General features: G+C 42.9%; 5 protein-coding genes across 13 annotated transcripts; 2 read left to right on the top strand and 3 right to left on the bottom strand.

Moving 5' to 3' along the window:
• Positions 1-18,804: 18,804 nt before the first annotated feature.
• On the bottom strand, positions 18,805-50,008 carry SDC1 (syndecan 1). Its single transcript, XM_045011046.1, has 5 exons — positions 49,831-50,008; positions 24,860-24,941; positions 22,598-23,100; positions 21,985-22,108; positions 18,805-21,155 (listed from the first exon to the last, which is right to left on the bottom strand). Exons 1-5 carry the CDS (start codon positions 49,888-49,890, stop codon positions 20,989-20,991), a joined length of 936 nt encoding a protein of 311 aa, XP_044866981.1. The 5' UTR covers positions 49,891-50,008; the 3' UTR covers positions 18,805-20,988.
• Positions 50,009-70,499: 20,491 nt separating this feature from the next.
• PUM2 (pumilio RNA binding family member 2) lies at positions 70,500-194,227 on the bottom strand. Of its 9 annotated transcripts, none has more exons than XM_045009701.1 (22): positions 194,130-194,227; positions 185,264-185,648; positions 146,175-146,243; positions 137,107-137,212; positions 136,551-136,738; positions 135,667-135,839; positions 132,861-133,131; positions 132,444-132,537; positions 122,409-122,534; positions 120,063-120,199; positions 117,069-117,207; positions 100,605-100,748; positions 99,281-99,562; positions 93,735-93,971; positions 86,615-86,882; positions 85,814-85,943; positions 82,974-83,108; positions 82,575-82,712; positions 78,447-78,572; positions 77,709-77,830; positions 76,587-76,779; positions 70,500-73,598 (listed from the first exon to the last, which is right to left on the bottom strand). In XM_045009701.1, exons 1-22 carry the CDS (start codon positions 194,135-194,137, stop codon positions 73,467-73,469), a joined length of 3,603 nt encoding a protein of 1,200 aa, XP_044865636.1. In that variant the 5' UTR covers positions 194,138-194,227; the 3' UTR covers positions 70,500-73,466. The 9 variants fall into 9 exon arrangements, with proteins under 9 accessions (XP_044865636.1, XP_044865644.1, XP_044865637.1 ...); XM_045009709.1 differs by having other exon boundaries at positions 82,980-83,108; XM_045009702.1 differs by having other exon boundaries at positions 122,409-122,531.
• Positions 194,228-222,846: 28,619 nt separating this feature from the next.
• LOC123366124 (b(0,+)-type amino acid transporter 1-like) lies at positions 222,847-249,236 on the top strand. The gene is made up of 6 exons (XM_045009260.1): positions 222,847-223,590; positions 237,711-237,844; positions 243,599-243,728; positions 245,346-245,470; positions 246,114-246,201; positions 249,003-249,236. The coding sequence occupies exons 1-6, from the start codon at positions 222,847-222,849 to the stop codon at positions 249,234-249,236; spliced, it is 1,455 nt and encodes a 484-aa protein (XP_044865195.1).
• A 16,069-nt stretch (positions 249,237-265,305) lies between these two features.
• LOC123365785 (ras-like GTP-binding protein rhoA) lies at positions 265,306-273,934 on the bottom strand. The gene is made up of 3 exons (XM_045008667.1): positions 273,817-273,934; positions 270,960-271,736; positions 265,306-269,463 (listed from the first exon to the last, which is right to left on the bottom strand). The coding sequence occupies exons 2-3, from the start codon at positions 271,658-271,660 to the stop codon at positions 269,442-269,444; spliced, it is 723 nt and encodes a 240-aa protein (XP_044864602.1). The 5' UTR covers positions 271,661-271,736; positions 273,817-273,934; the 3' UTR covers positions 265,306-269,441.
• A 9,828-nt stretch (positions 273,935-283,762) lies between these two features.
• Positions 283,763-286,371, top strand: RHOB (ras homolog family member B). The gene has a single exon (XM_045010419.1). It carries the CDS (start codon positions 284,271-284,273, stop codon positions 284,859-284,861), a length of 591 nt encoding a protein of 196 aa, XP_044866354.1. The 5' UTR covers positions 283,763-284,270; the 3' UTR covers positions 284,862-286,371.
• Positions 286,372-288,358: the final 1,987 nt, after the last annotated feature.

Here is a 288,358-nt window from a genome sequence, read left to right as displayed (position 1 = left end):
CAGCAGACCAGCTAAAACCTGAGCCATTTAAAGATGATGGGTCCAGGGTTGAGTTATTCACTTTCCTTCTGGTCCCTGCCACTCAGTAAGCCCTTTCAAAATCCAGGGGGAAGCAAACCAGAATCCAATCCCAGTACCTCAGAGAATGTATTCTGGAGAAAGCTAATCGTGTTTTTTCCTTTCAGCCCTTCCAGGACCCCTAGTAACTGCAAATTATTCCTGCATGATCTGTTTTTAAAATCTTCTTGTTTCTCCCCAAGACTGGTTAGTCTTTGCCTTAAAGAACCATTCTCTATTTTAACCTTCTTCAGTTCTAAGGCAGTTTTTTGTATTTTGTTATCTAACTAGGTCAAATGAGCTTTCACTTCTCCAACATCTGTAAAGAGCTTATGTGTATCTTGAAATGAAAGATCAAATTTGTTAGTTATAAAGTCCTTCATAGCTGCAAAGTTCTGAGTGAGAGACTGCTGGGTTTCCTCAGCCTTACCTTTCTTTGGAGATTCAGGGTTGGGTCATTTGGAGTTTCTATTTTTCCCAGCAGGATCCATAACATTATAAAAAGTGTCCCCCTCATCTGATTAGTAAATTTGACAGAAATGTATGATTTATATACCTGGGAGCCCTTAAGTGATGAGGATTCATGCATGGGGGGTTGAGGAGACCAAGAGTCAGGCCACATCTTCTCTACCGGTCACGTGATGTCCCCACCAGTTGCATTTGAAAACCCCACAGGCACCACCAATCTGCATCTTTAAGTGCCTAACTAGCTTTAAAAAATCTGTCCATCAGTGGCTACCCAAGGGGAAATGGTTTCTGAATTCAAGTTTAATACTATTTGCCCCCTGAATTCAAGTTTAATACTGTTTCCCCCTGTGACAAATTGGAGGTTCTGTTTGTACCACTTCTGAATTGTGGATGATTTTATGAAATTCTTTCATGAAATCACTGTGTCATGGAAAGCCTACATGAACATGAATTCCCCATGAATAGGGCGACCATATTTTCCCAAAGGGAAAATAGGACACCACACAGGACTGGCCTGAGGCCCCCCTGTTCTCCCCGGATGCATAGGATCAGCCCGGGACCCTCCTCTGCCGCCTGCCTGCACGGGGCTGGCCTGAGGCCCCATTCAGCCCCCTGTATGTGGGGCCAGCCCAAGACCCATGCGGGGCTGCCCCAGCCCAACCCTTTCTCCAGAGCCCTCCCTCCTGTGCAGGGCTGGCATTATCACTTGCCTCCCCTCCCCCCACCACGTTCCTCCACGTACCACTAAGGGTAGTACCACACTTTTTTGGCAAAACTGGGCATTTGTCCCATTTCTTTTGCCAACTGATGGTCAAAAGAAAATGTCAAAATGTGACCCCCCAGTGCTGTGCACCCTCAAGGCTCAAAAAGCAGAAGGCAAATAACAAGAACACCAAATCTATTATTTTTTACATAACCTCATGATTTTAAAGCCAGTCTCATGTTTTTGGGTGAGCCTGACCCATGAGTTTTGAACATTTGGGGTTGGCACTACCGAGTGAGGGACACTGTGTTTGAATGTTTGTTATGCGCTGTACTTGCCTGTGCTTTACATGATTAAATATAAAGATGTTAGACTGTACAAAGGGGGAGGGGGAGGGGGTTGTATGGACTGCTTCACAACCTCTGCGTGCCTTGGAGGCAGTTAAAATGTAAACCAGAATCTTCACATCTTTGGGGTGGAGTTCTGAGAGAGGGGCATGTTCTAGTACGGGGGACTCTGAAGGCCAAGGGTCCACTCTGCTCCCTGTGGACAGTGGGTTCCAATACTTGGCAACAGATGCCAGATAGAAGGTCTGAGCGTGTCCCTTGGGACCCCAATACTGGAGCAGTGGCTGGACTCCAATCAGGCTCTAGAAGGTTGAGAGGCCCTAGGGATCCAGAGCACAGAGGCCTGCATTCCCCTCACAGCAGTCCTACTGGTGGGCAAGAAGGGGTGTCCACTAGAATCTGTGACAGCCCTATCCATATTGGCCGGCCAAACTGCAGTTAGCCTGCATTATCTTGAACTGGTTTTTAACTGTTTAAAAATTATTCTGATAATGCAGGACTTGGCATGTGAAGAAAGGCCTTAAACCTACTCAGAGTTAACTACTGGCTGTGTGGGTTGGCTTTTCTTATAATGCCCCATAAGCAGCTCTATCCTACACCCCACAAGTAGCTGAGACTGGAATTCCACCTTCCTGGGTTGTACAGCTACTCATACTGCATAACATGCAAATTGTCTCTAAGACCCCAATGGCACCAGCACGATGAGTCAAGAACACAGTTGCAGCTTTACCCCTCAGTTCCCCCGCGTCACTAGCTTTATGTCAGGCAGACCTTAATGTTATTTCAACACACTTCTGTTGTTTAACACAAAAAGAAAATGCTTTTCCACAAGAAATGCCTAATAATATCAGAAGTGCACACGAAGGATTGGCTTCTGCACTCTTAGGCCTTGTCTACACTAGAGTTTTGTTGACAAAAGACAGCTTTTGTCGATAAAACAGTGAATGCGTACACACTGCGATGCAAAGTTTGGTGGCAAAAATTCCCTGTTTGGCAATAAAATAAAGCCACCCCAAAGAGAGACATGAGGCTTTTTGCGCAAAATTTTTGTCAACAAAGTGCCAGTGTAGCCACCACGCTGATTTTATCATTTTAATTGGCCTCCAAGAGGTGTCCCACAATGGCCATCCTGACCACTCTCATCAGCAGTTTGAACTCCACTGCCCTGCAAACAGGTAAATAACCATCCACCCCTTCCCCTTGGAAGCCCTGGGAATTTTTGAATGGTGGCTTATTGCAGCAAATGCTCACCCACTTGAACCACTGCGGAGCTTCTGGATCTACTCAGTATATGGGGAGAGGAGGTTGTGCAGTCCCAGCTGCACTTGAGCCGTAGGAATTTTGATACCTATGGGCAGATTTCTCAAGGCTTACTGCCAGTCTCATGGCTCCTGGGTCTTCAGATACACAGGTAGGCAGTGCGGTGTTCAGAGATCCCTCTGAGCCCACAGAGCATGAAAGAGAGCCTTTCTAATCAGTGACCAGTTCCAACTGCCTCTGCATAGCAGAACATAGACTTCTGCAGCACCGTCACCCCCACAGACATCCCATCTCTGAAGAGAAACTGATTAAAGGTACAAATTCTTAATACCACAGGCTGCTCGCCCATCTTCTATCTTTGGAAAGCTACCAGGAAAGGCCACTGAATTCCTTTCCCTCACATATCACTTGGATCGCCAGAAAGTGGCCTCAGCGGAAAAGGGGATCCTTCTCTTAGTGAACCAGCTCTCTCTTAGCTGAATACCCCAGGAGGTTTACTGAAGTAGCTGGGAAACTTTGAGGGCTTATTCTTAGTGTGGAGAGCTAGGTCGAGGTATAAAATTGACTGATGCCTCTAGCCCGGCTCCTGTGCTCGCAGATGCTTGTTCCCTTGAGAGTCTGAATATATCAAAATCAAACCATAAATCAAACAGGAAGGGTCTGGTTCAAGGCCAACTTCTCATATGAGAACTCCAGTGTTCAGTTTGCAAACCAAACACTGTGGCAACCCAAATCTTGTAACCCTTTATTTATACTCCCTTGGCCATTCCTCGCTCGCTGTTTTCTCACAGTCATTTCCTGTGCTTGTTTCCTCACCTTTCCCTGTACTGCGGTGCCCATCACCAGGATGTGAATAACTGACCTACTTTCCTCTGATGAGTCATCCCTATTTTTTCATCCTACCGGCTCTCTGATCTCAGTGTGGCTTTTCAGGAGGGGCTGAGCACCCTCTCGCTCCTGAGCTCTTTCAGTACAAAGCTTTTATCTCCAGCTCATACTTCCCCTCTTTGAAATCCTACCTACCTGTTTTCTCCTTTTGAGTATTGGGTGGAGGCTTTACAGCTCTGTCTCATCCTTTTCACTATGCAGTAAAGTGTCCCTAAGCCTCTTTTTCTGCTACATAGATCTTCTTTAGGGGGTCAGATTTCCAAGCTTTTCTCCACAACCATGAACGCTAGAAACGTTTCCTTGCACGCCTCGGTTGGACATCAGTGCATGTAGGTGACACAAAACTCTACTCCTCACCGCCAATGCTGCGTCATTGGGCCAATGAGCCTGGCCTCCTTCACTTGACTCCCCATACATGAGGGTGAAAGGGGTGACTCTTGCACATGTTCTCTCTCATTTACCTGGAAATGTTTCCCTACCTCCTTTCAAGTAACTGCGCCACCTCATCTTCTTAAATAAACGTAAACCAGACCTTCCTGTCCTTTATAGCGTAAAACTGGCTTGGCAGTACTTTCTGAATGAAGTGTGTGAAGTACAGTATATAAATACAGTGTTGTGTTGCAGCATCTGCTTCTGGCTCTTATACCTGTACTCCAATATTTCAGGGCTCAGTCCCACATTCTGATAGCCTTGATCAGCAAGTTGCTTCATACACATCAGTCAGTTTAACTTGACCTGCAGAGATATTTGATCCTCTACCTAAGGCCTTGTCTACACTACAGAGTTTTGTTGATAAAAATGATGTCAACACTCAAAAATCACTATAATAAAAATTGGTATGTCATGTTCACACTAGTGCCCTCTGTTGGCAGAGCACGTCCGCGATTGGGACACTATCATCGACAGCGTGAGGAATGCACTGTGGGTACCTATCCCACAGGCCAGCTCGACACCTTCTGTTGCTAGGTCTTGTGGGAAGGCAGAGCGGATCGCGGCGCATCTTGGGACTGGCCTCGATGTCCCAGGAGGCATTGTTTTCTGTCCCAGCATTCCATGGGCTTCCAGCTTTCTTTCGCAGCATTTTTCAAAGGCCCTTTTTTGCTGTGCACTCCAGCATCTTTGTGAGAAGGGCTGGATCCCTCACTGCTCTCCTATGCGCCGATAACTGTCATGAAGACATAATGGATGGCAGTGCAGTTAATCACAAAGTTCCCAGCTGAAGAAGACTCCCAGTTGCCTGACATGCTGTGTGATATGGATAGGAGCAACTTTAATTTGCTTTTGGCATTCACAGAACAGCTGCAGACAGTGGATCATCACTTTTGAGCTCGGGAAACAAGCACTGAATGTTGGGATCATATCATCATGCAGGTGTGGGATGATGAGAAGTGGCTACAAACTTTTGGAGGTGGAAAGCCACCTTATTGGAACTGTGCATGGAGCTCGCCCCAGCACTACAGCATGAGGACACCAGAATGAAAGCTGCCCTATTGGTAGAGAAGCACGTGGCAATCGCTGTGTGGAAGCTGGCGACTCCAGCCTGCTACTGGTCGATCGTGAATCAATTTGGAGTCCAGAAGTTGACCGTTGGGGCTGTATTAATGCAAGTGTGAAGGGCAATTAATCATTCTACTACAAAGGTCCGTGACGCCGGGAAATGTGCATGAAATAGTGGCCATCTTTGCAGAAACGGGTTTCCCTAACTGTGGAGAGGTGATAGATGGCACACATATTCCAATTTTGGCACCAGACCACTGTGTGACAGAGTACATCAATAGGAAGGGGTACTTCTCCATTGTGTGGCAGGCACTTGTGGATCACTGTGGGCATTTCACTGACATCAGTGCAGGGTGGTCCAGGAAGGTGCATGATGCTCACATGTTCAGGAACACCAGCCTATATAGAAAGCTACAAGCAGGGACTTTATTGCCAGACCAGAGATTACACTGGGGGATGTTGAAATGCCCATAGTGATCATGGGAGACCCGACAAAACCCTTACAGCCATGGCTCATAAAACCTTACACGGGAAACCTGGACAGCAGTAAGGAGCAGTTCAACAGACTGAGATGACAGTGAAAGTTGTCCGAGGGGGTGGAGTGAAGGGGAAACTGAGAAGTCACGGAAAGGACTGTGCGGGTGGAGAAACTTGTGAAAATCAGAGTTGTGGAAGATGGGTTAGCTACTCTGGTGCAGGAAGTCATCTGGCTTGGAGAAGAAAGTTTGTGGATGTCCCTGATGTATTAGCTTCTTCTGCCAGGGCATGCAAAATGTCATGGGCCTCAGACCGAGGCTCTGTTCACGTGAGCTCAAGGTTTGCTACAAATATTTTGTAAAGCTGTAGTTATAATATGCATAAGCCCACAGAGGCCTTGCTAGGATTCCTGCAGGACTTCTCACTTATGAACACTTAAGAGAAAACTTTGCTATCAGCATTGTGAATAAATGGCATAGTGTTTATTGGAGTTTTGCCTTCAAGCATTCATAAACCCACGTTCTTATAAATGATTTATGGTCTTTATAGTACAAGGCAAAACCAGCCTTGCAATATTCCAGATGAGCAATGCCAACTCGCAACCCTGTTAACTCTGAAAGTGGCCTCAAATACCGCTGAGTTGTTACTTTACAGTAACAGCATTTACATGTTTTGGAGCACCAAATTACTTAGCATCTCTGTTTCCATAGATGGCGCTCCAGATAGTGAACATTTACTTCTTGTTCAGGTCCACAGCTGGGTTTTATGTTGTCCCATGCGAAGTAGGACATGAAGAGCCTGAGGCAAGCTTCTATAACCCCCAAACTATGGGTGGAGGAGCGTGAGTTGTGTTGTCCAGTGATCACGGAGCCGGTGCTTGGGAAAACTCTGCTTTGTTCTGAGTCTGATTGCAACTGGCTGATAAGAACTTCACAGCATCCAGCATCGCTTCCGTCTGGGACGCTCAGCCCTTAAAGATACAATCCCCAGTACCACAGAAGTGACAGACTGGAGCAGACTGGAGGAGGGGGTATTCAAGATTCTAGGAATTACAGGAAGAAGTTTTGAGAGGACACTGAATTTAGAATTTGTCACTCTAAGCTGAAAGACCCCTGAACACCAAATTCATGTGTCATGGTGGCTTGCAGCTGGCTGTGAAGGTTGTGGTGCATGGTGAGAGAGCAAATGAGCAACAGAATGTGGCCCATCCTAAGCCCCCACAAAAATGTGTGGTCTCACACTTAACATGTATCTGAGGCCAGCCCTGCCTAGTGCATTGGTTCTTGGCCTTTTTCAAACTGAGTACACTAGAGGAACTTTCTTCCTGACACCGGCCTCTCCCTGGCCTGTCCAGTCCTGTCTTGTCAGGATCTTCCCCTATTTAGCAATATGGGATGGGCAGGGTAGTCATGACCCTTTGTGTGCGGTAGACATACTCCAAGGTTGAGAATCTCTGTATTAATCCAATTCAGTTTGACTCTCACGTGACACAAAACCCCAGACCCAAATTGCCCCCAAAATGTGAAGTTTGGATCCAGACGTAGACCAGGAAATCAGTGATTGCTCCTAGAGCAGCAGGAACTGAATCCCTGAATCTGAACACTGGGGAAGGTTGGCTATAGATCCACATTCAGTCCTGCGGTAAGTGGGCACGATTCCCCATGAAGTCAAGGGGAGATGTGATGCACATCCTTATTCCAAAGGCTTAGATTTGTCCTTCATGTACAAAAAAATATTTGTTTCTAAGAGAATCTTGCTCTTGTTTATATGAAAGCAGCTTTGTCAACTGGGTGTTGCAAGAGGTCATGTGACATGGGCCTGAAGCCGACCAATACATTCAAAAGTCTGAGTAACCTCTACAGATATAATTTTCTCTTGAGAAGTCAAGAGTATGTGTTAATTACACACACTTCATGATTGCTGGGTTTCTGTCTTTCCCCAAGGCAACTTTGGAGAAACTTTCTCATTTGTGACAGGTTTCCGAGTGGTAGCCATGTTAGTCTGTATCAGCAAAAAGAACGAGGAGTACTTGTGGTGCCTTAGAGACTAACAAATTAATTTGGGCATAAGCTTTCGTGGGCTAAAACCCACTTCATCAGATGCATGCAGTGGAAAATCCAGTAGGAAGAGATATATATACACACAGAAAACATGAAATAATGGGGGTTGCCATACCAACTCTAATGAAACTAATCAATTAAGACTAATCAATATCAGCCCACCTTAATTGATTAATCTAGTTAGAGTTGGTATGGCAACCTCCATTTTTTCATGTTCTCTGTATATGTGTGTATATATATATATATATATCTTCCTACTGGATTTTCCACTGCATGAATCTGATGAAGTGGGTTTTAACCCACAAAAGCTTATGCCCAAATTAATTTGATAGTCTCTCAGGGTACGTCTACACTACAGGATTATTCTGAATTTACATAAACCGGTTTAACAAAACAGATTGTATAAAATCGAGTGTGCGCGGCCACACTAAACACATTAAATCGGTGGTGTGCGTCCACGGTCCGAGGCTAGCGTCGATTTCTGGAGCATTGCACTGTGGGTAGCTACTCCATAGCTATCCCATAGTTCCCGCAGCCTCTCCCACCCCTTTGAATTTCCGGGTTGAGATCCCAGTGCCTGATGCGGCAAAAATCATTGTCGCGGGTGGTTCTGGGTAAATGTCGTCAGTCACTCCTTCCGCTGGGAAAGCAACAGCAGACAAGCATTTCATGCCTTTTTTCCCTGGATTGCCCTGGAAGATGCCATAGCATGGCAATCATGGAGCCTGTTTCGCCTTTTGTGACTGTCACCGTATGTGTACTAGATGCTGCTCACAGAGGCGATTCAGCAGCGCTACACAGCAGCATGCTTTTGCTTTTGCATGATAGCAGAGATGGTTATCAGCCATATTGTACCATCTACCATACCATAAATTGGTAATAAGATGATCGTGGCTACCAGTCCTTTTGCACTGTTCCATTTGCTGCTGTCATAAGTGCCCCTGGCTGCTCTTAGCCAGGGGCGCAAAAGCCAAAATTGGGAATGACTCCCTGAGTCAATCCCTCCTTTTTGGTATCTAAAAATAGAATCAGTCCTGCCTAGAATATGGGCAAGTGTACTAGAGAACCACTGTATCAGAGAACCAGAGAGCACAGCTGCTCTGTGTCAGATCCTGCAGAAATTATGAGCTGTATGCTATTCACAGGGGGTGCTCCTGCAACAACCCCACCTGTTGATTCCGTTCTTCCCTCAGCCTTCCTGGGCTACCGTAGCATTGTCCCCCCACTTGTGTGATGAAGTAATAAAGAATGCAGGAATAAGACACAGTGACTTGTTAGTGAGATATGAGTGGAAGGCAGCCTCCAGCTGCTATGATAGTCCAGACAGGACAGTAAGGAGTGTGTAGGAGAGGAGCCCAGCATCCCTCTGCTAGTTCAGGGGCAATTGAATCTTTTCTTTACACATGAAGGGTGGGGGCTGATGGAGCTCAGCCCCCTGTTGCTATGATGACGATGGTTATCAGCCTTACTGTACCATCTACCAGGAAAAATTAGGACCAGGCGCCCTTGATCGACCTAACAGATGCTAGTCAGCATGGTTACCAGTCCTTTTGCACTGCCCCATGTGCCAATAGGCTGATGATGAGGACGGATACCAGTCATATTGTATCATCAGCCATCCATAGCGTGGGGGGAGCAAGGATGTTGGTGTTGAGTGCTGCACCATCGCGTCTATCTGCAGCATTCAGTAAAGATAGGGTGACATGTAAAAGAGTCAAGAGAGGATTGTTTTCCCTTTTACTTCTGGGGGTGGGTGGGGGGGTGCGTAAATTGCCTAGCTATGCCCTGACCCACCGCGGACACTGTTTTTGACCCTAGAAGCATTTGGAGCTCAGCCAAGAATGCAAATGCTTTTCAGAGACTGCAGGAACTGTGGGATAGCTTGAGTCCTCCAGTCCATGAGTGTCCATTTGATTCTTTGGCTTTTCGTTACGCTTGTCACGCAGCAGTGCGCTGAGTCCCTGCTATGGCATCTGTCTGGAGATATTTAAAAAATGATTTTGAATTTCGTCTTCTGTAATGGAGTGCTGATAGAACAGATTTGCCTGCCCTTACAGCGATCACGTCCGCATCGTCCATGCGGGAGCTCTTTTTGGATTTTGATTTCTGACTGCATCACCACCCGTGCTGATCGGAGCTCCACGCTGGGCAAACAGGAAATATTCAAAAGTTCGCGGGGCTTTTCCTGTCTACCTGGCCACTGCATCCGAGTTCAGATTGCTGTCCAGAGCGGTCAGTGGTGCACTGTGGGATACCGCCCGGAGGCCAATACCGTCGATCTGCGGCCACACTAACCCCAATCCGATATGGTAATACCGATATTAGCGCTACTCCTCTCGTTAGGGAGGAGTACAGAAACCGGTTTAAAGAGCCCTTTATACCGATATAAAGGGCCTCTTAGTGTGGACGGGTGTGGCGTTAAATCGGTTTTACGCTCCTAAAACCGGTTTAAACGCGTAGTGTAGACCAGGCTTCAGGTGCCACAAATACTCCTCGTTCTTTTTTCTCATTTGTATATTTTCTTTCTTCTATTGCCCTTCCCCCACCACACCAAAATCATTCCATTTAAAAAATAATTCACTCTTCTTGAGAAGCATTTAACAGTAATAAGAAATGTAACTACCAATGGGGTTGGTTCAGGCAAATCTGGGACCCAGTGGAATTGGGGTCCCCAGCTGAAAGGCCCCTGATTCAATGCCCAAACTTCTTCCCCTTTGTGCTCCAAAGACTTGTCTTGTGCTCTGCCAGCTTCTAAGAGGTCCGGGGGTGGGGGGAGAATAGAACTTTGAAACATGGGTGCCAACTTCTAGTTTTCCCCAGTTTTCCACCCCCGCTCTGACCCGCGCCCCCACCTGACTCCACCCTTTCCCCCAAAGCCCCGCCCTCACTCTGCCTCTTCCCGCACCCAATCTACCCCCTCCCTGAGGCCCCCACCTGCCGCTCTCTGCTCTCCACCTTCCCCCAAGCCCTTCCCCAAGCTGCCAGACAGCTGTGGCTGGTGGGTGCTGAGCACCCACTATTTTTTTCCATGTGTGCTCGAGCCCCAGAGGACCCACATAGTCAGTGCCTATGCTCTGAAATGTGAGCAAAGGTAATACCTAGATGGAGGATTATATGGAAGTGATGTGAGTGTTTGTAGAGGGAATTAGGGGGAGAATGGACAGAGGTTTCCTATTAAATAAGAAGTGAGGGAACTTGCTTTATGTTTTAACCAGAAACTTGATAAAGAAGGCAGATGTCCTAATTCCTTAGGGGCTTCAAATTATTATCACTACAGAGCTCTAAGTCATCACCTAATACCTCCTGCTCCACCTCAAGTAGCAAAGAAACATGGATACCCCTGGCATCTGCATGTTTGGAAACCTGGGCTGAATCAGCACTGCCTATAAAACATTGATACAATATGTGCCATATATCTGGAAACAAATGATCGCCAATGGTAAAACCATAATGCAGCAAGATAACAAGGTAAACAGGTCAGGCAGATTATTTTTCCAAAATGTTGTGCAATTGATGTGGAAAGCCGCCTCTTTAGGTAACAAGCTGCAGAATTAAAGGCCGTGGGTGCTAGGAGATTTTCCCATAGACATGTTTTTGCAGTCGTGGTTAATGTGTGACTAATGCTTACTGTGGAGTAACCACACAACCACTCCTTAGAGCTGTGCTACAGAATGGAACTTAACTTCATTAGTAGGGGTTTGTTTTAAAGTACAAATGGTGACTGCAGAAAAAGATTAACAACAATGCTTTTCAAAACCCCTCTGAAAGTTTGTGCACTGGCCCATTGTGACTGTGCAAACTGCTGCAATTAGACTTCAATTCATATTTTAAAATAACTAAGACAAATCACCTGACAAGACCAGTAAACAGGTCAAAGGCTTCTGATTGTAGGCAGCTGCCATCAAATATTAACTGCAATATTTCAGCAGTCTATGAGTCTATGAGCAGTAAGAGCAGTCCCTACTAAAGTCTCCGTCAGCTGTATGCAAATTAACATTTCATCCAGTGTAATAAATAATTAACAAACAATAATAATGATAAAAATAATAATAATAAACCACACCACATGTTCAAAAGTCTGTAAAAGGGCAGTTAAGGTCAGCCTGACCACTTTAATTCTGCCCTCTGCAGTGCTGTCCTGAGGACAATAAGAAACTCTAAGGAAACCTTATCCATCAGATAAGATTATTAAGACTCAAGTACAACTGGTGTTTGATCACTCATGAAATGAATGTGTGCTGGATGGATAAGGGTGTCTCAGACTTCCTACTGGCCTCATGATGGCTTTTCCGACGCTCAAATCCTTTAGTGAGGGTGCATACGTAGGCAAATAGATATGGTTGAGTGGGTGACCCTAACTGTGGCCTGGTCTACACTACGTGTTTAAACCGAATTTAGCAGCGTTAAACCGATTTAACCCTGCACCCGTCCACACACCAAAGCCCTTTATATCGATATAAAGGGCTCTTTAAACCAATTTCTGTACTCCTCCCCGACGAGGGGAGTAGCGCTGAAATCGGTATTGCCATGTCGGATTAGGGTTAGTGTGGCCGCAATTCGACGGTATTGGCCTCCGGGCGGTATCCCACAGTGAAAGCAATCTGAACTCGGATGCACTGGCCAGGTAGACAGGAAAAGCCCCGCAAACTTTTGAATTTCATTTCCTGTTTGCCCAGCGTGGAGCTCTGATCAGCACAGGTGGCGATGCAGTCCCAAATCCAAAAAGAGCTCCAGCATGGACTGTACAGGAGATACTGGATCTGATCGCTGTATGGGGAGACAAATCTGTTCTATCTGAGCTCCGTTACAGAAGCCGAAATGACAAAGCATTTGAAAAAATCTCCAGGCTATGATAGACAGAGTCCACAGCAGGGACTCAGCACAGTGCTGCGTGAGAAGCGTAACGGAAAGCCAAGAATTTTATATCATTCTAGTTTGTTAATTAAAATGTCATGTGGTACCAAGTCAAATACCGTCTAAGTATATTATAGCAACACTATTACCTTTATCAGCCAAACTTGAAATCTCATCAGAAAAGTTATCAGGTAGTCTGACAGGATCTATTTTTCATAAACCCATGTTGATTGGCACTAATTATTTTACCCTCTTTAATTCTTTATTATTCGAGTCCCATATCAACTACTCCATTATCTTACCTGGGATCGATGTTAGACTGACAGACCTATAATTACCTGCATCATCCTGTTTACCCTTTTTACATAGTGGCACAACGTTCGCTTTCTTCCAGTCTTCTGGAGTGGTATCATCGGATATGACTACATCACCTAGATTTTTACCAAACAGAGGAGAGAAAGTAAAGTGCAGCCTTAAATTGGAATGTCCAGGTTTTCTATTGTTTGCAGTTGTTATGAGAAAGTTACAACATTCTCTTGGGGATTTTCTTGGCTGAAATTACATTAACCTTCATTCCAGTTCAATTTTTTTGCCTGGGAATTTCCTTAGGTCTTAAAAAAAAATTGCTCAGTGCTAGGAGTCTCTGTGGGCCTTGTAAGGAATTGGAATGCTGGAAGCACCTGTAATGTATGCAGGAATGGACCCCGTTGTTTCCCATCTCCATGGGTGGCTCTTCTCTCCCATTCTCTGTACCAGACCTCTTGCCTTGCAGGTAAATTTCCTTCTGTTCCTTCAAAGACCAAACCCACCTGTTTCACATGTTACTCCTGGCCAGGTGGCTCCCTATCATGGCCGTTTGCATCTGAGCAATAAACATTGTGCAAAGTACATATTGCACCATGCAGCCTTACAAAGCATGTGGCCATCTGACGGGTGCACGCTGTAGCAGTCACACATTGAACTGGGTATATAATGAGGGTGTATATTTTTAAATGCATAGTCTTCCTTGGTTTGGTATTTATACTTCCAATATTTAGCTAATTACTATTTGACACCCCTGCCCCCGTGCCAAAACATTTGCCTCACCACGTGTCTGTGAAGTAAGTAAAATACTAAAACCATCCTATCCTCCTCAGAAACGCAGTCATCTTTTCGGTAGTACATGCTTGCTATTTGCACTGCACAGCAACATTGACAACGGTCTACAGAAGAATATGGAAAAGAGCTCCTATCCAGTGGACATATCAGGGAGAACATAGGAAGGCAGAATATTATTTCCTGCACTGGAATTTGGCCAGAAAATCAGGGCTAACACCTCTACAGGAAAAGTGCCTTAAAATGTTATTGCCCACTGGTGGTCGGGATCTTTGTTTTCCATTTGAAGAACAGAAAAGTATTAAATTATTTCAAATCACAAATATAGGTAGTTTAATGGTGCATCTCACAGTGCAGCTCTCCACTGACTGGAATATGTGGGCCACCTTGATGGCTGTCTCTCTTGGTCTAGTAGGCCTTCTCTCTGAGGCCTTGTTTATACAAGAGAGTTGTACTGATTTAGGTAAATTGGAACAGCCCCTTTGTTGTGGTGATTTACCCAAATCAGTTTTTAGACCTATTTAGTTAAATTGCTGTAACTGTCTCATGCCGATAAGATCTGAGACTCACAGATGAGATGCTCTGTGTTGATGGGGTGTTGTTTATGTATGTATATACTGTGATAACACAGATACACTACAAACATTGTGCTTGGGGATATATGAGAAAGACAAATCCTTGCCCCAAAGAGCTTGCAATCTAAAATGGCAAGAGACGAGGCAATAAGCCAATAGGACAGAGGCAGCCGAAGCAGGGACCTTTGGACATTCAGAATACTTTCTATACTTTTGACTAGACTTTCACTGCCCTGCTCTGATTGGCTGTTTACTCCAACCCTCTTCCTTCCTCACAGTCGCTTCACCTCAGCTTCACTCCACACCTGTCTCTTTCACCCTACTCTTCCCTGCCCTTTCTTTCTATTTAGATTATCCCCACCTAAATGACGCCCTCCCACCCACACCACAAAAAACAGTCATGGAATTAAATGTTGTTTTCTGCATCACATTGTTCATGCAGTTTGTGTGTTGGACCCTCCTTTTCCCACCCAGTGTCTGTCTTGTCTATTTAAGACTGTAAGCCCTTTGAGGCAGAAACCATCTACTATTGTGTTTGTACAGTGCCTAGCACAATGGGGCCTCATTCTCGACTGGCCCTTAGGCCCTACCATAATAACCATGATTACTAATAATAAGCAAGATATTTGCTGATATAAGAGATACTTTTCATTATGCCCCTTTGCAATTTACTAATTTTAATCCTTAGCTATTTATTACTTTTTATTTTGCTCAGACTCATGGCCTTTAGTTTCTGTTTTTCTGCTTTTTGAACCATTGTATATTTTCTGATTTTAAAAAAATGATTGCCCTGGTCTATTTTCTGTTTTGGTTTATCTTAAACATATATACAACATCTGTGTATATATATATTTATATAGTGGTACAGATCATATCAGGCCTGATATGTGTGTATGTATATCTATAGCTAGCTATCATATCATGCTGGGACCTGCACAGGGCCAGCTCCAGGGGTTTTGCCACCCCAAGCAGCCAAAAAAAAAAGAAAGAAAAAAGCCGCGATCGCGATCTGCGGCAATTCAGCAGAAGGTCCTTCGCTCTGAGCAAGAGTGAGGGACTTTCCGCCGAATTGTCGCCAAATAGCTGGACGTGTCACCCCACTCCGGAGTGGCCGCCCCAAGCACCTGCTTGATAAGCTGGTGCCTGGAGCCAGCCCTGGACCTGCATGTGTTACCACTACATTATGTACACAGACAAACAAAGACCCAAGTTGCTGGATTACCAGCTCTTGAAGTTTGGCTCCCAGCAGTGGCACATCTGCTGTGCCTGTGCTAAAAAGTTAGAGGAAGTAGAGTGGGAAAACAGACTAGAATGAATCAGAATGTGAAAGTGAGAGCAACTAACTGGCACTGGGCACCTGTTCACAAGGGAGGAAAGCATTTCTTAATCCTGCTCTCTTTGGCATCCACCAAAAGGTCTCCTTTTCCCAGTGACTATTATGTGTATGATCACAGTACATAGGAGCCCAAGTTATGGAGCAGCTCAGCATTGTGCGAGGCACTGTACCTACACCATGCTCTTCCTGTTGTGAGATTATCGCCTGCTCTAATTTAGGATAAGATCTTCTGGTCCAGGAGCTGTGTTCAGGCTGTAAAGCTCCATGCACAGCCACAACCCTGTATAAGTAATAGTAGTGATAGGATGGTGTCAAGTGGACAATGCAATATGAAAATAAAGTTTAATATTCATTACAGAAAATTCAGCACTGAATCAGTGTTGTCATCCTATTGGGACTATTATAGGGTGATGCCTACTTGTAATGAGAATAGTAGAAACCTTTCCCCCTTTAATGCCATGAGCTGCATGGGGCTGGGCATGATGTCTTGGTAAGGATTTATTTTGCCTTCCAATAGTGGCAGTACTGTTAGTGGCTAATCTGGTTTGGTCTCTACAGATAGGACATCCCAGAAGCCTTCACCTAGAAATGTGGTCCAGCTGGTCCTACTGTACTAGACAGCAAGAGAATTTGCTTCCTAGATGACAGTGACATAGTTCAGAAGGTCAAGGGCTTTATGTCCTATTACTAGATAGAAAAAAAACCAAGGAAAAAATGTATTGGAATGAAAAGTGAAGACTTTTCTAACTATTCTCTAGGACTATGTTCTTTGCAGATATAAGTATCCCACATAGACAGCTCCCCCTGTATTCTTTACTCCAATTATAGTTCCAGGTTCAGATATGTCTTTTATCAGGAGTTTGTTCAAGAACAAACACCTGTTGGCAAACACTTCACAGATCAATCACTATGGGAAACTAGGATACCACTTTCAGAAGTGGACCCTAGGAGAAAATCCATAATTTTGCTATGTCTATACTACAGATCTTACTGCAGCTGTGCCACTATAAGGTCTCCTGTGTAGCCAATGACAATTGGAAAGAGCTCTATTGTTGGCATAATTAAACCACCCCCAATAAGTGGTGGTAGCCATGTCAGCAGGAGAGCATCTCCCATTGCCATAGTCCTGTCCACACCAGCACTTAGATCAGTGAAACTTATGTCAGCCAGGGGGTTATTTTCACACCCCTGCTCAGAGACAAAACTGCTAGTGTAGACATAGTGGTGTCACAGCTAAATATGAGGTGGAACAGATTATGTTAACCAATTAGTTAAGACATTTCAAGGGATGATTCCAGGTGAAGTGGCCCATTAACCCCTCTCCAATCAGGGAGGAAAGGAAGCAGGATGAGAGGGAAAAGCAGCTGCCTGGCTGGTTAGTGGCTTACAGATTGATGAAATAAGCCATAAATCCAGTGTCTATTCAGTCCATGATTTAGACTAGGTATCCATTATACTGTAGTAAGTGGTACTGTGTGTCACTCAGAGTGAAAATAAGCCACTGAGTGCTGTAAGTTACACCAACCTAAGGGCCAGTGTGGACATAGCTATGTTGGCAGGAGACAATGACTTGTTGGCATTAAGCAGTTACACAAGAAATCCTATAGGGCTGTAGTGTATATGTAGCATGAGTTAGTTTGGCAGATCCAAAGAATGGCTTTCAGGCTTGCACAGAGCTCCTCACCCCCAACAGAAATTGGTCCAAGAAAAGATTTCTCAACCAGCTTGTCAGTCTAATCTGGAGACAGTTCAATGGCCCTTTTACTAACTGCTCTGCCAAATGCTTCTGAATAGTCTTGGCTGATTAAAGCACACATTCTTCTACACTGGTAAGGAATCCAAAGCCTTGTGGCAAGGAAATCCTTTCCAGGCAGCCCTCCTGTGTGTTTACTGCACTCTAGTTGACTGATTTCCATTAGGCTGAGAAGCCCAGAGGGTAACAGCCCCTCTTGAATTTGACAAAGGCAATGACCTACTCCAGGTTAGTTTTGATATGGGTACAAGCAGCAGTAACCAGGTTTTTCTTTTTTTGGGGGGGGGGGGGGGAAATGGAGGGGAGGAGGGAAGGAAATAAGCAATACTTTTTCATTTGCCACCTTGCACACAAAAAGGAGATTCTTAGGTAGAAAGTATCTAATCTATGCACACCCACTAGTCAGTCCCAACAAGGGAGAAGCCCTGTGGATTGAGGAACAGTAGGTCTTCAATCCACAGGGCTTCCCCCTTTCCCTCCTGTCACTAACAGTTCATTGTAGCATCAAAATATTGTAGTCCTTTGGCAACATAGTTCAAACCCTATTGGAGATCTTGCCCCTGGTGTGGTGATACCCACATGATCCATCCCCTACCCAAAAAGATAGTAAAGAAAGGTTCTTTATGGAAAAGAACCAAGTTCTACTGTGCATCCCCCTCAGTATCTGGGACATTTGTAGTCAGTCCTCTCACCCTCCCAATGCTTGCAAGAGCCACTTTAGATTGCAGAATTAGAGAGAGGAGGTAGTGGGATACTCCTGGTACACAGTGTGTATTTTATTAAAAGGGATGCATACCGAAGGATCCAAGATTAGCACAAGCAGAAGAGTACATGGAAGCAGGAAAACTGATTCTAACCAGGCCTAGACACTAACCCCACATTTGTAGGGTGCTCAGTGTAGTCACATTAGAAACCCATTCAACCCCCTCTGCCAAGTGCTTCTTACCACCATCCTCAAATCCAAGCCTGTTCCTGTATGTCAGCAATCCCCACTCAGGCAAGAGCAGCCTATTTGAAACCTCAAAGTGTCTGGCACTATGTCTGCAGCACAAAAACCGATTGAGAGGAGAAAAGTGCAACAAGTATGGAGAAGGAATCTGAGACAGCAGGTTGGTTGTCTGAGCAGCTGTTGGCCTTTGACAGACACAGATATCCAGGAGGCTCTGTTCCAACTTCTTAGTTCTTAAATGGCTCTGCCTCCGAACTGTATTTCTGGTTAAGAAAGTGCTTCTCCCTGCAATTGTGAAGTGAGAACGTGCTAGGCTTCCAGGGCCTACTCTTCAAACCCTCTTTCAGGGCTGAAGCTGCTTGCGTTTGTGTAGCTTTATGCCCTTGAGCAAGCTTCAAAGAACTCCAGGATTTATGGTTACATGTGACATTCTGAAAGTGGGAAACAGGAGAGCTCCCAGGTAGGCTGACACAGTAGGCCACAAGTTATTTGCCAAAATGCCATTTATTGCATGTGTACAGATAACCAACTGAAGTATATTCCATTAAAATTATATTTAATTGCACCACTTAAATACAAAACTTCCTGTATGTCAATAACTCCAGTTACCCATTTAGATTACCAAAATATACACAGTTATTCTTGGCCTGTAGAAAGGTTGGCAGTACAACTGAAGTTACCCTTTTTTAAATATATAGTTTCCTGTGGTTTATGAGAAGAATTTTCATAGAAAAGCCTGTTAACAGCATTTCTACATTCCTATACAAAGCAAAGAATTACAGCTATAATTAACACAGTCTGGTTGTTGCATTAATTTATAAAAATTCAGTGTAAAAAATAAAGGCAGTAACGGATCTCTCAGTTTTGTCTTTAAGAAGGTTAACACAGCTACATTCATACATCAAGGCAATCTCTTGTCCAGAGAGTTTGGAATGAAGCAAGTATTTTCTTGGTTTTACGGAGAAATTGAGAAGGCACCAATTTACTTAGTTAGCAATTCAGGTATGACCTTCTACACAGCATTTAAGTTTAAAAAAAAATCCAAATTGAACATGCAACATGTGCCTGTCAGCAAGTGTTCTTGGATCACTTCCTTTGGCTCGGCAATATAAATATTTACATCGTAAACACTCTCTCCCTCCCCTATACCTTCACTATGAGCAGAAAAAAAAGTTATCAATTCGAAACAGGCTACCAAAAAAACCAACCAATCTAGTTGGTAAAGCAGAGGCAAGGTCTGTGTTGAAATTCAGATTTCCTTCAGAGTTCTTAAAAATTTGTGGTGTAGGACACTGAAGTGAATGATCCTGTACAAGCTACAACTGAATGCATCTACTTAGTATATTACATTAAAACTTGTGTGAATGGGGTTTTTCCACTACAACTGTACTTTCATCCAAACAAGAGACTTTTGGGAAGCGTTCCTGTTCTTAGGCCTATTCTAATCAGTAAGCAACCTAATGACTTGGCTCCATAGACTAGCCAGGTGATGCTGTGGAGATGACAATTATCCATTGCTAACACCCCCCCTCTACACTAAAACTGAAGACCTTAACTTCAGACCCAATTATGTCAGAATAAAGAGCTAAGCACTTGTATAGTAGATATTAGTGTGAGCCTATAACACACCACAACCATTTTAGCTGCAAGAAAGGATCAGTTTAGTTAATATGCTTCTCTGCTCCCTGGTCTTTGGCAGTACAAGAAGCCAGAAATACTTAGTTTGCTCTATACCTTATATGCCATGTACAGTACACAAGGTCTCATGGCAGACCTAGTTCAAAGTCACCACTACAAACAGACAATGCAGAGAGGTAGACAGCTTGCCCATCAGAGTACCACAGTGGTGTGGAACACAGTAAGGTAACTCTCAAAGACTTGAACACATGTGAGCCAGTAAGACTAAAGACTTGGCACTTACGTGGATGGTTTAGATATGGTTTGTTCATTCCCAAAAGTCATTTCTTGGTTTAACTTCAAAAAGGAGCAGAGTGGGGATAGGATGCTTAGATGCAATTTAAACTCTAGGTTAAAATTAACAATACATGCATCCAACTGCTAAAGGAGCTCGTTTCTAGTACTCTTAAAAATCCCAAACCCAGTGGTCAAATACTTGTTTGCCTTGCCCCTCCACTCCTTTTTCCAGTTGACATCTTATGGCCACTATTAAGTGCTATGATCATAGCAACTAGAAAGAGTGCAAGAACCATAGGTACCAGCTGTTGGTCTTTGTCAAATGCAGTAGAGACTTTCTAATACATGATACACACTGTGGAGGTCATGAGAGAGTTTAAACAAGGATCTTTAGTACAGATAATTTAGGCCTTGTTAGCTGTTAATTCCTGCTGTTCTCCTAAAGGTCAGTTATATACATACATTCCAGCTCTCCCTCATCTCCTTCCCTCCCAGGAGTCATTAGATAAGCCAAAGCAAGTTTAGTGGCTTGCAGTTCCACGTTCCACTTTCTTTAAGAAAAAAATATACATTTGTGCAAGAAAGCTGGCTAGGTTCCAGGAATCCAGATGTAATTTGTAGTTAGTTTCCAGTGGCAAGGGTTATATCTGATGATTGTATGACTTGAGTTTAATGCAGAAAAACCACAAGCAGGTTGTATGCAGGGACAGGAGAAGAGTTCAAGAAAGAGGGGGAAGTGTTCTGAAGACTAGTGTTTATGCATAGAATTCTTCTTGTTTCTGTGGTTTTTGGTATCCTCCATTTGATTGTTTTGGTTCATCCAATGAATAGCTGCCTTCATCTTTTTTCTTCATTCTGTACAGCATAAATCCAACTAGGAACACGGCAAAGAGCAGGCCTACTAGTCCTCCAGCAATGACACCTGTGGGGAGGGAAAAAAGTAACATTAGACACTATGCAGGAGAGAGATTCTGACTGAAGTTTATTCCAGAGTTAGCTAGTAGGAGCAGAGACCAGTATTATAAAGGCATTTCATAATCAAGTGATGTAATAGGCTCCAGAGAGTTTTCAAAGTCAAATGGGAATTGGGTACTTCACTTTAAGCTTTCAATGGAAACTGAGCACCTAGTGGTCCTCTGAAAGCCTCCCCTACAGAGGCTTTCAATTCCTTCCCAAAAATGAAGGTTTGAAGATGCAGTCATCCATGTTCCTTCCTCCATTACCTGGAGCCCATTGTACCTAAGCCATGACTCCTGCCAACAGCCTATGTTCTAGTACTGCAAGGGGTTTTTACTCCATCCTTGCTTGGGAGTAGAAGCTTTTCCCTCAGTGTATTACCACCCACTTGAACATGTACCTCAGAGTAACCTGGACCGAAACTCTGCAGCACTCTGGTGTAGAGCAGTTCTGCAGCAGCTTAATTTACATTAACAAGGATGTCTCTACATGCTATATCATGTTTGATTTTACATTGTTCCCACATTCAATTTGCAACATGCCTGTTTTTATTAGCAATGCATTAATCTAGATATTGACTAGAAGCAGCTTAAGGATCTGGCATCTACATATTGTGCCATACTGCCTTGATTTAGTGTTTTCAGGTTTCCAAACGTATCTTGAGCTCTGATAGAGATTTTTAAATAAAAAGCCTAGATTCTGCAGTATTGGGTGGATCCTATAGCAGATTAGGCAGCCACCGATTAGGAGTACTACACAGGACCTTCTATAGCATTCAATGCATTTTGAAATACCTCCTAGAACTTCTTTCCTGTCCATTAACCCCTGGGAAGTTCCGGCAGCTTCAGCATCTCTTGAAGAGTCAGCCAGTTCAGATTCCGATAGGATTGTTCGTTCTTCACTAAAGATAAAGTCTCCCTGTGGGAAAGATACAGTGCAAGTCAGTCACAATTCAGCTCACTGATGGAGTTACTAGAAGCTTTACATTGGCCTCTACCTCTATGTGACCCGATATAATACGAATTTGGATATAATGTGGTAAAGCAGTGCTCGGGGGGCGGGGGGGAGGGAGGGCTGAGCACGCCGATGGATCAAAGCAAGTTCAGTATAATGTGGTTTCACCTATAGACGCAGTAAGATTTTTGGCTCCCAAGGACAGCGTTATAGCGAGGTAGAAGTGTATTAGTAGTTTTTAATATTTCCCTTCAACTGATGGCAAAAGAATTTTCCCCACACCCAGCAGTTAACAGCTTATGATGCATCATAATAGTGTGGTAGAATAGAATCAATAGAAACTAGCTTCATATGTGGAGTGGAACAAAGTTACTACATTCCAGCACTGTTGTATGGCTTTAGCATTGGATATGGCAAAGGTCTACATTTGAGATTGAAACTGTTAATTCTTACCTGATCCCCAGAGCTTTCTTCAAGAAATGGAGTTTCCTTGTCATCTATAGGGTCTATACCCCTGGGTAGAATTGTTGTAGTTGGGGAGTGAACATCTTCCTCACTAATAGTGGTGAAGTTGGGATCAAATGTTTCTTTGGAGACACCAGATGAACTAGAGCTATGTATACTAGGTTCAATTACATGGACTGTGCTTGAGGCTTGTGCAGTGGTTACCCTGACAGTAGGACTGTCAGTAGTTGGACTTCTTGTTGTTAGGACTGCCTCATTTGTTGTAGGTTTCTCTGCAGTTGAGCCCAGTTTGTGAGTTTCATCCTTATCTGAAAGGACAGCCTCATCTGGCACCACATCACTGGTGGGGGATGATACCGTATCCTTTTCAGCTGGGTTTTCAGTGCCATGAACTGCAGGTTGGTGAACAGTTGCCCCAGTAGACATTGTTGATGAATTTGCATGTTCTAAGGGGATATTCAAGGCAACCACAGGATGGTCGGTCAAGGGACCTACACAAGAATGTTAAGTATTAACTGATGTACAGATGATTCAATAGCAGACAAGTACAAGCAGCTCAGTATGTTGTGTGGTGTGCTAGACTTAAGAGGCAACTTACTGTAGGGCTTGGATTAGACCCAAAAGCAATTAGATTGCTTCACAGTGCCCTGTCACCCCCTAAATCCACCTAAGATTGGATGTGCTGGTTACTCAAGTACTGTCAAGTCAGTATGCCATTAGTTGTTAGAACTTGTACCAAGGAGGGAAAGCAGCCTGCTTATCAAGGCCAAACATCCCTTTTTGTAAACACAATGACCTGTAAATTCACAAGTGTTAACTACTTTTGATCTGCTAGTAACTTAGAATTGCCCTGTGGGGCAGGGAGTCATATGCAAGTCTGATAAAACCCAACTAGTTTCACCCATCACTAAACTGATCCAATACTCAAAGGCAGAAGGCTGTTCAGCACCGTTTTCCACCTTTCTCCTACCCTCAACCCTACCAGTGAGGATATCCCATCTAAAAACAGCTGGGAATGGGAAGAAGGGTAAAGGGAGAAATAGTGTAGGCAGGAACACCACGTTTGACGGAGTAGTCAGACATCAGAAGTTAATAGTGAAGATCTATCTTAATTTAGGAAAGGGATTAGCATTTCATACCAGAAGGATGTCAAGTCATTTTATCCTCATGGAGCAGTTTGAGGAAGTTTTATTTCTTTTGAGGGGAGGCAAAGTCTGGATCAGATTAAATAGGCATTAGTGATGTACAGAAACTTGCACTCAGTTAGGGTTCCTAGCAGTTTTCTATGACCTGTATAATTGTATAGCAAGTTTAACTATCGCTTAACACCTAGATCACAAGTCTTCTGGAACATGGACTGCCTTATTTCCACAAGTATCAGAGGGGTAGCCGTGTTAGTCTGGTTCTGTAGAAGCAGCAAAGAATCCTGTGGCACCTTATAGACTAACAGACGTTTTGCAGCATGAGCTCATGCTGCAAAACGTCTGTTAGTCTATAAGGTGCCACAGGATTCTTATTTCCACAAGTCTAGCATAAATGGAGATCCTCATTGGGCATCTAGGAGCTGCTACAACAGAAATAAAACCCAGTATGGGGGATGCCTACCAGAGTCCAATTTCATTGAAGGCCTTCTTTGACACTATGGGGTATATTGTTAGTCCTGCCTCCCATGGGAAGTCACTACTAGAGGAAGTTGATAGTCTAGTGAGGTTTGTCAGGAGTCCAGAGCTAGGCAGCCTGAGTTATGGCAGAGGAATTGTGAAGTAGGAGTTCTCATCCAGCTCCTTCCCTCCCTCGTAATCAAAACGGATAGATGGAATAACTTCTAACACCTCTACTTTGTTTCCTTCACTTGCTCCATGAATGCAAGAGCCACTACAGTGGTTTCACATTAGTGGCCTGGAAGAGCCAGACATTGCCATTAATATTACAAGTCAGATATGGGTAAGATGTCTTTGTAGACATTTCTGGAATCCCCTGTTTATTCCCCACCAGGAACAGATACTTTTTTGGAAGCCCACTTCAATTCTCAACTGTCTGCTTGTGCTTAAGAGGTAAAACCTAAAATGACTGACTGTCAGGAGCACAGCGCTCCTGAAAAGCTGTTCCTGAAGGGAAAGCCACAGGATACAATGAGTTATCTTGCTCTAGGGAAACAGCAGCCAGGACACATCTTTGCTAAGCTGTACACCAAGAGCCTTGACCTTAAAGAATTTATGACAACCGGAGCAGTAATACAAGTCCACTCACCAGCGCCAGAGCCAGAGAAAGCATCCTCATCATCGCCAGATGAGTCCTGGTCTTCAGGAGGAAGGTTTACGTTTGTAGTTTGCTTTAAAAAGAAAGGACCACAAGAGTAAATAAAAAAAGATACTCCACACAAAAAAGTGCACCACCATTAGGACCACCCCTCCCCCCCCAAAAGCAAACATTTGGTGCCATTCAGTACATAAGAATGGCCACACTTTCTGGGCTGATTTACTACATATAGTCACACTGAAAACAGCCTCTTTAGTTCTAGGTTTTATTCGGTTGCAGGTGCTTACATGAAGGAGCCCATCATACTAGAGGCAAGTCAAGTGCAATATGCATCCTGAATGAAGATTCCATTTTTCTTGGACAATCAAAACCAGATTCATCAGTCCACTAGTCTTGATCTAGGTGGGACTGCTGTACAATAGTTACCCTGCAAATGCAGCAAAATGTTGGGTTTTCAACCCAAGAGAATGGACTAATTTGAGGAACATCAACTAGCACTTTTTTTGAGCTGCCTTCCAGAAGATAGGCAAGGCAGACTTGTTTAGATGAATGCTGTTCATGGAGAATGTAGTTTATGCTTTCCATACAAGATCTCACCTATGTATTCTTTGATGAAATTCCCCCTTATATCACCCACTACTCCCACCATGCTTTGCAGGATGGACAAAAGTTTTGAAAAAAATGGATTCTGTAAGTTTTTTTAAATAAACCTGTTGAAAATGAAATCTAAAGTTAATATGTTAAGGCCTAAGCTTGTTATAATTAGTTGTAAATGTGAAGCATGTTTTGAAGAGCACTTATGTACTGAATATACGTAAGATTATTAAATCTAACATTTTATTAAACAAAACAATGTATATGTTGTTTAAATTCCAATTACCATCCTAATACAACTTGACAAATTGTGAGCAAAAAGTTGATTTAGTGAATAAGCGATATTCTCCATTTGCTAACATATTAAGCATACAGGAATATGAAAACCTTAAGCTATAATTGCTTAAGTAAACATTTATAATTACAATTGGCCCTCCTAGGTAGGAAGATGTGCCAAATCTAGAATAAAGGCTCTATTAGTTAAGTCAATATGCTTTACTGCACCTCTCTTTATTAAATGTACAAATGGAAAAGTTGATTAAAGTTGTTTTTATTGAGGCCTCCCACTTGGCGATTTAAATTGCCTTAATTAAATCAACCCACCCTGATGCTTTGAGAGTGCCAGTCTCCCTCGGACAATAGCACACTACTAGCTTGCAGACTATTGAATTTATTGGAGGAGAGTTTTGGCCCAGACAGGTGTTCAGTGGTCGCCTTCCTACAGAAAGCTCAGTATGCAGGTAGAGATCCTGTATGCACCAATGTGTCAGTTGTGGAAAGGGTGACTAGTGGACTTCGGTCCTTTTAAAAAAAGTTAGGATATCATGAAGTTAACATGAAAGCTTCTTAAAGCACAGCCAAGAGTTTACCGAAGAGCTGAACTAAACAAGGAACAATTACAAGAGCAGGAGAGTTCTGTATGAGGGTATCCCAGTTATGACACTCCTGCCCCCAAGTAGGACCACAATGTTTCAGTAGATCTGGTTAGACAGTGGCCATCCTTGGAACACAAGACAAGTAGCACAAATAATGGGAAAAACCCCCACAGGTTTCTGTATTGACATGCTACCTGAGGAATTGCCAGCCTTTTCCGACACAGCAAAAAGTTTAACTAGACATTTAATCTGCATGTTGATTCAGAGAGTCTGTCTGTAGACATTGACTAGTTCAGTTTTTGATCAAGGGATTACACTGTTCAGACACTGTGCACACCTCATGGTCAAGGTTTCTCCATGACCTTTTAATTGCAGTTAGATTATACCCAAAACAGGAAGCCTTTAATCCCACTGATGATCAGAGTAGCACAATGTAGTTGGAGTTACACAGCTGTATTTGAAGGCTGAAAATAAGTTACTAACTTGACAGTGGGGCCATCTGTCTACTGAAGCAGCGCAAGACACTGCTTTCTGGCAGCCACAGTAGAAGTACTGATTGTAAACGTTACTATTTGAGTACTTCCCATCAGTCATTACAGTCACTGCTTGCTAGGTCAGCTACAGTTGGAGCCAACAAAAGCAGGCTGGGCACAAGTGTGTTATAGTCTCCTTGCACCAGAAGAGTTCTAGCCAAGGTGTAGTTACAGTTCCGGTCAGAACCCACACGGCACCACTGTGCTCCAAAAGCACCTAATGCAGCCTTTGACAAACCACATCACTGAAGCTTATGATCATAACACTGATCCATTAGTCTGCGTGATATCCTGCTGAAGTGATCTTTTGCTATTCATCTTGAATGCATGTTTTTGGTAGTGGGATTGCCACAGCTGTAGCCATTAATACAGTTTACAATGAAGTAGTTGCATAAACTATTGTCTTTGAGAGGTGTCATGATTCAGGGTCACTGAAGAGACCATCAGTAGCAAATAGCTTGTAACCATCTTCCCAAGTGCCTATATTCTTGTTTTGAACACACATGGCGCCAGCTTGCATTAATTCGTGAGCAAAGCACACCAATCTTACACAAACCCAAACCCAAACACTCTAGTGGGAAAGCAATACTCTGACTCTTAAAGGCACTAGAGTACCTTAAAACTAAGTACATCTTAACTGGATAAATACAGTGCTTATTACTGTTCCCTTTCACACCATTATGCGAAAGACACTTGCTAAGTTGCAGCTACACAGTTCTTCATACCTGCCAGAATATAGACTTTAGACTATTAAAATGAATAGTGAGAAGAGAGGCTGGAGTTCTGTAGACAGCTGGTGATCTCACCCAACCCACACTTCAGTGAGAGTGAGGATTTTACACATGCAGAAGCAAAACAGGCAGCTTTGAGCGGGTGCGGTAACTCAATTGTTTTTACTAGTTGTAGCAGCCTATGGTGGAGTCAAGTCCTTTAACTAGATTAAGGATTATTTGTATCCCATTCTTGTAATGCCCTAGTGGAGTCTGTTAAAGTTAGACTCTTCAGAGTCAGCCTTACTGGAGCACTAAAGATCCATCACTGTCTGTCGGCATGGAAGGATTACATTTTTAATTGTAAAGTGCCAATAAGTGTCAATTCCACCACACACAAGCCAAGGAAAAACATTTTTAGAGTCAAAATTTGCAGACAGGCAAAGAAAGAAAAGTGCTGCCTGAGAATTTAGTGATCTTTTGACACGAGGTTGAAATGTTTTACAGTTAAAAACTGAATCTCAACATCTGTCATTAAATTTGACACTCCCCCATAATTTCCTACAACTGTGAAAGTTTACATTAAGACATTAATGCTTATTTTTAATATCTGTCAAGTACAGAAAGTTAATTATGATGCCAGGCTTAATTACCTGGAGTAATGCTGCTATGTTGACATTTCTCCCAATTTATAGTTCTGCCACATACTGTGGCTTCCCTCCTTGCGGTCCCATTTGCACCCACACTGTATCCTGAAAAACCCAGCTAGTCTATTACTGACACAAAGACCATCAATTCCTATCTTATCAGACAGGCTGGAGGAAACAGACAAGGAACATTTGCTATTGGCTGTTTCCAGTTTGCACACTGAACATTAATCAAAGGAGTTAACTGTTCAATCTATTCCAGATACTTTCATGCAATTCAATTATTTTTGTGAGTTAAGAGTGGATCTGTCATTCATCCGCAAATGCCAGGGGCAATAACTCCATTGGAAAGACTGGCTTTGTACGACAGCCATTTGAAAAGCTTTTTAGCTTGACATGGATACTAGTGGAAGACTCTTCATCCCACTCACAGAGAAATGAGTTTGTTAGAGACAGTGGGATGTTAGAATTAATATCCTGGGTGAGACTAACTCCACCCTCCACCTCTCAAAGCCAAAGGCCTGCAGGATGCTCAGACAGGTATGGGGAGATTTCAGATTATTTTTCTGCCATCTAATACTGTCAGCTGCCTTTAGGCTCATTTGAAAGTACAAAGTTATGCACTGAAGTTATTCCCACAGGGGTTAAGGGAGGCCTGTGTAAGGTCTGGTGCAGTCATTACCTTCACTATTATAAGTACGTGTCTAAATCAGACAGTCTTGGCCACTGTGTGGTCTTGCTGCACTTGTTTGTGGTTGCTTTAGCCAGACTGCTCCAAGGTGGTAAAGGCTCAATGGTACGTAAGCACCAATAAAGAGTCTGAATGCCATAAGTCTGACTGACCTAGTAGCAGGCCAATGTAGTAATAGCTATGAGTTTGCTCATTTGGAAAAACTCAAATCTAGGCCAGCCAAAAGGGAGCTGCATTAGCAATCCAGTCTGTTGTCCCAAGAATTAAGCAGAAGAGCATTTCAGAGGCAACCCATGTGCAACTGTAGCACTATAAAGTGAGCAAGAGATACAAGATGCATTACTTGGATGGTCCCCCTCCAAATGCAACAGACAGGTTAAAAATGCCTGGGCTACACAAGAACCTCCACCACTACTAGCACTAATGGAGTACAAGTTTCCTACATGTAGGCAAGGCCAAGGCTCCCATGGGTGGTTGCTTTCGGGGTTGTTGTGGGAGGGAGAATGGGGCAGGAGTCATGCAGCTCTCCCTATGCTCCTTATTACTTTGGCTACTGGGGAAGGCAGAGCTGCTCTTTAGCTCACCATGAAAGTGAGAGTGCACAAACACTTGCACTGGAGAACAGAGAAGTGTCTAGATAGCACATACAGGCACACTTTGGACAGTGAATGTAACTACTAGAACAAGCTACCTAGGGAAGTGGCAACTCTCCATTACTTGACAGATTTCAAATCAAGACAAAGCATTTCTTCAAGAAATGCTTTAACCATGAGATTCTATGGCTTGTGTTATGCAGGTCTGACTAGATGATCCTATGTCCCTGCTGGCCTTCAGTAAATAAAGTCTATGAGCCTGCTCAGTTTCCAAAAGCCCATTCTAGAAGCATTGAGAGCTCTTCAGAAGAATCAAAGCCTTTAAGTGCAGGACAATAAGTCTTGGCTCCAGAGCTTGATTTAGCACTAGCTAGTTTTGAGTGCTGAAGCCAGTAAAGCTCTAGAAGACAACCCCAGCCTCTTTGCTGTCAAGATGTGGATGTAAAGAGTCTGTATATGGGCCAGGAGGGAGACAGATTTATTGACTTGGGCCTCTGGAAGAGAGTCTGCCCTCTACAGAGTCCCTGGTCATTCTGTTTTAGGTTACACCAACTTTTACCTGTTATCAGTAGTACTCCAGGGCTGACAAGGTCCCTTTCAGGTCACTATCCTGTACAAAATACAAGGAACACACAAACCAAAAAACCCACCACCTGAAGCAGTTTCTCTCTGTTTGCTTTGGGAACAGGAAGTCATTCAAGAAATCCCTGCATAAGGGTTGGATCCTCCCCCCACACTGGCAGATAAACACTTAACTCCTCACTCCCCATCTCCACATCTCCACTTTTGATAGTGGCCTTCCAGTAGGAACTGTTCCCTTTCCATTGAGGGGAGGTTCTTATTTACACTTGAAGTAAGATCTCATGTTTCAGTTTTGTGGCTGTGAGCAGTGTTGATTTGGGGGGGGGGGGTTCCCATCAATACTCAACTATTCCAACTCTGTCAATGAGAAGACAGCATGGGTTTGTGGTCTCTCTTGCTAAGACAGCAAAGAGGATCTAGGACCTATTCCAATGTAGGCAGACCAGCCCACCAGTGAATTTAGGATTAAATCCTAAAAGGTATCAGGCTGTCTTCATTTATATTAGTGACCCCTAAGTAATTGCAGTTGCATGGTGAGAAGAGAGTAGGATTTGATTAGTCTTACAAACAAGAGGCAGTGCAAAGGGAAAGGGTCATGTTTTCCACATCATCCAGTTTGGTATGAATTGATGAGCTATGGCTTCCAAGACTGATGTTATAGGCCATCTAGTTCTTCTCTGCTTATAATACTCTTTCTAGCTGGTTGTCAGCATTTTCAGAATTGTACTTCAGCTGTTACACGTGACATTGTGGTCTGATCAGCATTACGTTTCCCTACTGGAAATTATCAGTGAGCCAAGAACTAGCAAGTTAAACATTAAACTGCTGAGCGGTTAGGTCCCAAGATAGATTAACTTGTGGCACACTACGTAGCTGCACCAATATCAGAGGTTGTTAGACCAGCGGACAAATCACTACTTACAAGTCAGTAGCTGTTTCAGGGGCCACACGGCTTTACACAAAACAGTGAGCAAAGGGATTCCAAGGGCAGTATTCTCTTAATACAAGAAACTATCTTGCATGTGCTGGATTAAGAATTTAAACATAATCCAGACATTGCCTTTAGATCCTTTGTGGCTTTCCAGCCAACCAGAGCTACTTGTCACATACAGGCCAGTGGTGGCTATTCCCACCCCCAGCTCATTCCTCTTGGATTTTAGAGGTCAAATGTGGATGTAGCTGTGCATTCGAGACACCTTTTAATTTTTGCTCCCTTAATTCAGAAAGTCATTCAAATGCTGCTCTTCTTTGTGGTACACCTTCACCACAGGAGTAACTGGGGTGATGCATTCAGATTAGCCTGTTGGCTGCAGCTATAATGCAAAATCCTACTCTAGTTACTGTGTCTTCATGGTGCCATGCTCTCGTGTGTGTCACCTGGACTTCTGAGTGCATTCCAGGGTTCTCTGAGCTGCAGTATGCTGAGCTGCTCTGTGAGTTGTAGGAGAATCTCTGTCCTGGTCAGGTGAATGGGCAAGATTGTGAGGAAGGCATTTTATCATTGATTAATTTAACCTGGGTCCTCACTACAACAAGTGGGTCAGCAGCCTGAGGGAAAGCAGGCCCCAAGCTTTAACCTATATACCCCCAGTTGGGCCAGCTAGCCTGGGTAAGAGCAACAAACTTGAATATGGAGAGAGTTGTGAGAGTAGATGGGGAGGACTGAGGCAACATCCAGAGCATGAGCTAGCTCTGCCCTGGAAGCTGACTAGGCGCCAAATTGTTCCTGGTTGCAGGAGAGGGGTGTGGACTGCTCTGTGTTATGGTTGGGACATGCAGGTTGCCTTTTACTGCCAGATTCAGAGGTCTCTGGAAATCACGGATTCTGAGACAAAATTGTAACCCTACCCATCAGCTACAACAGTGCTTCTTAAGAGTTTCCTGATCTTAAGTCTCCCCTTCAATTTCATCATTATCTCTAGGGCAATGGCTCCCAAACTTTCCAGACTACTGTCCCCCTTTCAGGACTCTGATTTGTCTTGTGTACCCCAAGTTTCATCTCACTTAAAAGTACTTGCTTATAAAAATCAAGCACTTACGTATGTTACTGAATTTGCTTACTTTCTCATTTATCTGTATGAGATTTTAGTTTGTATGTACTTTGCTAGTGCATTTTATGTAGTCTACTGTAAAACTAGGCAAATATCTAGGAGTGGATGTACCCCCAGAAGACCTGTGTACCCCCCTAAGGTATGCATACCTCTGGTTGAGAGCCACTGCTCTAGGGTGACCCATCCATGTCCAATAAAGGGTCCTGCAGGCCCCTTAACCAAGACCCACATGCAATATTAGAGTGCCTCAGAACAATTCCCAGTGCTTTTGCAATCCAGTTTGTTGAAGTGTTTCTAGAATAAGTGAAATGCTGTATTCCAGTGCTTGGTAAGCCACCTTTTGGCACATCCTCATCTCTGAATATACAACCCAGGTGTCAGTGGCCTTTAACTGAAGAAGAGTTCCAGCTTGCATGGTCGCTGTTTGACAATGCCTTCCTCACCTCCTCCACAGCCCCATTCCAAATAGCCTCAAAGAATAGCTGTTCCATGAAGGTATTTAGGCACCTCAGATTATCACCCAGGCCTCTAATGCAGGCAAGGTATTGCCCCCACAATATCATATTTACATGCAGGCTTGTGGGACAACTGTTTGCACTCAGCCACCTGATTTGTGGATGCAGTTAGTTGCCAGGCTGCAATAGCCAAGGCCAGCTTTGACAGATGAGTCTTTGACATCCAGATTTTTCCACCATGATTTGCTTCAAGAAAGGGGAGGAAGCAAAGTCTAGCATTTGAGAAACCAATTTGTTTGCAGTCAGCTACAAGGAAGGCTTTCCTGATTACAAGAAGTCGTCCTACTGCTCTTACACAGCAGCATTTGGGACCACTACTAGTCCTATACAGAGTTTTAAGAAGTCTATTTTCAGAATCTTTCTGACCTCACCAGTTACCTGGGAAGTACAACCTAAAGTCTGCAAAAAACAAAAGCAGTGCCTACAGTTTCATCTCCGTATCCCATACCGCAGATGGTAACCTCCTGACAAGGACGTGTTAATCTTTCTGAAAATTCCCAATACAGCCATGTTTGATGATTTCCATTACATAATTAAAATGGTAGCTCAACTAAGGCAAGCAGTGCAGCTGAAAGAGGCTTAGATGTGCTACAATAAAGTAGTTGACAGAACACACAAGATAGGAAGCCTTTCCTCATGCCACTAGACATAGCCAATGGGATACCAACACATAGTTGTACCATTGTATCCACCCTGCCATGTAGCCCAATAAGGTGCTTCTACAGTATAGAATATTCCCCTTCCACTATGGGAATAACCTATAACATGAACTTTGGTATAACAGCACCTATATCAGGATGCATATTGTACCAGTAAGAATGTCACACCTGTAAGCACAAGTCATACTGGGACAAAGGGTGTACATAGACCAGGGCTCACTGTACCATTTTCCAGATCTTGGTAAGGAATATTCCTTTCCCATTTCGGTTTTCATTCACAGCTAAGCACAATCAGTACCAGGCTTACTTACTACTATAGACTCTTATGTGCAGGTCTCTCCTTGCTTTAAGGTAAACTATGCAACTCTATGGCAGAAGAGTACTTGAGCTAGTCAAACTAGCTGATAGAGTGCTGTCTCAAAGCCACTTATAAGAATGGCCATACGGGTTGACCAGTGGTCCATCTATCCCACTAGCCAGTCTTTCAACAATGGCCAATGCCAGATGCTTCAGAGGGAATGAACAGAATAAGGCAATTGTTGAGTGATCCATTCTGTCATCTAGTCCCAGCTTCTGGCAGTCAGAGGTTTAGGGACACCCAAAGCATGGCATTGCATCCTTGACCATTTTAGCCAATAGCCATTGATGGACTTCTCCTCCATGAACTTAAATACTTTTTTTGAACTCAGTTATACTTTTGGCCTTCAAAACAGCCCCTGGCAATGAGTTCCACAGTTGACCGTGCATTGTGTGAAGCAACACTTCCTTGTATTTTGTTTTACACCTGCTGCCTATTAATTTTATCAGATTATCCTGGTTCTTGTATTATGCAAAAGGGAAAAATATTTCCCTATTCACTCTCTTTATAGCATTTAAAATTTTATAGACCTCTCTCTTTAAGATGACAGCCTAGTCTTTCCTCTTCATGTGAAAGCTGTTCCATACGCCTAATTTTTGCCCATCTCTGTATTTTTGAATTCCAATATCTATCATGTTTGAGATGGGGGACCAAAATTGGATGCATCATTTGAGGTGTGATCATATCATGGATTTATATAGTGACATTTACTGTTATTATCTATCCCTTTCCTAATGGTTCCAAACAGTTGTTTGTTTTGACTGCTGTGGCAAAATGAGCAGATGTTCAGAGAATTATCCATTATGACTCCAAGACAGCTTTCTTGTATAGTAATGGGGGATTTAGAGCCCACCATTTTGGGTATGTAGAACTGGGATTATGTTTCCCAATGTACATTACTATGCACTTAGCATTTAATTTCATCAGGTATTTTCTTGCCCACTCACCTGCTTTTGTGAGATCTTTGTAGTCAGCTTTGGACTTTGAGTAATTTTGCAAAATTTGCAGGCAAGACAATCTCTGTTTACCCCTTCTCAGATCATTTATGAACATGTTGAACAGCATTGCTTCTAATACAGATCCTTAGGGGCCCCACTATTTACCTTTCGCCACTGTGAAAACCCTTCCTACCCTTTGGTTCCTGTCTTAAGGAGTTACTGATCCATGAGGATCTTCCCTCTTATCTCATGACTGGTTTGCTTAACAGCCTTTGGTGAAGAATGTGTCAAGATATTCTAGAAGTCCAAGTACACAATGTCCACTGGATCCCCTTGTCCACATGTTTGGGATCCCCTTCAAAGGGGTAATTTCTCTTTACAAAAGGCATGTTGACAGAACATGTTTCTCGGTGTCTGATAATTCTGTTCTTTACTACAGTACCAGGCAAATTGGTTGAAACTAAAGTTAAGCTTACAGACCTATAATTTCCAGGATAGGCTCTAGAGGCTTTTTTTTAAAAAAGGCATTACATTAGCTATCCTCCAATCATCTGGTACAGAGGCTGATTTAAGTAAGAGGTTACATATCAGTTAGTAGTTCTGCAATTTCATATTTAAGTTCCTTCAGGAACTGAGGGAATACCAACCAACTGGTAAATTGAACAGACTAAACAGTTTACCATCTGTGTAGTTTACTGCTTAGTTTACCAATTTGTTCCAAAACCTCCCTCCAATGCCTAAATCTGGAACAGTTCTTCAGATTTGTCACCTAAAAAGAATGGCTCTGGTGTGGGAATTTCCCTCACATCCTCCACAGTGAAGATTCAAAGAATTCATTTAGCCCTACCCCACCCCATCTTCCTCAAGTTCTCATTTTACTTCTTAACTATCTAGTGGCCCCAGTTTTGCAGGCTCTCTGCTTCTTATATTTAACTTTTTTGCTGTTAGTATGTGTTATTTGATTGTTGCTCTTCAAGTTTTTTGGCCTGCCTAATTATACATTTACACTTGACTATGTTTATGTTCCTTTAAAAATTGAAAAGAAAATCCTACTGAGGAAAATAGAAAGGAAGTCTAACTGCCTCTTACTGTTTAGCCCTGGTGCCTTTTTGGTTCTCTTACTTTATGTTGGGCACACGTTTAATTTGAGCCTGTCAGGTTTTTTTTTATTAAAAAAAAGTTTCCATGCAGCTTGCAGATATTTCATTTGTGACTGTTCCTCTTTATTTCCATTTAACTAGTCTCCTCTTTGTGTACTTCCACTTTTTGAAGTTAAATGCTACTGTGGTGGGTTTCTTTGGTATTTCCCTCCCCCAAAGGATATTACATGATGGTTGCTTTTACTGAGCAGTTCAGCTACATTCACCTCTTGGACCACATCCTGTGTGCCCCTTAGGACTAAGTCAGGAGTTGCCTCTCCCCTTGTAGTTTCCAGAACTAGCTGCTCCAAGAAGCAGTCATTTATAGTGTCCAGAAATTTTATCTCTGCATCCCATTCTGAGGGTACATGTTCCCAGTCAATATAAGGAATTGAAATCCCCTATTATCAGGCTCTATTGTTTTAGCTTCTGATCTCATTTCACAAATCAGTCATCATCCTAGTCAGCTGGTTGGTAGTATATTCCTACTTCTACACTCACTGTTCAAATATGGAATTTCTAGCCATAGAGATTCTATGGTATGCTTTGATTAATTTAAGATTAATCTATTTGATTATGACTTTTCACATATAGTGCCACTTCCCCACCAGCCTTCTATCATGCCTATATATTTTGTGACCTGGTATTGCCATGTCCCACTATCATTCCAAGTTTCTGTGAGGCCTATTTCATCAATATCCTCATCTAATACTACATACTCAAGTTCACCCATCTTTGCATTTAGACTTTTAGCATTTGTACTCCAGCACTTCTAAAAATGTATCAATATTTAGGTCTATCTTCTTGTGATGTAGTTGAATAGGACTCATTTAAAGGTTAACTTCTCCCCTCTTAGGGGATCAGATGTCCTGTTTTTAAAAGGGACAGTCCTTTTTTTGGGACTCTTATACAGGCACCTATTACCCCCCGCTCCCACCCCATTTTTTCCCCCACAGTTGCTATCTGGTCACCCTACCCCTGCTCCTTAGGATATACAGTATCCCCTATAATAAATCCTTCCCTAAGGTAGAAGCATATAGTTTGGACAAATTCCTACACACCTGTCAGCCTTCCCCTAGCTCTTAGTTTAAAAAGGTCAGATTTTTAATTTTACATGCCAGAAGTCTGGTTCCACTTTGGTTTAGGTGGAGCTCATCTTTCCTGTATCGGCTCCTCCTTTCCCAAAAGGTTCCCCAGTTCCTAATAAACCTAAACCCCCTCCTCTGAATACCACCACCTCATCCATGCATTTAGATGCTGCAGTTCTGCCTGTAAATGGCCTTGTGTGGGGAACTGGAAGCACTTCAGAGAATGCTACCATGGAGGTCCTGGACTTTAGTTTCTGACCTAGCAGCCACAATTTGTCCTCCAGGACCTCTCTCCTATCTCCCTGTGTCACTTATACCTACACATACCACACCCACTAGCTCCATGCCAGCATTGCAAGTCTGTCAAGAAGGGCTTGGCTACACTGGAGAGTTGCAGCACTGGTGGAGGCTTTACAGAGCTGCAACTTAGTAACTGTCCACACCTGCAAGGCACATCCAGCACTGCAACTCCCTGGCTGCAGCACTGGCTGTACACCTGGTCTGCTTGGGGTATAACGAGTGCAGCACTGGTGATGCAGCGCTGCTTGTCAAGTGTGGCCACACACCAGTGCTGTTATTGGCCTCCAGGGTATTAGGAGATATCCCAGAATGCTTTTAACTAAAAAATTTTGTTTTGTTATGATGCCTCTTTGTTTTGTTGTGAACTCAGGACTCTGGGAGCTGCTTATCTAAAAAACAAACAGCTCTTGTTTGCTGTGATCAATCTGTAACTGATTGTGAACAATCAATTGAGATAACCCACTACCTTGCTGTGAATGAGGCAGGCAGGGGATGAGTGTTTGCTTGAGGAGAGAAACAGTGGGGGGGGGAAGAAAGGGAGTCTGTTGGAGCAGCTGCTTATCTGGTCTGCAGGCTATTTGCAGTTAAGAGTAAATGAGGGGGGTTGAGGAAATTCAGATTTTGCAAGGCAGGGAGCTGACAGAGTGTCAGCTCCAAAAATCCACTCTCCCCCGCTCCCTGTCACACTCCACCCCACCCCCCTCTTTTGAAAAGCATGTTGCTGCCACTTGAACACTGGGATAGCTGCCCATAATGCACTGCTCCCAATGCTGCAAATGTGGCCACACTGCAGCACTGGTAGCTGTGAGTGTGGCCACACACCAGTGCTTTCCCTACACAGCTGTACGAACACAGCTGTAACTCCCAGCACTGCACATCTGCAAGTGTAGCCAAGCCCGAAGTCTTGAGAAATCCACAACCTTTGAACTCTGCAGGCAATTAGTCAGGTTTCTCTAGGAGAACTGCATGGTGATCTATGTTTCTAATAATCAAATCCTCCATTACTGTTAATAGGAACACAGGGGTCCTTCCCCAAGAGATGCTTCCTTATTGCAATAGGATACCATAACAGTTTCCCTCCCACTACACCTTGATTTTCTCCTTCCTTCAGACTTTCATCCTCAACAGCACAGAGGAAGTCAGACTCTGGGGCACAGTAGAACAGTGCCACACTCAAAGTTTCTACATACCTCTGTGTCCCTGCACTATGGTCTCAAGATACTATACTCAGTCTGAGGGCCAGGAAGTGCTTGAACCAAATCCACATATACTTCTTGCCCACACCACAAAGTAATCAATCACACATGCTGCAGTCAGTGCATTAGATTGGCTAACCACCACTCCCAAAAAATAATCCGGGCAGAAGCCCAGCAACACTCTTGCTGGGGGGTTTGTTGGAGGGGGAGTTTATTGCCCTAATTAGAGAATGTTTATTAAGTACCTGGCTCTCATGTACCCTTGCTGAACTCCCTCACAAGACTCCCTTATTCACTAGCACCTTGGGTCACTTAGGAGCTGGCTTTTTAAATCCTGGTTCTCCAGGAGTTAGCTTTAGGATCCTTGTCAAGGATCCTAAAAGGATTGGTGATGAAAAGATAGCCGGCTAAGCTCTGAGCCTTGCTTAGCACACTGCTAGGCTCAGCACACAGCCCCACAAACAGACCAGACTATAAGCTTCAATCAGGCAATTTCCAGAGGCCTTTGTAAGGCTTGACTAAGATCCAAGCATCTCAGTGACTAAGTCAGTGCTCTGGAAGTACAGCAAGATCCATAATCACTATTAAATTGCTATCCCTGGTTCAATCTCATGTTAACAAGAATCTTAGAATGGAGATATTGTAGTTATAGCACCAAAGTTAAGTATTTTAATATGTTCGCCTAGACATGGGATTCTTGGCTCCCAGGAAGAGCATAGCACAGTCCAGATGTGGTCATTTAGAATGGCTACATACAGCAACCATCTTGAGACAGCACAGATGGTTGGCTATAGTTATAGATGTGACAGCATAGGCCAAAACCCCAGTGTCCATCTAACAACTGAACAGGATTTGTATAGGACATGGGGATTGAGCACAAGGAGTTTGTTTAAATGTTTAAAAACAAACTGTAAAGAGGGTCTGAAAGGTCTGACCATGTCATGGAGTTGTGGGAAGAATAATTGAGCTTAATGCTTAAGAAACCAAAAACTACCAGCTATTTTGTTAAAGGCCATGACTCAGTTGATGCAAGGGTGAACTCGAAGACCACTCATCACTGCCCAAGCTTTCCAGGATACAGACCTCTTGTTTGAGCCTCCATACTCAGGTGGAGAGAGTAGCTAAAATACAATTGTCCTACTCTAATGGAAGAACCAAAGAGATTTCGGTTTATCTTGAATCAGCCTTTGGCTCAACTGTTTTATACTTAGACAGCTGACAAGCTTGCCATTCAGACTTCTGTAAATTAAAAAGCTAGTGTTGTATGGTGACATGTTTGACATTAATTGAGGTTTTATGCAAGCTCAGAATACTTTCCCACTTCACATAGGTGCCATTTAAGCACGTTGATCTGTTGTAGATAGTTAAGTGAAAAAGCCCCATAGGGTCATCAATTTAAGTGCCTACCAATGACAGACTGGCTAAAGCAGGTTTGGCATGAGGCTCTGTTACAATTAAAGTGTGGCTTGAAGACACCCCCTATTCTTCATTTACTAAACTGGAGGTGGGAAGAGGGGCAGTGAGGGAACTTCGGCCTCCCAGGGTGCTGGGCTTCAGCAGCTCTTAAGCCCTGGTAGGCATGCCCCATGGGACTGAAGCTCCACCCCAGCTGGCACACCCCAGCTCTCAAACTTCTGAAGATCACATGCAGCTCAGATGGTCAGTGTTTGGCCACTCCGACTATAGTGTCGAGTGCAGCAAGAATGACCCTACTCAAGCTATCCTGTTAGTCCACTAAGCTCCATATAGGCACCCCAGGACACTTCTGCCCCATTCCTAGCTAGCTTTTGGATTATTGCTATGCATCCTACTATGCATCCTACATACAGGTGCAGAAACAGCAGTGTCCACAGTTAAGACTTCAAAGGGCACAGCTTAGTTCTTTTTAAAGACAGAAGGTTACTACATGTGCTGCCAACACTTAATTGTGCCATGTGTGCTATTCTCTTAGAAGAGACTTGCCCCTAACCCAGGCAAACCAAAACTGGGAAGAAATCACAGAAACCCAATTGTGATGACCCATTGTTCTTGAAATGGGGACATACTTCCTTAGTTACAGAAATACAAAGCAGATGGGGGGGGAGTAGTATTTTTAGCTTGTTTCTTACCACAGAAATATGCTGTCAGAGCTGCAAGTTACCCAAGCTCCTATTTTGCAACTGGAGAGTCAGTCTCCAAATATTATGCAGGCACAAGATCTGAATAAGTTTAAAACTGCCTTCCTATGTATGTTGTATGACTTAATGAGGTATGTGACAAGAAATAAGGCAAGATGAACTGTAAACAGATATGCTTCCAGCACATACCATCTTACATCGCTTAATGTAGGAGACTAGTAATGGCCCAAAATCCTAATAAAATTTGGTTTACTAGGCAGGATTGACACTATTTTAGTAAGAGATGTGGCTTGCAACCTGGCTCTGTTGCTCCACACTTTGGAAGACTACACTGGACTGACAGATCACTATGATTAGTGCCTCATTTAAACGCTACTTTGCCTGAAGTAGAGAGATTGTCAGTAAGTTATGAATTTGCTTTGAGACCAAAAAGAACCAGGGTATTTTTCTTCTAAGGACTGGCAATCACACACAATCCCAGGGGAGCTCATGCAGACACCAGCAAAGTCACTGTAGTTTTCAAGCAGCAGCATTACAAGAGACCTTACACTAACAGTTTCCAGATGAACAGTCATTTGCTCTCCATATGGTAAACTGCCTCCGTTCTTCCCTACCCACCCCCAGACCTCTATAGAGTCTGTTCCTCTAGTAATCTCTGGATGCAAGACTTTAACTGGTATGTGTATTGCTGTCTGGGCTATTAGTCTGTCAGTTGGGACAGCCTTTCCCGTATTAGGCTGTCTGAGCTAAGGGCTTGGCTACACTTACAAATTTGCAGTGCTGCAGCAGGGTGTGAAAACACCCTCTGCAGCACTGCAAATTGCGGCGCTACAAAGCACCAGTGTAGTCAAAGCCCCAGCGCTGGGAGCTGTGCTCCCAGCGCCATCCGTTATTCCCCACAGGGAGGTGGAGTACGGACAGCGCTGGGAGAGTTTTCTCCCAGCGCTGGAGCTTTGACTACACTTAGCGCTTGCGGCAGCGCTTTGAAATGCAAGTGTAGCCAAAGCCTAAGTCAGAGAAAGCTAATGCAGCCTCTGAACTTAGTGCAGATATTCAGTTGGTTGCTTTAATGACCCTTGATTTCCTTTCCCCACCATGTTCTGCATATCCTCAGAGAAAAACAATTCAAGTTCTATTCTGACTAGGAGACAGTCCTTTGTCAGTTTTTGCCTGTTTATAATTACATGTGCTAAAGCATGGTTTCCAAGAACAGATGAGAAAAAGCTAGTCCACTAATGAGAAGTTACTGTTTGTGCTATGGGTAGGCTGGTATATTCAGAGAGCTGGTTGGTAGAGCAACTTGCAAAACCTAATGCAGACATCACCTGGTCCAAAAATCTGAGCCAAGATCTGTAGTGTAAGTTTTTCCACAGCAGGGCATTGTAGACATGCCATAATCATGCAGTGAATCCAAAACCACCTTAACTCCTGGGGAAGCTAATTAATAAAGAATTCAAGACAGCTGTTCCTGCCATTAAGCACTTAAGGCAATGAGTGGCATTTGACAGAGGACAGGGCCTCAGTGAAAGGCAAAGCAAGATTTGTAGAGTATTACAAACCTGCTAGCGAGCCACTGCTGTCAGATAGTTTGTCCCTCACCTTTCACCAGTGCCTTAAGTTGGTGAACTAGGACAAAGATCACTTAAAACCAATTGATCTGACAGTCTTTTCCCCTCTCCTCAAAAAAAGCAGAAGTTGCAGTAAAAAAAGGGACCCACAAGAGATGAAGCATAAGAACTGCCATGCCAAGTCAGACCAATAGCCCACCTAGCTAAGTACCCCATCTCCAGCTGTAGTCATTACCAGAGCTTATGGGGGAAGTGTACAGAACAGGGCAATTATGGAGAGAGCTACTCTGTCTTCCTCTCCCAACAGGCAGAGGTTTAGGGTCCTGAGTATGGGGTTGCATCCCTGACCATCTTTGCCAATAGTCATTGATGGACCCATCTTCCATGAATGTATCCAGCTTTTAATAGTTATACTTTTGACCATCACAGCATCCCATGGCAATGAGTCCCACAGGTTAATTGTGCATTGTGAAAACTACTTCCTCTTGTTTGTATTAAATCTGCCGCCTATTAGTTACATTGTGTGACCTCTGGTTTTTGGTGTGGCGAGTAGGGTAAACCCCTCTCTAGTCACTGTTTCCACACCATTCATGATTTTATAGACCTCTACCACCTCTCTCCTTAATAGTATCAGAGGGGTAGCCATGTTAGTCTGGATCTGTAAAAGCAGCAGGTGAAGTGGGTGTTCACCCACGAAAGCTCATGCTCCAAAATGTCTGTTAGTCTATAAGGTGCCACAGGACTCTTTGCTACTTTTACTCTCCTTAATAGTCTCTAAGCAGCCATATTCTTTTTAGTCCTCAGACAAGCTGTTCCATATCCCTGACCATCTTTTGTTGCCCTTCTCTAATTCTTCTGTAGTTCCATTATTTCCTTTCGGAGATGGGGCAACCAGAAAGTCACAGAACCCAAGGAGTGGGTGGATCAAGGATTTATATAGTGCAGAAGTAATCGATTGTGTGTCAAGGTATTGTCAAGATCCAAACTCCAGAGAAAGATGCCCCCTGCCTCCCACAAAATAAGTAAATAAAAAGATGTTGCGATCTGTTCAAAAAGCATCTGGTGGTCTGGATTTGGCCCATGGTCTGCCTATTAGCTACCCTGATATAGTGGCATTAGGAAAGAAAATAGGACAGAAAAATATAATAGTTCCCAACAAGGTTAGCCTTTTGACCACTGCTGTGCATTGGACTGACTTTCAGAACACTCCACAGTGGCGCCAAGAACTTTGAGTGACAAGAGCTAATTTAGAACCCATTGTATGTGTACTATGATTTTTTCCCCCCCAGCATGCATTACTTTGTACTTATCAATGTTGAATTTTATCTGCCATTTTGTTGCTCAGTCACCCAGTTTTGTGAGATCCCATAACTCTTCAGTCAGTTTTGGACTTTGCTATCTGCTAGTTTTGCCACCTCGCTGTTTACCCTTTCAGCAGATTAATAAATGTTGAACAGCACTGATCCCAGTACAGATCTTTGGGGGACCCCTGCTGTTCATCTCGCCCCATTCTGAGAATGGGACACTTTTAAACCAGTTACTGATCCAGGAGATGACTGTAAAAGCCTTTGGTGAAGGACAGTAAATCAACTGGATCACCATGATCCATGATTGACACCCTCAAAGAATTCCTCACCATTTACAAAAGCAGTGTTGATTCTTCCCCAAATTAGGTTTTGCTCTCATAGTTCTGTTCTTTGCTATAGTTTTTCCAACTGACTACTAATAAAGTTAGGATGACCTCAGGAACCCTTTTAAAAAAGGGAAACAAAAAACCCAGCATTGACTGGAAGATGGCTAGTGCATCAACTCCAGAGTTGTGCCCTGTTCCTCTTGTAAATTTTGATATAACCAGTTTCATTCTGGAAAGCTTTCAGACACCATAGACCAGAAGATAACTGGAAGATATGATGTGCCATGGGAACACAGCCATCTATTTGATGTAAGTGAATCACTTAGTAACGTCTGTCTCCCCCCTTCTGCTTTGCAGAGAGCAATACACCCAGATGTTCAGTCAGGCAAGTAGTTTTTATTGCTTCATTTAAGCCAGGACAGCCCCAGAGGGGTTTCCAGGTTTTAGACAGAGGATGCAGAGCCATAAAAGTAACATTTTGAGGATTCAGTTGCGACTACAGTTTCAGTGACTCGACAGGAAGTTACATTCCCAACTACACACTGATCCAATAAGCCAGAGATTCCACTAGGAAAAGGTTATTGGGGGGGCAGAGGGGAGAAGAAGAGGAAGAGATGTAGTAAGAGCACTTTAGATTCCAATATTCAACTTCAGAACTTTGAAATTCAGCCATAGTTCTGAGTTTAGTCAGATGTTTGCCTCCATCGCTCTGCCTCTTAACTTGGTACTGGGAGGTCTGTGCTGATCTTGCTACACATGAAAGCCACATTTTAGCTTTTCAGATAAAGATTAACTCAGCATAACCCGATAGCTTTCTAGATTGGTACCTGGACTGGCTAGTCAAACATATTGAGGAAACAATGTGCTTCTACAGTAGGCCAAGCGTAGGTACTAAAATCCTTACACAACAACAAGTAGGTAGACCAATATCCAGAAGTGCTCAACATTCAGAAATGCTCATCAACTTCAAAAGGCATCATAGATCACTTACTTCACAGCCTAGTGTTCAGCACTTACAACTGAAAGTTTCGGTCACTGACTGTTAAATTCAAATCAAGGAAGCTCTACAGTGGATGAGGCTCTCAAATTCAGTATTAAAAAAATATAGGTCAACAAGACTATTGAAAAAGGCTAGGTTAGCATGTAGTACTGGAAAAGTTGGATTACTTTGTTATTATAAGTCTCTGGTGAAGGCAAGTTTTATGACCAGGACTCAGATGATAGAAAGTGAAATGCTCATGTGTCAACTTTATTCTCTCCAAGTTTATCTGCAACTGGATTGTTCAGTGATATAGAAGAGTCGTGACCTGGCCTATATGGCATATTAATTATGTGGGTAGGATGGTTAGGTACTCTGTAGTTCTCAACACAGAACACTGTTCCACCTGGGTGTATAGACACAACTTAACCACATAGCATGACTTCAGGAATAAGACTAACATTGTTTGCTAGCATTAGGTCCTGTGTACATCAAGATGTAACAGTGTTTTAATTATGGTTGGGAACTGCTGTGTTTACAACTCAGATCTGGCTTTTCTGCACAGAAAGTTTCATATTTAATGTTCCATTCATAGGGGAGTGTTCATTATCATGGAACTCTTGCAGAAACCTACCTCAGCCTTTCTAAAAAAATAGTCACAAATTAACATTTGAATTAAACTAGAATGAAGGCTTAACACATAGGGAGGGAATACTGAAGTCCATTACTGTTAGTGTCCTGAGAGGAAAGTGTCCAACTTTGACACCAGGAATCACATCAAGCTAGGTTCGTACGGAAGGAGTCCCTACAGCATTTAGTTAAGGACAACTATTTCAATAGTAATGAGTCCCACACACTGAAAGACATGCTTAATGTGGAGTATATATAAGCCTTGTTCTAGCTAGAATTCAGGTTAGTGCACTTAAAAGCACAGAATTTCAGCTTCATATCTGAGAAGATTTACAGGGGTTTTTTTTGGTTTTCTCACACACACACACGCTGTAACTTGTCTCAGGCTGTTAAAGAACTGTTGAGCTTCCAGCAGCTTCCCAGGGTTGCCATTAGAAGTGTTACTTATTCAGTAGTACTAGGTAAGTCATCCTAGAACAAAGTGACTAAGAACTATGCTTACATTGGTGTCCCTCACCCAAGGGCGGCTCTAGGAATTTTGCCGCCCCAAGCACGGCAGCACGCCACGGGGTGCGCTCTGGCGGTCGCCGGTCCCAGGGCTCTGGTGACCTCCCACAGACATGCTATCCACCTTTAGAAGCCATGGTTTTTAGACAATGGAAGTTGCTAATGCAGTTTCCCCTAAATAGGCTGGAGAGGGATTGCAGCATGCCCTCCTGTAGCCACAGCTATAGATTTGCTAAGGTCCTAATGAAGTGTATTACACTGTCAGGATACACTGTTCATGCAGCAGTTCTAAGATTGGTAGCCATGTGGCAATGTTAACCAGTTAAAACATTATAGGCTACTGACTTCATTAAATAAACCCAAACAACCCACGGTGACCGCAACCCATGCATGCTGGACAGAAATACCACTGCTGTGATCATGTGCTCCATCAGAGGGGAGTCTTTTCCAAATGTGTAGCCAGGCAAAGCAGCGCACGGGCCATGCAGTAACATGAAGCATGGTCACAGAAAACCAGTGGGGAGATGGACCCATCCTGGGTTCTTGAGCCATGTACAGACATGTCCACACCCACAGGAAGGGACGGTTACTGCACAAGTCCCCTTAAGCAATGCCAAGAACAGTCTTCTACTTCTACCTCCATAGTCCACCTAAGCTTCAGGCCCTTCCCACTTTCCACCCCAACACTTCAGAGAGAGTGAGCAGGGCAGGTTGTGCTCATATCTTACTGTCCTGAATAACAAAGCACCACCTCCTCCAAGGACAGCAGAAAACTCCCTGCTCTCTCCTTGTGGGCAGAGCTCAAAAAGCAGGCAACATACCAACAGGAAATGAATTTCTGTGGCATCATGCAGCAACATGGAGACAAGGAGACAAGTTGTCAAGCAGTTCTCATGGCTGCAGTTGCCTCAGGTGAACCCCAAGCATCTTGTACAACCCACTCCTCAGAGTAGCGGGTGAGGGAACTAGCTAGAACACTGCTAGCAACAAGCATGTCGGGGATGGGATCCCAAGCAGGCAGAAGCCTACACAGCAATGCTGTGCTTGCTACACCTATTACCTGAGGTAATTTTAAGTAATCTTATCAAATCAGTAAACTTCATCTTCTGAGTCAAGGGCCGCTTGAGAGGAAAACCAGCTTTGATCTGTGGTTCTAAGCAGCATTCATTTAAACAGAACAAATGCAAGCATGGGCCAACAGTTACAAGGGAAGTCATCTAAGTACTGAGTCACCAATGTGTTGCCTGCTGCCTGATGCATTTTGCTTAATTCATTCATTGATTCTGCCATTGGTGAATTGTCTTTAAATCCTGAGTTTCTTCTAGTTTAGAGTATTCCTGTTATCAGGTTAATGCTAGATGTCTATGACCTGCAGATGTGTAAACAGATAAGGGCCTGGTGGTAAGGGAGAACCTATGCCAGCAAAGCAACGGTGGCCCAAAAGCTGGATAGACCCCAACTGTACTTTGTCTTTGCCAGTAAAAGTGCTGTTAACAGGTGTCATGCAGATCACTTCTACCAGGCCATCTCTGCCAGGACAGGATTGGTTATTCCCAGGAATAAAATACTGTGTTTTAGTTTCCAAAGGTTGGGGCCTCCCCATCTACTGTTCTGAGGCCCAATACAAAAATTAGATTTCTAGAGTTCAAGTCACATAAGTTAACTGATATGAAGCAGCAGCTGGACTGCAGAGATTGTCCCTAAATTTGAAAGAGCTACTGGGTCTCTTCACCACCCTTTGTTTTTGATTTCTATGATAATCAAGAGAACTCTGTAGTACTTTGCCTGTACACAAGTGTACTCTGATTTCTCCTACCCTGAAGAGCTTTCAAACATCCATTTCACGATTTCTGTAGCCTCCCCTACTGTAGATTTCCCTTCTCTTTCTGGTTTATTATTATTTCTGGAAAAATTTGAAATTCAACCAGGGAGGGACAGTTCGGTTTGCAGGACAGGCCAATTAGCTAAGGACACTGCTCTGTCCTGGTAGAGAAAGTTACACTTTATTCCTCCCCTTGGATATGCCATGAGGGGAAGGAGACTACACAAACAGTGCAGATTCAGATACCGTGTGTTTATAGGATGGGAGAACGTGGGCACTCCATAGGCTTGGTCATGCTCAATAAATAGTGCACTTTTCCGCACAGAAATCATACAAGACATAATTGACTAAGTATGCATCTGGGAGCTGGGTATTGCTTAATTCTAGTCCTGTCTCTGCCACTAACTCACTGTGTCACCCCGAGTGACTTTTATGAAGCGGGTACACATGCCTGAGATGTAGGTTTTATGGATTAGTGAGTGTTTACAATCACTTTAGTGAAAGAGTCAGTTCTTTTCCATTTCATTCAAGTTAGACCAACAGAGTCTACCATGGAATGGCTTATGCCATCATCATAGGCACAAAACCTAATTTTTGAAATGCTTTGTAGACTACTTTGCCAACTAGAGACTGAACAGCACTGAAGTGAATTTGCTATTCAGGGCTGACATCTGGTGGCTACAATGGGTAGCCATCTGAGGGAGAACCTAAGTGGCTACTCCAATCCACTCAAATTTGGAGCCCACATTGAAAATAATCTCTTTAAGGCTGCAGTGAGTTTTTTTGGGGGGGAGGGAGATTTAAAAAAAAAATCTTTGAACCCCCCCCAAATAAAAGATTTCACTAGGGTAGTAAGGAAAATGTTGATTTACAGAGAGCCTAGTTAAAACATCTTAATTAATCCACCATTGGGAAGGCACATACTTGGTGCCCAGATAAATTGATGATCGTGCTGATCTATATAGAGATCATCAACTCAATGGAATAAACTCTACACTCACTGCTGTAGAAGCCAGACTTACGCTTTCTGCAGAAGCTGAAGTCAGCAAGGAACATGGCAGGCAGCAGGGAACGACAGGAGAGTTTACTATAACTAGGACATTGACTGAAGCAGCGTGATTAGGGAAAGTTTAACTAGGGATGTTAGCCACTAAGTGTTTTATTTAAAATTAATATGAAAGACGGTCTAGGCATGGGAACAAACTACAGCCACATGATTTTCTGTTTTAGCGCCACAGCATGAGCACAAGGTACACGGTAAAAGAACTTATTTGGTAGCACTCTTGAACGTTTTCCCACCTGCACGCCAGCTTTAAGTGGCCATTTCAGGGCAAGGATCTAAACTAGGTTATAGCTTAGCCCAGCCCATGGGAGCAGGGAGCGGAGCTTCCCCCCGCTCCTGAAGCGGGACACGGCGTTTGACTGAAGCCGCCCCCGCCTCTGCCAAGCAAGTCTTGCCTCCGAGTTGGATTTGTAACCAGGCGGCTGCTTGAGGGGTCTCTCCTCGCGTGGGGAGGCGGAGAGCGCCTGGCGTGGCGCTCGGCTGGCGGCTTGGCCAGCGCGGGAGCCTGTCACCGCCGCGGAAAGCAACCACCGCGCGGACACGAGCAGATCCCCGGCCAGCCGGGGGAGCGCCGGCAGGGGCCGGGGAGCGAAGGGCTCGGCCAGCGCCGCTCCAGGGGCTGCTCTGACCGAAGCCCGCCGGGGCGGGCTGCAGCAGACGCTGGAAGCCCCGGGTGTCAGCCAGCCCTGGGGGGCAGGGGAGGGTGCGGCTCGGCGCGGCTCTAATAACCTGTTGAAAGGAGGCAGCTGCGTCAGACTCAGCAGCTCCTGCCAAGGCAGCCGGAGAGCGGCGCTTCCTGCCAGCGCGGGACTGGGAGCCTCGCCACATATGGAGCCGCTTTGGGTAATTGAATGCAGGGGGCGAAGCGAAGCAACCAGCCCTCCCCCCCTGCTCCCAGGGGCCTGGAGCGGCAAGAGCCCGCCCCGCTCCCAGCCTCGGTTCCCCCGTGGGGGAACCGAGCGCCAAGGCTGCGCCTGGCTCTGGCCCAGGGGGACTTTGGAGGGTACAAAAGGGCTGATCCTCCCCGGAGGAGTTGGGGGCGGGGGGGGGATTGTCCAGCTCCTGTTCCTCCCCCCAGGGCAGCCCCCAGCCCCCTCCCCCCAGGGCAGCCCCCAGCCCCCTCCCCCCAGGGCAGCCCCCAGCCCCCTCCCCCCAGGGCAGCCCCCGGACTCACCGAGCACGCTGCCTGCAAGAAGAGCGCTAACAACCACACCGCTGAGACGTTTCTCATCATCCTCCCTCCTTGGCGGGCGCTCCCGGGTTCTCCGCTTCACGTGCTCGCTCAGCCGCCCGCAGCTGCAAGGAGCCGACCTAGCCCAGCTCCGGCTTCTAATACGGCCAATGTAACAACCTTCACCTATCACCATTCACCGCCCTCTTCCGGAGCCCCGCCCCCTCCAGGCACTGCTCTCAGGGCGAGCACCGCCCACTCCTGCCACGCCCCCCCCTCCCGCTCCACCACCTTTAAGCAATCAGCGCTTAATCGCGCTTCCTCAAGGGCTGTTTCCTAACGAAATCACTGCCTCATCATTACCTGCATCACCTACGCAAGGTCTTGCTCAACCCTCTGCTTTCACACGTCCTTTTCGCTGCGGGCAATCGGCGTTTGCATTGTTCTCCCAGTTAGCCTGTTATTTCATTCCCAGCTTTACTTTGCATAAGAATAATTTCTCCCCCAAACATTTCATTCTCTAGATACAAAAACAAACACACCCAGTTTCCCAGACCTAGTCTGGAAAATGCCAGCGCGCTCCAGCCTCTCGCCCCCTCCCCCCATTTTTCCCTTTTCTTTTTAAATGCGACACTAGTGAATATTTTTAAAAAACTGACACGTGGTAGCAATAGGGAAGCAAAGCCTGAAACAACACACTAATGCAAGTGATGGAGGGAAAGTACCTGCGAAAGCCCTGTGTGGCTCAAAAGCTCTCTCTCTCACCAACAGAAGTTGGTCTAATAAAATATTATCTGCTTCCTCCCCCTTAAAATGTGCATTTTGAATTTTGCATTTCCTGTTTAGGAACTTGGAAGTGAATTGAATCAGCCTTTTACCATGTGATGTTTTAATTTCATTATTTATTTTAGCCGCAATTCCCTCCCCCCACCCTTAGATCTAATTGTGAACAGTCATTATATATGGTCGCTCCCACATCATGTGATCGAATGATATTACAAACCTGCTGAACTGTAATAATTTTATTTTCTCCTGCAAAAACTGAGAGCCACTACTGCATTGTTTTTACTAGTGAGACAGTGGGTGAAGTAATCTCTTTTATTGGACCAACTTTTGCTGGTGAGAGAGACAAGCTTTCCAGCTCACATAGAACTCTTCATTAAGTCATGTTTTTTATACAGTGTTTTTCAGAGGGCTACCTGTCGCCTTTCACTGTTTGCCCAGGACAGTCTTCTCTTACCATCTTTTGATTTATTTTAAACTGTGCGGCTGCACTTTGTTTTTAATAAATTTTAAAATTGTGCTTAAATAATAAAATCATACTAGATTTGTAACAAAAATGCCAGGTCAAAAACTATATTTAAAAAGTATCTGGTCTGTGTAAGAAGAGAACTGTACATTATTAAATATTAACTTTTAAATCAAATTTATTTTGTCACTTATTTTACTGTTTGTATTTTTTATTTTATTTTATTGCACTTTTCTGAGCTTGGACAGTTAAAATAAGGTTTGGTTCCGGCAAACACTCCTGCACATTCTTAATCTCACTATTTGTGTTTGCAGGACTGGAGCTTTAGTCAGTTTCAGTGTGTTTCCAGGCAATTTCCCTGTCAGGTTTACTGCACGGTGTTGCCGGAGTTTGGTCATAAACATAGCAAGGGAATGTTTATGTTTTCAAAAAGCCAATTTCCCAATAGATTAAAAAAAAATCATGAAAATATTTCTACTGGATTAAGCTTTTGTAAAAGCTTGTTTTTTCCAAAACCTACTACTGTGCTATGATGGTGTCTCTTTACAGAATGCTTTTAACCTTCAACTGAGAATCTTAAAGGAATTTACAAGTGTGTGTGGGGGGGCATTTTCTGCTATCACTGAAGTTAACAAAACACTCACTGATTTCAAGGAGGGTAATTTTGTCCCACAACAACCATATTTTATATTACAGGAAGGTAAAGTGATGCTAAATGAGATGGTAGGGCAATAGCACTGGGGAGGGGAATTCCTCATCCTTGCCATCCACAGTCCCCAGCATAGGAGGTGTGCAGGAAGGGTAGCCAGGAAAAGAGGATGTGGAGTAAATATTGCTGTGATCTGGGGATCCCTGGCTGGGGAAATTACCCTTGCAGCCCTGCGGAGGTATCAAAGGCTGGGGGAGGCCTGCATTGCTCTGCCCACGTTCTGCCTCCAGACCCGCTCCTGCTTCCCACAGCACTTTGCGGCTCTTCCCCTGTGGCTGGGGCCCTGGGCTGGGGCTGGGGGGGCTGACCTGCAGTCAGGGACTCTGGATGGCTGGAGCTGGCGTTCTGGGGCTACAGGCCATGCCACCCACCCACACAGCGCTCTGGGGATGGAGGCTGCACCGCCCACCCGGCACTCTGGAATTGGGGGCTGCACCACCCGCCTGCCTGGCACTCTGGGGCTGGGGGCTGTGTGGGGGAGCTTGGCTTCAGCAGGGGAAGGGGGTGGGGCGGGGCCTCAGGCAGAAGGGGTGGGCCGGTCTGGGGGCTAGTCTCCCTTAGCCCAAGGTTCACCCGCCGTTCATGCCTGCAACAACTTAGATCAGCTCTGAGGTGATTTTCAGAAAGGGATAAATAAATAACACACAAATTAAGGGTCACCCAATGAAATTAATAGGCAGCAAGTTTAAAACAATATAAAGAAGTATTTGCTTCTAGGGGATGTTATGAAGGCCAACAGTATAACTGAGTTCAAAAAAGAACTGGATAAATTCATGGAGGATAGATCCATCAATGGCCATTACATACGATAGTCAGGGACATGACTGCATGCACTGGGTGTCCCTAAACCTCTGACTGTCAGAAGCTGGGATTGGATGACAGAGGATGGATCATTTGATAATTTGCCCTATTCTGTTCATTCCCTCTGAAGCATCTGACACTGGCCACTATTGGAAGACTGGATACTTGGCTAGACAGACCAGTGGTCTGACCCAATAGGTCCATTCTTAAAAGTATCCTGCTACAGAAAGAGAATCTGCTTCCACAACTGTCATCCAAAAGCTTAATAGACCCATGAGTATATTTCAGTGTTGCCAAAACTGAAGGTCTCATGTGACCTTCTCATAAGGAAACTAGAGAAAAATAGCTTAGTCAAACCTACTATAAGGTGGGTGCAAAACTGGTTGGAAAAGCATACTCAGAGAGTACTTATCAGTGGTTCACAACCAAGCTGGAAGGGCATATAAAGTGGGGTGCCCCGGGGATCTTTCCTTTTTTTTGGTTCTGTTCAGTATCTTCATAAATGATTTGAATATGGCATAGAGAGTACACTTAAACTTTGTAGACAATACCAAGCTTGGAGGGCTTGTGAGCACTTCAAAGGACAGGATTAGAATTCAAAATGGTCTTGACAAACTGGAGAAATGGTCTGAAATAAATAGGATGAAAATCAATAAGGACAGATGCAAAGTAGTACACTTTGGAAGGAATAATCAATTGCACAAATACAAAAAGGGAAACGATTGCCTAGGAAGAAGTATTGCAGAAAAGGATTTGGGGGTTATAGCGGATCACAAACTAAATGTGAGTCAACAATGGAATTCTGTTGCAAAAGAAGCAAACATCTGGGATGTATTAGCAGGATAGTTGTAAGCAAGACAGGAGAAGTAATTCTTCCATTCTACTCAGCGCTGATAAGGGCTCAGCTGGAGTAGTGTCCCCGGTTTTGGGCACCACACTTTGGGAAAGATATGGACAAATTGGAGAAAGTCCAGGGGAGTGCAACGAAAATGATTAAAGGTCGAGAAAACATGACCTATGAGGGAAGATTGAAAAAAACTGGGTTTGTTTAATCTGGAGAAGAGAAGACTGAGGCGGGGACATGATAATAGTCTTTAAGTATGTAAAAGTTTTTTTATAAAGAGGAGGGTGATAAATTGTTTCCCTTAACCACTGAGGACAGGATAAGAAGCAACGGGCTTACATTGCAGCAAGGCAGGTTTAGGTTGGACATTAGGACAAACTTCCTGTCAGGGTGGTTAAGCACTGGAATAAATTGCCTCAGGAGGTTGTAGAATCTCCATTATTGGAGGCTTTTATGAACAGGTTAGGCAAACACGTGCCAGGGATGGCCTGGCTAGATAATACTTAGTCCTGCCTCAGTGCAGGAGACTGGACTAGATGACATATCGAGGTCCCTTCCAACCCTACATTTCTATGATTTTGTTGCAAGTCTTGCAAAATGTTTGTTTCTTTAAAAAACAAAACAAACTTTCAAATGCCCTTCCTATTCCTGGCTTCAATCTTGTTGTATTCCCCTTAGTCAGACTGCCAACAATGAAGCTGAACCCATGCCAGATGGCCACAATTTCCCTACACCCTCTGTATGTGGAAATGAGACTGCCCTAAAAAGATGGCCACCAACTACCTGGGTGGAACTGGAGCACGGGGGCAAGGGGGAAGCGTTGGGTGGCCTGGAGCACGGTGAGGAGTTGGGGGGGTGGCCTGGAGCACGGTGGGGAGTCGGGGTGGATGGCCTGAAGCACAGTGGGGAGTTGGGGGTGGGGATGGAAGACCTGGAGCACAGTGGGGAGTCGAGTAGGGTTGCAAACTTTCTAACTGCACAAAATTGAACACTCTTCCCCTTCCCCAATGCTCCACCCTTTCCCTGCCCCTTCCCCGAGGCCCCACTGCTGCCTCTCCCCTTCTCCGAGGCTCCACCACTGGCACCACCCCAAAGCTCCCATTGGCCATGGTTCCTGGGTCACGCAGAGACCCCCTGGCTGCCCCTGCACCTAGGAACCGGACTTGCCGGCTGTTTCTGGGAGCCGCACGGAGCTAGGGCAGGTAGGGAGCCTGCCTTAACCCCACTTTGCTGCTGACTGGACTTTTGGCCTATTAAATCTCCTGGATTGGTTTCAATAGCAACCAGCAGATTGAGGCTGATTCTAGGAGACTTCCAGCCAATCCAGGAGGGTTGGCAACCCTACATGGGCATAGTAGCCTTGGGCAGACATGGAGCGGCGGTGGCAGGGGCTGTGCTTCATGGCGGTGATAACCTCTGCACCATGAAGCACAGCTCCTACTAGCGGCACCAGCCTCTTCCCAGGGTGGGGGCACTGAGGGTGGACCTTAGCGCCCCCTTGCCATGGGCCCCACCCCTGCTCCTCCTCTGCCCCCTGAGGCCCCACTCCCTGGCCAGGCTGGAAGCTGGAGCCGGTCCATGGTCAGAGTCACCCAGGGCTGCTGTGGGGAGCTCTGGACCCTCCGCGTGCCCTGGGCAGCATGGCCTGGGAGGAAGGGGACCCAGGTCTGGGGCTGCTCTCAGGCACCCCGGCCCCCTGCCCAGTGCCAGTGGAGAGTAAAGGGCTCTCCACAGCAGCCTGGGCTCCCTGGGCAGTTCTTACCATGGCCTGGCTCCGATTTCCCACCTGGCCAAGGGGCGGGGACTCAGGGAGAAGAGCAGGAGCAGGGCCCAGTGGGAAGAGGAGGAGCAGGGGTGGTCCCACAGTTCTGGCACTGGTGGGCCCTCTCACTTCTGCTGCTCCTGGTTCTGGTGCTCCTGCCAGGGCCCTCAACTTGGCTGGGGCCCATGGGCCTGGGCCTAAAGGGCCCGTGTGCTAATCTGCCACAGCTGTTAGCTGTCCTGAATTACAACTCAGCTCTAGGAGGAGGGCTGGGCTGGGGACACCTGAACGTTGGAGATAAAACCTACCTGAACCCTTATACATACTCCAGAAGGTGCTACTGGGTTGCCAATGGTGCCATCGTGCCAGGCCCACACTCGAAAGGTTGCCAGGCAGGAGTGCCAGAAGCTCGCTAGAACGGGGGGAATCAGTGCCTGGACCATGGCCCCAGCCCCTGCTCTGCCCCTCCCCCTCTGAAGCCCCCGCCCTCACTCTGCTGCTCCCTCTGAGGCCCTCCCCACCGCTTGCTCCTCTCCGCTGCCCCCCCCCCCCCGTGGCTCACCCTTAAGGCAGGGGGAAATGAAGGGACCATGGCCCGCTGCCCCACGCCCCGCATTCCGGCGCCCCTGTTACCAGGTGTCCAGTTTTCGACTGGAACGTTTGGTTGAAAAGTGGACCTGGCAATGTCTGATCACAGGGGTAACCGCAATCAGCCTCCCCACCATGAGGGAGGGAAGAGCAGCTGCTGCTGCTGCCTGGAGGAGCTGCAGCTCAGCTGGAGAGAGAGAGAACTGGCTTCCAAGGACCAGGCGCCAGCGGAGAGAGGTAGGTACCAGCTCCACACTGCCCTGAGGGGTGGGGGATCCTGTATGCCTCCACTCCCCCACCTCTCTGTGCTTGCCCCCCCGGCCCGTGCCTTGCTCCCAGGACCCATCCCCCCCACACCCTGCCCTGCTGTGCTTGTCCCTGGCCTCTGCCCACTCTGGAGACCCATCCCCCCACCCCACCGTGCTTGCCCCAGCCCCTGCCTCACTCAGGGACCGACTTCCCCGCACACTTTGCCTTGCTTGCCCCTTGCCTTGCTCTGGGGACTGACCCCCCTCCTGTCTTTTACAATCATTCCCCATGGGGGCCCTGCCAGAAGGGCTGGGACTTGAGGGGCTAAAGAAGAGGTGTTTGTACTCTGTCAGAGTTCATACATCAGACCCCCACGAATGGGGGTATCTGTTTGAAGTGCTCAGGTCTGAGTAATTGATTGAAAGAACCCCGAGGGAGCTGAGGGCAGCGCACCTAATGGGCCACAAGATGGTGTGCTCGAAGGTGGTCTCCTAGGATGCAGAGTTTGGGTGGGCTGAGTCATGGGGGTGGGGTAGGATGGAGTGAGAGAGGGCTGGGACTGGTGTGGGTAGCAGCTGTTGAATAAAGAGACTCAGGAGATCGGGGTGAGGGTTTATCGCTGAGCAAACTTTGTTTTTTGCTAGCCTTGAGTTTTTATACTTCTCCTTTTCGGGCCCCCTAGTGGCCTCTCTTGTGGCTTGGGGCAGCCACAAAAACCACATCCTCCCTTTTGAAGTCAACAGCAATAAACCACTAATCCAACCAATCATTAACCATCAACACAAAATATAAACAAACAAGCCTAGGAAGGAGCCTGCCCAAAACTTTGGTATCGTCTCAGGGGACTATTGTGCCTCAGTAAAACACTGGGGCACAGATGCACAAAGGGACTTGGATGCCTAGAAAACCATTGGGCTCCACAAAGCCTGAGTTAGGCACCCATGCTCCCTGTACAGTGAGTGGGGAGAGATGATAGCCTTAGAGTGGGATCCACCAAAACCAGCATGCTAGTGGGGAGCCCCCAGAGCTGGCCAATGGGAGATACTGATGTGAGGGTGTGTCCTAAGCCCGAATCCCTCTATGGTATTAGGCACCTATGTCTGGGTTGGACATAGGCAACTCCCTCTGCTTGGGATCGACAGCCATGAAGTCTCTCCTGGTATCAAGTGTCTAAGATGTTTTCTGCAACTAATGAAGGAGGAAGTTATATATATATATAACTTAGCTGAACACTCAAGCAGCAGGTGGGAAACAGGGGTTCAATTCCCCCATCTGCCTGATGGGAGAAAATATTTGAAGTGAGGTCTCCCACCTCCCAGGAGCATGCCTGGGGTATTCTGATGTAGGGCTCTGTCTTTCCTGTTGATGTTGTTCCATTTTCAATAAATAATGATTGGAGGTGAGCGACTGGACCCTGGGTTGCCTATGTGGGTGCTCTAACCACCAGACCGTAGAATCATGCTCACTCTATCTCCAGCCCACTGACTGTTTAAGTATTTATCTAAAGTGGAACAGCTTCAACAGGAGTGACTGAGAGACCTCCTCTCCAGCCTTTTCACACACATACATCGAACTATCCCATAGCTCAGTGGTCAGGGGACCGTCTTGAGAGCTAGAAAACCCCTGTGCACATCTTTTGTCCCCATTAGGTAGAAGAGAGAATTGAACCTTGGTCTCCTACATCCTGGTTTATTGCTGGTCTACAAACTATAAGGGAGGCGGCTTCTCCCGCAGCTGGATTTCGAATGGGGCCTGATCTGGTAGGCATGCCCTGAACAAACCTACTGGATCAGGGCCCACAGGAGAATGACTCTCTGCACCAGTTTGACGATCCTGCTCGGACTTAGGTGTGAGATGGGCATCCCCATACTTGGAGTGAGGCAGAAGTGTGCATGCCCAGAGGCAGAAACTGAAGCACCTAGGGGACTTTTAGAGTAAAACTTCAGGAGTCAAGAGAGAATAGGCACCTACAGGGTTATGCAGCAGCTGAGCAGGAGTTTTGAGGAACTCAGTGTGGCCTAAATTTTGGACTTAGGCACCTGTCCTTTTATGGATCTGGATCTCAGCTGCTAAACTGAATTATTTGATTTCTCAAGGCCTGATATAATCTTTTAGAAACAGGGAGGGCTGTCTTTCTTCAGCTGGGTATGTCCTCTTGCAGATAGAGTCTGGAGGACATGTGGGTTGCTGTACATGAGTTGGTGAGGCATTGATCATAGGAAGAGATCTGAATGCTTCAGCTGGTGAAACAACCAGGTTTTGATGGATGATACCTCAGGCACTCGAGCAAGGTAAGACTGATAGACTTTAATGTGTCTATCAATTCAGCTATAGTTTGATTCTGTGGGGCTCTGTTAAAATTTCTCATAAGATGGCTTTGATATTTTTCTTAGTTCCTCTGTTGTTTCAAGAAGTCAGGCCAATGAGAGTCTAACACTGAAGGGGACACAGACATAACTTTCTACCCACCAGCTACTCAGCCGTGTGGAATTCATTCATCAGAGAAGTTGACTGGATGCTAGCAGGGCCAGATATGGAGCTGTGGATTTTGTAAAAAGTTATGTCACTGATTATATTGTGCATTCTGCTTCCCCATTGCTCCATGGAAACCAGGGACTGGATGCAACATGGGTGAAATTGTAGGTATTAGCAAACTTTCTAAAATTCACTGATGAAAACTGAGAACCGTTATCAGAGAAGACTGTAGTGGGATTCCATAGTGATTAAACCAGGATTTCATCTTATCAATGACTCCATTTGATGTAGTGGTCAGCAACTAATTTTTATCAATGAATCTTGAGAAGTTGCCAATCACTAGAAGTTAGATTGCATTATCCAGCTGGAAAAGATCTGTAGTTACTTTCTGCTATGGTCTTTCTAGTAAAGTGGATGTTAAAAAGTAGTTCTGGAGCTGGTTCTTAGGGGACTGCCACTATCACAGTTCTCAAGGCTCTCTTGTAGCTATGTGCTAAGGATGGGATTGCCAGACAGACTATTAAGCACTCTCTGCATTTTGTAATACCTTGGAAGCTCTCATTCAGTTAATCAACAATGTCCTCTTGTGCAATGATGCACAATAAGGTCCTTTTGTGTATTGGGCAGTAATGTCAATAATAACTAGTCCTGACACCTTCAACAGCAGACCACAATTTAGGGTAAGATCACCTGAAACCACCCACTATGGTTTCATGGGGTATGTCTATAATGCAGCTGGGAGAAAGCCTCCCAGCCTGGGTAGACAGACTCACACTAGCAAGGCTTGAGCTACTGTGCTAAAAATTGCTGGGTGGATATTGTGGCTTCAGTGGAGACTCGGGCTAGCCGCTAAAGCCTACGGAGGCCATGTAGACTAGAGCTTGTATCTCTAGTTTGAGTCTCTGCCAGAGCTGCAATGGCCACACAGCTATTTTTAGCACACTATCTCGAGGCCAGCTGGTGTGAGTCTGTCTACCTGTGCTGGGAGTATAGACCTATCCACAGTGATACCTGCCTTGGCTTGTTTTGTCCAGCCCTCTTTGCAATGAGTCATGGCTTCTTTGAGCAATTCCATCTGTCTCTTGCTTGTCGTTCACTTCCTGACAGTGCAAAACAGGTTTGTTTGGTTTTTCCCCTGGGTTTGAATGTGTAGTTAGCTCTAGGGTGGAATATTGTTCCTTTTTTCCTGGTGGAAAATGGTGTAAATTTTGTTCTTGTCCAAAGCAGAGATGTCTTGCAAAACTCCACAAGAGCCTTCTCAGTTTACACATAGTGAACTGATCTAAGCCTCAGCTGTAGCTTAACTAAGCTCCTTAAGTTCTATGAGTTCAGATCCTGATAGTGTCAATTCTGTATCTTCTTCTGAGGAAGATAATTCAGAGGTATCCATTGACTCAGGGCTGCCAGAAGATTCAGGGGGCCTGGGGCAAAGCAATTTTGGGGGCCCCTTCCATAAAAAAAAAGTTGCAATACTATAGAATAGTATATTCTCATGGGGGCCTGGGGCAAATTGCCCCATTTGCACCCCCTCTGGGCAGCCCTGCATTGAATTTGTCTGGGTCCTGCTGATGAGACCTTCAGCACAGAGGAAGTTTCTGGGTGAACACTGAAAATCACATATGTACAGAGACACATAGACTAGTGATAAAGAAGATAAGAACAGCCATACTGGGTCAGACCAATGGTCCATCTAGCCCATTATCCCGTCTTCTGACAGTGGCCAATGCCAGGTGCTTTCAGAGGGAATGAACAGAACAGGCAATCAAGTAATCCATCCCATGTCATCTACTCCCAGCTTCTGGCAATCAGAGACTAGGGCCACCCAGACCATCTTGTGTCCCTGATCATCTTGGCTAATAGCTATTGATGGACCTAGCCTCCAGGAACTTACGTAATTCTTTTTTGAACCCCATTATAGTTGTGACCTTTTGATATGCTCCCATATCATTACCCAAACATTTCTCTTCCTATTCCAGTAGAACTTCCTTGACAGAAGACCGGCTGCACTCCACACCTGTATGATACTCTATAAATTGTAATGTGGCTGGTTTTCAGAGATGCTGCAGTGAATACAGGGCTAGATTGTGCCTGGCCCTCACTCATGAGTAAGGCGAGGGGCTTCCCATTGACTTCAGTGGGCTTTGGATCTGGCTGTACATGCATTAGCCATGAGAGAGGACCAACTCTCTACTGGTACTGTTTGTGTCTTTCCTAGTCAGGCATTTTGCCATCATGCTGACCATTGGTTACCCTGTTAGAATGCATTTTGGCACACTGGCCTATGAGTACTAGGGCACTAATGTTGACTCCAGGTATTATTTACCCAAGAGGTAATATCAAAGCACTTTATGGAAAGCCATTTTAATTGTTTTCTTGCCCAAGGGGCCCCTTCCAGTCTATTTAGTGTATTTTTGATGCACCAATAATGGATCAAATAGATCTGAGCAATTCCTCTTAAGTCCTTAATATCTGCCTGCTCTTTATGATCACCAAGCCTTTGGGGTCATAATCCCTCTAAATCAGGGGTCCCCAAACTTGGTTCGTGGCTTGTTCAGGGTAAGCCCCTGGTGGGCCGCGAGACGCTTTGTTTACCTGACCATCCGCAGGTACGGCCGCTCGCAGCTTGCAGTGGCTGCGGTTCACTGTTCCCAGCCAATGGCAGCTGCGGAAAGTGGCGGCCCGGCCCAGGCCGCTTCCCGCAGCTCCCATTGGCCAGGAATGGTGACCCACGGCCACTAGGAGCTGCGAGCGGCCATACATACGGCCGATCAGGTAAACAATGCGTCTCGTGGCCCACCAGGGGCTTACCCTGAACAAGCCATGAACCAAGTTTGGGGACCCCTGCTCTAAATAAATTTGAGTGCAAACTGGGATTTTCACATCCAATGAAACAGCACAATTCAGCTTTGCAGCAACGAGGGTGCACAAGAGCAGTGCTGCTAGGGGCTTCGCTGAGCAGAGGGCAGGCACACTGGGGCTGTGGAGGCCTACTTCAGCAGTCTTCAGAGGGTGGCTCAACAGTTCTCTACCATCTGCCCCTCCCCTCATACATCTGTCCAGTGTCCAGCTGGGTGCTGGGCTGAGGATTTAGCCCCTACTGATCCTATATAGTAAATAGAGAAGTGCTTGTGTCATTAATTAGCTAGGGGGTAGATCATAGGAGTCCTGGGTTCTGTTCCTGACTCAGCAACTGTGCAACCCTGGGCAAGAAACTTCAGGTATCTGTGCCTCAGTTTCCCTATCTGTAACAGAGACAATAGCATATATTCACTTTATGATTCTTAGATGAAAAGTACTATGTAACCCTGACCTTACAACTGGATTTGTGTGGGCACATCCCTCCATCAGTATGAAGGCCTAGTGACTTCACTGATATCTGTATGGGAACTGATTGTAGGATTGGGGCTTAGGGTGCAAGGTAGTAATGATTAATTATTACTTGGATTGTAAACTCTTTGGGGCAGGGACCACTCTTTTGTTCAGTGTTTGTATAGCTCCTAGCAGTATGGGGTCCTGCTCCATGACTGGGGCTCCTGGACACTTCTAATACTACTACTACAAATAATTAATAATTCCATTTTGGAGGGATTAGCAAGAGCTGTACCACACCTAACCTTATCAAATACTCTATATAAATGCAAGGTATTTGACTTATTGATTCATAGGTCTATGGCTCTAATAATTGTAGTACCTACCGACTAAGAAGTAGCTGAACAAAGGCAAAAGTCTAGATTTAAATAATAAACAAACCAACCTTTATTTTTTAAGCCACAGAAACACAAACAATTCAGCAGTTCCAGAAATGTGTCAGTGCTTTCATTGTCATGTTTTACTCAGCCAAATAGAGTGGGTGTATATTTTGTTCATGAACATGCAAATAAAAATTATTTATACAGAAACTACATAAGCTACATTTCAGCCTGGAGCATGTTTTTATGATAATTATAAATCTTTAGAAAATAAGATTCATAATTAAAACACTGACTGACCAAGACTCCTGCACCTCCCCGTCCCACAAACTCATCTGCTCTTGAGGGGACATCCAATTTGCCCCATTTATATCAATGGGATGACTCACACACCTAGAGTTAGCAGGTACACATGAATGTGCAGAATCAGGGCCACTGTCTCGGTACAAAGCGTTGCTTTATTTCAAAATTCTTTTCCTCTCCTTTTATATATTACATTAGTGAGGCTCAACACTTTTCATACTGGCAAGATTCCTCCCTCCCACTTTACCAGTCTCAGTGGCAACCTGAGTGCTTGGTGAGATGAAGTAGACAATATCAGGGCAATGTTCATGCATCAATCCTGAAAGGTGCTGAGTGCCAGTGACTTTCACGGGAATAGGAGGTGTTCAGCTCTTGCCAGGATTAGGCCCATAGTCAGTGGCAACTATCCTTTTCTGGTGACTGATGGTTACCTTACCCTTATGAAAGCAGATTCCACAGGCATCTCTTAGAAGAAACTCTGTATTATACTGCTTTCCTCTCAATCATAACCACGTTGATCAGATAGAACAGGACTAGCTTTTAATGTTTCAGGTATCCTTATAGAAGGAACGGATGCTGTGACAGAATTCGGGCATCAATAGAAAGAAGAGCAGCTGACAAAAACTTTCCTAAAACTGGATGGGTGGGAACCCTAATGTGCAGTGTCTGAATCAACATTATGATGACAGCAAAGGGCTGGGATACAATTTCTAGAGCCCTGGGGCAAGATATAAGTAAAATCATCATTTACCACACAGACCATGCAATACTATGTAAAGGAAATGAGTAGGTGCCTTCCAAATTATAAATGAAGTATGATAATTATGGTAAGAGTAATCATTTAGAATAATTAGGAAGATAAGATGCACAAACATTATGCTTTACCAGACTTTGGGAATAACCGTTAATAAACAGCAGGAGTAAAGGATGGAAAAAAACCTAAAACGAGTCCAAGATCAGTTTCTTTAGGAGATCCATGATGAGATCTAAAACCAAGGTTCTGATCACTTGTGCTTGCTGAAAATGCTGTGGCTCTTTGTACAACAGAAGAAGTGCTAAACCTGGCATCCTTGCTCAATTCCAAGTTAAGTAATAACCTGTTAAACTCAGCTCTCTGACACAACCTTAACTATGGGTTTTATGTGACTGCTCCACCATAATATCTACTTCTTCTAAAATTATGGCACTTCTTGCAAGTGTAAGAGTGTTAAAACTGATCCTGGCTAAATTCCAATTTAAATAATAACTAAATCTGCTCACCTAAAATTCCCTCTGTAGGCCAACTGAAGACAGTAGTGTTTCTGTGCATTATTAAATAATTGCACAGTTATTTTCCGTTGCATCACTGATGTAATACTTTGGCACCATGTCACGTTTTAATTGCTTGTGTGGATATAATCTGGAGGCAGCAAATGCACCTAAGAATGACTCTTAGTGAGATTTTACTGGTCAAATGCTCAACATGTAAAGACAGCTGCATACCAGATGACTATAAACATTTCTCTAAGAACTACTTAAACAGGTTGGCAGAAATCAATTTTTATTTTTAATTTTGATTGAATTTTTACAGTTGCACAAAACTAAATTTTAAGCATTTATTTTTATTGATTTACATTTTCATGTGTGTAAATGTTCAGAAAATTGGGGTGTCAGACAATTATTTAATTCAACAAGTTAAAGACAACCTTTAAAACACAAAATGTCAACATCACATGACAAAATATACAAATAAGTTCTCAAGCAGCATTTTTCTTTGACTAAGTAAATTTCTATTATCCATGGAAGTATTTGTTCATGGGTTTGTGTGTGTACAGTGAAATTGACATTTACTGACATTTTCCAATAAAAATCTAAGCCTTCTAAGCCTACTTAGACATTCAGATAAGTAGAATTTGTAACACTGTCTATAACTGGGGTAACTTCAGTTAAGGTTACAGCTGAAAGCAGAGTCAAATAAATCAATACACTGTCCAAACAGCTGAGCTGTATGCATAAGAATGGGTCAGACCAAAGGTCCATCTAGCCCAGTATCCTGTCTTCTGACAACGGCCAATGCCAGGTGCCCCAGAGGGAATGAACAGAACAGGTAATCATCAAGTGATCCATCCTCTGTTGCCCATTCCCAGCTTCTGGCAAACAGATACACCATCCCTGCACAACTTGGCTAATGGCTATTGATGGAACTATCCTCCGTGAACTTATCTAGTTCTTTTTTGAACCCTCTTAGTCTTGGCCTTCACATCATCTCTGGCAAAGAGTTCCACAGACTGACTGTGCATTTTGTGAAAAAAAAAATCCTTCCTTTGTTTTAAACCTGTTGCCTATTAATTTCATTTGGTGATCCCTAGTTCTTGTGTTATGAGAAGTAAATAACATTTCCTTATTCACTTTTTCCACCCACTCATGATTTTATAGACCTTTATCATAAAATCCCTTAGTTGTCTCTTTTTCAAGCTGAAAAGTCCCAGTCTTTATCTCTCCTCATATGGCAGTTGTTTCATACCCCTAATGATTTTTGTTGCCTTTTTCTGAACCTTTTCCAATTCCAATACATCTTTTTTGAGATTAGGCAACCATACCTGTGCGCAGTATTCAAGATGTGGGCGTACCATGGATTTATATAGAGGCAATATGATATTTTCGGTCTTATTATCTATCCCTTTCTTAATAATTCCCAACATTCTGTTCGATTTTTTTGACTGCTGGGGGCTCTTCATGGAAACTAGGGGAGAAATGAATTCTCTGCCTCTTTTTCACCGAGCCAGAAGAACCTATAATTTTCTCATTGCACCTGTGAACCAAGCACTACAAATAATTGAAATTTCTGTTGGAGGAAGAATGTTTTTTAAGCACAGTCATGAGTGTTGTAAAATAATAAATACAATTGCAGTGCTGAAAAAAAAAAAGATATGCAATAGTGTGTTCTCAACTCGTGGGCACTCATCTCTAGTCACACTATTGCACAGGGTTCTTGTTTCTGGCACTCCCTCGTGGGCTCTCCTTCAGCCCTGCAATGGCCTTTCCCACCCTTCATCTGCTCCCAGATCCTCCTCGGAGTATTCTGTAGCTTAGCTCTCTGGCCAAGTCAAATGAAAGGCTAAATCTCTTCCAGGGCAACACAAACAAACCCAAACAAATCTCCAAACTAATACCCCTTCAACCCTCTCAGGCTCCATCTTGTTGTCCCTACCTCAAGGCTTCCCCTGCAGGGGACCTAACCTGCTCCTGTAGAGTTCTTCCTATGTTGTTTCCTGTCTGTTAAATGCTATCCCAGGACATCTTTCCTCCAGGAAGACCTGTCTCCTCTGCAATCTCCCTGCAACTGAGCTCCGCCTCTTCTGGCCAGGAGGCAATTGTTTATTACCTCGCAGCTGCAGCACATGACTAATTGGGATTCTTTCCCTTGCCTTGCAGATGGTGGGGAACAAGCCGCATCCCAGGATGGTTGCTTACCTTACAGAAACTGGGTTTTTTTTTGAGGTACATTGTCCACAGGGGTTCCAATTCTGGCATGCAAGTGTCACATACGTGAGATCAGATTGTTTTTGGCTCATAGTATCCATTTGGACTGCACCTTCACCCTATGTGTCCTTGTGTCCCCGGTCCAAGGGCAGAGCAGGCCCAGCTGTTCCTCAGGTCCTTTTCTATGAAAGAGTGAAATTGGATCTCGTCAGGGAGAAGCTTTTCCTTACGTTTGGACAGACTGGAATAACTGTTAAAGTCATATTTTGCTAACAAAACCTGATAGCGATACAGCACTGTAGGCTTGTAGAAGAAATGACCTATCTTCCCAAAAGGTCCAACCTCTTTGTGTCCTGGTCACCCAGCATGGTCTTGGAATGCTGCAATCTAGCTGTCTCTGTGGCTGCTTGTAGAATCAGAGAGAGTTCAGTGGGAGAAAATACATTAAGCCCCTTTGTTGGTGATGAAATAACCTCTTAGCCCTTTTAGCAGTAGGGGGTGCATAGGGTGGGAGTATGCCAGATCACTTTGGCTGGCTCCATGGCTCATTAACTGGGAGTTCCATTGTGCATGGACCTGTAGACTGCAAAATATCTAGGATCCAGTTTTGGGAGTCTTGGACCTCCTCCAATGGTATGTAGAGGTCATTAACTATTCTCTGAAGCAACTCCTGGTACTGACTGTACTCATCTGGTGGAGATGGTGAGGACAGAGTGACAGTTTCATCCAGAGATGAGGAGGTTCTCGTCAGTACCTGCAGATCCAGGTTAATGTCTTCCTTCTCATATTTCAACAGATCTGGTGGGTGCCAAGTAGGAGAGGTATGGTATGACTCATGAATGGATCCAGGGCATCTCTCAGAGGTTCCAGGGACCCCCAATAAGGGATCAGCTGGATGGGGAGGAGGGACCCCACTGCATGGGTACCCTTGGTCCTTGGGGAAGGCATATCTGGGGAAGGCATTCAGGACTCAGCTTTCTATGAGGAGATGGACTGACGGGGGCATCTGACTCATTTGAGTCTGAGAACTGCTCTCTCCCCATTGGTGGGGCCAACGGTACTGGTGGGTGGATGCTCCTGCCCAAAGATTGGAGAGGGGATAGTTCTAGTGTGACTGATGCAGTTTCATCCTCCAGTGTGGCAATGTCCCTAAGGAAGTCTGGGCTGGAGAGCAGAGGCCACTGAGGGTAAAGGAGGAAAATGTCCCCTAGTGTAGTGTAGTGTAGATGTCCATACAACCTGGTGTTAAAGGTGTTCCAACAGTTGGGACTGATGTATCAATGTATCCCAGGAAGTTGTGGCTGGGCAGTTCTTTGAAGGACCATCTGGTACTAGGGAAGAATCAGTCCAACACTTCTGGATGGAGCTGGCAGGTGTCAGTCCTCGTGTTTTGGAGCCAGAGCCACTAATGGATTTTTTTTTTTAAACAGCAACCTGCTTTACCCTCCAGCCTGGGGGGGGGGGCGGGGGGGTCTTTTGCAGTCCTGGACCCATCAGATCACACAAAAAGGCTCACCTTGTATGGATGGGCTCAGGGAGGAATCCCTTCTTTTCCGTGCAGATCTGGACAGGTATCTGTCCTTACGACGAGTGTGCCCCCTACACTCCTGGAAAGAAGAGCCACCCAGTCTGGGTGGAGGGAGTCCCTGTTACAGGGAAAGAACTCCTTAGACTGCAAACTCTAATTATACAATTATAAAAACTACGAAGCTAGCTATGTACACATTTACAGACTTAAGGATAAAAGCTGCAGAAATCTGTGGACACAGGGATTCTGACTCAGGCCATGCAGTGGTAAGAAGGAACTGGAGAGGTGTCAGCCCACACTGCTCTTATGCCTTTGGTCTGAGGCACAAGAAGAAACTACTGCACATGTGAAGGCTAATGGACACAGCTTGTCAGAATTTACAGATTCAGGCGCATGGCATGCATGCACACCCACGTGCGGCTCGAGGGACCAGCACTCGAAGAACATTCAGTGATTTATGATATTTTTCTTGCACTACCCTCCACCAGAATTTGCACGGTGACTGCCATGTATCAGAAGAGGTGTTGGAAGATTTTAAAGTCATGTGGCTGCCTAGGAGTAGAAGAGATGGCTGTCTCATCGGGGGAGGAGGAAGATATTGCAGTTGGATCAATTGGTCTTCCATTTTCTGCAGGTGTTCTTCCCCATTCTCAGCTCATAAGGAGGGTGAGGTGTATGGATGGGGGAAAACCAGTGCTGCTTTCAAGGGAAGAAAGAAAATGATTATACTTTTTCCAAGCAGGGAGCTAGAGTCATGGTCAGAGTTTAAGGCGAGATGAGACCACTAGATCACCTCGTCTGATTTCCTCTGTATCACAGGCCACCAGCACCACCCTGCACCATAGCTACCTTGTATGCTGTCCTCGAATCCCACTCCTCACCTGAGCAGGACAGCTCATCGGTTCAATGGTAGCATTACTAAGTGGTCCTGACAGGATAGATCTTTTGTCTCAATCTACTAGGCACTGAAGGTGGTGACCTATAACTAGTCTTGCTCTGGAAGTCTTGCTTCTTCTAACCCTTTCTGATGACTGGTTGGCAGAGGTCTTGACTGCTCTGTCAGATTCAATAGTCAAGAGGTTTCATCTTTGAGGAAGAACGAGCCCAGGAGCCAGTGTAGAGCTGCAGCTTTCAGAATTAGTCAAAAGTCAGTGTTCAGGCTTGGCAGGATCCTTTGCCTCAGGACTTCATCAAGATGCCAGTAGAAAGAACTTGAAGTGGGCTGCCCTCTCTGTGTGTCCTCTTGGAGGAGTGATAGATTTGAGCATCCGCCAGGGATATATCCCTTGCGGAGACTAAAAAGGCACCTGGAGCGCCCATCATTGAGTGGGATAGCAGCCTCACAAGAAGGGCAAGTTTTAAATCTTGGGGATTGTTTCAATCATATTGGCTTGTGGCCCAGTACAAGGAATATCAAGCAGCTGCTGCCCCTCCCAACCAGGTGTAAACAAATAAACCACAAAGCCCTTCTAACTGCACTACCTGCCTAATGAGATTGCATAGTGTGCAGAGTAAGCAGACACTGCAGAGGTTCCATTTTGCTGCCAGGAGTGGTAAGAAGGAACTGAGGGGCAGCTGGGTCTTCTCTAACCTTTATGCCCTCAGCTGAAGGAGCAGGAGAACATGTAGGGTGCAGCTGTAAGCCTACTGGACAGCACTAGCCAAAGAGAATCAGCTTGCATGTGCACCAGAACTGGAATCCACGTGACAATCACTCAAAGAACCTAAACAGTACATAACACCATTACCAGAGCAAAGTTAAAAACTGAGCAAACTGTCTATGGTGTCCTCTAAAGCTTAGTAATAAACCAGAGACTTAAAATTACAGGCTGAAGTAACCGTCTTTAGGTTAAATACCTTTATACACAAACAGAATGAGAACCTTTTTGTGCTAGTTTTCTTGTTTATGGGCTTTCACTATGGTGTTAATCATTATAGTATTGGATACTAGTTAAGAGATCCTGTACAGTAAGTACTTCAGTCTAAGAACAGTGGGATTTTCAAAGTGAAAGATGGATGGATTCATTGGACAGTACATTTCATCCAGCATTATTCTCAAACACTACAGTGCTTGAGCAAGGGTTCTATAAAATATCAATTGCCAAGCATTTTACCAACAGCATTTATGTTTTGGGCCTTGAAAATAACCCTTAACAGTTATGTTTAGTATGACTCTCACTTTTATTCTTCAATACTTTTAACCAAAAGACCTAAGTAGTCTCCATAATTCTACATGTCAAATTGAGTGATCAGAGTTGGAAAAGTTCTTGAGTTTCACCAGTATTCAAAGAAGTGTGATTACAATAGCCTGTGCCAATAGTATGTATACTGTTCTGTCAAACTTTTAATTTTGAAAAGGCACTTGCTTGTTACTCAAATGGCACTGTTTTTTTTCCCTTTTAAACTGTGTCTATTCCTTTGAGCCTAGGTGATTAAGCCCCAGAAGCTGAAAACTCAAATATATGAAGGAAGAACCTTGAATTCAATAATTAGAATAAGAAAACTGCAAATGACCACAAATTGTATTTTCATTAGGATACATTAGAATATTGGTCCATGCAAATTTGTCCCTTGGGGGCCACATGTAGAGCTAAATTGGATTACTGGAAAGTAAGAGTGTCCGTGGTCAGCCAAGAGCCTACCTGGAACACCAAAAGAGTGAGGCGGAGGACTGAAGTCTCTTCACCCTTTCATGACTCACTCACTCTTACTAGTAAAAAAAACCATCCCGATCCAGAAGTCACATACAGGACTCATACTGCACAAGGCCACGCTTTACCTCTTCTGATGGAAGTGTCTGAAGCAATTATTCCATTAGAACTTTACTAGCTGATAAGAACAGGAAACAAAGTGACTAGAACAGTAATTTTCATCAGAACATTGCATGTTTATGAGAGGTATAAATATATTTCCACAGTCAAAGTTGTGCTGAATTAGGAAGCGGGCAATTCATGTAATTGTAATTGAGGGTATAAAGAATGTTTTGTTTCCTACAGAAAAACACAAGACCAGGTATATTTCACAGTGTTATTCACATTTTCATTTTGTTTTTACAGCATATACAAGTGAACATTACATTATTCATTATGAACCACAAGGAGCAGGAGACAGACCTAATCAGGCTAGCCAAATTGGTCAATAAACAATCCATATAAAAAAGAGACACTTGAGAAAAAAAAGCCTAGTGGTTCTATCCAAACCTCAATACACTTACTATGTATTGAAGGAGGGTGGGGGGTAGGGAATCGATCTTCAGGTGCTTGTAGCTCTTCTGCGCCAAAAAATTCTGTTATGAAAATGATTGGGAGAAGATGATTCAGTGGCTACTGAATATGTTACAGCTTGAAGATCCTGTTTAAAGCCAACCATGGTAGAATAGGCTGGTAGGGGGCTGGGAGTACTGGAATGGTGATGTTAGCTTCTGCATAAGAGTGCATGCTGCATTGGTTATAAACACACCTGGCAGCATCGCGTTCAGTGTACCACTAACTGAGGTGAATGTCAGCATTTTACATTGTGACATATGCACACAGTTTATACAAAGGACAGAATAGAGAAATTGAAAAATATCTCAAAGTGAAACTTTGGATTCCCATCTCCTGTGCCAATAAGGCATAATCTTCAAGGCTGTTTTATGTATTTTGAGGGAAAAGTCCCAACTCAGGATTATTGGGGTTCTGCCTCTAGCAGAGAGGAAGTCTGGTGTTGAAAACTAACCTTCATGCAACAAATAACTGGAATGGAAATTAGAATTGTGCTTATGAAAAGTCAGAAGCAAACCATTAGATTACCGAGGAGGGTATTAATGACAGATCCACAGTCTCAGACATAGGCCAGACTAACCTCCAGCAAGATGCTTTGTTAAAGTAATGCTACAAGAATACAACAAAAAGATATATAACACCTAAAATTTTATGCTGCAAGGAAACTTCTGTAGATTTTGATAGGAACAGTAAGATGACAGAACTCCATATATAAGATTATACCACTGCTGGTTCTTTTTTCCTCATCATCAGAGCCTTACCATAACAGACTTATGTCATCAGTGCTCAAAACATAGAATCCAATAGCTTGTAGATTAAAAAAAGTTATGCCATCAAAATTAATGTTCTACACAAAATACTTCAACAAAATACAAGCACTTTTTTCATCTTTCAGAAACTGAAAGTAAGCTTTTTTTCAAAATATTTTCATAGGCAAAGGATTAAAAAGGATTTTAATTATACACATATGGTCACAATTCTGCCTTAAAAAGATCATTGGGAAATGTACATAAGGCCGCTTGTAAATGTACATCATCTTCATGTTACTGTTACAATGTCATATGTCCAGAGAAAAAAATTGACAGTATCATACATATTTGCTTCAGGTTGGGAGTAGGCTATTCAAAAATACAGTACTCTTCTGTACAAAAAAATCATGCCACATTTATTAAGATGGAAGAAGCATTGGTTTCTCGGGTAACCAAATATTTCAGTCCATTTCTTGCTTACTATTCTTATTATCCTGACTTAAATTTTCAACTGATTCATTTCCCAAAATGTCCATATTAACAGAATCAACAGCTATGTTATAAAGAAAACATAATGTTTCTCACAATAGATAAAAAGAAAGCTGGTTCATATTTCTGAAACCATATAAAGATAGAATTTTTAAAAAATCACTCTTGATTTGTTGAAATAAATTTACATTATACAACACTATATGCCAAGGCAAAGAAGGGAGGGGGATATGAATATACACTAAAATGCAAATTTTTGTCCCCAAAGGGGGTAAAACAAATTACATTTACAGCATGAAGGTTTACAAATGTACATCTGTACAACCAAAGTAAGCATCACTACTAAATTAGCAAGGCTTGTAATAAACATCGAAACAAGAGATTTGTTTTCAAACTGTAAACTTACACCTATTAACTACACGTATACAATGCATATATTTATAGGAAGCAAAAAAGCTATCTGAATATTTAATCATGCTTACATGTTGAGCTATCAAGTTTACTGTTCAGTGGCCCCTTTTCTCCTCTATCAATACCTAATTTTTTGCATCTACTGTGAGAAAGCAAAATAAATGCTCAACACTTTCAAATCATGTCTTACAATTCTATATGCAAATTAAAAAAATACAAAACTCTACTCTTCCCGCACTGCAAAACTGAATGTAAAGTTAATGCAGGATTATTCTCTATTCAGACAGTACTTTATTGTATGGAAGTACCACCATGATTTTATTCCTCTACCTTGTACAACAATATATAAGTATATACACACACATCACTTTTTTTTTTTTTTAATACATTGCTAGAGAAAATATTAGGGCATTGCATTTCTAAAAAAATCATGGCCACAGCAAATGATGGATGCTTGTCTTTAAAGTTCCCATGGTTTTGTCAATCCCTACTTTAGTTTGCCATGCCCTTTTTTCTATTTGGATATGTTGTGAACCACCAAAATACAACTTAACTTTCTGTAACGTTAAATAATATTTATGCAGTTGATCAATTTTAATCTGATATAAAAGACTCCACACAAAGGAGGGAGGGGAGGGGGGGGGGAAGACATTCTATTTACAACTCTAGAAACCTGTTGTGCTGTGATAGTGGGTAGACCTACCAGATTGCAAGCCAGTGTATTAAAAGAATAATGTACTTTTTCCCTTTAAAAACTATTTTTCAGTGACTTTACAAGGTAAAAATTTACAAAATATGTGACAGCTATTTTGATACAATTACATCATATACAGGCATTCTGTGCTTTGTCAGCAGTTCAATCTGATAGGTCTCCGGGCCAGGGCTGGAGATATTTTATAATTCACTCCCCAAAAATATACACAAGAACAATAAAAATTTTACAAATGGATGAACAGAGTCAATAAATAGATTTAAAAAAATCAGAACATTTATAGTTAAGTTGTGGGTTTTGATAATTCACAATGAAATTTTTCTTTCATTCAAGTTGCTGCCTGTATGTCTGGTCTTTTACAGCATCCCATTTGGTGGTCCTCCGATTGGCCCCAGATCAGCACTGTTCTTCAGGTAATATTTCTCCAACTTGGCCAGTATGTGTTTGCCATAGGTGTATTTACGCAGAGTTGTAATGTGGGGTCGAATCTACAAGAAGAAAAATCTAGTTAACTTGTATCTAAAAATCTCTTAATGTTATCTACAATAAATTCTTCTTAATTTAAATATTTTCAAGTGGAGCCCTATATTTCAAAGGTTACAAAGAGTTTCCAGAAAGATTTAAAATTAGATTCTGAAGAACCAGAAGGCCAAGTAAGCCTTTTTCTTATTACAAGCATTTAATTCTACGCTTGTTTAGTATTGGCTATCCAAATTTAGTTTAATTTCTATTAAATATATTTGTCTTCACGTTATTGTTTATTTAAATATGAAAAAATGAATTATTCAGAACTTATCAATAAAAGAGAAAGAACGGTTAGTTTACTTTGTTAATTTTTTTCTGTTATGTGCCAACACCAGGAAGACAGCCATTCAATATGCCAGAGAGTAATCAGAGTTCAAGCACAATTACTTCAATGGCTATTGAACAGGGCACTATACAGGGTAGCGTAGATTAATTGTGATTTTCTCCATCTCTAGATATTCTCAACTAAGAAGCTTGTCTGCATGTCAAGGAAGAGGAACTAAGCGTACATCTACACTGCACGCCTCTTGCAGTGGTGCATATGGTATGTGCAGAGCCATAACTAGGTATTTTTGCGCCCGAAGCAAGAATATAAAATTGCGCCCTCCCCCAGGGGCGGCTCTTTGGCAGCGGGTCCCTCTCTGTAGGAAGGGCCTGCCGCCGAATTGCCGCTGAAAAATGGATGAAGCGGTGGCGGTAGAGCCTGTGATTTTGGGGGGGGTCAACTCATGATTTTTGACTGCTTGGGCTGGTAATGTTGCTTCCAAGATGGTCTTTGGTTCCAGTCCAGTTCCAATCCAGAGAGGGACTCATAGGTTAAGAGAGGAGGGAGGTGCTGGATATCAGTAGTGGCCACTAAGGATCAGCATGTGTCCTGAGAATGCTGGGAGTTCAGGCTTGCAGGGCAGGATCAGGGGTGGCAGATTTGTAGAAATTTTGGTGGTGCCCAGAACCTGCCCCCGCCCAAACTCCACCCCCCCCAATGCCCAAAGCTCTGGGAGGGAGTTTGGGTGAGGGAGGAGGTCTGGGGTGCAGGACTTAGGCTGGGGCAGGGGTTTGGGGTGCAGGCTCTGGGAGGGTGTTTGGGGATGGGAGGGGCTGCAGGTTCTGGGAGGGGTGCAGAGGGATGGGGTGCAGGGGTGAGGGCTGTGGGTTGTGACTGCAGATGAGGGGTTTGGAGTGTGGGAGGAGCTCAGGGCGAGAGTAGGGGTGAGGGCTCTGGCTGGGACTGGGGATGAGGCGTTTGGGGTGCTGGAGGGGCTCAGGCCTGGGGCAGAGGGTCATGGTGTGGGGGGGTGAGGGCTCTGGCTGGGACTGGGGATGAGGTGTTTGGGGTGCTGGAGGGGCTCAGGGCTCGGGCAGAGGATGTGGTGGGGGGGGTGAAAGCTCTGACTGGGGGTGTGGGCTCTGAGATGGGGATGAGTTTGGGGTGCAGGCAGGCTGCTCTGGGACAGGGGTCAGAGAGGAGGACTCCCCCCAGCCCTTCCTCTGCCCGCAGCAGCAAGCTCTGGGGGAGGAGCCCCCCCTTTCCTGCCCCCCCAGCAGCACACTCACCCCCACCACTGTCCCAGCATGTGCTCCTAGGGCCCCTCTCAGGTCCAGGAATCTCCCTCACCTCCCCCGTGGTGGGTGCCGGGGGGTGCTGCGTGCGCCTCCTCCCCTGCTGTAGCCCCTGACTGTAGCCTCACTGGGGGTGAGGGATGGGGCTGCCTCCTTGCCCAGCATGGGGCAGGAGCGGTGACTGCAGGCAGGGGGACCCCCTGTGCTGCTGGAGCGTCCCATTGGAAAATGAAACGGTCTGAGAGGGAAAGGCAGGCTCAGAGTCAGTCTGTCCTGGCATTGAGATGGGGGGCACTAGGACCCTGCGGCAGCAGTTGCTGCAGGGATTGGAAGCATGGAGCTGCTCTGCTCTGGGAAGGGGCGGGGTGGGGAAGCAAGTCGGGGCCGGGGGACACTCGGGGGAGGCACAGGGGGCGGCAGGTGTGGCGGGGGAAGGAGGGGGAAATCACCTGGGTTATAAATATCTCTGTGCCAGCCAGCGGCTTTTTTTCCCCCCTTTTTCCTCCACCACTTTCTGCGCCCCTCGGCTTTGTGTGCCTGAGACAAGTGCCTCACTCGCCTTGCCCTTGTTACAGCATTGGGTATGTGTAGCTACACACTCCAGCAAAAAGCAGGCTGTGGCCACACTGTGGTGCATGGTACATGTGTCAGGGCAAGGCTCTGGCAGAGGGGCGACAGAGGGGAAAGGCTCAGCAGCAGTTTTCTCCTCTACCCCTCTCTGCCAGAGGCTTTCACTGTGGAAGGGAAAAGCTCCAACAACTCCCCATGCCTGGAACCTGCTGCAAGGAAAGACTCCAGCAACAGGGAGCTGCTGCAGTGCAGATGTATCGTAAGTGTGGAAATCTGGCATCTGGATTAGCTACTACTCGTGTGACAGGTGAGGATGACTCCTCCATTCATACTGGTGACTGTCACATGATGGAAGAAAATTTCAAAACTATTGATTTTCTAAAATGTATACTAACGTAAATGTATAACAAGAGCGTTGGATAGGAAATTTTTATGTTTTTTAATATATAAAAAGTCTTTTTAAAAAAGAATAAAAATTAGATTAATACTAGACAGAACTGTTAGAAGTTCTTTTCAAGGCCCAAAACATAAATCTGTAGAAACTAAATGAATTGACAAAGATCCAATTATATCCTGCTTCACCAGACTATTAGAAATTTAAAATAATTAAAAATTAAAAAATTAAAAAGAGGATGTGCTTTTTATTTTACTAAGCCACAAATGCCCCTTTCCTGACAAGGGTAATGAACCTACAGGAAAGGTGGCTTCTAAAGAAATTCAGGTAAATTCAGAAATATGTACAAAGAAGAGGTGACAGGAAACCTGAGTATAGAAGAAAAAACCTTCCAAAGCTGATGAAGCCAAATATAGAAATCAAGTACCTTGTGCATTATAATCTTCCGCTGTGCAGGTTCAGCCATATCAATCATCTTCTGAACGACATAGTTGGCATATTGGTCCTTCATCATGGTGTATAAGGCACTGTGAGGACCATCATTCTGGCAACAAACCTCGTCAATAAGTAAAGCTCTTTCAGCACGAGATGCATGAGTTACACATTTTTCTACCACATTGCTGGGAAAAAAGATAAGGTAATTGTGTTTTATAGGTTGAAAAGGTTTTGACTATTCTTTTAGGGTATTACTTTATAATTTATTTGAACAGGGATTGGCACGTCTGAGTGTTTTATACATACATTATGACTGTGGTACTAAATATTGAAAGTGCATAATGTATACCAAAAGATTAATTTCCTTAATTTTGAAAGGACTTTCTTTTTGTGTGGGAAAAAATACTGATAATCTGTATGTTTGAGATGGTCAACATTAGAGATGGTAGAAATTTTTCCAACTCAACATTCTTCTGTTGGAAAATGACTCGAATTCCAAATATTGTGTGAAACCTGCCTGGTTTCCTGCCAGCTCACCTGCCTCTCTTCTTCGCAGCCCAAGTTTACAGGGTCCTGACTCCTCATGCAGACTGATGGAGAGCAGAGAGCCTAAAAATCCCTCGTTCCCAACCCACCAGCTCCTTGGCAGCCCACTTGGTGGGCTTAAAAGGAGCCAAATATCTGGAAGCCCCAGCTCCCAAGCTCATGTCTCCTTGGCAGCCCTGGTTCTAAAAGTCCCTGATTCTATATCAGACTGCCTAGTGGGCTGCTGCGGAACCAAGGCTTCCCTGGACCCACAGCTCCCCAAGGAGCTGGGTGGCTGGTTCCCCACCTGGCCAGCTCCCTGGGCTGATCTCTGGAAGGCCATGCTTCCCAGCTGCTAGCCATTTTGTGAAAAATTCTGATGTTTTTTGTTCCACTACGGAACATTTCTTTTTATCAAAGTCTCACTTTTTTCCATGCAAATGGAAGCTGTAGGCAAATTATTAATCAGCTTTGAATAAAGGCAAAATAATGAAATCCTTTCCTCAGCAATTGATGTAAATAAGTCAATTCCAAAACAACATTAAAAAGGTTAATGAGCCTTTCTTTAACACTGAGAACATTGTAATACCTGGCAAATTTGTGCTGACTCAGAGCTAGAACTTTTCCTCTTATTTCTGAAACTATTTTACTTTTGTCTTCAGGACGACCATGCTCCAGCACATGTTGGATAACATAATTTCCATATTGATCCTGAAAATAAAAAAAGATTTCAGTTTTCTTATTGTGGTTCCATCCGAGGAACTCATATGGCTTATGCATTTTTGTATTCATTTCGAGAAATACAAGAGAAAAAATTAGTAATTGTAACTGACAAAATGATTAAAAGAGCACATCTGAAAAACATTTCACCAAGAATTATTCATGGTCCTTCTATGGATTTTAGGTCCAAAATCTGAACCATGCTAAAAATTGTGATTTGCCAAGGAATGACCACTATCTGATAAATCCGTGTAAAATTAATTCTACACATTCACCACCAATAAAGCCACCAATTTTGTAGTGGTCAAAAAACCTGCAAAAACTTCTGTAAGCTGATTCTACAGATGCTTTTAACTAACACTGTACCCTACACTATGCCAAAAGTGCTTAAGCAAAGGTTTATCATCTCCACGTTCACTTATCCTTGTAAATAAATAGAGCTGGAAGCTGGGAGGGGAGTCAATGTTTGCTAAATCAAAAAAGGACATGTACATAAAAATGCCTAAGCAATTAAGAAATAACAGCCAGTAATATAAAAGAAAATGAAATCTACAACAAAAAACAGAGTTGATAGTAATGTCATATTGAAACATAAGAGTACACTAACCTGCACAAGCTGTTCTGTGTGTTGATGCAATTCTTCTAAGATGGGCAAAGTCTGCTCAGCAGTGCAGTGCTCCAGAATACGCTGAATTACTCTGCAGCCATACGGATGAGTTGAAAGCACAAACACCTTAAAACAACAGGATTACAAATTTTGAAATTGGACATACTGAAGTTTACAAGTGTGCTGTAAATTACTTTTTGAAAACGAGTTATTGAATATTAGCAACTTCTCAAAGTACTGAAGTCTTCACAAAAGCGGTGTCTTCCAGCATTAGAAATTTCAGCCTCCAATCACATTCAGAGCCAGAGAAAGTCATAAGCACTAAAGATCTGTGCCTAGGACCCCAGCTCCTGGAGCCATCTGATTACATCAGCTTCTCAGTGGCAGCAGAAATGTTCTCTGGGTGCTGCCCACTCAGCTAAGCAGATACCCTAGCTACTGGTGTGAGTTTAACAGGGGCACTCCCACACGGCTGTTCTTGTTTTTCTTGATAGAAGGAAGGGGGCCACTTGCCACCACTACTACATCATCTATGGGCAGACCCACAAGAGGCCCATGACATGATGTACTAGGGTCTCGGAGAATCTTCATCTGCCCTGATCACATTTAAGAAAAATATTTTTTTCCACTCATGTTTCCTTATCTGGAATTTTATGTATTAACTAGATATTCTGGAATCTTATAAAACAGTTTTGAAATTCTGCAACTGATTATGCTATAAATTTTGCATTCCATCATATATACCAAGCCCACTGTTACATGCACATATTTGTAAGTATTTATTTAAAATATACAGTCACATCTTTGGCTTACTCTGGTTACTTAAATTCTTATCCAGACATGTCCTTGAAGGTTTGATTTAAGGGCTTAAATTTTTGTGTGATGGCCAGGATTGAACACAAAGACTTACACCTGGAAGTTTTGATTAATTCATACACAAAGCTAATAAAGCTAGTCTGCAAATTATTAAATTATCAAATTATTGAACAATCAAATTGTAACCACCTAGAGGATAATAGGGTTGTAAGGAATAGTAAGCATGGATTTGTCAAAAACAAATCATGCCAAACCAACCTAATTTCCTTTGATAAGGTTAGTAGCCCAGTGAATAGGGGGAGAAGCAATAGATGTGATATATCCTGATTTTAGTAAGGCTTCTGACACAGTCCCACGTGACATTCTTATAAGCCAACTAGGGAAATGCGGTATAGATGAAATTGTATAAGATGGGTGCACAACTGGTTGAAAGACAGTACTCAAAAAGTAGTCATCAATGGTTTTGTGTCAAACTGGGAGCACATATCTAGTGGGATCTCACAGGGGTCAGTCCTGGGTCCGGAACTATTCATATTTTCATTAAATGATTTGGATAATGGACTGAGGAGTAAAATTTTCAGATGACACCAAGCTGGGAGAAGTTGCAAGAGCCATGAAGGATAGGATTAGAATTTCAAACAACCTTGACAAACTGGAGAATTGGTCTGAATTTCAATAAAGATGAATTCAATAAAGACAAATACAAAGTACTTCACTTAGGAAAGAAAATATCAAATGTATTACTACCCAATGGGGAGTAACAGGCTAGGTGGTAGTACTGCTGAAAAGGATCTAGCGGTTATAGTTAAGGCTATGTTTTAGTCATGGTATTTTTAGTAAAAGTCATGGACAGGTCACGGGCAGTAAACAAAAATTCACGGCCCATGACTTGTCCATGACTTTTACTAAAAATAGCCATGAATAAAACTTGGCCACGGTTCCCAACCAATGGGAGCTGCGAAGCCAGCGCTCTGGGTGGAGAAAGCACAGAGCTGCCTGGCCATACCTCTGCCTAGCAGCTGAGAGAGGGGGATGTCGCAGCTTCCAGGAAGCCCCCCAGGTAAGCACCGCCCAGAGCCCGCCTCACCCCACCCTCCTGCCCGCTTCCACACCCAACCTCCTGCCCGCTCCCACACCCTGCGTGGTGGCCCGAGAGTGCCCCAACAGTAGCCAGCGCGCCTGGCACACGGGCTGCCTGAGCTGCCCGTGAGCCAGGTGCCCCGGCCACTGCAAAAGTCACAGAGGTCACGGAAAGTCATGGAATCAGTGAATTTCCGTGACCTCCATGTCAAACTTGCAGCCTGTTATAGTGGATCATAAATTGAATACGAGTCAACAATATAATGCAGCTGCAAAAAAGGGAAATATCATTCTGGGGTGTACGAACTGGATTGTCATATGCAAGACAGAGGTAATAGTCCTGCTCTACTCAGTACTGGAGGAGTGTATCCAATTCTGGGCACCATACTTTAGGACATGTGGACAAACTGGACAGAGTCCAGAGAAGAGCAATAAAAATAATAAAAGGTTCAGAAAACCTGACTTATGAGGAAAGGTTAAAAAAACTGGGCATGTTTAGTACTGAGAAAAGATGACTGAGGGGGGACCTGAAAACAGTCTTCAAAATTTGTTAAGGGCTGTTATAAAGAGGATGGTGATCAACTGTTCTCCATGTGCGCTGAAGGTAGGACAAGTAGTAATTGGCTCAATCTGCACTAAGCGAGATTTAGCTTATATAATAGGAAAAACTCTCTTACTAAAAGGATATTTAAAGCACTGGAATAGGCTTCTAAAGGAGGTTGTGGAATCCTCATCATTGTAGTCTTTTAAGGACAGATTGGACAAACATCTGTCACCAATGGTCTAGGTTTACTTGCTCCTGTGTCAGCACAGGGGCCTGGTCTTGACTTCTTGAGGTTCCTTCCAGCCCTACATTTAAGGTAAGGTAAGGTAATAATTGGAGATATACCAATCTCCTGGAACTGGAAGGGACCTTGAAAGGTCATCGAGTCCAGCCCCCTGCCTTCACTAGCAGGACCAATTTTTGCTCCACGATTCCATGAAAGTTATCTTCTGTTACATTACAAAAGTGTTGTACGTTTTTCATTTTTTCAATTACTACATTATATTACATCTGGAATAATGCATGGCTCTTCAGTAAACAGTGTTACAATTTAGTCAAGGGCATCTTTTTATAAACCATTGAAACCAGCCCCCCCCCCCCCTTTCCCTCCCAAATCATACTTTGATGTAAACAGCAAGGGGACTTGAAAAGTGAAATCAGCCATAATTTTCGTAAGTCATGGTATTGCTATTCACAATAAAAGGTTAATAACACAGAGAAAAAATATCCATCTCAGAACTGTGAAGTGTACGAGAGACAATGATATGTTGGGAGGATTTTGTAAAGAAATGTGTTCGGTGCATCACTAAATAAAACCTAATAATCTGAATTAGTTGTACTTTGCAGACTAGACAAGTACTAGGTGGTCATACTAAAAGTTTATTTAGCTGCAGTGATTTCTGTATTGTCTTTAGTACAATATTAACCTTGTAATACAATTTCTTGGAAAAATTACCAGTGTCACCTTTCATATCAGACACTTTTACTAATCCAAGCTCAGAGAACATTTGATTGAATTTAATACAGGTATTTTATTAGAAGTGATTAGAATCAGGTGGATAACTTTGGAAGAAATTGCATGGTGTCAAGTATCAGGGGGTAGCCGTGTTAGTCTGTATCCACAAAAATATCAAGAAGCCCGGTGGCATGCCCAAATAAATCTGTTAGTCTTTAAGGTGCCACTGGACTCCTTGTTTTTTTTTGGAAGAAATTGCTACTACTTAAGGTAAAGCACATAGGAACAGATTGAGGAGAAATAAATCTCTCTTTGTAAGAGAGTCTGGGAATAACTGCAGTTACTTCTATTGCAATAAACAAAGATCAGAGATGGCCTTTGGTTAACTGAAATTATAAAATAGGACAAAGGAAACCTGATCATGTCAGTCTCTAAACTGGAATGAAAAACTTGACAATAAGCTGAGTATTTTTGCCATCAAATTCATAGTGCATCTGGTGTCCTTTTCAGAGGGCCTCATCCCCAATATACTCTCACTCTACATCACATTAACCATCTAATTCAAGGGTTTTATTTTTTTCACTTAGGACAAAAAAGGTGATGTTACATGCTATGTTAATTTAAACGATACACCAATGGGCTGATAAATCTGTTTGGTATTTGCAAATTATACAGCAATCCTTGGGTCTATGATGCAACACCTAGATTAAAGTAGAGAAATGAACAACATTACCTGTCCTTTGAAAGCATCAATGATGAACTGGAGTGACTGTGGCTGGACACATTCAATGCATTTTTGTACAACATGGTTTCCATTTTGATCTTTCACACATTTCAGAACATGACCATCCAACTCTTTCACCATTTCATTCTGCAAAAAATAAGGACACTACTAAATTATCCACTTCTCTACACTGATGCTGTAGCAAAACTGCATTTTCGAGTGTAATATTCCAATCTTTATGTTCACTGTAAAACTAGCCAGACAGATTATCTTTTTTATCTGAAGAATTACACTAATAAAAGATTCATTTTATTTCAAGCATATGTCAATAGTAAAACCTGAAAATCTTTAGAGAGTATGCAATGGATTTGTTGAAAATAAATACAAAAAAATACTGTTCTAACTTACAATTACCTGCTGGTCAGGTGAAATAGATTCTAATGCTTTCTGAATAACCCGACAACCATACATCTGTAGGGCTAATGGCAGAACATGACCACGTATGCGTGTTGCTAGGGCTAACTTTTGTTCCGGGCTTCCAAACTACAAGAAAACAAAAATGTTGTTAAACAAAACCTGATGCATTGCAGTATGATGTAGTCTATTTGGCAGAAATCTAACTGTCACAGGGCTTGTCTCCGCTTACCAGGGGATCGATGTGCGGCAACCGATCCACGGGGGGGGGGTCGATTTAGCAGGTCTAGTGAAGACCCACTAAATCGACCACCAATCGCTCTCCCATCGACTCTGGTACTCCACCAGAACGAAAAGCATAAGGTAAGTTGACGGGACAGTTTCTCCCATTGACCCAGCGCAGTGTAGACACCGCAAATGGTTGACCTAAGGGGCAATCCTTTGCAATTTAACCACATCATGTGATCCCAATTTGCCAATGAACAACATTTTCAATGTGCTCTTTCAATGTCTCAGATTTGGTTCTGTCACTGCATCTTGACAAAATCATTCTAATAAACCTAATAAACTTAACAGATGAGCTTTTTTATAGGTAGCAAAAGGGCAGTAGCAGAGAAAGGTGTCAACTCTGGAGTGGCTCACTGAGGCCTCAAATGCCATGGAAAGCTTGTTGGTACCTTGCACACCTTGGGGAAGTTTGGAACTGCCTAGGACCCATGAAGCAGAGCCAAAGTGTACCAGAACACTGGGTGTTTAGGTAGCTGAGGACAAATAGAAGCATCAGGCAATTTAACCTGCATTTAGTACTTGAGAACCCCTTAGCTGTATCAATGGATTAGTGCTGTCTTTCTTGGGAACATTTTTGAGGCTAGGCCTGAATCAATTTAGGACAGCAAGATGAAATAACTACAAATCACGAACCACCATCTAATGTGACCACCTGCATAACAGGTGGTAAAATTTCAGTCAATAATTCTTGTTAAGCTCAATAATTTGTGGTTGAACTACAGAACACCTTTAAGATAACATCCAGTTTTTGTTTAAAGACTAAGTGAAAACAAATCTAAACCATATCCCTTGGGAAACTGTTCTAACAATTGTTTTCCCTGTTCAAAATTTGCAACTTATCCCCAATTTAAAGTTTTCTAGCTTCATCTTTCAGCCATTGACTCTTGTTATGATTTTACCTACTACATTAAACAGCTCTATAATATCAGGTATCTTCTCCTGGCATATGTATTTATAGACCACAGTCAAGCTGCTTTTTATCCTTCTCTTTGAAAAATTAGCAGATTGAGATGCTAAAGAAGTTTTGCACAAGATGTATTTTCCAGACCTCAGAATAATTCCCATAGCTCTTTGATGAACGCTCCCTAGCTTTTCTAACTTCACTTTTAAAGAAGTAAAAACACCAGAACCAAACAATACTTGAACAGAGGTCTGAAATACTTTGTACAGAAGAGTATCACCTGCTTATGCATTCAAATTTTTTTGAGAGCCCTTTCAGTCACAGCACTGGACAGAGTTCATGTTCAGCTGGTTATCTACCATGGCTCATAAGTTCTTTTCAGAGCCACTGCTTTGCCAGAATGCAGTTCTATATTCTGAAAATATCCTTCTAATGATGTGCCCATGATTTTTTGGCCATCTCACTTTGTGGACTAATCTGTGCAGGGAAAAAGCAGGAGCATGTGGTACACAGAAACTGCAAAAGCATGCAGACTTAACATGCAAGGGAACGCTGCATTCCTTTTCAACACTCCATCTTGGCTGCTTCTGCAGCTCTACTTGGAGAAAGAAAAACCTTGGAAAGCATAGGAGCAGCTAGAAGCAGAGGCAACTTGTAGAGGTTAGATGCTGTGATGGCATTCTCACTCAGTGGGTGGGCAAGTGTGTGTGGAAAGAATCTAAGCCTAGACCTATCATTCTGCAGAGATAATTTTTACCGGGGGGGGGGGGGGGCTGGGAGTGGGCTGGGGGAAGAGAGAGGATGAGGGATATGAGCCTGCAGTGCAGCAAAGCTATACAGGGAATTTGGATTCAGAGAAATAAGATGGAACAAATTATCCCAGCTGCACAGAACTCTTAAACAAAACAACTTTGATGGGATGGAGTTGCAGTTGAAAGTACAGCACAGATCTAAGTGTAAAAATCCATACAAGAACACCATATGTTAACAAAAACACTCATATCTAGATATTTATTTAAGCAGTTGCTGTGATGTTTATCTTTAAAATGGCCTTAGTGGGCCAAAACAAACATTAACACTTCAAAGCATCAGCTAAGGATCTCTACATAGCCGCACTGAGCAACGCAACTGGACTTCTATGCCTCTATCTATAATAAAGTGGGTCTAAAACTGTATTTCCTGAACTGGTTCTCAACACTGTTAAAACTTTAGGCTAACTAGTTTAAAAATAGTTCACCTGCAAAGTATGGATGAAGTAGCACCGTTTTTAAAGCAATTTTAGAAGTCATCTATAACTAGTCAAGACAAAAAATTTTAAGCGATAAGGAAACTACTGTGTTCCCTTATAATAGGCAGGCAAACTGCACTCACCCTGCTTCCTGAAACACGATTATAGCCTAAGAGTGGAGAGGATAACAACTGTCAACAGGAAGGGGCCATGTCAGGACACCACCACACAAGGAAAAACTCTCCCACTCTTCTTGGGGAGCACTGAAGAGAAAACACTGTCAAGTAGCCGCCAGTATTAAAAAACATAGGTACCATGGTAAGTGTACAATATCTGTTACAATATCGGAATAGAACCTTTAAAGAAACAAAAGTCTTTTAGTGCAGGCACAAAACTGCTGACAAAATATATACTTACCTCAAAGAATTTCTGTATTACATAGTTTCCAAATACATCAGTCATCAACTGATACGCTGCTTGCAGAATCTCAGCAAATACCATCTGGCGCTCAGCTGGAGTAGCTCGTTCTAGCTTTTGCTGTATAAATCTAAGTGCAAGAGAAATTTATATGCCATTATATAAACAAAGGGAAAACTCAAATGCTACAAATCACTACATTTATTTTGATGAGAAATCAAATCACTAAAATTAGGACATTTAATTAGACTATATTTAGAAGCAATACTTTCATTAATAGTTTTTAAATATAAATATAGACGTGTTTCAGAATAACACTGATGATTAAAGTTCCAATAAAAAATGGCTGAAGGGTAAATTGCTCTTGACTAATTCTTCTAGCAATTTGTTACCCTATCTAACACAGACAAAAAAAAGTAAAAAATGACAACTAAGTAGCTGGTGTGGTACTACTGAAAAATGTATTTGATTCCTGATTCCAGTCTTTTACCAAGGTTTTTCTGATACTTAAGAGAACTCCTAAAGTTTAGAAAGACTGATTCTATACTGAAAATATTTTTTACTTAAGAATTGTACATTTAGCTCCTTACATAAGTTATGGTGAAATTCTTCCTGGTATGAAGAGAGGCTAGTGTAAGACTTTCTGCACTACTTAAATGTAGCTCTATTCTAAAAACTCTCTCTGTAAAAATGATAGATATTTCACAGTGGGGCAATCGCAAGTTCACATTAAAAATGAAATGCTTTAACTCAATTTATAAATGTTATTCCTTCAATAATAAGCTTCACTACAACACTTACCTCGAACCATGCTGGTCTTGAGAAAATTCAACTATATGTCCAACAAGGTCTCTTAGTTGAAGGTTAGGGAAGCGATTATTTCTGAAATCTTCCAGCAACCTACTGCGTCCAGAGGGCATAATATCAGACCTACTATAACGAAGACGTGAAGGAGGGAAGAGTTGGCTGCTGGAGCTAAAAAGACTGGAGGTACTCGTGGCACTGCGATACTTTGCTTCTGCTCCAGGTGCTGCAGAGATATAGCGACCACTACCATTTGTCAGCCCTCCTACAATGAAGCAGCTCTGTCAGTAAAGAAGCTTTAAAGAAAGTAAGCAACAATAAGAACTGTACTAAAACTGTGTATGTTCTAAAGAAAAAGAAAAAATGTCTTTACTATTCAGTCACCTCAACTGAGATGATAAGAGTTGGTTATATTCATAAAAGAAATAAAGCACACCCATCCACACCACCTTTTTGTTTTTGTTTTTTAAGTGAAGGGCAGGAGGTAGAACTTTCATTGAAACAATCAATACAACATATGAAGTGCTGTATATCTACACAAATGTATAGAAACTTTAGAACTGGGTGGTCTCAGCCCAATGACCTGCGGGCAGGTTTCCACTTCACAAATGCCACTATCTCATACCCTTGGTGGTAATCTCACAGCTGGCCAATGATTTGAATAGGCCATAGAAATTGAACTATCCTTTATCCCCTATGGTGATTCTGCAGTCAGTTATGGCAAAGTGGCAGGGCATTTTGGGGCCCTTGTGCTGCCATTGCTCATGCTGTACCCGTTCTGTGGGGAAAACAGAAGACGTCAGCATCCCAGGCTTTGCAAGCACTATACGTATGTGAAACAAATTTTAAGATAGAACATTAAAACAGTTCTGCTTGAAATATCTTTGACTGTTTTAGGATTAGTTAAACTGAAGTTCATTTAGAAATGCTAATCCCTCCACTGGCTGCCAATCCTCTTTCATATCAAATTTCAGCTTCTCCTCAGCACCTCAAAAGCTCTGTTACTCTGCCCCATCCCTCCTTATATATAAGCTGATCTTGCTTTGCATAGCGCCTGTTTCCTGCGTGGCCAGTATTTTCACCTACAGCTGTCTGACTGTCTTCACCTCACTAACCCATCAGCATCATCTTCCATGCTGCACCCAATAGATATCACCATAATCGAGTACCAGACAACATATATTTTAACTGCTACATTATGATACGTAAAAGGGATACTGCTACTTTAATACAAATAATGAATAATGAAAGTCACATTTCTATTTGAAAATCTTGTACTTTCTATACTGACAGACACAAACAAATAAGGGGGGGGAGGGAAGCTACATCACTTTCAATGTTTTCCCTGGAGTTAGACAGGGAGATACTAACTCAGACCCTTACTAGCATTACAGGAGAGCAACCCAAAAATCACTTACTCATTTTTTAAAAGGAATTTCAATTTGTGCTGTAAAGAAGAGTGTTCTATCAGGAAACAGATTTTTTAAAAAATTCAAATTGACAGTGTCCTTTTAGGCCACAATCAAGCCTTTGATTGGTCAGCAAAATATTACCAATCTACTAGACTAGGCAACCAAGTTATTACAGTGGGCTGGTAAACATTTATAAAGTCTCCCAGAGTCTGTTTTGAATGCAGCTGAGTTACTGAAGCTGTATGCAAAAGATTGAGATATATTAGTATATCTAGAGTCATGTACGTTACATTGGATAGCACAATGAACTAAAAGGGAAACAAAAGGTAAGTAATACTAAATGTAAAATAAATATTTAAAGGAATAAGTACCGGTAGTTGAGGTAGTCCCTAATTTGATCTATAGCATCTCAAAATTATATAAAAAAGTGCTCTAGTCTCAAGGTTTTGTTTTTTTTTTAGTTAAAAAAAACTACTTTATTGTTATGAAGTTAGCTGCAAAATCCACATCTCACAGCTATCATTTATGTGATTTCCATTATCAATATTTCCAGAAATGGGCTGACAGATGATGATGATGATAATGTAAACTGTATATTATTGTTCTATAGGTCAAGATGGATGCAGGGAAGTTTATGCAGTGAGACTTTTTTTTTCCTTTTTAAACAGCTAAGGATTGAAAAAATCATGCTTCTAAATGTTATCCTTTTCAGCTCTAAGTAATTACAAGACTAAATCTCATTAGTTTAAGAATAGTGGAGTAAATCTAATGCCACAAGATTTCAGCCAAGTTTGTTTAATAGCGATGTGAGTGCAGCTTTAATACAATATTGCCTCCATAATAAGACTGGCAGGATTTAAAATTCATGTTACTTTTTTACACAAGTACTGTATTCTGTGTAACGTAACAGGACAGTTTTGAGTAAATGCTCCTATATTTTAAGGATTTAATTAGCCCATGCACACAAAGATGGAATTGCATGTGTGAATTAGGAATAATTTAAACGCATACTTTTGAAAAACAGGGCCCATGAGAGCATAATCTGGGTATGAGAATTTTTCTGTTTGTTTAACTTTTTGGGTAAGTCGTCTAACATAAGTGTATTAATAAATTTATATAGCAAAATTTTATCCTTAAGGATCTCTGAGCACTTTACAATTACATTTTATTTGGAGAATTGTCCCTGGGAACAATTTGTGTTTTTTTTTAATATTGTCAACAAACATATATACTAACTCAAAGGAAACAGTAACAGCTGCTGAATTACCAACTCAAAACCCTGCTGAAATACAGTCTTGAGAACATAAGAATGGCCACACTGGGTCAGACCAAAGGTCCATCTAGCCCAGTATCCTGTCTTTCGACAGTGGCCAATGCCAGGTGTTTCAGAGGGAATGAACAGAACAGGTAATCATCAAGTGATCCATCCCGTTGCCCATCCCCAGCTTCTGGCAAACAGAGGCCAGGGCCTTCTATTCAAGAATTATCCTAGCTCTGTTTAGCTTCTGACATATGACAAGATCATAGCATAACTTGGTATGGCTGAAGACGTATCTCCATCTCTCGATAGCTGATTGGCATGGAGAATTTGTCAAACTTCTAGCCAAGAAAAAATAGTGCTACAGAAGTTACTGGAAAGTTAAAACAAAATATTGGGGAATACTGATTTGTTGATGAGGTGGTTAGCTTTGCTACTATAATGAAGTATTACATCAGAAGGAGTGTTCTAGCTTAATAATAAACGGAACAGACTGCAAATGAAAAACCCTAAAATAAAAGTAAGAAGTCATGGATATTTATTGTATAACTATATATTCTTGCTCATTGTGTTGGTACAGATACAAGGATTGCTCAGCTTTGTACTTCTCTCATCTATTCTACTCAAACATTCTTAGTGCAACAAAAAATAACATGCAATCAATATCATCTGCAGAAGTGCATCCCTGCCATTTCTATAGTTCAGGACACCTTTCAGTTATTCTCCTCACAAAGATTTATTGTTTATAGCACTGTAAAACTGAGAGCTAGTTTCTAGTCCTTCTGGCTACCTTACTATGTCATGTTTGTGCTAAAAAAATTGAAAAACATTTATTTTGCAGATTCCGACACCAACACAGAGGTCTAGTAGGCCAATTCTTTTAAATGAATTGGCCAACTGATACATAATGCATTGCTCCATTCATTAAATGGATTGGACAATGACTAGCATTCAAAGCACTACCTACAAAAGTTTGCCAACTAATCTCCCAGGTCAAGTTTAGAGACTGAACTATTAACAAGAAGTGAACCAAACAGGATTTCATCTAGTATGAGATCAAGCGCACAGTATGCCTAATACGATAACAAAAAGCACATTTATTTGCTACCACTTCTGATTTTACACAAGGGAGATCTTCAGTATGGTAAAACGATAATTGGGACAATACAAATTTTAAACAGTCCTATGAATATTAAGTAAACTACTACTATCTAACTTAGATAGTACACATTATTTCATGAAACAGGAAAAAAATGAAAAAGATTAGAAAGTCCAGTATCACCAATTCCTTTGATATCAAGAAAGCAGTTAATACTTATTAAATTATTTGTTCAAGAATTTCTCCACAAGAAGTAAAACAGCTCTGCCATACAACAGCTGTTGTGTTTAAGTGTGGTTAACAATCTTACTTTCTAACATAAAAATACAGTACAATGTTTAAATAATTAACACTTTATTTATTTATTTATTGTGGGGGAGGGGGGAAATAAGGGAACAGTCCCAGTGGATGCTCAGGTAAGAAGAGGTCAGCTCTATTTTTTCATCCACTCAAGGGAAAATGTAAAGGAATCAAATATAAACGTTTTTCATAATTTATTTTGTCTATATTTCAGAAATGAATTCAGTGCTTATGACGCCTCCACAGTCAAGGCGCTACACAGTACCCCACATGAGCTGACACTGGGCCTCAACTCTCAACCAAACTGACCAATTCTTAAGGCCACCTCTATGGTAAAGATAAAACAGCATCAGCAGTTCAGGCTAAGAAGCTTTGCCTGGACAACATGGACAAAGCATAGCTTCAAAACTCTGCTCTGGTCTAGAATACTTAAAACAAAAGTAGTCTCAGTGTTTTAAACATGGCTTAAAACCAGCTGGGCTCACAGTTTTATCACTGTGAGCGAAAGGATAGTTAAGTGTCCTGAATCGTTCAATTCACAGTCTTTCTACTGAAATTTGGTATTAGAAAGGAGCTGTTACAAGCAACCAGCTTGTATTGTGATGGCTTGATAACAGGGGACAAATGACTAAAATAACTGAAGTGAGTTCACTTTGTCAAGTGGGGAAGAAAGGAGTTGGTGGCAGGAGATTAATGCTATTTTAAATTTTTTTGCAAAGGAGCAGTTGGTTGTTTAGGCTGTGTCAACACTATAATTTGCAGCAGGGTCTGACAAAGGGGGTATAAACCATGTATGTCTCCACCCATTGTTGCAGTGATATGGACAGGATCAACTGAGTCCCAGCCACCATTTTAAGAGAACAGGAGTTAAATGTAGTTAATCCTGTCCATACCAGCAGGCAGCAAAAAGGACTTCAACACCAGATCCAAAGGGGGATTAGAGCTGAGTGTGACAGGCATTATCAAAATACGGATGAAAACTGCAGTGCAAACACAGCCTTAAAAGTATTGTTCTGCTCTGAAACATGAAAAGTAAGAATGACTTCTTCCTTAAATCTGCTCTCTATTTGTATTGACACACATCTGTTTACTTCAGTAACAATTTTTGCTACTTTTTGTATCTGACAGCACTACTGAGACAACACAGCTTTCCAAGAGAAAGTAACAGAACAGGTAACTAAATTTCAACTGCAGGGCCCCCTTTATGTTTGTGCAACCCCATTAGAGACAATCCGACTGAAGCAGTGTAATTGAATCTTCATTACTGTTAATTATGAGAGCTAAAAAGAACACAATGACTTTCAGATTTTAAGGTGATTTTGCAGGACAGGAAAACAATTTTACATGTAAACTGACCATATCTGATCTGGAAATGTTTGAGACAAAGTAAGCATGGAATCTCATGGTCCATTTTATAAAGTCACTTTTCAGAATGTAGCTTTATGGTCTCTACATACTATTTAGCCATTAATCCAGTACACTATTTTAACGAACAATTGTGCTTAGCCCACATTGTCAGGCAGACAGTCTAAACTGTTTAAATCCTGTGTTTAACTCAATTTTGCTGACAGGTGTAATCCTTGATACTGATGGCACCTGTATATTTTCTCAAAACTGGAAAGGCTCCTGTTATTTAACACAGTTCACTAACCATACAGATTTCATCAACTTTATGGATATAGATAATGCCCCCCAATTTTGGATTTAAATTATAGCTTTCACTATTAGTGAAAGATCTAGTTAAGAACTGCAAAAATGGTTTCCATGACAACCCCACTGTCAGATGCAATTTTCTGAAAAGCTTCCATTTGGGCTGAAACTTTCCGTGCATGGTCTCAGCCCAAAAGGTGCACTTTATAGACATAAAAAAAGGAAAAAAGGTTAAAAAATAAATAAATAAAGTTTGCTAAAATGTCCCCTTACCCATTTTTTATTTAGAGAAGTCAGTATATAACCATAAAGTCATACTAAAGGGGGACACTAAATTGTAACTGTATTGTACATTTCAATTATGCTTAACATGAATACAAATACCACATATATTTCTTGCTTCAAGAAATTTCTATTTCACTAGAGCATCAGTTCTCATTTCTTCCTGTTTTAATTTGTACAAAAATATAAAAGTGTACAAGGATTAAATTGTCTACTACCTGCATGGATGGATGACAGTGTATAGTAGTCAATGGGGCCAAGTGAAATTCATTCTAATAGTTATGTGCAATCATGCATCCAAATGTAGAAAACCACAAAAATTTACAGCAAAAAAGAGGAAAAGGTTTTATGAAGTAACCCTGAATTAAACACATGATCTTCCACATATATACCTATTTGTGGGTTTGGATAAGTGTGGTGTTTGTGGTTTTAAGATCAAGCCACCACACGTTCTTACTGGATCAAATATTTTTAGAATTTGAAAGTAATACAGAAGGGCACCACAGAAAGAATGCATTATGGATTTATAACCACTTGATTTTCTTCATCTACTTGGTGATAATCCTTGATGTACTGGCAAAGTAGCTGACCTCCAGACAGCAGACTAATTGATCAAAATGATCCTTCAATACATTCAATATTGTGAGCTTTGCTCAAGTTTTTCTCCTAACATTAGTATATCAGGTGATAGTGAAAGTTATTTCACTATCAAACAATAAATTTGCTCATATTAAAGGGTCCTTGATAAACATAAGTAGTACACTCAAATCACAAATAAGAATAATACACTTTTGCCTGTTGAACATAGTAGAAAGGAATATATACTACAAAAACTGAGTTGTCTTACTGGACATCAGACCTTCCTTTCTACTTTTCAGATCTGAAGAGTGGTAGAAAATCAATTGTTGGCTCCATACTGCAAGATGCTGTGTGCTCTCCACTGTCACATCAATGAGAATTTGAGTGCACTCTGCAACTTTCAGAACTGGGCCATTTAATTAAAAACTATTTGACAGCAAAGATAGCGTGACATCTTTTATGCAACATACAATATTTTACACATATAGAAATACATACACACATACAAACAAAAAGGGTTTTTGTTTTTGTTTTTACCTAAATGCAAACTGGATGAGGATCCATGTGATGAAAGTGATGGCGGTGGCGTAAGTGAATGTCCTGGAGTTTGGCTTGGCAGAGGCATGCCTATTGGACTTGGAGAGGAGGAAAATCCCAGACTATTGTAAAATGGCTGCCCTATGGGTGCTAGGCTGCTACTAGATCTTTTGTACAAGTCAGAGCTAGTAGATAGAGAATCTCTCCTTGTGGCACTACTACTTGCAGAACTGCCAACTGAAGAAGAAATAAAAAAACCCTAATTACATACAGTGTCAACTGAATAAAACCTATCCCCAATTACAGCTGGGCAATAACAGATGTGATCACAATAACTATAACAATTGTTATGATAAAGACAATTACTGTGATAACCGTACATGCTTTTGAATAAATCACAAACGGGTATAAACATACCACAGATAAGGAAGTATTTTACTCAATGCCCAAATCTTTTTTGACATTTCACTTCAGACTTTTTACTGGTATATTGTAGTACTGTACTATGTTTTAGTGTCCTGGCTTCAGGCTTTGGGACCAGTAGTCAGGAATTTCCTACACTATGCTTTATATGATTCAGTGATGCTGAAAATATTGCCACCAATATCTGCAAAAAAAAAAAATTATCCACAGGAAACAATTCAGGTTGGTGCCACTTGGTTTCAGGAAACAGGCTGGATAAAATAAAAGTATTTGCTTAAAAGCTGAGAAAATAAAGTAATCAATCTCCTTCACTTTTGCCCCAGCTGCTACTAAACGTCTCTTCTTTGTCATACACCTCTTAGAACTGTGGAAACCAACTGGCCACTCTAAGAAAGTAATTCTGCTCGAGTCAGTTTTCAAATTCCCTGAGAGAATTGTTGGTTTTCAAAGAGAATATTTTGGATGAAGATCATAAAGGGGTATAAGCTGAAAAGAAGAGAAGCAGAGCACAGGGTGGGATAAACAAAATAAGGTGAGGAATTGGGTACAGCTTTAAATACTATTGTGGCCTTGCTTAAAAGTAAATTATGGACCAGAAGCTTAGGCTAAATTGTATTAGTGAAGGAGTGGTATACTGGCCAGTATTATCTGCAGGCTGATGACCATTCTAGGATAAATTAAGGGATACATACGAATCACTATTTTACAAACTAAAAAAATTTGATAATGTTATGTAATAGTGAATGTTAAAACAGAGTTCCTGTTTTAATTTTGGAACATTTCTAGCACACTGGAGAATGTAACTAAGGCTGCTGCATTTCCAAAAGTAATGAGCACATCTTGAACTCACTTTGGCAAATTGATTTTTATGTCAGTTTAAAAAGGACAGGATCAAAACTGAAGTTTTAATCTCTGACATATGTATAAATAATAAGTGGGGGCTGGTAGCACTGCCTGCTATTAAGGTTGCTTGATACTTTCTAGGACTGGTAGCACCATGTATTATTACAAGATCCTGTTTTTCAGTTGCTTTTAAGTTTAACCTTTTGGCTGAAATTTTCCTTGCTGCATTCCTGCCTCAAGCTGAATTTTTTGGAAAATTTCATTCAGAACAGTTCAGCCATTTGAGAGGGACTGGGGTTAGTGAAGAATAAGTTTTACTTATGTTAATTCTGGCAACTTTTAAGAAGCTCTAGTATCCCCATGGTTTGGAGCAGAAACTTTAAATTTGGCTAGGGGTGGCCTTTGTGTCAGGGATGAGCCTTTTGCTGTCCCTGTAAAAATTGTCCAGATCTGTTCAAATTATAAGCCTTTGGAGGAAAAAGTAGTTTGCATATGCTCAGTAGAGACTAGAGTGTCAGCTAAAATCTCCAAAAAGTCTACACTAGGCATATCCCCTCCCCCAAGACCAAGCAGGACTTTCTGTGCAACTGCAGCTCTGGGATGTTGCATGCTGTGCCAGGGCTGGACACCAGAACTGATAGTATGGAGACACTCTCTTCTGTGCTCTTATTGTCTCCTGCTGACGGGCCCAGGAACTGAACGGGACAAGACTGGGAGCTCATTGGGCAAGGAGAAAGAATCAAAGGAGGCCTGAGATCAGAGTAGATGCCAATGTGGAGACTGGGACAAGGAACTAGGGGGCAGAGACAAGACACTGACACTAGAAAAGGAGCCCAGGGACAGAGACATATCAGACAAGGAGCTAGGGGACGATTTGGGGGGGGGGGGGGAAGGGGCACAGAATGGGACTGGGACTGGCTGGGCACGGGCACTGGATATAAGGAGCTGGGGGACATTAAGAAACCTGGGACGAGAAGTGTGAGGAGTGGAGAATGGGTCTAAAGGTACCAACCCTGCTGATGAACGTTATGGGTGTCTACTTGATGCAATATGATTGAATTTTGTTTTTTCAGATGACCTTTTTAAAAACTAAGAAATTGCATACAAAGAACTACATTAAAAGAATGTTATTAAGGTTGCAAGTGCAAGAACTCACAAGTCAGGAAATGCCAGAATTAAGGTTGCCTAATGTGGCCCCCTTGGGAGTATGCATTACAATACAATCTTTAATTACATGATTACATACTATTTTTTCCACTACCCTTTTCAGTGCATAGAGATGTCTTAATGATTAGCTACTGAATATTTTGTTTTCCTCTTACTGTTCAATAGGTGAACCCATATCTTATTTACTACACACAATTTCCTCATTGATTTTTCTGTGGCATTTCTCACTATAGTATCTGAGTGCTTGACAAAATTAATTAATTTATCTTCACAATTGTTCTGAGAGATGAGTGGGTGTATTACCTCAAAGACTTCAGTTGCAGCTGAGAGTGCTCAGCATTTCTGCATATCAGACCCCAAAGTCTCAAGTCCAGCACCAACAAACTGAGGAACACAATTAATGACCACCTTTGAAAAGTTTGATTTAAGTAACTTGCCCAGCATCACACAGGATCTCTGTGGCAAATGCAGGAATAGAACCCAATTCTCCAGGGCAGCATTCAACTGCCTTCACCATGAAACCATGGTTTCTCTTCCTGCATTCCTCTGCCTCACTACACATTTTTCAACTTCTACAATAATTGAAGTGTTGTACAGACACTCCCTCACTATACAACCTTGATTCATCCCCCAAAGCAGGTCCATCTAGTCCACTGACTAAGGTAGGGGTCCTGTGGAGTAAACAGATCATGATCATGTAATTAAAATTGTAGCATAATGCATGTGCACAACAGGGCCAAATTAAGGGTGCACGAGCAACCTTAATACTGAGCATTTCCTAAGTGCTTGACTCTGCATCCTTAACAATGTTCTTTTAATGTAAGTTTGTGTGTGTAACTTGTATACAAGAGCAGAGTAGTACAATTCATAGTCATCACAAGCATGCCTGCCTCTGTTTGCGCTACTTTGTTTCCCAGCCAGTCAGTTAGGATATTAGGTTTACCAGAGATTTATTTTGGAGTGCTTAATTAGATTTTGTTTAAATTTTTTATTTTTACAGGGAAAACTACGTTTTTGCCTGTCAGTCTTAATTCTTCCCATTTAATTAGTACCCAGGTCTTGAAAGGCACTGAGAGGAGCAAGAGAGAGCAGCTCTGTCAAGTCAACTATTAAGCAAATTCCCCTTGAATTTATGGCAAGTATGCATTAACATCATTTTACACGGAAGGAGTTGTAAAGTTCAGTTATAATGAGTTGTAAAGCTGTTATAATTAGTATTTTTATCAGCAACTATATAGCTTTTAAAAAAGGCTGTGGTTTGGTAGGTATCAACTATACTTGGCACAAGGGCACCTGAATATATTAGTTTTAGGTAGCAACTCATCCTAAGGGTTCCACTATACTTCTCAAAATACAAAACACCGACTGCTTTTCTCCTCATGAAGGGCTGCCCTGTCAGTAAAGTCAGCTGGAGTAATGATTGAGAGATTTCAGCATCTGGGGGCTGTGGCCAAGGTACCGACTTCTATACGAAAGAGGGCTCAATCTTTTACTTCCAAGAAATGCTGGAAGGGTAATTTTTGCCTCAGTGGTGGGCTGATACATGGTTGACATTTATTTAAGTTGTGGGGTTGTCTTTTTTATGCTGCTGCTCAACAAGTTGTGCATTTAAAAATATTCTACGTTTAGAGATTTCCTATAGGGTTTATATCTTATAAATTAAAAATATATATACACATACGATTCACTTCATCAGCCAATAAAGTGCAATCAAATCTGGAGCAGAACAGGGCTGTTGTTTAACAGTACACAGAAAGATTACAGAGTGGTTCAGCAGAGAAATCTACATTTAAAAATTCAGAAATTGGAATGCACAATTACTTTGTAAATAAGGCCCATCTGCATCAACACTGCTTGAGATTATTTGAGAACACAACTGAATACTCTTCTAGTTTTTTTTTTTTTAATAAAGGGGTCATATTTGGGTGCTCTTAATTCCCCCAAAATTGGCATAAAGGCCAAAGTGTAAGCTTTGAATCTGGATTTCCTAGCTTTAGTAGTTTTATCACAAATGAATGTTATTCATATTCTTTAGTGCAAAACAATGTTGAGACAACCTGTATATATGCCATACTTAAAAGAATACTGTTGAAGTGTGTAAGCTCAAAATTTTGCTCCAATATTTATTCATTAGCAAAGCACATGCAATTGTTAGTGTGTTCTACCGATGTTATTTTTCTAAAATAAACTTAGTAAGCAACCCAGTGCCATAAGTAACTAATGACTAATGGATGTATATAGCTGAGGAAGAGATTTTCTGCAAAGATGGTTCAGTTTCCAGCTTGTAGAGTTTATGAACAAATGATTTTAACAGGAAAAGCTACCTTTCCATGTGTTCTTATGTGAATAAAAAGAGTGTGTGTCAAGTTTCTACTACAATTAAAAAAAAATCAAGACCATTATGGCTATATGTCATATATTGTTTTTCAAAACAGACAACTCCATTTTGGGACATCTATGATAATGATTAAGGCCACAATCCTGCCCAGAATTTCAGGCATGCTTAACTATACTTATCAGAGCAATCCAAATGAAGACTATGAGACTACTAATTGGAGTAACTCTTTGCAGAATCACAGCCTAATGCCCTTTACAATATCATTTAAGGATGAGCACAACATTTGGTCATATCTCTGAGTGCGTGTGTGTAAAATACTATTTCAATCAATACTTTTAAAATCATTTAAAAAATTTTTTGGAAGACATAAAAAGCAAGTTACACCTCAAAAGCGATGGGCTAATCAATGGTTTTATAATATTTTTAAAATCACAAAATGCAGGATTGCCTGAGAAATAAACACACACAAGAACATTCTAGACCAGTGTACAGTGCTTATTATAGGAAAGTAATTATTTTTGGAGAGGTTTATGACTGAGGTGTATTTTTTTTATAATTAATTTATTAAGAGAACAAGTTGCTTCTTATACAGATAGCCTCGTGGATCAAATAGCCTCTTACTCTTCTCTCTAGATTATGTGGCTATTTTTGTTTTAAACCTGAATTAACCTATTTTTCAAGTTCTATCTGGAAATGTGTGTGGATACAAGAGTCATGTATTTTTTCCTTAAAGCACAAATCTCATAATATCTCCTCACTATATTAAAGAACCTACCTGATGAGCCAAATCCACCAAGTGCAGAGCCGATAGCTGCTCCTAAGGAGCTGCTACTTCCAAAGCCAAGAGATGTACTTCCTGGTTGGCCAGGACCATGTGAAAAAAGGGAACTGCTCTGGGAGTTATTGGTCAAAGAATTACTGCCATAAAATGAATTAGATTGTAGACTACTATTTGTTTGCTGCTGCGGCTGTTGTGGTTGGGCACCAAGTGGCCGAAATAGACCGTTCGTGGCTCCCGCGAGATTGTTTGCTGTTCCTCCAGCTGAAGCTGCTGCAGCTGTAAGACACATGTTTTCAATCATCATAATGGCTCTCTAAAACATTTTGACCTTGCAAATGGACTCTTCAGATCTAATCTTATGCTCCTGGATCCCTCCCAAAGAAGTAGATATGTACACCTTAAATTAAGGACTAAAATATACTTTGCAATACTATACAATCTTGATTATCCAAGGAAAAAAATTAAGACAATTCTATTTTTGGATAATTGAGGCTGTGGGAAACTGTCAATGCAATTCAGAAAATTTTCAGTGTAGACATGACTGTGTGCAGAACGGGATTTTGGTAATCAAGGTTATGATAGCAGAGTTGTAACTAACATAAATTGAAAGATGCCTTCATCTGCAACTCTCAAAAATGAGCTGTGGATAAAAATAAGCAGCTGGAGAGGGCCAACAGTCTTATTTTCTGAGATTTTCTACAAGTTCATTTTGTCCATCTGGTGCCAGGAGTTACTATGTACTAAACAAATAAGAGCACCAGACCCTACAACTAATGAAGGGTAAAAAATAGAACCAGAACCTTTTGATATCATATTAAGTTCTCTCTTTCTTCCTGTTATCCACTGTACCATTTTAATCCTTGCTGCTTTCTCTATGAGGCCTCAAGGCAATCCATAACCTTCTGCCAGGCCGAAGCAATGAAATGGTGCTTCCCTAGGGAAAGCATCCTTTTAGAGACTGATGGGAAGTGCATGTATATGCGTGGGGAGAGGGGAAGGAGAGAATGCACTCTTTTAGAAGCAGCAATGTTTGCAGGGACGTGCCTGCATGTGTATGAGGAGAGGGGTGAGGGGAAAAAAGGGAGGGATGCTATACCTTTGAGAAGCAGCCCTATTTGCGGGGGTGTGCCTGTATGGGGGAAGGCATGAGAGAAAAAGGAAGGAGAGCATGTATGGTATATCTTTCAGAACCAGCAATCTTTGCAGGGTTTACATAGAGTAAGAACCATAATTAATACTGAATATTCCTCAGCAAAGATTAGAGTGAGAAGTTTTAATATAAAACTTGAAAAAAACGTGTGGTGGGTCTAATACTTACCTGCTTGTGCTGCTGCAGAACTAATTATAACAGGAGTTGAGGCCACCAATCTGACTGGTGCTCCAAGGCCAGTTCTTGCTCCAGGGCCTACTACTAAGGCACCAGTCTGATCATAATAGGCAGTAGGGGCTAGTACTTGATAGCCTAGACAATACAAAAAAAATGTTTACTAGTAAAACATTTGTGGGTTTTTTGGGGGAAAAAGCAGAGGTCAACATCTCTCCTCTCCTTGGAGAATTATAGGCCAATGAACAAACCCAGAAGGCAGTATTTTTTCAATATTCCCTAAATGTCAACTAGATCTCAGGTTGAGCTAAACATCTAGAAAACCATTTTGAAAATAATTTTCACGTATATGTACATTTGCACTGGAAAAATGTCAGTGAAACTGGGAAGCTTTAATACTGTACATCCCAAAGTAGTGCAAGAACTTGAGCTTCCCTAAATTGTTTTTTTATTCTGAAATATCGATTCTCTTTAAAAATCATTTTTTCCTATGTGACACTGAAGTTTAGAAGCACTATTTTTTACTTTCAATGTTAATAAGCAGGTTTCTGATTCCAGGGTTTAAAGAGCAACATAATTTGCCATAGTTGAGTGGAACTTCTAATCCATTTCTTCTTATACTTAATATATTTTCTATTTCTTCCATTCTACCATTAGTTGTGTGTAAGTAAATATATAGAGAGACCTAAAAAAACAAAACAAAAACAAACAAACCTCGTCCCCATCACCACACACATTCATACTGCTTAAGTTAAATTAAGAGTGGGATTGAGAGTTTCTTGCATTTCCAGGCAAAACCACATTTAAAATTGACCCACAAAAAATATTTTGGGTGAGGACTGTTCCTGCAGCAGTACAGGTGGGAATATTAAAATTAAGTCAGTTTCACTTTGAAATTCACAGAAAATATTTTGTCCTACAAATGAAACTGATTAAGTTTATGTCAGTTTCATTCTGGAATTTTGAGGGTTGGGTGAGGGGAGAGAAAAAACAAAACAGGCTCAAAATGAAAGCAGAACAGAGAAGGAAGGGACACAAAAAAGGAGACTAAGCAAGAACAAAAAGGAGGCATGAAAAGGAGAGCATGGCTAGGAAAACCCCTCTCTTTTTTTCTCTCTCTCACCAAACCAAAATGCACGGATAGGAACATACAGATATAGATAAACTTGTGTCCACTACAAAGTACCTGATATGAATAAAGGCCTCAGAAATGGAAAAGGAGGGAACGATATAAAATTCCAGAAAGGGAGAGGGTAAGACACAAAAAATAAAAGCAACTGCTTAGATTTATCTAGGTATATATTTAAACAAGTAAAATCAAGGTGATCATTCTGTATGCTCCCCCTACAGGCAAGCAACTTCAAATATATATAACTGGGGCGGACAAACTATGGCTCTTGTACAGTTAAAGTGCGGCTTGCGGAGCCTCCCCCTGCCCCCCTCCCACATTATCTGCCTACCAGACTCAGAGGAGAGTTCAGGGCTTCTGCCCTGCGGGGGGTGGGGGTGGGGGGGGAAGAAGAGGGTGCTCGGCGCTTCAGCCAAAGATGACTGATGCTTGTTGAGAAGGGGGGGGGGCACAATTTAAAGACCTCCCTCAACAGTGAGTCACAACCCCCAGCATGCCCCCACTCTTTACCCTCAACGACACCTCTCTGCAGCTCCCAGATGTTAGCTTTGCGTGGAGAGGCAGTGGCAAAACAGCTGCGAGGTGCAGAGAGGGGCCTCTGCTTTAGCTTTTCAGGGAGAGGCAGCAGTAAAAGCAGCATCTCTTCCTGCAGCCCCCAGCTGCTTGCGGCTGCCTCTCCCTAGGGCCACAGCTCCCAGCTTGCTGGCTGCCATGCAGGGAGAGGGCCCAACGGCACCACGTGACCAAGCACAGCCAGCAAACACTGGCAAAAATCAGAAGGGGGCAATATGCCGCCTCTGGCTTCTGCCCAGTGGGGAGGAGGAGTTTGGGACTTCAGCCCCAACCCCTGGCAGGCACCTCCCATGGAGCTGTAGTCTTAAGACCCCCCATTCCCGCAAGTCTAAAGCCCCAAGATCTGGCAGTTGCACCTCATCTCTGATATATACTATTGCATTAAAATAATGCTAAAGTATTGCAAAGGTTTGAAAAAAAAATCAAGCACTTTAAAGTTAAGAAATGCCAGAATTAAGTTTACCTGTGCAACCTTAATTTACACGATCACATACTGTATTTCCACAGGATCCCTGTCTCATTCAGTGCACAGGATAGATGGTGTTCCTCAGAAGGGTAGCCATTCAGGTTTTTAATTCTTTTCATCAAATGTGTTGTCTCAGGCTTTACTTAACATACCCCCATCCAAACTCTGTATTGAACACATAATCAGCAGTCTGTGTATGGATATTTCTGCAATATTCCTCTCTGTAGTATCTGAGTACTTCACAAACATTAATGAATTTATCTTGACAACACTCATGGGAAGTGAGGTCCCACTGTCATGTGTCCAACTAATGTTGGATACTCAGCATGAGATGTCTAAGGCCTGATTTTTTCAGAGTACTTCACATTTTTACAACTCCTGGTATGTTCAAAGCACAGGTCCAACCAACTTCAGCTTTACTAGTGAGTGCTCAGCACTTCTGTAAATCTGACCTCAGGATCTCAAGTCAGGTACCCAGAAGATGAGGAACAAACAATTAGAGGCCACCTGTGAAGTTTAGTTTGTCACTTGACCAGCAACATGCAGTACCAGGGATAAAATCCAAATCTTCAGCACGGTAGTCAACTGCCTAATCACAGTAGCATCCTCTCTCTTCCTGCAGTCCCCTGTTTCATTCACTCCACACCTTTCAACTTCCGTAACAAAAATAATACAAGGGATCCTATTGACTACAGCCACATTCACCCTATCCTCAATTCATTCCCAGAGCAGGTCCAGCCTGTGCACTGATTAACACAGAACCTGTGATGGGAAAAAACAATGTGAGCATGTAAGTAAAGACTGCAAATTGAAGGTGGCATAAAGAAGCTGAATAAAGTTGCACAGGCAATCTTAATTCTTGGATTTCCTAATACGAGTGCTTGACTTTGCAACCTTGATACTCTTTTGAGATAGTTTTCTTAAAAATCTCATTTCTTAAGCATTTAAAAAGCAAACTGAAAAACAAATTCCATCATGTGGAACCCCATCAACCCCCATGAGGATTATCAGATTTCAGCATATATCTCCTCCACTGGAGCTATAAGAGCAACCCTGAATAAGTCTGTACCAGACTTACAAGAGAGACACTTTGCAAGTGGGTTCCCACAGTGAATGGCTAGACAGCAAAAAAATGATGAAACTCTAGAGCCCTAGGTTCAATTCAAGGCTATAGAGGGGAATGTGCTGTAGAGGTTATAAACCCTTCTGCTGTGTCCATCTCTGCTCCTATTGCCTGCAGCATGTCACTGTCCCCACCCCTTATGCATTCCACTCAGGCTGCTTCCTCCTCCTCTTCCACAATGACAGACAGCAGAGTGAGCACTGAAAGCATAGGAAAGAGTCTCCCTGCTCTCAGTTCCAGTGCCTAGTGCCAGTACAGTCCCAAACACCCAGGAAGGGAAGTCCTGGGAAGTCCTGTTCAGCTCCTGAAGCTGTGGACTAGTGCATGCTCAGTGCCCCTGGAATCTTTGGAGAATTTTGATGCCAACTCTTACAAGCCTGCATTAGGCATGTGCAAACAGCAATTTTCAGAGGCCTATAATTCAATTAAGTTTGGTCAGATTTTCATGGGGGCAGTAGAATGTACCTCCTGCCAAATTTTGCATCCGTTTCAAGCCAAGGAAGCACTACAGTTTTTCAACTAACCAGTAGTAAAACTTTTTTCCAAAACATTGGCAAAACAATGCATTTCCCCCTAGCCTCATTCTTAGAACTGGTGGAACTGTTTTTGCTGAAAATTTAAAAACATTCAACTTGAGGCAAACACCCAGCATGGAAAATTTCAAGCCTGAACAGTTACAATTTGGCAAAAGTTATAAGCAACTGAAAACAGGGTTGTATAATGTAAAGTGTTAGACAACCTTAACTATAGCCTGTGCTGCCAGCTCCACCTATAAAACTGCCGTGCTGCCACAGACTTCACCACTAAGACAGATTCTTTCATATGCTAGAAAAGGGTGAGGCTTTCTGACAGCACTCAGCTTTAGTGAAGTTCTGTAAAGAATGCAGAATAGAATATTAGAAGATAAGTGATATAAAATGCACAGAAGAAAAACACTCCTCACAATCTGTTACTATACACACTTGTTACAAATATAATGATGTAATAATGATCCAACTGTCAGTATTTTCACCTCCCTTTTATTTACACGTCTTCCAATAAATTCAAGCATGATGGACTTTTAATTGATTACTGGTATGCCACAATAAATCTATTTTTTCAGAACTAGAAAGGGAAAAAGTTACTTACCAGTACTTCTGTTTATTTGAGTCTATTGTCTTTGCATATCCATACTCCTGAAGTGATGCCATAACAGAGAAACATCTAAAGCGGTGACTGCTGAGGCTATGGGCACATACCCCACATGAGCATCTAAACAGTCACAGCTCTCTAGATGGTTTCAGGCTCACAATACCTGTATATGTATTTTTCCCAAGCAAAGTGGGGGGCGGGGGGGGAGGAGAGTGTGCAGGGAAAGGAGGTTCTATGTTTACACAAACTTGGAGTAATGCAATGTGTTAATATCAGAGCTCAAAAACTACTTTTTATTTCAGATTCACTAAAATTGTTGACCACCATGATGTGTTGTTTCTGCACCATGTCCAGGTGTGAAAACAGACTGGAGATGTCTAAGGAACAGGAGGATTCCAGATGCTGTTGGTATTTGCTTGTCACTATCTTACCCATAAAAAGAACAGGAGTACTTGTGGCACCTTAGAGACTAAAAAATTTGAGCATAAGCTTTCGTGGGCTACAGCCCACTTCATCAGATGCATAGAATGGAACATATAAGAAGAGTATATATACACATACAGAGAAGATGCCATACCAACTCTAAGAGGCTAATTAATTAAGATGACCTGTGTCAACTGTCTGTAATTGACCATCTTGATTATCACTACAAAAGTTTTTTTCCTGCTGATAACAGGTCATCTTAATTAATTTGCCTCTTATAGCTGTGTGGCATCTGTGCACACACACACACACACACACACACACAGAAGATGCCATACCAGCTATAAGAGGCAAATTAATTAAGATGACCTGTTATCAGCAGGAAAAAAACTTTTGTAGTGATAATCAAGATGGTCAATTACAGACAGTTGACACAGGTCATCTTAATTAATTAGCCTCTTAGAGTTGGTATGGCGTCTTCACACACACTCTCTCTCTCTCCTTATATGTTCCATTCTATGCATCCGATTAAGTCGGCTGTAGCCCACGAAAGCTTATGCTCAAATAAATTTGTTAGTTTCTAAGGTGCCACAAGTAATCCTGTTCTTTCTACGGATATAGACTAACATGGCTACTACTCTGAAACCTATCTTATCCATGACCTCTGGCAGGTTGCTCATGAGCGATAATTGGCTAGGGCATTAGTGTCAAGAGACTGTTTCCTGAGCAAGGCCTGGACTAGGGACCTATTTGAGATCTGCTGGCAGTTAGCACCCCCCCCCCCCATTTTTGTGATGCATAAATGATCTCCACCAATAAAAGTCCTCAGCATTACCCACTCAATCTCCTCAAACATAAGGAACAGGGCCCCAGTGACTAAATTGCTAAGAAGATCCTGTTAAGTACATTTAGAACCTTAGAATGAGACACTATGTAAACTGTATTCCCTCCTGCCTTGACATCAAGACCACCCTGCATCAGATTTCATCAGTGAAAAATGAAACCTCACAGAAAGAGGATTCAAACTAACCCTCCCAGACCCCCTTTCCCTCTTCACACAGGACCTTGCAGACTTAGGCCAGAGAGAAACTGATAAGATTCAACATGGCCTCCCACCTATCACTTCTCTCCCTTCTTCTGTCACAGATCTGTGGTTCCTTGCCTGCTCTCCTCCTCTAACCTCTCCCCTGACCTGTTCCAGTGACCACATGCTCTCTCACATCATGATCTTTGTTGCGCCTATTCATCTTTCTCCTCAACTAGACCCCCTCACTCCCAGTGCACTGCCTTCACAATGCAAGCACACTGTGGTTTCCTCATCTGTAAAATAAAAGCTGCTTCTCTAACACCATCTTCAATCCTCTGAACACAAAAGTGCCATCTACAACTGCTGCCTCAAGTTCCTCTGCACCCTCTGATTCCCCTGCAGTCTGGCTTACCCACTCTGAACTCCACTGAAACTGCTTTCACAAAGGCCAAAGACTTTTCACCTGAAGCTCAGGGCTTCTACTTCATCCTTAGTCTTCAGTGCTTTCAAAAGCATAATGGAAAGTGATGATCATACCTGCCCCCTTTCTTGAAATCTGTTCTCTTGGTTTTTGTAACTCCATCTTCCATTTCTCCTCCTATCTAGTAATTTTATCAGCATTTTTTATGGCGTTACTCATCCTTTCCTCTCTCACTCTAATCAGGGAAGCTACAGTGCTCTGCCTAGGCCTACTCCCTCCTCTCTCTACATCATTTCTCTAGTTGATTACATAGCTTCAATTGCAATCTTTACACGTACAACAGGAAAAATCTATTGTCCTGTCTCCTTCCATCCAGTCCCATACCACAACTTATCATCTCCTCCTGAATGTCTTACTGTCAATTTAAATGTAACATCACTAAATCTGACTTGTCTTCCCTCCTAAATCCTCCACCACTTCTTTTTCAATCACTGTTCGCACCATCACCCTGCATTCTCTCATAATCTGGAGGTCATTTTAGATTCCACGCTTTCAACCTTGATCTACGCATCTAGGTTACGTCTAAATCTTGTTGCTGCTTCCTTCTCAACATGTCCAAGATCCACCCTTTTGTTTCTGCATTCTAAGCTAAAATGCTCAACCAAGCCCTCCTCATCCCTGTTCTTGATTACTGCAACCTTCTCTTCTTTTTGCTCCTGTCATAAGAATGGCCATACTGGGTCAGACCAATTCCTCTGACAGACACTTCAGAGGGTAAGAAAAGAATAGGGCAATTATCCCATTGTCCAGTCCCAGCTTCTGGCAAACAGAGGCTTAGGGACACCCAGAGCATGGGGTTGTATCCCTGACCATCTTGGCCAAAGCCATTGATTCACCTATCCCAACTTCCAACTCATTTCTTGTTCTGACCATGTAATCCAACACCCTTTTAACCCCTAAACTAGCTCCTCTTTCCTCACATCAAATTCAAGCTTGTCTTTCACTACTCAGTCATTTCCTCGTAATCTACTTGCCTGTCACTTTGCCACTGCTGCAAACCTTCTGCCACAACCATCTTTGTGTTTTCTTCCATGTTGTCTTAAGAATGGGCCACCCCATCCCACCACAATGTCCTCTTTCAAATTCCTCAAGACCCATCTCTACCATTATACCTATGGAAACTGTCAACGGAAAAACAAATGGCCATTGGAAACTTATGATAGCTATTATCTATATCCTATAACTTAGACAAATGTTTAAAATTGCTGATCAAGTTATGCACATAGGGAGTCAAAGTAATGGTGTGTTCTTTATTCTTACTCCCTTCCCTATTCCTTCCAATTGTGTGTTATACCAACTAGTTGCATCTTGTCCCAACTGAAATACAAGCTCTTCAGAGTAGTGACTCTCATTCTTCTATATGTATATACCTCATCTAGCAGATTTTAACTTCAGAACACTACCATAACATGAACAGTACAACCTTACTTTGCTGAGTCTGGTTGTAGTGCCATGTATAGTCTATATGCTTACTAGGATTCACACATGCACTTTACCCAGGACCTTGTGTACTATTTGAATTTGACTGATGGTCTGAGTCTCTGGGATAAGGTAAAGCATCTAATATTAGATGCAAAAACAGTCTTCCTCCACCCCGGCCATCTGAACACTACCAAGGCTCATGCTGCACCAAGTCACCAGCAGCAGACCTGTACTAAAACAAGGACAGATGAGTCAACGAGGCAGATTTTGATAATTCAGTCAAGACTGGACGTGCCATCCAGGATCAGACCATGGGTGATGCTAGTTTTACTGACAGATGACATTGCATTAATCATGATGTAATGAAGTTGAGACCACTGTCAGACTTTACCCTGTGAATGCACCACATCCAAGACTGTCCCATTTTTATCCTTTTTAGATTTTCTGATACTGAGCTATATTGTCTACACACTAAAATAAGCAGACTGAGCTAAGGTAATTGTACAGATTGAACCCCAAACTCTCTTGGCTTTGTGGTTTCAAACAGAACTAATATTTTCACTAGATGTATTTTTTTTCAAGTCTAATACAAATAGAAATAGTAAAAAAATTACTGAACAACTAAAAAGTAACTTGGTCTTTGAATTGCTTCATTTTGTATTCTGGATGGTAGGTTTTGTACATTGTGCTTCCATATTGTGAGATTTAGATGTCAAAGATAATTTTTTTTATAAGTGTTCCGTGTGGAAACAGTTGAAACAATAACAGCGCTACTAGAAACCACATCACACTTCATAATTAAACTAAACTAATGAGTTTAACACAAAACTGAATAAAACACTTCTTTAAAAAAGACTGCATTAAGGTGAAGTTTTTTTTATGCATGTGTGTGTTCAAATATGGTCTCTGAAACAGAGTTTCCAACCTTCCAGAACTCTATCAGGGACTAAAAAAACCCTTGTAAAATATCCCTTTCTTTTCTCTCCTTTGAAGAAGATCCATTATAGCTTGAACTAAGTGAGTGTTGCTCAATAAAGCTAGAGCAGATCCAGTTAAAGAGGCTCGGATGTAGTTAGCTGCTGCTACGTTGTATTAAGAACTTATAGGGCCAGTATTGACAAATTAAGCACATGCTAATGTGTGCACCTCATTTATGTGCAAATACCCTGGGTATGTTAACACAAATCAGGTAACTGGTTTTATATGTGATCACATAGCTGCAGATATTGGAGCCTGAAATGCACTGAATGTATTCACAGATGGATGGGCGGATGTTATTACGCATGAATAACTTTGCAAACCTGGCCCACGGGGTTTAACATCTTAGGCTAAATTCTATCTGTAGACAGAATTTGCTTACCTGATCATTTTCTTTTAGTAGCTTATCTCCTCTTTTATCACTAATGGAGTAATACATTAGTAGAATTTGGAAGCAATCCAATGTTATTGCTGGAGGCTCCAGGACTAAAGCCCCACCCTTAAGCTCAGGCCACCAGAATTCTTCCAAAGTTGTAGAAACACTTCAGCAACTGATTACCACCATTAGGACAACTTGCTATATAATTGCCTTAAGGATAATTAAAATGTTTAAATCTCCCTTTAGGGGAAAAAACCTCAATTTGTTACAAATTATATTCCATATATTTACCAGATTACCAAGGTGGGATGAATGAGGAGAGAAGATGCTAACAGAAATAAAATTATCAGATATGAAATTTCTCGTTCTGTTGCATGACTTCTCTTCTCAATTCATCATGAATGGGAAGTAGTGAGCTGTGAATCACAAAAGCATGTGAGCACGAGAGAGGTTTTATTATTATAAAGTAGAGTAGGCAGAAAAGTAAGTTATCCACAAGAGCTCTGTAATTTAAGGAATTATGTGGGAGTGAACCCTGTAGCTTTTGCCTACCAAAGAATCCATCTGCAGAGCAATGGAAACTGACTTTTTGCAAATCTTCCTTGGATGAGGCTCAAATTCTCCCTCAAATACACAGGCACACTGAACCACTAGGAACGTCATAAAAGGAACCTCAATTCTTATTCTACAAATAGTTTCCCAGATGCCTAGCATGCCAAACGGTGCAGTATTTTAACATCTTGCCTGGAAATAACTTTGAGGCTCTAAGGCACTGGCATTTTGGATGGAATGAGATGAACAGGGTACAGTTGGCGAGTGTACTTCTCATGCTTGAGAGGTATCTTTAGAGTGCTGGGAAAGCCATATTTCCAGTCTGAACTTGTCTAGCTTCAACTTTCAGCCATTGGATTGTGTTATTAAAACAGGGGAATCTCAAGTAGGAGTAGAGAGGTTATTCTACCTCTGTATGTGGCATGGTGCAACCATGGCAGGAATACTGTGTCTACTTCTGGTGTCCACAATTCTAGAAAGATGTTGACAAATCAGAGAAGAGCCGCGAGAATGATTAAAAGGATTAGAAAACCTGCCTTATAAATGACAGACTCAAGGAGCTCAATCTATTTAGTTTAACAAAGAGAAGATTAAGGAGTGACATGATTACAATCTATAAGTACCTACATGGGGAACAAATATTTAATAACGGGCTCTCAAATCTAGCAGACAAAGAGATAATATGATCCAAGGCTGGAACTTAGACAAATTCATACTGGAAATAAGGCAGAAATTTTTAACGGTGAGAGTGATGAACCACTGGGAACAATTTACCAAGGGTCACTGACAATTTTTAAACCAAGATTGGATGTTATTCTAAAAGATATGAGAAGTTGTATGGCCAGGCAAGGTGATCACAGGGGTCCCTTCTGGCCTTGGAATCTATGAATCTAGTTTAGCTGAGATCACCAGAACTTTGTGATTACATTCATTTGTAGCATTTAGTGGCCAGGGCCCCATTGTGCTAGGTACAGTGCTAACAAAAAGATAAAGCTCTTTTGGGCAGAAACTGTTTTCCCCTCGTACCAGAAACATGATTTGACCAGATCAACAAGTAAAGTTTCCTGCTTGAGTTCTGCCTGGATATCAAAATGTCAATACAGCTAATGGAGAATCCTGGCTTTGAAAAGGTCTGGTCTCGTCTGTAAGTGGAAGGTTCCTTGGCTGTCTATCAAGTCCAAAGTGCCTTCTGAGTCAGTAGAGGACTGGAGGAGGATTTCAACTCTTCCTTTTCTTTCTGTATCTTTTATGCGAATATTTTTGAAAGGTAGTAGATTCTTCTCTGTTCAGGACATTATTTCCATTGCCATTAAGAAGTTATGACCTTTAGTTAATCTCTAATTTTGGAAGGGATATAAACATTCTTCCTTCAATCATAAGCCAGCCTCTAAGCGGAGACAAAAGAAATTTTCCCTTTGATTACCAGAACTGCCCAGCAGGTGATTTTCTGCACCTTTTTTGAAGCAGTTGGTACTGGCCACTGTCAGACAACATAGTAGATTTGATGGACACTAGTCCCATAATGAAAGTTGGTTGTCTGTCAATATATTGTTTGTATTTATCTGCCCACGAAGGGACATCCAGATGTGATGGGGGAAATGACACCTAATTCTGCATCATATCAGGTGCATGGGGTTCCTTTTTATCAGAAGGAATTTCTGGAAGCGCATTTTGAGAAATCCGACTTTGGGGATAAAACTCATGCAACCCTAGCCATTGGCGATACTTGGCTATGGATGACCGCTGTCAAAAAAAGACTGGTAAAATGAAGTTTGGGATCTTTGAAAAACTTTACCATGGTGGTAAAATTAGGGCCAGAGCCATGCCTATTTTGACCCTGTAGGTGCACAATTCTCTGCACTGGGTTTAAAAAGATCTTGATTTGGAATTTACAGGTCTGAATCTTTCCAGCAACTGGCAAATGATGAATATGTCTGTTTCTCTTGACAGGGCATGTTGTTCAAGAATGGGTGTGCATTCATCAAGTACAATCTGAGCTTTGCTGTGACTTACAGCTAGACTGGGTGTAGGAAATAAATCCAAGATTTGTACATGAACTGGACACACACAAATGTTCCTTTTGTCTTTGTCATGCTGAAGATTGTTGATTTGAAAATAAATGTATCTAAATTTCCTTGGAAGCTGTTGCTCCAGATTCTTCCTTCTACTAGGGAAATAGTGCCTTCTTGTAAAGCCTTGGCAATGACAGTGGCCAATAGATTGCTATGCTGGCTTTGATAGCAAGGATTGAGGTCTCACTGCAAACTCGGCTACTAATTTCTCTGATGTTTTCCCAAACAGTTCCTCACCTGTAGGTTTGGATGCACAAAAATATGTTTAAGATGACAGCTATTCATGGATAATTGCTTGCTATTCATGAGTGTAGCACTGCTTCCAAGCTCATCTTTTGAAAGCAGCACTGACCATGTAGTCACTACACTAAATTAGGAGCCACTTGCTTGTCATCAAGTAGGTTTCTTTACTAAGCACAGGAAATGCTTTTGATTTGAATGGCTGTGGCTTTGAAATTGATGTGATGTGTCCTCATTCTTATGGTCTGTGGAACCTTTCTGAAGGAATTCTCCATCAGAAGGTGTAACTATGGTGGGGCTACTGCTATTCCAACCAGTAGGGTCTCCTAAAACTTAGGAAATGTCTAAGTTTTTATGCAGTATTTTTTAGTTTAGTTTGGTTTTAATAAGTCTTTATTTGACTTTATGTCTTTAGAGATGTCCTCAGGAATGAATTCCTTGCCAAACCACTGGCATCCTATCCTGGAAGAGTCTGGCTGGGGGGAGGCAGTGGCGAAAGAGGGGAGGAAGAGGGCAGAGGAAAGAGAGGAGAGGCAGGCAGGAAAGAAGCATGCACGCGTGTGTATGCAGAGGGCATTTCCCTAGGCTGTTTACCGGTGAGAAGTAGCATACTTTCATGCTGGCCTGGGGACAACCCAATCAAGGACAAATACCTTGATTGTGGGAGTGGCCTGACAGATGTCACTGGGAGCCTGAAAGGATGCCTGCTTACTCCCCCAGCTGCCTAATGCCCATATTAATATTTTAGTAATTCTCCAATACCATTCAGAACTTCATTCAGTAACTAAGCCCTGGTCTATACTACGGAGTTAGGTCGAATTTAGCCATGTTAGGTCCATTTTATAATGAATGTGTCTACACAACCAACCCAGTTCTGTCGATCTAAAGGGCTCTTAAAATTGACTTCTGTACTCCTCCCCGCCAAGGGGAGTAGCACTAAAATTGCTTGCTGGGTCGAATTTGGGATAGTGCAGTCTCCCCCTTACTCTCTCAGATATTTTGAAGCACACAGCAAACAATAACAATGGGAATATTGGTTGCGCTGAGGTCTAACCAAGTAAGCAAACAGCATCAGTGGGCTTTTAAATGTCCAAAGGCACATTCTACTACCATTCTGCACTTGCTCAGCCTGTAGTTGAACTGCTTCCTACTACTGTCCAGGCTGCCTGTGTATGGCTTCATGAGCCATGGGAGCAAAGGGCAGGCTGGGTCCCCAAGGATAACTATTGGCATTTCAACATCCCCCACAGTAATTTTCTGGTCTGGGAAGTAAGTCCCTTCTTGCAGCTGTTCAAACAGCCCAGAGTTCCTAAAGATGCGAGTGTCATGCACCTTTCCTGGCCATCCCACATTGATGTTGGTGAAACGTCCCTTGTGATCCACCAATGCTTGCAGTACCATTGAGAAGTACCCCTTGCAGTTTACGTACTGGTTGGCAAGGTGGTCTGGTGCCAAGACAGGGATATGCGTTCCGTCTATTGCCTCACCACAGTTTGGGAAATCCATTGCAGCAAAGCCATCCACTATGACCTGCACATTTCTCAGAGTCACTACCCCTGATAGCAGAATGTCAGTGATTGCATTGGCTACTTGAATTACAGCAGTCCCCACAGTAGATTTGCCCACTCCAAATTGCTGCCGGTCAGTTGGGAATCAATCAGGCGTTGCAAGCTTCCACAGGGCTATCGCCACTCGCTTCTCAACTGTCAGGGCAGCTCTCATCTTGGTATTCCTGCGCTTCAAGGTGGGGGAAAGCAACTCAGAGTTCCAGGAAAGTGGCCTCATGCATGCGAAAGTTTTGCAACCACTGGGAATCATCCCAGACCTGCAGCACTATTCAGTCCCACCAGTCTGTGCTTGTTTGCCAGGCCCAGAATCAGCATTCCACTGTATCAACCAGCCCCACTGCCACCATGATGTCCCAATTGCCACATCCCGTGCTTTCAGGAACGTATGTGTCCATGTCCTCCTCACAATCGTCCTCGTGCTGCCATTTCTTCTTGAAGCAGAGAGGCACTCACCAGAAGGCTCATTCAGACCGCAACAGCTGCCAGCAGCTCCATCCTGCTCCTCAGCCCTGTCCCCCCTCCTTCGTGTTGTGGAAATGGAGTACTTGTGCAGGGGGGACGATACCCTGACATCAGCACCCCTCCTTCCCCCTCGGCTCTGCACAACAAGACAGGTCCCAGGATCAGCTGGCCAGGGGCTCCAAGGCAGAGGGCAGGAGCAATGCTTCTGCACAGCAGCGGGGGGAGGGGCACCTGAACACATCGCCGGATGTACATGGCTCTGCTAATCAAGTGTGCCAAGTGCGTGGCACTTGATTGACTATTGGTCTGCCGCACAGTTTAAAGGGAACATTGCTTCCCAGTGTAGACCAGGCCCAGAGAGGGAAACTTATGGGACTTATCAACATAGAGGACATCTAGACAGTGGCCCAGCACAGACAGGAACGGTGAAGCCTTGTTTGTGCCCTAAGTGACGTCTGACAGTGGGGGAAGAATCCAGGTTCATGATGGTGTGGCTGCATGGGGAATGTAACCTTCATGTACCTCTGTTCTGGTCACAGACTGCTTGATGTGCAGCTTATGCTTTAATGTGGAGGCAGCCTATAGAGCGGGGAAGAGAGACCCCTTCCTGCCTGAGCACCATGCCCTGTCAGAGAGTGAGGGTCTATTGTCTAAAAACCAGAAAGATGCAATTCTCATTAAACTTGTGGTTGAGGCATAGCTTTAAAAGGAGTGACGGGCTGCATGCTGCAGCGAAGCCGAGGGTGGCGCTAGTTAGCCTTCTCCACAGCACTGTAAATGCAACTTTGTGACAAGAGCTCCAGCAAAGACTTCCTCAGCATGGAAAGGCAAAGGAGAAGGGGTTTAAACCCTGACTTTTATCCCACCTAAAATGTGACTTGTTATATTAAGAAGGGGATGATTTTTTGTTTTTTGGAACCCGAAGTCTCTGGAGTTTGCCAGGCTCACAACTGATCAGGCTGTGAGGAGTTCTCTCTGTGGGGATTCACATGCTCCTGTTTGAACCTCCCACAGTCGGGAAGCAGCTTCTGGCAGGGGTCGAAGCCCTACATGCCAGTCCCTCTCAACACCCACGTCCTGGAAGAGCATAAGGGTCAGTGGCTTGTGACAGCAGGGCACAAGCTGCCCTTTGAGGCTCCTGAAAAGCTGCTTATAGCACTTCTAACTTGGCTCAATGCTTGCAGGGCATCATCGCTTGCTGTTATGAGGGGCAGCAGGACCCTGATTGAGAGGTGTTCTATCGAAGAACACAAAGGTTAGAGACTCAGTGCTCCAGTGATTCCTTACCTCAGGAGATGGAGAGAGCAGCTAGAAGCTGAAATGAAGTCACCACTACATGAAAATAAACAAATTGAAGTTATGAAGCAATCTGGCCAGGAGAAACTGAAAGGACAACCTGTTCGGCAGCTGGAGTTAAAAATATCTGGTGGTCTGAGCTGAAAGGGGGCTTAGTTCTGCAGCCTCCAAATTCCACAGGTGAGGGGCATCACCCCAATAATGATAAATGAGAGAGAAACCATGCAGCAGAAGTGAACTTGCTACTTCCATCAACTGAGGGTAGATGACAGCACTTTCTAAAATTAAACTAAGAAGAAAAAAAAGGAAAAACCTCAAACATGTTTGTACTGACATGAGGGCAAAGAGAATGGTTAAGTTGTTTTGGCTCATGCAGTTGTACCAAAGTTCCCAAACTGTCCAACAGCAGTTTTGATCTTTTACTGCAATGCATTGTGCATTTCATCAGGTACAAATAATGAGAATGCACTAGGATGAACATTTTCTCTAAATAAAAGCTATGATGCATATATTATTTCCCCGCGGAGAGTTTAAAGCTCTGGAGACTAAAGAAGTTTAGAATGTGCAGCTTTGTTTTAATTCTCTTGCAAGCCTCATAGGTACCAAAAAATGCAGTAGATCTATTTCAAATCCATTATCCTTTTCAGAGGTAATTAAGCAGTTTCCTTTTTTCTTCTATCATTTTAAATTCTCCATTTCAGTGTTGTTAAGAGTTATGTGGTACAAGTATAAAATTTATTATACAATAAATAATTCTTTTGGCATTAGCTGCAGTGACAATTCTGAGTTTTAAAGTGGTTAATAACAGAATTCCTTTGGAACTGCATATCTATGGGGCATTATCCATTTATAAGAGTTTTTAGATGTACTAAAAACTAAATACATTAACTGGAAAGACAAATATATTTAAAAATTATATAACAGCTAAAAACAAGTTGAAAGAAGACCTCTAGTATTTGAAAAACTGTGTCAAGATTTTACCCAAACTAAACAATCATAAAGTTGTACAGAGATGAACGCCAAATAGCCTATTACAAATATAACAGGATTTTAATATATAGTTAACTTTATTTCTAATAAAACCAATATTTCAGCTCAAACTGATTTTTAATTTCCTTAATCCATCAATTATATACCTGGCATGCCTGTAGCAAGACCCTGACCAAAAGCCAAAGCTGGATTTGCGGCCGCAGCTGCTGCAAGTGACTCTGCCTGTTGCCCTTGCTGACCCTGATTGGGAGTAAGAGGGCGCTGACTTGCTCCAGCACGCAGAACCTACAAAAGACCAATATGATACTATTTTCTTAAAAGCTGAGTACAAAATCAATTATATGCTATAAAAGGTCTAGGACAACTGGTTTGTGTATTTAATGCTTTTTAGCTCTGAATTTAATATTCTGAATACCCCATTTTAATGATTTCAAGCACATAAACATGTAAAAGTGTAACAGGTATAGACTACTCTGCTGAAAGTACTGTAGCACAAGAGACCTAGGTTCAAGGATTGCCTTGGGTCTTTTTGCTAGCCAGCACAACAGACATTGAGTATATTTTAGAAATGGTAATGATTCTAGAGGAAAGTAAAATTTTAAAAAGTCCTCCTAAAAGCTGATCTATAAACACATCTGAGAATCCAATTTATTAACTGAAAACCGATCCTTACCTGACAAACACAATATATTAAAAATAAATAAATAAAATTCTTTACCCTCACATTCCGTCAATTGAAAATTTTTATTCCTGAACATTCCATAACTTGAAGGAACTTATCTTATGCTTTGAAAATTTACCAATTGTAGTTTGTAAATACTTACCTAACCTATCCCCGCCACCAACACTCAAAACATATCCCTTATCATTATCCAATCTTCTGGAGGTTGATAAGTGAACTAGATTTTGTTTCAGGTTTTTAACTCCTCTACCCAGTTATGACAAATATGTTTTATATCTTGTCACCTATTTGACAAACAGTCCTTTTTCCACACACAAATTTGGAAAGAAAAATGCAGTTTAGCTAGTCTTACACCTATGCATTCCTGCACAAATATCTGGCATGAAAATTATTTATAGGTTAAATCAGTTGTTCCCAAACTTTTTAGTTAGGCAACCCACCAACTGCATTTTGACTTTTTTGGGGACCCGCCATTTATTTGTTTATATATATAATTTATTTACACACACACACAGACACACACACTGCATGCTAGAAGCTGTCATAGAGGGCTGTGGAGCACCATTTTAACTGGGGAGGCCCTCCTACCCTCCCAGCCCTTCAACCCCCTAATCCCCCTCTTCTCCACTCCCCTCCCCCACCAGCCCAGTCCCCAAGCTCCCTGCTCGACTAATCCCCCCCTTACCCCCTAGCCCCTTTGCTCTCACTCTTGAAGCCCTGCCTGTCCCTGCAGCACCAGCCAGCCCCTCTCCCACAAGCTGCTGACTGTCCATTTGCTGGCTCTGGCCACTTCCTCCATGCTGCTGCTACTGCCTGGGACCTGTTCCCTGCGCTGCTGCCCCAGATTAGCGGAAGAGAGTGTGCAGAGGTAGAGCACTTATGGCAGACATGCCAGAGTGGGGAAGGTGGTGTGAGGGGGCTTAAGGTGTCTGAAAATCACTGGTGACCCACCTAGACCCTTCCTGGGACCCACTATTTGGGAAACACAGAATTAGATATTCATTCAACAGGTGAGAAAAAATTCTGCAAGGAAGAGACGCTATTCAGCTATCAACACAGTTCATCAATGACAAGTAACGACTAGCAACTGCTTTAAAAGATCCAGTTATATAGGCTTCTAAGGTGAGGGTGCTATTTTGGAATTTGAGAGAATGGAAATTCAATAAAAGAAATTCCTAGTAAATTATATATTGATTAATGATGGCATTGAATGTTTTGTTGTTTTGAGGAAAGGATACTTTTTATTATCAGATATATATCCTATATAAGATTTATTTTTGTCTTTAGGAAACATTTTTGTAATGGCTTCAAGCATTTCATCACAAATGCCCTTACACCATGAATGGGATTTTAAAAAACATTAATAAAAACAAATCTTATAAAAATGAAGCAATCTAGAGTTTAAGATGAATGGAATTAAAGTAGTAAAAATATCATTTCAATAAATAAAATGGTGAGATTAATTTTAGTGATATATTTTAGTACTATAGTTTCTTCTTGATTTGTCAAAGCAAAAATAACCCATGGCAGGACCCGTCATCAGAGCACATTATCTTTCTGTTATAGAGCAACGCACATGGAAAAACTACTGATTATTTTTCAAAATTAGAGAGAACCCCTCCAACAATATACTATGTTCCAATAGGTGGAAAACTACTAGCGCTACTACAGCACAACTGCAGCACTGTAAGAAAGAATTTCAAGAGGATGTGGCAGTCTTTATCCTCTTTTTTTTTCTTGCTGTTGACTGTTAAAATCATTTTAAACTTTATATGAATGTTTGTGAGATTATTCATGCAGCATTAGTTACAAAGGGCTTGTCTACACTTGAAATACTACAGCAACACAGCTGCTATGCCACTGTAGTGCTTCAGTGCAGATCCTCCCTATGCTGACAAGAGGGTTTTTCTTGTCAGGGTAGTAATCCACCTCCCTTACAGACAGTACCTTTGACCTAGTGCTGTCTACACTGGGGTTACGTTGGCTTAATTACGCCACCCAGGGTGTGGATTTTTCACATCCCTTAGACACATAGCTGGGTCGACCTAACTTTTTTTAGTGTAGATTAGACCTGAGCATTACAACCCATCTTCAATTAAGTTATCGCAACCCAGACAAAAGCAGCAATTTTTAATATAGTCTTTTTAATTAGGATTGCAACAATAGCCAAATAAGAACATAAATAAAGATTAATTATGCTGCAGGTAAAGCTAAAAAGATTTTGATATAATTGGTAATATTAATGAATTTAAGAAATGAGAACTAGTCAAATACTAACCAAAACTTTTGGTGTACAGAATGTTGAAAAGCACAAGAGAAAGTCTGAAGAGTGACATGCAATTTTTGTTTACAATTCCAGCTGAATTTTCTTTTGAAACTGATATTTTGAAGTGGAAAACCTTATACAAATGTTAGTTTTTAAAAAATACAGTTCCTCTGCATGAAGATTGTACTCTACCTGTTGCTGTCCTTGTGCTTGTGATGCTGCCTGTTGATTTGCTGTGGTGTTTGCAGCTGTAGCTTGCTGCTGAAATAAATTGGCTGGATATACCCCCCATGGAACTCCATAATACTGAGGAGGGACCACTGCCGGACCTAACAAAACACATTCTTTTCAGTTTACTGTTGTTCATCAAAATTATTATTATTCATATTGCAATAGCTCCTATAAACCTTGATTGGGATTTTCATTCTACTGTGCTAATTGCTTGAATGACCATCACACAGAAGACATCATTATCCCCAACACAAATTAATCTACTTTCAATTTTACAAAGAGAACTTGCATTATAATTGTCAAGTGCTCTTAAATAAATGTTAGCAAAACCAGATTTGTATCTATTTTAAAAGATACATTTGATTCAATTGATGAGCTTCATTTTAACCCCCCTTTTCTGGTTTGAAACAATAACAGAAGAACATAAAGGCTGATATCCTTAGAAAAACAGCAACTACTAGGTATATGAAAAATATCAAATCACTGTTTCTGTTCTTTGAATGCCACCATTTAGTTAGACAGTCAACCCTGAGTCCAAGTTTTACGCATATAACTAATAACTCTCATAACAATTCAAAGTTGTTCAACTGCTTTACCAGAAGGTAGTTTACACTCAACTCTTGATTAGGGATAGCAGTAATTACTTTCTGGACACACTTTATATTGAAGTTACTTCTAAAAATAGTTTATAAAAGGTTAAGAAATGATTAACCATTTATTAAAATATCTGTTAATCAATTGTTCTAGAATGAACTCTAAAACAGGTGAACTACCATCATGGCTTATGGCCATCTACAGCACTGTCTACTGATGTGCTCTTAATCATCTATAACCCATACTTTCTATTCTAATCTATAACATGCTTTTAACATCTATTAATTGGTTATAAACCATTTACAAAGCATAACCCTACTCTGCAGGGATGGGGATTGAGAAAAATTACTCATTTTGAGGTCAAATTCGGTTGTTTCCACTGGAAGGAATTTTTGATAAAGCTTGTGAAAGTTGGATGAATCACTTTGCAAATTGAAGCTACTACCACCAAAATTAAAGTGCCCATGTTCCTGGTCTATTGGTGTTGAACAGATCAAAAGGAAACATTCCATTTATGAACTCCTCAGTCCCCAATTAGTTTGTTAAGTAGGAGTTCTGTTGTAAATGTATATGAAGATCACTACAATCCAAACAGATACATGTACGTGGTCAAACAATTTCTGGGAGTGGGACACAAGAGGATTCACACCCTAACAATAAATACCTTTCTAGTAGACTCTTGTAAAGTTAGAAACACTTACATAATATTCAGTAGTCAAAGCACGCTCAGTCAGTTTTATCACACGTTAACAAATCACGTCAGATTCCACAGGATAAACCCAGCCTATCCTGCCTAAACCAAAGAGCTTCCCACAGCAACTTTCTTGGCCTTTTTTCTTCAACACTCCTGATTCCCCACTTCCTCATTCTGTATCCCTTTTCTCTTCTGCAAATACAGCCTTGAGATTTTCCTTTGACACAAACACGCTAGATCACATCCTTCAAACTGGGCTGAGATACTGGTTTAGTTTTCTAAGCCCTAAATTTCCAGTCTACTTGCGATATTAAAAAAAAAAAAAAAAAAACTTAGCAGTGAAAGGGTCTAACCATCATTTCTAGTCACCTTGCTCATCAAATGCCACAGTTCTCATGTATTGTGTGCATATTTTACATTCCTTTCCACCTCCATTACTGGGAGACAACAAACTTAAAATCTAAATCACTTTCCAAAATGCCAGAAGCAGTTCCAAATACTACATTTGCCCTGAGTACTCTGCAATATTTGTGGTTTTACATCATTCCTTCCGATTTAAAAGGTATTTTTTCCACTTCCAGTTGCTGTGTGAAAGACCCATGCAAACAGGGAACACACTGTCTACTGGATAGGGTACTAGATAGAGACTCAAAAAACATGATTTTCTAATCTCAGTTCCATCAATGACCTGTTGAGTCACCTTGGAAATACACTTAACAGCTATGGGATCTCAGTTTTTCCATTTTAAAAAAAGGAACAATATTTAATCTTTTTCTATCATTTTCAGATAAAATATTAATAAAAAATCTTCTAGACAGAGCAATCTTTGATATTATTTGCAACAATTGAGAGTACAAAATATTCAGAAAGAAGGGCAGTTTATTAAGTGGATTATGTCCTCTTAATTATTCATAGAAAAAATCTTCAGAACTACAAATATTGATTTATCTCCAAATCCAATAATTTTCTCAAAGAAAATCAGTAAGTTATAATAAAAATTGAGAAAAAAAATGTGTTACCTGCTAGTGTTGCTGCTGCAGCTAACCCTGCTGCAGTATATGGGTCAGTACCTGGAGGAGCAGCACTGATAATGTACGGGTTTGGCACAAAAGCAGCTGGAGCCAAGCCTGCTGAGAACACCCCTGCTATATTAACAAACAAAGATTTAATTGTAGCAGATAGATCCAACATACATTATTGCACATTTAATCAATGTGATCACAAGTTATACCTCTATTAAAACAAGTACTGCATGTACTCTTCTTGATTTTTTTTTTTTGAAGTGAAGACAAAGTAGCAGAAAAATCATTACTTTCATTTTTTCTAACCACAAAATCTCTGCCCTAACCCCATTCAGTTAGGTCACATGAGGGCAGACAACTAAATATTGACAAATTTTATAAGTGCTTATATGCAAATACAAGAAGTCTAAATGCTAAGATGGGTGAACTTGAGTGCCTGCTATTAAATGAGGCTATTGATATAATAAGCATCAGATAAATCTGGTGGAACAATGATAATTAAGGCTACGTTTTAGTCACTAGTATATTTAGTAAAAGTCATGGACAGGTCATGGGCAGTAAACAAAAATTCACAACCCATGACCTGTCCATAACTTGTGTACTATATAGCCAACTAAATGTTGGGTGGAGAGGGAGCGCAGGGGTGCCCCAATTAAGCAGGCCAAAAATATTTTGAAGTGCAACTAGCAAAAGACAAAAAAAAATGTTGCTGTTAGTTTTTGTAAGTACATCAGAAGCTGGAAGCCTGTGAAACAATCAGTGATGATGGAGATGCTAAGGGAGCACTCAAAGAAGACAAGACCATTGCAAAGAAACTAAATTAATTCTTTGTATCGGTCTTCACTGCAGAAGATGAGAGAGAGATTCCCACATGCGAGTTATTCTTTTAGGTGATAAATCTGAGAAACTGTTCCAGATTGAGGTATGCAATATACGTGTGACTGTCAGTCCCAAAACATTAGAGAGACAAAGGTGGGTGAGATAGTATCTTTTATTGGTCTAACTTCTGCTGGTGAGAGAGAAGCTTTCGAGCCACACAGAGCTCTTCTTCAGGTCTGCTTTCAAAAGACAAGGCTGGGAGCTTAAACTTATTACTCTGCTAGACACCATGATTTTTTAATAACGAATTTAAGCTCCCTGGATCATCTTTTGAAAGCAGACCTGAAGAAGTGCACTGTGTGGATAGAAAGTTTGTCTCTCTCAGCAACAGAACTTGGCCCAATTAGAGATTTTATCTCACCCACCTTGTTTCCCAGACTGAGGTGTTAATAGAAGAGATTTTGGAACAAAATGATTAATTTATCAGTAATAAGTCACCAGGACCAGATGATATTCACCCAACAGTTTCAAAGGAACTCAGACATGAAACTGCAGAACTACTAACTGTGGTATGTAACCTATCATTTAAATCAACCTCTGTATCAGATGACTGGAGGATAGCTAATATGATCCTGATATTTTAAAATAGCTCCAGAGGCGATCCTGGCATTACAGGACGGTAAGCTTAACTTCAGTACCAGGCAAACTGGCTGAAACTACAGTAAAGAACAGAATTATCAGACACATAGATCAAACACATTTTGTTGAGAAAGGCTTTTGTAAAGGGAAATCATGCCTCATCCATCTATTAGAATTCTTTGAAGAGGTCAACAAACATATGGACAATGTTGACCCAGTGGATATAATGTACTGGCACTTTCAGAAAGCCTTTGGCCATGTCCCTTACTAAAGGCTCTTAAACACAGTAAGCAATCATGGGATAAGAGAGAAGGTCCTCTCATGGATCAGTAACTGGTTAAAATATAGGAAACAAAGCGTAGGAATAAACGGTTAGTTTTCACAGTGGAGAAAGGTAAATAGCGCAGTCCCCCAAGGATCTGTATTAGGACCAGTCCTGTTCAACATATTCATAAATGATCTGGAAAAAGGGGTGAAAAGTGAGATGGCAAAGTTTGCAGACAATTCAGTATTACTCAACATAGTTAAGTTCAAAGCTGACTGCAAAGAGTTACAAAGATCTCAGAAAAGCAGGTGAGCAGGCAAGAAAATAGCACATGAAATTCAATGTTGATAAAAGCACAGTAATGCACACAGGAAGACATAATCCCAGCTATATGTACAAAATGATGGGCTCTAAGTTAGCTGCTACCACTCAAGAAAGATCTTGGAGACATGGTGTACTCATCTGCTCATTTTGCAATGGTAGTCAACCAACAGAATATTAGGAATCATTAGGAAAAGGATAGATAACAAGACAGTGGCATTATGGTATTTTCTATATAAATCTATGGTATGCCCCTATCTTGAATACTGCATGCAGTTCTGGTTGTCCAATCTCAAAAAAGATATATTAGGATTTAGGGCTGTCAATCGCAGTTAACTCACGCAATTAACTCAAAAAAATTAATCACGATTAATCGAACTTACAACAATAGAATACCAATTGAAATTTATTAAATACTTTTGGATGTTTTTCTACATTTTCAATTGATTTAAATTACAACACAGAATACAAAGTGCACTGTGCTCACTTATATTATTTTTATTACAAATATATATACTGTAAAAATGATAAACAAAAGAAATATTTTTCAATTCACCTCATACAAGTACTGAATGCAATCTCTTTATCCAGAAAGAGAAACTTAAAAATGCAGATTTTTTTTATTTACATAACTGCCCTCGTAAAACTTTAGAGTCTATAAGTCCACTCAGTCCTACTTGTTATTCTGCCAATCGCTAAGACAAACAAGTTTGTTTACATTTATGGGAGATACCGCTGTCTGCTTCGTATTTACACTGTCACCTGAAAGTGAGAACAGGCGTTCACATGGCACTGTTGTAGCCAGCACTGCAAGGTATTTACGTGCCAGATATGCTAAAAATTCATATGCCCCATCATACTTCGGCCACCATTTCCAGAGGACATACTTCCACGCTGACGATGTTCATTAAAAAAATTATAATGCATCAATTGAATTTGTGACTGCACTCCTGGGGGGGAGAATTGTACGTCCCCTGCTCTGTTTTACCCGCAGTCTGCATATATTTCACGTTATTATAATTCATGAAATTCATTATAATTCATAAAATGTAATGTGGATAAAATGTAAAGTAATGCACATTGGAAAAAATAACCCCAACTATACGTACAACATGATGGGGGCTAATTTAGCTACAACGAGTCAGGAAAAAGATCTTGGAGTCATCGTGGATAGTTCTCTGAAGATGTCCATGCAGTGTACAGAGGCGGTCAAAAAAGCAAACATGATGTTAGGAATCATTAAAAAGGGGATAGAGAATAAGACTGAGAATATATTATTGCCCTTATATAAAACTATGGTACGCCCACATCTTGAATATTGCGTACAGATGTGGTCTCCTCATCTCAAAAAAGATATACTGGCATTAGAAAAGGTTCAGAGACGGGCAACTAAAATGATTAGGGGTTTGGAACAGGTCCCATATGAGAAGAGATTAAAGAGGCTAGGACTTATCAGCCTGGAAAAGAGGAGACTAAGGGGGGATATGATAGAGGTGTATAAAATCATGAGTGATGTGGAGAAAGTAAAAGTTATTTACTTGTTCCCATGAGAACTAGGGGTCACCAAATGAAATTAATGGGCAGCAGGTTTAAAACAAATAAAAGGAAGTTATTCACACAGCGCACAGTCAACTTATGGAACTCCTTGCCTGAGGAGGTTATGAAGACTAGGACTATAGGTTTAAAAGAGAACTGGATAAATTCATGGAGGTTAAGTCCATTAATGGCTATTAGCCAGAATGGGTAAGGAATGGAATCCCTAGCCTCTGTTTTTCAGAGAGTGGAGCTGGATGGCAGGAGAGAGATCACTTGATCATTACCTGTTAGGTCAGGGGTTGGCAACCTTTCAGAAGTGGTATGCCGAGTCTTCATTTATTCACTTTAATTTAAGGTTTCACGTGCCCGTAATACATTTTAATGTTTTTTAGAAGGTCGCTCTCTCTATAAGTCTATTATACCACTAAATTATTGTTGTATTGTAAAATAAACAAGGTTTTCAAAATGTTTAAGAAACTTCATTTAAAATTAAATTAGAATGTTGATCTTACGCCGCCGGCCTGCTCAGCCTGCTGCTGGTCTGGGGTCCCAGCCTTGCCAACATACAGTGGGTACCTACCTTCTCCCTGGTTCTGGCCCATTCTCTGCCTCTCTCTGCACTGAGCTGAGGGTGGGAGTGCACTGAGCACAGGGATGGGGGGTGAAGGGTCTGGCCAGGAGCTAGAATGAGGAAAGGGGCTTAGGGTTGGGGCAGGTTTGGGTGTGGGGCACTTACCTGGGCAGCTCCCATTTGGTGTGAGGGGTGCAGGTGGGAATGTGTGTGGGGAGGGGGGGCGTGCAGGAGCTCCCATTTGGTGCTCAGGGTGGGGTGGGGATGTGGGTGCAGGTGTCGGGGGGGGGGGGCTGGGTATGTGTGGGGGTGCCAGAGTCAGGGCTGGGGTTGTGGGGAGGGTGAAGGAGTCAAGCAGAGGGCTGGGTGTGTATGAGGGGGGTACAGGGCTCAGGGCAGGGGGTGTGTGCAGGGCTGCGGGGCTCAGCGCAGAGGGCTGGGGGGGGGTATGTGAGAGGGGGTCAGGGCAGGGGGCTGGAGGGGATATGCCCCTATTCCACTCCCCCACCCCTAAGGCCATGCCCCCGCTTCTTCTCTGTCTCCGCCAGGAGTAGTGAGCACGCTGACTCTTCCCGACCCCCTCCCTTGCAAGGACCATCAGCTAATCGGCCAGCAGAGAGGGAGGGATGGAGAGGCAGAGGAGGGGCAGGAACCCAGCACACTGCAGGAAGAGGCAGGGGAGCCGGCAGGACCAAGCTTTTGCCCTCGTGGGGGAGGGGGGGTGGAGGGGCAGCGGAGGGCGGAGAAGAGTGGGCTGGGCAGGATTTTTAATGGAGTCCCGGCAGGCAGCAGCGTGCCATTAAAAATCGGCTCACGTGCTGTCTTAGGCACGCGTGCCATAGGTTGCCCATCCGTGTTAGGTTCACTCCCTCTGGGGCACCTGGCATTGGCCACTGGCGATAGACAGGATACTGGACTAGACGGACCTTTGGTCTGACCCAGTATCGCCATTCTTATGTTATAGCAGTCTCGGATGATGACCCAGCACATGTTCATTTTAAGAACACTTTCACAGCAGATTTGACAAAACATAAAGAAGGTACCGATGCGAGATTTCTAAAAATAGCTACAGCGCTCAACCCAAGGTTTAAGTATCTAAACTGCTGTCCAAAATCTGAGAGGAACAAGGTTTGGAGCCTGCTTTTAGAAGCCTTAAAAGAGCAACACTCTGATGTGGAAACTACAGAACCCAAACCACCAAAAAAGAAAATCAACCTTCTGCTGGTGGCATCTGACTCAGATGATGAAAATGAACTTGTGTCAGTCCACACTGCTTTGGATCGTTATCAAGCAGAATCCATCATCAGCATGGAAGCATGTTCTCTGGAATGGTGGTTGAAGCATGAAGGGACATATAAATCTTTACCACACCTGGCATGTAAATATCCTTGCAATGCCAGCTACAACAGTGCCATGCAAATGCGTTCTCACTTTCAGGTGACATTGTAAACAAGAAGCAGGCAGCATTATCTCCTGCAAATTGTAACCAACCTTGTTTGTTTGAGTGACTGGCTGACCAAGAAGTAAGACTGAGTGGACTTGTAGGCTCAAAAGTTATACATTGTTTTATTTTTGAACGCAGTATTTTTTTTTCCTTTTTACATAATTCTACATTTGTAAGTTCAACTTTCATGATAAAGAGACTGCACTACAGTACTTGTATTAGGTGAATTGAAAAATAGTTTTTTGTTTTTTATGGTGCAAATATTTGTATAAAAAATAAATATAAAGTGAGCACTGTACACTTTGTATTCTGTGTTGTAACTGAAATTAATATATTTGAAAATGTAGTAAACATCCAAAAATATTTAAAATAAATGGTATTCTATTATTGTTTAATTGATCACGATTAATTATTTTAATTGCTTGACAGCCTTATTAGGATTAGAAAACATACAGAGAGGGCAACAAAAACGATCAGGGGTATGGAACAGATTCTCTATGAGGAGAGATTAAAAAGACTGGGACTATTCAGCTTGGAAAAGAGACAACACAGGGGGGATACGACAGAGGTCTATAAAATCATGAATGGTGTGGACAAAGTGAATAAACACAAGAACCAGGGGTCACCCAATGATTAATGGGCAGCAGGTTTAAAACAAACATAAGGAAGTACTTCTTCACACAATGCACAGTTGACTTTTGGAAGTCATTACCAGTGGATGTTGTGAAGACCAAAAGCACAGCTGGGTAAAAAAACAAATAAGTTCATGCAGACTAAGTCCATCAATGGGTATTAGCCCCAGAGGTGAGGGATGCAACCCCATGCTCCAAGGGTCCCTAAACATCTAACTGCCAGAAGCTAGGATTGGATAACAGGGATGGATCACTCAATAATTGACCTGTTCTGTTTATTCCCTCTGAAGCATCTGGGCTTGTCAATGTCCAAAGACAGTCTTTTAGGCTAGATGGACCATTGGTCTGACCCAGTATGGCCATTCTTAATACCACTCTAACAGCCTGACAGCCTCATGTTGCTGGCCTGCCTTTCGCAACTGCCAAGTCAATTTCACCCACCTATGCACAGTCAACATTTATGTAGCACTAATCTTTCCTAGCATCTAAGCTCCATACATGACTGGGGCTCCTAGGCGCTGTGAAAATACAAATAGCTATACTGAGAGAAAAGAGACTGGGAGACTTACAGCTGAAGATGCTCAGGGTCCTGCACTAGTTAACAGATTAGAGGAGAGCCCCTCAACTGGAATGACAGCCTGGGTGAGCCACCACAGCATGGATGGACATGGACAGGTCTCAGCTGGGCCTGCACTTCCCATTTCTTTCCCCCTGTTCCCCAACAGTTCCACTCACTCATGTCCACTGCATATAGATCTCCAGACCACAGGAGCAAGGTGGCGAAGGAGGATGAAAGTGAGATGAGTCCAGGAGTTGGAGTCCACTGTCCCTTCACCAAAGTATCTCAACTTGAGGGGCTCCCTTTTTGGGCTGTCTCAGCTCACTGAAGCAGTAGCCCTTGAGGAGCCCATAAGAACATAAGAAAGGCTGTACCGGGTCAGACCAAAGGTCCATCTAGCCCAGTATCTGTCTACCGACAGCGGCCAATGCCAGGTTCCCCAGAGGGAGTGAACCTAACAGGCAATGATCAAGTGATCTCTCTCCTGCCATCCATCTCCATCCTCTGATGAACAGAGGCTAGGGACACCATTCTTACCCATTCTGGCTAATAGCCATTTATGGACTTAGCCACCATGAATTTATCCAGTCCCCTTTTAAACATTGTTATAGTCCTAGCCTTCACAACCTCCTCAGGTAAGGAGTTCCACAAGTTGACTGTGCGCTGCGTGAAGAAGAACTTCCTTTTATTTGTTTTAAACCTGCTGCCTATTAATTTCATTTGGTGACCCCTAGCTCTTGTATTATGGGAATAAGTAAATAACTTTTCCTTATCCACTTTCTCAACATCACTCATGATTTTATATACCTCTATCATGTCCCCCCTTAGTCTTCTCTTTTCCAAGCTGAAGAGTCCTAGCCTCTTTAATCTTTCCTCGTATGGGACCCTCTCTAAACCCCTAATCATTTTAGTTGCCCTTTTCTGAACCTTTTCTAGTGCTAGAATATCTTTTTTGAGGTGAGGAGACCACATCTGTACACAGTATTCGAGATGTGGGCGTACCATGGATTTATATAAGGGCAATAATATATTCTCAGTCTTATTCTCTATCCCCTTTTTAATGATTCCTAACATCCTGTTTGCTTTTTTGACCGCCTCTGCACACTGCATGGACATCTTCAGAGAACTATCCACGATGACGCCAAGATCTTTTTCCTGACTCGTTGTAGCTAAATTAGCCCCCATCATGTTGTATGTATGTATAGTTGGGGTTATTTTTTCCAATGTGCATTACTTTACATTTACCCACATTAAATTTCATTTGCCATTTTGTTGCCCAATCACTTAGTTTTGTGAGATCTTTTTGAAGTTCTTCACAATCTGCTTTGGTCTTAATTATCTTGAGAAGTTTAGTATCATCTGCAAACTTGGCCACCTCACTGTTTACCCCTTTCTCCAGATCATTTATGAATACATTGAATAGGATTGGTCCGAGGACTGAGCCTTGGGGAACACCACTAGTTACCCCTCTCCATTCTGAGAATTTACCATTAATTCCTACCCTTTGTTCCCTGTCCTTTAACCTGTTCTCAATCCATGAAAGGACCTTCCCTTTTATCCCATGACAGCTTAATTTACGTAAGAGCCTTTGGTGAGGGACCTTGTCAAAGGCTTTCTGGAAATCCAAGTACACTATGTCCACCAGATCCCCCTTGTCCACATGTCTGTTGACCCCTTCAAAGAACTCTAATAGATTAGTAAGACACGATTTCCCTTTACAGAAACCATGTTGACTATTGCTCAAGAGTTTGTGTTTTTCTATGTGTCTGATGCCTCCACAAAGATAACTCAGCTTTCCTGTAGTTGCTGCTGCTGCTGCTACCTTGACTCCTGAGAACACTCAAGCAGTAGCATCAAGGGAGTAGAATGTCTTCTTGCTAAGATATCAATGCACCAAGGGCTCTCCAAGGCACTGCTGTTTCATTGAACCAGGGGATGCTTAGCACAGAGCTCCTCACAAAACAGAACTCAGAGAATAACTTCTGCTAAGCTGTAAAAATTAAAAAAAACAAGCTTATCTTTTCCTTAAGACTTTACTGAAGTGCTGGTGAGTAAAAGTTTGGACTTTCAGCAACTCAGGTAAGAGTCCAAAAAACCTCAGGAGTCATAAGAAATATGTAGACTAAATTCAAACACTGAAGTCTTAAACAAAGATTTTAGCCCTGCTTTAAACACAAAATTCAACACTACTTTAACCAGTCAATTGCTAGGGCACCTCTAGGATAAGCAGCTATTTATGAAGGAATTAAGTTAATCAACACAATAAAAGCTATTCTGCACTTCTATAGTGCCTTTTACTGGAGGATCTAAATGGGCTATTACAAATATTAATTTAACCTCAACACCTCTGGGAGGTATATTAAGTATTATCCCATATTACAAATGAACAAGTTGCTTCACTTACACTTACCGTATATACTTGTTCATAAGTTGAGTATTTTTGGTAAAAAAAAAAATGACACATCAAAGAGCGGGGGTCAGCTTATAAACGGGTCTACACCAAAATTTGATGATTTTAAACTCTATGGAATCATTGAATTGAGTATCTAATACAGTGTCGTTTTGTTTACCTGGAGTGTCCGCAGGCACGGAGCCCCTCAGCTCCCATTGGCTAGAAACGGCGAACCACGGCCACAGGGAGCTGAGGGGCTCCATGCCTACAGACGCTCCAGGTAAACAAAACATCCCGACCCGCCAGCTGCTTATCCTGACGGCCGGGAGCCAAAGTTTGCCAACCCCTGAAATATAGGGTTGACTTATGAAAAGGGTCATACAGGTTTTGCTATTTTTACCTAACCATCTTGGGGCGGGTCAGCTTATAACAAACAGTCTAATGAACAAGCATATTTATGGTACTTTATGGCATTAAAATAAGTGTATTTCCCATTTTCAGTCTCATTCATATTTTCAATATAGTGTTCTACATAAGCAAAACTAATTTTCAGTCATTTGAACACAAGTGTAGTGACAAATATTTAGGTGGAGGAAACAAAAAACTGAAAATGCAATTTGGAAAACTGTTATATAGAGTAGGAACAATCTAATACAGCAGCTCTTCAAAATAACTAATATTTCTCTTTCCAGTGAATATACTATCTACTATTTATTAACTAGTTAGAACACCATAAACCAGCAAACTTGAATTAGATTTGATATTTAGTAAACTGAGAGCAGTGTAGCAAAACAATACATTGTCAGCTTTTTGTCACTGACCTCTAAAGTATTTATGCATTATAAAAATCTCACCTATGTGCGGCTGCTGAGCTGCAGCCAATGCGTACTGTTGCTGCTGGGCTGCTGTTAACTGCTGGACAGTTAGCGCATTAGTCCTCTGGAAAAGCTATGAAACAGCAAACATTTAAGTTTTCAATTAAAGATGTGAGATATGCTTAAAGTTTAGAATTTATACATAAAATACTATAAACCAAGACTCTTCTGAAATAGGTTGGAAAATTGTGCACAACATATATTAAAGGGAAATTTAAGTATATTTATTTGTTCCCATCCTACACTTTCTCAAGTATAGGAGTTTAATAAGGTGAAATACATCAAGAATTTTATGCTTAAATTTTTAATTATCAAGAACAAAAACTAAGTGCAACATCTTCAAAGCACAGAATATTTTAAGCGCATTCCCATCAGTTCTATAAGAACAGCACTAACCTGCTGCTGAGAACTGTAGTCAAAAAGTCCTACAGTTGCTCCTGAGGAGTCCATTTGTACCTGATTGCCAGGATAGTCAAACTGTAAAGAATCAAGACCAACTTGTTCCATGGCATCCAGATTCTGAGTTTCTGGGTTTGAAAAGTCTTCTACCAGAGGTTTGTGGGTTGCAGGATTGGAAAGCGGACCTAATCCTTCTGTGGAGTTAGGGTTAGGACCCAGGCGCTCAGCTACTTCTGTTGGGGAGGCTTGTCGGCTTCCAGGAGTACGACTGCATAGAGGAAATTAAAAGATAGCCTCTTACAGCTGTGATAAATAAATCAATAATGGACAAAGCATATTACAATCGATTGAAGGAGAATCTTTAAACATGAAAAAGTTTACAAATATAACTAAGAGAAAGAAGATTTACTGTAAGCAGTTTAACAGGCATATAACGGTGACCTAGCAAAAAGCACACCTTTAGCTTTACCCGTTTACCTGCGTTATAAAGCCCACTGAAAAATGCTTCCAGACTCTTATGAATGAAACGACATGAACTGCTGATCATCTGTAAGGGCTTATCTAGATGGCGAGTCAGTGCCTGGCAAGCTGGGGTGTAAATCTACAGCATGTTGGCATGTAGCATACTACCTGGCCATGTGGACCACGTTACTGTACACTAAAAGCACCCTAGTGTGCTGCCAAAGGTTGGTAAGGTATCACCACTCCACTTTCCAAATGGGAAGTGTTATGTCAGTCCTACTTCTTTCATCTCTGCAGCACTCAAAGGTTTAAATTTTTCTCACTGAAATGAAGACATGGGCGCCTCCAGGAAATCTGCAGACATAACTCTGAACTTTCCAGTATATATTTAAAAAATAAAAATAAAAAAATAAAAAAAATCAGAAGTCAGTCTTTTGTTGGGGGAAAGAAAACACCATAAAGCCTGTCACTTTTAACAAGTCGATTCATTCCAGAGCACATATAGCCACTCTCGTGCTTTGATGGTGACAAAGAGCAACACTATGGCAGGGAACTTTTGTCAGCTAGTAACCCAGCCTGGCTACAAACCTAGATTAAGCATTAAAAACCATTTAGTACTGCCTTTTCTTTGCCTGTGACACAAGCTAGGAACCAAAGAAACTAAAGTTTCATGCACCGGTTATTTCAATATCCATTTCACTTATAAATAAGAATTATATAGGAAGAAACCCCATACCACAAGTTAATTCAAAATATTATTTTAATATAAATGTCAAGAGATACAGGATGAATAGGACAAACATTTTAAAAAATATATTTAGTTAGGATAGGTTTGCTCCTTACAGTGGTGCTGTTGTGTTGCTATAGTTAAAGTTGTGTCAATAGTTCAATTATAAACCTCTATTTGCAGGGATTCATAACTCTGCTTCAAATTGGCCACTTAGATAGCCTTCTCTATTATTTCTTGAGAGGTTTACTGGGTTTGGATGCTTTTCTGCACTTATGCAAATAAAAAAATGTCATTTTAAAAAATAATAATTTGGAAACCATTTTATTTTTAATATTGTCATTGCTTTTGATATTTAAAGAAAAATAACAGAACAGATTAAAATTAATCTACTCTGCAAGTGCAATACACAATTTATTAAAATGAATGAAAAATGTTTTATTTTTGATACTGTAGCATGCATTCCAAAGGAGTGACTGTAGCTTTTCAGAGTCACAATATGTTGAGGATTTCTCTTTTGGCATAATTAACATGTTTGTTTGTTATTTTGTTTGTTTTTAATATGGGCAATCATGTATTTATCCAAAAGACTAGAAATGGGTCTGGAGGATTCATTCTTATCCATAGGGTAAATATGCATTTCCTTGCCTTCCAAAATTAACAAAATAAAAGTAAAATCAAAAACATTTAAATATATAGGTTCAATTTTAGACCAAGAAAAGAATATTAAAAGTTAAAGATTATGATCTTTAACTCAAGTTTTGTACCTCCTCATTCTCCCATCCATATTAATATGGACTTATAAGCAGCAGTCTGAACAGCAGTTTTCTGGTTTGTCAATGATCATGTCAATTATCAAGGATTCATTAGATAGATATTTAGATACCAAGGTGATTAATCTGGTAATTGTAAAGTACCAAAGGTTTAATTAAAGATTAGATAAAACAGGGTGGCTGCTTGTGACGGCTGATTGGACTGTTATTAGTGGGATCAACGTTCAACTCCCAAGCTTGGACCCTCTCCTTTTAAAACAAAACAAAACAAAACAAAACAGAATAAATGTCACTCTCGTCAGCATTCAGAATGGTGCTGACTGGCTGAGAAGGGAGCTGAATCATATCATGTTGGTCAAATTGTGTGCGGAAACAGAATTGGGGTTCCGACAGGTTATGCACAGGGAGGATGCGCTGCTTTATAGCAAAATTAGAGGTTACATTAAAATTCTGCAGGACTAACTCCATAACACATGAGCCAGATGTGAAAGTTATGAAGTTTAAGAAGAAAAAAGTCACAGAAAGTAATTTAGTTCATGATTTATTAATAGTATAACATCTTAAAGCCCCCTTTAACATGTGTTATACAATGCCTTTTGCAGGTAGTAATTTATTTTGAAAAACTACTAGGTTTATTTATTTAAGATGAACTTTTCTCTCTCATGAAAAATGACACGTGGGCTAATGAAACTGTAAGTAACGTGGTACAGCAGGAGGGGGAGGATGAGAGATAAAAGAATCAATCTACAGCTGAATAAATGTTTCAATTTGACACAAACAAGAACTGCAAGTATCCCTAAAGAGATATGCTTGTCTTCTTGAGAAACAGTTAAAAGCTTACTTAAAATCTTTGCAATCGGCATCCATTCCATTTGGCAAACCTCTGCCATTTATTTTAGTAACATCCTCATCATCTCCTTGTTTAAGATCTCTGTTTTTGTCCTCCTCAAATGGAGAAGCCTTTCCTTTCTGATCTCCTTTCTCAGGTCCATCTGTTTCAGCATCTCTAGTGCCCTGAGGAAAAAGAATCTGTTTGATTCTGAATATTTAACAGAACACAAAAGGAGCACCATAAGATGACCTAATTCTACACTATAGTGCATGTAAAAAATACAAACATTTTGTTCTAAATAAAATTGCATTTGGTAGGTAACTTGTTTATGAAGTTTCAACCACACGCAATTAGTAATTGCTAAAACATAAAAGGGCATTGTCGGGATTTATAATGGAAAAGTTAACTCAACCTTAACTATAGCGGTGCTGGTAAAGCAGTAACACCACAAATTAGATCACTATATACTGTTTTTAAAAAAATCAAAAAAAAATCAAAGAAATGTTTTTAAGAACACAAATAATATGAAGCTCTAGCCCAAAGGCCATTTTGTATTTTGCTTTAAATATAGTTATTAAGAGCTTTTACAGCTCACCGGTGATTTGTACAGTACCTATTTTTCTGACTGGATTTGAAGGTGATTGGTAAATAAATGCAATGATTTTCCTGAGATACTTATTCAAGGCCAACAACTCCCCAAATGCTTCTCCCTAACCCCTTCATGTTAGGACTTTCCAACTAAAGAAAAGTGGTGGGTAAGAACTGCACATTCCTCAATTGAAGGGAAGGATAGAAGTGAAATGGAAAAATGCAGTAGAAAAACGTAACTATGTACAAGAATTCATAGCACTGCTGTAAGTAACTATGCAAGCTTAAAGCATTAGATTACTTACAAAAGCTCCTTTCCTAAACCGGGAATCCAATTTATCTGCTGGAGAGGAACTTAACACATATTCTACCATGCTCACTCCAAGGCCACCACTTTCTGATCGAGGAGACAATACAGCATTTACTTCACTGTTTCCATGAAAACCCTGTCCAGGCTTTCTCTGTACCATAATAGGCTGGGACATAGAATGGTCTGTTTAAAAAAAATAAATAAATAAAAAATTACTAATCTGTCCTTTACAGTATAACTTGCAAAGTTGTTAACATTTCATAAAGGGGAACATATTAAGCAAGACCAGAACATGACAATTAAATACAAAGCCAGTTTTATTTTTAAAAGTTATAACTGAATATATTTATTTTTAAAAAAATCTTGTATCCCAGTTTTGAGACGCTAAGTGTTACTGGCATACCATTGTCATTTGTTCAGCACAGATTTCTCAGAATTAACGTGAGGGAAAACAATTTAAAATTTAATGCATATCTAGGGCTTTATAAAACTAATACTTTCAGATAATGGTTAACAGGAATGATCTTTAAATGTGTATTACAATCACTTACGAGGAGTTCCCCATGCAGTCTCTCTCCACTCATCACCAAGGAATATCCCTTTTTGTCCATCTTTTGCTGAATCATCAGGTTCCCAAAACTTTTTGGCAGGTAACAGCTATTTAAGAGGGGAAGTTACTTCATTTAAAATAGCCAAAAAATAACCAATAGTTCTTATAAATAGCCAAAAATATTAACAGCACAACTAAGGGGGATATGCTCCATCAATGAAACAAAAAAAATTCTAGATATTAAATTTAGACATTCTATAGATATTAAATGTACAGAAGGAAACAAATTACATTTAAACAACATTTAAAGAGTGAAAAATAGTGTCTAATTAATTCCTAATGAAAGGAGCCCAACTGACAACCTAAGACTCAGGTACTAGTTACCCAGAACACACACACACAACGAACAGTAACTATGGAAGCTTTCCCATACTAATGTGCTGATGTTCTTCAACCCTCACTTAGTAGGTTGCATCTCTAAAGATGAGAAGACACTCCAGTTTCCATCATGATTCAAAATCTTGGCCTTTCAGCCTAGACAACTAACAAGAATACAAAATCCAGAAGTAGTTTTCATGATGCGGTTGTGTTAACTTGGAAATGGACCAAGTCCACAAACTTCAGATAGTAACTATCCGCATGATGGCAGTTCAGCTACCTTTACCTTACTACAAACCCTGCCATGTTTGACCCAGTGACCTACAGATTAAAGGTTCCAAATCTCAGTCATTCCCCTCAGCGATAGGGTTTGCTCAAGTTACTACTTCTAAGTTAGAAAAACCAAAGCCATTTCAGAAAGCAGACACTGCATTTAACTTAACCAAAAACATTCCTATGTCACCAGTCTTTTTACATCATAATTTTTTCTATCTTGTTTTATAACTATAAACATCAGTGGCAATATAACTAGGTTTACCAACTCTGCCACTGTGGTGTACATTTAAGTCCTCTCAAACACATTAAGAATACAGTTTTCATTGGATTGTAATTTTTGTGCACTCTGAAAAAGTGTAACCCAGCATTTATTTTTAAAAATCTATTTGTTAGTGGACAATAGGAAAACATTTGAAAGGAGAATATTAATCTAATTCTGCAGAATTTAATGATCCATTTAAAACAAGTTTCTAGGCCTTCTGGAAGTGGAAAAAAATATGACAAATATAATCTGATGCAACACTATATTGCCTAGTCTGCAGATAGTGCCTATGAAGCTGTTGCTATCCTCTCTGCTGCTAGTTGGGATAACGAACATAAACGGCACTAGCGAAACTAATACCATATGGGTAGGGCCCTACCAAATTCACAGTTCATTTTAATAAATTTCATGGTCATAGCATTTTAAAAATCTTGAATTTCACAGTTTGATATTTAAACCTTAAATTTCATGATGGTGCAACAAAACATGAATTCATATTTAAAAATGGCAAAATATAAATATGTAAAACCCTTGAGACTCAAACTGGGGTCCTGACCCAGAAGGGGGTTTCAAGGTCATTGTGTGTGTGGGGGGGTGTATGTCACAGTATTGCCACCCTTACTTCTGCGCTGCCTTCAGAGCTGGGGGCTGGAGAGCAGCAGCTGCTGTCCAGATCCCTAGCTCTGAATGCAGTGCTGCTGCCAGCAGCAGCACAGAAGTACAGATGGCAATGCCATGATGCCCTACAATAGCCTTGCAACCCCCGTTTGGGTCAGGACCTCCAGTTTGAGAAACGCTGTACTTTTGTATACTTTTATCCTGTAGTATAGGCTATTTTTATAGTACAGGGTAAAAGTACATAAAAGACCAGATTTCATGGGGGAAACAAGATTCCATGGTCTGGGACACATTTTTCACGGCCATGAATTTGGTAGGGCAACAAGAAAAGACCATGAGGCAATGAGAGTAGTTGAGATCCCACTTCTTTAGTGGTCAGAAAGCTGAAGTCAAGACAGTTGCTTCTCCGTTCTAGTAACTAAAGGATTAATGAGGCTTCAAATGTCTCAGAAACCTACTAGCCAGGAACAAAGTTGGTGGGTAGAATCAGTGGGAGAATAGTTAAATTAAATTTGAAGGCCATTTCCCCATTCTTCATATTGAAATCCCTGGTTCTTACAGTGGGATTTTAAAAAGTCATAAATGAAGGGAGAAAAATAACTAGAAAGACAGAGCACATACTTTTAGCTGTGTTCAGGAGGGTCTATGTTCATGATAGTATTTTGGTGTGCAGTGTCTTCATGCCAAAGACTGCAATGGAAGATGCTTAAGTGTCTGTTTCTATTTTGTATATTTTAAAAAGTAATCACCAGGTGTCCACATAATAGATTTTCATGTGGGACAAAACACTATGTCTTCTACAAGTTTGCAAAGATCTAAACACTTCAGATCTCAGAGGATGGAGAAGTACATCTCCAGGACCATGCAGGATTCCTCAGTACTAGGTAACTGAGTGAAATTTAATGGCTTACTAACTAATGGTCCCATCTAGCTTTAAATTCCGTATCTATGTCTGTAAAGGCACCACTGTTTTCCTTTTGAATGTCCCAGGATAGGGCAGGAGGGAAATAAAGCCATTTTATGAAGACTATAAAAAAAATGTGTGTTTATAGAAAAAGTGGCACTTCCAACAGAAAGTGCAAATACGATCATTCAGTTCAGAGATTTTTCTGGCTGAGATTACAGATACCAAAAGCAAAAAACTGATGGGAAGAATGGAGCAGATTAAATCAGAATCTGATCAGGTCATCAAATTGTCATGCACTTCTAGCATGTTTATTTTGTGTTCTCTCAAATGAGGCTATTTCTATATAACTTCCATTATCTAGCTGAAGGTCAGACAGGGATGGTAGAAAGTCCAAGTGATGAAAGATTCAGGGATAAATAAATGTTACTCCAAACATTGTGCAGGATTTTTGCAAAACACAGGAGTATTGTCTTTTGGTAGAGTGTCTCATCGAGAAGAGCAGCCAGAACATAAGAATGGCCATACTGGGTCAGATAAATGGTCCACCTAACCCAGTATCCTGTCTTCCGACAATGACCAATGACAGGTTCTTCAGAGGGAATGAACAAAGAAGGTGGTAATCAAGTGATCCCTACCATGTCACCCATTCCCAACTTCCGGCAAACAGAGGCTAGGGACACTTCAGAGCATGATTTTGCATCCCTGCCCATCCTGGCTAATAGCTATTGATGGACCTATCCTCCATGAACTTATCTAGTTCTTTTTTGAATCCTGTCTAATCTTGGCCTTCACAACATCCTCCGGCAAAGATTCCACAGATTGACTGGGTGTTCTTTGAAGTAGTACTTCCTTTTGTTGTTTTAAACCTGCTGCCTATTAATTTCATTTGGTGACCCCTAATTCTTGTGTTATGAGGAGTAAATAGCACTTCCTTATTTACTTTCTCCACACCAGTCATGATTTTGTAGACCTCTATCATATGCCCCATAGTCGTCTGTTTTCCAAGCTAAAAAATTCGAGCCTTATTAATCTCTCCTCATACGGAAGTGTTCTGTACCCCTAATCATTTTTGTTGCCCTTTTCTGTACCTTTCCCAATTCCAATATATATTTTTTGAGATGGGGCAACCAGATCTGCAAGCAATATTCAAGATGTGGGCATACCATGGATTTATATAGAGGCAATATGATATTTTTTGTCTTGTTATCTATCCCTTTCCTAATGATACCCAATGTTCTGTTAGCGGCACATTGAGTGGATGTTTTCAGAGAACTATCCACAATGATTCCACGATCTCTTTCTTGAGTGGTAACAGCTAATTTAGACCCCATCGTTTTATATGTATAGTTGGGATTATGTTTTTCAATATGTATTACTTTGGCAGATGAAATTCAATGTTGATAAATACATTTTGTTGCCCAGTCACTCAGTTTTGTGAGATCCCTTTGTAACATTTTGCAGTCTGTTTTGGACTTAACTATCCTGAGTAATTTGCAGATGATACAAAACATTGCCACCTCAGTGTTTATCCCTTTTTCCAGATCATTTATGAACATGTTGAACAGTACTGGTCCCAGTACAGACCCCTGAGGGACACCACTATTTTACCTCTCTACCGTCTGAAAACTGACCATTTATTCCTACTCTTTGTTTCCTATCTTTTAACCAGTTACAGATCCAAGAGAGGACCTTCCCTCTTATCCCATGACAGCTTACTTTTCTCAAGAACCAGAAGAAGACTAAACCTCATCTTTTGCAGAGTCCTGCCCACAAGAGAGGACGCAGGAAAGGAATTAAAGAGGTATTTCAGGAATGGTTAGGATAGCAGGTCCATGGCTGCTGCTCCTTGTAACAAGCAAGGTGTTTTACAACTGATTTTAGGATGCAAACAGATCTACCTTTGGTTGTCCAAATTTGTCTGGGACAATGCCAACAGGTAGATGCTACATTTTGCTGGATTTATGTTGTGACAATTTAACAACACAATTGAGTTTGCCCACAGAGAATGGAAGTACATAGATAGGATTTTTCCCTGCCCAAGTTATGAGGGTTTAATCTTCCCTAAGGAGGGGGACTGACTGGTTCTTCCTGATGGCTGATAGCTAAGCATACATCATGTTGTTCATCATAATTAAAATGTGGTTATTTAGCTAGTGATTAGCTAAGGACATGAACAACCCAAACAAATTCCCATTTGTTATTTCTTATGTGGTACCTGAAAGAGCAGTCTGCACCTCTATGACAGGCATGTCATTCATTCTGCTGCATAACAGAGAAGCAAAGGCAAAACAGGCCTTTCACTTAGTGATTCCTGCATCTAACCCAATAAACTTGTGGTCGAACACAAGTATATATTTCAGAAAGACATTTAAATGTCATTAAAAGACTCCAAGTGATGCAAAATTAACCGTATCCCTGGGTAAACTGTTTAGCACCCTCAATGGTAAAAATGTCTGGTTTGAACTTTGCCAACATCAGCTTCCAGCCATTGGACATTGCTATGTCTGTCTACTAGATTAATGGAGCTCTCTAGTAACATATCTTCCCCCCGTGTAGTTACTTATGGCATATGATTAAACTGCTTTTCAACGTGCTCTCTGATACGCTGAACAGACTACATTTCTTTAGTTTCATTTTAAGGAGCATTTTCCAGACTACCTATTCTTGTATCTCTTCTCTGAACCTTCTCCAATTTTTCCAACATCCTTTTAAAAATACTGACACCAGACCTTAACACAGTGTTCCAGTAGCAGTCTGACCAACATTCTTTTCCTTGCTTGCCACTGGCTTGCTGTATGGCCTTTCTTGCAAGGATTTTTGTTCCTTAATCCTTAAGATACTGATGTGTATTTTCAACCTTTTTTTGGGGGGGGGAGGAGGAGAGAGAGATCTGGCAATTACTATATAGCACTGTTTTCTAACCTAGAGGTTGTGATCCTAAGGTGGGTCACAATAGAATGACTAATGGAAGACAACCAAACTGGGGGAAAAGCCTGTGAAATTAATAAGCAGAAGCTGTGGCTGGAAAGTGGAAGAAAGACAGAGGAAGGGTCAGAGGTAAAATGGCAAAGAATAAGACTGGAGGCACAGCTTAAAAGGGTAATCAGTCTTCAGGTGACCAACAGAGAAAGACCTCTGCAATACAATTAATCTCTTTATGTAGAAAACTTTTCTTTTCATCTTGTTTTCTTCCAAAGTAAACCACTACAGCATTATAGCATGGAAGTGGATCAAGGGAACTAAATATTTAGCTAAACACCTTATTCAGTCTTACTCAAAAATTAATTCAAATTGGTTTAGATATGACCATCCTTACAGTCTGAAAGCTAGCTGAAGGACTGCCAACAAATGGTCATGATAAATGGAAACACTAGCTTGGAAAATTCTGATGCAGACTTGGGCTCATTAATGAGCCCAAGGATAGAATTAACAGCCCAGCAATGAAATCTGCAGAGACTAAAATGGGAAGTGCTAAAGTAAATTGACCTATGGGGATTAGGAATATGATCAGGAAATGAAATTCAATTCAAAAAAACGCATACATGAGAACAAGAGACCATAACAGGAACAATGTCTTCACTGGGAAGAAAAACCTATCTGGACATTTTAAAAAAAAGTATACCTATTCACCCGTGGCATAGCCAGGTGGAAGGAACAGGGGGAGCTATCAAAAAAAGGCACCACCCGTTGCGGCGCTTTTACTCACCTGGCGGTGCTTTTACTCACCTGGTGGTGCTCCGGGTCTTCAGTGGTGGGCCCTTCACTCGCTCCAGGTGTCTTCCGCAGCACTGAAGGACCCGTCGCCGGAAATGCTGCTGAAGACCCACAGAGCGAGTCAAGGTCCCGCCGCCGAAGACCCAGAGCACTGCCGGGTGAGTAAAAGCACCGCAGTGGGTGTCACATTTTTTTTTTCTCTCTCTTTTTTTTGGATTGCTCCCCTGGGTGAGTAAAAATTAAAAAGGCACCAAGAAATTGACAAGGCGCCACTTGTGCTCAGTGGGGGAGCGGTCACTGCCCCCCTCCCCCCCCCTCTCCAGCTACGCTACTGCGTTACAACACTACACTTTACAAAAAGTGCAAAAGAGTTAGGCCTGGTCTACACTAAAAAATTTGGCTGACCCACCTATGTTGCTCAGGAGTGTGAAAAATCAACATCCGAGCAGTGTAGTTAAGCCGACCTAACCCCCAGTGTACACGGTGCTAGGTTGACGGAAGAATTCCTCTGTCAAACTAGCTACCGCATCTCAGGGAAGTGGATTACCTATGCCAGTGAGAGAACCCTTCCCAGCAGCATAGGTTGCATTTACACTGAAATGCTACAGCAGTGCTGAGCCACGCTGCTGTAGTGTTTCAAGTGTAGACAAGCCCTTAGTCTCTGACTTTTCCCAATGTGTTCATTGGTTAAACAGTAAACAAATTATACCATAGTGTTCAGTGACAACTGGCATAAAAAACTGATAGTTTTTTAGTTTCCACATTCAGAAGAATCACATCATAAAAGAGACAATCTGCTCTTGATACAGCTCTGATAAGACCACACCTGGAATACTGTGTTCAGTCTGGTGCCAAGAAAAAAAACTCGAGTTCAGGGAATAAACAACAAAAACACACCACAAAACTAGGGTGTACTAACATGTGTAACTTGGGTAAAAGAATTAAGAAAAGGGAAGTCTATGGAAAATACAGCAAACTTCCTGAAAGTAAGAAATGTGGAATAGGCTCCCGAAGAAATGGTAGAAGCCCCTTTGGAACATTTCATATAAGTTAGGATAAAGTAACTGGAATGTACCCTACCTCCCGTGGTTGAGAGGATTATTTCATTAGGGGTTGTAAGGTCCTTAGAAACTACAGATCAGTCTGGGAAAAACAAAATGCTCACCAGCTAAAACTTCAAATTTGTTTTCTCATCGAGAAATAATAGTTTTCTTAGAAAGATCAGTGCCCAAAAATGATCTCTAACATATTAAGTTGAAATATTGTTTGTTTTGATTGTCAAAAGACATTTCTCTAATACTCTGAAAGACAGATAGGTAAGTAATTAAAAAGTTAGTGCATCATGCATGTAAAACAATCATTTGTTGTGGATTTGATATTTCAGTTTAATTTTAAAAGTAACTGTTTACAAAGAGCTATCTTCTTTTTCTTTTCACTCAATACTTGTGTAAAGTAAAACTAGCATATGTCAGTTCGTACACAACGATATTGTATTTTTTTAGCTGTATAATCAAAGCATTGAAATCACATGTATTGTGGTTGATACAGTTTGTGTCTGCAGATGTAGGAAACATCACTGCATCAGTTTACAGTCTGTTTACATAAAACACTGGTTATTAAGTCCATAATAAAATAAATGTATCCACAATTTTGTTTATCTTGATCTCCTTAAGAGATCTGCCTTGACTCAGTTTTCTCAATATATTCCAAATGGACCATAGCTAAACAATACTACTTTGCAATGTCTTCAAGTGATCTGGCATAACAAGCAACACAGTATAGATGGTGCATATTTGCAAAATATCTCACAGTTGCCTTTATGAAATCAGAGTTTGAAGCTGCAGTCACTTTTGGAGACTTAACTAGAAAAACTTGAAAACACGATTCAAAATAAATTCAATCTTTTTAAGATAGGATAAATCTTAATGAGGCTGAGGACAGCAAGCCTAACGATATGTTTTGATACAGTACACAAAAAACAAAGAATATTTTTATCAAGTGGCCTGCGTGCCATTTGAATAACCCATATTTATCACTATATTGTCTAAATGAGCCAATCACTTTTGATTTGATCTTTACATCTGATTCCTATAACCTCCTAAATCTACCCTGAATATCAACATCCTTTTTTCAGATTTCACCTCTACTACGTCAGCAAAGAGACAAGATAGCCCTTCATTAATGCGATGTACATGGACTCTTTGCTAGCTGCAGAACTGTCAGATCCTCAGCCAGTAGAGTAATAAGTCTAGCTTTCAGTATGCATTTCTCTGAATTTCCTAAGAGACTTTATAATAGTGTTTTTAAAGTCTCTCACTCTGTTGGTGTTAATACAGTTTGAGTGAAGGAAAAGACTATTTTTAACCAGCAGAGTACTTCAAATTATTTAAAATTGCACCTCTCATTCTGGAAGGAAGCTTTTGTTCCTCCTTCCTAGGCCATGGCACATCCGCTGGTCCATCACCACTAAGGTTGTCCATTGAAGAAGCCATGTCACTAAGGGTATAATAAATTGCCCTAATTTCCAGCCAGTTTATAATTGTTATTTTTCTTTGGGTCCGGGAATCCTGCAAAAGCCCCAACACCTTAGGCTTGGGTTAGTGGAAATAACTTCTTAGAAAGCAACAGCAGAGAATTTTTCACAATCTTTACATTGCCTTCTCTTCTTCCTGAAGCTTATCAGCTAACAAGCCCAATATGTTAACATTATAGTTCCATTTATCATAGTTCTTAGATACTGGAGTTAACTTAGACACCACCTTAGATATTGTAAATATGGTCTTTGGATGCCTGAAAAATTGGTTTGTCTCAGATCAAAAAACTTCACTAACCAAGCTCAGAATCTAAACAAGCTAAATTTTATTAGAATTTCCAATCCTCCAACAGAATTTTCTGATCACCTACAAATATTTACCTCTCCCATTCCCCGAGATTCTAGTGCAAGAGCTTGAAACTCATGATTCATCTCATCCACAGATCGAACCTGAAGAAAAAATTAATGACAATTAGCAACCATTAGATAGTGAAGTATATCTTAAATACAGTTATATATTCCCCATATGATTTTACTGTTTTTTTTTAAATCGTTTCTAAAGTTCAGTTTCTAAAATTTGCTATTCAATCTATAATCATACACTCTCAGATTTGGTAAATGAGTCTACTTAAAGCCTGCAACCAGTTCTTTAATGCTTCATGTTAAAATTTGTTTTGCATTATTGTGTTAAGTACAAATATTTTAAAAACTATAAATGTAGCATATTACAGTACACATTAACTACCACAAAAACAATGAGGAATTTTCTATCTGCAGACACACACATGCATAAGTGAAATTAATGATTGGTGTATACATATTAATTTGGAAAAGAAATGATTTGTTGCACACAAAGTTACTGAGTACACTTGAGGGAAGACAAAAGTATGAAAAAAATCTCATGAGAGTGCACACAAGTGACTATCACTACTGTCTATCCTATTCCCATCAGAGACACTGACCTCACCCCCAACAAACACTTAGTATGTTTTCTACCTCTAAGGAACTTTCAAAACTAGGGAAAAAACTTAGAAAAAGAAGGGGGACGAGAACAAGTAAAACTACAATTGGTTTGTTTGCAACACTAAAATATGAGAGGGCACAGCAATGAAATGATTTAGAAACACAATTATCCCTAAAATTATGGAGGAAAATGAAGATGCAAATTTCCTTGCTTTTGTTGTTCTCTGTTGGATCCCAAGGAATCAGTTGCTCCTGGAATGCTATGCATGTGCATTTTCCCATACACAGTAATTGACACTGCACAAACATGCATTTGTATAAACAGATGTTTAGCTAACAAGGTATACAAATGCTGTTTTCTTTCACACATCAGGGTTTCTTGTCATTCATAAACTTGTTTATGAAAACATGAAAAAAACTGAACATGCTCAAAATTGCATGTGCAAATGTCATCTTTCTGTTGATAGACTGGATAAACTTGCAGTTTTATAAATTCCCCAACAGCAAGTTTTTTGTAGCAAATTTAGCATTTTGAATTTAAGCAGCAGTGTTGATTTCTTGGCAATTTCCATTGCTAAAACTCAGTCCTTTCAAGATGTCATTACTGAGCATATTAAACTACAAACTATTAAATCTTTGAAGTCAGCATATGAGTACATACTTAATTTTTCTGAAGCAAATGCTTAACTGAAAGTCATAAAAGAACACTTCATGAAGAATATGATTTTGGTTATTTTAATTCATTATTTCCATCCCCAGTGAGCAATCAATGTATTCAACCAGCACTAGCAGAATTATTGAAAGAGCAACCTAAACACAAACTTTCTTTTCCCAATACTATAAAATTGGGCATTTAAGTCAATTAGGTTGATTTTTTACACTGATTGTATCAATGAAACTGAAGTAAGACAAGACAGAACATTATGCTCCTATAAAAATATCTAAGAACAAATTTTAGGCTGGAGCAAAATCAACAGCAAATTAGTAACCTATTTAAATAAAGATAAACTTTTATTTGAAAAAACTCAGGGAAGTGATGAACAATCCTTGTATGTGGAAAAAGACTGAGGAAAGAATGAAATTGCAAAATTTCAGTTTTGGAAGACACTTCTGAATTTGGAGAATCTAAATTTCTAATGACTGAATTTACCTGCACAGATATTCATACGAAACAATGCAAGACTTTTATATATAATACTGTGAACCACTTCACTATTACTTTGCAATTTACTATTGAAAGAAAAAAAAACTTGATATACACAATTTCATCTCCAAGAGCATGGTTTTGTTCAATTAGCACTTTTCAAACAATTTGCAGTAAATTCTTGTTAATCTACATTCATTCAACACAGATGTTGTGTAAATCACTAACAATTAGCCACATTTATAAGTCATTAACATTTTATTGTATTTTTTATTTTGCTTCAAAAGATTAAATGTACATTGCCATGCCTACCCAGTTTTCAACATTAAAAATACCTCAATTACAGTCACAGTGTCCTCCAGAGCCCTACAAAAAGAGCAAAAGGGTAACAACGTAATTAAATACATAGGTTACCCTTACATGCTTTAACAAATAAAACTGAGGCGCTGGAGGTCTCTATGGTTGTAGATCAATCCTATATATTGCTCTGAACTTTATTTTGCCCATGTTCCATTCTCATAAGCATGAAATTTGAAAGATTATTACTGTTACTATTAGTAATGCTATTGCAAGACTGTACTGTTACCAGAAAAGTGGAGCTGTCATTTGTCTCTCCTTCAGGACACATGCCTTCATCAGAAACAGTAGTACACAAAACACTGCCACATCATTGCAGGTAACACTGATGTTTTAAAAGGTCTCCATTCGCTAATCACTATCATACTGGATTTCCTGTGTCTTGCCTACCAAAATTTTCCTACGACTTCATTGAATTCAAGAATTTATTAAGGAAATCTACAGAACCAAAAGGAAAATATATTGGCTGAAATCACATAAGCAGCCAAGAAGTTCTGATTAGCATTGCTTATTACTTTTATTGCCCTAGTCATAGACCAGGACTCTATTGTAATAGACAATGTACAAACCCAGAACAAAAAAAAGACAGTCCTGCTTGGTTCCTCTGATCCAGAAGTAACATTTATCTAATTAATTAAAAATGCCTTACTCCTTTGGTGCAGCCTAATTAAAAGATCTTTCAGTATAGAGGTTTTTTTTATTTCTTTACAATTTAAAAACACTGTCAAATACTTTGTTCGATATATATTTCCCCATCATTTGTAATAACATATGAACTCCTGAGAAAAGGGTGCCTTCTCTTAATTATTTTGCCTTTGACTAACTTATTTCCCCAAGCACTTTTCAAAGTTTTTCAGTTGAGTTCAAAACTATTGTGTCAGTTTTCAGTTACTACTAAGGCTAAATCTACAATAAGAGTCAGGAATGTGATTCCCTTGCTTGTGTACGCACTCCCACTAGCTCCCATCCAACCAGCGTGAATATAATTAGAAGTGTTGCCCCAGTAGCAAGCATAGTGCCAGCGAAGGCCACTAAGCTGTGTGGAGTACATACCCACAGGTTTAGGCAGCTTTATACTCTGCATGGCTCAGCTGTGCCTCTACTGCTGCTACCCATGCTACCGTGGCAACACTGCAGTATTTATATTTCCACTAGCTGGATGAGAGCTAGCAAAAGCACCTGCACACAAGCAGAGGAATCACACCAATAGCTCATACTGTAGACAGCCATTGTTTTGCACAAACTTTTATTATAGCACAGGGAATAGAGCTAAGTAAACTTGTGCTGTTAAGCCCACAGCAAAGTCTCTCTTTAATTAATGTCATATTTAGTTAATTAGTTTAGAGGTCAATTTGGAAAAATCAAAAGATCCAGCTGTTTGAAATGTAACAAATGAGTTGTAGTTAATTTTAGAAGTCTAAGCAGGACAAACTCCCACACAAAAGGGAAAAAAAAGAGCAACATTTTCAAAGCAAGGGTTCTTTGCTTTGCATCTTCTCACCTTTGTGCAGGCCACCCCGACAACTCAACTAGCACTTCTGGAAATAGAGAATCTTTTCTGTAGATGGGAAGGCCCTGTTTCTGGTTGAACACATTTGCCTTTTGTTTATCTTTCCCCCTAAAATCATTTTGTTGAGTATTCTCCTCCATCAGCCAAATGCTTTTGGCATTAGGAGCTAGCACTAGTCCTGATATTTAATATAGATAACTCATTCCAAATGTCAGAAGCAGGTAAATAGTCCAATAAAAACAAAATATACACAAAGTTGAGACTAAGTACCTATGACACATTCCCCAGACACAGCACATTCCCCGATAGGTTTGTATACATTTTTTACAATAAAATAAATCCATGTAGGATAAAATAAGCAAACAAAATAGAATATATTGACCTTAGTTTTAAAATATATTCAAGTGTAAATTAAAAGTGTTGTAATGTCTGGCTTGACTTTCTGGTCAAAACTCTTTCAAAGTATGTTTTCCCCCCTCTGCTACAGCATATCACTATTGCACAAGTGTCTAAAGCAGGGGTAGGCAACCTGCGGCACGCTAGCTGATTTTCAGTGGCACTCACACTGCCCGGGTCCTGGCCACCGGTCCGGGGGGCTCTGCATTTTAATTTAATTTTAAATGAAGCTTCTTAAACATTTTAAAACCTTATTTACTTTACATACAACAATAGTTTAGTTATATATTATAGACTTATAGAAAGAGACCTTCTAAAACGTTAAAATGTATTACTGGCACGCAAAACCTTAAATTAGAGTGAATAAATGAAGACTCAGCACACCACTTCTGAAAGGTTGCCAACCCCTCGTCTGAAGACTGCTCACCTGTACTGTGTTAATATCACTAACCAATGCAAGGAAGTACCCCTGAACTCTGGTACTGATAAAAGTGCATGTAAAGGCTTTTTATCTAAGTCCTATTTACTGACTGAAGACAGATCCCTACCTTAGAAAGTTCATTAAAAGATACTAGGTTAGAGCACGGGTCGGCAACCTTTCAGAAGTGGTATGCCGAGTCTTCATTTTTTCACTCTAATTTAAGGTTTCATGTGCCAGTAATAAACGTTAACTTTTTAGAAGGTCTCTTTCTATAAGTCTATAATATATAACTAAACTATTGTTGTATGTAAAGTAAATAGATTTTTAAAATGTTTAAGAAGCTTCATTTAAAATTAAATTAAAATGCAGAGCCCCCTGGACCGGTGGCCAGGACCCGTAGCCAGGACCCAGGCAGCGTGAGTGCCACTGAAAATCAGCTCAAGTGCCACCTTTGGCACGGGTGCCATAGGTTGCCTACCCGTGGGTTAGAGGGTTGCCCTTTCGTCTGTTGTAACATCTTTGATCGAGGAATAGATATGGATTAAGTCTTGACCTAACTGATCTTGTCACAAAAAAGGTAACTCATATTGTTACCCTACAGCATTATCTGAGGTTACCAACATTTCATCCCACCCACTGAAATAGAAAACAAACTAACAAAAAGACATTAGCAACACGAACACATCATGTAGATGCACATGGAATCAACCAACTATACATCCACTCGCTTACACACTCTGTTAGGAGTTCCAGCTCTAATTTTTAACTATTAACAGTTTCAAGAGGTACCTTTATTCGGTCATGAACTTGGTAAGCAGTTTTTAGAATAATCAATTCAGTTCACCATACAAAAACACAACAGTCTCCATTACACCTGCCTTTTTACATTTCACTTCCAACCTCTCCCTTACTCCAATCCCCCTTAATGTATCTCTACACTGCAATAAAAGCCTGTGGCATGGCCACGACTGGCCCAGGTCAGCTGACTCAGGTTTGCAGGGTTATAAAATGTCAGGGTAGACATTCAGGCTCAGAGACCCCAAACATTTACACTGGAATTGTATAGCCCTGCAGCCCGAGCCCCGCAAGCCTAAATCAGCTGACGTGGGCTCTGAGACTTGGTACAACAGGTTTTTTTAAATCGCTGTGTAGATGGGATGTTAGATGGGGTGGGATCTGAGTTACTACAGAGAATTCTTTCCTGGGTGCTGGCTGGTGAGTCTTGCCCACATGCTCAAGGTTTAACTGATTGCCATATTTGGGGTCGGGAAGGAATTTTCCTCCAGGGCAGATTGACAGAGGCCCTGGAGATTTTTCGCCTTCCTCTGCAGCATGGGGCACGGGTCACTTGCTGGAGCATTCTCTGCAGCTTGAGGTCTTCAAACCATAATTTGAGGACTTCAATAACTCAGACATAGGTTAGGGGTTTGTTACAGGAGTGGGTGGGTGAGATTCTGTGGCCTGCATTGTGCAGGAGGTCAGACTAGATGATCATAATGGTCCCTTCTGACCTTAAAGTCTATGAGTCTATGTACCCTTAACTACCAACTTCACTGGTCCTACTTTACCTCACTCCATCTTTAAACCTCCCTGTTTCTTGATGCCTTATCCACAACACACAGGCACATTATTCTGTGCCATATCCAAGGACTGGACAATAGCAAACGTGTACTTAGCTTAAAAAAGGCACTAAGAATGACTCCAAGAAATACAGACCAGTAACTTTATTCCATTTACCCAGTATGGAAGTATTAAAAATATTACAGAACAACTACGAGACCATGACATGACAGAATTCAACCAGAATGGCTTCTGCAAAGGAAACTCATACCTCCCTAATTAGAATGTTTTGAATATGTTAATAAAACAATGGATAAAGGAGAACAATTTATTTACATTTTCATGAGGCTTCTGACAAAGTCCCTCACAAGAGACAACTGAAGAAACTAAGCAGTATTGTCGTTTATCAAAAACTGGGTAAAAGACACCAAATGCAGGAATGGACAGTTAATTTTTTTTACTAAGTGCGGGGTGCCATAAGGTTCCATACAAGAACCGGTGTCAAATATATTTATTAATAATCTGGAAAAAGATATGAGCAGTGAGGTGGCGAAGTTTACAGATGACAATTTTATTTAGGTCAAGACCAGAGAAGACTGACAGCCAAAAGACAAACTAAGCCAGGAGACCGAGCAATATGCTGGCAGATAAAATTCAATGCTGATGAATTCAAAGCAATGCACACTGAAGGGAATTTCTGAGCTACTCAGAAACCTTAGTGAGTTCTAAATTAATTACATCAACTCAGAAATTAGACCTACCCATCACTGTGAGCAGTTCAATGGAGACCTCTGGTCAAAGAGTAGGAAGCAAAATGTCAGGATGGATACACAACAGGACTGAGAATACTACAGAAATTCTGCCATTATATAAATCAATGATACTTCCTCATCAGAAATATATGTTCAGTTGTGATGACACCACTGCAAAGTATAGCTCAGAAATGATATAGCAAAATTAGAAGTTCAGTGATGGGAAACAAGAATGATTAAACTCCCATATGAAAAGAGATTGAAAAGTCTGGGATTGTTTACCGTAGAAGAGATGAATGAGAGAGAACATAAGAGTATTCAAAATAATGAGTACTACAGACAAAATAGAATGTAAATTTCATTTCACAATTACAAGGGAATAGCTGATGAAAATAAAAGGTGGCAAATCCAAAACGGGTAAGAAGAATTTTTCCCCACACAATTAGTCCATGGTACTTATACATGGATTTGAAAAAGAACAGACATTTATATGGTTAACAAGATTATCTTGGGTCACAATGGAAACTACTAAAACAAATCAGTTTTGGAAGATACATAAGCCCTCTCACTTCAGGGCATACTCCAACCTAATTATCAAGGGGTAAGAGAAAACTTTCCACCGGGGCAGGTTAACCCACAAATGCCTGTTACAGATTTTCTTAAAAACTTTCTTCTAAATACGTTATTGGCCACTGTTGGGACAGAAAACTAGGCTCTGAACTGTCCTTCTATTCACTTAAAATTTGATTTTACTTTGAACGCAGCTAGAGTTGTCCTGCTATAAGTGAAAACATTTAAAATTTCACTTATTTTCCCAGTTTTCCCTAGTACGTCTTCATATATCTTCAAAACAAAAAACGAAACAAAACAAAACAAAAACACATACACACAATATAGAGCTAAGACCATCAATGAAATGTTGCAGAAAATGTTGTTACCTTTGAAATCTCAATTACAAGGTATTTTCCTCTAAATGGTGTGACAGAGTTATTCTAATTAACATTTCCCTAGTTCAAGTCACAGGATAAAAACTAGGTGATGGTATTCCTGATGACAAAAACTATACAACCGCTAAAAAGACAACAGACCAACACTATGGGGTCATATTAGGCACCTGATTTATTTTTAGCAATCCAAGCATACAAACTAAATTTGTGTCGGTAATTTATATAATACCCCAAACAAAACTAATCACTGGAATTATCATGGCTGTTTTTAGCTGGAAGCATTTTTTTTTTTAAATAATCCATCTCTCACTCAGACACCAATGCAGAGAAACCTTTCACTTCCTCTTAAAACCTGAAACTTTAAAAAGTAAAACCATAAACCTTTTTATTTGCAAAACCTAGAGTTTACAGTGTCTCTCTTCCAGAATAGATCATTATCAAGAGGAAACATTCTCTGCATGTATTACAGTGCTTTGAGTGGGTACAGCTGATACTTGAATCACTAAATATGGTCCTCTTATTATTTTATGGTAACCCCTCCATCTTAAATGCTTTCTGAACTAAGGTTTTCCTAACTGTCCATAGTAATACTGCAGATTAAACATGGCAATAATTTGGACATTTTTGGCTGTGAAGTAAAGTGCATTAATGTGAAGCATCTAGCAATAAGTTACAGATACTTAAATTGTATTAAAAATGATACAGGGACGATCAACCCCTCTGCAATTTCATATCTATTCTACAAGTCAGCAAAAACGTACAATACTAACAAAATTTTAATTTACATAGTTAAATACTGAGATTTCCAGTAGTTAGGTCATCTCCCAAAAATAATTTGCACACATGAGAAAGACAAGGATTCTAACTGCATATATTGAACAGTTCACTAAGTTACAGGACCTGTCCTTTCCTGTTTTACTGTACTTATTCAGAAGAACACAGGTTACAACTGGCAAACTACAAAAAACATATTTAATCATTTAGTTTCTTTCCAGTTGAGCAACAAACATAATTAATGGATTTGCATCAGTCACAGTCAGATCATGGCACAAAAGCAGTTCTTATGAAATATCTTGGATTGACTCTAATCTGAGTGGTTGGGACTGAGTCACCTGCAGAGACAGAACTCAAACAATCAATTTATAAACTCAAAAACAGACTTCAAGGTGTACACTTGCAATCTCAAATGCACATGCTGCAAGTCACTTATAATAAATATTAAATCAAAAAACCCCAAACCTATGCGAAAAGAACATTATTAAGGTTGCAAAGTCAAGCACTCAAGACAGAAAATACCAGAATTAATCTTAATTCAGACCTCATGTGTAAGCATTATGATACAGTTTTAAATTATATCATCACATGCTATTTTTTCCACAGGACCCCTGCCTCATTCAGGGCACAGATTGGAACTGTGCTCACATAGTGAACAAGAAATATTCAATTTTTTTTTCCTCATTGCTTATTGGGGGCCCCACATTTTATTTACAGCACCCTATTCAAACCCTGCTTTGAAACAGAATTATTAATGCCCTCATGGGCTTTTCTACAGCACTCATCACCACAGAATCTGAATGCTTCACAAACAATTTATTTTCACAACAGCTCTATGAGGTGATAGAGTGATGAGATCCCCATTTTACAAATGGGTAACCGAGGCACAGAGAGATTAGGGTAAACATTTCCCACTACTTTTGGGTGCCCAATCTGAGATCACTAAAACATGATTTTTCAGATTTAGCATTAATTACAGAGCACTCATATGTTCAAAGCACAGCTTCCACAGACTTCAGCTTGCAGCACTTCCACATAACAGACCCCAGCATACCAAGTCAGGCATCCAGAAAAGGAGGAACACACAATTAGTGACCACCTGCGGAAAGTGTGGCTTAAGTGACTTGCCAAGAATCACATAAGAACTGCGTAGCATAGAATCCAACTGTCAAGGGCAGCATTCAACTCCCTCAACCATCTTCTCTCTTCCTGCAAATCGCTTATCTATGCACTACACACTTTCCAACTTCAGCAACAAATGATCCCTGGGTCATACAAACAGCAGTTTCCTTCACTATACAACCCTGACTCATCCCACAGCAGGTCCATCCTGTGCAATGTGTAAGGCAGGAGTCTTGTGGGGAAAAAAACAGTAAGTGATCATGTAAATAAAAATAATCATAATACATACACACAAGGGCACTGATTTCAGGTTGCATAGGCAATCTTAATTATGGCATTTCTTAATTCTGAGTGCTTGACTTTGCAACCTTAATATTGCTTTAATATAATTGTGTGCAAGTTCCTAGGTTTCTTGAAGTCAACTGAAGAAAAAGGAATTCCATCATGTGGCATTATATTGACACCTACACGGATGATCAGCAGAATTTGAACCTTCAGACTGACCATACAGACCTCTGACATTTGAGCTTACAAAATAACAGAGCTAAATAGTAGATTGCGCTCAGAAGTAAATAGAGGATGACAGAGTTATACAGACATAAGTTTGTAGTGTAGACCAGAGCTAGGGAATCTGGGGTTTCATTCCAGGTTCTAGGAGTGTGCTCTAGTGGGAACAAACTTCTACCTGTCTCCCCCTCCAAGTTTGACCCTTTCTGTCCTATCCCCTCCAATCTGTCCCTGTCCTGTCTCCCTCCCCCAGCTCTCTGTGCCAGACCCGTTCTCCTTGCCCAGCCAGTCCCAGCCTGTGAAACACCCTGGCAAAATGTGTGTGTCTTGTCCCACTCTGGCGCCAGTTCACACAGCAAAATAGTAGGCTGTCATCCTCTATCAGTCACTTTGTAACTTCCCCTCTTACCCCCAACTCAACCAGTCCCAGTCCCCTTGCTCAACCAGTCCCAATCTCACTACACATCATGTCCTAATCTGCTCCTTTCCATCCTCACTCCCCCAGCTCCTTCCCCTGCATTCAAAACAGATGCCTTCCTCTGCTGGCACCTAGGCACCATGGAAGGAGAGGTCACTGACAGTACATGAGACAGGCTCCCTACCCTCAACTTCAGTGCCCGGAACCTTCTCAACAGCTGGAGCAGCACTTAGATGGAAATTTTGGTTTCTCCTTTGTAGCCATTGGCTGCAGGGAGCATGCTTAGTGAGGACAGAATCTTAGCTTCAAAAATCAAAGAAATCTACTGAGCATGTGCAAAACAATTTTGTAAAGGCTTATAAATTGGCCAGATTTGGGAAGATTTTCACAAGGGTCGCAAAAGGTATACCCCTGACACAGAGGTCACCCTCCTGCCAAATTTCACTAAAGCAATTACCAGCCTTGCCTATAATATATGGCTCTTCCATGCAAATTGCTGTAAAATATGGTTTTAAACAATCACATTACCTTGTCTTAATTTCAAAGGTCTCAGTAATATTGAAACATGACTAGACATATATCCTAATGCTTTCGTCCACATAACCTAGCAGGTTTTCAACTTTCCATCTTATTTGGTTAGGAATCATTTATTTAAAATATCTACAAAGGAAAGTGAAGAAAAGGGTGAAACAAGGTCAGGGCTGGTAAATGTCACTGAGTTTTGTAAAATGAAAACAGACACCTTCTTGATACTAGAGTTGTTTTGGCTATATTTTTACCAAATAATAATACTAAAAAAAAAAAAATCAGACAAAAAAATCTTCTAGAACTTTTTATATTGGGAGCTTTTGAAAAAGAAGAAGGATGACACTGTTGATAGAAGGACAGTTATTTACAAAATTGGGCTGTATATTCCTTAACAGATGAGGATTTCCTCTTGGTAACACATGCTAATACTGTTAAACAGTCAGCTTTCTCTCTATTTAAGAATTTTAATAATTGGGTCCGATTTACACCGAAATAAAGTGCATATATGCTCCAGAAAGACTTATTTAAATGCATACTGTGAACGATCCACATTTATTTGTACACAGCCGTAAGGCAAGTCACATTTTCAGTGACGGTTCAAACATTTATTTTGCTAATACTGATAATACATTCAATTTTTATTTAGCTTTACAACAAATAGTTCTTGTATTTCAGATAGCCTTTTTCACAGCTCTAGAACCAAAGTGATTTAGTAAAGTGTGGTTTTACTCTGAAAACAGATTACAAAAATGGTATTTTTCTCATCACCATGATGCTGACCAGATACCTCTGCTTGAAGCAATGATCAAAGGACTGCTGCTTATTCTGAAGAAAATTAACAGAGCAGAGCTCACTACATAACACCAATGTAACTTACCACGGGCAGGCAGGCAGAAGTTCCTCCCTTCACCCTCAGCAAAACTCTGGTTATGAGACACAGTCAACTGAAAAGCTAGACAAATATTTTCTTTCCAGTTTATAAATAAAAATGAATTTGAAGTAGTTTCTTGTACTCCACCTGCCAGAGTCCTCCTACCAGTTTTCATGATTTTACACCTAAAAACACACTTTTTTAAAATGAATAGTTCTCTCCCCTACTGCTGTATATAAAAAAAACATATACAAATAAAAACGGAAGCAAACTAACTACTTAGGGAAAATGGTGAAAACAAACACCATACAAAGTGCTGTCACAATACCTAACAGAAAAACCGGGGGGAAAAAAAGTATGAAAAAGCTATTTAGATGGAAGTTTCATTTCAAAGTTGATAGGGCCCATTAAAGAGAACTATCCAAAACGCACATAATTTTCTCTAACTTCAAGATTCTGCACATCACACACTCTGCGTCTAGTTAAGTTAGAGAGACAGCATGGCAGACACAGCACACGAAAGCTCGTCTCTTACTAGACAAACTTCTGCTGGTGAGAAAGATATTACCTCACCCACCTTGCCTCCCTAATATCCTGGAACTGACACAGCTACTCTAGTTAAGTTAGTCAGTTAGCATCTTGCCACAAATAGGCCACGAGTCAAAACAGAATAATGAGAGGTATTGTCTTAGACACTGTGGGCTTGGAAGTAATACAGAAATAAGGAGCCAATTTTTGCTACTCACCATGACAGAATACTGTGATATAGTAGATAGTTTTGTCTGCTTGATCATTTTAATACTGAATGGAGACTTACAAAAGGATTTTAAACCATATATATTTGAGAAAGTAATTCACTGTCTCTTTTGAGACCTAGTTTTCATTATTCTACTTCAAGGTAACTTCTGTGATTTATTAGTTCTTAATTCATGATCAGTATAGACCAATTTCACCTGTCTCCCAGCAATACTAATGCACACCTCTTCTTCCCTCTTTGTTATTTGTATTACAGTAGCCTCTAGAGGCCCCAATAAAGATTGTGCCCTCATTGTGCTAAGCACTGTAAAAATAAACACACACACACACACACACACACACACACACACAGTAAGAGGCAGTCACTGCCCTGAAGATCAGATAGTCATCAGAAGTCTATCAATGAACAAAAAAACAAAAAACAGAACTAATATTTAAGTGCTCTTAAAAAAATCCTCATGGGGGAAGTGGGCAAAGAATTTTGCAGCACCAAACTATTCCATTACACAAAACAATGTTTTACGCTACTGAAGATACATTTATTCTATAAAAATCCAAACCAGAATGCTCGTGTTTCCAATGACTGTTGGTTCCAGTCAAGTCAGCTCAAGAATTAAAGCTTTACGATACTCACTGAATCTGTGAAGCATTTAAATATGATCATAAATATATTTTTTATTTATGATCATATTTCAATATATACACATACATATGCACAAAGGGAAGACCAGCTACATTAGTCAACAGTACACTGGAAGATGTTGGTCACCTACATTAAACATATGCATTTACCATACTATTTAGCACAACAGCTCTTTAACCTGGGGGTCAAGAACAGGCACTATGGGGACTGGATACAACCTCTATATCTTTCCCATACAGCTAAAGAAAAGGCAGCTCCCCACTACATTCTGGCTATATGGGAGGAGGGCCCAAGTATGAAAAAGGTTGAGAACTAATGACTTAGTACATTTATGTATTTATTGCACCATGTTACATCAATATAAAGGCAACAGCCTAAACTGAAACTATTAAATACATTTTAAATGGGACTCTCTTGTACTCTATGCTTAAAATGTAGCAATTAAAAGCACAGCCTGAAGACTAAGTGATTATTACACAGTGGTGTACATTTTTGAGTCTGAACACACAGAATATTTCCCAAGAGCATTTTCTTTAGATACCGAATACGAAAATGAAAAGTTGAATACCCGAGAACCAGACACACAGAAGAGCTAGCACACAAAACTAACCTTGAAAGGTTTACAAAGATAACTTCCTTTTTCAGGAAACTTGCAAAAAAGTAGCAGGGTTAATTGTTAGCATACAGTGCAGACTTACTATTAACTCTGACCTAGAAGACAGAATTCTCAGACATCTTGCTTTAAGTATAGGGCTAAGGAATGTTATGGTAGATTAAACAGCATTTCCAGGAAACACTGAGCATCATTATTTGTATTACTGAAGTACGTAGACCCCCAAATCAACATCAGAGCCTATTGGCATAACACCTACCACTCTTTCCTTCTCTCAGACATTTCACCATATCTCTATGGCCTCCATGCTATTACTCTGACCCAGAATGGGGCAAAGACTCCAAATCATAATCGCTGCCAACAGCTTTTAAAGAATATGGCTACCAAGAACTAGAGAGATAACACACCAAACTATGGGGCTACTCCTTTTTTTATTAAGTAGCTCTTAACCAGGGCTTTCAGCTTTATGTTCCCTAATTAGCCACATCATAACACCTGTAGTGAACCTGGTCAGACACTTTTGGCCAGTAAGTACAGGAGCTGCTGAATCATCTCCCTCTCCAAGCAAAAAGAACAGGAGTACTTGTGGCACCTTAGAGACTAACAAATTTATTTGAGCATAAGCTTTCGTGGTCTACAGCCCTCTTCTTCGGATGCATAGAATGGAACATATAGTGAGGAGATATAGGGTATGTCTACACTACAGGATTATTCCGATTTTACAGAAACCAGTTTTTTTTAAAAACAGATTGTATAAAGTCGAGTGCAAGCGGCCACACTAAGCACATTAATTCGGCGATGTGCGTCCATGTACCGAGGCTAGCGTCGATTTCCAGAGCGTTGCACTGTGGGTAGCTATCCCGTAGCTATTCCATAGTTCCCGCAGTCTCCCCCACCCATTGGAATTCTGGGTTGAGATCCCAATGCATGATGGGGCAAAAACAGTGTTGCGGGTGATTCTGGGTAAATGTCGTCACTCAGTCCTTCCTCCGTGAAAGCAACGGCAGACAATCATTTCGCGCCCCTTTTCACCTGGATTGCCCTGGCAAACGCCATAGCATGGCAACCATGGAGTCTGTTTTGCCTTTTGTCACTGTCATTGTATGTGTACTGGATGCTGCTGACAGAGGCAGTACTACACAGCAGCATTCATTTGCCTTTGCAAGGTAGCAGAGATGATTACCATCCCTATTGCGCTGTCTGCCATTGTAAATTGGCGATGAGATGATGGTTCAGTCATTTTGCACCGTTTGCATTTGGAAATTGGTGATGACGGTTATCAATCCTTTTGTACCGTCTGCTGCTGTCATGCGTGCTCCTGGCTGGCCTCGCTGAGGTCAGCCAGGGGCACATGGACAAAAATGGGAATGACTCCCTGGGCCATTCCCTTCTTTATGTTTTGTCTAAAAATAGAGTCAGTCCTGCCTAGAATATGGGGCAAGTGTACTAGAGAACCAGAGAGCACAGTCAGAGCCCCAGAGATCCCGCAGAAATGATGAGCTGCATGCCATTCTAGGGGGTGCCCCTGCAACAACCCCACCCGTTGTTTCCCTCCTCCCCCAGCCCTCCTGGGCTACCATGGCAGTGTCCTCCCATTTGTGTGATGAAGTAATAAAGAATGCAGGAATAAGAAACACTGACTTTTAGTGAGATAAAATGAGGGGGAGGCAGCCTCCAGCTGCTATGATAGTCCAGGCAGGACATTAAGGGGGCGGGGGGGAGTGGAGCACAGCCTCCCGCTGCTATGATAGTCCAGGCAGTACAGAATAAAGGTAATAAAAGGTAATAATTGGAGATATACCAATCTCCTACAACTGGAAGGGACCTGAAAGGTCATCAAGTCCAGCCCCCTGCCCTCACTAGCAGGACCAAGTACTGATTTTGCCCCAGATCCCTAGGTGGCCCCCTCAAGGATTGAACTCACAACCCTGGGTTTAGCAGGCCAATGCTCAAACCACTGAGCTATCCCTCCCCTCAATCTTTTCTTTAGACATGAAAAGGGGGGGGGGAGGGGCTGATGGAGCTCAGCCTCCAGTTGCTATGATGAGGATGGTTAACAATCCTTTTGTACCATCTGCCGGGAATAACCGGGAGTCATTCCTATTTTTACCCAGGCGCCCCCGGCCGACATCACCGAGGCCAGCCAGGAGCACTCACGGGCTGATGATGACGATGGATAGCAGCCATATTGTACCGTCTGCCACCGGGAAGGGGATGCTGGTGTTCAGCGCTGCAGCACCCATCCACCAGCAGCATGCAGTAGACATAGGGTGACATTGAAAAAAGGCGAGAAACCATTTTTTCCCCTTTTCTTTCGGGGGGGGGGGGGGGGTGTAAATTGACGACATACACCCTGAAACACCCGGGAAAATGTTTTTGACCCTTCAGGCATTGGGAGCTCAGCCAAGAATGAAAATGCTTTTTGGAGACTGCGGGGACTGTGGGATAGCTGGAGTCCTCAGTACCCCCTCCCTCCCTCCATGAGCGTCCATTTGATTCTTTGGCTTTCCGTTACGCTTCTCACGCAGCACTGTGCTGAGTCCCTGCTGTGGCCTCTGTCTATCATAGCCTGGAGATTTTTTCAAATGCTTTGTCATTTCGTCTTCTGTAACGGAGCTCTGATAGAATAGATTTGTCTCCCCATACAGCGATCAGATCCAGTATCTCCTGTACGGTCCATGCTGGAGCTCTTTTTGGATTTGGGACTGCATCGCCACCCGTGCTGATCGGAGCTCCACGCTGGGCAAACAGGAAATGAAACTCAAAAGTTTGCGGGGCTTTTCCTGTCTACCTGGCCAGTGCATCCGAGTTCAGATTGCTTTCCAGAGCAGTCACAATGGTGCACTGTGGGATACCGCCCAGAGGCCAATACCGTCGAATTGCGGCCACACTAACCCTAATCCGACATGGCAATACCGATTTCAGCGCTACTCCCCTCTTCGGGGAGGAGTACAGAAATCGGTTTTAAGAGTCCTTTATATCGATATAAAGGGCTTTGTTGTGTGGATGGGTGCAGGGTAAAATCGGTTTAACGCTGCTAAATTCGGTTTAAACGCGTAGTGTAGACCAGGTCTTATACACACATACAGAGAGCATGAAAAGGTGGGAGTTGTCTTACCAACTCTGAGAGGCCAATTAAGTAAGAGAGAAAACTTTTGAAGTGATAATGAAGATAGAGCCAGTACAGACAGTTTCATAAGAAGTGTGAGAATACTTACATGGGGAGATAGATTCAATGTTTGTAATGGCTCAGCCATTCCCAGTCTCTAGTCAAGCCTGAGCTGATTGTATCTAATTTGCATATCAATTTGAGTTCAGCAGTTTCTCATTGGAGTCTGTTTTTAAAGCTTTTCTGTTGCAAAATTGCCACCCTCAGGTCTGTTATTGAGTGACTAGACAGGTTAAAGTGTTCTCCTACTGGTTTTTTGAATGTTATGATTCCCGATGTCACAAATCTGTTTTTTCTCTTACTTAATTGGCCTCTCAGAGTTGGTAAGACAACTCCCACCTTTTCATGCTCTCTGTATGCGTATATCTCTCTCCTCACTATATGTTCCATTCTATGCATCCGAAGAAGTGGGCTGTAGCCCACAAAAGCTTATGCTCAAATAAATTTGTTAGTCTCTAAAGTGCCACAAGTACTCCTGTTCTTTTTGCGGATACAAAAAGGATCTCTCAAGGATGGAAGCACAGAATACCACTAAACAGTTACATATTCAAAAGAGGCATGTTATTGGACCAGAGTAAACTTTACTTTTGTATGATGGAAGTCAAGATGCCAGTGAACAGGTGAAAAAATTCTCAAAATATACCAGCATATTTTTCAAAATTCAAGTTTTACCTTTGGCTCTTCAAGTTTTTATGATCTAAAAAGCCTGAATAGAACGAGAGAGCTTTTTACTGCAGCACTCTTTAATCAGCATTCCCTACTATCTTATTTGGAAAAAAATGTCAACGGTATAGTGGGGTGTGTGGGTTTTTTACTTTTATCTATGGCAAAGGTGAAGAAAATGTTTAAAAGGAATTGCTATTACCAATTTATTTTATCCTCCAAGGAAGTACTCTTTGGACAATGTACTTGTTTAAAGTAATCTGGAAGATTTAGGAATTGTATTCCTGCTATGTATGAATAGGCAGCTGCGAAAGAAAAACAGACTTTTTTTTTTTTTAAACTTCAATAAGTTTTGACTACCAAAACAGGAAAAAACAGCTTAGCCTTGGACATTAGTCCCTTATTGACACAGTTCTTCAAAGAAAGTGGAAGAAATTATGACTTCTAGACTAAACAGTGAAAACTTTATGGGCGATAAACAAGTTGTTGAAAATGATTAGGTAGCTTAGAATTCAAATAGAAGAAATTAAAGTTCATCTGAAGAAAAAAAAAACAGTCATTAATTATTAGTATTAACTAATAAAAAAAACTGTAGAATGGAAGGCTCCAGGGTAAATTCTGCAACTTTTACATTGAGGCACCTTGGATTCAAGAAAATTAGAAAAGGTACTAGTCAACACGAATAAACTGTAGAATTAGGCCAGAGTGCAATAGCTCTGCATTAAAGAGAACATTTGCCTATATAAGAACCACCAAAAAATTTAATCTAAGAATTTTAAAAGTTATCTAAAATGGTAAAGAGATGACCCTAAAACAATTAATTTAATTTCTAATTAGAATTTTAGGTATCAGATTCCCCATTATTCTCACAAAATCATTTAATCCCTCAAACCCATTTGTCTTTAAAATTATGCTCCATCTTCCTCCTTTCCTTCATTTCTATGATCAATGCTGTTTTACGACCACTGCCTTGCATTCCCCTCTTCCAATGCTCTCTTTGATACTTTTTAATCTGGCTTCAACTTTCTTCAGTCTACTGCAGGGGTCCCCAACACGGTGCCCGTGGCATGTAGGTGCGCCCGCCTACCGGCCGCCAGAAAAGCAGCCGCCGAGAAGCGGCAATGTCAAGAAGCACTGCTGCCGAAATGCCACTGATTTTCGGCAGCAACGCCTCTTGATGACACTACTTCTTGGCGGCATGTCACTTGTTGGCATTGCTGCTTCTCGGCGGCATTTCGGTGGCTGCTTGTCCGGCAGCCACACTCCTCGGCAGCTGGTCGTCAGGCACCCGCAACACTGAAAAAATTGGGGACCACTGGTCTACTGCAACCATGCTCACCAAGGCTCTCTAGAACCCTTCATGGCCAAATTTCTGGGCCCCTTTTCTCCACTGTTTTTAATGGGAGCTGTGCTAGACTGAATTTAATCCAGAAAAGTAAATCTAGTTCTTCCATATGACACAGCTGAGCGTTCCAGATTAGTATATTTTCATACAATGAAAAAGTAACAGTGACTGAAAATTACTAGACACTATATAAGTACATAAAAAGATGGTTCCTGTCCCAAAGAGCCTATAGTCTAAGTTTGAGAGGAGATAGCCACTGAATACAACCTGCAGGCCAGGAAGCCAAAGATAACAATCACACAAGCAGTCAGCATGAAAACCACTGGTCAATGCACACCTGACAAATGTTTTTGTAGGAAACACGGCCGAGGACAGTTATAAGGACAGTGAGGTGGCTTTGCAGATGTGTGCATGCTTCCTAGGCATAAGGAATGACCTGTGAGAAACCACCAAGATGACTGTCTGCAAATTTAACAAATTGGCAACAAAGGCTAGAATCAATGGCAGAGAAGAGAAAGGGATCAAGACCTTCCTGGTTTTTAAGAGTTAAGTAGAGCAGGGATAGGACATGAAGGGCTTTGAAAGAAAAAACAAGTAGTTTGTGTATGATGTGGTGAAGAATGAGCCAGTGGAGGAATGCAAAGAGAGACGGCGGATGTGACTGAGGTGATGACTAAGAAAAATTATCTTTGACAAATGCTTATGTGGGTAAAATAGTATTTCATAAGGTAATAGCATTAATGTAATATACTTAGTCTTCCATCCGGCATCTCATTCAGCACTGCATGACATTTTGATTAAAAATTAGAACATGCAAAGTTAACATGACACACATTATATGAATTAAAAACTGACTAATTGTAAATGTGGAATCATCATCAAGCAGGTGTGTTTTCTAGCAGAGTCCACTGGGATTGGTTCTTGGCCCTGTGCTATTTAACATTTGTATCAATGACATGGCAGAAAATATAAAATCATCACTGGTAATGTTTGCAGATGACACAAAGTAGGGGAAAGGACTGGTCACTAATATTGTGATTTGGATCATTTAGTAAGCTAGATGCAAGCAAATAATGTGTTTCAACATCAGTAAAAGTAATCAGAGGGGTAGCCGTGTTAGTCTGGTTCTGTAGAAGCAGCAAAGAATCCTGTGGCACCTTATAGACTAACAGACGTTTTGCAGCATGAGCTTTCGTGGGTGAATACCCACTTCTTCGGATGCAAGCAGTGGAAATTTCCAGGGGCAGGTGTATATATAAGCAAGCAAGAAGCAAGCTAGAGATAACCTAGCTTGCTTCTTGCTTGCTTATATATACACCTGCCCCTGGAAATTTCCACTGCTTGCATCCGAAGAAGTGGGTATTCACCCACGAAAGCTCATGCTGCAAAACGTCTGTTAGTCTATAAGGTGCCACAGGATTCTTTGCTGCTTCTACAGTAAAAGTAATGTATACATCTAGGAATAAAAACATAGGCCTTACTTACATGATGGGGGATGCTATCCTGAGAAGTGGTGACTCTGAAAAAGATTTGGGATCATGGTGGATACTCAACTGAACATGAGCTCCAAGTATACCGCTGTAGCCAAAAGGGCTAATGAAATCTTTGGATGCATAAACAGGGGAATCTCAAGTAGGAATAGAGAGGCTATTTTACTTCTGACGCTGCTGCTGGAATAGTGTTTCCAGCTCTGGTGTTCATATTTCAAGAAAGATGTTGAAAAACTGGAGGGATCAGAGAACAGCCACAAGAATCATTAAACGACTAGAAAACACATTTTATAGTAGGGGTAGGCAAACTTTTTGGCCCAAGGGCCACATCGGGGTATAGAAATTGTATGGTGGGTCATGAATGCTCACGAAATTGGGGTTGGGGTGCAGGAGGGGGCTCCGGGCTGGGCTGGGTGGAGTCAGGGCTCCAGCTGGGGGTGCAGGCTCTGGGGTGGGGCTGAGGGGTTTGGAGTGCAGGAGGGGGCTCCGGGCTGGGCTGGGTGGAGTCAGGGCTCCAGCTGGGGGTGCAGGCTCTGGGGTGGGGCTGAGGGGTTTGGAGTGCAGGAGGGGGCTCCGGGCTAGAACCGAAGGGTTTGGAGGGGAGGGAAGGGAAGGGGAGGGGGATCAGGGCTGAGGCAGGCAGTTGGGGTGCAGGGGGTGGCTCAAGGGTGCAGACTCCGGGTGGCGCTTACCTCAAGCAGCTCCTGGAAGAAGCGGCATGTCCCCCCTCCGGCTCCTATATGAGGGCACGGCCAGACAGCACTGCTGCGCGCTGCCTCGTCGCAGGTGCCGCCCCTGCAGCTCCCGTTGGCCGCGGTTCCTGGCCAATGGGAGCCACGGGGGCAGCGCTTGGGGTGTAAATTTTTAAGTGAGGGTAATTAACATTGAAACAATTTATCAAGGGTTATGTTGGATTCTCCACCTATGGCGATTATTTTATTTTATTTTATTTTTAAAGATATGCTCTAGTTCAAAAGGAATTATCTTGAGGGAGTTCTACGACCTTTGTTATAAAGGAGGTCAGACTAGATCAGTGGTGGGCAACCTGCAGCCCATCAGGGTAATCCACTGGCGGGCCACAAGACAGCTTGTTTACATTGACCGTCCACAGGCACAGCTGTCCACAGCTCCCAGTGGCTGTGGTTTGCCATTCCCAGCCAATGGGAGCTGCAGGAAGTGATGCAAACAAGATGACTCCTCTCCATGGCTGTCTGCCCAAGAAGAAAGAATGCAAAAGCCACCTGAAGGGAAGGGTCCAGACAGAGAGGGGTCTAGTCTGAAAAGGAATATAGAAACTTTGCAAACTACCTGCAACAATAGCTAGGGTGAGAAATACTATTTGTAACCAATTTCTTTAGTGCAACTAGCTTAGTGTGAGTGTTTGATTTCATTTGCTTAGTAGTCTGCTTTATTCTGTTCATTACCCCTTTTACCACTTAAAATCTGCCTTTTATAGTTAATAAAATTTGTTTTGTTTATTATTAAACCCAGTTCCTGTAATTTTTAACTGGGGGGCAAGAAGTGTGCACAGCTCTCTCCACATTGAGGGAGGGGGCAAATTTCACGTAACCTTAAAAGGAGCGTGCAGAGTATTGGAGCAAGTCCCTTAAGCTGAGTCTTCCCAGAGCTGACCTGCACCTGGCTGTGGCCCTGCCGATGTGTGTGTTAGAGGAGGCTTTAATAGCCTGGCTCAGCAAGACAGGTTAAAGGGGACCCATGCTAGCAGAACAGGTAGACTCAGGGATATCTCAGCACATCAGGCGGCTTTCCAAGGGGTCCAACCCATCACAGAAACATCCTGAGAGCAGCTATAAATCAAGGAGGCTCCAGTTTGAGTGCCTCCATTGACAGAACTGTTGCAAAAATAAACGAGGTGGTGTGCATCTCAAGTAGCTATCAAGTATCAGGGGGTAGCCGTGTTAGTGTCTATCCAAAAAAACAACAAGGAGTCTGGTGGTACCTTAAAGACTAACAGATTTATTTGGGCATAAGCTTTTGTGGGTAAAAAAAACCCACTTCTTCAGATGCATGAGTGAAAATTACATATGCAGGCATTGTTATACTGACACATGAAGAGAAGGGAGTTACCTCAACAAGTGGAGAACCAGTGTTGACAGGGCCAATACAATCAGGGTGGATGTAGTTAACTCCCAATAATTGATTAGGAGGTGTCAATTCCAGGAGAGGAAAAGTTGCTTCTGTAATGAGCCAGCCACTCCCAGTCCCTATTCAAGCCCAAATTAATAGTGTTAAATTTGCAAATGAATTTTAGTTCTGCCATTTCTCTTTGAAGTCTGTTTCTGAAGTTTTTTTTTGTTCAAATATGGCTACTTTTAAATCTGTTATAGAATGTCCAGGAAGACTGAAGTGTTCTCCTACTGGCTTTTGTATGTTACCATTCCTGATGTCCGATTTGTGTCCATTTATTCTTTTACATAGAGACTCTCTGGTTTGGCCAATGTACATGGCAGTGGGGCATTGCTGGCATATACCACATTAGTAGATTTGCAAGTGAATGAGTCCCTGATGGTGTGGCTGATGTGGCTGGGTCCTCTGATGGTGTCGCTAGAGTAGGCAATGAGGTTTGTTACAGGGTTTGATTCCTGGGTTAGTGTTTCTATGGAGTGGTGTGTAGTTGCTAGTATTTGCTTCAGGTTGGAGGGTTGTCTGTAAGCGAGGACTGGCCTGCCTCCCAAAGTCTGTGAGAGTGAGGTATTGTTTTCCAGGATAGGTTGTAGATAGTTGATGATGTGCTGGAGAGGTTTTAGCTGGGGGCTGTATGTGATGGCCAGCGGTGTTGTTATTTTCTTTGTTGGGCCTGTCTTGTAGTAGGTGACTTCTGGGTACCCGTCTCGCTCTGTCAATCTGTTTTCTCTCTTCCCCAGGTGGGTACTGTAGTTTTAAGAATGCTTGATAAAGATCTTGTAGATTTTTGTCTCTGTCTGAGGGATTGGAGCAAATTCGGTAGTATCTTAGGGCTTGGCTGTAGACAATGGATCACGTGATGTGTCCTGGATGGAAGCTGGAAGCATGTAAGTAAAGGTAGCGGTCAGTAGGTTTCCGGTATAGGGTGGTGTTTGTGACCATCACTTATTTGCACTGTAGTGTCCAGGAAGTGGATCTCTTGTGCGGACTGGTCCAGGCTGAGGTTGATGGTAGGGTGGAAATTGTTGAAATCCAGGTGGTGCCATCATATGCCAGCAATGCCCCACTGCCATGTACATTGGCCAAACCAGACAGTCTCTACGTAAAAGAATAAATGGACACAAATCAGACATCAGGAACATAGCTCTTGATGAGAAACTATTTAACAAGCAGGCTGCCACCCACTGTACCAGCTAGTTATCAAACTTTGAAAACACTTCAGCTATGGTTTTCCAAAGAAGGCTGGATACCAACTGTCTTGGATGGTTTAGACAATAAATCCTGCATCTTGGCAGGGGGTTACACTAGATCACTGGTTTTCAAAGAACAGATCACTACCCAGTACTAGGGTTGCAAAATATTAGACACTGAGTCATTTGCAAATTTCAAGTGTTTTGATCTCTTAAAATGCCTTTCATTACAATTTTAAAGTAACCTGATGATTTAAGTGTCGGACATTTTACTTATTTCCGGTAAGATTTACTTGTTTGCAGAGTTTCTTACACACTACACACATATACATTCAGAATGTCTACGTTGGAATCACCTAATGGGACTGCTTGCTACACAGTCAGTTTTGTTAATGTTGTGGAGACTCAAGTTGTGAGGCTTAATCAACAACCTTCATCCTGAAAAATGGATCATTTTGTAATAAAGAAAAACGTTTGGAAACACAGTCATCAAATCCATCTACATCTGAAAATGAAAATACAAGTATAAGTACATCGTCTGCAACATAAAGTTCTAGTAATAACCGACAGACTTCTGCTATGTCAACCTGATCTGAGCCACCTAAAAAGAAAATCAAATTGTGGATGAGGTAGTATAATGTTGCTTTTTTAAAATATGGTTTCATTAACTATGCTAGAGCAAACCAGGATCCAAAGCCCCCGTGTGTTATTTGCAGCAAGGTGCTTGCAAACAAGAGTATAAAGCGGTCAAAGTTAAAAAGACATTTAGAAACAAAAACACAGGGAACTCATAGATAAGCCTCCTGAATATTACCAACTGAAGAAACGGGAATTAAAGTTATCAGCCCAAGTTCTTGGCTCAACTGGCATCATATCTGGTGGCATGCCATGTAGCAAGAGAGAAAATGGCCCACACAGCTGCCAAAACACTTATTCTTCCAGCGTCTCTTGATATGGTACGTACAATTTTCTATGAGAAGGCTGCTGAAAAATTGAGACTTATTCCTCTCAGTGCTAACACAATGTCTCGGCGAATATATGATATTGCAGAGCATGTGGAAGCCCAGCTTATTCCTCAGTTATAGTCAGCTGGGGATTTTGCCATCCAACTTGATGGGAGTACTGATATTTCAAATTGTGGAAAACGACTTTATGGACGATTTGTTATGCTGTCTGACTTTATCAACAAATACAACTGGAGCGAGATATTCAAAGTACTGCATGACTGCATAGCTGGAAAATACAAATTGGACTGGGCTAATTGCAAAGGAATTACAAGTGATGGTGCAGCAAATAGGACAGGTAGAAATAGAGTTGTGAAAAAAATATTTGAGGCAGCTGGTAATGATGTTTGGAATCCCTGTTTCATTCACCACACAGCTTTGGCATCAAAGAGTATTTCCCTGATAATATGGTAGTACTAAAGGATGTAGTGAAAACTGTTAGTTTAATTAAAGGAAGCTTCCTGAAGAGCAGGCTTTTTAAAGCATTATGCTCAGAAATTTACTGTTTCACACCTAAGAATGGTGGCTGTCATGCGGCAGAGTGCTTACAAGGGTGTACAAATTCCTCTACCAGAAAAATGTGACTCGCATTCCTGAAACAGTCTAATGTGACACATTTGTTTGACGATGACAGTTGGTTAATAAAGTTGTTATCTCTAGCTGACTTTTTTCAATTTTAAAAAAACTGAATTCGAAGTTACAAGGAAGAGGCAATGATTTGTTTAGACACTGAACAGATACATTTTTCAGAGTAGCAGCCGTGTTAGTCTGTATCCGCAAAAAAAAAAAACAGGAGTACTTGTGGCACCTTAAAGACTAACAAATTTATTTTAGCATGAGCTTTCGTGAGCTAAAGCTCACTTCTTAGGATGCATAGAATGGAACACACAGACAGGAGATATTTATACATACAGAGAACATGAAAAGGTGGAAGTATGCATACCAACAGGCAGAGTCTAATCAATTGAGATGAGCTATCGTTAGCAGGAGGCATTCCAAAAGTCATTAGCACTGTGGCAAGTACAACTGAAAAGTAATCATCCGAGCTACTACATATTACCAACACTGTTACAACACACTGAGCACAGCATCAATGAAGAAAAAGTGAATGAAATGAAAAAAGTGTCACACACTTACATATTGCTGCTCTGACAATTTTAGTCACTACTTCCCTGCAGAGAGGTTTGAAAATTTGAAGGAAAAGCATTGGGTGAAAAATTTTTACTTTCAAAAATCTGAATCAATAATGGAACAAACTTGATGCCTGAGCAAGAAAAAGAGCTACTGCAATTCACCTGTGATAGCACATTCAGAACATGCCACAAGTCATTAAATTTGTCATTGTTTTGGATAAGTTTTCAAAGAATATTAAAACAAAAGAAACCAACTCAACAATGCACCTGATATATGGGCAGCACTTTCATATTGTGATCCAGATTGGAACAAGATCATGAACAACAGGCAGGCCTACCCGTCACATTAAGCAAGTGAAACTCAATCTGATTTTTTTTTTTTACTGTATTTTAAAATGTTTTACATGTAATGTCGATGTCTAATTTTAGTTATTACTTGAAGCGAATTGGTTGAGGCTAGCATATATTGCCCTCAGGTGGATAAAAATCAGTGATTTTTTTTAATTTAAATCAGATTTTTTTGATAAAATGCTTTTTGAGGAAAAATGTATCTGAAAATAGCTTAAAGATATCTCATGGAATAGGGATTATAAATTCTAATTCTATAGTATGAGAATATATATTCATGCAATGTTTTAGAGAAGTTTTCTAAAGGAGTTCCAATAGTTCATGGATTAGGGACCCAATCTTGTGGGGTTCCTGGGGCTTCTGTATAGATTATTTAGATTAATCTTTCTATCTACCCAATGATACTCAGTGCTCAATCTAGAAGATACCATCAGAGTATGTTTTTAAATAAATAAATAAAATAGAGAGGTGAGAAACAACAGACCTCAACCCTATTATCCCTCCGCAAATTTATGTACACAGAGTTAATCCCTTATCTCTCTCTTAGGCCTTGTCTACACTACAAGACTATTTCGAATCAACTTAGTTCGAATTTGTGGATTCGACCTTATGAAGTCGAATTTGTATATTCACACTAAATACACTAATTCGAACTTCTGAGTCCACATTAACGGGGCCAGCATCGACTTTCGAAGCGGTGCACTGTGGGAAGCTATCCCACAGTTCCCGCAGTCCCCGCTGCCCATTGGAATGCTGGGTAGAGCTCGCAATGCCTGCTGGGGGAAAAAATATGTCGAGGGCGGTTTTGGGATACTGTCGTCATTGAACCGTCAATCACGCCCTCCCTCCCTGAAAGCGCCGGCGGGAAATCTGATCGCGCCCTTCTCTGGTCGGTTACAGCGCGGACGCCACAGCACTGCGAGCATGGAGCCCGCTGCGATCATCGCTGCACTTATGGCCGTTGTCAACTCCTCGCACCTTATCGTCCACCTCTTCCACAGTCAGCTGCTGAGAAATCGGGCGAGGAGGCTCCGGCAGCGCGGTGAGGAGAGTGGCGCAGGCCTCTCACAAAGCAGAGTACGCCGCGCCATGGAGATCATGGTGGCAATGGGTCAAGTTCATGGTGTGGAACGGCGATTCTGGGCCCGGGAAACAAGCACGGACTGGTGGGACCGCATAGAGCTGCAGGTCTGGGATGAATCACAGTGGCTGCGGAACTTCAGGATGCGTAAGGGCACTTTCCTTGAACTGTGTGACTTGCTGGCCCCTGCCCTGAAGCGCCAGGACACCCGGATGCGAGCAGCCCTGAGTGTGCAGAAGCGAGTGGCCATAGCCCTCTGGAAACTTGCCACGCCAGACAGCTACCGGTCAGTAGCGAACCACTTTGGCGTGGGCAAATCTACCGTGGGGGTTGCTGTGATTCAAGTAGCCCACGCAATCGTTGAGCAACTGCTCTCAAAGGTGGTGACCCTGGGAAACGTCCAGGTCGTCATAAATGGCTTCGTCGCGATGGGATTCCCAAACTGCTGTGGGGCTATAGATGGGACTCACATCCCTATCCTGGCACCAGCCCACCAGGCCAGCGAGTACATTAACCGAAAGGGCTACTTTTCAATGGTGCTGCAAGCACTGGTGGACCATAGGGGACGTTTTACCAACATCTTCGTCGGGTGGCCGGGCAAGGTTCATGACGCGCGTGTGTTCAAGAACTCTGGTCTCTTCAAACGCCTCCAGGCAGGTACTTTCTTCCCGGACCACAAAATAACGGTAGGGGATGTGCAGATGCCTACAGTGATCCTCGGGGACCCAGCCTACCCGCTAATGCCCTGGCTCATGAAGCCCTATACAGGCGCCTTGGACAGTGAGAAGGAACTCTTCAACTACCGGCTGAGCAAGTGCAGAATGGTCGTGGAGTGTGCTTTCGGACGTCTCAAGGGGAGATGGCGGAGCTTACTGACTCGCTCGGACATCAGCGAAAAGAATATCCCCGTAGTTATTGCTGCTTGCTGTGTGCTCCACAATCTCTGTGAGAGCAAGGGCGAGACCTTTTTTGCCGGATGGGAGGTTGAGGCAAATCGCCTGGCTGCTGTTTACACTCAGCCAGACACCCGTGCCGAGAGAATATCCCAGCGGGAAGCGCTGTGCATCCGGGAGGCTTTGAAAGCTAGTTTTCTCGCAGAGCAGGGTAACCTGTGACTGTCCACTTGATTTTAAGAGAGCCTGATCATGGGCCTGTGTCTGTATGTGTCGAGTTAGATCTGAGCTCACAAACCCGGTTCTCCAAGTTTCCCCCACTTCCAAAGCACGTTTTAAAACTAATGACATGTAACAGTAATTAATAATAAATCTTTCGTTGACTTTGCATTTCTGTTCCTGGGTTGAAACATGGAAGCATACTGTGCTGGGTTCGGTGTGCACTGATGTACAGACCGCTTGTCCAATACAGGACGGACAGCCTCCTGCTCCTACATAGGTCTGTGGGGTGGGGGACAGTTTACAGTGGTTGTGCATGTAGGGGTGGGTTTGCAGGAATGGGTGGGTTTGCAGGAAGGGGCGAGGGGTGCCGTCTTTGGATAGGGGTTTGCATGACGGCTGTGGGCTGTGGGTTTGGGCGTTGGAAGGGGTGAGGGGTGTGGGGGAAGGGTGAGTATCTGTCCCTGGATGAGGGCTCTTTTTGGGGCTCAGGGCAGCGGAGAGGCTCGTGGCTACGGTCGAAGTGCATCGTAAGGGAAGCCTGCCTTTACATTCGGGGATGGCAGGCGCCAGGACCCTGGACAAGCATACACATCAACGAATCACCCGGGGCAGCATACACCACACAGACTGACCCTGGTGACTAGTGACTGCAGTCTGTGTGTGCCCTGCAGTTGACCCTGCCCCCAAGTCTGTACCCTGGTAATGTGGGCTATGCACTGCAATTAAAAATCCCCCCCCACACACACAAAGTCTTCTGACACGAGAAACGTGACGGAAACAGTGAGTAACAGCAAACCGCTTTTAATAATGTTATACACAGTGGGGGGTTGAAACTTGGATTTGGGACTGGGTGATCCTGTAAGGGAAGAACTTCTACAAATTTAGAGCGCGAGAGGTGTCTTGTACATTAGCGCTCTGCTGCGGTGCAGTGACAGTTCTCACGGCCCCTACCGCCCCTTCTTGTTACTTTGGGTGAGGGGGGGACAGGACTTCTTGGCGTTGGAGGGCGGTTGCAGATGCAGTGCAGGGGGGCTCTCTCCTCCTGCCTGCGGTCCTGCAGAACATCTACAAGGCGCCGGAGCGTGTCCGTTTGCTCCCTCATTAGACCAAGCAGCGTTTGAGTCGCCTGCTGGTCTTCCTGCCGCCACCTGTCCTCCCGTTCGATGTGTGTGCGATGCTGCTGACACAGGGTCTCCCTCCACTGTCTCTGCTCTGCCTCCTCTGCTCTGGAGCTGGCCATCAGTTCCTGGAACATCTCGTCCCTAGTCTTTTTCTTTCGCCGTCTAATCTGAGCCAGCCTCTGCGAGGGGGATGCCGGGGCAGTCCGGGAAAGAGACGAAGCTGTGTGATGCGAAAAAGTAAGTGATTTCCTTGACCAAATACAGGTTTGCGGACAGTGAACACAGTCAAGTCAGTTTAAGAGAGCAAGACTATACAGGGCACCAAGTCTCGCGAGATCTCAGAACTAGTTCGAGATTTCGGAGTACGCTCTCATTGGCGGCGCCATTGCACAGGAGAGCGGACAAGCAGGGAGAGACAGCTGAATCCGTCTTGCAGACAGTCCTGGTAAGCCTTACAGTAGATAATGCTTATCAGGTAGTGGATAGCTGTGCCCTCCCGCTAAAGGCAATGTGGAAAGCAGAAAGGATGAGCCTTTTGCAGCCCCTCCCGCCAGTGCACGGGAAAGATCAATGTATGCTTGTTCTCTGTGGCCTCTAGCACGTGGCTGTTAGGCGAGGGTCATTGTTATGCAACCTAATTTTAAACCATTAACAATAGTAACAATACACTAATTGCCCTACTTAGATGCAGTATTTCCAGAACGAGATCACCCTGAGGCGGGTCACCCGTGCCCAGAAAGAGAGGATGCTAAGGGAAGCGCTGCACCGACCAGGACCAAATGCAGCAATGCTTGTGGAGGCGATGATCCCTCTGTATATCCGGATGTCCTGGCAAGGAAGAGTTTGCTTCAACGGAGCGCCCAACAAGGCACCTCTCCCAAGAAACCTCCTGCGGAGGCTTTTCGAGGAACTGTATGACACCTTCGTTGAATTGTCGCTAGAGGATTTTTTTTCAATCCCTCTTTGTGTGGACCTACTTTTCGTATAGTTTAATATGTACAATTTTTTATATAGTGTTTCTATTTTTTACATACATATTTTATAAAAAATAAATGTTTACACGTCTATAGCACTTACCGCCTGATCCTTCCCCTGATTCTGAGTCCGGGTTAACGGCAGGGGAGGATTGGTAGGGGATCTCTGTGAGGGTGATGAAGAGATCCTGGCTGTCAGGGAAAGCGGGAGTGGGTTCGCTGTCGCCTGCGCCGTCCTCCAAAGACCATTCCTCATCTTCCCCATCGGCGAACATCGAGGAGGAACTGTCCCGGTACACTATTCCGTCCTCGGAGTCCACCGTCACTGGTGGGGCTGTGGTGGCAGACCCACCTAGAATGGCATGCAGTGCCTTGTAGAAGCGGCATGTCTGGGGCTTGGCTCCGGAGCATCCGTTTGCCGCTCTGACTTTTTGATACCCTTGTCTTAGGTCCTTGACTTTCACGCGGCACTGCATCGCATCCCGGCTGTATCCTTTGTCTTTCATGGCTTTCGAGACCTTCTCGAAGGTCTTTGCATTCCGCTTGCTGGAGCGCAGCTCCGAGAGCACAGACTCCTCGCCCCACACAGCGATCAGATCCATGACTTCCCGGTCAGTCCATGCTGGGGACCTCTTTCTATTCTGGGATTGCCCGGACTCCTCTGCTGGAGAGCTCTCCATCGTGGCAGGTGCTGCGGAGCTCGCCCCGATGTCCAGCCAGGACGTCAGATTCAAAGTGCCCAGACAGGAAAATGAATTCAAATTTTCCCGGGTCATTTCCTGTGTGGCTGGTCAGAGAATCCAAGCTCCGACTGCTGTCCAGAGCGTCAACAGCGTGGTGCACTGTGGGATAGCTCCCGGAGCTACTAAGTTCGATTTGCATCCACACCTAGCCTAATTAGAGCTAGCCATGTCAAATTTAGCGTTACTCCACCTGCCAGGGTGGAGTACCAAATTCGAACTAAAGAGCCCTCTAGTTCGAATTAAATGGCTTCCTGGTGTGGACGGTTGAGCGGTTAGTTCGAATTAACGCTGCTAATTTCGAATTAAAGTCCTAGTGTAGACCAGGCCTTAAAGTGTGAAGTTTCAAAAAGTTCAATGAATAGAAGATTGTTGGGGGCGGGATGAGATGCAGGATCTTCAGGTTGGTAAACTTTTTTATTTCATACTTCTTTCTTAAGGACTGCCTGTCTTCTTTCTAGACTATTCTTGAATGCTCATGTTTGAGCAAAAAATATAGTTGTTACTCTATGGTACTATCATTTTAGATGCAGTTGTGAGAAAAATAAATAGCTGAAATAGGGAGATCTTCCTTTTACAATTTCACCTTTTAAGTAGCAGTGAGTGTCAGTGAATGCAATGAGTAATACTAAATGAGCAGTATGGTGGTAATAATTAAGTAACTGCATTGACTTTTGTTTAGGAGAATCCATCCTCGACATACAGGATTCTGAAGACTATCCATCTTCAAGATCACCATCGTTTTCTATAGTTTCATAGATATCTGCCAAAGACAGTGTTTCAGTCACATTATATGTCACATAGCAACAGTATATCGCCTGTAGCAAAAAGAAAGAAAAAATCTCCATCATCTAGAAACAACCATAGATAAGTTTGTGATAAGAACCAGCAGATTACAAAATGAGGTAATTGATGAAAAAATGGCCCAGTTTGTTTATGCAACAAACTCTTCTTTCTGTATGACTGGGAACCACACTTCATTAACATGGTTCAGTCATTAAGACCAGGATACAGTCCACCCATCAGAGCAGATGTTGCACGCAAATTGCTGGGTAAAGTGTATGAAAGAGAAATTGAGCAGGATGCAAAAGGTCTAGAGGGTAAAATTGTTAACTTGAGTCTTGATGGGTGGAGCAATGTCCACAATGATCCTGCTGTATGTGCTTGTGTGACAACAGAAGAAGGGAATGTCTTCTTTACAGAAACAATTGATACATCAGGAAATGCGCACACACAGCGGAATACTTACACGAAGTAGCAGTAAAAGTTATAACAAACTGTGAAAAAAAATTCAAATGTCTAGTACGCAGCTTGGTCACAGACAATGCTGAAAATGTATCCAAGATGAGAAGCTAGTAACATACAGTTGCAGTGTATTTGATGCACCTCCTAACCAAAGACTTCAGTGTTCCAGAAATAAAGGCTAATGTTGAAATTGCGAAATACTTCTTTAACAACCACTTTGCAGCAGCTGCTCTAAAAAATGTGGGAGGAACCAAGCTAACTTTCCCTCAAGACGTGCGATGGAACTCGATAGTGGACTGTTTTGAGCACTATATCAAAAACTGGCCTAATCTGATGACAGTTTGTGAACAAAATGGTCAAAAAATAGATGGCACTGTCACAGCCAAAGTTCTCAACACTGGGCTTAAGAGAAATGTTTAACACATGCTGAGTATCCTGAAGCCTATTTCTGTAGCCTTGAACAAACAGCTGTTTACTGCTGACACTGTTGAAATCTGGAAAGAACTGAGTGAGATCTTAAAAAGAGAAATATGCAATGAAAGAGTTAAATTACAAGCAATAAAAAAAACTAATGGGACAAGCACTATCTCCAGCATCAGGGTCAAACCTTAACTGCTGAAGAAGAGGAGTCGGCTATGACATGGACATCCAACAATCATCCCTCCATAATGCCAACTATAATAAACTTTGGAGCTAAGGGCGAACCAGTCAAGAAATATATGTTTGCTGATGATGTTTTAAAGAAAGGCACACCAGTAAACTGGTGGAAGTCACTTAAGCACTTGGATTCAGAGACTATTGAATATATATAGTCTCACTTTTAACAGGAGTAGCTTCTTCTGCCAGTGTAGAAAGAATATTTTCTTTGGACTAATTCATTCCAAATTACTGAAGTTTTTGCGATCCTTTTACGTACCTACATACTGCAATTGATGACTAGCAACTTCTCCTCCATCTTGTACAGAAAATAAGCTTTTCAACCTGTCATGATAACTAAGACTCTGTCCTATTTTTGATAAATTTATGTAGTAGTTGCTCTCTATACCTTCTCCAATAGTTCGTAAATTCTAATAGAAGTAAAATGCCCAAAATGAGATAGTGAGGTGGCGTTGGAGTAACCTAAGGCTTTGTATAATGGTGTAATCATTTACATTCTCTTGTTGACAATACTGCTATTTATTATAAGTATAAGAGGCTTCTGGTAGTCTTTACTGTAACTGCAGTATTTCCTTGGCATTCTTTCACCAAAATTCACTAATGTCTGCTTTGTCTAAGTTCTGTGAAGATCTTGAGACCTCTGAAAAGACCATGTGTGATACCTGAAGGGGATAACTCCTTTATGGACACCCAGCCATCCAGTTAGCTGTAAAATCCCTCTTGGTGCCTGTTCTCTGCTTGCTTTACCTGTAAAGGGTTAACAAGCCCACAGGTAAAAGAAAAGGAGTGGGGCACCTGACCAAAAGAGCCAATGGGAAAGCTAGAACTTTTTTAAATGGGAAAAGATACTTTCCCTTTGTCTGTGGTTGTTCTTGGGGCTGCAGGGACGGATCAGTAATGCTGTATAAGGTTTGAACCAAGTATGAAAAAGTATTTTCCATACCTAGAAGGAATAATTTGGATAGGGAATGTTTAGACGCTATCAGGTTTATTTCTTATTTTGGCTTGTGGATCTCCTCTGTGCTAACTCTTGATGCTTTTGTTTACTTGTAACCTTTAAGTTGAACCCCCAAGAAAGCTAGTTTGGGTGCTTAATTTTTGGAATTGCTCTTTTAAAATCTAGCAAATCCCCAAGTTCCAGATATATTTTCTTTTTGTTTTAACAATATTTACTTTTTTTAAGAACAGGATTGGATTTTTGGTGTCCTAAGAGGTTTGTGTATGTTGTTTGATTAGCTGATAGAAAACAAAGGAGATTAGCTGTGGCTTTCTCAGCTCTTCCCCAGAGGGGGGGTGAAAGGGCTTCAGGGTACCCCACAGGGAGGAATTTCCAAGTGCTCTCTCCTGGGTTCAAAGGAGTTTTTTGCATTTGGATGGTGGCAGCGTTTACCAAGCCAAGGTCAGAGAGAAGCTGTAACCTTGGGAGTTTAATACAAGCCTGGAGTGGCAAGTATTAATTTTTAAAATCCTTGCGGGCCCCCACTTCCTGCACTCGGAGTGCCAGAGACACCATGTGTCTCTAAACTTTCACAGAGTCACTCACTTCTCAGGTCCTAGAGGATTCTCCACTAAACATAGTGAGCCAGGTTTCCACTTTCTGCAATTTGAACCTTACCATTTTTATCCATACTGCTTATTTTCTTTCCTTCCTGCTTTCTTTTTTATTTAGGCATATTCATACATTCTGTGACTCAGCTACAGTATGCTTAAGTAATCCATACTGAACCTAAAGATTTTAATTTCCTCATTTTGGATTTCAGAGTCATTTTTACTAACATCATTTCTATGCAGTCCTTCTTTCCAAACATGTCAAAATATCCACCCCTTTCATCTCTCAAACAAATGTGCTGATTTTTCCTAACCTATGCATGTAGAAAGGAATGGTAATTAAATACTTTCAAGGTCTGCATATTTTAGCTTTTAGATGTACGAGGTCGGGTGGAACCTCACTCTGAGGGTATGTCTACACTACGGGATTATTCCGATTTTACATAAACCGGTTTTGTAAAACAGACTGTATAAAGTCGAGTGCACGTGGCCACACTAAGCACATTAATTCGGCGGTGTGCGTCCATGTACCGAGGCTAGCGTCGATTTCTGGAGCATTGCACTGTGGGTAGCTATCCCGTAGCTATCCCATAGTTCCTGCAGTCTCCCCTGCCCATTGGAATTCTGGGTTGAGATCCCAATGCAAAAACAGTGTTGCGGGTGATTCTGGGTAAATGTCGTCACTCAATCCTTCCTCCATGAAAGCAACGGCAGACAATCATTTCGCGCCCTTTTTCCCTGGATTGCCCTGGCAGACGCCATAGCATGGCAATCATGGAGCCCTTTTTGCCTTTTGTCACTGTCACCGTATGTGTACTGGATGCTGCTGACATACGTGGTACTGCACTGCTACACAGCAGCATTCATTTGCCTTTGCAAGATAGCAGAGATGGTTACCAGTCATATTGTATCGTCTACCATGCCATTGTAAATTGGCGATGAGATCACGGTTATCAGTCGTTCTGTACTGTCTGCTGCTATCATGGGTGCTCCTGGCTGGCCTCGCTGAGGTCGGCCAGGGGCGCATAGGCAAAAATGTTTTGTCTAAAAATAGAGTCAGTCCTGCCTAGAATATGGGGCAAGTGCACTAGAGAACCAGAGAGCACAGCCGCTCCGTGTCAGAGCCCCAAAGATCCCGCAGAAATGATGAGCTGCATGCCATTCTAGGGGGTGCCCCTGCAACAACCCCACCCGTTGCTTCCCTCCTCCCCCAACCCTCCTGGGCTACCGTGGCAGTGTCCCCCGCATTTGTGTGATGAAGTAATAAAGAATGCAGGAATAAGAAACACTGACTTTTTAGTGAGATAAAATGAGGGGGAGGAAGCCTCCAGCTGCTATGATAGTCCAGGCAGTACAGAATCTTTTCTTTAGACATGACGGGGGGGGGGGGGAGAGGAGCTGATGGAGCTCAGCCCCCAGTTGCTATGACGAGGACGGTTACCAGCCGTTCTGTACCATCTGCTGGGAATGACCAGGAGTCATTCCTATTTTTACCCAGGTGCCCCCGGCCGACCTCACCGAGGCCAGCCAGGAGCACTCACGGGCTGATGATGACGATGGATAGCAGTCCTTCTGTACTGTACCGTCTGCCACCGGGGAGGGGAGAGGATGCTGCTGTTTAGCTCTCCAGCACCCCGTCTACCAGCAGCATGCAGTAGACATAGGGTGACATTGAAATAAGGCGAGAAATCATTTTTTCCCCTTTTCTTTCCGGGGGGGGGTGGTGGTGGTGTGTAAATTGACGACATACACCCTGAAACACCCGGGAAAATGTTTTTGACCCTTCAGGCACTTGGAGCCCAGCCAAGAATGAAAATGCTTTTCAGAGACTGCGGGGACTGTGGGATAGCTGGAGTCCTCAGTACCCCCTTCCTCCCTCCATGAGCGTCCATTTGATTCTTTGGCTTTCCGTTACGCTTCTCACACAGCACTGTGCTGAGTACCTGCTGTGGACTCTGTCTATCACAGCCTGGAGATTTTTTCAAATGCTTTGTCATTTCGGCTTCTGTAACGGAGCTCCGATACAACAGATTTGTCTCCCCATACAGCGATCAGATCCAGTATCTCCCGTATGGTCCATGCTGGAGTTCTTTTTGGATTTGGGACAGCATTGCCACCCGTGCTGATCAGAGCTCCACGCTGGGCAAACAGGAAATTAAATTCAAAAGTTTGCGGGGGCTTTTCCTGTCTACCTGGCCAGTGCATCCGAGTTCAGATGGCTTTCCAGAGCGGTCACAATGGTGCACTGTGGGATAGCTCCTGGAGGCCAATACCATCGATTTGCGGCCACACTAACCCTAATCCGACATGGCAATACCGATTTCAGCGCTACTCCTCTCGTCAGGGAGGAGTACAGAAACCGGTTTAAAGAGCCCTTTATATCAATATAAAGGGCCTCATTGTGTGGACGGGTGCAGGGTTAAATCGGTATAACGCTGCTAAATTCAGTTTAAATGCGTAGTGTAGAACAGGCCTGAGTGCTGGCTCTTCACAAGATGGTAAATATGAATGTAATTCTTGACTTCACGTACCCACCCCAAAAGCATTAGTTCTGTGTGCATTGTGGCCCACAAAGCACACACTGCAACTTTTAAGGCACACAGAACAGCACTAGGGAAGTCTATTGATCTGTTCTTTCATGGCAATTTCCTATTTTTCTAGACTATCGAAGAAGGAAAACAGTGAAAACGGCAGAACACAAAGGAGGTATCACTCAGTTATATAGGTTAGAAAAGTATTACTGCTCCCAAGCAATTAAAAGTGAATAAGCAAAAGTAAAATAAAACTTCCCCTTTGTGGCTCTTTATGATTCATAAAACAAAATATTTTCTAGAATTAGGTTTTTTTGCAGCTCTTTTTAAAACACATTAGGTATAGAATGTTTACATTTACCGTTCTCTCCTGGATGAGCGTGGCAATACTCTGAAGAACTAAATAGTGTTATTACACAAAGCTAATCTGAGCTGCATCTCTCTCTGCTCCCCAGATGGGGGAGAAGATATGCCAATTCTTACTCGTTTAAGAACAGCTTAATACATAAATACACAGACTGTGTCACCTTGCAAAACTGTAATAAAAATCAATCAGCCTAGGCATACAATCTAGTTGCCCACCATTTACGATAAAGCCAATGATGATGGGAAAAAAGCTATTATGTTATCACACATTCAAAATAATTACTTGCCCCAAGTGGGGAAGTAGAATATTGCGAGGGACCTGATTTATATTTTAGTAATATATTAAATATAATATTTTATACAATACAAAGAAGCAGGTACTGACGAGAGGTTTTGCTCTGCAATTACTATTACAGGAAAGAGAAAGGAGGGAGAATAAAAACAAAACCAAGAAATAAAATGACAAGAGAAATTAAGGTAAAGAAGAGCAGCAAATGGATGAGAAAAATAAAGATAACCGAACTTTTAGGTTGGTAAAATTGTTATATTCATTTTCCTACATTTTACTGAATTTCCTTGGAACATATCCCACAACTCTGGGGTTTGGGAAGATAAAGAAATTGCCAGTGAACCTTTTAACTTGCCGAACTCAGATTCATAGAAAAGAACGTTTTGTTTTCTGAATTTCAAGAGTAAACGTTTAACGAGAAAAATTAGAAAGCTATAGCAGTTACACATTTGGAGCTAGGTGTTTGCTATTTGAAGCTTTGTGGGTAATTACATTTCATTATCTGCAAAAGAATCAGGTAGCAACCTATTGTATAATGTTACGTTTAAACAAGAGGTACCCCTTGCTTAGTTCTACTACTTACATGTTTATAGTGTTGATAATACAAGTTTTTACCTGCAAGTGTAACAAGTAAGATTGTGTGCAAGAGCCATGTTACTTTTCATTAGGCCTGTTATAATTTGGCCTTTTATCAAACTATAACAGATGGCTACCATCTGATTTCAGATCTAACGAGTAATACTTGTTAGTGTTCCTGGAAAAAAACTAGACATATACTTTGAAAAGTAATGCTTATTTACTTTAACCAACAACTTTTTAATGAACACTTAACGTATTACAATAGAATAATTAAACTGATATGTTTAACTGCTCAAACAAAAAACTAAATGGTTTACATTATGGAAAACTATATGCTTTGAAGCTATAATTGATACAGAAAAAGTAGCTTAACCCACGTATATCTTTCTGAAAGATATGGATTTAAGAAAAAACATAAGAAGTTTTTGAATGAAAAAGCAAATAAAGCTACCTACCGAATGATCTACATGAATGCTATCTCCTGTGGGCCAGCGATGTTTGCTGGAGTAGCCACTCAACTGCTCACCAGCCTGCCTCTGGAAGAAATATCCAACTGTGGCATCATCCTGAGACCGTCCACTGAGGGGTACCTGGACACTGAAAGCACCTGACACTGCAGCTGTAGGGATGGTGTGAGGATTGTTTCCACCTGAACTGGGCCCTGAAGTTCCAGGCCCTGGCCCTGCTGTTGCTCCACCTACTGTTCCAGCTGGGGCAACCCCTATTCCAACCCCACTGGCTTCCTGACCAATGTTCGCATGCATCATTCCTCTGGTCTCCTGCCAGGCCACTTCATTCAAGCCTAGGAGGACACATGGAATGCTCATTCCACGTAGAAACCTAAAAAGAAAAAGTCTTGATAACATAAAAGGCTTTCCAACGAATGTCTTTAAATATGCAGTTCTTATAATTAGGATTTTTTTTTTAAATCCTGACTATATAAGAACAGTGTACTCTGTTAAAGATGTTGGCTTAAGCTTTTTCTATTTAATTAATTTAAAGTACTGTTATCAACCTAAGATGGCAGGGTTGTCTGAGACAATACATAGTATGGAACCAAACATACTAATGTAACTATCCTTGATCAAAATATAATTTCAGATATTGAACTTGGTGACTTTTTTTTTTTTTTAAACACAATATCAATTGACACGTACATTCCTTCATATTTGGCCCTATAACAGGGTTTCTCAAACAGGGGTCGCCGCTTGTGTAGGGAAAGCCCCTGGCGGGCCAGGCCGGCGTGTTTACCTGCCCTGTCCACAGGTCCAGCCAATCGCGGCTCCCACTGGCCGCAGATCACTGCTCTGGGCCAATGGAAGCTGCTGGAAGAGGCGACCAGTAAGTCCCTTGGCCCACGCCGCTTCTAGCAGCTCCCACTGGCCCCGAGCAGCGATCAGCCGGACCTGCGGACGGGGCAGACAAACACACCAGCCCAGCCCGCCAGGGGCTTTCCCTACACGAGCAGTGACCCTTGTTTGAGAAACCCTGCCCTATAACTTCTGCTACCAACTTTGTTTTTCATAGCCTACAAGCACTTTCACCTAAGTACTGTGGAAGGCTAACTCCTAAATCTCAATGCAAATATGTCATAAGTGAAAAATGTTCAGTGTTGTTCTGGTTGTGCAAGATTTTAATATCAAATTTCATATTAAAAACACCTATGAGCAAACTGGCAGTATATTCTGACCTTCTACTGACCACAATTTTAATCTGAACCTGAAATCTTTCATCAGTCTGCCAACTGTCTTTTTGGTTTGAAATAAGTATAACTGACAATCACACATCCTGTGGCTTTATTGCCAAAATCTCTGATGGGGGCAACGTGATCATGCATTTATTTGACTTTGTCATTTCTACTTTGTCCATTTCATCAGGCGTACTGTCAATCGTACAGCAACAAGTGACATGAAATTCAGAGAGACCAGGAGCAGTACACAGACATAAGACAAAAAATATCCTACAATGTAATAATTTATGGCACCTGCAAAAATGGTCAGAGTTATTTTCATTTTAAAGTACAGTCTGGAAACTTTACAATAAGTTTCATACCTTCCGTAATCACTTAAGAGGAACACTATAAAACCAGAATGGAAAAAACTCATATGCAGAAAGCTCCTCACCCAGAATGGAGTTTCTAAGCGTAAAATTGTGTACAATAAGAGATCATGACCGCTTCTAATTCCTCTGTAAATACATATATTTTATTTCCAGTGTTAACACCTCCTCCATGTACAATCATCATAATAAAAAAAAAATGATACCATACTGTGGAATTGAGGTTTTTGCTATAACTGAATATGCATTGTTTTATCACCATTGTTAGACAAAATGCTACTTAGATATAGTTTTATTATTACAACAATAGCTGTTTACTTCACTGAAATGGCATTCCACGAACACGGTATGAATTCTGTGACGTCTTCAAACTCAACAATATGACAAACCCCTCAATGCAATATTCACAGAACAAAGAATTTTGCAATATATACTATACTGGAAAGGTAACCATGCATTAACAATAGTATGCCTAAAAGAAAATTGTGAATGTGATATAAAATGTGTAAGTTTTATTTTTCATAACTAACATTCACAAAATTCATTCCAAGTAGCTCTGTGCTAAAATGTTTACTGTGAAAATTTAATATTTGCATAATATGGCTCCAAGAAACTAAATACACATGCATAGTAGCCTCTCTTTGAACCTCAGCATCACTTTTTTTCCTTTTAAAAAACTAGCAGGCTTTAGTCCACCTTAAAGTTTTGTATACTATTTATATATAAATAAAGCAAGTAAGTAACCAAATTAATAAAAGGAGTTTGGTACACTTATAACAAACATTTATGCTCATATCAATGTTGGGTGAGGAAGCTCACATTTAATAAGTAGTTTCTGGACTGAGATTTTCTATGTCAACCTTTACCATATCCTTGTTCCCCTCTCCCCACACAAAGAGAAAAATCAAAGATTTATGACACATGTAAGCACAAAGAGAGATATACAATGGAAACACAAAGCCAGTCAGTGCAGTAATTTGTATCTGTCCATTTCTCCAATACCTTCTCTAGCATTGGCTAAGTGAGAAGTAATTTAACTTTACCAGAACTGGTCAAATTGTAGACATACAGCTGGGCCTTGATTTACACAGTGGTTACATACCTGAAAAAACACTGTGCAAATAGAAATTGTTTTAAAAGATACGAAGAGTCTATGGGAAATAAGGGTTTAGGTTTCAGGCTCACAAGATGACCTCCCTAATTTATCCAATACAGGTTTTAAAATTAAATTTTTTTTAATGAAATTGCTACTAACCTTTATTGATGTTAAGGATGAACTTGATGATGATGATAATGCTGATGTTGTTGAAGTCAGAACTCTGAGGGTTCATTTGGGGAAGCCAGGGAGTGTAGAGCAGTAGCGTAGCCAGGTCAGGACACTTGGGTGGGCGGGCATGACGGGGGCGGAGAAGCAAGAGTGCCGAGTGTAGTGGGGTAAGCCCCTGCGCCCACTCACCAGCAGGAGCGCTGGGTGGCAATAGGCGAGCCCCCGACCCCGCTTCCCGGCAGGAGAGTCAGGTGGAGCAGGGTAAGCCCCTGCACCCCGATCCCACTTCCTGGGAGCCCCACTGGGATTGCCAGTGCCCTAGCCAGAGTGTCCATCGCCCCCTGCAAGACCAGCTGGAGGAGGTGAGGGGAGGCAGTCTCCCCTCCCCATCCCCATCATTGGTCACACAGCCAAAGTCAAGGCCCACCCAAGTGTCCCATCCTGGCTATGCCACTGACCTGCGCATCTTGGTGACCGCACCGCATAAAAGTGAATCCATACCGTGTACAAAAATAAAGGGTCACAATTAATTTGATCGTGCATAACTGAAATCGTGCAAAAAAAATACTGTGTAAATCGGTGCCCAACTGTACAGGCCTCAATTTACATGGGTTTTTTTGCTCAGTTTCAGTTTTGCACGGTCAATTAGTTGTGACCCCATCCCTCCCCCGTCATGCCCACCCACTCATGTGCCCTGGCTATGCTACCGCTCCACACGCCCTGGCCTCCCCAGACACCCCAGATGAACCCTTGGAGTTCTAATTTCAATAACATCAGCATTATCATCATATCAAGTTCATCCTTAACATCAGTAAAGGTTAACAGCAAGTTTAATTTTCATTTTTTTTTTAAATTTAAAACCTGTATTCGATAAATTAGGGAGGTCATCTTGTGAGCCTGGAACCTAAAACCTTATTTCCCCACAGACCTTTGGTATCTTTTAAAGCAATTTCTATTTGCACAGTGTTTTTTCAAGAACGTAACCACCATGTAAATTGAGGCCCGACTGTATTTGGAAATATTTGATGAAATTGTCAAAATTTTCAACAGATTACCAACTCCAATTTGTAAGGAAAAATCACAGTATCATATACGTTGATTAAAATATATTTGTGCTACAATATGTGATATTAATATGACCATCTATATTTAGGGCCCTATCAAATTCACAGTGCATTTTGGTCAATTTCACAGTCATAGGATTTTAAAAATCCTAAATTTCATGATTTCAGCTATTTAAATCTGAAATGTCACAGTGTTGTAATTGTAGGGGCCTGACCCAAAAAGGAGTTGTGGCGGGTTTGCAAGGTTATTGTGTGTGGAGGAGGTGGATGGGGGGGGGTTGGTGGTACTGCTACCCTTATTTCTGCTCTGCTGCAGGCGGTGGTGCTGCCTTCAGAGCTGGGCAGCTGGAGAGCAGCGACTGCTGGCTGGGAGCCCAGCTTTGAAGGCAGAGCTGCCACCAGCAGCAGCACGGAAATACGGAAGGCAGGGTATGGTATTGCCACCCTTACTTTTGCACTGCTGCCTGCAGAGCTGGTTCCTCAGTCAGCAGCTGCCACTCTCCGGCTGCTCAGCTCTGAAGGCAGCAGCGCAGAAGTAGGGGTAGCATGGTATAGCCACCCTTACTTCTGCACTGCTGCTGGCTGGACACTGTCTTCAGAGCCGTGTGCCTGGCCACCAGCTGCCACTCTAAGGAACACCCAACTCTGAAGGCAGTGCAAAAGGGTGGCAATACCACAACCCCCTCTAAAATAACCTTGTGATACCCCTGCAACTCCCTTTTGGGTCAGGACCCCCAATTTGAGAAATGCTGGTCTCCCCCATTAAATCTGTATAGCATGGGGTAAGAGCACACAAAAGACCAGATTTCATGGGGGGAAACCAGATTCATGGTCTGCAACATGGTTTTCATGGCCGTCAATTTGGTAGGACCCTATCTATATTGAACAGGGAGCATGTCAAAGTCACAATATTTTGTTTTGGACGTATTCCTGCAAATTCTTTTTGATAAGAGTCCTGCACATATCTATGGATTCAATAATTTTGCAGCTGCTGCACTTCAGAGAGCTTTATATTCCTCTCTCAACACCCAGGATGGTCATCTCATAACTTTCACAGGACCATGTCTCCAACATGTACATATTAGCTCTCTGAGAGCCACTTCCAGAATGGATAATTCATCGGAGTCTCAATATCAACTGATAGATAACAAAATGGACACCTTAATTATATGTCTACAGATAAGACCTGGTTTTGATTCATCAACTAGATATCTCACATTCCAGACTAGGGAAATACTGCCAACTGATCTAGAAGTACGGTAATACTGACAAATTCTGAAGGGGACATAAAGGCCCCCTGTAAAACAAAAAAGGCTCAAGCTATTAGCAGAAAGGAAAGATTTTATACATACCTATTCAAAATCACACAGAGAACCTGAGTATACTTTGTGTGATCGGAAGGTATTTTTATAAACATACAGTGGCATAGTATTTCTACTATATTACCAGGAAGTGCCTTGAAACATTGTTATTAAAAGGCACTATGCAAACTTAACTTGTTGTTACAGGAGGAGAAAACAAGCCTCTCAGTGATGGGTACTGGCTTAGTGACAATGCTGGAACAGTTCCACTGTGTAGAGTAAGCAAGAAAATAGTTGTGTTATGGGTGGAAAAACTTCACCCTGGATGAGGAAAGCATTTTTCAACTAATTTTTTTTAAAAGAGAACAGAAGCAGAAAGAGCAACTAATATATCTCATGCTTATGAACACAGTTTATACAACCCAACTAGTATCTAAATGATCTATCCATCACACTTTCTTATAGGGTCACTTTAGTAGTTTTATTTAGAAATGAAAGGTCTGTCTTCTTCCCCTAAGAAAATATAAGTGTCAATATCTTCGTTACATTTAAGAAGTGATATTGCAGACTTCCTCACCACCTCATACCTCAGCATAACACCAAGAATAATATTTAGGAATTTTTACTGCAATCAAGAATGACACTTTACATAATCCTGTACACCAGAAAGAAGGCATCAATGTATGTGAATAGGAATAATGAAAGTTAACTATTGCCCAACTAACAACTTATGTTCTTAAGAAGGGCGATACAGGGTCAGACCAATGGTTCACCTATAGCCCAGTATCCTGTCTTCCGACAGTGGCCAGTGCCAGACACTTCAGAGGAAACTAACAGAACAGGGAAATTATCAAGTGAAACATCCCATGTCATCCAGTCCCAGCTTTTGGGATCTCTTAACATTTCAGAAACAACTGCACAAAGCAGAGACTTGAGTTCTCAAGATAAAGCATTTTAGAAAGTTCTGTACACACAATATTAGTACACACATACATGCACACCCAGACAAGGAGAAAACTGGACGAGAGCAAAACAGGAAAAATGCTACTAAGTTAACTTGAAAACCTGGGAATGAGTCTAACTCCCTGCTAATGCTGTCCCCCAATATGTCCAGAATCTCTCTTGCACAAATAAACAAATGGGAAAGAAGTTACTTATTGTTTAATATACTACAATCAGGCAATAAACACCAATCTTAAACATATATTGCAACCCTACATTAAAACTTATTTTTTCCCCCAGGACAAGGAAAAATGATCTTTTCTCTCTACCAATGAAAATGTATTAGCTATAATACATTTCACTGCAGCTAACATTTAAGGGAAGTCAATTGTACTCTTCCTGGTCAAACACCTCCAAATTTTTGCACTACTGATAAACATCACAATAGATAACTGTTTCTCACTTTTCATCATTGTAATTGCCTAGCCACCATTCTATTGCTTCCCTCCCACCAAAAAACAGAAAGAAAAATTATAAAGATTAAAATAGCACATGTATACACATAGATGATATTCATGCAATAAACTGAAGAACCATGTGATAAAACTGCATTTATCAAGAACCTCCTTACCTGCGTTTGCCCATTAGGTCTATCTCCTCTGGGACTACTACTAACTTTCCAAACCCTTGAGCATTTTCCAGCAGCTGCCAGATGCTTTGTTTAAAAAACAAAACAAATAAAAACTGCCACAGAATTCAATCTTCCCCCATCCTAATTTCCTCACCACCTTCACCTACCAAAAAAATATTTGCAATGGTACAATATTCAGTTATGGACCAATAAAAGTTGTAAGATCCAACACCTCTTTATACCTTAGCAAAAATGAGAGATCCAGCTTTCCAACAATATGCACAATACCGGTTTCTAAACCCAGGAAGGTCCAGAAGCATACAGACATTAAAAACCCCCAGACATCAAAATAAACAGCACTATGTATTTTTTTAAAAAGGGCATTTTAGGTATATTTAGAGATTTCAAAAATGTATTTGTTTTCATTTTCCTCTCTCTCCAAGGCCTACATAGTTTGAATCATAATTAAAGAGAGACTGACTGTTCAGTTGTGGGACACAAAAAGGACCACAAATAAAATAATTAGGACACACATTTCCAAAAACCATTTGTTAATATGTAACATATAGAGAATGCACAAATGTTTGGTATAAAGGTTTTATGGGCACTCATTTGCAGTGATATATAAAACTCATGCATGCCTTTATCACTTGATAGTAATGACATCCCAAATTCACTTGATAAAACCTCTAAACCACACGATCATGTAAAATAATATATTTTTTAGTGTTTTGATATTTTGCTTGCTTTGTACAGTATGCTTAGTACACCAGATGGGTATAAAATGCTCAACATGTATCACCTTACTTTCACAGAATTAAAGACAGTTTGAAGTGAAGTGCACGCAAAACTTCATAGCAACAAAGCCAAAAAATCTCTTGTATAATGACTATTAAAAGATAATTTTTAAAAATAATCAGCAGTAATCAAGTAAAAATGTGAACCGCTCCGTATTGTGACAATGGTTATATTTTCCAATAATGTTTTCTCTGATTTTGTGTGTGCAGATAGTGTATTAAAGAAAAAATAAAATCCAACATTTCATTGTGTGGCATCAACCATATGCATTTAGCCCTCCTACCTACCCTCACATCGCTTTAAAAAAAAAAAGGACTTAGATACCCTTAGTAACCAGTGATATATATAATAACCTGTGATATACAGTAGATCAGCCTAGACGATCTACTGGTCCCTTCCGGCCTTAAACTCTACGAAAGCAATGAAAAAACCCTTGTTCGCATTTCCAAAACATTTCCTGTGTCTTGATCTCAGTTGTGCCCTTCAGTGAGAACTGCTCTCCCAATTCCTCGCCACCCTTCCCCTCCCCACCACAGATCTGTTTTTCAGGCATGAATTAATCTCCTTTATCTAAATCCCATCTCCTCCCTTGGCGTAAACTGCCCACCAAGTCTTTCCTCCCACCTCACCCAAAGCGTAGTAAGCGCCCTCACCAAACGCGTGTGTGTTGTTGGCATTCTTAAGGTGCTTTAAGGGTCACACAGCAGTCGTCCCCCCCCCCCCCGACACACACACACCACTCCCCCAACCACAACATACACCTTCCCCTCCACCACAATACCCACTCTCCTCCTTCTCCCAGACTATTCCCCCCTCCCGTCCTACACCCCCCCACACCCCTTCCTTCCTACACCCCCTTTCCCCAGGCTGCCCCTCCCCCTTCCTTAGACACCCCCTCTTTGTTCCCCCCACAGCTCCGCTCCCGTCCCTCCCCGCCGCCGCCCCCTTTGTGCTGCTCCCTACAGCGGCCCGGGGGAGGGCCCAAGCAGAGAGGCACAAAGGCAGGGGAGAGGGCAGCCACCCTCGACCAGGCCCCGACCAGCTGGGTTACCAGCCACAACATGGCCCCCGAGACAAAAGGGGGCTCCCCCGCGGCCTGGCCTAGCCCGGCCCCAGGAGATACTCACGGGCAGGCTGGCGGCGCTGCTCCCTGGAACGGAGCCGGACAGGGCCCTGGAACACCCCTGTCCCCGCCGCCCGCCCCCACCTCCGGGTCTCTCCTTCCTCCCCTCCCCCCCACCTCAGCCGCCAGAGACTCACAACAACATGGCGAGAGAGACCCACACACACTCAGAGCAGCAACCCCCCACTGCGCAGGCGCGCTGTGGCCGGGACGGAGGAGGGGCGGGCAGCAGGAACTCTCGAGGCCCTTCCGCCGCGCGCCAATCACCGGCGTTGGCGCGGCGTCTGCGCGCGCTTTGATGTTCCCTCCCGGCGGCCCTGCGTGAGGGGGGGGGAAGAGAGGAGGTCGCAGTGGCGGCGACGTTCCAAACACGGAACTCCGAGCACCTCATTGTTCCATCCTTCTGCACCGCGTGGGATGGGACAATGCTTTAGGGCCTGAGCCAGCTCCCGCTGGAGTCCGCGGGTAGTGATGCAAGTAGTCATTGAAGGAAAGACGTTAATTACAACAACAACAACAATAATGAAAACCCACACTTCACCAAACAAGACTAGGCTGTGCTACAAGGGGTGAATCCCTGTCGTACAACTGCCGTAGAGGCTAAACCAGCTTTAATGGGCCAATCCTCAAATCAGTCTGAATTTATGGTTTCATAAGAAAAAATGATTTCATCTCGCTACTAGTTCTTTATCTCAAGTAGGGTGACCAGATGTCCTGATTTTATAGGGACAGTCCTGATTTTTGGGTCTTTTTCTTGTCTAGGCTCCTATTAGCGCTCACCCCCGTCCCAATTTTTCACATTTGCTGTCTGGTCACCATAATCTCAAGCGGCATGACACACATAGATGTGATCCATATATCAAATAGATCATCGAACCAAAACATCAGTAAAGAGAAGACTCACTGATATTTGCAATATTTGTTTCCATACACATTGAACAAGTACGTATTTTCAGTCTAACTACTTTTAGATAAAAAAGGAACAATGAGTACAGCCTCCATGAAAGAAGAAAATGTGTGCCTATTCTATAATCAGCTGCAGCAAACCGGGAGAGTTCTTAGAAATTTAAAGATGCAATATACAGGGAAAAAAGCTCACTTTTATAGCTACACGCATAGCATTTTACAAAATCTAGTAAAAAACAGAGAAGTGCCAATCCCTGACAGAGCTGAAACCTGTTTAAGCACTGAAAATATATTGATAATCCAATGTTGGATGTCAACACATCCACTCTTTCAACTATTACTCACGTGACTACTAGTGGCCCCAAATCCCAGTCCAAATGCCACCTTATTACTGATGCCAAGTGCTGTAAAGCCAGTTTAACCAGCTACATGGGGATTTCCCCAGCTGAGGGGGATTTCCCAGGTGGCATAGAACCAATGCAGTGGTTTCCAAAGCACTACCCTCTGAACAGAGAGGCCTAGCTAGGGGAAAGGTAGTATGATAGAAGCACAGCTACACTCTGGCCATTTCCAGGAAACAAAACAGTTCTTGGGGGCCATAGGCAAACATGCATAAATTACAGGCAGTTCTCAGATTTTGAGAGGATTTGGGAACTTTGGCTGAAGTACAGCACCTCTGAAAAATCAGGCCCTCAGCATCTCAAATTGGGCATCTAAAGTTAGTGATCACTTAAAAAAATATTCTGCTAACCTCTCCTTCAGTTTCTTCATTTGTAAGATTGGGAAAATACCACTTTCCTACTGCACAATAGTGTTTGTGAGGATTATCTAATACTTGTCAAATGCTTAGAAGTGCTATACCCTGTAAGTGCTAAGTATTTTTTGATCAGCATAAGCTTCAGAAATATATGTGATCTCTACCTGGTCTGACTAGTCCTTCGTATTGGAGGATTAAAAAAAAAAAAAAAACACGTAAAGAGAAGAAAAATGTATAAATGCAATCAATTAACAAACTGGTTTGAAAAATAAAACTATGACAATTAAAATAAAGTGGGAACTAATTATCACAATTAAGAGTAGCATTCAAACTTTTGGCTCACACGACCAAAAAAAAAAAAAGCCACTCCTGGTTTTGTGCTGAAGGGAAATTTAAAAGTACTTATTAATAGTTTAATTTGATATTAATCCATTTTTGAGCTACTTAATAAAAATGTTAGGATATAAATGTTAAGGCATTAATAATTGATAATGCTTTCCCAAGCACTCTCCAGGGGTTTCTTATGAATCACACATCAACCTGGTTTTACTTTATTCGGTCCTCTCACTGTGTATCAGCATCATCAACAAGATACATAGCTGTAGGAATAGAGTCAATTCGTATTTCATATGTTGGACCTGCAGCTGAATGCAACATATAACAGGTACTAAACAAATGATGCTTGTTTACCATCATCATAGTGGGTGATGGCTATGTGTTAACCTGGGCATCATCGTCAACTCAGACCTCTCTAGGTCGTCACATTCAGGCTATGTCAAAATCTTGCAGATTCTTTCCGCATAGCATCTCTAAAATACCACCTTTCATATCCATTCACACAGCTTTCATTGTATCATGTCTTGATTACTACAACGTCCTTCTCTCTGCCCTTAATAAATGCAACCCTGCTCCGCTCATATCCATTCAGAATGCTGCTGAAAAGATCATTTTCATAGCCTTTCACTTAGGTCAAATCACCCCTCTTTTTATATCCTTTCTCTCACTGCCTTTTCTCTCTTGCATCAATTACTGGTCTTCACTTTCAATGCCCTTCACAGCCTATCCCTACTCTACCTATACTTTCTCATCCACTGTCAAAAGGGCTTCCAATTGGCTCTTGATACCAACCTCCATTACCCACTTGTTAAATTTTTAAAGAAGCATATTTGTGTTTTCTCCCATTCTTCCCTTCACACTTGGAAGGAGCCCACCACAAACATCCGCAAAACTAATGTATTATCCTCCTTCAAATCTCTCCTTAAAACTCTCCTTCACCATGATGCCCATAAAAAAAACCATGACAATGGTTAAGATGCTGGTGTGCTGAGACCACAGCCTATCATGAGGATCAATATTGTCTCACTGTTTCCTTGTGCTCCCCCACCTGTGCATCTGTATCTATCGATCATCTCTTGTCTTATTCTTGGATTGTAAGATCCTTCGAGCAGGCACTGTCTTTTTGTTCTGTGTTTGTACAGTGCCTGCCACAATGGGGTCCTGGTCCATGACTAGGACTCCTAGGCACACTGATAAAATAATACAAATACAATAAATTAATTAAATAAGTAACTAATAGGGGCTGGGTTACACCTTGTTGTTATGCGTGAGTTGTAACCACCACCCTTCATGTTAAGCAACCTCCCACCTGACACACAGGCATATGTGAGTCCACTCAGGAATTTGAACCATGTGGGCAGAGGAGTTTTGGCTGGGCATTGTTTGGGTAAGGGCATGCATGGGTGTGGGTGAGAAGCAGGAGAGAGAGAGAAGGAACAGAAAGAGTCACAGCCTGAACAAGAAGCTGGTAGCACAACTCTGAGAAAAGCCTAGAGAGAAAGCTTTTTAGGGTTGCTGGCTGAAAGAAGTTTGGGTCTGTGAGCAAAGAAAATATCTCCTCTTATTTTGGTTCCTTCTGTCTGTGTTCAGAGAAACAAAACTTTGTATATTCTTTGTAAATAAACAAGATTGCATCAAAAGGTACTAGACTCCATCATCAGTTTCTCCTTCTCACTGGAAGAACCTACAAGACTCCAAATTTTTGCTAGTGGCTTGGGTCAAAAGGGATAACAATTACAATGTTTATATTTAGAACCCATAGAAGAGTCACAACTAAATGACAATGCTTTCATAGTAGTCATGTATTAGATTGATAATATTTAACTTTTTCATAAATATACAGGCTGCTGTAAGGTTTAATTAGTTGTCCATTGCCCCCTAAACATTATTTCTGTTTTTGGATAAGTAGGCAGGATAACGCTGTTCTGCAAAAGTTTTAAGTGAAACATCCATGTGGCAAGTGTACAACCCTAACCTAAGCACTATCACCAATGACATTACCACAAATAAATATCCTTTGCAGTAGTGCAGAGCATAGCAGGTCTAGGCTGCGGACTGAACCAGGAACACTGATTTCCCTAGTAGGCCAACTTTTGTTCCTGAGTCACTCAGTTCCCCTTAATAGCCTGTGATATAAATGGATACACATAATAAACATACCTCAGCATCACAACAGTCAGAGATAGCTATTCATTGTAATTCATTGTGAGTAGCTAATGACATCATTTTGTGTATGCGAATGCAGACCCAAAGCAGGCTTTCAGATTTGGTATTGCTTGGCCTCAGATGATTCCACCTTGTTCACAGTTGTGCAACTATAATCTTGTCTTTTTTTAGATAATAGATGTCTCAATAGGACTATAATTTTCTCTGATTCAGTTAGTGAATTGTTAATGCAGTAGCTCTTCAAGATGAGCATACCCCATAAAAATCACGTAGTGCACCTAATACACAGTATAGCTGAAGCTGTAAATAAGATTAGTTTCAATTTGATTCCTGTGAATATTGTATAAAAAACAAGTAGATAAGTATTCTTGTCTTAGGCCTGGTCTACACTAGGACTTTAATTTGAATTTAGCAGCGTTAATTCGAATTAACCGTGCACCCGTCCACACCAGGAAGCCATTTAATTCGACCTAGAGGGCTCTTTAGTTCGAATTCGGTACTCCACCCCGACGAGGGGAGTAGCGCTAAATTCGACATGGCTATGTCGAATTAGGCTAAGTGTGGATGCAAATCGAACTTACTAGCTCCGGGAGCTATCCCACACTGCACCACTCTGTTGACGCTCTGGACAGCAGTCCGAGCTCAGATGTTCTGATCAGCCATACAGGAAAAGCACCGGGAAAATTTGAATTCCTTTTCCTGTCTGGTCAGTTTGAATCTCATTTCCTGTGTGGACGTTGTGGCGAGCTCAGCAGCACTGGCAGCGATGCAGAGCTCTCCAGCAGAGGAGTCCATGCAATCTCAGAGTAGAAAGAGGGCCCCAGCATGGACTGACCAGGAAGTCTTGGATCTGATCGCTGTGTGGGGCGATGAGTCTGTGCTTTCGGAGCTGCGCTCCAAAAAACGGAATGCAAAGACCTACGAGAAGGTCTCCAAAGCCATGGCACTCAGAGGATACAGCCGGGATGCAACGCAGTGCCGCGTGAAAATCAAGGACCTGAGACAAGGCTACCAAAAAATCAAAGCGGCAAACGGACGCTCCGGAGCCCAGCCCCAGACATGCCGCTTCTACGAGGCACTGCATGCCATTCTCGGTGGGTCTGCCACCACTGCCCCACCAGTGACCGTGGACTCTGAGGATGGGATAGTGTCGAGGGGCAGTTTCTCGGCGATGTTCGCCGATGGGGAAGATGAGGAAGGGTTTGTGGAGGACGAGGCAGGCGACAGCGGTTACAATACTGCTTTCCCCGACAGCCAGGATCTCTTCATCACCCTCGCAGAGATCCCCTACCAACCCTCCCCGGCCGTTAACCCGGACTCCGAATCAGGGGAAGGATCAGTCGGTAAGTGCTATAAACATGTAAACATTTATTTTTTAACAAAACAGGCATAAAAACTATATAAAAAGAAGGTCAATGCATATAGGGATCGAACAGAAATCCTCTTGGGACAGTTCTACGAAGCTCTCTGACAGGTACTCGAAAAGCCTCCGCAGGAGGTTCCTGGGGAGAGGTGCCTTGTTGGGTGCTCCGTGGAAGCACACTCTTCCGCGCCAGGCCATCCTGAGGTATAATGGGAGCATCGCCTCGACCAGCATGGCAGCATAGGGCCCTGGTCTGTGCAGGGATTCACGCAGCATTCGCTCTCTGTTTCTCCTGGAGACCCGCCTCAGGGTGATCTCGCTCGGCGACTGCTGCATCTAATTAGGGGAATTACTTTAATGTTACTATTGTGAATGCTTGACTTTTCCTTTGCATAACAATGACCGTCGTTTAACAGCCACGTGTTGTAGGCTGCAGAGGAAAAGCATACAGGGATCTTTCCCGGGGACAGCCGCGAGGGGCTGGAACAGGGTCAGACTTTATGCTTTCCAGATTGCCTGCAGCAGGAGGGCACTGCTATCCATTAACTGTTAAGCAGCCTAAAGTTTACGGCTTACCAGGCCTGGCTGCTACACGGATTCTGCTGTCCTGCCCCGCTTGTCCGATCTCCAGTGCAAGACCCCAGGCAATGAAAGCGAATGCCGAAAATTCGAACTTGTCCTGAGAGCACATGAGATTAGGTGCCCTGTATGGTCTTGTTCACAGAAACTGAGTAGACTGTGTTCAGTGTTCGCAAACATGTATCTTTGGAAGGAAATCACTTCCTTTTTCCCATCACACAGCTGCGGCTCTTTCCCGAACTGCCCCGGCATCCCCCTCACAGAGGCTGGTGCAGATTAGGCGGCGAAAGAAAAAGACTCGGGATGAGATGTTCGCTGAACTGATGGCCTGCTCCAGAGCCGAGGCGGCCCAGCAGAGCCAGTGGAGGGAGACCCTCTCTCAGCAGCAGCGCTCACACAGCGAACGGGAGGACAGGTGGCGGCAGGAAGACCAGCAGGCGACTCAAACGCTGCTTGGACTAATGAGGGAGCAAATGGACACACTCCAGCGCCTTGTGGATGTTCTGCAGGACTGCAAGCAGGAGCAGAGAGCCCCCCTGAACTGTATCTGCAACCGCCCTCCCCCGCCACAAAGTCCTGTCCCCCCCTCACCCAAAATCACAAGAAGGAGGGGCGCTAGGGGCCGTGAAAACTGTCACTCCACCCCAGCAGAGCGCTCATGTACCAAACAGCTCTCATTCCCTAAAGTATGAGAATTGCTCGCCTTCCTGGCTCACCCGATCCCAAATCCCAGTTTCATCCCCCAACTGTGTAGTTGAGTATTAAAAATAGTTTGCTGTTCATTACTGTTTCCGTCATGTTTCTTTGCAGAAGACTTTGTGTGAAGGGGGGGAGGGGTTTGTTAATTGCATAGGACAGCCACCATTAACAGGGTACAGACATGGGGGCAGGATCAACAGCAGGTCACACACAGAGTGCAGTCACTAGGCACCCGGGTCACTCTGCGAGGTGTCTGCTGCCCCAGGTCAGTCTGGGAGGTGTATGTTGCCCCAGGGTCCGAGCGCCTGGCATCCACAAATGGCAAGGCAGGCTGCCCTTACCATGCCCTTCCACCCTAGCCATGAACCTCTCCGATGCCCTGAGCCCCAGCCAGAGCCATCATCCCCCCACACCTACTCACCCTTCCCACACACCCCTCACCCCTTCCTGCAAACCCACCCCTTCCTGCACACCCTCCGGTAACCGTCCTCCCCCCAGAGACCGCTGTAGGAGCAGGAGCCTGTCAGTCCTCGAGTGTAGAAGCGGTCTGTACATCACTGCACACCGTACCCACCACAGTCTGCGTCCCTGTTGGAACCCTTGAACGCGAATTCGTTAGTAAAGAAAACTTTGTTAATTAAAAATGTTCCAATAACTTTATTTTTAAACGTCTGTTGGAAGGGGGGAAACCTGGTGAACGGGGTATGTAACCGCTGAAAAAAGTCAATAGTAACTGAAACAGGGGCAGGTTCAGCTTCTCTGTAAAGAGACTGGACAGTCATAGGTTACCCTGCTCTCTGAGGAACCTAGCTTTCAAAGCCTCCCGGATGCACAGCGCTTCCCGCTGGGCTCTTCTAATCGCACGGGTGTCTGGCTGAGCGTAATCAGCAGCCAGGCGATTTGCCTCAACCTCCCAAGCGGCCAAAAAGGTCTCGCCCTTGCTCTCACAGAGATTGTGGAGCACACAGCAAGCAGCAATAACTACGGGGATATTCTTTTCGCTGATGTCCGAGCGAGTGAGTAAGCTCCGCCATCTCCCCTTGAGACGTCCGAAAGCACACTCCACCACCATTCTGCACTTGCTCAGCCGGTAGTTGAAGAGTTCCTTCTCTCTGTCCAGGGCGCCTGTATAGGGCTTCATGAGCCAGGGCATTAGCGGGTAGGCCGGGTCCCCGAGGATCACTGTAGGCATCTGCACATCCCCAACCGTTATTTTGTGGTCCGGGAAGAAAGTTCCTGCCTGGAGGCGTCTAAAGAGACCAGAGCTCCTGAACACACGCGCGTCATGAACCTTGCCCGCCCACCCGACGAAGATGTTGGTAAAACGTCCCCTATGGTCCACCAGTCCTTGCAGCACCATGGAAAAGTAGCCCTTTCGGTTAATGTACTCGCTGGCCTGGTGGGCTGGTGCCAGGATAGGGATGTGAGTCCCATCTATAGCCCCACCGCAGTTTGGGAATCCCATCGCGGCGAAGCCATCTATGACGACCTGGACGTTTCCCAGGGTCACCACCTTTGAGAGCAGTAGGTCAACGATTGCGTGGGCTACTTGCATCACAGCAACCCCCACGGTAGATTTGCCCACGCCAAAGTGGTTCGCTACTGACCGGTAGCTGTCTGGCGTGGCAAGTTTCCAGAGGGCTATGGCCACTCGCTTCTGCACACTCAGGGCTGCTCGCATGCGTGTGTCCTGGCGCTTCAGGGCAGGGGCCAGCAAGTCACACAGTTCAAGGAAAGTGCCCTTACGCATCCTGAAGTTTCGCAGCCACTGTGATTCATCCCAGACCTGCAGCACTATGCGGTCCCACCAGTCCGTGCTTGTTTCCCGGGCCCAGTATCGCCGTCCCATAAGCATGAACGTGACCCATTGCCACCATGATCTCCGCGGCGCGGGATCCCGTGCTTTGTGAGAGGTCTGTGCCACTCTCACACTTCATGTCCTCACCGCGCTGCCGGAGCCTCCTCGCCCGATTTCTCAGCAGCTGACTGTGGAAGAGGTGTTCGATAAGGTGCGAGGAGTTGACAACGGCCATAAGTGCAGCGATGATCGCAGTGGGCTCCATGCTCGCAGTGCTGTGGCGTCCACGCTGTCACTGACCAAAAGAGTGCGTGAACAGAGTTCCCGCCGGTGCTTTCAAGGAGAGAGGGCGGGAGTGACGGTTGAATGACGACAGTTACCCAAAACCACCCTCGACACATTTTTCCCCCAGAAGGCATTGGGGGCTCTACCCAGCATTCCAATGGGAAGCGGGAACTGTGGGATAGCTGCCCAGAATGCACCGCTTCCAAAGTCAACGCTGGCCCCGTTAGTGTGGACTCACAAAGTCGAATTAGTGTCCTTAGTGTGGATACACAAATTCGAATTCATCAGGTCGAATCCACAAATTCGACCTAAGTTAAATCGAACTACTCTTGTAGTGTAGACATACCCTTAGTCTCTATTAAAAAGCACTGGAAGTTCAAAGAAATAGCCTAGGTAATGAATATAACCATTTTGATAATAAGAGCATTTGTTTCTGCCATCAATGTATTGTTTTGCAACCTATTGTTTACTAACTGATGGAGGTGATTAAAAGAGGGAAAATACTCAAGTGTGTCATCTGCTTGGGGGCATACAAACCAGATGAAAGCTTCCCTCCCTTTTCCAAGAAGCTTACAATTGAAGGCTCTGATCTTGCAAAGACTTATGCAGTGCTTAACTTTATGCATGTGAGCAGTCCTTAGACTTCAGTAAGGCCGCGTTAGGTCGAATTTATAATGTGCGTGTCTACACTACCGAGCCCTTTCCTCTGACCTAAAGGGCTTCTAAAATCAGTGCCAGTACTCCACCTCAGCAAGAGATGTACCGCTAGAGTCGACCTTCCTGAGTCGAATTAGGAGTAGGGTAGACACAACGCTGTGTAATTCAACGGGATTGGCCTCTGGGACGTGTCCCAGAGTGCTCCAATGTGACCACTCTGGACAGCCCTTTCAACTCCACTGCACTTCAGCCAGGTACACAGGAAAAGCCCTGGGAACTTTTGAATTTCATTTCCTGTTTGATCAGCGTGGAGAGCTCACCAGCACAGCTGACCGTGCCTGCCCAGGGCCGCAAAGGCGCTCCAGCATGCAGCATACAGGAGATACTGGATCTGATTGCTGTGTGGGGAGAAGAGTCTGTGCAAGCAGAACTTCGAACCAGGGATTCAGAGGATTCAGGGGGCCTGGGGCAAAATGAGGGAGCGGACATAAAAAAAGGGGCCACCCGCTGCGGCTCTTGTACTCACCGGGCGGTGCTCTGAGTCTTCGGCGGCGGCGGGTCCTTCACTTGCTCTGCGTCTTTGGCAGCACTGAAGGATCTGCCGCCGAAGTGCCACCGAAGACCCGGAGCGAGTGAAGGGCCTGCCACCAAAATGCCACCGAAGACTCGGTCGGCCGCTGGGTGAGAAAAAATTAAAAAGGCGCCTCTAGCCAGGGAAGGGATTCTCGGCCAGAGCTCATGGGGGCCCCTACGGGGCCCGGGGCCTGGGGCAAACTGCCCCACTTGCCCCCTCCTCTGGGCGGCCCTGCTTCGAACCAGCAGAAGAAATGCTGACATCTATGCCAAAATCACACAGGGCATGGGGGGACAAAGGCTACACCAGACACACACAGCAGTGCCGCATGAAAATAAAGGAGCTCAGGCAAGTGTGCCAGAAGACAAGGGAGGCGAACAGTTGCTCTGGTTCTGAGCCACAGATATGCCGCTTCTATGAGCGGCTGTATGCAATTCTAAGCAGGGACCCCACCAGTACCCCAACACACTCCGTGGATATCTCCCAGGGGCCCCAGGCGGCCACAGGCAACAATGAGGAGGACCCTGTTGATGAGGAAGAGGAAGAGAATTCACAGCAGGCAAGTGGAGAATCCATTCTCCCCAATAGCCAGGACCTTTTCCTAACTCTGGAGCCAATCCCCTCCCAGGGCCTATTGTTACGGGACCGTGATGGCGGGGAAGGCACCTCTGGTGAGTGCACACTCCAGGGGTTAAATGCAATTTTGTTTAATGCTTAATCTGAGGTAAACAATTGGGATACAGTGGTGGCCGGTCCAGCTATGCAAAGGGTGCTTCCTGGAAAAGCCTGTTTATGTGCCAAGAGTTTCCCCACCAAAAAATGTCCCTGGGTGTGCCCTGACACCTTCTACCCTTTCTTGTGTGCTTACCATGCCTGCCTGCAAACCGAAATCTGCTGCCCAGTCCTCTGCCATTTGTTGTACCTTACTGGTAGGTGCTTCTTTTAAAAGACAAAATGTGGCCGTGTACCTCTCAGGGCATGTATTTACTGTTGTGAAGTGTTTCATTCATTACAAGTTAACCTGATTTCAACAATGTATGTTTCCTTGTAGTGTTTTTTTCCTTGCAGCTGCAACCTTGTCTATGGGTGCTTCCTCCACACCAGCACAAAGGCTGTCCCAGATTAGCAAAGATATGTTCTGTGATTTGATGCATTTCTCTGAGACTGACAGGGCCCAGCCGAATGCATGCAGGCTTACACTGTCAGAGAGCATACGCACCAACCAAGAGGGTATGAAAGCATGAAGGGAACAAGAGCATAACACGCAAGAGGAGATGTTGCGGCTTATGGGGGAGCAAACAGATATGTTGAGGCGTCTGGTTGAGGTGCAGGAAAGGCAACTGGACCTTAGAGTCCCGCTGCACCCAATGATGAACCGGCTGCCCTCCTCACCAAGTTCCATATCCTCCTCTCCCAGACATCCTAGAATGCGGGGAGGGAGGAAAGCTCCATTATCCCTTGAACTCAACTCCACTGGATGGTTCATGGAGCAGAAGGCTCATTTCCACAGCTGTGACTGCTAGACAGTGCAATTGTAATAAGCTACATGTCCTTGCCCCTTCCCCCGTGTTCTGAGGTCCTTAGACCCGGGTTATCTTTGCTATTCATTGATGTCTCTGTTCAGCGTTTGTTAGCATAATAAAAATGCATGGATTGAGGACAAGAGGCTCTTTATTCACTGTGCACACTGTGGTCGGTGGGGGTTTAGTTTACAGGGCAGTATATGCTAAAAAGGGGGCAGCTTGGTAAGGAACAACACACAGAACTGTCACATCAGTGTTGGGTCATTCATGAAACTGGTTTTCAAAGCCTCTCAGAGATGCAGTGCACCTCGATGTGCTTTTCTTATTGCCCTGGTGTCTGGCTGCTCATAATTGGCAGCCAGGCGATCTACCTCAACCCCCCACCCCACCAGAAACTTTTCTCCCTTACTTTCACAGATATTATGGAGCACACAGCAAGCAGCAACAACAATGGGAATATTGCTTTAGCTGAGGTCTAACCTAGTGAGTAAACTGTGCCAGCGCCCCTTTAAATGTCCAAAGGCACATTCTACCACCATTCTGCACTTGCTCAGCCTATGATTGAACTGCTCCTTACTGCTGTCCAGGCTGCCTGTGTACAGCTTCATGAGCCATGGGAGCAAGGGGTAGGCTGGGTCTCCAAGGATGACTGTTGGCATTTCAATATCACCAATGGTAATTTTCCAGTCTTGGAAGAAAGTTCCTTCTTACAGCTTTCTGAAGAGACCGGAGTTCTTAAAGATGCGCGCGTCATGTACCTTTCCTGACCGTCCCACGTTGATGTCAGTGAAACGGCTCTTGTGATCGACTAGCTCTTGCAACACCGTTGAGAAGTACCCCTTGCAGTTTATGTACTCTTTCGCAAGGCGGTCTGGTGCCAATATAGAGATGTGTGTTCCGTCTATCGCCCCACCACAGTTAGGGAACCCCATCGCAGCAAAGCCATCCACTATGTCCTGTATGTTTCCCAGAGTCACTACCGTTCTTAGCAGAAGTGAATTGATTGCCCTGGCTATTGGATCACAGCAGCCCCCACGGTAGATTTACCCACTCCAAAGTGATTCCCGACTGACCGGTAGCTGTCTGGTGCTGCAAGCTTCCACAGGGCTATCGCCACTCGCTTCTCAACTGTCAGAGCAGGTCTCATTTTGGTATTTCTGTGCTTCAGGGCTGGGGAAAGCTATTCGCAAAGTTCCATGAAAGTGGCCTTAGGCATTCAAAAGTTATGCAGCCACTGGTCCTCATCCCATACTTGCATACCTACGCAGTCCCAGCAGTCTGTGCATGTTTCCCGGGCTCAGGAGCGGTTTTCCACCATGTCAACAAGCCCAGCTGCTGCCGCCAGCATGTGCAAATTGCTCCATTCCATGGCTTCCAGCATGACTATTTGTGTAGCATCACATTCTTCCATGCAGTGGCTCTTGGCTAGGCTCTTGGCTAGGCTAGGCAAATACTGCAGGACAATGTGCGAGGTGTTTGCAGATGCTCACAACAACAGTGTACAGCTGAGTGGGGTCCATGCTTGCCATGTATGGCATCTGCACAGGTAACCCAGGCTTAAGCACAAAAATGATTGTTTGCCGTTGCTTTCAGGGATGGATGGAGGGAGCAGGCAAATGCATCATGGGAGGCTGACTACATGTACCCAAAACAACCCCCAACAATGTTTTTGTCCCATCACGCATTGGGAGCCTAACTCAGAATTCCAATTGGCAGCAGGAACTGCGGGATAGCTGCCCACAGTGTATCACTCCGTGAGTTGATGGTACCCATGGTAGTGAGGATGCGCTCTGCCAACAGAGTGTACATAGTGGGGACATGCAGCATCAACGTTGTTAAATCGGAGGCTAAACGTCGACTTAAATAAATTTGACCTAATTTCGTAGTGTATACATACCCTTAGACTATTCACATAAATAAAGAAAAGCCTGTGCCTAAGGCTACATCTACACTACAGCCGGGATCAACGCTCTGAGATTGATCCACCGGTGGTTGATTTAGTGGGTCTAGTGAAGACCCGTGAAATCGACAGCAGATCGCACTCCATTCGACCCCTGTACTCTACCCTCAATGAGAAGAGTAAGGTAAATTGATGGGAGAGTTTCTCCCGTTGACCCCCCATGGTGCAGACCTTGCGGTAACTCAACCTAAGGTACGTCGACTCCAGCTACGTTATTCACCTAGCTGGAGTTGCATAGCATAGGTTGACTTACTGTGGCAGTGTAGACATAGCCTGAGTCTTTGCAGGACCAGAGACTTAAGACTAGGGCCTAAATTAGAATAAAAATATTTATAACAATACTTATATGATGCCCTTTTTCTTAGAATCTTAGAAGTAGAAATATTAGCAGACTGTCCCTCGTAACCCATCTAATAAATACGGTATTTATTAATGTCACCGTTTTACAGGAAGATAAATGCAGGCATAGAGAGGTTAAGAAACTTGCCTAAGGTGAGATAGGAATCCTGTGGTAAAACTCAGGTCTTCTCAGTCTTATGCTCTAATCACTAGATCAGTGGTTCTTAGTCTTTTCCATACCAGGACCACCTTTTCCATACTGGAACCTCCCCTCCTGCAGTCAACCTACAGAATGTTGCAAAGACAGGGTGCTCAGAACCTAGTGGCTCCTGTTGGCAGCCCCCTAGATTAAATATCCATATTACATTCTGTGTCTGAGAGATGCATTCAAAGCAAGCCAATGCTGATTCCATGTCTTTTTAGCAAGGGCAGAGCCACATTCAGCAATTTGATTCTAAACTTTGCCATGTGAAAGTCAACAAACATCAGCGTGGAAGAGGAGTTGTCTATGTTAGGTGATGGTTCTTCATATAAATAGTTAAGTGGCATGTATTGGTGAGCTTACCTTTAATAAAGTCCACAGGTTTTACAGCCTTATTAAGTACCTTTTTCAGTTCTACTGGCAACTTCTTTCCCACTAAAACTTCCCAATAGAGTTGGTCAAACAGAGAAAAAAATTCATATTTTGATTGTTAAAAAAAAATTTTTTTTGAGAAAAAATGCATTTTTTAAAAAAATGACCAGCTCTACTTCCTGGTGAATTCAACAGTGTGTCTAAATGGCTTGGGTTAAAATAGACTGGATTGTGGAGGCACCATTAGTGCAAATCCCAATACAATGACACCAATCCAATTTATCTGGAAAGCATCAATTTTTTCCCCATCGTAGTACATCCTGTCAGCGGACAGCAACACAGGAATTCCTCATGTGTGTATATATATATATATATATATATATATATATATAATGTCCTTGCATATTGGACAAATGCTAAAAGTTTGGCAGAAAAAGACACCTGTAAGCAGAGGTGAAAGTAAGCTGGTCCGGTATGGTGTACCAGCAAGAGCTGGTATGCCGTGCCGGATTGGACCGGCTTCCCCAGCTGCTGCAGGGAGCCCCAGGCCCTTTAAAGTGCCGCCGCTGGAGCTCTGGCAGTGGGACTCGGGCGGCGCTTTAAAGGGCCTGGGGCTCCCCACAGTGGCTGGAGCCTCTTGCCCTTTAAATCACCACCAGAGCCCAGCAGCCGGGCTCCGGCGGGGATTTAAAGGGCCTGGAGCTCCGGCCACTGCGGGGAGCCCTGGGCCCTTTAAATCACTGCTGGACCTCCGGCAGCGGGGCTCGGGCAGCGCTTTAAAGGGCCCAGAGCTCTGAGGTGGCCAGAGCCCGGGGCCTTTTATTTCGCCCCTGAACCCCGGGGCTCCCAGCCACCTCTGCAGCTGGGAGCTCCGGGGTGATTCAAAGGCCCTGGGGCTCCTAGCCACAGCCAAAGCCCCAAAGCCTTTAAATCTCGAAAGGCCCCACCTCTTCCGGATGAGGTCACACCCCATGCAGGACTCCAGCGTACCGGTAAGTCCTTTCAGTTACTTTCACCCCTGCCTGTAAGTTTCATCCAGCTGCATTTAGAAGAATACAGAAGAGCCAGTACCTCTCAACAGCTATCCCTGAACATCTGAAGTTATGTTATGAATCCATCACTTGACTGTGTTATTGATGAGGACAATTGTGACTGGCAGTATCAGATCCCAACATACCATTAATGATATCCAAAGTACTGGGCACAATCAATGTATCCCCAGTTATGAGACTTGGCAAACTTTTGCTATTTGCAGTGGCACCTAATATGGAGTTCAGAGAGCATTCATAGAACCATAGAAATGTATGGCTGGAAGGGACCTTGAGAAGTCATCAAGTCCAGCCCTGCTGCACTGAGACAGGACCAAATAAACCTAGATCATCCCTGACAGGTGTTTGTCCAACCTTTCTTAAAAGCCTCCAGTGATGGGGATTCCACAACTTCCATTGGAAGCCTATTCCAAAGTTTAGTTACTCATATAGTTAGACAGTTTTTCCTAATATCTAACCTAAATCTCTCTTGCTGCATATTAAACCCATACTTCTTACCTTACCTTCAGTGGACATAGAGAACAATTGATCATCGTCCTCTTTATAACAGCTTTTAACACATTTGAAGACTGTTATCAGATCCCCTTTCAGTTTTCTTTTCTCAAGACAACATGCCCAGGTGTTTTTTTAATCTTTCCTCAGAGGTCATATTTTCTAAAGCTTTTATAATTTTTGTTGCTCTCCTTTGGACTTTCTCCAATTTTTCCACATCTTTCTTAAAGCGTGGCACTCAGACCTGACCACAGTTTTGCAGCTGGGCCGGGGTCTCAACTATGCTGAGTAGAGTGAGACAGTTACCTCCCATGATTTACATGTGATACTCCTGTTAATACACCCCAGATTGATATTAACCCCTTTCACAACTGATTTTTTCCCCTAACAACTTGTCTTTTTTAAATTTCATTTTGTTGATTTCAGTCCAATTCTCCAATTTATCAGGGTAATTTTGAATTCTAATCCTGTCTTCCAGAGTGGTAGCATCTCCTCCCATCTTGGTGTTATCCACATAAGCATATTCTCCACTCTATTACCCAAGTCATTAATATCCAAGTAAAAAATATTGACTAGTATCAAACCCAGGATTGACCCTTGCAGGACCCCACCAGATACATTCCCCCAGTTTAATCGAAGAGTAGTTATCAATGGTTTGCTGTTACAGTCTTTCAAAAAATGTTGCTCCCACCTTATAGTAATTTTATCTAGACCACATTTCCCTAGTTTGCTTCTGAGAATGTCATGTGGGACTATATCAAAAGCCTTACTAAAATCAAGATACATCACATCTACTGCTTCCCCCATCCACTATCCAGTAACCCTGTCAAAGAAGGAAATTAGGTTGATTTGGCATGGTTTGTTCTTGACAAATCCATGTCGGCTATTATAAACATAATGTCCTCTAGGAGCATTAAAACTGATTGTTTAATAATTTGTACCAGTATCTTTCCAGGTATCAGAGTTAGGCTGACTGGTCTATATTTTCTTGGGACCTCTTTGTTCCTCTTTTTAAAGATAGGCACTATGTATGCCCTTCTTCAGTCCTGTGGGACTTCACCTTTCCTCCATGACTTCTCAAAGATAATTGCTAATGGTTCAAGATTGTCTCAGCTAGCTCCTTAAGTAACCTAGAATGAATTTTGTTATGCCCTGCTGACTTGAATACATCTAATTTATCTAAATGTTCTTGTCATAGGTTTATTCCCCACTTTGAACTTTAGCGTTCACAAGATGGGGACCTGCATGGACTCCTCTAAACTTAAATCCTAGTTTAGATCTGGTAAAGCTGCCACCAACTAGAAATTCCAGTGTCTAGTACACTCCCTGTTCCCCCAAATTTTCCCTGGGGAACACAGATCCCAACTTCCTTGGATCTTAACACAAAGGGAAATAATCCATTCCCCCCACCTTCTTCCCCCTCCCCTTATCCTTGGGAGAGATACCTTGATTCAAACTCCTTGAATCAAACAAAGAGGGATTCACTTTTCCCCCCTCCCCTTCCCTTGAAAATCCAAACAAGGGAAGAAATCACTCAGGTTCTAAAAGAAAAGATTTTATTAAAGAAAGAAAAAAAGTACACTATCTCTGTATCACCAGGATAAAATATACAGGGTCTAGCTTATAAGCCTGGAGAGGTTCCCCCCCCGCCCCTTTCTCAGAATAATCAAAGTAACAGCAAACAGAAATAAAGATATTTCTCCAGCAAATACACAATTGCAAATGTAGAAATCAATTATAAGACTAAACCGCCTTCTAATACTCACTATACTGAATAGAAGAAAATACTTCAGGAAACCTTGGAGAACTTGAAGAATATGTCTGGCCTCTCTTAGATCCAAAGAGAGAACGGCAATCCAAACAAAGGACACAGACAAAGACCTCCCTCCACAGAGATTTGAAATTATCTTGTCCCTTGATTGGTCCTCTGGTCAGGTGTTCATCAGGTTACTGAGCTTGTTAACCCTTTACAGGTAAAAGAGACTTTAACCCTTAACTATCTGTTTATGACAGTTCTTTAACCAAGTCTTTTCTTATTCCAGTTAATGTTCCTTCCCCCTTATTGTTAATATTCATTGTGTTAAGCATCTGGTCACAATTAACCTTTTTAGTAAAGACTGGAACAAAATAGGCATTAACACCTTAGCCTTCTTGATGTTGTCCATTATTAGCTCTCCTTCCCTTCTAAGTAGTGGACCTATACTTTCCCTCATCCGTCTTTTGCTCCTCATGTATTTATAGAACCTCTTCTTGTTGCCTTTCATGACCCTTGCTTGGCGTAACTCATTCTGAGCTGTAGCCTTTCTGATTTTGTACCTACATGCTTGTGCTATTCTTTTGTTATTCATCCTTAGAAATTTGTTCATTTTTCCATTTTTTGTAGGATGCCTTTTTGATTTTCAGATCATTAAAGAGCTCCGGGTAGAGTCATATTGTCCTCTTATTATTCTTCCTATCTTTCTTTAGCATCAGGACAGTGGTACTGTTGCATCTTTAATATTGTCTCTGAAAAACTACCATCTCTCTTGAACTCTATTTATCTTTAGATTTTCTTCCAATGGGACCTTACCTAACAGTTCTCAGAGTTTGTAAAAGTTTGCTTCTTTGAAGTCAATTTTCTTTATTCTGCTACTCTCACTCCTTCATTTCCTTTGAATCACAAAATATATTGTTTCATGATCCCTTTCACCCAAATTGCTTTCAACTTTCAGATTTGCAACCAATTTCTCCCTGTTAGAATCAAGTCTAAAATGACTTCTGGTTACTTCTTCCACCTTTTGAATAAAAAAATTGTGCCTAATACATTCCAAAAACTTATTGGACATTTTGTGTTTTGCTATATTATTTTAAAAGGGGAATAAAGGTTGGGTGGTCAGAACCTCACTGAAACTTGTTCATGACAGTTTGAGAATCTCTAGACCAGAAAATGCTGCATCATGAAAAGAAACTGAAGAAAGTTCAGCACTTGTTACTAGTGTGTAAGTAGATGGATTTCTCACCCTGGTCTAAATACAGTTTACGCACACCAGATGTTGTCCAAACTTACAACATCCTGCTTTCTGGGGTTTGCCTTTGTCTGTTTTTGTTCTTGTTTAACAATAATCTAAATTTACTCCACCAACTTGGTTGTTCCTTGGCTTTACTCTCCAGGACCTCATCTACTCCAGCCATTATTTCCTTTTGCCTTAAAAAAAAAAAAGACATCTCTTCTTATATCCTGGATGAGGCTAAGATCCACCTGCTAGCACTACTCAGCATAAATAACCTGTTTTCATTGTAGATTAGAACCCAAAACTCAATGCCAAATGCCTCTGAAATATCAACATTTCAGCTTATTTGTATGGATTTCACAAGGTTTCCACCCTACCCCATAAACTGGCTCAAGTTTCTTAGAAAGGGGCACAATCCTCCCCTACCCCCAACAAAAGATCAATATATCAGATCTTTGGGGCAGAAGCTATCGTTTTAATAAGTGCCCAGCAGGTAAGACACTAATTTTTGATTGATACCCTGAGGTGCTATTGTAAATAAAGTATACATATTACACGGGCATATCCTGCCTCCAGTGGAACTATTTCTATTTAGCTTTGTTTTCTTTTGTGTTTTCAGTGTGTCCTGCAGGTTTATGTTTCTTAGTTTTTACCTTAAGTTTTAACATTTTAAAAAATGTTAAAAGTAAATTTAAATTTTCAACAGTTTTCAAACCCATAAAAACAGCAAAAGGAAGTTTAGAACAATACTGAAGAGCTACAGGACAATTGTTTTGCTATTTATAGGCCAGCAGATGGCAACAGCAAGTTGGATCTCAGAGAGTTTGAAATGTCAAAGACAAAAACAAATATCAGTGAGCATAGGTGCTGAACTAGGGGTGCTGCCGCACCCCCTGCTTTGAAGTGGTTTCCATTATATACAGGGTTTACAGTTTGGTTCAAAGGCTCTCAGCACCCCCACTATACAAATTGTTCCAGCACTTCTGCCAGTGAGTTGTTAAAATACTGAATTTATTAAATGCCAGCTCTGCTAAGAGTTTCACAAGATCCTACTAATCACAAGAGGAGGAAAAGGGTACTCTGACCTCTTCTGCTCACAAACCTTTTTAGGGAGAACAGTGATTAAACCACACTTTATATAGCTCATAAAAAAGTTAGTTTTTGGCTAAGTATGTGAATAGTGCTTTGGATAATACGTTAGCCACAAACTTTATGAGCCAGTCTCTCCATTGCTTCATACCCCAAGGAGTCATTTAAACCTGGAACAGTGGGTGTAGACATGCAAATAAATGAGAATGTTTGCATTTACACCTACTTAGGAAAGGTGTAAATAACTCATCCAGGTGTAAAGAGTAGAGAATCAGCCCCCAAATTCTTAGACATTGCTAGATGTCCCAATGAGTTAGGATAGTGGAAACTAGTGTTGGTATCAATTATCATGGGAATGGAAATAGACCTCTCTCTAGGCACTATTTAGATACCAGCTATTGAGTCTTTGTTACTTATGCCCTGAGCCACAAGGTAGTTGGGTGCCTGCAGCTGCAGCAGGTAGTACCCACTATGTAACTTTTAGACAAGTGGTTAGAGCACTCACTTGGGATGGAGGAGACCCAGGTTCAATTCCCCCCCATGTCTGAGGGGGAGAAATGATTTGAACAGATTCTTATACTAGTGTGCTGATCACTGAGGCCTGGTCTACACTAAGGGGGGGGGGGGTCAAACTAAGGTACGCGACTTCAGCTACGCAAATAGCATAGCTGAAGTCGAAGTACCTTAGTTCAGGCTACTCACCCGTCCAGACACCGCGGGAACGAAGTCCACGGCTCCCCCATCGACTCTGCCACTGCTACTCGCTCCGGTGGAGTTCCGGAGTCGACAGGAGCGCGTCCGGAGTTCGAACTATCGCGTCTAGATTAGACGCGATAGTTCGAACTCCGAGAAGTCGAATGCCGCCCGTCGCCCCAGCAGGTAAGTGTAGACCTACCCTGAGCTACAGGATATTCTGATGTGGGGCTCTCTCAGTCTCTCCTGTTGAAGCTGTTCCTCTTTTTAAAAATAAAGAGCAGCTGGAGGAGGGAGACTGGACTCTGGGTGTCCCACCTCTTAGGTGGGTGTCCTAACCATGAGGATACAGAGCAGTTTCCCTGCCGTACTCTCTCTGTCCCTAATGGGAGAGACAGGGTCCAGCCCCCCTGCTCCAATCACTCATTCGTTATTTATCCACAGTGGATCAGTTTCAGCAGGAGAGACGGAGGGGACCACATCAAACTATCCCATAGCTCAGTAGTTACAACTGTTAGACAAGAGTTAAAATTCAGTTAGCTGCTGAAACAAAAACCCACATAGCTAACAAGTAGGAGCACTGGAAGCTCAAGGACACTGACAACTGTAAACACTTGATAAACTTATATGGTCAAATGTCCGCCCAGTAACTCGGCTCTTAGAACAGAGCAAACCCTCTCTTCACAGCCCTCTGGATATCTGTAAACACTCACCCCTACCCCATCCCTTTGCCTTAAGGTAGTCATGAATAACTGATGTAATCAAAACAGTTTGCTGTGTATCTTCTGTTCCTGTAACTGTCATGTTAAGTGCGTTCTCTGTCTCTGAAACAATGTTTGTCTCTGTAAGAACAAGATAAATGCAAATGAAGTGATAAAAGAAAGGTACATAATTGGTCACTGCAACCCCATACCTTTGAAGCTGTTTGTCAGTCTTCCCGGTACCATAAATAAACCCCCTTCAGTACTGTCTGTGCCTGCCTGATTCTTGGGGAAAAGAGTATCTTTGCTTCACACAGCACTCACCTGAGAGGTGAGAGACCTCTATTCAAATCCTCTCTTCCACCTAAGGCAAAAGGGGGATTGAACCTCCACATCCCAGTTGAGTGCTCTAACTACTGCACTAGCAGTTATAAGGTGTCAGGGCACCACTACTTCTTTCTCCAGCTTTATTTGTGGAGTTATTTGTTCAGCCATTTTGAGTATGGTGTGTGTGTGGTGGGGGGAACCCAGGCAGATGCCTAACACATTCCTATAAGAAACTACTTAGGTGCCTAAGCTGTGTGACTCCAGGAGAGGGGTTCCAGTTCATGGATTGCTAAGCAGATAGGCGCCTATCTCCATGAAAGGGGTGGGGTTTAGGACACACCCCTGTTGTCAGCATCTCCCATTGGCTATTTTAGTCAGCTCCACAAGAAACATGCTGACTTTTGTGGATTACATTCTAAAGCCCCCCATTCACTGTATAGAGAGCCTTGGTACATAACTCAGATGTGTGTATCACAGCTGTTCCTGTGATTTTCTAGGTGTCGCAATGGTCAGCATTGCAATACCTAAGTTCCTTTTATGGATCCCAGCCTTAGAGCTCTTACAGAAACCTCATTGACTGGCTCAAATTAAAAAATTTTTTTTTTTTAAATTCAGTCTCTGTCATATGGGGAGTAACAAAATAATTAAAAAACATAGACATAACATCTTTTTCAACCTTTTCTAAGTTATTTCAAGAGAAAAAAGGTTTTTCATTTAATCATATTTAAGTCTCCTACGCAAATCAGGAGATGAGAAGTTAGCGCTTTAAAACAAGTGACACGGCTGTCTCTCCACTTAAAACTTCAGAGAGAATAATTTGAATGCATCGTTGAGCCTTAGAAGAGAGTTACTGAATGCGTGCAGTCAAATGTTGTATCAATACCTGAAGAAAACATAGTGACTGCACGCATTCAGTAACTAGGTTTTATATATATACTTCTATCAATACTTTTTAAGTATTTATAGTGCATCATCACTATACATAGACACTGAAAATAATAATGAGCACTACTATACTGCCTTTCTTCTAAGGTTCTCCAAGCACTTTACAAACATTCATAAATTCATTTAAAACACATCCTTGTGCCACAAGATTTGTCTACAGTTTTATTCTCTGAAAACAAACCTTTAGTAAGAAGAACAAAAGACTACCTGTTGCAGATCATGTAGCCATTTGTTCTTGTTAGAACTTCAGTTCGTTCACCCGTGAGGCTTTAAGGCAGCCTTAGGTATTGCAGAAAGAACACTCAGCATGTATCAATTTCCTGCTTGGGAAATACTAGCAAGTTGGGTATTAGGGAACATTGATTGTATTTTTTTAATTGAGAAACTTCCTTACAACTTTGTGGTCATCTGCCTTTCTGCTTGAAAGATAACCTACAAAGGAAAATAAACCAGTTTGTGCTCTTTTTTGTGGTAATAAAAGACCTAAAAGGTTTCCCAACCCACCTTCACAAAAGATTTTGTACTGCTTGCTTTTTAAACTTGAAATTCAGGTTTTGTATACCACATATTACTTGGAAGACTGTGGATAACTGCTAAACTAGTAGCATGATGATGCTATCACAAATTAAAAGAAAGTGAAATCTGAGTAATTGAGAAGGGAAGGTATTTTTTGCTTTTCATTGCTGTTAACACTTATTTAAATCAAATACTTGAGGAGGAAAGATCTTTGTTAAAAATTCTATTCTATTTATATTAAGTGCTGAGAAAACTCCTGCTCTTGTTTCCTGGTGCTCCAAGTAGACTTCCAGCAAAAACAGGAAAGACTGAAATTCATGATATTCCTACGGTAAATAAACAAGCAGAACACAATATTTTTCCAAAAGCTTTTAGACCTTCTTTATACTTCTTAAAAGCAAAAATAGGAGGCAACCCTAATGTATTTTCCTTTACTGCTCACCAGTGAAACATTCCTCACAAACGCATTTCAAACAAATTCTGATGGTCAAGGCAGGAGCTCAGGTTGACAACTGAACTGGTTCTGGAATAACTGATTTTTCAGTTTGGTGGCAGTTCCAAAAAATCAGGGTGGGGGGAATTGGTTGGGGTCAAACTGCATCTGAAATTTTCCAAAACTTTCAATGAACCAGGAAAGTTCATTTGCTGTCTGTTTCTGAGCGGGGAATTTGAACCTGGGTTTTCTAATCCAAATAGGCTAGGGAGGGGAATAAAGCACCACCTCCTTGTCTGGCTAAAATTATTCATGGCAAATTCCTGAATAGTTTTGATTTGATTGAAACTGCATTTTTCATCAAATAAATTATTCACCTGAAAAACGTTGCTCAGCTCTAGTCTGGAATACAACGGGGAGGTGAAGAGGGTGAATAACTCCTTTCTCCTGAATTTTGAATGATTTCTTTGGATGGAATTCAAATCCATGTGTATGGTTAGCAGCTCCCCATTTTTCTTCATTATATTGTTTACAAGAAAGAGTTGGTGGATTATAGTATTGTTTGAGAGAAAGGAACAAAAATACCTTCTCTGTGAGTATGTTTGCATTCCTCCCCACAACCTTAGATACATGACCACCAGGGGCAGCTCCAGGCTGGTCCTGCGGCTCTGGTGGACCTCCCACAGGCACGCCTGTGGGAGGTCCACCGGAGCCGGGGGACCGGCGACCGGCAGAGCACCCCCTGCGGCATGCCGCCGTGCTTGGGGCAGCGAAATGTCTAGAGCCGCCCCTGATGACCACACATATATCTCTATCTTAATCTTGGGGCTTTAATAGTTAAATATTTAGAAGATGAAATATAATTTAAATAATAGTTTTAACTATTGTTTTAAATGTAGCACAGGGCCAGGTATTTGGTGACAGACACTATAATAAAATGTTAATAAACATAAAATGCAGGAATTATGGTCTATCAGAGCAAGGAACTGGGAGTCAAAATTCCTGTGCTTTTGTTTTTTGTTTTGTTTTGATTTGATTTGATTCTTGACTTTGCTGCTCACTTATTGTGTGATCTTGGGCAAATACATTTTTACCTCTGTTTATTCACCCGTGCAGTGAATTTTAAATAACTCATAGAGGTGATTTGAGACTTAATTAATGTTTGCAAAGTGCTCAGGGATTCTCACTATACATGTTAAATATATTATTAATACATAAAATAGGCCTGCAAGAGTTTACCATATTCTCACAAGAGACTAATCACTGCAATCATGTAAAAAACTTGAAAATACTTTTTTTTCTCTATTGGGGTTATTGCTGATATGCACTTGGGGTGACAAGCTGCGTTTATACTGGTGTGAAACAGGACTAACGTTATTGTTTTAACTGAAGTCAGTGGAGTTACTCCTGATTTGCACAAATACAGCTGAGAAAAGATTTTATCCATGGTACCTAGACAAATCCGTGGTGCACAATGGCAATAGGAGGCAAACTGAACACTAAAGATTGCAAGTAGGCCAAGGTTTATGTCTGCAAGAAATCATTGGTAAAATGTAGAATGACCCTAGTTGTGCAACAGGCTGACAAATTAGAATCTGTTGTTTTTTTTACATAATCTAAAATGCAATCTCAGTTAGTGCTATAATGCAAATGTAGGGCAATAAATACTTATTATATGTATATAATGGCTATTCATTCAAGGATTGCAATGCCATTCACAAATATTAATAATTAACTGACTTAGCAGTCTTGCAAGGTCAGGAAGCAGTAATATCTCTATTTGCGAGGCAGGGAGAGACTCAAACTAGTCAAATTTAGGAATTTTGGTCAAGTCACTTAACTTCTCTAAACCAGATTTTTAAAGGTATTTAGGAAGCTAAAGATGCAGATAGGTATCTTGCTGGATTTTCAAAAGTGCCTAAGCACCTAACTCTTATTGGGAGCTGGGCCCCCATCTGCATCTTTAGGGGCCAAAATACTTTTAAAAGTCTGGTTCTCGGTGGCTCCTTATCCTTATTTGTATAACAGGGATTATAATATCACACCTACTTCTCCGGGATGTTGTGAGACTTATTCCATCTACCATGAAGTTAAACACTGTGAGATCCTTAATGGAAGGCACTGTAGAATTGCTGCTTAGTGAGATTATTAATTAGTGTTTTCAGATATTCCCAACCTCCACTGGACTCCCTGTCTCTTTAAGTTGGACTTGCTGAAAGATGGAGTGTACTTTGTCTTAGTCTTTTCACCTAAAATGTGCGTTCTACAAAGTAGCTGTTTGGATGTACAGCATACTGTATGGCTCCATGCGCCATTAAAATCATTTTTACAAAGAGGCATCTGCCTGGCTGCTGAGAGTTCATTATAATTTTGAGCATGGAGTGGCACATTGATGGCTGCTATTTGTTTGTGATTAAAGTTGGTCAAAAAAGGTCAGTGTATTTTGTGAAAAGACTTTTTTTTTTCATTTTGTTCAGTATTTTCCATTTATATGGAGGGATAGCTCAGTGGTTTGAGCATTGGCCTGCTAAACCCAGGGTTGTGAGTTCAATCCTTGAGGGGGCCACTTAGGGATCTGGGGCAAAAATTGGGCCTGCTAGTGAAGGCAGGGGGCTGGACTTGATGACCTTTCAAGGTCCCTTCCAGTTCTAGGAGATTGGTATATCTCCAATTATTACCTTTTTTATATATATATTGTGATGGGGCAAGGCCAGATGGCTATAGTAAAGTAGTGGGAGACAGATATATTAGCCACAGGCTAAACAAATGGCAGCGACTCCAGGTCAATTAAGACACTTGGGGACAATTAAGATCTTTCCAGAAGGCAGTGAGGACAGCTAGGTTGATTGGGACACCTGAAGCCAGTCAGGGGCTGGCTCCCAGTTAGTCAGGTGGGGGCACGTGTCAGGAGCTGTAGGAGGAAGCCGCGCTGTTGGAGAGACTGAGCAGTACAAACCATATCAGGCACAAGGAAGGAGGCCCTGAGGTAAGAGTGAAATGGATATTGAGGAAATACAGGCTTCTGTGGGGAAGTGGCCCAGGGTACACATCCTGTTTCTAAAAAGTCAGCTACCATAGCTGATACTATTAGGGTCCCTGGGCTGGAGCACGGAGTAGAAGGTGGGATCGGGCCCCTTTCGCCCCCTGATTAATCACTGAGACTGGGAGACAACAGAGACTGTGCAAGGGAGGGTAGCTTCTCCTCACCTCCCTTGCTGGCTTATGATGAAAATGGCTCAGTAGTCTGTGACCCTTGCCTCTAGAAAGAGAAGGGCTACGTGGAGGGTCATAGTGAGCCTCTGAGGCCAGTGAAATCTGCCAGGAAACGCAGGACCCATGGAGATAAGGACAGAGCTTTGTCACAATATATATATTTGGTTATCAACAAAAAACTTTGAAACAAAATGTTTTGAAATTTTCCCAAAGATTTTTTTTAAGGGCGTGGGTGGGTGGAAATAACTACTTCTGGGAGGGAGTTAAGGTGTGAGTGAAAGTGGGGTTTCCTCACATAAATTAAACAATTTTTAATGGATCAAATTAATTTTTTTATGAAAATGAGGAGTACTTTTGGTACCTTGGAGACTAACAAATTTATTTGGAAATTCTTCACAAACATTTCTGCTTTGGCTGAAAAGGCATTTTCTGAAGAAAGAACCGGGTGGAAAAATTTCAACCAATGTTGTGATACCTGTGAGTGGATGGAGTTTGGTTTTCTTTGTATGTATAACAGGGTGGTGTGCTTGGGAGGTTGATTTTTTCGGTTATTCTCTGGTTTGGGGAGCTTGCTGGATTTATTCCTGTTTGTACCATATGTTAAAAGTGTCTAGAGTCCTGGATTGATGGCTTTTTCGATATCATAGACATTGAAATGAATGCAGCAAAGAGTCCTGTGGCACCTTATAGACTAACAGATGTATTGGAGCATGAGCTTTCGTGGGTGAATACCCACATCTGACGAAGTGGGTATTCACCCACGAAAGCTCATGCTCCAATATGTCTGTTAGTCTATAAGGTGCCACAGGTCTCTTTGCTGCTTTTACAGATCCAGACTAACACGGCTACCCCTCTGATAATTGAAATGAATAAGATTTAAAAATGAATAATTGATATGTGAAACTAGTCCGTAGTCAGGTATAATTTCTATTGAAGCCAAGAAATTGAAGCTGCACAGTTTGCCTCTTCTGGGAACAAAGCACCAGAGGAAATTAGTAGATGCAAGCAGAATGGCCCCAGAATGCAAGATGAACACAGGCAGGAGCAGCAGCTGCTATACCACGTATATAAGATTACCAGCTCATGCAGAATGGGGAATGGACACTAGCTGCCCCCATCAGAGGGTGTAGGGAAAAGACAGCTGCCTGCACACACTTTCTCCCTTCAACCATTCAAACAGAGCAAGAATCTGCCCTTAACTGGGGGGCATTGTGTCTATGGACCGCCTTTGACAGAACATTCACCTCACTTGCTCAGTCCTTGATTTCGAAACTGAACTCAGTGCTTGTCCAAACGAGACGCAATAACCAGCCTTTTGGGGAAGAACCTGTTAAACAGCTCCTTGATATGGAATGAAAAACCAAGTTCGAAGCTCCAGCAGCATGCAGGGTCTACAGTACCAGTTCTGAAAATTGCTTGAATAGCGACTTTTAATCAGCCTCAGAGAATAAAGTGCTATTTGTATGGGAATTAAGCTTGTCTGCAGCTTCTCTTTGGATTTACACAGACATATAACATGCAAAACTGCAAGCTAATCAGGATTACACAATCCTGCAAGGTGCTGAGCACCTCCTCTGGTGTGTTGAGGGCAGACTATTCCCATAGCTTACAATGGGAGTGAAAGAGGCTCAGCACCTGAGCCAGGGTGAAACAGGGTAACGCGGCACTGTGTTATAACACATCATAAGATGGTAATAAAAGGAAAGGAAGGCAACAAAAAAGTTTATATATCTCATGACAGTCTATAAATCACTGAACAGTAACATCTGAAGTAACTTAACTGCTGTAATTATTAACTGTGACCTTAAGGATTGAGACAGTCCTTACCTGAAACACCGAGTCTTGCTATTTTACATCTTCTCTGAAGCAACATATACTAACAGCTCCATTATGAGGGAAAGGAGGACAGTAGATTCTTCTAGTTCGGCTGCAGATCCGAGTGAAGGGATGGGGACTTTAAGGCTGAAGCGAGAGGTTGGACTGATTAGCGCTGTGTCGTTAATTGCTGGAACCATGATAGGGTCTGGGATCTTTATGTCTCCAGAGTGGGTGCTGTACCATATGGGTAGTCCTGCAGGTGCTCTCATCATCTGGGCTGCTTGTGGTCTGCTGGTCATGTTTGGAGCCCTATCTTATGCTGAACTTGGGACTATAATTAAAGAGTCAGGTGGGGACTATATTTATATCTTAAGGAATTTTGGCTCTCTTCCTGCTTTTCTTTTCGCATACACTTCCATCATCGTGGTAAGGCCTGCCAGCATGGCAGGTATCTCTTTAAGCTTTGCCAAATATGCTGTTGCTCCATTTTACCAAGGATGCTCAACCCCTCAGGTAGTGGTCAAGTGTACGGCTGCTAGCTGTATCCTGCTTTTAACCATCATTAATTGTCTCAATGTGAGGCTGGCCACAGCCATTATGAACATATTTACAGTGGCCAAACTGTTAGTTTTGCTGGTCATCGTGATAGGCGGAGTGGTGTTGCTCATCAATGGACACACACAAAGTTTCCAGGATGCCTTTCAAAACACAACTGCAGGTATTGGGCCAGTTGGAGTGGCATTTTATCAGGGACTGTGGTCCTACGATGGATGGAACAATCTGAATTTTGTGACCGAGGAACTTAGGAAGCCTGAAGTGAGTGAATTATACTGATTTTACTTTATTTGTTTAATTTTGCAAATAGCACCCTTGATTTTTTTTTAAAGTTAATGAGAGGGGCAATGCTGTCTAGTGGTTAAAGCACGGAGCCAAGCAAGCTGGGCTGTGTCCCTGACTTGTTTGTGATTTTGAGCAAACCATTTAACTTCTCTATGCCTTATTTAACAAGCATGCAGACAAACGAGATCCAGTGGATATAGTGTATTTAGATTTTCAGAAAGCCTTTGACAAGGTCCCTCACCAAAGGCTCTTAAGCAAAATAAGCAGTCATGGGATAAGAGGGAAGGTCGTCTCATGGATTTGTAACGGGTTAAAAGATAGGAAACAAAGGGTAGGAATAAATGGTCCGTTTTCAGAATGGAGAGAGGTAAATAGTGGTGTCCCCCAGGGATCTGTACTGGGCCCAGTCCTATTTACAATATTCATAAACCATCTGGAAAAAGGGGTAAACGGTGAGGTGGCAAAATTTGCAGATGATACAAAACTACTCAAGATAGTTAAGTCCCAGGCAGACTGTGAAGAGCTACAAAAGGATCTCACAAAACTGGGTGACTGGGCAACAAAATGGCAGATGAAATTTAATGTTGATAAATGCAAAGTAATGCACATTGGAAAACATAATCCTAACACATATACAATGATGGGGTCTAAATTAGCTGTTACCACTCAAGAAAGAGATTTTGGAGTCATTGTGAATAGTTCTCTGAAATCATACACTCAATGTACAGCAGCAGTCAAAAAAGCAAACAGAATGTTGGGAATCATCAAGAAAGGGATAGATAATAAGACAGAAAATATCATGTTGCCTCTATATAAATCCATGGTACACCCACACCTTGAATACTGCGTGCAGATGTGGTCGCCCCATCTCAAAAAAGATATATTGGAATTGGAAAAGGTTCAGAAAAGGGAACAAAGATGATTAGGGGTATAGAACGGCTTCCGTATGAGGAGAGATTAATAAAACTGGGACTATTCAGCCTGGAAAAGAGGCAACTAAGGGGGGATATGACAGAGGTCTATAAAATCATGAGTGGTATAGAGAAAGTAAATAAGGAATTGTTATTTACTCCTTCTCATAAAACAAGAATAAGGGGCCACCAAATGAAATTAATAGGTAGCAGGTTTAAAACAAACACAAGAAAGTATTTTTTCACACAACACACTGGCAACCTCTGGAACTCCTTGCCAGAGGATGTTGTGAAACCCAATACTATAAACAAGGTTCAAAACGGAGCTAGATAGATTCATGGAAGATAGGTCCATCAATGGCTATTATCCAGGATGGGCAGGAATGGTGTCCCTAGCCTCTGTTTGCCAGAAGCTGGGATTGGGTGACAGGGCATGGATCACTTGATGATAACCTGTCTGTTCATTCCCTTTGGGGCACCTGCCATTGGCCACTGTCAGAAGACAGGATACTGGGCTTGATGGACCTTTGGTCTGACCCAGTATGGCCGTTCTTATGTTCTTATTTTCTCTCTCCATATATTGGGGATTAAAATAGTCACCAATCTTTGGTTGAATGGAGCCATGTGAGTGCAAAAGTATACAGAGCATATTTCATACCAGTGCAGCACCAAACAAATTCACAGATCTAATAGAAGGTGCACAATTCAATGGTAATTTAAATTACAATGAATATCTTACATTACACAGCACTTCTACCCAACGAATTTTAAACACTGAAAGGCAGACACCTTTAGGGTGGAGGGAGACAATCTACGGAAATACAGCACACTGTTCCACAGCACATGTGGGAACAGGAAGAATTTTGGTCAGGTGATTTCCATTTGTGATATCTTCAGTAAAACCCCCTGTGTTTAGTATTTGATCGTTCATAGATGTTAAGGCCAGTAGGAACCGTTACAATCACCTAAACTGATTTGCTGCATAACACAGGCCAAAAATCCTCACCGTGCTCTCAGTCCAGTTATCAATGGACAAGTATTCATATCACAAAACTCCATAGGACAGTTAGGGCTAATTGTCACCTATGAGCTGTGATCTAAATCTGATCTAACCCTTTGACGTGTTGAATGTTCAGCAATTTCAGGGAAACATTCATTGGATGATGCAACAAAACAGGTGGTCTTCAGGATTGGCAGCAGATAAGCTAACGTTAAAATGATCAAGAGTCATGCAGCAGATTAAAGTACAATACATCTTTGTAAATGCTTGGTTTAATTATTCACTTGACAACATAATTATAATTTTTTTCTCCGTTAGGAAAGGAGTACTTTCTGGTGGGAAATGATAGCTTGTAATCTTAAAGAGTTGTGGCTAAACAGATGGCACCCTTGGAAAATCATTATTCAGTCATAACTGGACCCTCAGAAACTAACCAATAAATAAGGGACATTTTATGAGAACATGTTGGGAGATAGTATGTCTAGTGGGTAGGGCATTGGCCTGGAGTTCAAAGAGACCTGGATTCTATTCCTGGCTCTGCTACTGACTTACTGTATAACCGTGGGCAAGTAATTTCACCTCCCTATGTCTCTGTTTCCCACCCACCCTTTGTCGGTCTTGTCTATTTAGATTGTAAATCAATCAAGGCAGGAGCTGTCTATGGGTTTGTATGATGTCTAGCCGAAGGGGACCCTGATCTCAGCTGGTGTTTCTAGGCACTATTGCCATACACATAATAATTATAAGTGTAACTGACCCTCATCTTGTCTCAGATAGGCCTGTGCAATGGCACATACAAACATTACACCACAAGCTTTGGAGCAAGTGTTGTCTGTGCAGCTATAAGAGCCATGTAGGCATTTAACATTTGATGTCATTCCAAGAATGACAGGCGCTCTGAAAACAAAAGAGATCTTTATTCCCAGGGCAGGGATAGAATGAAAGTCATAAATTAGTGAGAATGTTACACTAAACAATACATGTCGTTAGGGTATAACACAGTTAGCAAATCCTGAACTAGCTACTGGTCACACCAACTCTTTGGTTCAGACCAGGACAAACTGGCATGCGTCTGTGTGGTCCTTTGGAGGAATCACAGAGGTATTTCCAAAATTGGGACTATCTGTGGTGCAGATGTCTTTCCTCTTTGTTCCTCAGCATACAGTCTCTCTAGCAGGAGTCTCCCCATGATACAGCCATGCTCCTGTAGACTTCAGTTCTGTACCAGCACCTGCTGCACCCCCTGGTCTCTCTCTCTCTTACACACACACAGTCTCTCTCTCACACACACACACAAAATAAAACAATTCTAAACAAATTAAGCTAATTCTCCTACAGGATGGGAAGGACGGACGAGACTGATATTGTTATTTGTATTTTAAACACTTAGTGGTGCCAGCTACTCTGATTATAGATCTATCCAGGGGTGAAAGTAACTTGTCTTAAAGGACTTACTGGTACGCCGGAGTCCTGAGTGGGGGGTGGGTTGGGGGCTCAACTGGAAGAGGCTGGGCCTTTAAATCCCCCAGGCCCTTGAAATCCAGATTTAAAGGGCCTGTGGCTCCAGCTGCAGTAGTGGTGGCTGGGAGCCCCAAGCCCTTTAAATCACTGCCGGAGCTACCAGCTCCAGAGGAATTCGGGAGCCCCGGGGCTCGGGTGGCGATTTAAAGGGCCCGGGGCTCCAGCCTCCGCTACCACAGCGGAGCCCCAGGCCCTTTAAATTGCCACCCGAGCCCCGCTGCCGGAGCCCCGGGGTAGCAGCGGTGGCAGTGGCCTGGGGCTCGGGTGGAGATTTAAAGGACCAGGGGCTCCGGCCGCTGCTGGGAGCCCCAGACCCTTTAAATTGCTGGCCTGGGGAAGCTGGTATGGTTGGCGGTGTACCGGCTCTTGCTGGTACCCTGGACCAGACCAGACAGGCTTCCTTTCACCTCTGGATCTATCTAAATACCTAGATAGATAAGAGTGGGTGTGAGGGCACTGATGGTACACACAAGGCTGCTCCTGACCGTGGTCTTCCTCTGTTCCCCTCACTTCTACTCCTGATCCCTTCTTCTCCAACCCCTGGCAGTCACAATTGTAAAGAGAGTTTGTAAGCACATGGTTGGGGAAGCAAACAATTATACATGAATGTCCCAGTGAAGGACCTTGGCTATGGACAGTTATAGTGAACTTCTGCATTCAAGGCCCAGTCTTTCAGTCCTTATTCAGGCAAAACTCACTCAAGTCAATAGAATTGTTGCCTGAGTGAGGACCTCGGGACTGAGTCCATGGTGAAGGTATTGTGTGAAAAACATGATTTCACTTTGACTACATCTGCACTTAAGAGTGTACAGGGTTACATGTGTGTCATAGGTTTATTCCCCACTTTGAACTTTAGCGTTCACCAGATGGGGACCTGCATGGACTCCTCTAAACTAAAATCCTAGTTTAGATCTGGTTCTCGCTGCCACCAGTCAAGTTTTAAGTGTCTGACACACTCCCTGTTCCCCCAAAAACTTTTCCTGGGGAACACAGATCCAAACACCTTGAATCTCAGCACAAAGGGAAATAATCCATTTCCCCCACCTTCTTCCCCCTCCCCTTGTCCTTGGGAGAGATACCTTGATTCAAACTCCTTGAATCAAACAAAGAGGGATTCACTTTTCCCCCCTCCCCTTCCCTTGAAAATCCAAACAAGGGAAGAAATCAATCAAGTTCTAAAAAAGAAAAGATTTTATTAAAGAAAGAAAGAAAGAAAGTACACTATCTCTGTAATACCAGGATGGAAAATATCACAGGGTCTGACTTATAAACCTGGAGAGGACTTCCCCCCTCTCTCCTCCTCAGAATAATCAAAGTAACAGCAAACAGGAATAAAGAATTTATCCAGCAAACACACAATTGCAAATACAGAAAGTAACTCAAAAGACTAATCCGCCTTTTTAACTAATACTCACTATATTGAATAGAAGAGGCTATTTCAGGAAACTTGGAGAACTTGAAGGATATGACTGGCCTCTCTTAAATCCAAAAAGAGACTAACTCCAGACAAAGAAACACAGACAAAGGCTTCCCTCCACAGAGATTTGAAATTATCCTGTCCCTTGATTGGTCCTCTGGTCAGGTGTTCATCAGGTTACTGAGCTTGTTAACCCTTTACAGGTAAAAGAGACCTTAACCCTGATCTGTTTATTTATGACAATGTGCATATACTGTGTATCCCGTATCCATGACGTGTGTCTACATATGCCATGCTGGGCACTGGTATATGCTGTGCAAAGGCATATATCTGCATCTGCACTGCCCCTTTTTGGTATGTGACATTAGTGGTATCCCAGAGTCCTATGCATTGCTGGACACACTCTGAGAACCACCTTGCTGCATGTCGCTGGTACTGTACCCCGCCTCCATGCACTTGACAACGTTAGCTCCCACTCGTCTTTCCCTTCTGCCAAACTGTGTTGGAGGTATGGAACAGGTCCAGGAAGATGTGGTTCTGCTTCTGCTATTACTCGCAGAACAAATGTTCATGGGGTGCAGTACTGGACAGTGGATGGAATTAGTTCAGAGAGCTGTCAGGTGATGAAGATGGCTGACCCAGAGGGGGAATGAAAATCCACTCAGGTCCCATGGAATGGATGGTTTGAATGCTGGGATCATGATGGTATGCCATGAGTGGGCCACCACTTCTGGTCCCAGAGAAGTGGCACAGTGTGGTGGGATGACATCATGCTGGAATCCTGGGATGATGACCAGTGCCTCAGAACTTCAGAATGAGGAAGCAGACCTTCATTCAGTTGTGCCAGGAGCTTGCACCAAGCCCCCACGGCTAGACCATTCGATCTCAGAAACCCATACCAGTGCAGAAGCGGCTGGCTATTTCCCTTTCAGGGAAATCAGGCAACACCTGGACAGCTATCGGTCAGTTGCCAACCAGTTCAGGGTTGGGAAGTCAACTGTTGGGATGGTGGTTGTACAGATATGCCATGCTGTCAATGCTGTAATCTACCGATGCGTGGTTGGCATAATGCAAGTCTCTGAAATTATAGTAGGATTTCAGAGGATGATTTTTCCTAATTGTGCGGGGCCATGGACAGAACACACATCCCTACAGTTTTCCCACTAAAAGGGGCCAGTAAGTATGTGAACTGCAAAGGTTACTATTCACTAGTTCTTCAAGGCTTGGTGGACCGCAGGGGTTAGTTCATGAATTTAAACTCTGGACACACAGGGAAGGTCCATGATGCCAGGGTGCTCCGGAGATTGGGGTTGTACTTCAGGGTGTGGAAGCAGGGAAATAATTAACAAGGATTTGAAGGGGATTTTAATGCATGTCAGTCAGTTAGCAAAAGTCAGGCCATACTGTAACCCTAATAACGTAAGACTTGTAAAAGCAAGGATAGTGCAAGGCGAAAGAACAAGAACTGTGTACAAAGTTATTACGACCTTGTAACTAATAACCAAATATGCAGGCTTGCTTTTCTTAGGAGTAAGACAAATAAGATAGCAGAATGGCTTATGTATAAACAAAATGTAGTGTTGCTTTTTATTGTCTGTATTATTGTTAGTTATTGTCTGTAACAAAAGTATAAAGGCTTGCTGTAATTGTTTATCAGTTAAAAGACCTGTCCAGGACTGGGGCGACCCTGTGTCCTATAGCACTCTCTCCCTCCATTGTAATTACTAAAAAAATAATAAAGTATTTAATTTTGCTGCACCCAAACAAAAAGCAAAAACTGAGTTTTTCTCCGACAATTTGGGGGCTCGTCCGGGATGGCAACGCCCACAGACCCACAGACGGCTACTACAGATCATTCCCCTTCGAACCCCATGGCGCCACATAAAAGGTATAAGACCGTTTAAAATCTCTATTGGGGTATCGGAGGAGGACTGTCCGTGAGGACGTCTGTCTCTGTTGGGCTCACGCCATCTGAACGTATTAACTATGCAGCAAGATCAAATGCAGAGTGGTATTGGGGAAAGGCCCCAACAAGGTTAGTTTATAGCAGTATTAAAAACTGCTAAGTTGGCCAACAAGGTAATGCATAGATAAATGCATAAAGTAATGCATAGGTAAATGCATTAAAATGCACCAGTGCTAAGGGGTTTTTACCGCCTCAAGAGGGGTTGTCATACCGCCTCATGGTATTAGTCCAAACCAAGTAAAAATGCATCGTAGTTAAAAAAAATAAAAATTAAAAAAAAATAAAAAGGTTAAAAAAAAATAGCTAACATGCTCAGTCTAAAAATAAAGCGCTGGCCCCAGTCAAAAACACCACTCACGGCTAAAACTTAGCTAACTACCAAAAAAAAAAAAAATAATTGCTGCAGTTAAACAAAATTAGTGTGCAGCGGGCAGCCCACCCTCCTCCTTAAAAACCTTTTATAAATATTCAAATTAATTTTATTTAAATATCTAAATGTTATAGTTATAAATATGTATTAGTTTTAGTTAATATATTTACCAATTAAGTTAAAGCTTTTCCCTGCAAAAAAGCAAATGTCAAAACTGTTGTAAAATTTTGCTTAAAAATTTTGTACCATGTTTTGGCATCCCTATAAATATCAACAGTAATCGTAAAACTCATTTTACTAAACAAATTATAAAAAAGTTATATGCAGCTCACTGCCCTCACCACCCACAGTCTGCTAAAACAATAAAACGCCAAATCAAAATTAAAAAAAAATAAATAAACTGGCCAAAATTTGTGCTAAAACAAACTTAAAATGGCCAAATGCCCTTCCTTTAGCACTAATAAATATAAAAGCCATTCCCAATCAAAAAACTAAACTCAGCCCTCATAAAATTTTAACAAAACGCCCAATGCAACTACCAGCTGCACCCCCACTAACCTAAGCTCAAATAAACATTCATTTAATAAATAACATAATGCTTAAATATTGTCAAGCACTAATAAAATGTATTAAGTCTTTTTATACACAGGTAAAAAAAGCACTACCAAAAAATCCTGTGCAACCCTGCCACTCATTAAAACCAAAAAACTAAGTCTCCATAAAAATCCATCAACAAAAAACTGCCTTGGCTCCACGCTAAAAAAGCCCTTTCCAAGTCCTGTTAACTACCAACACCGCTGTAAAATGCCACAAACTAACTGCTTAAACCCAAAATTCTCACTGCAAAAAAACCCCTCCACATCAAAAAAAATTTCCTACTAATAATTAGCCTATTCTTTCTTCTAATTCCACTGTGCATCTAAACAGCAAAAAAAATAAAAAAAAATAACGTGCTTATAACCTCTCCCTTGTCCACTAACAAACCTACTGTGCCTTTAAACTTTTCTAAAAAAAGCAAACCCATTACAGGGTGATGTCCTGGTAATCTCCCCTGTAAAATGCTGGACCACAACTGCTTCAGAAAGAAGAAGAAGAAACACCCACTACACTGACATTGCCAAAGTCCAGGAATTCCTGACTAAAAAGGACATTGAGAATCCTTGTTAATTATTTCCCTGCTTCCACAAAGGGAAAGACGGGAATTTATTCTTCCAAAACAATGTAACTATGTATGGTGCTTCTGTGCCGACATTTATTCTGGGGACTTTGCGTACCCACTCCTACCATGGCTCATGAAGCCTCACCCCGACATCTCTGACCCAAGAAAAAGGGAATTAAACTACAGACCGAGTAGCTACAGAATGGTAGTGAAATGCGCTTTTGGGCAATACCTGTGGACCCATCTGGATGCCAGTGTGGCCCATGGGGTTTGGATTATCATGGTGAGCTTGCTTTGTATAAACTATGTGGGGCTCAATGGGAATACTTCCACAGCCAGTGGGCACAAGACAGAACTGCTTTCCCAAGCTTATACAAGGGTGGTGGAGCAGACGCCTGATGGGATGGAGTAGGAAAAGGCTCAGGAAAATGGCAGCAAGGTTTAGGATGGTGCTGATTTGAGAGTGCCTGGACTGGTACCCGGAGCATGGATGGGCCCTGGTTCCCCTACCAGTCACTGGGGAAGCAGCGCAGGGGTCTCAAACTCAATTTACCGTAGGGCCAGTGCCAGTCCTCAAATCCTCCCAGCGGGCCAATAACGTCACTGAAGATGGTGTTCAGAAAAGAAAAGGTTTATATTGTATTTTTTATTTTGAATTTTTTAGAAATAATAAAACTGTCATACAGCTTTATACAATTCTTCACCTGCCAGAGAGTTTTTAGTGTTTGCCAGACACCTGGCAATGCTTCAGTTCTGTCAGTTTGTTGATGTTTGGCCTTGGTGACTGAGCAGTTGAAACCTTCAGGACTGCAGCAAGGTGTGCACCAAAAGGTTGTGTTTGGTATTTTGACTTGTTTATATTCACTGTGGAAATTTTTTTCTCACAAATGTAAGTGCTACCCAACAAGGACATGATTTTTCTGAAGGTTTTGCAAAGATTTGGGAAAGATGGTGGTGGCTGTCTGAAGAACTCTGTGACATCCTTGGTTTCTCTGGATTTAGTCTTTAAAGATGTGTGGCACTGTATATCAATGAGTTCCATTTGTAAATCATATGGTTCTGTTTCCACATCAACAGAAAACGGATTAGCAAACATATTGAAGCTTTCTTTGTGCTTTCTGAAATCTGAAAATGGCTGATCAAATTCTTACAAAATCAAGTCAAGTTTAGTAGTGTATTCAGAACCACTGAACTGTATTTCAGAGCTGAGCTCTTCCACAAGTGACTTGCATGCTAGGAAATGAGTGAGATTCCCCTGAGAAATCTGATTTTTCCACAATTTTAGTTTAGTTGTGAATGCTCTCAGATTATCATACACTGCTGTAACCAGCTGACCTGGACCTTGCAGCTTCAGGTTTAGGATATTCAGCTCTTGTGTTACGTCAACAAGGAAAGCAAGATCTGTCATCCATTTGTGATCTTCAAATTCTGGTACAGGCATTTTAATTTCTTCCATGAATCTTTTCACCTCTGTTTTCAATTCAAAGAATCTCTTTAAAGTAGAACTCCTGCTTAGCCAGTGCACCTCAGTGAAGTAGAGCAAATCACCGTATTTAGATTTAATTTCCTCCAAGAAAGCAGGAAACTGTCTGTGCTGCAAGCACCTGGAGCAAATGTAATTCACACATTTCACAACAACTGACATGACATTATCAGATTTCAAAGATTGACCACACAGTGCTTGTTGGTGAATGATGCAGTGTAATGCTATTGGTTGCTTAGCGTTTTGCTCGGCCAGTTTTCTTTGCACTAGTGCTACTAATCCATTTTTTTGACCAGGGCTGCCCGGGGGGGTGGGGGGTGGGGGGCTGTGGGGCAATTTGCCCCAGGCCCCGAGCCCCGCAGGGGCCCCCATGAGAGTTTTTTGGGGCCCCTGGAGCAGGGTCCTTCACTCGCTCCGGTGGCCCCAGAAAACTCTCGCGAGGCCCGGGCCCCTGGAGCTTCTTCTGCTCCCGGTCTTCGCTGGCAGGGGGTCCTTCAGCTCCGGGGGGTGGAAGGACCCCCAGGCGCCGAATTACCGCTGAAGCGGGACCCGCCGCCGAAGACCACAGGCCCCCGGAATCCTCTGGGCGGCCCTGTTTTTGACCAATGATTTCTGAGGCCCCGTCAGTGGTTAAGCTTGCTAACAAGTGCTTCGGCAGACCGTATTGTTCCAGTGCTTCTGTGAGGCAGTGAAAAATGTCACTGGCCGTTGTTCTACCACGCATTGTGGAAAAGCTGAGTAATTCTTCAGTTACTGCCAAGTTTTCATCAACGTCTCTCCCAAATATGGCAAGCTGCATACTGTCAACCAAATCGGTACTCTCGTCAATTGTGATTGAACATGCGCGGAAAGCTGTGCTTTTCTCAATGAGCTGCCCATCGATATCTTTAGAGAGCTGCTGCTGCTTCGCTAATTCTTTTTTCAATGGTAAGACCATCTTCTCTCTGTGTTCTCCCTGACATTTATCATATTGCTGCGCATGTTTCGTTGTGTAATGTCGTTTGATATTGTAGTCTTTTAAAACAGCAACTTTACCTTTGCAGTTCACGCATGAGTTAGTCTGTTTGTACTCGGTGATAAAGTCTCTCAGGGACCACCAAACACCTTCACCAAGACCATCCTACCATGAGGCAGTTCCTGCTCCACTTTCCCACACTCCATGCTCTGCTGACAGCAGGACCTTGCTGGGCACAAAAGCGGCTGAGGAGACCCAGTCATGGTCTGCCCACTGGTCAGATGCAGGTGGTGAGGAGCCTGGCTACTACCCTAAAGAGATGGGGCAGTGGGTGATTCTAACCCTCCCTGTGTTGTGTATCTGGGATTATGCTCCCATCAGGTTCAGTGCCTCCTGATGCTCCTGCTGAGATGGCCTTCTCCTACACAACCTACCAACATGACATGGGACAGTGGGTAAAAAAGTAAATAAAGGGCCCCATTTCATTACACAGACCTGCAGTGCCGACAGCTAGAAAGAACCTCTTTCCTTTCTTCTTATCTTCACCTTATCTTATCTGCCAGCACCAGGCACATTGCCTCCCTGCAGGCACCGCTCCTGGAGCTCCCATTGGCCACGGAGTCAGCGCTCGGGGAGGGGGACGGAGGCAACATGCCCCCTCACGCTGTTATAGGAGCCTCATGAGTCACGCCATCTACTAGCCTGTTTCCCACTCTTTTCCCTCGCTCCCTTGGCCTCATGCCGCCCTGGCTGACTCTGCCCGGCGACTAGTAATGGTATCTCTGTCACTCTCCCCCAGCCAATGGGAGCTGCGGCGGGCAGTGCCTGCAGCAGACAGAGCTGGCAGCGTGGCTGCATGGGTCATGGCCCCACTAGCAACAGCAGGGATAGGGAACTGCTTGCAGGTAGCCAAGCTGCCCGAGGTGCATGTCCCCCAGGCAACAGACCTCAAAAGTTTTATGAATGACACATTGCCGAGTGCAACCCCTGGGAGGGGTTGGATGGAGCAGGATGGAGCAATGTTGGGGGAAGGGGCATGTGAATCTCTCCTGCCCACTCCCCTCCCACCCTCCCTCCTCCCAGCCGGCAGCTACGAGGGCCAGATGAAAGAACTTTTTTAAAAGTTTCCACGGGCCGCAGTGGGGAGGTTCTTGGGCCCCAGATGGCCCACGGGCCGGGACTTTGAGACCCCTGTATTAACATATATACGTGGAACAAGAACGGTTTGTAACAGGAACAAATGACCCTCCCCCCATAGCCAAATTCCCTTACAAGTGGGCAAAAATTACTTTATGCAAAGACATCTCCACAACCTTCTCCTCTCCTTGAGAAGAGGGGGAATGCCCGTGGACTATTGTGTGGTGTGACAAATGGGGACATCTCCTGTGTGGGGTCTGGAGGCCGAACACAGGCTGTACTAGGACTGGACCGGGATCCTTCAAGAGGGGATTTTGGTGACTGAGGAGGACATAGTGCTGGGCATCCAGCATGCCCCTCCCCAGCAGGGAGGGAGATGGGATTCACTGCTGCTGGAGAAGGAAGAGGTGGTGTTGCCTGTTCCCGTAAAGGAGCAGTGCCCCCAGCAGTGGGCAGGCCCTGAAAACATTACGCTACCAGTTGAACTAGGGGCTGTATGAGTGCATGAGTCTATTTCCTCTGTGCACTCCCATTGCCCGTGCTGTGTCTCCATTTGCAGGAATGCCTCATCCTGCCTAAGAGCCTGATCCTCTCTTGCCCTAGGAAAGTCCAACTGCCCCTGACTCCTGTCTACACCAACAGGCAGGTCCTCCAGAGTCCTTGACATGTCTGGGGTGCCCCTCTGCCCTACCACCAGAATGGGTTCCCTCTCAGCAGCAGAAAGTCTTGCCATGACAAAGACCCGGGTAGCATTATATTTCATTTTTATCTTGGAAGGAACCTAAATCCCCTCACATAACACAACTGTACTGCTGAAGGCCACAGTATTGATACTTTTTAGAATCCAGGCAATGCAGCTGTTACAGCCCCCTTCTTTCATACTACTTTGGCAGCCCACAAGGAAGCAGCCGAGATTTAAAATGGTAGGATACCTGCCTTACTTTTATTAAAATGCAATGTTTACAGCGTGTGGGGTGGGTTCGTTTCTTTCAGGGGTCATGGTACAAGTCACCGTTCTGTTCTTTAAAGGCTGCCCGTCGCTTGGAGAACATAGCAGTCCTGAATATACCAGAATGGAAAAGACTGTGGAGGGCACCCGGCCACCTATGCTAGAGAGATGTTTCTAATAAGGGTGACCCCACTATTGCTGAGTGGAGGAGTTTGGTGAACTAGGGAGCTGGACCACGCCCATTTGCCCTGCTGTTAAACCCGGGGAACCAGCTTGAATTTCTGCTGCACCAAATATTTGCTGAATTATGCCCTCAGGGCTGGGTGGAAATTTGAGAGGAAATTGACTAGCTAGCAGACAGAGTTTCCTTCCCATGGTAAAGGAACAAAGAACAACAGAAAACATCCACTCACCCCTGAACTCATCCCCCTTCCCCCCGCATCACCAGAAAGTCCAACCCCTGTGTTCAGTGAGCAGCACTGAAAGGGACAGGGAAACCACAGAAGTGCCTTTTCTTCACTACACCTTTGGATTAACACCTCTCCACTGCTAAGGGATACGGCATTGTGTCGGTACTGCCAGAGAGGATGCCTCACTCACCCCCACTTCTCCCCGCTTCTGCAAAGTGACTCAGTGTAGAGAGAGGCCGCATGGACTGGGAATGGTAATAAACATTTGCAATGGTCACAGGGAGAATAGAGTGCCCTGCCTTTCCTTGGACCAACAAATGGTTCCCTTTCCCTTCCCGGACCCATACCCAAGCCACCACCTCTCCTCCCCCTCCATGCAACTCCCATTTGCAAAGGGCAGGAAGTGGAAGAGAGGGAAGTGGGGCGGGTTTCAGTCTTTAAGCAACCGTAACCATAAGTGTCATAAAATTGTTCTTTTCCCACCCAGGCCCTATCAGAACCTGCATCCCTTTCCCTTCAGTCCCTATCTCTGTTCAGCGTGCTAGTCAACAAATGCTCAGGCACACAGGGACACAGGAACTCTGTTATAGCCGCTGCTAAATGCTTTACAGTGGTTCATGGGAATTCAATAAAATAGGTTATGGCACAAGAATGTACATGTGACCATGTCCACACTCACCCTATCAAAGGTTTTGCTGTGCATTAATTGTCAATGAAGATTTCAATTCCAGAGTGAGTTGGCCATCAGCAAGAAGCAGCTGTAAATATCCATCGCGGTGCTGGAGCCCTTAGCTCATCCTTCTTTATCTCTTCCCTAGGTGAACCTTCCAAGAGCGATGACGATTGCCATTCCTTTGGTGACATGCCTATATTTGCTGGTAAACGTGAGCTACTTCGCAGCCCTGACTCCAGCCGAACTTCTGTCTTCGGGCGCTGTGGCCATCAGCTGGGGGTGAGCTATGTGTGTACTAACAGTGTCACTGCGGCCCAGTGGCTAGGGCACCAGACTGGCATTCAGGAGAACTAAGTGCTACTCGCCGCCCTGCCACTGGCCTGCTGAGTGACCTCGGGCAGGTCACTTCACCTGTTTCCCCACCTGTAAGATAGGGATAATGACACTAACTTCTTTTGTAAGAGGCTTTGAGATCCACGGATGGAAAAGTGCTATATTATTATTAGAGCACTGGATTATTTTTTATATTTTTATCAGCCCAAAGATTTCCAGAGCACCTCCCAAGCCATATAAACACAGTACCACCGAGATGGACCCATAGAGTGAGATTATGCCACGCAAAAGCTCACAGGCCAGAAAGGGCTAGTCTGATCTATTCTGGACTCTGGCTCAGGCCTTGGGTAAAGTGTGTCTTCTTAGACCCTTTTTCAACCCCCTTAGTGCACCCCTTTCAAGTAACAGGCCTGTGCCTCCACTTCTCTTGGGAATAGGACCCAGTAGCGGGGTGGTCGCCTGCTCCGGCCCTGGAAGGGTCAAAGCCAGCCCTGGGATAGGGCTCAGGCTGCGAAGCAAAGCCTGGGCTGATTGGGGAAGTAGTCACGGTTGGGGCCACACCCCAATCAGGCTGCAGCTGGCCCTATAAAGGGGCTGCTAGACTGGCACTCAGGCACAGTCTCTCTCTAGGGTTGAGAGGGATGGGCCTGGCTGCTGGGAGCTGAGAAGGGTACCTAGACTGGAGCAGGGCTGGGGAAAGGCCAGAGGAGCTGGGGAGCTCTGGCCTGGAAAGCCCCAGGCTGCAGGCCTTGACAAAGGCCGGAAGGGGTACTGGAGTTGCAGAGGGGCAGCCCAAGGGTAGGCAGAGGCAGCAGGTCCAAACCCCCCTTGCCAGTGATGAGTGGCTTTTACACTGCAGTCTGCCCCAGTGAGCGGGTGCTAGACGGTGACTGGCAGTAGCCAAAGACTGAGGCGAGGTGGGGATAGGGGTTGGGGGTTCCCCAGGGAGGGGAGACCCAGTGACACTGTGGGGTACTGCAGGGGGCAGAACCCTGAGAGAAGGGGCACCGGGGTCCGGGAGGGACACGGGGCCAGCGGCAAGGTGAGACGCCGGCCTGCAGAGGGCGCTCTGGAGGCTGGTGAGCTAATTCCCTGGACGATCAGCCGGAGGCGCCGCAGGGGTGAGTTGTCGCCCTGCTACAGACCCACAATTCAAACACTCTCCAACTGGGTCTCTGGATTATGACCCCTGGTTGTCATCAACCGTGTTACCAAGTAGGCCCAATGGGCTGGGCACCTGCAAGAGTTTCCCTTTGGATGCCTGTGGAGATTAACAGTGTGCAGTGACATAGAAGCAGCTTCTTGAGAACAAAGCGTGATTCATTTGCCAACAGGCTCTCAGCATGCAGAGAAATGGATTTCAGACAACAAAGACAACTATCCTCGTACTGTCTTACCTACTCTTGGCATTCCCTCAAGCCCCCAGATAGCCATGACTTAGCCTTGGTGTCCCCCATTCACTTGGGGACCAAGCGACAGCCTGCTTGCTGCAGACCCTGACTCTCAGTCAGTCTGTGTCAGCCTGTGCCAGCTGACAACTCCCTGCAGGACGGATCTTGTAACTGATCAGCATCTTTTGATCTCCAGGTTCCCAACCTTGGCAAAACTGCATAAGGGTGGTTTAGCTCGACAAACCTTGGCGCTCAGGGATGTGAAAAATCCATCCCAATGAGCACTGTCGTTATGCCAAGCTAATCCTTGGTGTAGATGCAACTAAGCTGATGAAAGAATGCTTCCATCGACCCATTTGCCATTGCTTAGGGAGGTGGTGTTCCTCCAGCGACAGAAAACCCCCTTCTGTCTGTGTCTACATTACAGGGCTACACTGGCATAGCTTCTGTGCTGTAGGTATGCCACTATAGTCCCCATAGTGTAGACATGGCTATGTCACCAGGGTCGGGTACAAGAACTGCCTCACCACAGCTGTTAACTTGGCCACTGTGTTTGAGTGTTTGTTGGGATGTGCGCTGTCCAGGCCATTGTGTTACCTTTCCAGCTAGATTCCCCTATTATCCCCCTTTCTGATCTAACTCCATGTAAATAAACACACAGAGCATGCACAATATTCATAAAAATAATAAATCCCCTTCCCTTTTGTGACGAAGGGGGAATGTTCTTAATGTGTTCTTTGAATACTGAGGGGGGAGTATTGACCTGGGAAGGTTGCAGGGGAGTTTTCGCTGGGACTGGCGGCATTGGGGATGGGAGACTTTCCTTGAGGGAGGATACCTGAGCACGTAACATGAGAACCCAGGAAGGGGGTTGGAGGCCAGGTGACACCTCTGCCCGGGAAATTGGACAAAGGCTGGGGGGAGGAGCCGGGGGGAGGCGAGTGAGATGACGGAGGGAGTTTCAGTTTGGAGCTGGCTGGGAAAATGGAGGGGAGCCCAGATGGGGCTCTGGCCTCCCAACAGGGCTCTGGCCTCCCTGCCCTCCCTCCCCTAAGATTGACCTAACTGAGGGGTCCTGTTGTCTGCAAGACCTGTCTTGGACTGTGTTTCTGTCGTCTAAATAAACCTTCTGTGTTACTGACCGGCTGAAAGTCACGGTGAATTGCAGGAAGCCAGGGGTGAATCATAGAATCATAGAATATCAGTGTTGGAAGGGACCTCAGGAGGTCATCTAGTCCAACCCCCTGTTCAAAGCAGAGCCTTGTCTCCCCCACACTCTGTAACACCTTTACCTGTTCACTGCAAGCTCCCAGTTACATCCACCTCTAGGACAGGAGAAGCAGCTGGCCTGCTTGCTGCAACTTCTGTGTCTTTTTCCATGTGTCTCCTTTTATTGCTGCTCACTGACATTCCCTGGGCAGCCTCTCCAACTCGATCACTCCGTGTCTCTTTTCAAGGCCCGTGTCCTGCGATGGTTTAGTATTCTTCTTTGGTCCTAGGCTTTGCCTTGGGAAAAGTAAACCATTCTAGCCTGGCTGGAGCTAAGCAGGGGATATCCCTCCATTAACATCTTCCCCATTGTTTCCTCGAGGTCCCCTAGCATTCTCCATGATAGTTCCACTGTTTCATTTCCTGTTTGTCCCCACTCTAACAACTTCCTTAAATTGAACTCCTTGCTGTTAGGCAGGATAATATTAAACAGATAATCTGAGGTACAAAAGATATTTATAAAAAGCCAACACATCACTCCCTCATTCTCCACACCCTGCATACACAGACCATAGAATTTCATCAAGTGATTCCTGCATCAAGCCCCTGGCTTCTGGGTGAGATATAGCATATCTTTTAGAAAGCCATACAACCCTGATTTTAAGACTTCAAATGACAGAGAATCCACCACACTTCTAAATAAGTTGTTCATGGGATGGGAGGACAAATTTTGGCCACAAACACTGAGGCAATCTCTATTCTTATTAAAATTCAACAGGACCTTTGTTTCTAGGGATATGAGACAACAGCTCAGGTTTTAAGAACTCAATTATGCTCTTACTGCATTGTTAATAACCCTTAATATAATTGAAAACAGGAGGTCAAAGGACCAGTGTTCTGCTCAAACCAGTTACAAAACCCCATTAAGTTCTGGGGGCATGAACTTTCTCTGCACTTCCTTTCCTGTCATTCCTGATTAATGTGTTATTTGTGAGTTATCTGTTTTATAACCTGCCTCCTTCTCCTGCTTGACTAACCTTTTCACCCTGAGAGCACAGCTTTGGAAGAAACATGGCCCCAGAAACCAGGAGGTGGGTGCAGTGCATGTCTGAGGGAGGAGGGGGAGGCCCAAGGTGACCAGGAAGTGGGTAGGGCAAGATGCTTATGGAGCATGAGTGAAGGTTCCAGCAGCAGTGCAAGAACTCTGAAAGTCACGTGTTAACTGCTGGTTAAAGTAAAAAAAGCTGCTAGAGAAATGCATTATCTAGTGGCCAGAGCACAGGACAGGGAGCTAGGAGTTCCTGAACTCTTGTCCTCCCTCAGATAATTATGGCTGAAATTTCAGAAGCACGGTCTCCCTTTGGGTATAATTTGCATCCACAGAACTGCCTCAGCATTTCTTTCGAGTCAGCAATTGGGTAGCAAATGCAAATCTAAATGGTTGCACCTTGAGAAAGCATCTCAGATTTGCACCTGAAGTTCATTTTCAGAGCCCCAAAAGTGCAGCTGCCAATTTTGTAGGTGCAAACCAGTGGGGTTGCCAACTCTTGAGACTTTATTGCAATCCTGGTGATATTTGGAGTTTTTTCTGAAAGCCCCACCTTCTGAAGTCATGGGATTATGTGAGGCCCTCACCTTAATTTTTTTTAAAGGTGGAGCCCTCCTAGATTCAGAGAAAAGCTTGAAATGATGAACAATAAAGGCTCAAAAAACAGAAGGCAAACACCCTTCTCCCTTTTAATATTTTTTATATTATGATTTGTAAGCTCATCTCGTATTTTGGAAGGGACTTAACTCATGATTTTTGAACTCCTGGGATTGACAAGACTGAAACAGGGTGGCCGAGCCTTAGCCAGGCTGAAAGTATAATCCAAATCTAGTGGCTTCCAATACAATCTGCTGCAAATGCTGCCATGTCCCCGTCTCCCACTGCCCACTCCCCCTCACACACATTGTTTTCTCTCTCCCTTTTTCTTTACAGTGGTACAGATGGGTTCAAGCCACAAAATTCAGATTGAGATTTCAAGCATAAAATGATTGGGTTAGAAAGGACCGCAAGGATCATTTAGTTTAACCCCCTGAAGATGTTTGGATCTGGGATTTTGGTCCATTAAATGCACACAAATGGTGATTTCTTTGACAGGCCAATGTTGTTGTAATACATTTACTATTGTTAATTTCACCCTCCATCATCCCCAAAGGTAGAATTTAGTTTTAAGTACCAGTTTATAGGCAGGAACAAGAGGCTATCATCCCAGCATCTGCCTCCAGAGACCTCTGCAACCTTACATTTGGTTTGTTAGGGGAACACCAAGCTGGATGAAGCCTGCCCCAGTTTTTATGGTTCTGATTATCCTCTTACTGATTTTAAACCAGTGTAACTCTATTGACTGATACGGAGTCATGCCTGATTTACTCCAGTGAGAGAGGAGAATCAGGTCCCCTGTGTTTAGCAACCTTCCTTGGACAATCCATAAACTGTTTTCTGGACTCAAAGAAATGCAACTCTAGCATGTCTCTCAGAATGTACTCTGGAATCATAAAGCAACAGGGCAGTAACTAATGCCGAGGTGTTGAGAAATGTACACGTGGATTTAAAGAACTATGCTTTTAATGCATGTTTGAGGGGGTTGTTGTTTCATTCTTTCTTTGTTTGTTTGTTTGTTTTTTGGTAATAATAATCATTTAAAAAAACCTCTGACAACCCTTCGGTTTCACGTCAGCATTCTTCCCAGGATTTCTCTCCTGCCTCTTTAGACAATTAAACAAGAGGCCCCAATCCTACTCCTATTAAAATCAATAGGACTTTTGCTATTAACTTCAATGACAGCGAACATAGGCCCATGGTGTAACAGTCACACTGCATTTCTTGAATGAATGCAATCCAGGGTTCAATCCTCGGCATAAAAAAACATGAACTACCATTCCTTAAGGGCATTTTTCCAGTTGGTCAGGATGACCGCCTCTGCTGGCCACAGCATTGCACAACTAGTTAAAGATGAATTAAGGGAGAGAGACTGATTGTCTTCCTCTGTCATGTTTAAAACCATTTGCTTTTGCATGATCTGTCGCTTTGCTGTTTTATTTCCTTGTCACTTAGGAATAAAGTTCTGGGCAGCTGGGTCTGGGTGATCTCATTGTCAGTTGCGCTGTCTTCATTTGGGTCAGCGAACGGAACGTTTTTCAGTGGAGGCCGTGTGTGCTATATTGCTTCAAGGGAAGGCCATATGGTAAGGGAGTGGAAACTGTCTATTCAAGGTTTGTGCTATTTCCCCCTTAATGGTGGCACGTGAAGCAAAAAAGGGGAAAAAGCTGCTTTGAGCCATTTACTGATATATAAAGACATCCTCATTGTTTGACCCCCCTCGTCTGTTTTGTTTTTTTTAAAAACACACACATTAGAAATATTAGCCCCTTTTGCTGCAGGAGTTTAGAAAACTCTGTGGATTGACTCTTCGGTTGCTGCTGGCCCAGCCATGGCTGAAGTGGGAGGTGATGCAGAATCAGACATTGTTCATAAACTCTCCCCATTCGGGCTTGTCTGCATGTGGAAAGGTGCGGCTCTGAGCACCAGCAACAGAGCGTGCAGATGAGGTGTGGGCTTTTTTTTACCCCCAGGTCATCTACTGTGGTGGAAATACCTGCACATTGGCTACATTCGTGCTCACACCATTGCTGGAGCTGAAGCTGCACATGTATTAGCTCAATGGTGGGGTGGGGTCGAGGGGAACTATCAAAAACGTTGAGTGTAGACATAGTCTCAAAGTCTTTCACACTTAAGGATCTCTCTCAATGGTTAAAGTAAATTGAAACAGGGTGGGGCGGAGGGGAGGGGAGCTGTGAGGGCGTGCTGACCCCTATGCCAAGGAGAAGAAGGGGAGCTCTTTCTCTGCACTTAGCAGGGAAGCTGTGTTCCTTCTAGCACCCTCCTATTATAGTTCTTGCTCTCCCTCATTTCTCCTCCCACTTGCATAAGTGTAAGACTCTGCATCCCCTACGGCCTCAGCTCATGGACTCTTCAGTGTGTTTAAATGCCTGGGCCCATGCAAACAACTCAGGAGGTTATGTGTCGCATGGCTCCTTTTAGAAATGAAAGATGGTGTCATCCATACATAGAAAGTTCTGGGCTGTATATGATGCTCTGGGCAGTTTGGGATCTGAAAGCTCTGAGCATGTGCATTAACAGGTAGTTCAGAATGTATGCCATTACCCTGCTTTTCAGGCAGTAGGGTAGTATTATAACTGAGCACCTATACTCATTTCAGAAATTAGACAGAGTGCTCTCTTTAAACCCTCCCATTCAGAACCAAGCAAGGGAAAAGCTAGCAAGTTACCCCACATTCTGTAACAAATCAGGGGTTGTTTGGGGGCTGGTTGCAACAGTCTTTCGTTTCTAGATGCTTAGTTCCCCAAATGGTCCCACTGATGTCAAGTCCCACTGGAAAGTAACTGAAAGTAGCAGAGCTGGAGAACAATGAGGCTGCCCAGATGGAACATGGCAGGATTTGCTTTCAGAATCTTTATTATTAATGATGATTAATGATCCAGAAAGAATCTGACTTGGCTTTCTGGTACCAGCTAGAGGCTACAGACTGACAGAATCCCCTCTTTTATTTGCAGCCTGAGCAAATCTGATAGGAAATCATTGAGCCATGATAAAAATAGCCTTGAGGCGTTCCATGCTTACACTCTTCAGAGTAGAACTGCTTTTTTATTAGAGCACTTAGCTGCTGGTTAAGATCCCAATCCTGAACGCTTGCTTCAGGCAAAACTCCCACTGCAGCCTATGGGAACATGAGTATGCATTTCAGAATTGTCTGTCTGTTACCCTTTGCTTTGACTTTCAGCCAGATATTCTGTCCATGGCTCATGTGAGATGCCTCACGCCTTCCCCTGCTCTGATATTTACATCAGCCATGGCTTTAATAATGATAATACCAGGAAACTTCAGCAGCATAGTAAACTTCTTCAGGTATGGTTAATATTTCCATTTCCCCTCCCCTTCCCAGAATCTGTTTTTACATTTTTAATACATTCTCTCTACCTGCTGCCTTCGTTAGCTCAGGTTATCATTTTCTAGCTAACAATTGCCGGGGGAGAGAAGAAGGGAAAGTGTGTGACTAACAAATTTGTGACATGTGAATGCTGCTGTGATTCGCAGTAATTTACAAATGGATCCATACCTGTTGTTTTCATAGATTATAAGAAGAAGCCACTGTGATCCTCTCGTCTGACACTATATAATACAAGCACAGGATTTTTCAGAATCAATTCCTGTTTGAACTAGAGCATATATAGAAAAGCATCTAATCTTTTATTTAAAAATTGCTAGTGATGGAGAATCTACCACAAACTTGGTAAATTGTTCCAATGGCTAATGATATTTTCTCCATTTTAAAGTTTTGATCACTGTAGGTGAGAAAAATGGAGTGTATATTAAGTGTTGGATTTAGGACAATTAAAAGGGGCTCTTTTGTACTAAAGTTAATGATTCCTTTCCTTTTTAAGCAGTGCACTTTCTTAAAGATACACACAGTTGCTATCTGAAAAACAATGCTTTTATAGTCAGCTGATCTAATTCCTGAACTCAATGTAGTAACCTTTTTTTTTTGCAGTTTTACAGCTTGGCTTTTCTATGGCACAACTATTGCTGGTCTCCTGTACTTAAAGATTAAGAAACCGGAACTGCCAAGATCATATAAGGTAAAATTAAAAAAAAATATGTTGCCCATGGAAGTGAGAATGATGTTGCAGCCATGATAGACTTTACCAAATATTCTCTTTAATCCCGTCTGGAAGGGCTGAACATTAGTGTACTATGGAGACAGATAGCTACCTGCGAGGAAACTGCTCTAAAGCTAATTAAACATGTATTGTATGTAAAAAAATAAAAAACCACTGCCCTTCACACCAGGGAAGGTTTATCTTTAGGCCTGGATCTCAGACACTGCTTCTTTTTAAGGATGGGAGAGGAAAATAAAATCAGATTCTGATCTCAAAAGCTACTTCTGGCTACTCCTGGGATGGGTCATCCCCTTCTGCAGGCGAATCCGTGAGAAGAGGATCTAGGAAAAGGAGCCCTCTAAAAGGAGCTCCTGAGTCATTTTGCCATGGCTGGGGCACATGTTTGCTTCCTAGGGTACTGGTTCCCAAATACAGCTTAGCTCATGGGATCCCTATGAGGTCCTGTTCTGGAGTCACCTGTTCCTCTCTCCAGTGCCCCGACGGATTGCGCAGCTCCAGAGAAGATGTGCTGCAGGGCTTCTCCTGTTAGGCGGGGAACTCTTTAGAAAGGAGAGTTCCTAGGCATAGAGGGGTTCACTGAAAAAGAGAACACAGAGCAGGCTCCATTCACAATCCATTGGCTTTTCTTTGGGATGGGGCAATGCATAGATTTTGGGGTTCTCCATGAGGCGTGGAGCAGGGTTAATATTTAAAGCTAGACTTGACAAAGCACTAGTGACGGTACAGTGGAGCATGGCCCTGCACTGGCAGGGTGATGGAAAAGTCCCAGTAAGGCACCTATTACCTGTGATTCTGTCCTGAAACTAAGACAGCGAACTCCATGTTGTTGGCTAAAGAATGAAACAGTGGAAGTCAGGGCCGCCCAGAGGATTCCGGGGGCCCGGGGTCTTCGGCGGCGGGGGGCCCCCGCTTCGGCAGTAAGTCGGCAGCTGGGGGGTCCTTCCGTTCTGGGACCCGCTGCCAAAGTGCCCCAAAGACCCGCGGCGGGGACCCCCCGCCGCCGACTTACCACCGAAGCGGGACCCGCCGCCGAAGTGCAGCCCCCACCACGGGTCTTCGGGGCACTTCGGCGGCGGGTCCCGGAACGGAAGGACCCCCCGCCGCCGACTTACCGCCGAAGACCGGCTGCACTCTGGCGGCGGGTCCCGCTTCGATGGTAATTCGGCAGCGGGGGGATCCTTCTATCCCGGAGTGGAAGGACCCCGGCCAGCGAAGACCGGGAGCAAAGAAGCTCCGGGGGCCTGGGCCCTGCGAGAGTTTTCCGGGGCCCCCAGAGCGAGTGAAGGACCCTGCTCCAGGGGCCCCGAACAACTCTCGTGGGGGCCCCTGCTGGGCCCGGGGCCTGGGGCAAATTGCCCCTCTTGCCCCCCCGCTCTGGGCGGCCCTGGTGGAAGTGCAATCCCCTATTCAGTGTGTTTTATGTGCCTCCCGAGTCTCAGTTCACACAGGTAATGGACCTGTTACCATTTTTAGCTTGATAGTTTTGTCTCTTTAGCTCAAACTGTAGCAACTCATGTCACTAACTCCTGAGGTCCCCTGACCTTGGCTAACATGGCAGTGGCCATAGAAGGATCTGTCCTTGTGACACACCATTGTCTGCAAGAGAAACATGTTCACACCCCAAGTAAAACTAGAGTTTTTATTAGAATTTTGCCAGAAGGGTTGAGGCCCAGTTGGGAGTGAGCAGGGGCTGAGGCAGGCAGAGCAGTGCTGCTGAGCAGTAAGGCTAGGGAGATCTGTGGAGGGTCCCATCCATGCTCTCCCTATTAAACAAGCACAACACCGTTGCCCTCGGCAGTTCGATACCCTACTTTCAGGAAGGAATCACGCAGTTAGAGATGGAAAAGAACAATTGGGGCATCTAACCTATCTCCCTGTCAGTGCAGGATTATTCCCTCTTGTTTATTTACAGGTCTTTGGTGAAATTTTAAATTAAATTAAATTTAAACTTAATTTAAATGTAAGTTTTGGATTAAATATTTTTAAGGCGAAAATTACAGAAATAGGCTACTTGGGCATCCACCTGTCGGTGCATGTGTAACCTCTATCTGCTTGGTGTGGCACTCTGTCCCCCTCTAGTGGCATCTAGACCATCTGGAGCAGGGGTCGGCAACCTCTCAGAAGTGCTGTGCTAAGTCTTCATTTATTCACTGTAATTTAAGGTTTCGCGTGTCAGTCATACATTTTAATGTTTTTTAGAACGTCTCTCTCTATAAGTCTATATATTATACAACTAAACTATTGTTGTATGTAAAGTAAATAAGGTTTTAAAAATGTTTAAGAAGCTTCATTTAAAATTAAATTAAAATGCAGAGTCCCCCCAGACCAGGATCCAGGCAATGTGAGTGCCACTGAAAATCAGCTTGAGTGTGCCTTTGGCATGCATGCCGTAGGTTGCCTACCCCTGTTCTAGAGATTAATGAGTCTGCTACAGCCTTAGGCTGTACACCAAGCTTCAGCTGTCCCAGGTTCGATCCTGCCTGCCGATGACCAGGTCTGTTGGCATTACACAAGTACAAGTGATCAGTCAGACACCATTAGAGGATTTGTGGTTCTGTGTTCATAATCCTCAGTGTACCTAGAACATGCGCACACAGGTTTAATGGCTGGCTGAAGAGTTTGGGCCCAAAGGCCCAGTTTTGCAAGGTGCTGAGTGCCTCCTGGAAAGTGCTATTCCAGGATGGGGAGGGCATTCAGAACTTCACAGGGTCAGGCCCAGGATATATATGGTCCTTTACAGAGATGTTTTGCTTTCACAGGTTCCAATTATTATACCAATAATTGTGCTGATTGCATCTGTGTACCTGGTGCTGGCTCCAGTCATCGACCAACCGCAGATCGAGTTCCTCTATGTCATCCTATTCATCCTTAGTGGTATCATTGTTTACTTCCCATTAGTTCATTACAAACGCCATCCCCAGTTTTTACAGAGAGTCACTTTGCATCTCCAGCTGCTCCTGGAAGTTGCCCCGACTGCTAAGAACACGAACTGATTTACTACACTGTTGGCTGCTCCTACTTATTTATTCCAATACTGAAGACCATATTTGTTTGAGATATATGTGCAAAATAGCTTGTTCATAGGGGAAGCAGAATAACTACATTAAGCAGATTGGAAGAAAATGGAACAAAAACATCTGGTAGATAGACATGAGCCAATGGAAGATTCCTTGTGTATTCTGGGGATACATTATTCCTTCCACACACATATTCTGGACCTCCAACCATTGCTGAAGACTCCACAGTGCATCATGTATATTTCTATCCTGGCAAAGAGGAAGAGGAATTCTCATGAAGGATTCATACTTTTATTCAATCAAGGAAACTGTTTTATCATTACATTTGTCAAATTTAGAAAATTCTGCATCAGAATAGGAGATATGAGTGAAGGTGCAATTTGGGGGATTGCATGTAGGGTTAATGCAGTTGTGGACATGCAGAAATATCCCTTCTTGTCCATTATGGGGTAGGTTACCCATTTCCATACATGTGACATAGGGGGAGGGAGGGATTCAATGTCTGACCTTCAGTTCCAAAAAGACCAGTGTGCTAAAACTGCAGCTTCACTAGCTCAGCATGTAAAAGACTCTGCTCGCCACACAAAATGGGCTGGGGTACTCCCGAAGGGGACCAATGCACACATACACAACCATGTACATTACCCTATTTTAAGCCAAAGGCCAAGTGCCATTCTGTAATGACCCCTGCCTCTGTAGGTATAGCAGTGCAAGAGAATGCACTGCAATTTGAACTAAGAACTGCCCTAAAACCACAGTGATGAAAGGAGCATCTTAGTTAGCTCAGCAATATGAGGAAACATAGTCCAATAATGGGCAGAGGCGTCCATCTGTAGCCCATGCTCAGCAGACCTTTCTCCTGCATCCTTCCTCAGATTTCCTTGTTCTCAGCTTTTCTCTGATTTTTGTTTTACTTCATTTTTAACAGACTGTTGAGTTGAGGCTTTTAAAGTGAAAAAATAGTCTCCTCACCCCATACCCCAAAGAAATATTTTGTAACAACAGTCTCCTCCCCCATACCAGAAAGCATCCCCGACCTATCCATACCAATAAAAAGGGTTCTAATTAGTGGACACCACCAGGTAATTTAACCCCAAATCTGTGTTTTGCTTACAACTAAAACAAAACAAACAAGATTTATAAACCTGAACCCACGGGGAGTTTTTATGAAGTTCAACAAATCAATCAATAACATTGTTGTTGTTCCCATAGCACCAAGGAGTCCTCGTGGACTGAGACCCCATTGTGCTAAGTGCTGTACAGACTGTAGAGAAAGAAAAGGCAGAATTTGGTGGCAGCCAGTGTAACGATGCAGCGTCTGGTGGGACACTACTGAGAGTATCAATTCAGGACAAATTGCTTAGAGCAGGGCACTCACAGCCCAAGACTGGGTGTCCTTTATTACTAAGACACACCAAACCAGCCAAACAGAGAGGACTTCGGTTTTGCCCCACTGGCTAACCAGAAGTCATACAAGCAATTTCCTCAGATACTCCAGTTTCCCAGTATCACCACCAGCGCCACTCCTTATGGGTTATGATAACCAATACCCCAGTGAAAGAAAAAGGTTCTCCCTACCCCAAAGGACCAAGCCCCAGACCCAGGTCAATATACCAATATACCAGTCAGCTCTTACCCACAAATCACGCTGTTGTCAATCCTTTAGAATCTAAAATCTAAAGGTTTATTCATAAAAAGAAAGAAATATAGATGACAGCTAAAATTGGTTAAATGGAATCAATTACATACAGTAAAGGTAAAGTTCTTGGTTCAGGCTTGTAGCAGTGATGGAATAAACTGCAGGTTCAAATCAAGTCTCAGGAGTACATCCACAGCTTGAATGGGTCATTCAGTCCTTTGTTCAGAGCTTCAGTTTGTAACAAAGTTCCTCCAGAGGTAAGAAGCAGGATTGAAGACCAAGATGGAGAAGATTCAGCTGCCTTTTATAGTCCTTTTGCCATGTGGCTTGTGCTTCCTTTGTTCCAAACACAAGCCACCCAGCACATGGCATGGAAAAACCTTAGAGTTCTATCCATAGGCATGTCCCTGCATGCCTTGCTGAGTCACTAGGTGTATCTGCCTTCTCTCACTGGGTCAATTATATAGCTGATGGTCCTTAATGGGCCATCAAGCAGGCTAGGCAGTGCTGATGCCAAATTATCTGGGGTGTCACCCAGAAGCATAGCACAAATTTAATATACAGACAGTATAGAGCCAATACTTATAACTTTAAATAGAAAAATGATACATACATACAAATCGCATAATCATGACCGGCAAATCATAACCTTGTCACAAACATCTCATTTGACCTCCTTTGTACAAGATTTGGTGCCACTATGGGACCTTGGTTGCAACAATGATCTATATGGTCACAGTTCATGTCAATAACGTCACAGCCTGGCTGTGGAGAGACGCGGAGGGAGTTGAAAGCAATGTACAAATGTTTGGGGCACTGCACAATAGCAGCCGCAGAGGTGTCCCAGAAGGAGTTAACACAGCCCGAAGTGGTATTAGCACCTGTCTGGATTTCTGCATGGAAATCCAGGGAGTCTGCAGGTTTGGTGTCACAAAGACCACAAAGTCAGGAGTAAGCGGAGACAAAGAGCCACCTGTCTTTTACTCTTTGCAGTTAAAATAAATGGTGCAGACAGGGCAAAGTCTTCATCCAACAGTCTCCTCTGAAAATGTGCAAAGCAGGTTCACACAGCCAGCCATGAGAAGCATTAGCTAAAGCTTTCCTGACATTAGCAAGTTACTGCTGCCAAGTAACTGACACTGCCCACTCTGGGGTAAGCCTTGGTGGCTCTCCAGAATATGATGCTTCATTTGGCTTTTCCCTATCTCCTGCCACAGCACACACCCCACCATCCGTGTGTCTGAGGATCCTCTCTGTGGCAGAGTTCTTATTGGGAAGGCTGGTATGGCATCACATCATGTGGGTGGCTTTGGCTTATGCTTAAGTCTGCCATTGGGTTTTGTTGTACAGTTGCTAGGCTTTTCAGTGTACAAGCCACAGAAGCATATGGCCCAAAGAGACTAGTCAGAAGGAAAGCGAGGGTGGAGCACAGAAAGCAGGCAGATGTGTAGGAGAAGATGAGGGCAGCGTAATTGAGATCTTTGGAAGTGCAGGAACAGCTTGAGTTTCACTAAGGGGAAGAGGAGAAGCCTTTGCAGAGATCCACAGAGGAGAGAAACAAAACCAGAGCAGCAAATGAACATGGCACAGCATTCTGGATGCACTGGAGGAGGGAAAGATGCAAGAGGCCAGAGAAGGATAGAATGGAGTTGAGCCAGGGATCCCAGCATGAGCTAGGATCTCAGCAGCAGGAGGAGAGAGGAAAGGATGGATTTTGGAGCTACTGTAGAGAAAGAAGTGGCAGAATTTGGTGGGAGTCTGGCTGTGGAGAGATGAGGAAAGGAGGGAGTTGAAAGCAATGTACAAATGTTTGGGAGATTTTTAAATGGCATCCCCTGAAAATTATTCACAGTCTTTCCATTCAGCACCGCTCTGTTTTTCATTGTTTGTTGTCTGTATTACGGTAGTGTGTTGAGGCCTCAACCGAGATTGGGGCCCCAATGTGCAAGGTGCTGTACAAACACATAGTGAGAGAGAGTTCCTTCCCTGAAGACCTTATAGTTTCAAAAGAGATAAGACAGACAAAGGAAGTATTATTATATCAGTTTCACTGATGGGGAACTGAGGCGCAATGGGATTAAATGCCATGGGAAAGGTCACACAGGAGAATCTGTGGCAGAGCCATGAATTGAGTCTCTTAATCACAAGACCAACCTTCCTTTGGTGGGTGGTGGCATCTGGAGGTCTGTGCAGTACCATGTGCTATAAGGCAGAACTGATAGTTAGGACTCTGGAGTTTCCTCAGACCCTACAGAACCAGGGATGGGGCTGTTTCCTCCTGCAGGAGAGGGTGGACCTATGAGACTCTCTCACTCTTCAGAGGACTTTTTCTGGGTTAAGGAGTCAATGAGTTGACAAGGTGACTTCTTGGAAAGAGGGATGATCGAGGAAGTGGCCACCCAGTATCTTCCTAAGATCCTGAGAGGATGGGAAGGGTGTGCAATCTGACTAGATGAGCTAAGCTAAATGGAAAGGATTAACAATGGAAGAAAGGTGATTATCGCTGTGCAGGATTCAATGTGCCTCTCTCAAGTCCCTGGGCTAGACTCAGTCATTCTGGGTCAAGAGGAGTAAATTACATTTCTTTGCCCCAGCAGCAGGCCTAGAGAGATTCATCTCAGGAGAAACAGGTGGCTTCATACCTGTCCCCCCCACTTTGGTCTGCTGGCCTCATGTGCCTTGCTTGTGTCTGGGCCCAACAGGCTGATAGTGGAGGCTACTGAGAGCAGGTGCTGAATCTAAGGGCCTGTCTACCCACAGAAGTTGCACCAGCTTAACTTCAACCAGTGCAAACCCTGGTGTGAACACCCCCTTTGGGTTTAGACCTGGCTTGTACTGGTTTGTAAAGCAAAGGGACAAGCTTGCTTGACCCATATAAACCAGGTCTAACCCAATAGAAAGAAGTCACATACAAAGATACACCAGTTTAACTAAATCAATTTAAAAATCACACCGTCAGTTAAACCAGGGCAACTTCTGCTTTTAGCCCAGGCCTAAGTCTTCCTAATCAGCCTGGCTCCATCCCCTTCCCAGCCAGGGCAGCACATTTCTGTGGATGTGCTGGTCTCACTACAGCCTCCTCCCTTGAGGGACTTTCGGCAATGGGTGCCCTGTGCCTGGATTTAGCATACACAAACCTGGGATGAACCCAGCTCAGTGTTTCCTGTAGCAAGCTGCTGATGGGGCGGGGGGAGACCTTTCAAACATTCAGAGTCTATGGAGACTAAGTGGGATCCAGATGTCCTTAAGCTTCTTGCTGATCTCCTGCAAGGAGTTTTCCCATAGCATTTTCCCTGGTTTCACTTCACTTAATTCCTCTTGTGACTGTGTATGTTTCCCTTTCAGGTGTTCACATCTGTGCAAATTCCCTAGAGGGAACACATGGCAAATGTAATAACAAGCCTGCTTATGCCATGTACAGAGAATGGCAACATTCTCCTCCTTGTCACTGAAATCTGCTGCCTGAATGCTAATTGAGCCTAAGTGGTGCCTTGGGCTGCGCAGCTCCCCCACCTAACCAGGCCTACTGCACCCTTGTGAGATCAGGCCCTGCTTTGCCTTTTTACAAATTGATGAATGTATCTGCAGCGTGTGTTCTGTGAGATGAACACAGAATTGCCAAGGCTGGCAGGTCAGGGCTTCCACTACTGAATGCTACAGCATTTGCTCAGCCAATTCTAACTCCTAGCGCCAAGCGGCCTATTATGATTTGGATGCCCTTATAAATGGTTTCCCATCAGCACCCTGCAGAAATGGATTAGTGATGCTTGAGGGCGCTGCCGCTGAAAGAACCTGTAAGATGGGGCCAATTGCCTGTGGTGTATAAGTAAGTTTTTGGGTATGAATTTTTACCTCATTTTTAAGATGTCTCCTCTTTTCACAGCACCCTTCTTCAGCAAGGAGATCAGGGGAGGAGCTTCCTTCAGGGACTTCCTTGGCTCAGCCAACACCACTAGCATGGATGGGATATGTTCCATTGGTGAACAATAGAGAGGGAAACCATGTCCCCTTGCTCCCCCACCCCACCTCACTCCACTCACACACACCCTAAAGGGTGACCCAACATGTTGTGATCTCCCTGTCTTGGGTGGGGCACATTGCAGAGATGTCACACACGGGGATTCATAGAGTGGGTGAATGGGAGGCAGGCTGAGAAAGGCACAGGGCTCCATGAATTACAATATAGAGAGGCGTGACCAGCAACTCCACAAAGGGGATGGTTGTCATTGCCAGTGCTATAGCTTCTGGGCTGTAGACAAAGTGCAGGAGTGGCTGCATGATGTTACATGGGCTGAGAGAGAATTCCAGTCCCCACCTGTGCACAGGTCCCCACACTGAGCCTGTTTACCAGGATTCCAGCCACCGAGCATATTCCATGCTGTATGTCTACTCACGCATGTCTATGGAAGGTTTCATGATATATTAAGAGCACTTTTACCCAAGTGTAGCTCTTGGTCTTTAAAGCTGAAAGCATCTGCACAAAGACTACTGTAACTACCACTATCAGTGTAAATGTCCTCTGTGGCAGTGCTCACTCACCCTGCAGCAACCCCTTGCATGGGTGTGGTTTGTTGCCACTATCTTCAGCTCCAGCCCCTCCTACAGGCCACCTGCCTCTAGCTCCAGGTCTTCTGTGGCCTGGCCTTTGGCCAAGTCACCTGAGTTCAGACCCTTTCCCGGGTATCACAAGCCCATACAAAAGTCCAAGTGACACTGAATAATTCTTCTGCCCTCTTGGGCTACTGAAGTCTTCTCTTCTCAAACCCTATCTCAGGGCTTCCTTCCACAGGAGCCTCCTTCGCTGCCTGCGAGTTTCCCTCCATAGGAGAGTCCTGCCTTCACAGTCTCTCCCCTGATCTTGCCCCCACCACAGGGACCAATCCTGTCCCTGTGGCCTTCTTTAGTCTAGCTATCTCAGGTCTTTCCGAGAGAGCAGACACTCCTCTCTCCTCTTTTCTGGGTCTTCCCTCCACAACGCTGCTCTCTCAGTCTACTTATAAGGCCTAATTCTGCCTCTTCTGGCCAGGGGCAATTAGTTAATCAGCAACCCCCCAGCATAACTAATAGGGTTTTTATCTTTGCAGGTGATGGGAGTTAGGTCCCATCACACCCTGTTTCTACTAACAAAGGCTGGGGCTCAACATCTTGAATACAGAGATGACCCATGCCTGCCAATAGTGGGGGAAGGGGGGAGTAGACTGAAGGCGGCCTGCTTCAGCAGTGTTACTGAGCATGCTCAGTCTGTGTGAGCATGCTCAGTACAAGTCAAGTAGTAAATCTCGGGGGTCATGTGCCCCCGTATGCCCCCTCCATGTGTTGCCTCTGCTTGAATACTTCTTCACTATGAAACTGCTGCATGGATGTTATGTTTCTGTCCAGCACAGTGGTTCTCAACCAGGGGTATGTGTACCCTGGGGATATGCAGAGGTCTTCCAAGGGGTACATCAACTCATCTAGATATTTGCTTAGTTTTACAGCAGGCTACCTAAAAAGCACTAGTGAAGTCAATACAAACTGAAATTTCATACAGACAATGACTAATTTATACTGCTTTATAAACTATACACTGAAATGTAAGTACAATATTTATATTCCAACTGATTTATTTTATAATTATATGGTAAAAATAAGAAAGTCAGCAATTCTTCAGTAATAGTGTGGCTGTGACACTCTTGTATTTGCATGTCGGATTTTGTAAGCAAGTAGTTTATAAGTGAAGTGAAACTTGGGGGTAAACAAGACAAATCAGACTCCTGAAAGGGGTACAGTAGTCTGGAAAGGTTGAGAGCTACTGATCTAGATAATAGAATCATAGAAGTGTAGTCCAGTCCCCTGCACTCAGGGCAGGACTGAGTAATAACTAGACTGTTCTTGAAAGGTGTTTGTCCAACCTGTTCTTAAAAACCTCCAATGATGAGATTCTGCAACCTCCCAAAGCAATTTGTTCCAGGGCTTAACCACCCTGACAGGAAGTTTTTCCTAATAGCCAACCAAAACCTGCCTTGATGCACTTTAAGCCCATTGCTTCTTGTCCTATCCTTGTTTGATCCATCCACGTTAGGTGCCATAATATCTGTACGTCTCATAATTTTTAATTTATTTATCCTCACAACATCCCTGTGAGGTAGAAAAGTGTAGTTATTTCCACTTTACGGGTGGGAACTGAGGCACAGAGATACTAACGGTAGGTCTACATGGCAAGCAGGATCCTGAGGCAGAAAGTATCAGAGCCCAGGTCTACAGAGCTGGGCTCACGCTACTGCCCTAAAAATAGCTGGGTAGACATTTGGGCTTGAGCTTAGGTTCTGGGAATTAAACCTGGGTCTCAGGATACTGGTCCAACCATTGGACCATCTTTCTGGCCCTTGATCTAGCTCTATCTACTGTAAATATCTATAAATATGAGAGTTAGAGCACAAGTTTAGTATCACACTGAAGGAGTTAAATCAGTAACCCAGTCAGCTCAGTGTTTCACATTCCTCATGTTAATATTTCTCCAGCTACCAAAATACATTTTGCCTCCCATTCAGACTTTTGGTAACAGAATTAGGTGATTCTACCTAAGGTCTATTATCATCACATAACTGTATCTTTGTGGGGAATAATAGGGCACTAGAGGTGTCATTGATTTAAAAACTCTTCCATATCCATCTGCTTACTCTATTTCTTCCCATCTAGGGAATTTCCGGACTCTTTCAAGCAAAATCAGTAAGTGATTCCAGGTAATACATATCATCTGTGTATTATTCTCTAATTTTACTCCATGAGCTGAGATTTTTTTATATGACTGCGGTTTGTGGCGGGAAAATGGAACTTGGGAAGGATTACATTTGGGAGGAAATATATGACCAAGATTTTGAGGAAAAATATCATCTTTTTTCTTTTTCCAAAGAAAAGGTTTAAACCAAAGTCTGTTGAAATACATGTGAAACAATAACAACCTTTTGATAGTCTATTTGGGCGTTTTAAATCAAAGTGTTACATAACTAGATGAATAAATAAAATAATCTTTTTCCTAGGGCCAAATTCAACCTTGATGTAACTCTACTGATTTCAGTATGATTACACCAGGGATGAATATGGCCCATATCTTATCTCTGCCTTGGCATCTATTGTTGCAGTTTGGGTCATCCAAACCTCCAAAGTTGACTTCATTTATAGCACTTACTAGATCTGAAGGTTGATATCACACTGATTTAAACTTTGTCCATAATTAACCAAAGCAGATTTTACCAGTTCGGGGGAGAAAGGTAAAATGCTGATTAATGTTGAACAGGAATAATTCAGCTGTTGCTATTTTGTCCTCTCATGATTTTTTTCCCTAGATGGGCTTGATCCAAAGCTCACTGAAGTCAATGGGAGTCTTGCAGCTTCCTCAGTGTCATGAAAGGTGCCAGGGTGAATTACTGACAACCAAGCACAGAGCAGAACACACGTGACCATGTGCATGAGTATGTGTGAGGGCTGTTGTATTCATTTAGATGGAACATGTGGGCTAAGCATTGACATACCCCAGTTACTGTCCAACATGAAAGAGTTTTAAACAAGGTTCGGGGTTTGGCATGCAGAGACTTCAGCCTGCTTAGTACCATGGCAAAACACACCATTAAAAAATCTTATATTCACGATACAGAAGAAGAAAACAACAGAGCATTTGAAATGTAAAGCATTAAGTAAGGCTTTCATTTTTACAACATTCTTTGTTCCTTTTCCCTTTAGCTGGAGAGAGTCTTTAGATGGAAAAAACCCTTGTTTGATAGTCTTTTAGATGGGGAAAAAAGAAGAAGTTAGTCGAAATGGGATGGAGGTGTAGTTACTGCAGCTGTTGTTAAAGTCTGCTCCTATTTCCTTAGAGAAAATACCACACGAGGGAAGAGAAAAGAACAGCAAAGGTAGAAAATTACTCCTGAGGGAATTCTGCATCAAACAAATAAAAATTATGTGTCAAAAATTAATATATTTTAAATTCTGCAAATTTCTGCAAATTTTATTTGTCGATAAATGTGGAGGCTCCAACATGGCATTGGGGAGCACAGGCCATTGGCTGCACAGAGGTGGGAGATCACCCTGCAGCTCCCCGCCCCCAGGACACAGACTCAGTGGTGAGGCTGCACCCAACCCAGACACAGCGCAAGGACCGGGCCTGCCCCAGAACCACCCCAGGGCCCTGCCCCTCTGTGCCAGGTGCACCAGGTGTGGGCAGGCAGGATCCAAGTGTGGAGAGGCTTAGTGTTGGGGGATCAAGGTGTGGGTTGACAGGGTTCTGTGTAGGGCAATCTGGGTGCAGGGGGGATCTGGATGCACAGGGGCTTCTCTGCAAGGAAAGCAGTTGTTCTATTTATGGCATCTGGGGCTGTCTGTGGGCTGAGCTGCAGCTGCAACAGCCAAGAAACCCTATAGTGGTGTAACCCACACACCTCCTGAGTGTGTGGCACTGAGACCACTTAGAGAGAGAGAGATTAATGAGTCTGCTACAGCCTTAGCTAAGAGTCATGTGGCTTTTAGCTCATGCATAGAGGCTCATGCAGTAAGCTCCAGAGATCCCAGGTTCAGTCCCGCCTGCTGACGACTGGGGCCTGTTGGTGTTATAAGTGGGGGCTTGTTCGGGATTATAGCTGGGAAATCTCTGAAGCTCGGATGCACTTCCTTAGCTAGGGGAAGTATGTTACCCACACACCTGCTGGATGTGTTCTGTCCCATCTAGTGGCACCGAAATGAGAGCAAGAATGAGTCTGCTCTACAGCCAGTTAGCTTTTGGCTCATGCACTAAGCTCCAGAGGTCTCAGGTCTGATCCCACCCGCCGACAACTGGGGTCTGTTGGCGTTATAGTGGCACTTGCTGCAGGAACTCCCTTCCCACTAACAGCCCCCCCCTTGCTGGGGCTTAGAAGGGGATCTGTGTACTGCCTCTTATGGGAACCATGTGCATTGCCTACACCAGGGTAATTCTGCCTTGGCTGGCTTCCGGGCCTCTGCACACTGCTGGAGTGGCACACAGAAGCGAGAGGCAGAATCCCACCTTAACATAGTGAACCCACAGCCATAGTGATCACTGGGGAGAGAAGACCACATGGCTGGCTGATTATTTTCTTTCAGCATCTTTGGGCTTCCCCTGTTGCTACTGCAGGTATTTCAGTGTGAGCAGCTTTTTGAAGTGGGCTGTAGATGCATTTTCAGAGTTAACAGTGCAACTCGAGGAGGATTTCAGTGGGAGGTTTCAGTCAGCGCTTGGAGGATTTCAGTGGAAATTTTGTCTTGCACCGCTTAAATATATGACAAAGATCCTGGAACTCCTCCTAGTCCATGAAGCGTTTCAGCTCCAATGATGTTTCAATAGTGTGAGCTAGCCTGTGTTTTGTGCTGTGCTGTTGTACACTGTAACTCCTGGGCCTTTAGATTGCAAGTTCTTTGTGGCCGGGACTTGTTACTGATTTCAGGACAGTTCTCCTATTATGCAGTGTTGTATACATAGATGCAAACAGATGGTACTATAGAAATAAATAACGATAATGAGCTTGATTTGCCAGGAAGCCACATTATTTTCAGGAAGGCTGACATATTTAATCTGAAAACAGTAGCAGCATCTGAGACTCTGGAGTAATATTCCATACAGCATGAGAGAAATCAGCTAATGATATGATTTTTTTAGGAGGGCTGCATGTCTTATGAACCCAAACAAGAACCAATAAAATCTGTATATCTCAGCATCATGTATTGTGTTCGGTAAATTATTATTAATAAATAATAACAATATCATTAATGATAGTTTGTTTTCCAGTAGCACCTAGGGGCCCAGACAGGAATCAGACCCTGTGACAAATAAAAAGGTGCTCCATAAATCCAAGTGCTTGAGGGGTTAACATAGAGACCTGCCTATTGCAAAAGAGATGGTAGGTGGGGATATAAAGATAGAGGGGAAGTGGCAATGGTGCCAGCTATCAGGGGGAAGAGTGTGCCCTTTTTCCTCTGTGGCAGAATGTTCCCCTGTATTCACACCCTACACACTAAATCTTTGTACAAGGTATGCCTTGTAAGTCATCATCTGAAAACTCATAATTTGCTATTGAGTATCGTCTTGTTAAAATATGTGTGGCAACATTGTATGTGAAGTTATAAGATTCCACTATATGGTGTTATTAACACATGTTCCAAACTGAGATGGGCAAACAGGTCTGTCTCAGACAAAGGAATGTGTGCTTTCCTTAATTTGTGCTTTAGCAGTAAACAGAGTCATCAAGTAGGAAAGGAAACAAAGGAAGCTCAAATAGGTGAGGAAAAAGCAGCAGGGAACATCCTTCCCCAAGGACTTTTTGTATCCTGGTACCCAAATGTTTTGCAAGAGAGGGACTGAAATTATAAAAAGGATGGACACCTCCCCCCGAAGGCACCCCTCTTTCTCTCCCTGCTGATCACATTCACAGCTCTCAAAGCAAAAAAAGAAGCATTCACTGGATTCTGGAAGAAGGGGAACCTGACCTAAGAAGTTTGGTCAGTAAGACTGCTGAAAGCACATAATGAGAAAACTTTGCTTTGAATTTAACACAGTTTGTTAATTTTAGGCACCAGTTGCTTTTTATCTTTATTTGTCTTGTAACCATTTCAGAGTTTTATGCTTCATTACTTATACTCACTTAAAATCTATCTCTTTGTAGATAATAAACTTGTTTTATTGTTTGATCTAATACAATCTGTTTAAACTGGAGTGTTTGGGAAACTCCATTTTGGGTGGCAAGTTGTATGTATATTATTTCTATTAAAGAAATAACAGACTTTATATAAAATTGTGTTGTCCAGGAATGGGTGGATAGTACAGGACATACATTTCCTGGGGGGAAATCTAAGACTGGGAGTGCGTTGGAGTCACCATGCAGCATAACCCAGGCTGGTGAGAACCCAAGTGGCTGGCAGGCTGCAGTTATACACAAACACTCAGGGTGTGGCTTGCATGCTGGAAGGCTGTTTGTGAGCGGCCAGGGCCGGCTCCAGACCCCAGCGCGGCAAGCACGCACGTGGGGCGGCATTTGCCGGCAGGGGCGGCAGGCTGGGCCGGTGGACCTGCCACAGTCATGCCTGCGGGAGGTCCACCGGAGCCCCGGGATGACCGGACCTGCCGCAGGCATGACTGCGGAGGGTCCGCTGGTCCCGCGGCTCGGCTGGACCTCCCGCAGGCATGCCTGCGGCAGCTCAAGCGGAGCCGCCGGACCAGCCAACCGTCCGCAGCTGCGGGAGGTCCAGCCCAGCCGCGCGACCAGCGGACCCTCCGCAGTCATGCCCGTGGGAGGTCCGCTGCTCCCGGGGCTCCGGGGCGCCTCCCGCGCATGACTGCTTGGGGCGGCCAAAAAGGTAGAGCCGCCCCTGTGAGCGGCCCAGGTAGGAAGTCCTTCAGCAAAGTATCATAAGGCACCCAAGGTTGCAGGGCAAGGGTGGCACAACTGCTCATTAGTCTGGATTGTACCCAGGTATGTCACATCCTCCCAGCAAACTAAGAAGTTGGAAAGGTCTCTGGTAATTGGGACTTAGTGTTTTTGTCTGGAATCATTTGTTCATGAATCAGTCAGAGAAAGCCCTGAGGGAAGGGAGTGAAAGGCTGCCACTGGTGAGAGCTACTCATCTTCCTCTCATGGTGCTGCTACCCGCAGGCCTAAAGGGCCCCATGATGCTGGATGATGTACAAACACATGACAAAAAGATGGCCCCTGCACTGAAGAGTTAAAATCCGCTTGTCCCACATTATACAATAAAACCATTTTAGAAGCATCACAGTGAATTCTGAAAATTGTTACCATCATACTATTTTTCATATCCTTTCAGTTGTAAAGCCAGGGTGTCTTCTTACCATGAGACCAAGCACCTGAGTCTTAGGAGAAAGAAATAATAACAAATGCATTTTACAAACATTGGACACCTCTTTCTTACGAGCCATCGACTTGCACTTAAATGGGCCAAAGTCCCATACCAGGCTCTCCTCGCCCAGCATGCTCAGCCACGCTGTCTGAAGCACTGGGTCAATGCAAAGCAGGGTAGAGTGGATCTAATAATCCCAGGTGGAAGTTGGCCATGGCTTACCAGCGTTGAGCCCCCAGTAGCTCAAAAAAGTGCCCATGTACCCCTCATCGTGAGGTCAGAGTGAATGAAAAGCACCAGGCTGTGCTGCCTGCAGTATGCTTTAGAACATCGCCATCTGTTAACAATTTATTACTAATGCACCATGTAAGATGTTTACAGTAGGCTATTAAAATGTAGCTGGATCCATGAATCATTTTTAAAGAATAATAAAAAAGCACTTTAAGTGGAACATTAATTTAAAGTTAGCCTCCACCAGATAAGCTGATTAAACTATTTACCAGTGGTGAGAGACCCTTCCAAGAACATTAATTTTTTAGTATCTGTCTTTTCCTACATATGGTTAGCAATAAATAATTTATTTAGACTTTCCATTGAAAAGATCTAGAGAACAGACACATCATTCTCTTCCAGGTTTAAGTACTGGTGATTGTGGGTCAATGATGGCTAGCAATCTATCCAACGAAGTGGGTATTCACCCACGAAAGCTCATGCTCCAATATGTCTGTTAGCCTATAAGGTGCCACAGGACTCTCTGCTGCTTTTACAGATCCACACTAACATGGCTACCCCTCTGATACTTAGCAATTTGAGGAGACTATTCAGAAGTAAACATTAAAGCGAGCTTTTTATGGCAAGTTAGTGTATCCAAGTCTGTTTGGGCCAACACTGGGGTTTGAAGCAATGACGGTCAGCACTAAAAGCATTAACCACTGTCTGAACCAGAGCACTATGGCCACTAGTAGTTAGATGAAGCAGAGTCCTTAACCTCTTATATAGACTAGCCACTAGCGGGGGGCAAAACCCATACTGCATTCCGGGAATGAGGAAGGGTGTATCTGGTGTGACTGTTCTTCAAATACAAATGGACTGGGGTCATGCTGCTGTTAACTGAATGTGGTGACCGTATGTGGGACATGTAGCTAGCTAACTGCTTTGACTCTCTTTCTGCATTTGTATTTGTCACCTGAAAAGACTCTGAGGTCGGAATAGGAAAGTGTTGTGTGTTCAGTGCAGACTGCTAGGGAGGAGACACACACTGTGCTCTTGTCTGCACATTTCACTGTTGTTCTTTCTTTCTCTGTTGTTCTGAGTCTAGGGTGACCAGATGTCCCGATTTTATAGGGACAGTCCCAATATTTGGGGCTTCTTCTTATATAGGTGCTTATTACCCCCCACCTCCTGTCCAGATTTTTCACACTTTCTATCTGCTCACCCTATCTGAGTCTGACATAAAGGTAATTGAGACTGAAAGTATCTGCCTCCTCTCTGCATATGGGAACGTGTAACTTATGCTTGTGCTTGGAACCACAGTTGAAACAGCTTTGTAACACACCCAAATAAAACATTCATGTCCACAATAGCAGTTGTGATTCATGTCCACAATAGCAGTTAAACTAAGGGCCCAATATACTCTGCAGAGGGCAGCACAAAGTTTATGCACCACTTAGGGCTTAAATGGAGTTTAAGTAATGCAGAGAACTTAAGCTGGCCTCTACCCAGGGATGAATTTCACCCCAAGTGATTATCCTGGTCCCTGTTGGTTGTGGGGTGCACACTGTACAACTTGGAGCTGTATTTGCTTTTCCACAGGTCCAGGATGTGAAAAGGGGAATTCCAGGAGTACTCTAGAGGGGCCAGGTCCTCCAGGGGGACCCAGGCAGAGTAGAGGAGGATGTGCAGAGTGCCCTGGAGGTGGTGCAGATCTCTGCACATATGGTCTTGTGCCTCCCCACCAAGAGCTGCACCAATCTCAGGAGACTCCCTAGGGCTGGAGAGCCAAACCTCAGGCTTCTTCTCCCGTGTATAAAAGAAACCCAAGTCCACAAGTAAAGAATTCAGAGGACACTCCAGGAGGGGGCAATCTGTTCCCGAGAAGCAACAGACTCTGATTTCTACTAGTCTCCTGAACTAGCCACTTAGGCCCATAACAACTTTAGAATAAATGATCAGACATGATTTTAAAAATGATAATTAGTTTCCCTGCATGTGTTGGGTGAGTGGAGCACAGAGTTATTTGCTACCCATTCTGAGCTCGTCTGGGCTTTGTTCATTGCAAACTTTAAGCCCAATCCTTCCATCCGTCTATGCACAGAAGGCTACTATGGTCATCCCAAGTGTGGAGTGCTTTGATTGGGCCCTTCATTTCCTTCAAACTATAATGACAAGTCCTGTGCTCTTACCCCAGTCTGATGCTGCACAAGTGTTTGTTGCTATACACTGTAAAATGCTTTCATCAGCTGCAGTACAGTTTGGATAATGAAGCAGCAAGACATTATGAAAAAAATCAAGCTACAAAAACATAAGAAAATGTATTTTCAACACAAGACACATTATCGACAGTGCTAATCTTTGGTGAGTATGAGAATTAGCAGGTGATAAATTGGCCACAAGAGGGAGCCAATATTGTTCCAAGAATGCAATGGAAACATGAATTACATAGAGAAAATTGATTCAAAATTACAGGTCAATGTTGAAAAGCACAAAACATGTCTCTCTCCCCACACATAATCCAGAGTTCACATAATGCTCAGTGTACATGCAGAGCATCCTGAAAATGTGAAATAATGTATGGGGGTCTTTTTATTTCACACTGAATGAAATACTTTCCCTTCTTCTCAAGCTCTGAGTTGGGAGCTATTCAGGAACTTTTCTCCATAACTTGAATGTCTACTAAAATGCGCTTTTTGTAGCTGATATAAAAAGTACCATGTCTTCCAAAATCTCTAAACAAAATGTGTGTTATTTCACCCTAGGTTCCCCATGAAATATATAGAGACATTGGTCTGAAATTGAAAATCTGCTCCTGCACAGTATCTCATTATTGCTATGTACTATGTTGTTTTTTCTCTGTCATGTAAGTGTTAAGTGTTAAAAACATCAACATCATATAATTACATAATTGCATTATTGAAATTGCGAAGAAATCCTGGCCTAGTTGCAACTCAGTCACATTCATCTGACATTCAGTACTATAAATTTCCTTTGCTATTTCAATTGGACATCTGCCCTAAGGTGTTGTAGGAGCTGGTAAAAAAAAAAGCACATTACGTTTATCCCAAAAGTTGCTTTATTTCAGTGGTAAGTAAAGTGCTCCATTCGTTTCTCTTGTTCTCTCCCTCACTGGGGAGGCAATTCTGTCAAATGAAAAGTGCTGTATCTTGTATTTATGTAAACACATAGAATTAGAGTGCCACTGGGACAAAACACATTTTAAAAAAGACAAAACAAAAAGACTATTTGATAACCAGCTACCCTGGAAGAAACAGTTCTCTAAAAGGATTTATGGATTGCAGAGCTGGGCTCACGTTGTTGGTTTGGCAACACAGATTTTGAACTTTGGTAGTTTGAATTCACAATAACTCTTGATTTTTATTTCAGATTTCAGTATTGTCTATTTATCTTATACATACTTCTATGGCCCCCATATCTGAGCATCTCACAATCCTTAATGCATTTAGCATCACAACACTCTGTGAGGGAGGAAAGTATTATGATCCTCCATACAGAAAGACAAGGTAACTTTCCCCAGGCATATAGGAAGCCTGTAGTAGAACAAGGAATTGAACCCGGGCCTCCCAAATCTCACACCAGCATCCTATTCACTGGACGATCCTTCCTCTTGTTTAGCTCATAGGTCAAAGCTAAATCTCAAAAAAAGACAGGTTAATTTTGTTTTAATCTGTGCAATTGTTACACAAATTTTGTTGTATAGCCAGACTGAAACCTACTCTCGAAAAAGTGTGCTGAGCCAGAGATTTAGGTTTGCTCTACCCCTGAAAGTTAGATGCACATAGCTACGTTGGTCAGGGATGTGAAAAACCACATGGCTGACCAGCATAGCTATAGCAACCTAACCCTCAGTGCAGATGCAGCTATGTCGACATAGCTAACTTCGCTCCTGGAGGTGGTGTTCCTACACCAATGGAAAAACTCCCTCCCACAGGGTAGGCTGTGTCTACACTGCAAGCTTATACCAGCACAGTCCCTGTAGTGTAGACACAGCCTTAGGAAAAAATTGTTTCGCGTTTTGACACAGCATTCAAATTAAGCTTTGCTGACCTCAACTTTATTCTAAAGTTTTGCACGGTTTTGGGGAAAAAATATTTGCGCAGCATCAAGACTCTGACCATCTTTAAGAGCCTAGTGAACAGCTTGTGGCTAAAAAGGGGAGGATTAGATTTCTATGGTGAAATGTGACAATAGCCTGTGTTTTTTTAGCAAAAAATGCATTGTTTCCCTTGTTCAGTTCCGTAAGTGTGTTCAGTAAGAAGAGGCTGTGTGCGCAAAATGCTAGCAGGCTGAAGGCCTGGTGTTAATCAGTAACTAACCAACAAGATGCCAACACTGAGGTCAAGGCAAGGACTGATTAATACAGAGGCAAATATTGGCAGATACAAAAGTGAATTCACTGTTACTTTAAGGCAAAATACCTAAAGATTTGCACTGAAAACAAATGCCTGTCTGTGGGTTGTTAAATATATTCAAGTGAGAAACCAATTGACAATGCATGACTTTGGACAAGTCACTTGGGTCCACATTTTCAAAAGTGGCCTCCAAATTTGGGTGCCCTTGTGTTTTGAATGTTATGGGGTGGTGGGCACTCAGCACCTTTGAAAATGAGGCCCCAAGTGTCTCACATTGGACATCCAAAAACTGAAGAGCCAAAAAGTAGAGACCACTTTGGAAAATGTGTTCCATAGCCTCTCTGCTCCCCAGTTCCCCCCACCCCAAGCTTACTCACCCAAATAAATAAAGCTCTTTACGATGTAAAAAAAAAAAAAAAGGATTAAGGCCCTGATTCAGGAAAGCGCTTAAGCATGTGATTTCAATCCAGTAGGCACTTAAGCTGAAGAGCCCTCCAGAGAATCCTTTCCTATCTTGGGACCTATATCAGGTAAATATTATTTGAAAGGCAGGGGAGTAGCAAGGGAAGTAGAGGAGGAATTGAAGAGACTAGAAGAGAAAAGAGAAGAGACAAGATAAGTACAGAAAGAAGAGTCAAAGCAGACTATGGATATGGATGACCTTGGGCAACTCACTTACTTTTGGTGTTGCTCAGTATCCTCATCTGCAAAATGGCGATACTACCTGCCTATCACAAAGAGCTGGAATATGGCTTAGTAAATCATGTTTAAAATGGCTTTGAGATCCTTGGAAGAAAAGTGCTTTAGAAATGTGAAGTGTTATTCTTAAAACATTTTGATGTAATTGCACGTTGAAGTAGAGGGGATTTTACCACTGCTAGTAGAAAGTGATGTAGCATGTCCCATGCTACCCAGAAAAGGGTGTCATCCGCCAAATATTTTGTATCTCGCTTTACACTGTAAAATCTTTTCCAATCACCTCAGTTAATTTTCTCATTAATAGGACTGAACTTTTTTTTTTGTTATAAATTCCATGCCTTGGTCTTTCAAGTAAATCAGCCCACTTGTCATTTGAATATTTTTGCATGTGAGTGGACAGGGTGCTAACAATTACTATTTTGTTTAATTACTTAAGTTTAACCCTCAGTGTTGGAAGCAGCAATAAGAATGTAAGAAAGAGAAGACCAATCACAGGATAAGGTGTGGCACCAAGAACTCTGAGAGACCTAAATAATAAATAAAAGCAGGATCCAGGGGCAGACAAACTGCGTCCACAGACAAACCTGCTGGGGACTACACCCATCCAGAGACAGACTGAAGAAAAAGTCAGGGGATGAATAGCTGGCTCCTGCTGAAGATCGGTTGGTGCATGTATTGGAAGAACAGAATGGAAGTCAAATTATTAGCACCAAACACTTCAAGAAGGACCACTAGCAGCAACTACAGGGAAGAAGAGGACTCTACTCATAGCCATGATGGTATAACCAATGCCTAATCTACAATCGGACTTCTACTAGCGCCACAGCCAGTGGAACTCTTACCAGTTGGGAAGAATGGGTAAGAAAAATTTTAATGCAGTTAGAACTTATTTATCCTTCTTTTGGATTTGCTATTCTGTTAAAATATCAAGATGAAGATTTTGGTTACTCTGATTTTGTTTCCTCTAGAGGGACAATAACCAAGATGCTTCAATGATGGAACTGCCATTGAGAAAGATACCAAAGGATGTTGTCCTTCTGTACGATGAACTAGGCTCAATAAATTATCTCTTTGTCCCTTCATACCAGGATCCTAAGATTATTCACTCCAGAATTGGTTTTTTTTATCCACCTTCTGATCTGTAGAGTATGTCTTTAATAAATGCTAGTCATGCTATTTACCAGCCATCTTTGCATCTATAGCCAGAATTAAAATCTCTTTTCCAGGACTGCCAACAATGCTCTTAATATCTGTGCTTGAAAGAAAGGAGGTGTGCATACATTCATCCAAGTTCAACTACATCTCATACGGCTTCTGGAGACTCACCACTGCTGCTGATGGGATGTCCCCATCTCACCCTTGGTTGAAAATCTCTCTCAACTGTTGGCTGCATCTCTGGCATTCTTTTTTACTTCATTGCTTCTGTCCACAAGTGCTAGACAAGGAGAAAAATATGTAAGAGGTCTCCAAAAAAGTAAGGAGGGTGAGGATTAGATGTCATCAAAGCTTTATTTCAGTAGAGCTCTCAGATCTCTCTTATCATGTACCTAACAGGTTCTATTTGAATACATGCTAAAAGTAAGAATCCTATTAAGGACCAGATTGTCCCTCTGTGTATATGGAAAGGGTGGGGGGCCGCCTTCACAGCAGCCTACCCTCCATCTCCAGACCTGTGGAATCTAAACATGGAGAAGGCTGGGCTTTGGTGTGCTACATGCATTGTCCTCGCAGGAAAGCAGTGGGTAATCAACAATCAAGTTAATATAGCCTGTGATTGTATGTACTTGTGCATGGAGCCTCTTTGCCCTAAGGATAATCTCCATGTCAGTATGTGTAAGTAAGCTGCAGGGGAACAGGGGGAAGCCTAGCCAGCACAGTGCCTTGCCACTAAAGCTGTGCTAACAGGGAGATGCAATGAGAGCCTTGAGATCTAGGAGGTAATGCAGAATCACAATACTTCTGTGGAGAATTATGGCTTTGGCCTCACTTTCATCTCTCAAGATCTGTGCAAATCTCCGTTCAGCTATGGGTTCTTGTCGCAGGGTGGTCACCCCGCTCTGAGTTGGAAGAGGTCAAAAACAGCCTTGGGAAGGGCTGCCCCAGGGAGCCAACCATGAGCAGGCTTGAGGCAGCCAATCAGGGCCCAGCTGGGCCAGTATAAGAAGGGCTAAGGGAGGAACTGGGTCAGTCTCACTCCAGCCTTGGAGTAGGAAGGACCTAGCTGCCTGGGAGCACAGGGTACCATGAGCAGATCAGTGCTGGGGAAGGGCAAGAGGCGCTGGGGAGCTCCAGCCTGGCAACTCCCCAGGCTGAGGCCTTGTTAAAGGCCCAAGGCAGGTCCTGGGGCTGCAGAGGTGCAGGCAGAGGCAGCTGGTCCAACCCTCCTTGCCAGTGATTAGTGGCCATTACAGACTGCAATTTGCCCCAGAGAACGGGGGGCTAGATGACGACTGCTAGTAGCCACTGAGGCAAGGTGGGCTTAGAGGGTTGGGAGTTCCCCTGGGAGAGGAGACCCAAGAAAAAGCAGCACTGGGGTCTGTGAGGGACATGGGGGCCTGAGGCAGAAGAGAGACTGGCCAGCAGGGGGTGCTCCGGGGCTGGAAAAGAGCCAGTTCCTGGACAACCAGCAGGAGGTGCTGCGCCAGTGAGTGCTCGGTCTGCTACAGTTCTGGAGTTTGTACCCACGCCCCATTCCTGAGGGGGTGGGAGGAGGCAAACCCCACTCACTCCCCAGCAGAATTACCTAGTAGAAATTCTTCAAGAGAAATGTTGCATGTTCCTCTCCTCTTCCCAGTTTTTTCCACAGAGGAGGACAATCTGGCCCCATGAAAGTATTCATGCAATACTCATAAAACTCCCTCATACATCTAACTTCTCAATAAATTATATATGTATTTATACATTTAAAAAAATAACTTTTGCTCTTCTTACAACAATCTGAAGAACACATGATGTTTTCTTTTCTTCTTTGTTCCATCTTGTATTGCAGCTTGACCAATAATCTGCAAGACTCTCTCAATGCCATCGTTCGTCTTCGCAGAGCACTCCAGGTAGGCATATGCCCCAATGCTAGCAGCCAAGGCTTTTCCTTCTTCCGTCTTTATTGGCTCTTGTTCCAGTGTAGCAAGTCTTTCCAGCACACCCTCATCATTCCTCAGTTCTTTCTTGGTAGCCACCAGAACAATGGGAGCTGTGGGGCAGAACTGTTTGACCTCTGGAATCCAAATGTCAAGGATGTTCTGCAGGGCATTTGGCCTGTCCACTGAGAAGCACATTAAGATGACACTTGTGCCTTGATAGAACAATGAACGGAAGTGCTGATAATTACCTTGGCGCTGCCCTGCTACATCGAAGAGCATCAGCTTCATTGACTTCCCATCAACCTCAGTGTCGTTGATGTAGGTTTCAAACACTGTTGGCTCATAGCATTTGGGAAACTGTTCCTTGCAGAAGGCAAGCAAGAGGCATGTCTTGCCACAGGCAACATCTCCCACGACAGTTAGCTTTTTCCAAACAGCAGCCATCTTCTGAAAAATAGGATGTGATGCAGAATGAACCCCTCCAGCTTCAAGCTTCCAATGCTTTGTAAATACTCTTTGAGGAGAGAGGGAGAGGAGGCGGTGGCAAATCATACTAGATTAGAATCTGTCCCTTTGTATTATTCCCTTCTGCCCATATTTATGATTTCTTGATCTTTGTGTTGTTTATCTGTAATAAGAACATAAAAACAGCCATATTGGGTCAGACCAAAGGTCCATCTAGCCCAGTATCCTGTCTTCCGACACTGGCCAATGACAGGTACCCCAGAGGGAATGAACAGAACAGGTAATCATCAAATGATCCATCCCCTGTCGCCCATTCCCAACTTCTGGCAAACAGAGGCTAGGGACACCATCCCTGCCCATCCTGGCTAATAGCCATTGATGGACCTATCCTCCCTGAACTTATCTAGTTCTTTTTTGAACCCTGTTATAGTCTTGGCCTTCACAACATCCTCTGGCAAAGAGTTCCACAGAGTGACAGTGTGTTGTGTGAAAAAATATTTCCTTTTGTTTGTTTTAAACCTGCTGCCTATTAATTTCATTTGGTGACCCCTAGTTCTTGTGTTATGAGAAGCAGTAAATAACACTTCCTTATTTAGTTTCTCCACATCAGTCATGATTTTATAGACCTCAATCATATCTCCCTTTAGTCATCTCTTTTCCAAGCTGAAAAGTCCCAGTCTTATTAATCTCTCCTTGTATGGCAGCCGTTCCATACCCCTAATAATTTTTGTTGCTTTTTTCTGAACCTTTTCCAATTCCAATATATTTTTTTGAGATGGGGCAACCACATCTGCATGCAGCATTCAAGATGTGGGTGTACCATGGATTTATATAGAGGCAACATGATATTTTGTGTCTTTTTATATGTCCTCTCAAGTCCTTCATGATTAGCATCGTCCACAGTTTTCACTGACATGCTATTTACTCTCTCTTCTAGATCACAGAATAAAGATGGACCTAAGATAGATCCCTGCAGTGCCCCTGTCATAAACAGATAGTTAAGGGTTAATGTCTCTTTTACCTGTAAAGGGTTAACAAGCTCAGTGAACCTGGCTGACACCTGACCAGAGGACCAATGAAGGGACAAGATACTTTCAAATCTCGGTGGAGGGAAGTCTTTGTTTGGGTTCTTCGTTTTTGGGGGTTGTTCTCTCTTGGATCTAAGAGGGGCCAGACATACATCCAGGCTCTCCAAGCTTCTTAACATAGTCTCTTCTATTCAATATAGTGAGTATTAATTAAAAAGGCGGATTAGTCTTTTATTTGTTCTCTGTATTTGCAAATGTGTATTTGCTGGAAGGATATTTTATCTCTGTTGCTGTACTTGTACTTATGCTAGGGGGGAGGGAGTCCCTCTAGTTTTTATAGCTGTATACCCTGTAAGCATTTCCATCCTGATTTTACAGAGATAGTTTTTACTTTTTCTTTCTTTAATTAAAAGCTTTTCTTTTTAAGAACCTGAGTGATTTTTTTCCCCTTGTTTGAGACCCCAGGGGATTAGTCTGACTCACCAGAGATAGGTGGGGGGAAAAGAAGAGGGGGAAGGTGAATCCCTCTTTGTTTTAGATTCAAGGGGTTTGAATCAGTGTGGTCTCTCCAGACGACCAAGGGAGGGAAAGTCTGGGAGGGGGAAAGGTGGGGGAATGGTTTATTTCCCTTTGTGTTAAGACCCAAGGGGTTTGGGTCTTGGGTTCCCCAGGGAAGGTTTGGGGGGAATGGAAAGTGTACCAAAACACTATATTATTGGTTGGTGGCAGCGCTATCAGATCTAAGCTAGGATTTAAGCTTAGAAGGGTACATGCAGATCCCCACCTTTTGGACGCTAAAGTTCAAAGTGGGGAACAAACCTATGACAGCCCCATTAGATAACTCTCCTAGTTCAGACTAGTGCTGTTTCTCATTTTATATTTCGTTCGCATTCAGCCGATTCTCACTCCCAGGACAGTGGTCATTTTCAAGACAATTTGATTTCATTTTCAAAGTGTGATTGTGTGTGAGACACTGCAGTCAAAGTTTTACTAATATCCAAATAGATTACATCTCCTGCTTTCCCATTATCCACCAACAGCATAATTTTTATCAACAAAAAACCTCAAGCTTGGCTGGCACCATCTATCCTTTATAAACCCATGTTACTTATTGCTCAGGGGTCTGTTATCATGTAGAAGTTAAGAGAGCCGACCCTCCCTCCAATTTCATACATGTATCGTTATTTTATTACTAGGAATAGGAGTTAGACTTACAGGTAGTAACTTCCAGGATCACTTTTCTTCCCTTTCTTGAAGATCAGCAGGACATTTGCTTTTCTCTAATCTTATCTCCCCAGTTTTCTTTGGAACACTAATTCACCTATGAAGACAGTTCTCCACCACTCTTGCAGGACACTCATGATAACCGCTCTTTTTAAATAAATGTTTGTGTTTCTTAATTTAGCCAGCCAATCAGCAAAGAGCAATGAATGAGATCATTGCTTTTAAAAGCAATCTACTTTACTTGTAATAACGTAAAGAGGGTGAAACCACAATCCTGGAGAGGATTACAACATCAATTACGCAATGCATATACTGGTTGCTTCATGTACAATAGAAATGAGGAAGTACAAGACTGCTGCTGAAAATTGCCTCCCTGAGTAAATTATGTTTGTATTACTAAGAGTTCCTACTAATGTAGTGCTTTGGAACTGTCAGTCCAGGAGAATGAAGCTCTTTAGTAAGCTATGTAGCCAGCAGAGCATGGGGGACAGTAGCAGATGAAACTTCCTCATGCCATCACACCAATATACCTTTTTTCTGATCTGGAGAGACAACTTAGAGAAGTGAGGTTAGTCCAGTCTCCACGACCCAGTCAATCTAGAGAGGAAGGATGGTCCAGTGGTTCGGGTGCTAACCTGAGACTTCAGAGACTTGGAGGCAATGCCCTGCTCTGCCACAGACTTCCTGTATGGCCTTGAGCAAGTTATTTAGCCTGTCTGTGCCTCAACTCCTCATCTGTAAAACAGCACTTCCCTACCTCACAGGGGTGTTTGGAGGATAAATATGCTAGAGATTGCGAGGCACTCAGATACTGTGGTAATGAGGGTTATATAAGTGTAACACTGACAGATCCCGGTTGTCGGCAGGTGTGATTGAACCATGGGACTTCTGGAGCTAAATGCATGAGCCTCTACTGCATGAGCTAAAAGCTATATGGCCCTTAGCTAAGGCTGTAAAGAAGATTTATTAATCTCTCTCTAAGTGGTGTCAGTGCCACTAGATGGGACAGAACACCACACTCAGGCAGTGTGTGGGTTACATAAGCAGCTACGGTAGATAGATTTGGCGTCTGCTGAGAGTATCAGTTGCAGGGGTTGTTTGTAATGCACACACTTAAGCCTGGATACACAAAAGGAATTAGATGCCTAAGTCCCAGTTTTGGCATTACTGTGATGCACAAAACTGCTGCTGAACCTTTTAGGCACCTCACTCTGCGCCTAAGTTTTTGCAGTAAAAGCTCCCTAGGCACCCAAGTTGGTGCCTCCAGGCATGCGCACTGTTACCTTACGCTAGGCATCCAGCTGTCTCCCACCAAAGCCTCAGAGCAATTCATGCACCCAGAAAGACAGGCATTTTGACACTTCAGTTGCCTGTGAGGCCCAATCCAGTTGGCACCCTCTGAGCGTGCCAGCTGAGGGCAGCGGAGACGGGTGGCAGAACTCCCTCATAACTTTTTGCCCAGTGGTTAGGGCACTCAACCTGGGATGTGTGGGAGACTTCCAGTTCAAGTACCCGCTCTGCTTGAGAGGGAGAAGGGACTTGAACAGGGATCTGCCACCTCTCAGGGGACTGCCCTAACTAGTGGGGTATGGGTGGGATACTCTAACGTAGGCCTCCCTCACTCTCTCCTGTTGAAGTTGTTGCTCTGTGAATAAATAATCAGAGAGTAACTGGAGTTGGGGAACTGCATTCTGAGTCTCGCACATTCTGGGTGAGAGGTCTCAGGCTATCGAGTCATTCTCATGCTTGTGCTCTCTCTCTCTCTCTCTCTCTCTCTCTCTCTCTCTCTCACACACACACACACACACACACACACACACACACACACACACACACACACACACACACACACACACTTACTTTTCTCTGTCTCTCTGGCCCAAATACCCTCCCTGGCTTCTTTCAAAAAATAGCATAGGTGCCTGACTCCAACGAGGGTTCCCGGCTGAGAACTGCAAGCAGAGATAAGCACCGTCCCTGCAGCCTGGACTTAGCCGCCTTACTCCATGAGAGGAGTGGTACTTAGCATGCACCCCACCAGTCAGCATCTCCAACTGGCTAGCTTAGGTGGCTTCCTACCTAGCACACTGGCTCTTGTGAACCGCAGTCTAAGGTGCCTATCTCCCCCATTCATTGTATAGGAGCTTAGGTGTCGAACTCATACTTTGTGAACCGCAGTGATGTTCTGGGTGCCTAAAAGTGAGGCACTGTGGCGCTCAGTGTCACAGACTGCCTAACTCAGTGGTCCCCAAACTTTTTAGCTCCCGCCCCCCCTTACCTCTACCCATGCCCTCCCCCACAAGAGCTGGGGTCAGGGCCACAGCTCTGGGAGGGTGGGACACAGACTGGGGTAAGGGGGCTGAGGCTGGGGTTACAGCTGGGGGAGGGGCCAGGAGTGAAGCCTTGGCCAGGAGTCGAAGCTGGCAACTGGGGCCCTGGGTGAAGCGCCAGCAGCTGGGGCCCCAGGTGTGTGGCTGGGAGCCAGGGCCCTGGGCGTGGGGCCAGCAGCTGGGGCCCAGGCACGGGACTGCAAGTAGAGCCCCTGGTGCAGGGCCACCAGCCGGGGCTGGGGCCAGAAGCAGAATTGGGTGACCTCCCTCCCTCCCCATTCTGGAAGGGGGCTGACCCAGGCCCCCACCATGACCCCCCAAATGTTCGTCTGTGCCCCCTAGGAGGGCACACCCCACAGTTTGGGGACTTCTGGCCTAACTCCTTTTGTGCATTCAGGCCTTATCTGCTAATGCCTGGATAGAAGAGAAGCTAACAGAAATATCCTTGAATGACACTCATGAGGACTTGTACAATCAACCATAAACATACTTAATCATAGCTATCTTTGTAACAAGGTTTTACGTTTAAAATGTTTTAGCACAGGAACATGGAATTCATGACTTACTTTTTTTTTTAAAAGTTGGAGCCCTGAGGATGTTCTGAGGCCATTTACTTTACTATGATTAAGTACGTTTATGGTTGATTGTACAAGTCCTCATGGGTGTCATTCAAGGATATTTCTGGTAGCCTAACCATTCTAGTTCACAGTGTAAGGTAACAATTCTGCATGGTGCTAAGCGCTTTGTAGGATCGCACTCTGATTGTTTATACTCTTAGTTAACATATTACCGGGCTAATTCCTCTTAGTTCAGGATATACTCTTACATGTACCGCACCTACTGTTTGTGTGCTTTTTATACAAAAATACACTATTCCTGTTCAATTCCTGTTTTGTGCATTTGCATTCCAGGAATGTATCTCCTTTTTTCCTCCATTTTCAGTATTTGAGTGTTAAATTCAGCATTTCTCCTGGACCTGTGACAGCAATAAGCCTGCCACATCATGAAATGAGCATCCCAGTCCTTCTAAACGCCATAAGCTTTCCTCTTCCATCAAATAGCCCCATACTAATTATTGGAGCCTTTCTTCCCACATCTACTCAGATGCTTCTTCGCATAAGATTGCAAAATAACCATATTAGGCCAAATCCTGCTTTTCTTACTTCACTGGGATTTTTGCCTGCATCAGGACTGTAGGGTAGGGGTCTTAGCATCATGGGAAGAGAAAGCATGGAGGACTCAATATACAAGTGAACAGATAATGTTATTAGCACATAGGAGTTCCTCAATAAGTGTTACTCCACAGCAGGAAATAAGCTTACTTGCCTAATCATTTACAAAGTGAGAAGTAATTGCTTCCTGGCTAGGTTTTTGCATTTTTAGTGTATGTTTGTACTTGAACATAAATTGTCTGGGTTAAATAAATACTACTACCAATTTCATCAAAGGTAGAAGGGAGTGAAATGAAACAAACACCATTATCCAGTGGGATTTTCCACCCCCACCTCACCTTTATTTTTCACTTGCTTAATTTTTAAACAATTAGGTTGTCTTCCAAAGCATCAATATCTGAAATGCAAAGAATATAAGAACTAGATACTCCAGGCCAAACTCAGCCCTGAAAAATGTGTATGGACCTCAGTGGGACCCATTAGTACACACCTAAAGGCAGAACTGGCCCTTTAATAACATAAAATACCTTGGGAAGGAGGAAAAGCCATCTGGTCCCAGACGCCTATTTTAATTTTACTTTCCTGCTTTTCCACCATTGCCCTCACTCACCTTCTTGAGAAGGAAGCCCAGGCACTGATATATGTTATTATCCATTTAGCTCAATTTACAGACACCACTGCAGTCATCCAACTCCGACACACGCAGAAATCTGGGGCTGACCACCCCTTCTCTATCACTCGCCCTGATGTGTTGCTCAAACAGGAAATCAAAAGGACATACATAGATTTCCACTCCCAATCACTGCCTTCCTGAAACAGGTTCACCTCACATTTTCCTGGACCAGCTGAATATATTAAGCACCAAGGAAGACAATTCATTGCAGGTACCACATAGCTGTTCCAGCAGCCTCAGCTCAGAATCTAATTGCTTTTCTGGGTCTATGTCTTGACTTTAAGGTAATGTTTATGGACTGATGTCACTGCTGGTGTAAGTGAGCATGTTTCATTGAATGTGGCCCACTGACCTTATGTTAAATTTGCATTTTTAAAGGTACAGTACCTTGATAGAAATTGCACTGATGCTGATGTTTTAATTGGAGACGGAAGCTCCAATTCTTGGACAAAATTATTGGGCAAAAGTCTCAGTGCTCAGTGAAAATTTTACCTGAGTAGATCCTATTCACTTGAATCATTGGTTACTGGTGAGTAACTCTGTCGACTTCTATAGACTTTCTCTTGAAAAGCAAATTAAATCAGAATCAGGCCCACTGACTTCAATGGGACTACTCATGTGAGTTAGGAGAGCAGGAACTGGACTCAAATGAACACAGATAACTCCCACTGGCATTCTGGGAGAAGAACGGACCCGTGTTCTTTTGAAATTAATAAGCAATCCATTTTTCCTCATTTCAGAGCAAAGTTGATATGTCAAATATAACTAACCAGTCAGCTGCTTCCTTCACCCTGGTTAATTCATTTCTTTTATTTTTTCTTTCTTCTTTTCTTTTTTTTGTTGTGTTTACAAAATGATAAAATCTAATTTGAGCGATGTTTCTTCATGGAGTCCAAAAGCAAATTAAAAATCATAATCAACAACAATAAATCTTAAACTGAATACATAGAATTTGTGACTATTTTGTAAGTTTATTTCTTTCTGCCTCCCCAGATGCAAAAGTTCTGACTTACCAGAACAGACCATTAGTTTTGCCACATGGTGGCACTAACCTCCAGTGAAAAAAACAAACATAGTTTTTGTTCACATGTTCAAAGAGGTTCAAATAGCTTGAAAACGGTAAAGGTAGATAATATGGTTTAAATTATACAGCAAATTAACTCGGATTAGCTTTTAAAACGATACATAAAGTACTTGTTACAACAACAACAAAAACAACTATTTCCTTATAGTATAAGATACAAATGCTCCACTATTAGAAGGATCTGTCCTCATGGGACGTGAGATCTTCTTTCTACAGAGATGGCTTACCTCTTGTTATGGGCTCATGACTGAGAAAGAGTTAGCCCAGTGAGTGGATTCACAGGGATACCAACACCTTGAAATCTAACCAATTAAAAATTAAAAGTGTATCAGCTATTGTATCCCCCTGTCAAGTTTTTGAGCTTTACAATCATATTTTTCTGAGGGGGGAGGGGGGCACTTTCAGATAGAAATGGGATTTTGAAGTGGTGATGTCCCTTTAATACCAACATGACCCCAACATCAGTCTAAGTGAGTACATGATTGTGCTCTGTATAGTTTTAATAGCTTTAATGTGAAAGACACTGCACCAATCACCACAAGAGGATTTACAGCCAGTTACAAAATAGGATTGCATAAATCAGAGGTGGAAATGATCTACTAAGTCATCAAATCCATCACCCTGCAAAGGCAAAACATAGTCCCCTGACAGCGGGGGGAAATGGGAAAGAGAAAGATCCTTATAGAAGATTAATTTTATTCAAATCTATAGGATTAAGTGAACCATAACCACATCTTTGGCCTACTGACAATACACTGCTGTAATAGTCTAAGGGAAGTACCCTGTCAAACCACCCTATATATGCAAGTGGCTACATATTTTTTTAAATGTGATGTGAGGTCAGTGTATATGGAATTATGGCTTAGGAGTTATGTTCTACTTACTAAGGTCTGTACAGGCTAGCAAAAGGGTATACTTTGGACCCAGTCCTGCAGTGAAAGTGCTCATGAGTAGTCCAATTCCAGTCATTAGTCAATGGAATAAGTTAATCATGTGTGCCAGTGTTTGCAGGAACAAGACCTTAAGGAGATACTCAATGAGCAGCAATAATAGCAGCGGAGGTACAGCACAGTAGTTAACGGCAGGATACCCATCATGTTGTAAGATTTAAAAATGCATTGTTTTAATGTGCCCAGCGTAGCTATCTATTTTAGGGTTTTCAATAGCTCCCATCATCAAAATATTGATTAACTGAATCACTTGCTCCTTTCTTTTGTTTAACTTCCATATTAATTTATTGATTAACGTGCTTTACTAATTATCATTATCATCATGTTCCTCTTACACCTCTGGCGTTTAGGGCAGTGACGAAACTCCTGACTCCTGTCTGTTTCTGGCAAGTCTTTCAATAGTTTCCCAGCTGTGCCCCAGGTTTTTCAGCTCAGCACTGCTCTTCGCCATGTTGTTTTCGGGTGGCCTCGTTTTCACTTGCCTTCAGGTGTCCATCTTATTGCTACTCTGGTGATGGAATCAGTTTCCATCCGAACCACATGACTGATCCTGCTCCAACACCTCCTGGCAATGATGGTGCTCAGATCTTCTTCGCTGTACTGATCAATAGATCTTGGTTTGAGATTGTTCTGGGCCAAAAGATACGGAGGATTTTTCTGAGGCAGGTTATATGGAATAAAGATAGTTTGGACATATCATACTTTCATTCCCCACTATAAAGTAGCGTTGAAAGTATGCAGCTCTGATAAATCTTGAGTTTGGTTTTGGTGTTGCATTTTGATTTCCAGACTGTATTTAAGCTCCTGAAAGTGTTCTTGGCTTTAGTTCCAGAGGTCCTGGCTTGTTCCACCGTCCTGGCTGATGGTGATGCCCAAGTATGTAAATGTTTCTACATTGGTGAGACCATAATCCTCTATCCATACTGGTGATGGTAAGGCAATATTAAAGGTCATGATATCTGTCTTATTGCAGTTGATTTTCAGTCCAATTTGCTGGCTGAATGCATTGAATCGAGTTGTTTTTTCTTGTATACGGTGTTGGATATGTGATAGGAGAGCAACATCATCTGCGAAGTCCAGGTCTTCAAGGGATGAGAAGAGTGTCCATTTAATGCCTCTTGGCATGTCTTCTGTTGTATGCCACATTACCTAGTCGATGGCAATGTTGAAGAGGATTGCAGACATGACACACCCCAACATATTCCTGTTTTTGACTTCAAAACTGAGCTCACTGTGAGCAACACTGCATGTAAAGCTGAAATAGAAGCTTTTGATGACATTGATTATATGGAAAGGAATTCCATATGCCTGCAGAATGCTCCATAAACTGGTCCTGTGAATGCTGTCAAAAGCCTTCTCGAAGTCTATGAAATTTATGTTGAGTTGTCATTGCCATTCTAAGCACTGTTCTATTATGTTTCATAGAATGAAGATCTGGTCTGTGTATCCACGGCCTTTCCGAAAACCAGCTTGCTCTTTTCTGGGAATGCTATCAACTGCCTCTGATATATGCTGGACTATGATCTTACACAATACTTTACTTGGCACAGATAAAAGTGTGATACTACACCAATTATTACAATCACAGAGTTCCTTTCTTTGGTATCTTCACTACAACTCCATTGGTCCACTCATCTGGCACTTTTTTCCTTTCCAGGATTGATGTAAATAGAGTGGCCAGGATAGATGCTGCTAATTTATTTTTTAAGGATTTGATGGCTTGAATGATCTCTTCCCTAGTTGCAGTGTCTGTGCTGATATCAAGATTTTCTTCTGCTTCCTAGATGTTTACTTCCTCTTTAGGTGGTTCCCTGTTCAGCAATTCTTTGAAATGTTCTGTCCAGCGCACATCTTGTTCTTTTTTGGTTGTTAGTAGGTGGCTTTGTTTGTCCCTGCTGAGAGTGTTCGTTGGTGTCTGCCATTTACCACTGATAAGCCACGTCATTTTGTAGACTTACTAATATTACTATAAATTAAGATTCAGAGGGCAGTTCAATTAAAGTCTACTAGTTCTAGGGGTTTATATTCCATACATACAAATATTCCTTCCGGATTGAAACTTGGCATATGAGGATTTTAGACTAAAGGAAAAATTATCACTATATTTGAAGGGGGGGAGTGGATGGGTCCTGTTTTTATTAGTCAGTGATCTAAATGTAACTTTTTTTAACTAAAAGCAACAAAGAGTCCTGTGGCACCTTATAGACTAACAGACGTATTGGAGCATGAGCTTTCGTGGGTGAATACCCACTTCGTCGGATGCATGTAGTGGAAATTTCCAGGGGCAGGTATAAATATGCAAGCAAGAATCAGTCTGGAGATAACGAGGTTAGTTCAATCAGGGAGGATGAAGTCGTCTGCTAGCAGTTGAGGTGTGAACACCAAGGGAGGAGAAACTGCTTTTGTAGTTGGCTACCTATTCACAGTCTTTGTTTAAGCCTGAGCTGCTGGTGTCAAATTTGCAAATGAACTGAAGCTCAGCAGTTTCTCTTTGAAGTCTGGTCCTGAAGTTTTTTTGCTGCAGGATGGCCACCTTTAAATCTGTTATTGTGTGTCCAGGGAGATTTATACCCACCGCTGGAAATTTCCACTACATGCATCCGACGAAGTGGGTATTCACCCACGAAAGCTCATGCTCCAATACGTCTGTTAGTCTATAAGGTGCCACAGGACTCTTTGTTGCTTTTACAGATGCAGACTAACACAGCTACCCCTCTGATACTTTTTTAACTAACTACTCTAAATAATCCCTGAGGACTCTAGTTCCATTTTGTCCAGCCTTTAAAGACTTTCTTTGCTAGGCAGTGTGATTGCTAAGTACTATTATTATTATTTGCTGGTCCCTGCAGTGGCCTCTTAAGACAGGTTTCACTGTTCACACACACAGAAGAATGAAAAATATTTTTAACTAGTTAGGGCTCTAAATGATGGAAGCTGTGTGCACTGCACATTAATTAACCATGTGCAATTCTGTCACAGACGGAGCATTTCATTGCAGGTCAATGTTTGCGCAGGGTAAGGCGGCAAAACTGAGCATATGAAGTTTGTTACTTATTCCTAGGCAAGTTGTGGGGTGGGGGGCATGATGGAACGGGGATGATCCCTCGAAGTATCTTTATCTGCTTCCACATCACTTGCAGCCTGGTAAGTAAGTGTTTAGCATGTGGAAAATGTGACGTTTGGTATCAGTAACTAACTGTGGCCGGTGAGTGAGGGGAGATGGGGCTGGGAAGGAGCTAGCTTGAGCCCTGCTCGGAGCGATCTACAGCACACAGCTGCTTGTGAAGCTCTGAGAAACACTGATGTGGAGACACTGCAGTGAAGGGAGGGAGGCAGGGAAATATCTGTGCCATTCAGGGAAGTTTAAGGGGAATCAATCCTCCAGCACCCACGAAGCGGGACCCCTCCTGGGGAGACCACAGGCCGCACCTGGCCCTGGGGAAAAAAGCAGAGACGGCCCCTTTAACGCCCTCCCTCGCCACCCTTCGGGAGGGTGCAGTCCCTGCCCAGCTCCAGGCAGCAGCGCACCTCAGTCCAGCAGCTGGCAGCGAGCCAGCCGCCTCCATCACTGCAGCCTGCCAGTCACTCCGGCCCGGCCCCGCCTGCAGTGCCTGCAGCTCCCCACCAATGGCTGAGCGCCTTCAAAAAGATGACCTCACTCTTTGCCTTGCTATTGGCCGGCTATATTAAGAAAGTAGCCGGCCCCTTTAAATAGCAGCGCCCAGCGGCAGCCTGCAGCACTGGTGGAGCCGGACTGAGAGCGGTAGAAGCGTTGGGCGTTCGCTGTCCACGTTGCTCAAGCCCCTGCCCCCGCGAAATACACCCCGGGCTGCTTCAGGCGCGCGGCGGATCCGCAGCAGCGGGGGCAGGCGAGAGGCGCAAGCGGTGCGGCGAGCCCAGGCTGCGGGAGGCGGTGAGGAGGGCGAGCCCGGCAGCCTGCAGAGCGGGGCGGTGCAGCGATCCCCCGCCTTCATCGCAGCCCGGCACGGGAGAGCGCCGCAGGAACGAAGCCCCGGGGCCCGGGGAGGAGACCGCGGGTGTGCAGCGATCCCGCTTCATCCCCAGCTCGCGTGGTGCGAGAGAGAACCCCCCCGGCTCGCCTCGCCCCGCCCCTCCCGGCTCGCCACGGTGCCCTGTAGACAGCGAGAGGGAGGCGGAGGAAGGGGGGCGGGCGGCGGCGAGGAAGGCCCCTCCAGCATCCTGCTGCACCACAAGGCGAGCTTGGCGAGCCTGGCCATGGCCGCGATCCGCAAGAAGCTGGTGGTGGTGGGGGACGGGGCGTGCGGCAAGACCTGCCTGCTGATCGTCTTCAGCAAGGACGAGTTCCCCGAGGTCTACGTGCCCACCGTCTTCGAGAACTACGTGGCGGACATCGAGGTGGACAGCAAGCAGGTGGAGCTGGCCCTGTGGGACACGGCCGGCCAGGAGGACTACGACCGCCTGCGGCCCCTCTCCTACCCGGACACCGACGTGATCCTCATGTGCTTCTCGGTGGACAGCCCGGACTCGCTGGAGAACATCCCGGAGAAGTGGGTGCCCGAGGTCAAGCACTTCTGCCCCAACGTGCCCATCATCCTGGTGGCCAACAAGAAGGACCTGCGCAACGACGAGCACGTCCGCAACGAGCTGGCCCGCATGAAGCAGGAGCCCGTGCGCACCGAGGACGGGCGGGCCATGGCCGTCCGCATCCAGGCCTACGACTACCTGGAGTGCTCGGCCAAGACCAAGGAAGGGGTCCGCGAGGTCTTCGAGACGGCCACCCGCGCCGCCCTGCAGAAGCGCTACGGCGCCCCGAGCGGCTGCCTCAACTGCTGCAAGGTGCTATAGGGCGCGCCGTGGGGCTGCCGTGGGGTCACTCGCCCGCCGGGGCCGGGGGGACGCTGCACCGGGGGGGAGGGGGGTTGCCCCGGCTAGGAGTCGCGCACTGGAGGTGAAGCGGGGAGACCCACGCGCTTAGCCCGGGGAGCGAGCGGGGGAGAGGCAGCTGCGGAGCTGGAGGGCGCCTGCATGCCCTGAGCCTTGGGGGAGGCGCCCATCGTCCAGAGACCAAGGCTGCTCCCATCCCCTGCAAACCAGTCGCTCGTGGACTGTGAAACGCAGCCAAAAAGCGGCTGCTGCTGAGACTTAGGCGCGGGGGAATGGACCCAGCTTCTCTCCAGCTGGGGTTATTAACCCAGCATCTACTGCACCAAGAAAGTCTCCTTTGTGAGAGGGGATCAATGCACATGAGACACTTGGAAAAGACTTCCTCCTTCCTGCGTGTGTGCTCTTCCTACCCAGGCCCTGAGCGCTTTGGGGTGGGGACTGCATTTCTCAGACTTCCTGCAGACCACCAGCAGCAAACACCTCCGATTGGGCAGATTTCCTGGACTGAGCTGACCTCTGATGTACCTGCTGTGTAACATAGTTCTTTGGATCAAAAGGGGCATCAGGGAGGGATGGGTTATCCAGTGTGTATTTACCTAAATATTATTTTTGTTGGAACTGGGATAATGAAAGTTGTTTATTATTTAAAGTCAACTGGGGAGTGGGTGCCAAACTACTCAGCCCAGGTTGAATTTCAGTCATTGAAAGGAACAGACACCCTTCCCCACACCCTGCTGTTTAAAGAGCTGAACTGACTCCAGTTGTAGAAGTCACCCAGCTGAACTGGAAAAGATTGATCTACTGTCTGTCTTTTCCCCTAGACATCAATCTCCTGATGGCAGTCACAGCAGGATGGGAAAGGGTGGGGGGAAGCCCAATGTTGCCATGTACTATCTCGGTGCCTGCTCCTTCAGTTACAGTTGTCTTTTGCAATTGTTGCTTTGGTTAATTTAAAAAATATCATTATTTTCCAGTGAGAACTTACTTTGCACAACTAGGTGTTAACTCTTTAATTTTAACACTTGTCAAATGCATATAACACTGTAGCATTATGAACACTTTTGACATAGTAACCTCATCTGTTTTGGATTTTTTTTTTTTAAATGTCAAAAGAAATAAAACCACTGTATTTCTTTGAAAAGTGAGTGGAAACACTGGCTCCTTCCTCTCCCCTCCCAGAACAGTTTAAAGTATTTGGGTTTATTTAAAATTTATTTTTACAGGGCAGCCATTTAAACCTGTGCTTCTCTAGTTCAGAGAACAAACCTATCCATCTATTTTTTTTTTTTGTCCTTTATGAGGTATTTTGGTTTCCCTTTTTTGACAGTGGTACTGACAGTTTGTTTAGGGGTTTTGTTTTTTAATGAACTGACATGGCAAAAGCAATGAGACTTATATGATGTTTACATAAAGTTATATAAGCTGTGTATGCAGTTTTTTATGTAAAGTATTAAAAGACTCTATGATGACATTCATGAGAAGTTTCTTGTGGTTCAATAACAAGTTTCCTGAACAAAGCTGAAGCTACTATCTGCATACAGTGACTGACTTCACAGATAAAATTTAGGATGGGTGGGGTTTGATATGTATGTTCTCTGGATTGCACATCTTTTGAAGCAGAGTTCTGTAATAAGTGTATTTTCTGCAACATTGGGTATCCTTTTCAGGGGAGCTTTCTGGAGAAATCAGCTTCTGCAACAGGGAGACAATTGCAAATTCTCAGAGGTTGGGTTGGGGGAGGGAAGTGTTGTTCCTATATGGAGTGTTTGTTTTTGTTTTGTCTGACATGATGTCATCTTCATTTCCTCAGTAAGTAACCAGTTCAGAAGCACAAAACTCCTTTGTCCTGCAGCAGGGTGGGGTCAGTGACACTCCCCACTTGCCTCCTAATGTTTTGCATAGGTTGCCCTTAACTGCTGAACTACTCTCCTGCATAACACATCTGGGCTACAGCCTTCACTTGCTTACAGCCCAAAAAGGGAGGGGATGCTCTTGCACCAGAGCAGCCCAGTAAAGATCCCTATTTTTTTTTTCTCCCAAAGCATCAAGTTTAGTCACTGATCCTCACTTATGGTTGAGGGGGTGGACCTAATTAACTTTCTGCTAGTAAATGCCCATCTTTCTTTTCTTCCCCTCTTGGCTTGGTTCACCTGGTATTTTTCTTTGACAGGTACCATGTTCTACTGTTGGATGTTCAAATAAAAATGTCACTATAAATGTTCTGCAATTATAGAACATATTCAAATTTCATTTATTTTAGGGGAATCCTTCCTGAGTGATAATTCGGTAGGTACAAAATGTCTATTCACCCTAATGCAATGCAGTACATGCCTTGCTGATTCATGCACAAAATTATGATCCCTCTTGTCATTTTAGCAAAAACTTTGAGTCCTGAAGAGGTCTCATTATATTGATCTGATTTTCCTCTTAAACCAGTTTTATACCAGTGTAACCCCATTGACTTTTGCAGAGTTAGTGTAAATCAGGAGTAATATAAGTGATTGGAGAATTTGGCCCTTCACTTATACAGAATCTGAACATTTGCTAGTACCTTCTGGATTATAAACAAAGTAAATGACAATTGTCAAAACATCTTTTGTAGCGCTTGCTTTGTTTCAGCAGAGAAGGCTGCATCCCATGGAACTCAATGGGAGTTTTCCCATTGATTTAAAAAGCGGGGTTGGACTCTTTGTTCTGCAGATTGGGAAGTCAATCAGTAGACAGGAAAAATACCTCATACTACATTTAAACTAGTTTTTAAAAAAAAAAACAAACCACATTCAATAAATGTCCTTAGTGAATGTAATTGCTTCTAATGATTTTCAGTGGAAAATACTGGCATTTTTAATTCAGGCAAAAATAATTGGCCAGGATTTTTCAGAAATAACTAATTTTGGATGCTTCAATTTTTGGGGTTCAAACTTTAGACACTAAGGGGGAGGTCACTTTTCTGGGGGAGTGATCACCACTTTCTGAAAATCAGACCCTTTTAAAGTATGTTAATTTGAGCACCCAAAACCTGAGGTACCCAAAAAAATCACTAGTCCCTTTTGAAAATTTCCTGCATTGTGCTTAAGGGGTTATTGTCAGAGACACTATTTCTGCAAAAGGAACTACAAACTCAGACCCTTTCTCTAGCCTAGAGACCCTCTGTGTAGTTTGAGCCAAAGTTGGTAAACCCAACATGTGACCTTTTTCTTTTAATCTGATAATAATTATATTGATACTTTGTACTTACAACAGCACTTTACAGTTTTATCAAGCTGTACAAAAAAACTATAATCTCCAGTGTCCCAGTGAGGTAAGACTGTTTCCAGTTTATGCATTGGGAAACTGAGGCAGGGGAATTAACTACTGTATCCGTAGATAATACAGTATCAGTATTTACTCCTGAGGTGCATAGAGGCAAGTACATTCATGCTGGACATCAATTATGTTTTGCCTGAGTAAGGGCTGTA

The sequence above is a fragment of the Mauremys mutica genome, chromosome 3 (genome assembly GCF_020497125.1).
Source record: "Mauremys mutica isolate MM-2020 ecotype Southern chromosome 3, ASM2049712v1, whole genome shotgun sequence".
NCBI lineage: Eukaryota > Metazoa > Chordata > Testudines > Geoemydidae > Mauremys > Mauremys mutica.
This window is presented reverse-complemented; position numbering and strand designations above follow the sequence as displayed.

Excerpts from the sequence above, each read along its gene's own strand:
- SDC1 (XM_045011046.1), bottom strand. The coding sequence starts at position 49,890 with ATGATGAGAAACGTCTCAGCGGTGTGGTTGTTAGCGCTCTTCTTGCAG. Across the intron at positions 23,101-24,859 it reads TTTCTCTGGCTCTGGCGCTG|GTCCCTTGACCGACCATCCT; the intron begins GTGAGTGGACTT and ends ATTCTTGTGTAG. Across the intron at positions 22,109-22,597 it reads AAGAAAGCTCTGGGGATCAG|GGAGACTTTATCTTTAGTGA; the intron begins GTAAGAATTAAC and ends TCTTTCCCACAG.
- PUM2 (XM_045009701.1), bottom strand. Across the intron at positions 120,200-122,408 it reads TGCAGCAGCAACACTAGCAG|GTCCGGCAGTGGTCCCTCCT; the intron begins GTAACACATTTT and ends GTGTTTTGTTAG. Across the intron at positions 82,713-82,973 it reads CACCTGACCAGCAGGTAATT|AATGAAATGGTGAAAGAGTT; the intron begins GTAAGTTAGAAC and ends TATTTTTTGCAG.
- LOC123366124 (XM_045009260.1), top strand. The coding sequence starts at position 222,847 with ATGAGGGAAAGGAGGACAGTAGATTCTTCTAGTTCGGCTGCAGATCCG. Across the intron at positions 237,845-243,598 it reads GCTGTGGCCATCAGCTGGGG|GAATAAAGTTCTGGGCAGCT; the intron begins GTGAGCTATGTG and ends CTTGTCACTTAG. Across the intron at positions 243,729-245,345 it reads CTTCAAGGGAAGGCCATATG|CCAGATATTCTGTCCATGGC; the intron begins GTAAGGGAGTGG and ends TTTGACTTTCAG.
- LOC123365785 (XM_045008667.1), bottom strand. The coding sequence starts at position 271,660 with ATGATTTGCCACCGCCTCCTCTCCCTCTCTCCTCAAAGAGTATTTACA. Across the intron at positions 269,464-270,959 it reads CATGTGTTCTTCAGATTGTT|CACTTGTGGACAGAAGCAAT; the intron begins GTAAGAAGAGCA and ends CTCCTTGTCTAG.
- RHOB (XM_045010419.1), top strand. The coding sequence starts at position 284,271 with ATGGCCGCGATCCGCAAGAAGCTGGTGGTGGTGGGGGACGGGGCGTGC.